The sequence below is a fragment of the Ochotona princeps genome, chromosome 28 (genome assembly GCF_030435755.1).
Source record: "Ochotona princeps isolate mOchPri1 chromosome 28, mOchPri1.hap1, whole genome shotgun sequence".
Lineage (NCBI taxonomy): Eukaryota > Metazoa > Chordata > Mammalia > Lagomorpha > Ochotonidae > Ochotona > Ochotona princeps.
The window spans coordinates 19,270,837-19,559,194 of NC_080859.1; the positions used below are offsets into that span (position 1 = coordinate 19,270,837).

The window sequence follows — 288,358 nt, forward strand, 5'->3', positions numbered from 1 at the left end:
AGCTGCAATGTCGGCTTTGTTTTTCTGGTGCTCAGACAAATCAGAACGTCACAGACAACCAGAGAAGGTAGACCCATTGGGGGATGGTTTGAAGAAAGCTCCAAGATGCAGACTGGGGAAGTGACATCTCAGGACAGAGCAAGACAGAGCACATCACATTCTCAGGAATGAGATGATGAAGACTTCAGATTTGCTCAGGGCAGGAGCAAAGACCTGCTAAGAGCCACACACCGAACCCAAGGTTGGCCTGAATGTACCGTGAGCAAAAAATGAAGCGGCTTGTTCCCATAGTGTCTAAGGTGCTGGGGGATACTGCTTTCTGTGCCCCACATTAAAACACATATGGATATAGGGTGGAGTGTAGGGAGAACCCTCCGCACTTCAGCCTTACCTGCCTTGACCATGGGAAGCCAAAGCCAACTAGGGAAAAACAACCCTAATAGCACCGTTGGGCTGCCCCCATCATTTAGAAGTAGTGTTTGTCCATCCGTGACCCTCTGCTGTTTCCCTGAATTCACTCCACCCAAGGAACAGCATCATTTTACTGTTTTATTATTAAATATAGTTGTTGTTAGAAGAGGATGAACACTTCAAGGTCAAGGATCCTGTTGTGTGTTTTGTTTTTGTTTTTGTTTTTGTTTTTGTATGCCTATCAGGGCACACAGTGCTGTGTGTGGGGAAAATAATTGATGATTGTTGCATCCTGATCTGACCTTGGTTTGGTTCTTAATATTAACAACTCCAAACTACAAAGTTGTGAAAAGGTTTGAAAGAAAAAAGAAGTCTCTCTTTACTGGCTATCAACAAGGACAACATGGCTTGGAAAAGATGGAAAGATTTTATATCTCTAACCACTGTTTCCCTAGGAAGCCAAGCCAAGTCTGCTATGCTGATTCACAATGTTAATTCTTCTGTAGGTGGAGAAGCAAGTTCTCCCTCTTCCTGAGACAGCATGACTTAACTCTTCTAACTTGCAGGGAGAAAGAGAAGAAGAGATATGCAAAACATAGAGGGACTGAGACTTATTTTTAGTTATGCAGTTATGCAGCTTCTACCTGGAACAAATTGCATCCTACAATACATGAGTTCTGTCTCATGTATTTATTTGAGAGGTGCGGGAAGCGAGAAAGAAGAGGAAAAGAGGGAGAGAGAAGCAAAGAGAGGGAGTAGGGGAGAGAAATAGACCTATCTCCTTTGTGCTGGTTCTCCCCCCACCTGCTTACAATGGCTGAGATGCCATGCCAAAGCAGGAGGTTGCGGACTCTGTCCAGCTATCACATAGCCGACATGCTAGAGCCATCACTGCCCCCCTTTTGAACTCTTCATTAGCAGATGCTGGTGTCAGGAGCCAGAGCTAGGTATAAAACCCGTATACTTGAATGTGAGATGTGGGCATCTTCAGCACCAGGCCAAATATCTGCTCTGGAGTGAGCTCTAGTCTGTAACAACAGCACAAACACAAAGGGACTGCACAGCATTCATGGAAAATGAAAGTAAAAGATAAATTTATTTTCAGAACAAAGTATTTAAAACCCAGGCATGATTTTTCCACGACATGGATTTTCCAGGAACCTTTTGAAGACCCCTCCCTCACATCCATGGATTTCAACATTTGTGAAGAAAAGCACTATCTCTTTTCCATGAGTCATTTGAAATTCCTTCATCTTCTGTGCCCAGCCCAGTCCACCACATCAGAATAATGAAAAATCAAAAACAGAGAAAGGACTTGATGCTGTAGGCCACTCTTCATCCTCCTGGAGCAATGAAGATTTGGTGCCAGAAGCAACACCCCAGTGACTATGGGAAGACAGAAACTCCAACATTCCTAGCGGATTGCAGTTTTTTGGTCCGTTGCCAACATGTGACCATGTGCTTATGAAGCCACCCTGTTAAAGCTGGTGGCCAGACTTCACAATTTCCAAGGTTACCCTGACAATGACAGGCACTTATGGGTTTATTCTACATCATTGATGAGATGGAGTGTGAAAGAGAGGTGTCCTATGGAAATCAAAAAGATATGACCAGAGGAACCTGACTTGCATTTACAACTCACGAACCCTCTCCTTGCATTCGTTCACCTGTGAGAGCTATTCCCATTCTTAACTCTGGTTTTTTGATGACTTTACTGATTGAGTGTGAAAATATGACGAACGTAAGGTCTTGGCAATTGCCTTTAAGATTCTTGTATTACACAAATTGCGCTGCATGAACAACCCAATCTGATCATCAACAACCAGTGTTTATTTTGCAAGCACATGGTTTAGTTCATGCAACTGTGCAGGAATAAGAAGATGAATATTTTGCAAACACTGTTCTGTGGTGGTTTTACACTTGTCCATTGTAGCTTTAAAATCCCATTAATATTCAGCTGTAATTACTGCCACGCTATCTTGTTTTTATGAGGTTAAACACTGTCAACCTGATAAATTTTGTAAAGCACATTGGATTGCCTCTTCTCCAGGATGGTGCCACTGGCAAACAGCCAAAATATCTATAGATTGGTGTCTTCACACCATTGGCCCTTAAAAAATTGCACACCTGGTGAGATCCTGAGTAGCTTGCTTCTGACAGTAGGCTGCAACTTTGGGATTTTACTAAGACATTCCCTCTCTCTCTCAGAAAATTAAGAACCATCTCTATCAACCTAACTGTGGCCAGTTGGCTGTTTGGGAAGTCAGAATGCATGGGGCAAAGAAAGTCTGTTTCCAAAGGAACATCTGTAAGGGGCAGAGGGAGCTTCAAGGGCTTTGGGGGACAGGACTTAGTACTCATGATTTCCCATTCTATTTCATTGGCTTCCCTCTGAAAGCTAGAAACAGAAATGTTGGCTGCCAGAGATGGCTGGAATCCTTGTCTGGAGACTACCAAAGTCAAAGAAAATGAAAAAAGATGGAAAGTAACATTATTGGAGCACCTCCCATGTGGCCAGATCCTGTTTAACTCATTCAAGGCTGGCTCACAACAGAATCCAGAGACCACCCCCAAGACTGTGTTCTGGGCTCAGCTTTCCCCAGATGCTCTTCTGCTTTGCCCTGCTTAATGTTGTTGCACAGATGCCCTCCATGTGTTGGCCAGATGACCCCCGGCAGACCCACTCACTCTCATTCTCTCCTGGCTCAGTAAGCCCTCGGAGAGAAGACTTTGGTCTCCCAGGTCTCAGTGGGCATCACTAGGTTGATTCACTATGCACATCTTCCTGACTGAGCCAAGCCACACTTCCAGTACACTGTTAGCCTGGCAAGAAGCCTGGCACAGGGCACAGCAGTGGGCAGTCCCAGTACAGAGCAGAAAAGGAATGAAGAATCAGAAGATGGTGACAACCCTTCCTAGACAGAAAAGAAGTCTATCCCAGTCTGTTGAGATGAATTCCTCAGGATTCATGTTGATTTGAATTGTTAGTGTTTGGTAGAAGTAAAACAAGAATCCAAAGGGGAAAGCGAAGGGCAGTTCATTACGTTTTGCTGGACCTAGACAGACATGAACGTACGTAATCAAACCAGTCCCAAGGCCCTGGTGTTTCCTCTCTTTGGGTAGTTCTTGCTGTGTAGAAATGGCAGTTAATTTTCTTTTGGATGCATATGTAGCTGTCTAGATTTAAAGGCATATGGTCTGTCTTGGATCATTTACAGATTACAAGGTGGCTCTGAAGCCAAGCTCGCTGTTTATTTCATGCCCTGAATCTTTAATTACTGCTCCATGTGAACGAGATAGTTTATTGGAGGCTACCTGCCACTGCCACTGTATGCAGTTGAATCGTAAAAGCCTTTGCGATAGACAAAGAAAATCTTAGAGGGAAGTTTTTTAAAGAAAGTTGGTTTGAGCTCTGTGGGTCATAAATATTTTGGCTCAATTTCATCATTAGTCATCAAGGCAACACAAACAAGCATTTCGAGTTCTATAATTCTTTGAAAAATTCTAGAGCTGAAACCAAACTTTCTCCTTGAGGTGAATTAGCACTGATAAAAAGTTGATCATTGTTCTCTTTCTCTGAAAGATAAAAGGGCTTTTCTCCTCATTATTTGTTTCCCCTTTTGGCTTAACTCAATTAATGCAAACTGATTTCCCTGCAGCAAAGTCGTCTTATTGCCTTTGGCTCACTTTCTCTGTCCTCAAATCAGCTGTGTTATCCTTTAAGCTGGTTCTGTTAGGCTGTAGTAGCCAGGGCTAGGGGAGCAGCAGTTACAGGAAAGCATGCATTTACAAGCCTTTGAGCAGACAAACAGCTATAAGTCAGGGTTATTGCAGCTCGTGTTGAAGCAAATAGGCAAAGACCTGAAGGCTGTCCCATCTAATGGGTTGCTTTAACAATTTCTGATTGAGTAAATATGAGTAGAGAGAGGTGGCCAGGGGATGATGAAGACTGAATTAAATCAGACCAGAAAACCACACCACACGGTGCCTGGCACATGCCCATGACACAAGATGAACACTACTACCATGTTCTTATACTGGAAGTTGTGGGGTGGGGCAGATAATGACTGCCTATATCTGGCTTGATAGGAAATGACTACTCCCAGTCATTCTTTGCTTTTCCCTTCATTACTACCTTTCCTTCTGTGCTGGGCAATTCAGTCGAAATATTAAAAATATTTATCCAGAGTCCAGTGCAGTAGCCTAGTGGCTAAAGTCCTCGCCTTGCACGCACCGGGATCCCATATGGGCTTCAATTCTAATCCTGGCGGGTCCTGCATCCCATCGAGCTTCCTGCTTGTAGCATGGGAAAGCAGTCAAGGACAGCCCAAAGCCTTGGGCCCCTGCACTCGTGTGGGAGACCCAGAAGAAGCTCTTGGTTCCTGGCTTCAGATCAGCTCAACTCTGGCTGTTGCAGCCACTTGGGGAACGAATCAGAGGATGAAAGATCTCCCTTTCTGTGTCTCCTCCTCTCTGTATATCTGACTTGTCAGTACAAATAAATAAGTCTTTTAAAAAATTTATCCGGGCTCTAAGCCTTTGAGATGGAGATGGAGAGGGTAACTTTACAGACTTATTCAAATTCCTCCAAGCATGGCATATTCACACCTTCTGGGTCTTTGATGTCATGATGACTTCCCGCTTGTGTCTGATAACGAGGCTTTGGGGAATCAAAGCCTTGGTGGTAGGTTTCCCCTTCTGCAGGAAGCCTTATGTGTTAGATGTCCCAGACCTCCTATTCTTTAATCCTCCCTTGGCAAGTGCACCTCCGCCAGGCTAAGCCCCAGGATGGCACAGTGATGGTTACTGATCACCATGGATCACCTGGAGCAGGCCCACAACGCGCACACCCTTCCTTGGAAGGGCATGTCTGTTCCTTTTCCAAGCGTGAGATAGAAAGTTAGGCTGAGCCTCTGTGAGGGACAGTAACTCAGTTTATCAGGGCAAAGTACTTGCAGCGATGGGAGGAAGAGGTAGAATCCTGTGGAGGGCGACGGTGGAACTGAGGCTTCCCTACAACAGTAGTTAATGCTCCCTTTTGCATCTGTGCCACCTGTCCAGGCCACCCTTTGGCCATCTCCTCCCTAGGTCAAATGTCTAGGGAGCAGTTGCTATGTATCAATCACAAGTGAGGCTGAAATGGGCTGAGGCAGAGAACCGTGGAGTTCTCCTTTCAAATTCGTGTGCCACAAAAAATCATTAGTGTATCCTTTACCATCCCAGAGTCCCATCAATGAGCGAGGCAGGAGACTGGAAGCGGCTGTCGGATTCAGCAGGTGATTTGCAAGCCTGAGGAGTCTGCATGAAAGGCAGCAGTAAAAGTCAGTCATCAGCTCTGATATTTATAGTGAGAGGGAGGAAAGAGAGAAGAGAACGCCATGAAATGTTATTAGGGAGTCTGGGAACCAGAAAGCCCTATGAATATAACTCACATCTTACTACCTGTTCTTCTGTTTGTTTAAATGTGTGATGTACAAGAAAATGAAATCGGTTTTTGGGAATGGAAACAAGGAGCTGGCTTCTCTCTGGTCAATGGTTTATGGTGAGTTACTGTATTCTTTGGAATTCTCAAGGAATTGAAATGATCTGAATAGAAATGCAGGCAGATCAGATAGAAAACACAACATGAAAATGTTTTCTTTATGTCAGAAATTGAAGAATTATAACTGAATTTCAAATAATCTGACTAGTCTCACTACCAAGCTACTGAACATTTTACAAATGTAGATGGATTTTCATAAGGGCTTTAAAAAAAAAAAACCTCTGTACAGTGATAAAATAGGGGGAAAAAGCCACTCTCACATAGAGGTAGAGAGTATCTAGTGGTTGGGAAATAAGAGATAATATAATAGGAGGCATTCATTCTATTGTTAATATTTCCAAATAGATACAATAAACACAGACAATCACAAATGCTTCAAAAAATGTTGGAAAACTGAAAAGGCACGGAATTGGAGATCTTTTGCATGTTCTAACGACTGTCAAGATTGTAGATCCAGTACTTCTGGCCCGTTCAGTTGTCTTTGTAACTCTGGTTTGTTATTATCCTGGGGAGTTTAGATCCTGGTGCTTGGAATTTTAATTGACCATTCACTCCCCGTGCTGCCTAGCAGATTGGAAATAGGACAAGCATTTTGCAGGGAAACTATGGGTCTTTCAGAGACAGAGGTCTTAGTGCTGCACCTGCTTCTTGGAGTCGATCAGAACCCTTTAGCAGGACAACAGTCACCTTGGGGAGGCTGCTGAGTTGTCACTGCAGTGGGTCAGCCAGACCAGCAGTGACCATAGAGGAGTAAGAGCTAATGGAAGAGCAGCTTTCTCTGTGCTCCTGTTTTGAATGTGAGGAAATGGCAAACCCAGAGGCTGCAGGCCTTGTGCAGGTCATGCACTATTCAGTGGTCAGCCTGCTCTAGGACTGCTGTCTCCTCCAGCGTCCTCCACCACTGACCATTGGGTGCTTCCTTGAGTTCTAAGGTTCCTTCCCACCCCACCTGTTCCTGGCCCATGGCTGGCTCACAGTAAATATCCACCAACAGACTCAATTGTCTGAGAGCATTAGTATTTTTTCAGAGTGATTTTAAAATAGGTAAAAGCACTGAAGAAATTCTGACTGTGGAGCAGTGTAGCCAGTTGCTAATAAGCCCACTCTGAACAAGAAAAGAGAATGATGAGTATAGAAAAAAAAAAATAACCCCAACCATGAAGAGACTATGCCAGTCAGTGGATTCTGAATAGATTTCATCACGCTTGGAATGGCGAGATTGGCAGCAATTCAGAACTGAAAAAAAATGATGATATTGGTGTGGAAACAAAGGTCTTACCCACTTGACCCTTTGTACCCTAATCAACTAAGTAAGATAAAAAAAATAATAAAAAAAGAAAAGAACTTGTTGAGCCACTGATGTGGAAGAGAATGTTTAACATTCCCTATCAGAGTGCCTCTTTGAGCCTTGGCTGCTCTGCTTCTGATCCAGTGCCCTACCAATGTGCCTAGGAAGACAGCAGATGAGGAACAAGGTATTTGGGCCCCTGCTGCCCACATGGGAGACCTGGAAGATGCTCCAGGCTTCTGGCTTCATACTGGACCAGTCCAGCTCCAGTGGTTGTGGCCACCGGGGAGTGAATCAGCAGATGGAAGATCTTTTCCTGGGTCTCTCCTTCTCTCTCTATAAATCTTTCATACAAAAATAAGTAAATCATTTAAAGAAAATTTGAAACTGATGATGGGGAGAGGAGAAGAAAGCTGGTAACCTGTGACTATATGAGAAGGAATACAACTTCTTTAGTTAGAATGGAGAAACACATAGCATGACATTTCTTGCTCTCTGCTGATATTAAAACAGCAGGCGGTGTTCAGAATGTTTTATTATTTTATTTTTAAGAGCAAACAGGGCTCCATTTTGATGTCCAGGGGCCTGGAGATAGGCAGAGCAATGAGAATGACCACAGGGGGAAACATCCCTTATTTTATACTGAGCTGGATAAAGCTATTTTAAGCATTTTTATTCATAAAATGGAAATTTTGCTTAATTTCCATTTATCCTGTTCTTAGTCTATCAAACCTGCAAAGCAGAAGCAAGATTGATCTTCAAATGTCAATCTCTCACCTAAAGAGAGGAAGAAAAGATTTATTTAAAGAATAAAATGTCACAGGGGTTCTTAGGAAAAAAAAAAAAAAAAACCTCCTGGGTTTGGAATATCTCGACAGTCAGGCTTTGAAATGAATAACTCTCTCTCCACTTCAGGGCAGCCCCATGGATGGCTGGCTGTGCTGAGATCTGGACCAGCAATTGCTGTCTTGGCCTGGGTCCTTTTTCGGCAGTTTATCTGAGCACTGACTTGCAGGCGAGAGTTCTTGATAGGAAAAGCGAAAATTCAGGATTATGAGGTACCAACAAGAACCTATTACTGGAGATATTCATCATGATGAAAATGTGGCCGCTGGGCTGAGGTTATTTCAGACTGCATTCTGGAGGAGGCAGAGAGAGGTAGGGGACAGGCAGATCCTGGGTTTTGGGAAGCTCTGCATAGTGTTAGCATCGCAGTGCTGTGGGTTAAGCTGGAACCCCATCCTGGAGAGTCCTAGCCACTCTGATTCTGATCCAGCTTCTCTCTGAGGCTCCTGGAAAGACATCAGAAGATGACTCAAATGCTTGAGCTCCTATGGGCCATGTAGGGCACCCAGGTAATGTTTGCTGCCTTCTGTCCTTGGCCTAGACCAGCTTCAGCCTTTGCGGCCATTTGGGGAGTGGACCAGCAGACAAAAGATGCTCTTCCTCTCTCTCTCTTTTCTCCTCCTCCTCCCCGTTTTCTGGCACACTGCCTTTTAAGTAAATAAAATCACTTAAAAAAAAAAAAAAAGATTCACTGGAGCAGACATGCTGTCTTAACAGGCTAATCTTCTACCTGCAAGTGCTGGCATCCCCTATGGGTAAGGAGTGATTCCATCATTCCACCCTGGACCCAGAGCCATTTCCTCCTCCTCACAGCTCACGAGATTCTCACTGTTCCATCCGACCACCAATCAGACGTAACCCAGCATTTCACCTGAGAATCCCACCCACAATCTCCCAGCCCCTCCCCATTACCCACCCACTTACCAATCATTCTTAGGCAATCGTCTGTGACAGTCTCAGGTACCAATCCCTTGGGTCGCTCTCCGCTGGAATAAACCTCTATAGGACCTCATTGCATCTGTTTTTAGCTCACGGTGAAAGAACTTGGCTGCGAGAATTAGCTGCCCGTAATAACATGAGAACTTCCAGTGTATTAAATAACTAACACTGTGGGCACCAGTTTTGGTTCTTGCTGTTCTGTTTCCAATCCAGTTCCTTGCTTGTGGCCTGAGAAGGTAGCACAACATGGCCCAAGTTCTTGGATCCCTGCATGCATGTTGGAGACCTGGCTTCAGACTGGCTCAGCTCCCATCATTGTGATAATTTGGGGAGTGAACCAGTAGATGGAAGGTCTTTGTCTCTCTCTCTCCTTTTTCCTGTAAATCTACCTTTCAAGTAAAAATAATTTTAAAAAAATGCTAAACATGAAAAAGAGAGTCCTGAGAATTCTGAGTACAGACACAATCAACACTTAAGACTGAATCTATATCCCAGGTTGTATTTCCACAACCTGCAATCAGCCATTGTGATTAGATATCTGTTGGTTATTTAGTGTGAATTCAGTGTGAAACTTACAGAACACCCACCACTGTTTCAGAAAGACATAAAGACATATTGCTTATGAAAATGTTAACCATTGCTTTATTACTCTGTGCTGTGGATTGAATATATTTGATTCCCCTGAATCTTATGCTGAGCTCTGCCTGCCAAGTAGTGGTGTTGACAGGTTGGGGTCTTATTTGGGCTGTTGGGGCATGGTCCTCATGACTAGCTGGATGTTTTTCTGTGGGAATGGGATGGTTGCTTGCCCTCTCTTCTTTCAACTGTGAGTTGATGTAGCACCAAGCCTCCCCAGGGAGATGAAAAGACACTGATGCCAGCTCTTGGACTTCACAGCCTTCAGAACCAGGAGCCAAAATAAACCAAAATTGACCCAATTTCAAGTACTCTGCCATGCCAACAAAAAATAGACTAAGACACCTGTGAAGTAAAAGATTAAATGATGAACTTAAAGACATTTCAAAGTGTTATCTGCATTGATCTCCTGTTTCAAAAACTGTCTTACTCAGTTCATGCTAGATAAGTGGGTTCTAGTGCTAAAGACTTTTAGGTAAAGTCACAGATGTGCATAAAAGATGTATGCTGGCATAGGTGTTATGGCACAGCACATCAGGCTGCCAATTGGGCTGCCTGCACTGTACTTACCATACAGTGTGCTGTTATCTTCCTGTACTTCCTGTAATGTGCCATTATCTTCCTGTACTTCCTGCAATGTGCCATCATCTGGCACATTGTATCTTCCTGTATCTGCCTGCACTGTATTTCCTGCAATGTGCCATTATCTGACCTAAGCCAGTGTGGATGGCTGCCAGCTAGCTACCCTGTAGACCTTGGCTTAGCTCTGCTTTAGCTCTGGCTGTTGCAGGCAGTTAGGGGAAGGATCAAGCAAATGAGGGATCGCTTTCTTTCTCATTCTGTCTTTCCGTCTCTCTCTGTCATTCTGCTTCATCTTCTTTTGGTGAAGGTAAATCTTGTTCTTCAGGTTTTCTGCATCTTCTCAAAGTTGAGCAGGACTAACGGAGGCTGCATGTTTTAGACCACTGGGAAGGACCTCCATTCTGGCAGCGTTCATCCTCAGAGCCTAGACAGAGGAGAAAAAGGGAGAGAGGATAGTCTCTGTCATTGCATAACAGGAGACCAAAGAAGAACCACTTGAAAGTTACGAATCTTGCTCTGTTGTCTCGCTTGGAGACTTGAGAGTAGATTGTGCAGTTTGCCAGTTTCTTCAACAAACACCAGGCTGGCAGAACTAGAAAAAAAACTCAGTATTATTTGGCCTCTGAAGGGAGGGAGGGGACACATGGTACAAGTGGTAAGATAGATGGAGTTAATTTCTCTGAAACCCTTGGGCGAACATAGCCCAAGAAAGACAATGAAAACACAAAGGAACCAAGCTAAGAATGTCCCTGTGAAATTTCTTAATAGTACGTCTATTGAAAAATCATCCAATCCTTGTTTCCAGATACTGTAGGGTTTCATTCATTTATTTTTCATTCATTCATTCATCAAGTAGAATAGCTAAAACCAATATTATGTGTTGGCATGGTAAAATAGCACTGGGTCTTGACAGAGAATCAAGCAAGAAACTTTGTTGAGATTTTGGACTGTTCTAAATAACTTTTGTGGACTACATAGTTCTTATTGATAGTTCAAACATAAGGAAGACAAAAGAAACATTTTCAACATAAAAATCACCCATCAAAATTGAAATTAAACAGATAGGTTGGCACCAAGTCAGGGTGAGAATATACCAGAACTGCTTTGTCTTAGCAAACTTATTCCTCGAGGGACAGAATAATTGTATACAAAACTGAAAATGCAAGGGCCTGTCATTCCTCAATGGCCTTGGGGAATTCTTCTAATTTATTTTGAATCTGCCAAGAAAATGGTTCAGCTTTTTCATTTATGTCTCATTTACGTTTTTGAATTTTCAGTACATTTTATTGATTTTTGCCAACCTTTTTATATGACATACTGAAAAAAGTAGATTGTTTGAGATTTTTCTCTCCAAAAAGCCTTCATAAAAGTTCATTATCTTGGGGCCCGGCGGCGTGGCCTAGCGGCTAAAGTCCTCACCTTGAGGGCCCCGGGATCCCATATGGGCACCGGTTCTAATCCCGGGAGCTCCACTTCCCATCCAGCTCCCTGCTTGTGGCCTGGGAAAGCAGTCGAGGACGGCCCAATGCATTGGGACCCTGCACCCACGTGGGAGACCTGGAAGAGGTTCCAGGTTCCTGGCATCGGATCGGCGCGCCGGCCCATTGCGGCTCACTTGGGGAGTGAATCATCGGATGGAAGATCTTCCTCTCTGTCTCTCCTCCTCTCAGTATATCCGGCTTTCCAATAATAATAAAAAATCTTTAAAAAAAAAGTTCATTATCTTGCATTTCATTTGTGTAGTCTCAGATGATGGTCCCCCTCCCCTCCTTTGCATTAATGACTCACAAGAAAAACAAAGTTTCCCTTATTAGGTAGCTGTGTTAGTTATGGTTGCACTGCTACAACAAAATGCCTGAGACAGTCTACTTATGAAGGAAAGGTGTTTGTTCACCTACAGCGTTGGAGGCTGAAAGTCCAAACAGCAAGATGTAGGCTTTGGTAAAGTCTCCCTGGCAGACTGCAGAGCCTGTGGAGATGGGCTTCTCTCCTGATCTGGGAAGCATTGACTGGACCAAACTCAACGTGTTAGCATCAATCCTTGCTTGAACATGCTATGCCAAGGGCCCCCACCAGTGACCTAAGGACCTCCCACTGGGCCTACCTTCCAAACACCATGACTGAGTGACATTTTTACTTTCTTAAAACCATTCATTTATGACTTCCATATTTGAAGTCTTGAGTCAGTGTAGCCAAATTGTGCTTAAGCCATAGCAGTGTCAACATGGCTGCAAAGTCCAGATGTTCGCTTAATCTACAAATGGCTGCAGTCAGCTCATGGCAGAAACATGAATTCATGATTGCAGACCCAATGTGATGATGTTCCTGAGACCCAGGGAATTAAACCAGGACGCAAGGCCACACTCATTGGCAATGGTGCTGGGGTTTGCATCATGGTGGCGTGTTAAGAGGGAGGAGAAGAAGGAGTCAGAGGAAGCCACAGCCCGGCACGTGAGAGTCCCCATTAGGACAGACATGAAGTGCTCACCGTGTCCATCAAATAAGCTAATGCACTTGCAAATTTCCTCTGACAGAAAACATATCACAGCAGCCGTGCCAAAAAGCAGCACAACCAAAGTAGGGAAGACAGAAAGCTCAGTGCTTCCACTGGGGATCAGCACAGGGCAGAGTGAAAAAATACAGGGCATTAAAAATCAACAGTAATTTGGAAGAAATGAGATCACTTTCTTAAGGAGAAAAAAAAGCATTTATCCTTTGTAGACCAAAAAAGAAATGCTTCTCCCATGACCATTTTTTTGTTGCTGTTTTTTGGTGTATCATTTGGCAGTCTCAGTTTCAGGATAAAAATTCCGGAGGGCAAAAGGAATATGCTCAAAGTGTAATATTTGTCATGCCTGGCTTTGTAATTTCATAAATATTAAATATGTAGAAATAATTATAAGCATATTATCTCTGCGTCTCCACATGACGCTTTAATTTTTAATGCAGTCTTTTATCTGCCGTTTCCTCAGCTGGCTGTGGGGTTGTGATGTGTATCACCAGGGTGATCTGGTGCCATCAATTCAGTAATGAAGTCACTCGTTGAGCAGAAGAGGTTTCCAAAGATTACACAAAGCTGTGGGAAAGGAAGGAACTGAAATGCAGCTTCGTGTTTCTGGTCAATGGGAAGTATGTTTCACAACATATGTTTCCCGTCATCAATTAATGTGGCCACCTTACAGCAAATTTGGAAATGAGAAAAGGGGGGGGCACTCACATTTTTATCCTTAGTACTTGATGTTTTCTATCCAGTTTGCATACCTGTGCGCATGCACACACACCATTCAGCCTTTCTGCAGCTGGGGCTGCCTGCATGAGCTGGAAACTCAATCCAGCTCTCCTACTGGCTTCAAGAGAGCTATTCCTGGAGCTGTCACCACTAGGCTCTGCACTGGAGGGGAAACTAGAAGCTGGAGTCACAGCTGGGACTCAAATCCGAGTATTCCAGTGTGGGATACAGGTACTGCAACTGTTAGAGTGAATGATGAGTCCTATACGTATATTTTTAGCCTAGATGTAATAGTAACTTTGTGTGTGTATAATTTTACTTCCTGTTTATAATTAAATGGTATTCATAACTATAATTGTATGACTGTAGATTAACAATAAAAGGAGGGGTACATCATTTGCTCAAGCACAGTTTCTTGTGCCAAGCAGAGTAGGGTGGTGGAACTAAGTGGATTAAGTGCTAAATCTGCTACCAAACAGAGTGGATTTGGGCAAATCACTGCAGGCCATACCTCCGTTTTCTTATCTATGAAGTGGTGATTATAAAAGTGTCTCTCTTAGAGAGCGATTTTGTAGAATAGAAAGGAAAGTCCTTAGCTCAACTCTGCCCCAGAATAAATACTAATGTAATTATTACTGGTTAAAAAGATCTATTTATTTTATTTGAAAGGCAATGTGTTTGTTTGCTTGTTTGTTTTAACAGAGAGAGAGGCAGAAAGAGAAAGTCTTCCATCTGGTGATTCACTCCCAAAATGGCTACAGTAGCTGAGCTGATCTGAAGCCTTTTCTGGGTTCCTCATAGCAGTGCTTTCCCATGCTATTAGCAGAGAGCTGGATTGGAAATGGAGCAGCTGGGACTTGAACCAGCGGCTGTATGGAATGCCAACAGAGGATTAGCCTACTGTGCTACCACGTCATTCCCTAAAACTATTATTAAAACCCAAAAAAGTCAAGCAGGAGGGCACTTCAAAAAGTTCATAGAAAATGTACTTTACATAAAAAAAAGAACACGTGTTTCCAATACTTTTTGCAGCAAAAATATACTTGTGTCTTAATGTCACTCCCCTTGAACCTTTAACATTCTCTTGGATTTCAAAAAATCAGAGAAAAATGGCTGAAATCCTGCAAACTCTGAGGGCCCTGGGATTCGGCCATCACCTGGAAGTGTCCCCATGACTTTTCCTCTCCCTACCTCTACCACTTACCAACTCCTCCCCATTTTCTTAACCTACTTCTTGATTCATGTGGAGGTACCCCTGAGCTTTAATCCTCTCCTGTGATTGAATTTGCTAAGTTTGGGGTCACTCCCATACTCATGCAAACACACATACAATATCATTCCACATTCAGACAGCGAACAGTCTAAGGTCTGTGTCATCATGATCAAAAGTACTACAAGCAGGATTCTAGAAAACACCTTTTAGGCCAGTCTTCCTGGGAGTTCGGGTATATCTTTGTGCCTTTTTGGGGTCTCTATTAAAATTCTCAGGGGTACTAAGTGTCTTTGTGAACCTTTGGAGTATTAAATTGTGAAGGTCTTTTTATTCAAGTATTGTGTGGCACAGGAGAAGCCAGAGCCGAAGAAAGACCTGAGGCTTGCCAGGAATAAGCCTTGATTCCTCAAATCATGCAAATATTAGCGACAGCAAACAAGGGTCTATAAAAAGAAATAGAAGCATGAACCTTTGTCACAAATCATTTCCTCATCTCCACGTGCACTTTGAGATGTATTATTGGCCCTAATTATCATGTGCACAGAGGGCGTTTTCCTTAGGCTAAATTACAGCCATACAGACTGCATGTCAGGAGTTTGGGGCTCAAATAGGTAATCATCTATCACATATTATAGGTTTTCCTGGACAGAGGAATCTTTGAACATCTCATGCTATTCTTACAGGTGATTCTGCCTGTGGTGGTAACTCTCACAAGGTTGTGATGGGAGTCTTGAAGCATTTCTAAGATCCTCGTACCTAGGGCTGTGGTTATGAGTCAGGTCAATTAATTAGATATATTCAGGCAAAACTTGGGAAACAGAAGCGAAGGGGAAGTAAGCTGATCGTTTTGGATTGTTTTGCTCTTATTTTGTTAAGACTTATTTTTATTTGAAAGGCAGGTAGACAGAGAGAAAAGGAGAGACACACAGAGAGATTCTTCATCTGTTGATTTATTTCCCAAATAAGGCACAACAGCTGGAGCTGGGTTGGGCCAAAGCCAAGAGCCTGGAGTTTTCAGTTCTCCTATGTGGGCACATGGGACCAAGGATTTGAACCGTCTTTCACTGCTTTCCCAGAAACATTAGCAGGGAGCTGGATCAGAAGTGGAACAGCCAGGACTTTGAATTTGGTGCCGATGTGGGATGTTGGCACCACAGGTGGAGGCTTAACTTACAGTGCCATGGCACTGGCTCCAGGCTGTTTTTCTGTTGTAATTAGTCATGTTTTCTTGCAAAAGTATTCCATGGGCCATTATTCAGCCTCCTAAAAGACAATAGGCAATTGTGGTTTTTTAATAGGAGGAGGTTTTGATTCCAGTTTCTCTCATAGCTACATCCTTGAACATAACCATAGTTATACTATAGCTTACAGCCCTTCGTAATGTTCTATTAGTCCTCCAAGATCAGCCCTGTATTACACTGGGAGTCGCTTTTGGAGGCTCAGTCTGATTCCACTTCTCCAGTCCTGAAATTGGTTTTTATAAGCAGCCTCTACTAAATACCTACTTCCTCAAAAACACTTTGGAGGTTTACCTTTTTTGTTTTTTCTTTTTACATAGAATTTCATGTACATCCTAAATACTATTTCAGAAAATCTATTCATTGTAACACCAAGTGTAAGAATGAGTTTTGAAATTAGAAAAAAAACACACACACAAGCTATTATGAAGAGTCTTCAAAAAGTTCATGGCAGGGAAAGCATGACAGCATAGTGGGTTCAGTGGCCTCTTGAGATACCCCGATCCCACACTGGAGAGCCTGGAGCCAGTTCCACCTCTGCTTGCCATCTGGTTTCCCGCTAATGGGCACCCTGGGAGGCAGTACATGACGGTTCATGTACTTGGGCCCCTGCCATCCATGGGGTAGACCTGGATGGAGTTATTGCTTGCTGGCTTCAGTCTAACCCAGCTCCTGGTGTTCTGCCCATTTGAGCAGTGAATCAGCACAGGAAATCTTTCTCTCCCTCTTTCTCCTCTGTGTGTGTGTGTGTGTGTGTGTGTGTGTGTGTGAGAGAGAGAGAGAGAGAGAGAGACTCTCATTATGTCTCTTAAATAAAGTTATAGAAAAACTTCAAAATATCATGGATTTCAAAAATTCATGCACCAGAACAAACTTATTTTTAAATTCCATTTTCTGTGAACTTTTTGAGCTATGGATCCTAAAGATATTTATCTTACTGTATCTATGTTTTCTCATATGTAGTACAGACATTGGTATACTAATTCTGCATAATTGCGATAATTAAATAAGGTGATATCAATAAGAATGGACTGGTCTCGCCCCTATATAGTGTTCATTTCTTTTTATCCTCCTATTAGACTTCCTCTAGTGATTGAAATGATTAGTAAAGTCCCATTTAAGATTATTTTTAAGGAGATACATTTGTATTTATTTGAAAGGTAAAAGTCACAGAGACCTTTCCTTCTCTGGTTGACTCCCCAGATAGCCACAGCAGCTGGACATTGACTAGGCCAAAATCAGGAGCCAGGAAATCCATCCAGGTCTCCCCCATGCGTGACAGTGGCACAAGTATGTGAGCTGTTTTCTGCCACCTTCCCAGGAATATTATTATGGAGCTGGATTGGAAGTGTAGCAGCCAAGACTTGAACCAGCACTCAGAAGGGATGTCAGGTTTGCCAGCAGCAGTTTAGCATGGGTGTGCCACAGTGCTGGTCCCTAAAATCTCTTGTTAAAGGGTTTAGAAAGGAACCTTACAGAAATACAAAGATTTAGTGGTGATTCACAAAGATGAGAGGCATAGCTTTACATGTAACACAACAAAAGCATGGTTTTAGCCCAAAACAGACAACCTGATGGGAGCACTAACAACTCACACCCACTGGCGACTCAGGGCCCAGATAATCATGCATTTATGCAGAAATTTTTATTGAGCCTTGGAATTACTGACACTATGCTATTCCCTAAGAAGCACTGGTGAGTCACAAGGTTCCTGAGTTTGAAGAGCTTGCATTCTACTGGGGGAGATAGAATGTCAATAAATAATTCTAAGTGGTGAGAAACACTGTTCAGAGAAGGCATCCCTCCTATAGCCCTGTTATCTTCCATCTCATGGCCCTTTTGGCAGTCTGTTATATTCTTGATTCGTTCTTTCTCTATGCCTTCATTCATGGGAGGTACAGATGATGTGAGCCATGCCAAGATTCTCTTAGGTTGATGAGTAGTTGCAGGATCTGTAAAGGGCCTGGAGCCAGTGACTTTTATGGGGACCAACAGAAAACACAAGATGCTTGCTTTAGGGACCAGGGGGCATGTTGAAGCTCTGTGAGCACAACTTTGGTAATAGTTCCTTCAGTGTCCCAGACCCCAGAGGGTCTCAGGGGAGCGACCCAGTTGAATGACACATACACCGTAGCTTGTCACTGCTTCTTTTTCTTCTTCCTTTTTAGAGATTTATTTATTTCTATTTGAAAAGCAGAGTTACAGAGGAAAAAAGAGTTGGGGGATTCCATCAACTGGTTCACTCCCCAAATACCTGCAACTACCCCAGTTGAGCTGATTGGAGACTAAGATTCTTCCAGGTCTTTCACATAGGTGCATGGGCCAAGGATTTGGGCCATCCTCTGTTGCATTCCCAGGCCTTTGGCAGGGAGATGGATTGGAAGTGGAGGAGCAAGGACTACACGCAGTACCTATTTGGAGATGTGGGATGCCACTGCCACAAGAAGAGAGTTAACCAACTATGCCACAGCCCTGGCCTCAAGATTGCAGCTTTTATGGTGAAAACTTTTGTTTCATTTTGTTTTCTTTAATATCTTTCATCTGCTGCTTCACTCCCAAAATGGCCATGATGGCCAGAGCTGAGCCCATCCAAAGCCAGAAGCTAGAATCTTCTTCTGTGTCTTTCACATGGGTGCACGTTCCCAAGGCCTTGTGTTATTCTCTACTGCTTTCTTATGCTGGATGGGAAGTAAAGTAGCTGGGTCACAAACGGGCACCCATATGGGATACTGGCAGTTGCAAGGGGAAGATTAGCCACTGAGCTATTGTGCTGGACCCAGTGAAAAATATTATTAATGATCTTGCAGAGAGAGAGAGAGAGAGATGGAGGGAGAGACAGACAATACAAAATAGATTAGTATATAAACATATAAGGGGATTTATTAAGGGAGTTGGCTAAGGAGTCCCATAATAAGCTGGAGACTCAAGGAATCTGGTAGGATTTGTTTTATTCACTTGAAAGGCAGAGTGATATAGAAAAAATGAGAGAAGGAGGGAGAAAGGTAGAGATAAAATTTTTCATTTGTTGGTTTCACTCCCCAAAAGGCCACAATGGGAAGAAGTGGGAACCAGAAGTTCCATGAGTGGTAGGGGTCCAACCATTTGGGCTCCTCCACCGACTTCTCAGGTGCTTTAGCAGGGTGATGGAGTGGAAATGGAGCAGGTGGGATGGGAACCAACAATTCAGTTGATGACAATCTTTCACATGGTGGTTTAACCCACTGCACCAGAATACCAGCTCTTAACTTACTGGCCTTTAAAAAACCTAATTTCCAAGTACAATTATAATCTGAGATATTGGGGGGTAGGGGGTTGGATCAAGGAGACACACTCTATAGGCAGTAGCACTTTTCTTTCTGTCCACATGAGTCATATGATCAGGCCAGGCAAGCGGTCACTTTGCCTTTGGTCTCAGTTCCACTCCGCACACCTATTTGGACTCAGTTCTCAGGTTCAGTGGTTTCTTCTTTTTATAGCTTGTATTATTCTGGAATATATCCCTGCCCAAGGTGGCCATTTGAGACTTACCACCTTGTCTTCAAGATCACTATCTCCTCTCTAACTCAAATATGTATTACTAGGATGTCTCAAATACGGCTTCTCCATTCTTAGCATATCTAATCAACCTGATGTTGTCAATGTCATGAGGCAGTGTGATGTTTTCTGGAATGTTAAGACAACCAGCACTTCTGTATTAGGGAGAATTGAAATAGCCTGCAGGCAACACTGGGAAGATGTCCTGATGGTCAATTTTCATTGGTGGTTTTAAAAACCAGTACTGTGTACCAAATGCCAGGTGCTGTGTTGGTTTATTCCAGTAAAAATACTACTTTTGGGAAAGTAGTTGTAATCAGAATCACAGTGTGCTTGCATTTGTAATAGTCCAGAGCCATTGTGCTAGGTGCATCTGGGGCTGGCCAATCTGATGTGCTGAATGAGAACATAAGTGTCACCTTCCCTCCTTCTTGGGAGTCTTCTATGTTGGCATTAATCTATGCAGGCAAGGTAGTGTTGCTTCTGGTTTATTGCTTTTGAAAGAAAAAAAGTGAAAATATGTTTTCATACAATTTTTCCTTCTATAATAGCTTTCATTTTAGTTGTAAGCAAGTCAAACTGGGGATCCTGTCAGTTGCTAAATATTTCTATTCCAATTACACATTCCAGAATTGGGGATGCAGTCACACAGATGGTGTGTGTACCACCTGACCTGTGAGTTGGACGGGTACCACAGCTGAGTGTGAACTCTCACTGCTGCTGTTGTTGCAGGGGTTAGCAGTATTCAGAGCATTCAGAGCTGGCTTCTAGTAACACTCAAAAGACACACATAGTCTCCTTTTTGCCATGCAATGCTCACACATCTTTTTGTGGAATGTTCGAAGGGGTTAGTCTTAAGTACAGAGGCAAGGTACCAGATTTAGGACACAAGGATCTGCCTCCTACTACACTGCACACTGAAGAAGAGCATTACTGCTTGCGTTAGAGTTCAGCTTCCTGGCCTAGAGCTTGATATCAAGCAAAATCCGTCTTGGGTGGCCTGCCTAGCTTTTTTGTTCCCACGGCATATCTGTTGGCCATAGTGATCTGATCTCCCATTGCCACTTAAGGTAGCCTTGTCTATTTTGCCCTTGGTGGTTAAGGGCAGCCTGCTTTCTGCTCTGTGGAATCTTTCCATTGTTATTGAAAGAGCAGCCATGAGATCCTCACAGAGGCAGGTGTTTGCTAAGAGGATTTCTCAAGCCTTCCTGATGGAGCCTCGGTGTTGAACCCAGTGGAAGGTAGCTCTGCAAGTTGCATATAACCCAGCATATTTTTATTTCTCTAAGCATCTGGACCTCTGTTCCACATCATGTCACAGAAGTTCTGATATCTCAGTCTTGCAAACTGTAGACCATCCCTGAGGCTGTTTTTCACCAAGCAACCAAGTAGGCTGCGTGAGCTATCATGTATAATTAACACTATAACCTTGAACTTGGCTCAGTCTGGTGCTGTATTTCACCTTCCCTGGTCTAATTACTCTTAGAACCCAGTCTTACACATGGTTACCAGCTTTGATGTGTAAGTAATGTCTTCTTTCTTCATAGTACACATCTGTCTTCCCGGGGCGAATTAGGAAACTTGACCCTAAACATAGGACCCATTGAGAGCATTTGTGGTAGGTTTTAAAAACATGAATTCCATCTTGCATTTTCCCCGGCAGAAGCCAGCTGCTTTTGGTGGCTTTGACAAATACTCAAAGGCTTAGAGCACAGGTGGTTCCGAACACTAGGTTGTATAAAGCCCACAAAATCACTTGGCCCGGTCCCCATCAAAGCAGTAGCAAAGCGACTTGAAATTCAATCAATGTAGAGCAGGTTAATTTTAAGGTTGATCATTTTTTTTATGGCCCACGAATGATATCAATGTCCAAACGGCCTTTGGCAGAAAAAAAAGCTGCCTTCCCTGGCGTAGAGAAATACTCCTGTGTGAGTTGTCCTAAGGCTTCCAAGAAGCGGATGACCAACTCCTCAGATACTGGAGGGTAACCAACTTGTGCCGGGAAAAGAGGTGCAGGCTCACCCAGAGGTTTTAAGATTGGTACTTTCCTCTGGGTCCAATACATTTCCAATTTTGGGATTGTATTTTTCAGCAGTTAACACTTGAGCTTTTAACATAACAAATGTGGCGATCTGAGAATTTAACACTATTTGAATTCAGTCCTTCGAAACTGCATCCTCATTTTTCAGGAATATTATCACTGCAATAAATTAGAGCTTCTTTTTAAAAGAACATTTATTTTTATTAAGAGGTCTTCCTGGTACTGGTCCACTCCCTTAATAGCCTCTAAGATAGACAGCCCAAGCTGGTGGCACCATCATCCCAGATAGGCACTGGCCGTGCTACTTCCGGTCCAGCTCCCTGATACAACGTGCTTGGGGTAGCCCTGGAAGAAGGTCTGCGTCCTGGGTCATTTGCACCCATGTGGGAGACCCAGAAAGAGCTCCTGAGACGCCCAGCTCCAATCGTTGAATGTCTTTACCAATTCTTGCATGCCTCTTTTGTTTTGCACAACTTCTGAGGGTTAACAGGACTACACTTACTCTTCTTTGTGAGCACCCAAGGGCACTGAGAAGACTCCTTCCCACGCCACAGTCCTTAGGGTCACCTTTATAACCAGAGCTGCCAAGTGCAGCCGGCACCTGGGCCCCCAGGGCACAAGCTTCAGCTGGCTGTCCATCGGGATCAGCCACAGGTGAGCGCCTCCTCAGCTGAGAGATCTGCCTGCCTTGCGTGGTAACATTCCACCTCCGCAGGCCAGGAGCTCAAGGTCAATCTCCCACAATTCCGCTTCTGCAGGAGTCTCTCTCTTGGGACTACTCTTGGATCCAGGAAAGTTTAGTAAAGGAAATTATTCAGCCACTAGAGCAATAAGGGATTCGCTAGCAAAAAAGGGAACTCTGAGAACCTGTAGCTGTAAGGAGCCAACCTTAAAAGCGATCCTTGGGACAAGAGTTGACCAAGAATACGCCCACATGTCACTCCCCAACCCTAGACGTCATTGGAAAGGATGATCAAGATTTTCTCATTGAACGGCAGAGAAGTCCTTGAAAAACATGCTGAGAATCTGTCCTCTAGAACCTAATGCAAACCGTGCGCAGCGATCAGAGAAGCGATTCCGAGGGCAGCGTTTCCCTTGCAGTGGCTCTAGGCTGGAGGTGCGGCAGCGGCCTGGCGCCGGAGCCAAGGGAGAAGGCGCCCCGGCCGACTTCCCGTGGTGTCTCTTCCGCGCCCTCTACCGACAAAGCTGCAGTCCCAGAAAGGAAAAGCTACCAAGAGGCCCAGATCGATCTCCACAGCGCAGTAACTAAGGGTGAATTCGGAGCCGCGGGGGCAATACAGCAACAATCGGCACCAGCATCACTTCTCCGACTCGCCTGCTCTGTCTCTACCCGCCGGGAGAACCCTCAGGCAGGCTCTTCCCCCGCCATCCTTGGCTTTCACCAGGACATCACAAAAGGCAAGGGAAAGGGGGGAATCCGAGCAGAATTTTCAGCCGGCCCCGGTACGTGCGCAGCCGGCCTCAACTGCTCCAGCCGCGGCTGCCGAGAGCTTCCTGCCGCCGGGGCGAGGGCGGGCGCGCAAGGGGTGGACCCGGCGGGCGGCACGCCGTGATTGGGTACCGGGGGGCCCGCCTCCTCATCCCGGCGCGTCGGGAAGGCGGGGCCGGCCGCTGCTTGGCTCGGGGGCTGCGGGCACCCGTTGACCCAGCGGCCGCCGTGCCGCCGCCGTCTCCGGCTAGTGGCGGGAGCTGCTGGGGTGCTGAGGGGCGCTGGAGAAGCGGGCGCTTCGTCTTGCAGCTGCAGCCGCCATCTCCGAGCTCGCGGGGCGGGAAGGAGGGAGGGGCTCGCAGCTGCAGCCGGAGCGGGCTTCTCTCCGGGGACCGTCCTCTCCCCTCCGGGTTCTCTTCCTTTTTCCCCTCAGCGCGGCCGCCGTCGCCGCCCGCCTCCCCCCTGCGCCCTCCCCGCGCCCTCCCCGAGGCCGAAAGGGGAAGGTAGGGGCGGCGGGGGGCGCTCCAGAGGCCGGCGAGTGGACGCGCTCCCGGGGAACTCCTGCCCGAGCCGTGCGCCCGGCGCCGGGGTGGACGCCCGCCCGCCCGGTGGTGGCGGCGGCGGCTGCAGAAGCAGCAGCAGCAGCGGCGGCGGCGGCCACGGCGGAGGCGGCAGGAAGGGGCTCGGCTGTGAGAGGCGGGGGCGGTGCCGTGGAGGCGGACCTGGCTGTCCCGGCGCTAAGTTGTGGGACCGGGCTCCTCCCCATCCAGTTGCTGCCCTCTCGGTTCCTCTCACCCAGCTCCTTGGCCACGGACCCCGGGGCCGCTCGCACAGCCGCTTTTCGGGGTGAGCAGGACGCGCCTGCCCTCGTGGAGAAAACTTTTCCTGCCGACTCTGTCGGGGTGGCGGTGGCAGGAAGTCGAGGGGCAGCGACCTCCTCCGCCAGCCCCGTGCGCCCTGCCGGGTGTAGGCGCCTAGCTCGGATCAAGTTTGTGCCGGCCCCTTCCTGGCTAAGGGCGAGTCCCGTTTGGAGAGGGACGCCCCGGAGGGCAGCGGGCAGGGACCGAGGGCACCCGGTGGCTCCGTGGACAAGGTGCGGAGCGCGGACCGGACTCATACCCGTGAGCTCGGCGGGTGCTCAGCCCGGGTGCAGGGAGCCTCTGGCGGCCGCCACCTGGTGAAGGCGAGAGCGTGGCCTGGGGTTTATCGTGGAAAATGAAGTTAAGCCGTCAGTTCACCGTGTTCGGTAGCGCGATCTTCTGCGTAGTGATCTTCTCGCTCTACCTGATGCTGGACCGGGGTCACTTGGACTACCCTAGGAGCCCGCAGCGCGAGGGCTCCTTTCCTCAGGTAAGCGCCAGGGCGCAGGACTCGCTCCAGAGGTGGGTGCGGGGGTTTGGAGAGTGCCTGCCATGCGCGCCGGGGCTAGGTGAGCCCAGGTAGGGTTCCGACCCTTCTCTAGCCGGGATTGTGCGGCGCTGGCTCCGTGGAAGAGAAGGCCACCCGGGGCTCTCCACTTCCCGGGCGCGCCGATTTAATAAAGTCTTGCCCTGAGCAAGTGTTCGTGTTGAAGCTCACGCGCCCGGGCATGGCGAGGTGGCTGCTGGCACCTTCTGGAGGGGTGCGGGTGACCCCTGAGCACCGCTCTGGGTAGCCAGTGGCCCGCCCGGAGTTAAGCCAGATGACTGGAGCGTGCCTCATAGTGGAATTGGACCAAACGGACCCAGATTGAGCAGTTTTTTCTGTTTCCACGGTTTCCTACGACGGAAGAAAAGTTTATTTCATGCTGCGGCTCTCTTCCATGTGAATCTGTGGGGCTGATTTTAGTGTCGTCATTGTGGGGGGTGCGGAGCGGGAAGCGCGTGTCTTACTCCCGCTAGAAGCTGTGGGGCGCTCGGCCCTGGGTCGGGCGATCAGACGGGCGGACGCGTGGAGAAAACGACCAGCCTCAAGTCTTTCATTTAAAGTTACTAAAAATAAGCAGAACGGACGCGGTTCTGTTTGAAAGGGCCTGTGCAAATTCAGTTGCAAACTGCTTGCCAGTGGCCTGTGCGTTTCAGAAATGTTAGTAGAAGTGGAGAATGAACCAGAAGCAGTCAAATGCAGAGGAGCTGTCGTAACCACTGTTTGACTTGGGGCATGGAAAAACCTCGAATGTGGCTATTTCAATTTTGCTCTCTTATCATTGCCATTTCTTCACCCCATGTAGTAAGATGAATGGCTTGCGTTGAATTGAAATTAAAGGACAAACTTTAGCTGGATTTTTATGCCAGGAGTAAGTCCCTAATAAAGGTTGTCATCAGTACGGGGTGCTGAAAGCATTTGGCAGGTGAGAAGCATTGAATGCCTTGCTGGGGCAGGTGCATCAGCTTTTCTCAAAGCCTCTGCCTTTCCAAGAAATACCACACAGAGAGGTAAAACAAGCCCCATGAGGGGTCTTTAAATGTTGAGTTTAGAGTTTGTCCTGTGCTTGCTGATGAAGTTGGAGAAAAAAAAAAAAAGGTTGGTGGAGTGGGAGGGAGAGTAAATTCTACAGGTTCTGAGAACACAAGGAGGAGTTAAGCCTTGTTTCTAATTATTCTAATTATGTTGGATGTTAGACTTGCTGTGGTTTCCACCCTGCCCCCCTGGTCCCAACAGCCCCATTTTCAGAATTTTCTCCGTTACAGAAAACAAATCATAAACATGGACTTGTTTTACCGAAACTGTTTTCTGGTCTGACTTGATGCCCTCTTGAACGTGCGTTATGCAAACATCTGTATCGGGCTTTTCTGGCAACCTTGAGATTTTATCGTTGTGAAAGGAGTAAGTGACTCATTCAGTTACCAGGAAAGCCTGGGCTAAGTTAATTCCAGTATTTTAATATCCGTCTGTAGTACTCGCTAGGGGCTCAAGTTCTGCTTAAAGTGTAAAAGATTTGATGGAAGTGACAGAAGCTGGACGAGAACAGCCTGTGTGGAGGCTGGAGCTTTCTGTGCCGGAGGTTGCCTCTCTCGGGTTTTTGCCACCGGATTTTCACTGCAGGAGGGAGATGTGTTTTGCTGGTTTAGTGTTTGGAATAGCGTGGAATCGCCAAGCAGAGGGCCATGGGCAGCCTTCTGTAAACTACTCCTGTCTGACATTAACCTGTGTGTTGTGCAAGATGAACTTGATTCCTACAATCAGCAGCCATGAGGTGTGCAAACTGAGGCACTGCAGACTGTCTTGGCCCAGATCCCACACTTGAAAGTTGAGATTTGTCCAAGCAGCTGGGCCGTCTTTGTTTTTTTTTCAACCACTATGCAGCTTGAAGCTTTGGCCCCCATCTGTTTGTAGAAAGACCTAGCGCACTGTTCCACAGCACCTTAGCTTATGGCTTGTTTCTTAAGGAATTTCTGTTGTAAAGCCAGAGTAAATGCAGTCCTTTTTCTGAAACAGTTCCTGCTTGAGATTTGTCCAGCCTGTGTTCCAGCTCACTTAGGAGCTGGACAATGTTGCAATGAAAACTCGAGGCCAGGCGGCACAGCAGTTCAGCCTGTGCGTTGACTGTAACTTTGTGTTGATCTTAATTTGATAATAACACCAAGCATGGGGAGGGTAGGCTGCAGCACTTTGTATTTCATTGGCAAGTTGAGGTATTGTATCACCGACTTTTAATAGAGACAAGTTAGTCCTTATACAAAGGAGATAGAACAAGTTCGCAGAAACATGAAATTCAATTAGTTTATTTCTATGCAGAAAATACTGGAACATAGGCATTTTAAAAATATATATAATACACACCTTTCCATGTCCATGAACTTAAAATTTCTCTTTTTGTTTTATAGAGACAAGATGGGCACAAGAGTTGTCGTTTGCTTGTTTGCTTTCCAGATACCAGCAGTGGTTGCGAGTGGGTCAGGACCAGAGCCAGAAGCCAGGTGTCCCGTGTGGTCACAGGAATCTAGTTCCTGGAGCCATCGCTAATTTCTCCCAGGGTCCACTTGGGTGGGACGTTGGAGTGAGGAGCCCAAGCTGTGTGGGATGTGGTCACCTTAAAATCTGGGCTAAATGCCATTCCTTTCCATGACCTCTTTTTATGAACATGGATGTCAACACTGTGGTGCGTCTTTTCTATTTTCCGTGAACTTTCTGTGGACAGTGTATGGCCTTTTATTATTTTTTTTGAAGACTTGTTTGTTTTTATTGGAAGGACAGATTAGAGAGAGCAGGAGATACAAAGAGGAAGATCTTCCATTAGCTGATTCACTCCCCGAGCTACCACAATGGCTGGAGCTGAGCTGAGCTGAGCTGATCGGAAGCCAGGAGCCAGCAGAATCCTCTGGGTCTCCCTTGTGGTTGCAGGGTCCCAAGACTTTGAGCCATCTATTTTCCCATGCTACAATCAGGAAGCTGGTTGGCAAATGGAGCAGCTGGGATACAAACTGGCAGCTATATGGGATCCTGGCACATGTCCGATGAGGATTTAGCCACTGAGCCATCCACGGGGCCCCCTTGTATGACCTTTTAAATGTCTAGTAGAATGATTTAACTAGAAGGACTTGAAGTTTCTTAGAAGTGGAGCCATTTTAGTGTCAGCTGTGGAAGCTGTGGTAGCTGATAAGGTCTCAAGTGGGAAGCAAGATACTTTTTTTTTTTTAAGGATTTATTTATTGTTATTGGAGAGGCGGAATTACAAACAGAAGGAAAGACAGAAAGAAAGGATACTACATTCTGTTTTTGGAGTCTTTATTCCCTTCCCGTTCTGCCATGACTGTGTCTCCCAGGCCAGGCTCCCTAACAAGAGACCTCTGGCTTAGGGGTGCTCTCGTTTCTCCCACCCCAGAGCTGCTGGGAGGAATTCTTGCACAGGTTGGAGCCAGCAGGTGGCCTGGTTGGTTTCAGTTGGCATCCCTATTTCAGGGTTAATAAGTCCCTGGTAGAAAGTTTAAAATTGCCACTCTCTGTATCTGTCCTCCTGAAACTGCTTTCTGGAAACTAAGGATTTGTAGAGTTGGAAAGCAGATGCATTCCTCATCTTTCCTTCTAAGTGGATTTCACAAGGTGTACACTCTCTGCTGTGTGAATACTAGGCTGCCTGACTAGGTTTGGAGAGTTTATGAGTCAGGGTTTGTGTAACCAACAGTCAGTCTCTAAGTCGGGAGGGAGCACGTGGCTGCAGGGATTAATATTAACTTTGGAAACAGCTGGAGAATGTGAAAGTGAGGTTCCCGCTTTATCTTTGTGCCCAGATAACATTTATTGAGAAAGTAAGAATGTTTCTAAGTGTTTGAAGTTTATTGTGAGGCAAAATACACATTCAAAAATGAGCTTAAATGTCTCATCATGTTGTTCTTTCTTTTTTTTTTTTAATTAAGGAAATCTAGCCTAGTGAATGTTAATACAGCTTGATTCGTAGGAGAATGTGAACCCACTGTTCTTTTTTTCTGTTTTTTAAAAATTTGTAAGTCTGAAAAATGATGGAATAAAAAAAGAATCTCCCCTCCGTGCTGCAAGCAGCCCTTGTGGCTGGGGTTTGCCTGGGTTTGTATGAGGGGGCTCTGGGAGACCTGTCTGGGGCATTTGGGAAGTGAGGATGGGCTTGGGACAGCGATGCCAGCACTTTGAGTCTTGTTGAGGCTGGGCTCCCCTTGCTCCTGCGTTCCTTGAGACCTTTCCTCGCCCCTTCGTGCCCCTAAGGCTCTAGCTTATTCCAGACCCTCCTGACCACATCTGGTCTGAAGGTGTGAAGTTGTGTTGGTATCCTCTGTCCGTTACTGTAACGAGGGTCTGAACACAGCCTTTCATCGAGCTAATGTCCTGTATTAGAAGGGGATAGTCTGTTACTCATTAATTAGCGTTGGGCTGTGGGCCAAGCTCTGGCGAAAATAAGGCCATTTGTTGTTTTCACTCTGAGTCAGCTGCTGCTCTCTGTGATAGTTATTCAAACTTTGACCTTCTGGGAACATGGCGGTCGGGACATGTTTCTAGAAGAAGTCCAGCCACTGTTGCTGATCCCTGTGTTTTCTTATTTCTCTGTCCAACAGTCTTAGCTTTCCTTGTTCCTCTGTTTCCACAGAGGAATCTTCCAGAAAAATGACAGGAGAGGCAATAACAAGGTTGGTAGCTTGTGAAGATCTGGTTGTAGTTTTGACCTCTTCTGTCTTGATGAGCGAAGTCCTGATAGTAACTTTGATAAAAGTTGGCGTAGAACTGAGAGGAGGAGGAAGGCCTCGCTAGGAGTGGATCTTAACCTTTTGTCTTATGGTGATTAGCAGGTGCATTGCGAGGGGAAGCAGGGCGTTTTAGCTGCTCCAGTTTCTGTTTGTGTTATGAGGTGCGTATTTGGAGGCAGAAGCCTGTGTCTTTGCTCAGACCCATCGGTTGTCCGGTAAAGAAACCGACACCTGGGGCTGGCTTGGTGCCCGAAGCCTGGGGTCAGGGGTCAGGGGTCGATCGCTGCTTGGACTCAGTGCACTGTCTCTTGAGTCGATAGCATATCTTTTCCGAGAGACTGCCTTTAAGATGTTGCTTGCACTTGGCTGCGGGCAGGTGCCTACTATTTGGTAAATATGAGAACAAGTCTTTAAAACACTCTTGGAAAATATATATTATGAAAAAAGCTGTGTGGATTTCAAACATTTCTACACTGAAGTAAAACTTACCTTCGTGTTTTTATTGAAAAGTCAGCTATACAGAGAGGAGGTGCTGCGCCGATCGGAAGCCGGGAACCAGGAACCTCTTCCGGGTCTCCCATGCTGGTGCAGGGTTCCAAGGCTTTGGGCCGTCCTCAACTGCTTTCCCAGGTCACAAGCAGGGGGCTGGATGGGAAGCAAGGCCTCCAGGATTAGAACCGGCGCTCATATGGGATCCCGTCACGTTCAAGGCGAGGACTTTAGCTGCTAGGCCACGCCGCGCCGCTGCCCTTATCCTTGTATTTTAAAAGACTAAGTTCAATGTTATTAAAATTAATATTATAAAAGCAGTATTAAGTGTAATACATATGTGTTTGTATAAATATTAGTAGTAACTGCTTTAATTAAACGTGCTGTTTTCTGAAGGGAAGATGACTCCCAAACACGGCAGGTGCTGGCTTCTCAGGGTTCCCCCGCCTGTCCTCTGTGGGCGCCTGGGCCTGGAAAGCCTTTGGTTTTGCAAGTTGTCACATGTCTTTCAACTTCCCCTGTGTTCTGCCCAGGATGTGCCAGCTGCACCTTCTCTCCCTCCCCCTCAAGGGTAGTAATCAGAACTTTCCAGAGCTTGCTGAATATCCATCCCCCAGGGAGAAGATTCATCCCTGTGAAGCCCTGGGCTGCAGTCTGGCCAGAGGCCTCCCCTCTGCTCTGTGTGCTCAGTGCGCTGCATTCTGGGAAGGACTCATCCAAACACTGACTTCTCACATGCCAAAGGATAACCGGCATCATTTGAACCCTCCTCTTTTCTCTGGATGATAAAAGTTCAGTTAGTATTTAGAATTCTTAATTCCATTTTTTTTTCAAGAATAGGAGTAAGTTATGTCCAGAGGCAAGTTAAAAGGAAATTGCATTGGAACTTAGTTTTTTTTTTAATGATCAGTTGGACATATTCTGAGAGAAGTTTACGGTGATGGCAGCCGAAAGCAAGTGCCTTTTACCCTGGAAGCCTGCAAGGAGGCGGGGAGTAGCTCCCACTTCAGTTCCTCACCTTTCATCCTGGGGAGATCAGAGACATTGATTAGTAGCAAGGTTTTATAAAACCCCTATGCCAAAATCTTTTGTGAGTCTTCCTTTCCTCCTCGTGGCATCTTACTTTGCTTTGTTGCTGTTAATTGCTATGATTCTGATTAATTTTGTACATCTGCTTGGAATGGCACAAGGTGGTGGGAAACCAGAGAATGATGGGAACAGAGACTTCTCTTCCTGATCGAGTCATCCTGTCCCACAGAGATTTTTTTTTTTTTTAAAGGATGAGGTGGGGACCGGAAAATTCCCTCTAGCTCTTCTATCCCCAAGGTCTCTGGTCTTGAACTCTGCCCACGTCGGCTATTAGCAAATCAGCCTGACTTCTGTTTTCCTTGTGCAAGGGGCTCAGAGAGGTTTTTGCATCTCTGAACTGTTAACACATTGTTTCATTGTCCTTGGCCAATGTGTGGTCTCTGGTGGCACTCACACTACAATGGCAGTCGAAGAGTTGAGAGAGAAATTGGCCCACAAGTCTTCCCCTTTTCAGAAGAAACTGTCTGTCCCCACTTTCAACTGTATTTCTCAGTCGCTCACATTTGAATGCAAATTATGTGGTCAGATCTGTTGAAGCTAAGGTGAGTTAACTGGTTATTCAACAGCCTCGATGTCAAGCCTGGTGTTTACCACCTGGCGTTACTGACTGACCTTGCTTCGTGGATTTCCAGCTGTCCCTGGGGAACTTTGAGCTAGATGCAGACTTGCTTGACTTGTTTAATTTGTTTCCCTTCCATCACCTGAAGATTTCTCCCTGTAGCATCACCCTGGGAGTGAAGGTTCTGACCATACACCGTACAGTCATTGGTGTGTAATTCCCACACTGAAGGCCAGGACTTTGATAATTTTTTTGGAGCTCCTGTAAATGCAACGGTGACTCGAATTCCAAGTCTAATCTGACAGTTTGCATGAGTGAACATGAGGGAGGAGAGACCATGGGGGCCACCCCTTATTCATACACTGTGACAGTTCTGTGTGGGTCTTCAGGGCTGCTCAACAGCAGGTGCTTAGTGCACGCTGTTCTCAAAGCAGAATGAAGTCCTCCTGGATTCTGTGTTTTCTTCATGCTTAAAGATAATGTATCACTTTCTTACCATTTGTATCTTAAGAGTTTTAGTGTCATTTTTAAGTTACAGTACATTTCTGAACAGCATCAGAAAAAGTGTGGTGTATTTCATCAGGTAGTGTTGATAGAGTGAAGTTTTTTAGGTTGTCTTTCCTTTGCATTTTTAAAAATAGATTTATTATTATTATTATTTTAATTGGAAAGTCAGATTTACAGAGAGGAGGAGAGACAGGAAGATCTTTCATCCATTGATTCACTCCCCAAGTGGCGGCAACAGGTGGAGCTGAAACCATCCGAAGCCAGGAGCTAGAAGCTTCTTCTGGGTTTCCCATATGGGTGCAGGGTCCCACAGCTTTGGGCCGTCTTCTACTGCTTTATCAGGCCATAAGCAGGGAGCTGGCTGGGAAGTGGAGCAGCTGGTACTCGAATTGGTGCCCATATGGGATCCTGGTGCTTGCAAGGTGAGGACTTTAGCCATTAGGCTATCACGCTGGGCTGGGCCCAACTTCTGCATTTTATCATTTGCTTAACATGTTCTAACTTTAGATTGGTTACAGAAATGGGAAACCAATAAGCAAAGGACACAGAATGTCCGGAGGAAGGAGCTCAAGGGATCTATTGTGAAACATAGTGAAACTATGTGATGGTGTGCCTGAACACTGCTCAGAGTAGATTTTCAGGGACCTTACCATCAACAATGGTAAGTGTGAGTACTATGTATGTTAATTAGCTTCGATGAGCTGGTCCATGATGTTTGCATATTCCGAAACATCATGTTTTACATGATAAACATATCCATTTTTCATTGAATAAAAAATAGAATGGTTTAAGAAAACTAGTTAGCAGCATCTTGACCTTTATTATAATATGGGTAAGACCCATTGTATATCAAGTAGTTTGGTTTTAGAGAGAAGGAGTGATAATCTTGGGTTGGTTAAACCTGTACAACTTGAGGGGAATGTTCTAGACATTAGAGCAAATGAGTTCTCTTATCTTCCGTTCCAGCTGCGGAGAGTTAATGCTGCGTTTCCGTCTGCTTCACATCTGGACCAAGACTTCCTCGTTTAGCTTTTTGTTTCTCCTGCCTATTTCTAATCCCTTTCCCTTTTTCTTACTGATGGAGGAAATGGAAGGCAGTGAATCCTATCTCATTATTTTAAAAATAGGTTTGGCAACTCAGCATCCATCAGCATTGTGTCCCTTGTGCTTTCACAAGATTGAAAGCCTTGCCTTTTGTTTTTGTTTTTGGTCGTTGTCCATAATTAGGATTTACTCCAGTTGCCGTATTTCTTCCAGGGTTCATAGTGTCTAGTTTCCTTTGTGACAAGAAATTGTGTCTCTGTGGAGCGGGCATTTGGGGACCGGAAGCTGGTTCCCCGCTTTGTGTAGAATAGTACAGGAAGGAGGCCTGAGCATGTGAGTCATTCGCAGAAGCACTTTTTTTCTACATAAAATAACTCTTAAATTTACATGTCTATAATCCAGTGAAGTAGTTCTCCTTTCAACAGTTACCAGCCTGTCAGCAAAGTCCCACATAGCCCAATGACAAGGGCAGACCTAGAGGACTTTACACTATGGTGGGTCCTTCCGGGTCAGTTATTTTAACCTTGAACTTTTTCAGAGAAGGTCCCTGATCCATGTGCTCTATACGTCTGCCATTTGCTCCATCACAGCATCCCTCGACTGTGCATCTTGACCTTGTAAGAGTAACCTCTCTGCTGTACTGCACCCAGCATGTACTTGAGAACCTAGGGTGTGATCCCACAGAAAAATGGTGTTCCGAGTAGTTTATGCTACTTGTCTTGATAGAGCTTCGTAAGTTGTTTTGGAAATGCACCTGTGCTTGGCAAAGTAATTAGAATTCATTCAAAGAGTGAAAGGGTGTAGAATGGTGCCTGAGGCATTGTGTCTGCTGAGTAAATGCTTGGTATGACCAGTGGACAGAGATGTGTAGAGTGCCTGCTATGTCCCAGGCACTGTTCTAGGTTCTGAGGATAAAGTATCTAAGCATAAAACAAGACTCTGTGGTGCTGTTTAGATTTTGATACTTTTAAGAGAGAATTCAGAAGCAAAACTGGTTTCTGATAATGGCCTGGGTCAAGTTGACCAAAGGAGAGGGACAGTAAACTAAGGTCTTCCAAATCAGTAAGACGCTCATTTCCAAATAAGTAATGAGAAAAGCACGTTGCTCAGGTACAGTGCAGAGCTGGAAGGCACGGGGCCCCGCAGGAGGCAGGCCCCTGAGAAGGTACGAGGTTGGCTTCATTTCCAATCAGTATTTGGTGTTTGTCAAGAGTGGTTGGGAAGACATGGTTGTGAGTTTGGGATGAGCTTGTGAATCACCCCGAGAATCAGACTGAAGAATTGCAGGTTGGATGATAATGAACTACTCAAAATGCTTGAGAAAAGCAGTGTTTGGGAATACATTTTGTAGAAAATTTTAGGCTTGGAAGAGAGCTAAGAGAATATTCCACCTCGATTATTCTGGTGGAGTGTGTAGGAAGACTGAGAAGCAGGAAGGCAGCTGGGAATCTGTTTGAAGTAAGGCAGACAGAAGGCAATGGATTGTCTGCAGTCGAGACATTTTGGAAGGAGACGTACCAGAGCTCTGTAGCAGATTTAACCCAGGGTAATGCTAGGGGGCGTAAGTCAAAAATGTCTTCCCACCTTTGTCTTTTGGGGAGTTGGAGGTTGGAGACTGGTTGTATCCTCTGCAGAAGGGAGTGGTGCATGGAGCAAGCAGCTTTGGGAATTCACATTTTCACTTAGTGGTCTGGAGTGAGGGACCTGGAAGTGGGGGATGGGGTGGAGTGGGGCAAGGCAGGGCAGGGCAGGACAAGACAGAGCAGGGCCAGACAGGGCAGGGCAGGGCTACCAACCGGATATGGTCATCAGCAGAATGAAGGGAGAGTGAATTCAGTCCCCCAGACCTGATCTTACTTAGAAGTTCCTTCCTTACAGCCAAGAGCTCTGCATCTTACACGAAGATGGTGTAGCAGATGTTAATGAAATAAACCAGCTTGTATTCAAATTGTCAGAAACTGGCTCACGGAACAGTCATCGCTGAGAAAAGATAAGATTATCATAAGGGAGAGTTTTGAAGAAGCATTTCAGTAGAGATGTAAAAAGACCCTTTACATTTTTGGTGCAAATTGTGGGACTAAATTATCTTTTCTAGATTGTAAGATAAAAAGTAGATGATTCTCTGTGCTTTTGTGTATAAAGTTGGAGTAGGGTGATGGGAAGAGGGAGAGGGTGGAGAGAGAAAGCAAGAAAGATTGATTTGGTAGGGGTCAAAAGGCAATACTCCAAATAGAGGTCTGGCTTCTACGCTCCTGGTTGCTCTCAAGGCCAGACAGGTGCCTGAGAATATGCCCAGAGTGCATCTTGTGTGTGGTGAGAAGCAGCCCCTCAGGTTGCTTGGAGCCAACTCTACAACTGAACAAGTAGGAACTGTCTTTGAATCCTAGCAGCCTCTTGAATGTTTGTGACTGCACCTGAGGTTCACAATGGTTTCATGTGAATTTTAGGGAAAAGACCCAACCAACAATTGTCTTTTTAAAAAGTAAAATTTGCGAACAGGATATCCGTGTCCTTGTCTCACTTTTTTGATGACTGATGGTGTGATATTTAGTTTGCAGGGGTGGGGGACAGCACTGTGAGTTATCACTTGTGACTCCAGAATCTCATTGTTGGGTCATTGGTTTGAGCCATGGCTGTTTCACCTTCCTATCCAGCTTCCTATGAATGCACTTGGGGAAAGTGGAAGAAGATGGCCCAAGTATTTGGGCTCCTACCCCCAACAGGGGAAACCAGGATGGTCAGGAGAGAGTTCTGGACTCCTGGCCTTGGTTGGCCCGTTTGTGGAGAGAACCAGCAGATGGCAGATCTTTATCTCTCCCTTCATCTTCCTCCCCCTCTTCGTCCTTTCTCTCTTCTCATCTTTCAAGTAAAGTGAATAAATCTTAACAGATGTTTTCGGAGATTTGCTATTGTGTTCTATTGCATTTTTTGCTTCTGTGATACTGTGTTCCACTGTGCCTTTGTAGGTGGGTTGGTTCAGATGCACTTTTGTTAAGAAAGGGGAAGGGAAAAGATTGTCAAACATTAAAACCTTTGGTGCTTGTACGAAGTAGTTAGGATATTCAGAATTTAGAATAACTGAGATGGGGGCTTGCCTAAAACCTGTGTCTCCAGTCAGTAGCTAATGGAAGGATTGATTGAGAATATGGTGAATGGAATGAGGTGGAAAGGGGGTTGATTATTTAAATTAACCCTGTCTTCAGGAGCTCCCCAAAACTGGTTATGAAACGTGACCTCAGTCATGTCAGTTGCATTGATTTTCATAGTTTAACATTGTTGAGGCTGATTGGCTCTTTCCACCGCTAATGATCTTTATTTTGAAATTGAATGTATTGACTGCACTTTTGTCAGCAGATCCCCAGATAGAATTTATGCTGTTCCTCCAGGGGGAAGGAGTTTTGGGGGTGTAACTGGATGATGCGTAATTGACAGAACAGCATGACTCTAAGGCCCTGAGGATTACTCATACAGCTTTGTGGGTGGGTTGCCCTGTGTTACATATAAAAATGCAAATATATATATTTTAGAATTTGAATCAGTATGATTTAAAAACATTTACCTCACTCCCCAGAGAATAGCCCAAAGTAGTGTTCTGTAGACCAGTTTAGGAAGTACTGTACTGAAAGAATTCCAATAGTCAACAGTTCATTTGCTTAATGCTGTCTAGTTGTAATTGCTGCATGGATTCATGAGTAATAAAATTGCATTTTATTAACATATTTTATAATCCAAACACTTTATTCTACCTAAAAACCCTCTTCTACTAATAGTTGTTAAAAGCAGATCTTGTGCAATGGCTTGTTGCTTGGGATGTGTCGCTTCAGTAGGTAGTCGTTTTATGAAGCCTGATTGGGCTGGTTCAGATTAGGGGTCGCATGGTTCTAATCTCCTGGGGGTGGAAATGGAGCTGTTTCCTGAAGCCTGCAGAAAGCGCTAGCACCCAGACTCTGACCATGTGCTTGGAGGAGGGTGGTGCGCTTGGTACCAAGCCAGGCAGGGGGTTCTGTGGTGCTGGTGGCTGTGGAGTGATTGCACAGGCAGAATCAGAGTTCCTGGGGAACTCTGCCAGGGTGGGGAATGGTGCACTTAGGGTTTTACCTCTTCTCCTCCAGTTGTTTGGCACTCTTGTCATCTGTCTGCATCCAGGTATCCCCATACTGTCACGTCCAGTGAGTTGCCAGCATGAAGCGTGTCTTGCTTTTGAGTTTTGGTAAGTTGTGATGTAATTCATTATTCTTTGTGCTCACTTGGCTAGTGTTTGCATCTCCTTGAACAGACAAGTGACCACACAAAGGCAAGGAAGGAATTCAGGCAGGAGACACAGCGGGCCTGGAAAGTCCCATTGGAAGGTCATTTATTCCTGTGGTCTGTGGCTTGTTGATGGAGAGGAAGAGATAACCACAGCCCTGGTTGACACTCTTTCTGGTCCCAGTGTGATGCATCTTAAGGGTGGGATGAATCCCTGCAGGCTCCGTGGCATTGTGTCAGACCAAAGAGCCTTACTGTTAGGTGCCCGAGGTCTGACTATACAGCCAGGGCTTTCTGTGTGTGTTTAGCAGTGGCTGGCTGTCTGGGATGACTGCAGAAATGATGACACCCCTGCTGGAGAAACACACTCCCTCTCTTAGCAAATCACACTTGCTGTATTGAGCTTTAATACAGTGGTTCCCAGCTGGGAACATGAGAACCTCCTGGCAAACCATTTAAAATGATAAAAAAACAAACAGATCTGGGCATGCTCTTGAGGTAATCCCATTTGCTGTTGCTGGAATTCATATGTGCCCCAGCCTCCCAGACTCTGACTCCTCTTCGCGGTCCAGAGCCTGTGTGTCAGTCAGCACCAGCACTCAAGTAGGTAACAGTTCTGGGATGTGACGCTTGCAGCTGCTTCTCTTCACCATCACCCTTCTAGTTACCACAGACAAGCTGAGCGCTGTATCTGTTCCTCTTCCAAGCCAGTCAACCTTAGTCCATCTCTTTCCTCATGTCCTTTCCTCGTCTACTTCCACTGTGCTGATCAAGGCAAACTGCACTTGCCTTGCATGCCACCTGCCCGCTCGGGCTCCAAGATGGTCTTGAGCCTTATTTGCAGACTACAGAACTCTGTTCATGATGGAGACATTAATTTTTTTTTAAAAGATTTCTTTTTATTTGAAAGGCAGAGTTACAGGAAGTAGAGCTAGACCTTCTTTCCACTGCTTCACTCCCCAAATGGCCAAAATGGTCAGAGCTGAGCTGATCCAAAGCCAGAACCCAGGAACTTCTTCTGAGTCTCCCAAATGGATTCAGAGGCCTGTGCACTTTGGCCATCTTGTGCTGCTTTCCAAGGCCATAAATAAGGAGCTGGATCATAGTGAAGTAGCCAGGATACAAACTCTTGGCCCTGTGGGATGCCAGCATCTCAGACAGAGGATTAGCATAATACACCACTGCCATGGTCCTAAGATTGTTGTTTCTTTCTTGCAAATTATTTGTAACCATAAAGGCAGACTGCCCCCTCTTTACTCTTCTATTCCAAGATAGCTGTAGAACCTCACCAGGCCACACATGCCCCTTCACAGCTTGCAAGGGTGTGAGGTGTCACCCTCTGGGTCTTGCTCACTCTTGCTTTACAGACGGGGCATGATCAGTTGCAGAATCAGCTCCCAGCAAGATCTGGGTGTGATGTAGTGATAGGTGTACTCTCTTCTTGGGTTTGAAAGGCAAAGGCATAAATAAAAACTGGGTCTGGAGTGACTGACAGATACACGTTAAGTGAGATGTTTCTTTGGAGTGCTGTCAATAGCTGATCATGGATGTGGTAATATTACTTCTACACGCTCTTAACCTGGAACTCGATTGGGCTGAGTGCAGATTGTGTCTCACTGCCACACTCGCAGGTACCTCAGTTCATCTTGGGATTCTGTTCCTATTCCCCCTCAGAGCGCATCGGGTGGAAACCATGGGTGTTGATGGAGTGAAGTTGGACCCTTTGGCTGGACTGCACAGAGTCTGTCCTCTTAGCCTGAGAAAGGAGCTGCACCCTTGGCCCTGCTCCTGAGAGCCAGCTGTCATTCCCGCAATGGTCTGGGTGTCTTCCAGCACTGGGTCACTCTCCAAACGGCTTCCAGTGGCCAGACTTGAGCTGGTCCAGAGCCAGGAGCCTGGAGCTTTCCCTGTGTCTCCCACGTTGGTTCAGGGACCCAAGCATTTGGTCCATCTGTTGCTGCTTTCCCTGGAACATACACAGGGTGCTGGATTGAAACGGGAGCAGCTGAGACTTGAACTGGTGCCCCATGAGATGCTGGGGGCACTTAGCCTTTTTGCCATGGCACCAGCCTCAGAACATTTTTTTTAAAACTTGCTGAAAAATTTTGTTTTTGTATGTATGTATGTATGATTTGGGTGCAAGTTTACCAAACATTCAGCTGAGCACTTTTTTTTTTCCTCTCCCAGGGAATAGTTTGGCTCTGTCTGTGTACCACCCTTTGTGCTGTGCGTTGGGGTAGTTTGCAGAGCAGAATTGCTGTTGGGCCCCGTTTGCAGTATACTCAGGTGGTGGTGAACGTGGGAAGCAGTAGAGGAGTATTAGAGGTAATGACAGTGCTGTGGAGAAAGCAGAAGAGAGGTTGAGATGGAGAACAGCCCGAGGAGGCCCCTTCCAGATGGGGTGGCCGGGAGGCTCTGCAGAGGTGGAGCCTGAGGTGTGCGCTGGATGTACTGTTCAGAGGTGGTGAGAAGGGTGGGGAGAGTCTGCTGGGAGGAGGCACTGAGATAAGATCAGGGTGAAGCTAAATGTGGGGGTGGCCAAGGGAAGCAGACGCGAGTCCTTTTTGACTGGTGGGAGGTGTTTTAACTTGATTTTAAGTGCAACAGGAAACCAGCCCTGGATGCAGAGAAACGTGTGGCTGGGGAGGGGGAAGCGTGTGATGTGGAAATGGGAGCTCAGATAAGAGGCACCTGCAGCAGGCTTGGGGGTTGCTGGTGACTTGGAGCAGGGCATGGGCCATTCGGTGGGAGCGAGCTAGGTGACCTTGCAAATCTCTTTGAGGTTGGGTGGAAGGAACCTGAAGTTAGGTTTGCGTGTATGAGCAGGTGAGAGAAGTGGAATAAGGAGTTACGACACTAAGTCGGAGACTCCCTCATGAGGTGGGGTTAGGCCCACTTAGTGGAGACGCTGGAGGGTTCTCGGTAGCCCCTGTTAAGGAGGGTGCTTTGTGGACTTAGGGTTGCAGCCCCAGTTGCCATGTCAGGCAGGCGTCTGAAGACACAGGTCTGTTGACAGGGAAGTGGTGTCTGCAGGAGACACGCATATGGGAAGCATCGGCAGAATTTAAATCAGAGTTGGGCAGATCCAGGCAGTGTAGAGACGTCATAAGGCCTTGGAGCTAACCTGTGCACACCATGTAAAGGGGCCAGCAGAGGGCATGCTTTGGGTGCTCCCCTGGGCTGCTGGAGATGGCGCGTGAGATCATGGCGCAGGATTTTCATCTGGCTTGAAACGTGGGATTGTGTGAGGGCATCCCTGGGGCAGTGCAGTGGGGCAGGTGCTGGTTGGAATGGCTAAGAGGGTATGAGGTATGAAGATGGAGAGCCTCCACGCTCCTTGTCACTCGGCAGGGAGAACAGAAGAGAATGTGGGCTGTTTTTAGGTTCTTTAGACAGAGCTGACATGATGTATGCTTGTACCTGCATGTAGGCTTATGTGTGTTTACATGTATGAGGGTACACCAAGGTCCATGGAGTAATGGAACAAAAAGGTAAGTTTATTTTGGCCTCTAACATTTTAGAAATCCACTCACATTGTTTTTCATAATGCACTATTCTCCATGAACTTTCTAAAGATTCCTCCTTTGTGGTGTATGTAGATGTGTCTGTGTACAGTGCAGGGTATTGTGGGGAGGCTGTGAGCGGTAAGTGTCTGTGTGTAAGTTGTGTGTATAATGTTTGTGAATTGTATGATGTCTGTGTGGCTGTATATTGTATGTTGTTTGGTGGGTGTGTGGGAAATATGTGTGGGTATTGAATCAATGTATAGTTGCTACATATGTGGGGTGCATGTCTACACATGTGAGGCCCATGTGTCAGTTGTTATCTGTGGGTGTAGGTGTATGAATGAAGTATGTTGGGGTATTCTCGTATGTGGAGTATGTGACTGTGGGCTGGGTGTGTGAATAGGGTGGGAGTTGTTTCAGTGTGTTGTATGTGTACTGTGTGTGTAATGGGGTGTGTGTGTGGGTATGTGTAGTGGGAGGGATGTGTGTGTATGTTATGTGGGGTGTGTGTGGGTATGGGGAATATGTTCCATAAGTGTGAGATACTGGAGGGTGGGGTGTGTGTGTGTGTGTGTGTGTGGAGAGGGGGAGAAGCTGAAAGTCATGAGGAGAATCCACTGGCTTGATCACAGAGTAGCAGCCGGATGGTCTGTGAGCTGCACAACCAGTGCAGTGTTTCTATCTGGGTGCCCCGGCCTCAGGAGAGTGGAGGCTGGCGCTGGTACCCTCAGTCTAAGTCCAACGGCTTAGAGCCTTCTGGGGGCTGCTGGTGGGAGTCCTGACATCCAAGATGGGAGAAAAAGGCGCCTGCTCTGGAAGAAAGTGCGAGAACCGGCCCTCAGTGGGCCACCCAGCATGCTGGGGGCTGCCAGCTCACACTGAGGCTCCCTTCCGCACTCAGCCCACAGCTTCCCCGGCTCATCTCCTTTGGGATTGCCTCTGTGCTAGCCTGGAGCTGCCCAGTCTTTCTCAGCAGTGCCAGGGCACCTGAATTTCCCTTGAGTGGAAATGGCTTGGCCTTCTGAGAATAATGACTGTGTTTCCAAGGCCCTATGAGCATCGAGTTCCATTTCCCCTAAACTTTTTGAGGTCTCACGTGGTACAGCAGAGCTGAGAGCCAGTTGCTCTAGAAAGTGAGTTTGTCGGAAAGGGTTTAGAGAGTTAACAAATGGCTGGAGCAGTTGCCAGCCTTGACCTTGGAACATGCAAAGGTGGGCATTTGGGATGGGAGAAGGGAGGCCCCAGAACCTTCCAGCTGCATGGGGGAGGAAGGTGTGTGGCTTCAGCCAGGTTTGAGCAACAACAGCCACTCCAGTCCTCAGCTGCCATGGTTCTCCCTCCAGCAGGTCATTCTGGAGTAAACTGATAGGGATAGCCTCTATTTCGCAATGTGGATTTTCTTCATAGAACCACATGGGTGTCATCCTTTTATGGTTTGTAGTACGCTTGAAATCCACTCTGTCCAAGTGTGTGATATCTGTGATTTTGTTATTGTTGTTCAGCCTTTTCACCAAAAGCAAAATAAACCAAATCTTCTGACTCCCACCCCTTCCCCACTCCCCAGCACTGCAAACCACCCCCCCACCAATGATGCAAGTATCAAAAGCAGGAAGTGGTTTTCTCCTAAGTGATTTCCTCAGCCTTCAGAAAATTGTCTTTTTCAATGTTACTATCAGGATTCTTTGACTTGTGATCGCAATTGAAACGTTATCTCTGATTTCTGTTGCTTTAACGAAGGCTGTGGGTGCATTCTTCTAAGATCGCCCCACCCTAGTCTTTTGCCTGTGTAGAATTTGCATGTGAGGTGCATTTCAGGAATGTTGGCTATTTGGAGGGAGACCTAACTGCACAGCATAATGTACTTTTAGAAATAGTTTTCATTAGACTATTATGCTGACGTATCCCTAGGCCACAATTTTCTGCAAGTACTTCCTTAGCTCAGACTTCGAGGTACCACTCGTTAATTGTGCCGGTAAAGCCTTGGTGAGATTGAGAGTCATCTGCAGTGCCTGTATGATCCCTTTTTATGAAAGATTTCCCAAAATGTTTATCTTGAGTAATGTTCTCATGCACAGGTGATGGGATCAAGACCACTGTAAAGAATTTGGAGTTCATTTTCTTTCTTCTTTCTCGCTGCATGTTCTTAGAACCACAGGCGACTTTGCTGTGTATGCAGCTGCCATTTAACCCTTTCCCCAAAGTTCAGAAAGAGCTGGAGAAACGTAGGCACCCGTGTATTAAAAACTCTAACAGTGCAGTCCAGTGACGTTGATGAAACCTGTGACATCTTTCGGAGTTCTGGGATGACAGCATTCCAGGTCAAGCTGAGGTTGTGTTCTGCTAACATGCATGGCTTGACTTCAACAAGACCAGTCACCATTGTTGTAATTCTGCCAGGAATAAGAAAAGCTTGGTTTACTCACACCTGCTGCAGTGGCAGCATCACGCAAGTAAGTTTCTTTGCTCAATGTTGGACGTACTCAACAGATTCTATCTGCAGTGGTTTCAAACAGCCACAGCCTGAGAATAAGAGAAGGGACATTCCTGCTTGGACCAAGCTGTTTGGGGAAATAGATTGTTCAGCTGTGTACGTGGCTGCCTTAGATTGAACTTTCGGTTTTTTCAGCTGACTCTCTTAGCTCTCTGTTGGCAGCCACTTCTGAGCCACGTCCTTGTGTGCTGACAAGGGAAGGAGAGTTTGTGTCTGATACAATTTGGGCAGCTTCGTTGATGCAGATCTGCGGGTTCATCTAGTCTCATCCCATTGTTTCCAGCTAGTGTTTCCAGTTACTGTTGCTTTTCTGTCTCCACCTGTGAACCGATGCTTAGTCTCTCTCTTGCTTTTCACCAAGGGGAAAGGGACTTGCACTTCCTGCCTCTGTGCTGAGGAACAGGCTGCAGAGTCCCACTGCTGTGACAGCATTCCCCCTCTGGCACCCGCCCTCTCGGCACCAGGAAGGGTGCTACTGTCACCTACTACTGTCATGTGCTGCTGCTTTTTTTTTTCTTTTTGTGTAAGATGTATTTATTTACTTATTTTTGTTGGAAAGACAGATTTACAAAGAATGGGAGAGACAGAAAGCTCTTCTATCTGATGAGTCACTCTCCAAATGACCACAACCTCTGGAGCTGAGCTGATAAGAAGTATGGAGTTCTTCTGGGTGGGTGTGCCACATGGGTGCAGGGTCCCAAGGCATTGGGACATCTTCTACTGCTTTTCCAGGCCACAGCAGGGAGCTGGATGGAAAGTGGGGCAGCCGGGACACGAACTGGTGCCCGTGTGGGATGCTGGTGGTTCAGGCAGAGGATTGGCCAGTTGAGCCTTTGTGTGGGCCTCTATCACATAATTCTTTGAAGGGAGGCCCTGTGATGGTATCTTGCAGGTCTGCATGGGCCTTGAGCTTCTTGCCTCTCCAACACCAGGGCACTGTGGGTGTTCATCTGTCGGAGTTGAATCCCTGACTTGGAAGCTAATTTGCTGTTAATTCCCTTCTTTTCTTTAAGAAGTGTTCTTATTTCTCCTCTCCCTGCTTTATAAAATCAGGAAATAGTCACAAACCGAACACAAATATAAATATTCATAGCAGTTTTTAGCCGTGTTCATATGTGGCTTCCCATGTTCTTTTCCATAAGTGTGTTTGTTCACCATACATGTAGTTTTTAAAAAGTTTAATGTGAATTTTTAGGAAACGGGAGTAGGCGATTGCCAGTTATGATGTCACCCTGTGTCTTCCAAGACAGGAACCCATATTTTATGCACATCTGTCTTCCCAGCATGAAACGTTATGCCAGACACAGTGGGTGTTCACTCAAAAAGTATCACTGAGTTTCAGAAGTATGACAGATATAGAAGTGTCTCCTTGGTGCCTCAACTAGGAAAGGGGATGGTGGGAAGATAAGGGGGGTGCCTTTTTCTTCAGCTGGAGTGTCATTGTGTCTAACAAGACTCTGATTTAAGCAAATCACTTATTTGAAAGGTGGGCATTCACATTTGGAGAAAGGTGGAAGAAAGGAGGGAGAGAGTGAGGGGAGGAAAGAGTGGGGAGAGAGAGGGAGAGAGGGAGGGAGGGAGAGAGAGAGAGAGAGGTCTGCGGTAGAGTTGGGCTGAGTCAAGCCAAAGCCACAAGCAGGAATGCAGTCTGGATCTGCCATGTGAGTGGCAGGGTGCACCTGCTTGAGTCATCCACTGCGGCCCCCCAAGGCGCATAGTCTCGGGAAGGCTGAGTTGGAAATGGAGCCAGGACTTCAACTTGGGCACTCTGATATGAGATGTGGGCCTCCCAAGTGGCATCTTTATGTCCATGCCAAATGCCTGTCTTGAGATGGCAAGTCTCTTCGTGTGAGAATTAGCTGAGGAAACGAAACAGCTGCGCAGTGTAGCAGTCAGAATGACTCATGGTGTTCACGTTGTTGTCCAGGTAGGAGCTGAGGAATTGATTTTCCATAGTAGTTCTTGCTTATTTAGGAATTGTCCAGTAATGTTAATATATCGCAAATGAATGATCCTTTTCAGTGTCATATTTTCTGATCCTTAAGAGTAACTTGAATCAGTTACATTGAAATAATGTGCTATCCAGAAAAAAACATGCAGTTGTACTTGGCGATGCCAGAAACCTAAAGATCTTTTGGGGTTGGATTGGGGGGAAATGGGAAACTGATTGGGAATCATTTTGAATTCTTCTGTGGCCCATTGATTACATCAAGATTGCCACTATGGGGGAGACTTCTGCTGAGAATTGGAGTTTGAAGCCTGCCAGCTCCTCATGCTTTCCTCCGTCCTGGTCATAACAGTGAAGAGTGATGGGTGAGTGGCTGCCCTCTTGACTACATTAGTGTCTCTCACATGGACACCTTTTTCTTTTCTGTTATAGGGTCAGCTCTCCATGTTGCAAGAAAAAATAGACCATTTGGAGAGGTTGCTAGCTGAAAATAATGAGATCATCTCCAATATTAGAGACTCGGTCATCAATCTGAGTGAGTCCGTGGATGATGGCTCGAAAAGTTCGCAAGGCAATTTCAGCCAGGGCGCTGGCCCTCATCTTCTGCTTCCACAGCTGCCCCTTCAGTCCCACCCTGCAGACTGTCTCTTTGCCTCCCAGAGCGGAAGGCAGCATCCAGATGTGCAGGTGATGTATACAAGGGGTGATAATCACCAGACTTTTTGTTTTCTGTTTCAGGTTTGGTGGGTGTCTATTCTTGCTTGGTGAATGGCTTTAATTCTTCTCCCTTTGTAAAGTGATCTGACAGTCAGATGCTCACTGATTTTGTTTCTTTCAGCAGTAAAATTCCATAATTCATTGTTTTCCTTGCTGTTTTATACTTGTGTGAATAGGATGTTCTGTATGCCTTTTGGGTCTTATTGTCTATAATGACAAAATCTTTAGAGGTTTAAGTTGTACCAAAGAGATTTTCTTGTTTTCTTTGGAAAACACAGGAAAATCCCTGATCTTTACTACATATTGCTGCGTATTATAGACTTCATATCATATAGGGCTAGGTATTTTTGCTGAATATGTTTTTGCGAAGGGGAAGGGGAATGAACGTTCTAGAGCTGTGCTCTCTAGTGTGGGAGCCATTGCCAGTGTTGACTTCTGGGCCCCTCAAGTGTGGCTGATTTGACTTGAGATGGGCTCCATGTATAGTAATGAAAAACACAAAGTCTATTCAACTTAACATAGAAAAAGATCTTTATTTCTGCATCAGTTTTATATGGAGGATATCATTTGAAGTGTGCCACTAAAATACATTTCACCTCTGTTTCAGCACTAGATATTTAAAAATTGCTTACTTGGCTTTTATTTCCCTTGGACATCATTGTAGAAGATCATGGAGTTGAAAAAAGATCAGAAAGGACTTCTGCCTTTTTTAAACTCAGGGTGTGTTGCTCTTGGCTCTACTATACAAACGAAAGGCAAGCTCTGTTTACCCTCTGCCTGAGAGCAGACATTGGAACTTAATGAGAAGACCTTAAGACATTGGAACTTAATGAGAATGACTGTTGAATAAAGCTTGTAACTCCTGGTATGGCTTTGCAGTAGGCCTTTTCTATTTAGAGGAGATGATAGAGTCCCAAGGTCATGCATGGCTCACATGCCAAGGTGGAAGCTGGGGTTCCTGGGACTAGCCAGGCTGTACACCTGCAAGCTTCCGAGCCTGTGTGTAGTCAAATTTAGATCGAATCAGAATCCTGTGTTTGGTTTGGATGCACTGAATGTTGGTTTTGTTGTTGTTGTTAGGGCTGTGTTAAATACTACTTAAATATTTAAGAATGCTGTCATCAACGCTAAGAGAATGGGAAGATTGTGGTTGTGATGATCTAGGCTGGACAGGCAGAATGACCTAGCAGTCACAAAAGACAGGCAGAGAGAGACAGCGAGGACAGGGAAAATGCCAAAGAAAGATCCAGGAGGAGTAGCAATAGAGCTGCTTATCACTGTCCAGCTGATCCCTGGAGATTTCTGGGATGTTTCTTGGGAGGAACATCACAAATACCATCGGAAGAGAGACGTCATTGCCTTGGAATCCTGCATGACCAACTGGTTTTCTATAGGTTGATATTTTTAAACTGTTTTGAAACTCATGTATATATTAAGATGTAGTTTTTGCATCCTGGATTAATTTTAACAATTATATAAGAAATTGTGTTCCTTGTCACATTTGGTATTATTAAGAATATGAAGGCTAAAAGTAAAATCTGAGTGGTTTTTTTTTTTGGGTCCAGATTGTGACTAGATAGAATATTGCATTGGAAGAATTGGAAACATTTGGATACTTCCAAGCTACATCTCAGTGTTAAGAATATCCTATATTTTGAATGATTATGCCAAGTTGGCCCTGTTGTGTTTTACTTTGAGAATAAAAATAGTAAACGTAATACATGCCCGGTAGAAGAGTTACAGATGCATTTTCATTCAGGAATAGATTTTGGAAATATATAGGACTGATTAGAAAATGAAGACAGTTCAAATGTAAAACATTCAAACATGCTGAACTATTTGTTCATCAAGTTTCATCAGGTATTTTTTATTCATTGTTGTAGTCCTATAAATATCTTTTCAGTTCAGGGAGGGAGGAACTGAAGGGGGTTTTCATCAGGGGTTTTCTGGCAGCAGAAGCAGCATTTTAAACCTTTGAAAGGGAGCTGCATGTTTTCTGCTTCAAACTTTCCCATTTGTGTAGCTATAGCCATACTGTGTTTTTTAAAGCCGACGTGGAGACTAGCAGAAGGGTGAAACGGTAACAGTTCCCCCCCTAACTCTCTTGTGCTGCGCGTTTAGATGCTGGATGTGTACAGCCTCATTCCTTTCGACAATCCGGACGGTGGAGTTTGGAAGCAAGGGTTTGATATTACCTATCAGAATGATGAGTGGGATGCCGAGCCCCTTCAGGTCTTTGTGGTGCCTCACTCTCACAACGACCCAGGTAAGACCTGTTCCCCATGACAGCTGGAGGCCAGCTGCCCTTTCGGCCCGGAGGCCATAAGCGAAAAGCTCAGAAAGGTCCACTGTCTCAGGTTTCCAAGCCTTGTGCCTCTGACTTAATTGTCATGGTCGTGTACTCAGTTCATCATGTCGTGTGCCAGGGAAGGGTAGTTGCGTCCTAAGATACAAAGTGATCAAGACAGGTTTGGAGACGGAATGTCCTACTCCTTTAAGGTACTGAGCGCTTCTTGTAGTCACTCTTTGAAAAGTAGTATTTAGGAGAATGACCTCTTGCCCACAAACTCATCTACTTGGGAGAAAGGCAGGCTGAGCGTGGGAAACTGAATCGACCCCGTGGAGAAGCCGTGTCAGGTGCTGTAACAGCCTTGGCATCGGGCAGACGCAGGTGTGTCCCGCTTGCCTCTCCGTGTTACACGATTTGGGGCAAGCTATTTGATTCCCCTTAATTAACTTGCTTAATTACTAAGTCTTCCCCCCCACCCCCCGCCCTCCAGCAGGATCAGGACAATAGTGTCTACAGAGCAAAAAATGTAAAGATACAGAAATAGCTGTGATTATTGTTGTTTCTGCTATTTTGTATGGCTTGTATCTGTTCATTGATTTACTTAGTTTTGTGGCCCAAAGAACTTTTTGTTTGTTTGTTTTTAACTATGAACATAATGGAAAATGGCTACCTGTATAAGGAGACATTTTCGTGTGTGGACTTGTTCCTGTGGGGACAGGCATAAAAATGCAGGTGGAGGAGGATTCGCTGCAGCGTTCTTTTTGCAACGTATCACCGGAGACTGCTTTGAAAGGGCTTCAGTAAGTGTCTGTTCCTTTTCTCAGTGTGTGGATTTTGTTGTTCCTGTCGGAGGACTGTTCCTCACTGGCTCCATGACCAACGGTGTCGTTAACCTTAAGATCCTTTTGTCGTCTGTGTGTACTCTCACCACCAGCATAGTAGCCCTCTCTTTGGCTGTTTCTGAGACGATGGATCTTTTCCTCACGGTCTGGACACGTTTTGTAGCAAAGTCTGTGTGTGTTCCTTGCGCATGTGAGAGTTTAGGTAATGAAATGTTGACCTTCCCGGGAACCGTCAGCATTTAGTGTCAGCAGAGATGGAAAATGCATGGAAGCAGAATTGTTCCGGAAGCTTGGGAGGAACAGTTGCTTCCGACTTGGGTTTCCTGTCTGTGGCTGTATGCCTTTCAGTTTCCAGCAAGTCGCTGTTGGTCTGCGTTGTGCTCAGCTGTGGTATGGGCCATTTTCCGCTTTAGTCAGATATAGCTGGTGCCTTTCACAATCAAAACTTAGAGACGGCTGGGCACTACGGAGAACCATCAGGGCCAGGGGCCGGGGAGAGTGCTCCATTGCCTGTGCTCCCGCCTCTGGGCAGCATGGTCATCCAGATGCAGCTGTGTGTAAGTACAACGTGTAGGTGATGAAACTCACATCTAAAATCAATTCCTTTCATTGTTGACTGCCTGGAGCACCAGGTTAATGAGAATGTATGCATTTAGGGTCTGATTTTGGGAAAAAAATAAAACCAAAAAAAAAAACCAAGCTTTGTTACCTGGGCCATACTTCCCACCTTTGACCTGAGATTGTCCATGGCACTGCACCTTAAAAAAAAAAATCTCATCTTTACTTTGGAATGTCGAGTTAGCTCGAGTTAGCAAGTGGCACAGCGGAAAAACCATCTGTAGTTTTGAACTTGTCCGTCCTGCTCTCTGCCAATCACAGGCAGTTAATTCTTCTCACTTAATTGGGCGTGTGATGTGATTCCATTGTATAATCTGCCTTGTAGGTTTATAAATACACTTCAGTGTGACTTGCAGGTCCTCCTCAAATGAAAGTCACCTCTCTGGCTTTTGTAAGGCCTGCGTTGTCTTTTCCCTGATTCTGTCATCTTTAATTTCCACCCATCTCATTTCTTGTTATTTCTGTAACAAATGACCCTTAAGTGTAACAGTCAAACCTGTGGTTGACCAGGCAGGGTGCCAGATGCTAGACAGGGCCGGCAGTCACTCTTGAAAGCCAGTGTCACTGTGCCCAGGGAGGAGGGGCCTGGCTGTTCCTAGAGTTACACAGATGGGAACGGACATCAGAAAGCTTCTCTCTTAGTTTCCCCGTGGCTTCCGCTAGAGTGATGGCACGTGGCAGAGAACACATGTCTCCTCTTTATTCGTGTGTTTGAGAGTCCTGTATATGCACGCCCAAGTCAAGGTGAAGGGGGCGAGAGAAGGGATGTGGCATAGCTCTTCTTCATCTGCTAGTTCAGCCCCAAATATCTGTAAGGGTTGGGGCTGGGGCAGGCCAGAGCTGAGCCCCGAGATTTGCACATGTAAGGCAGGAGCCCAGTAAGATGGTCTGGTGCCTGCTAGGATCTGCATTGGTGAGAGCCCAGTCTCCTAGCTGGATATCTAAGCTAAGTCCTAGGGTGTGGGGTGCCGATGCCTTCTGTGTCAGGTGAAGTGCCTGCTTCCTCGTGTCTCCTTTGAAAGTCCAACTCTTGGCAATCTTTTCGGCACTCGGCCTTGGCCTGATCGCTCTGTAAGGCCTGGAGCTTTGTCTGGTGAACCATGTGTCTGGAATGCTCACTGTGGTTCGGACATATAGAAGAATGAACCAGGAGTGACTCTGATAGACCACGCTTGCTCCTTGGCCCGTGGTCTATATTTATTTATTTATTTTAAACATTTACCATCTCTCCTTCCAGATGACTGCTGCTGTATGCCCCTTCAGAATAAAAACCAACAAACTTATTCAGAAGGTGCTCTATGATCTTATGCTAACAGCAGAAATCTGTGATGTGGCTCGCTACTCATGGTCTGGGAAAGCAGTGGAGGATCACTGAAGTGCCTGGTGCTCTGCGCCCACAAGGGAGACCCAGAGGAAGCTTCCAGTTCCTGGCTTTGAACCATTCACCCATCATGCTATAGTGGCCATTTGGAGTGTGACCCAGCAGACGGAAGATCTCTGTTCATCCCTCTCACAGCAATTCTGACCCTCAAGTTAAATAAGTAAAACTAAAAAAAGCAAAACAAGCAAGCAAAAAACCCAGAAATCCGAAGTCCTTTGAGGACAGGGTTTGGCCCGGCCTTTACAGTTTTCTGTGGTCGGCTTGTGGTTCCTGCTGTAGTTAGTGGGTGGTTCTGCAGGAAGAGTCACAACTGTTCTGGACAGGAGTCAGCCTGTTGGGTCTCCTAGCAACCACAGTGGACTCTTTTGTCTCAGTGAAAGTTGTTAATGACCCTTAACCCTCAGGCCATTCTCCACTTGAGGGAGGAAAATGGTCAGAAATAGATCCTTTCAGATTAATGCAATTGTTACTATCAGGCAAAATGCTGGAGAAGAGGACTCGCCGAGCATTCATAGTGATATTTATAGTGATTTTTCCTTGTTCCTCATGCAAGTGGAATACCGTAAAGGACATTTTTATGTGAAAAACGGCATCCCTGAGGTCCTGCAAAACCACTCTTTGAATGTGAGGCAGAGAGGAAAAGATGTGTATTTGCATCCCAGGTTACCAGGTCACCCAGTGTGAGCTCCTTGCGACAGGTGCCATTAGGCAGTTGGCTTTCTAGACAAGAATCGTAGCAATGCAGTGGCGTTTTCTGCAACAACACTTAATGAACTCTAGCTCCTAGTTTTCTTTCATCAGTGGAACTTTGTCCATTGCATATAGAAATTCTTTTTAAAGATTTATTTATTTGAAAAAGTACAGTTATGAAGAGAGATAAAGAGATCTTTCATCTGTTGATTCATTCCCCAAACGGCCACAGTGGTTATGGCTGGGCCAGGCTGAAACCAGGAGCTAAGGTCTGGGCCCCCCACATAAGTGCAAGGGCCCACGCACTATGGACCATCCTTTGTTGCTTTCCCAGGCACATTAGCAGGGAGTTAGATTGGAAGTGGACGAGCTGGAACTGGTATCAGCGTGCATATGGGGTACCTGCCCTGCAGAAGTTGGCTTGACTCCGTTAAGCCACAATCCTGACTGTGTATAGTAGTTTTGAAAAGATTACCATCTTCAGTCCCCTAACATAAAAAAAATCATATATCGCTATATTTTTATGCAGAGATTTTTCTTTTTTTTTTAGACTGAGATGGTCATTTTTCTCAAGGAAAGATAAATTTCTAAATAGGTGTATATCTTCATAAAATGGCTAATTATGTCTTCTTCTAGTCTGTAAGTACATGTAACAATTGTCGTACAGCATTTAAATGGTTTACATGAGTTAAAACAAAATTGGAAGAGAATTGTTTGAGTTCATGCCGATAACTTTGTCCTGCTTTGCTTTTGAGAAGTTTTGAATCATAGAGCATGAAATTAAATGTTAGTTGATTGATACATGTTCATGTTGTGTTTAATAAGCTGATTAAAACACAATTACAGCACCTTTGTATCTATAATCTTAATTCTTTGCTTTCCACTAGTTTAGCTGCCGAAATACTCAATTTTCCTTCAAGGAAATCACCTTGTGTAGAGAGATGATAAGGGTACACTAAATGGAAGGTCGGACAGCATATTGTTAGTTAGGTAATTTGTAAAATGAACATTAGAAAATAATCCCCCATGTGGGATGACTCTGAAATAGTGGGAAGGCCAAGTGACACTGGGAAACAGTGTTCTTACATGTTTCTGCAGGATTTTTTGGCAACCCCCCCCTTTTTTTTTTTTTTTTTTTTTGGTGCATGTGTGAAACTAAGAAGAGATTTTCACATTTTGGTGTTAAGGTGAAAAAATGGTTTTATTCTAAAATAATAGAATATGAGAAGTCACAATGTAAATGTTATTTTTAATCATTTCTGTTGAAGTGTTGGTAAGCGCACACAGAATTGGAAGATGCCCAAAGCGCACTGCTTTGGGCAGTGGTGGTGATGTGCCTCCTGGACATCAGGCTGCCAGAGGCACCTGCTGGCTGCAGTGGGATGATCGTGAGGAGAGATCTGTTCATGCAATCAGTGTGAGGCTCCTTCTTTCTTCAGATTTAGCTACTGTAGTGTAAAGAGTAGTCTTTAATTTTGCACATTGTGCCAGAAAGTCAGAGTGCCTGGTGCTAAAAGCTGTGCAAGGAGCAGGTGAAATCTCTCTCTCAGGGCCTGTCCTGAATGTGACTTGCAACATACTTTTTACTAAGTCTTTATTGTTTATCTGGAGTTTAACTTGACATGTTGTATTTTATCTGGCAACCTTAATTGTTGAGAAGATGCCATTTGTGAGTTATGTATTGACATAGTGCTCCCGATGTGCTTTTTTTGTTTTTTTAAAAGAGGTCTCTAAAATTTGTGTGTTGAGATTCCTTCTTAGAACAAGACAATTGCTTTGGTGTAAGCTCTCACTGGACATGGTTTCCTGAGGAGCACACCTGTCATTTTACTGCTAGGAGATGCAGCCAGTTGTCCAACATCTCCTGATGCCCCTCATCTCGTTATCTTTGTCTGTTAAGCTGGGGGTGAGGTGGTGCTTCGGGGCTGCCAGCGTACTAGTAATATTCATACGCTTCTGGAATTTTCCATTCACTGATCTCGGCATTGTGCATAGAGTCCATCATTCCACTCAGTGGCTTCGTGGGAGACTTCTGTTATTGCTATCAGATCATGGTGAGAAGAGAGCAGAAATGATGTATGTGGGCATGGCAGGGTGGGGTTCGAACCCAGCACCTCTTACAATAGAACCAGAACTACAACTCATTCTTCCAGCTGGTGTAGCAGGGTAAGCCATTGATTGCAATCTTTGCATCCCACCATATAGACACTGTATTGCTTCTGATCCAGTTCCCTACTAAGGAACCTGGGAAAAGTGAAAGATGGCCCAAGTGCTTGGGACCCTGGCACTCTCATGGGAGCTCCTGGCTCCTGGCATTGGACTGGCACAACCCCAGCTAGTTTGGTTATTTTGGGGGAATGAGCCAACCAATGGAAGATTCTCCCTGTGTGTTTCACTCTGTCACTCTTTAAATGAAATAACTAATAACTAACTAAGTAAATAACTAAATAAATAAAAACAAAAACTTATTTCTTTCTTATCTCTTGCTTTAGTAGAGAGGCAAATCTTTGAGTGTTGCCAAGCCGAAGATCACCTATTTCATTTAGTATTCATCATCATAAAGATTTTGTTAGCTTCTTTGACAAAAGGTGGCCACCTCACTGCATTATTTCCTGCCACTTTTTGCCTGATATTTTTCTGGATGTCTCCTTAAATATTACATTCAAATGTGAGGTGGTCAGTGGTTTTCATCCTTGTTACATATGTATGTATATATATATGTGTGTGTGTGTGTATATATATATATAAACAATAATTGTTTATACATACATAAACAATCAGGGAATGATTAGGAGCAGTGCTCCTCAGTTTTTTTACAGTGGTTTCTTCTGGAAACTTTGGATAATTTGCTCAGCATTTGGGGAACCCTAAAGCTGAGTAGATAGGGCTGGTATTTTGGTGTAGACGTGACTTGACACACCAGCCTCCTGTACCCCTAAAAAACCTGGATTTGAATATGACTGAACTTCTGATCCCAACTTCTTGTTGATGTGAAACAGCAGGTGGTGGATCAAGGAATTGGGTTCCTGACACTCCTACGGGAGACCTAGGTTACATCACAGGCTACGTTACTGGCCTGTTCCAGCTCTGGGTACTGCAGGCATTTGGAGAGTAATCTAGCAGGTGGAAAATATGTGCCAATCTCTGTTTTTCCTGTCTCTCAGACTTTCAAATATAGATGTATTAGATAGGTATGTTTTTAAAGGTGAAGTTCCCTGCTTTACTGACTGCCTTTTTTCCTTTTTTTTTTTTTTTAACTTTTGAGAATGTCTCATATACATTTTTTCCTTAGTTCAAGCGATGAAGCTTTTTGGGGATGGCTTTTTGCACTGCTTTCAGGCTTAGTGGATGCTTATAAAGGAAGATGAAATACTTACAGAGGGAGGAGAATGGCTTTTTAGCCCAGATTTCAGAATTACTTCAGTGTTTTTCTCCCAGTCACAGATATCAAATGTCATGGTATGCAAATCTTTTAAAAGATACTTAAGCATCCAGTAAGAGGTCACAGTTGCATAGTACCCAGAATTCACACCTGCAGGATGAACCAGCCCTCAGCTGTCCTAACAGTGATGCAGATAGCTTCTTGTGGAATGGGGCAAGGTTTCTAGTGCCAACCTCTGAAATGTATCTAATAAAACGCTGTATCAGACATTTTAGTAGATGCAAAGCCACAATACTTAGAAAAATTTTAGATGACACAGAATTACCTGAACGAAAGGTTAGATCATTTTGAAATCGGGAGTTCAGAAGCAGTTGAAAGAACCAGCAGGTTTATAGAGCTCCAAAGGAGCGGAGATCTCTGGGTCACCCAGTCGGCTTTATTTTTGACTCTGGCCTGGTGTCCTCCAAGCCTCCGTGCCTTTCCAAGGGCTCTTGCTCTTTGCCCTGCCCCGCATTTCCCTTAGTGCTCTGCATTGTAGAAGCCAGCAGCATGTTGGAAATACAGTGGGCTCAGTTTTTGTTTCAGTTTCTGCTTCATGCTCTTGGGAGTTATTTTTGAAAGCTCAGATCGGAAAACCCTACTTCCTTTCCCCTAAGCCTTCCATGGGAAATGAGAAATATGTAATGGCTTTTTTTTGTTGTTTTTAATGATGAGCCTCCACTTCTCACGCTCTTTCTATTTCTCATATACCCACCATGTTCTCTACCACAGAGTCTTTCTCAACTGCCTCCTGCTCCCTAAAACTAACACGCCCCATCATGGGCTCGTGGTGCAGTATCTTCCCCAGGCGCTGGCCCTCTGGGCTGGAAATTTCACCCTTGCCCTCTCTGTAGAGGATGATGAAGAATCGCTCTCCAAATCTTGCAGTAGCACTTTACCTGTCTTTGTTCTCCCAGCATTTTCTTTGTATTTTCTCTGCAGTTTCTGTTTTTGTCCAGCTTTGCTTTATTGCCCTGCTCTTATTAAATGCTCAGTTCACGTCTGAATGAATAAAGTGCCACATTAATTAAGAGTCCTTTACAGTGTATCACAGGAGATAAACAAGCCTTTTACTTGAAATGTTGGAGTTAAAATTAATCAGCAAATTTGGAGAATAGTCATACCAATGAAAATCGCACATTGTCCCATAAGTATAAAATTAGATACTGCAGTTGAATATTGAGAGACTAACAAATGATGGAAGAAACTTGCTGATTATTTGTTGTTAGAGAATAACTTAATTACTGAAGAAAAAGTTTAAAAAATGAACCTACTTTGTATTTATTTTTAGATCTGATTATTAGCACAATAAGATGGGAGTAAAGCTTAAGTTGCTTGCTTTAAATCATTCATTTTCAATAGGTTATTTACCTGGATGTAGATATTTGTGCTTCAAATCTTGTTTTTCTAGAAGATCAGAATCAATGTGCTCATTAAAAAGCTACTATTTTAGCAGCTGAAATTGCTAATAGTTTTAGACAATATTTTCTGGAGAGGGCGTGGGGATGCCTTCCTGGGGATGGACCTTTTATATCCCACGGGAGCTGCAGAACCTTTTAAGATGTAAATATTGCAGGAGCTTAAAGGTGTTGAACAAAGGTGACTCGGTTCTCATCTTAAGGACAGACTGAACATGATCATGCTGGTAGCATGGCATCTTCCACATTTGGTTTGATTTCTATCAAAATCATAAGCTTGCACGTAGATTCCCACATCCATTTCGCCATCTGTTTGGCCCCAAGCTTTGTCCAGAAAATCCTTATTGGATTCCTACTCTTATATATTTGCTGCTGCTGCTAGACTCACAAGAATTGGCTGCTTTTAAGCCTAGATTATCGTGTATACCTAGGCCGGCTTATCAAATGTTCTGATTCTAAACTTTCCTCTAAGACCTAGCTCTGCGTATCCCAAAGCAGAAAGGACTGTGCCCGTGGACAGCTGGAAGCTCTTTTGACATTCCCTATAAACTGCAGCCTTTGGCCACTGCACAGGTGGTGGGGGGTCCTGCTTGTGGAGTCTGGCCTCCGTGGTGGAAGACTGACTGTGGCCGGCTCTGGACGTTAGCTTGGTGCTTTGGACACAGATTTCTGGGTTCTGTTCCTCACAAAGGCTGGCCAGGCTCTGGGTGAGCAAGTTCTCTGCCATTGTGGATTTATCCTGTGGAATACATTGTGCACAGAGGAAGAGTGGGGAGATCTTTCCAGATCCGGGACTCAGGGCTGGAAAGTCTTTAAGGTCTTTTTATTTTTATTTTTTTAAGATTTATTTATTTTTATTGGAAAGGCAGAAAGGAGGAAAGACAAAGATCTTCACTCCCCAAGTGGCCACAACTGCCAGAGCTGAGCTGATCCGAAGCCAGGAGCCTGGAGTTTCCTCTGGGTCTCCCATGCGGGTGCAGGGTCCTATCCTCCACTGCTTTCCTAGGCCACAAGCAGGGAGCTGGAAGGGAAGTGAGGCAGCTGGGATTAAAACCGGCGCCCATATGGGAACTCAGGCGTGCAAGGCAAGAACTTTAGCAACTAGGCTGTGGAGCTGGGCCCCAGGTCTTTAAGGTCTTAAAGGTCTTAATGTGTTTGCCCTCAACAAAATAAAATCAAATGTTGCTTAAAAGGCTCAACCAGACCTCCACATCGTGTCTAGAGCATTAGGCTATGAGAAAAAAACACTAGATTTTAAAAAGAAGTTGTGATTTGTCAGTGAGTAATTAGGAGTTGTCTGATTATTGTTGCACGTTGAAAATGGGCGGTCGAGTTTCCAACTTTGATTTTGATTTTATAGCTTAAAAAGTGCTATTGAATTTGGAGTTTTTGTATTGTAGACCCTCTAGTTCAAACTTTCTCTTAAATATTTCTCCTCCTGCTTAAAATTAGTACTAGTTCTCTTATGGGTAGTCATGTTGCTGGAGTGAAAAAAATAAATTGAAAGGTGTTCTTAAGCCAGTTTTAGTCCTGATTCAATTTCCAGTGCATTCAAGGAAAAGAAAAAAGCTGTGAATTGACCACTTAAGTAAATTAGTTTGCAGCCCCATATCCTCAGATTATTAAATCTAGAGATAGGAATCTAATTTTATGTCACAAAATCTCATCTCTTACAACTACTCATAAAATACTATCTCTGTGATTGGCCTCATGTTAATATACAGTTATAGTTCTTACAGTAATTTGAAACAAAAGATCCAATTCAGCGAGAAAGGGAATACTTGATTACTCCATTGTATAAGAGCAATAAAAGCTAATTTGCTGTCATATTACTCAATATTGAAACCTGCAAGAGACCGTTCAGTTCATTCTTCATTAATTGTCCTGTGTTGTTGTGGCATTAGTATCTATTCTAGATGAGTTTTAGTGGATGCTTTTAAGTTGTCATCTCTGGGCTTATATTTTGGCTCATGTAAATGTCTTTGACATATTTTCCCTCTGGTTGTTGAAGGGCGAATGAAGTGTTGAAAGGAAAATGGGTTGATCTGCCACTCTGATTCCTTTGTACACTCCCGTGACAAACTCGTCTTTGAAAAGGTCTTAGTTCCTGACAGATTACAACTGTTGAAAATAAAAGATGCTGCTTTTAAAAAAACCTTTTACTTACGCATCTTCATGAAGGCTATACTTTGAAAAATTGACTTGCACAGGCAATTGCTAGAACTTAATTATTAAATTAATTTTAGGAGTATTCTGCTGTCCATAGTTCTGTAATAGACTTAAGAGTTAAATGTCAAAGAGTTTTAACCTTTGTTAAAATTCAGATGTGGTATTTTAAAGGTAGTAATTCTAGCAGCCATCTAAGTAACTTATCTGGGTCTCATTGCATTTGGAACATGGAAATACATTTGATGTACTTTGGAATTCAGTTGTCTTGCAATATCTAGGTATTATATTTAGTGTAACAGATTGCATTTGGCATAATGATGTTCATTGACGTGGGAAATCCTCCTCATGTTGCAGGCTTTGGGGTGGTAGTAGCACTTTATCGCCAGGGTTGTGTTTGCTAAATCTGTCTAGACAAAGTCTTACAGACTGGACGGCTTAAGCAATGGTAATCTGTTGTCTCACTGTCAAAATATTTGTATTTTCTACCATAGCATATGTTTATTTTTAATTCTTGCCAGCAAATATAGCACGTAATTGAACACTAACTTACTCATGGATGGACAAAAGACACAGCCGTTGGGAGCCCTGCTCTTGAGTTCTGGCTGGCTGAGGTGTGAGGTTGCGAAGCAATACAGCGTTTAGCTGGTATCAGTAGAAACCCTGCTCCCCTCAGGATTTCATGAAGAAGGTTGGGTTGTTTTTCGGAGGGTCCTCTTTGCTTCCTCCCAGTAAGGGTGTAGGTTTTTGCTCTGGGCAATTGAGCGCTCTGCTGGATGGCCTATGTTTGGACCTGAGGGGGTCATCTTATGAATATTTCTTAGATCCAAATTGTAAATGTCTTTAAATTTCCAGAGTATTAGAGAAGCAGTGGGAAAATTAAGAGAACTAAGTTGTCAGCATGTATAGTTCTCTTTTGAAAGAACTTTACAAGGATTTACTGTTGATAGTATCTGTGCTTCTAAAAAAATACATGTGAGGAACGAGCGACCTTTGGAAACAAGTGCCTGTTGGAGGGCAGAATTCTGTTTCTCAAGAGTCCTGTTATTGTTTAGTTTTGCTGGCCTTTAGTGTAGCCCGTATTTGCTTTTTCTTTTTTCTCAGTTTAACTTATTTCTTGGGTGATGAATTTCAGATGTGGCAGGTAGATAAAATGTTGATTCCAACATTATGAGGATATTGTTGCCAACTTATTAACTCTGTTTTACATCACTGAGCTTAGGGGTATGGCACTTACTAAGTTTAAATAACTTTTGTGGTTTTAGGTCCCTTGCTTTTTTCTCATTTATATTTGAAATTGTGCAGTGTTCAAGAGTACTTGCAGCGTAAATAGATTTTTGTGTTTCATGTTAACAAGGCATTGTTTGATTGAAAACGCTTGTTAATTTTTAAATGAATTTAAATGAATGAAGCCTCTAAGGGTATGTAACTTAGTTGAGCTGGACTTTTCTGATGTATTTCTGTCTTACTTTAGGTTGGTTGAAGACTTTCAACGACTACTTTAGAGACAAGACTCAGTATATTTTTAATAATATGGTCCTAAAGCTGAAAGAAGATTCCGGCAGGAAATTCATATGGTCTGAGATCTCCTACTTTTCCAAGTGGTGGGACTTGATAGATACTCAGAAGAAGGATGCTGTTAAAAGGTTTGTTTTAAAAATTCTTTGAAATTTAGTCAAATAGTAAAGGGGATGCCATGAGACAAATGTTGACTCTTCGGAAGGTAAAAACTCTTTGATTGGCATCTGAAGCGTGAGATTCTCTTGCATGTTCTTCTTTCCATTGATTTTTATTTGGAACTTTTCCCTTTGAAATTCAGATGCTCCAGCTTTGTCCTAGAAATGTAATTTTTATGCCAAAAGGGCTTACTATTTTTAAAGCTCTTTTTAAAGCATTTTATCAAAGTGACCCCTGGAAAGTTCATCATACTGTATTCTTCGAGCTTCTCTATGGAAATGTACCAGTTTCTCTGCTTCTTGGCTAACAGTATAAGTTTTGAAAACATTTGTAAATTTGATGGTTCAGAATATTTTAATTTGCATTTTGATTGAAAACTGTGTTGCATATTTTCACATATTTATAGGCTAGGTTTTTTTGTGTGTGTGTGTGAATTTACATGACCATACCTTTTCTGACTGATTTTTAGGAAGGTGTGTGTGTATGTGTGGTGTATAAAAACGTGCCTATTATGTACTGTATTATTTCAATTTTATGTTTCAAAACTGTAAACAAGAGAAATTAAAAGGTAAGTTTATTTTGGTTTATAAGTTCCAAATCCGTGCATTCAGGAAGGGAGTCTTTAGAAAGCTCACAGAAGGTGCATATTGTGAGACAACTACGTGGATTTCAATTTTTTACCATAATAAGCTTATCTTTTGACTTGGCTTTCCCACAAACTTTCTGGAATATCTTCATATCTATTCCTTGCTCCGTATTTCCTTCACATACTTACTTTCTCCTAAACTTTTGTGCTTGATGTGTATGGCCAAACTTATGTATTGGTTTTATTTGTATATTGTTTTTGTTATCATATTTGAAGTGGTCTTTTACAATCTAAAGATCATTTTCCATTTTTCCCTTTATTTTTCAACTCCATAAATTTGTTCTTGAAGATGTTGTTTTTTAGTTATTTGAGAGTCAGAGGAATGGAGAGTGGCAGAGATAGAGGGTGAGTGACCTCCAGTCTGCTGGTCCCTGCATAGCTCTGTACTCAAGAGCTGATAATTACCATGGATTGTCTCGTTGGTTTAATCCCTATGGGGCGAGTACAACTCTAGATACTTTATAAATTATTATTAATAACCCTCTAAGAGGTCTCTGAAGTTGGTGTTCTGATTGTCTTCATGCTCCATCTTAGGTCAACACTGATCTGGGTCATCTTGCTAGGGTGGGGAACCCTTTAGGTCCAGGCTGCCTAGCCCAGAGACTGTGCTGTGGCTCCCCCTGAGAATTAAATAGTCCAGTCTGTCCTACTGATTGGAAATGACATTTTTTTTTTTTTTAAATTCATTAATTATGGAAATGACATTTTATGGTATTTAGGTATGCATTGATATCTGGACTTCGTGACCCATCTCCTAGGCTTCCCAGTTGGGTGGCTGATTGTTGTTGCTTTGTGTATTTCTAAGTAAATGACAGTTAAAGTCTCCCCTTACTTTCTTTGAAGAAATGTTTTAATGAGTGACCATTTAGTTTCCATTAAGAGAATTTGTTTATACACAACATATAACATAATATACATAAAATAACATGTTTTACATAACATCATATCCTCTTAAATTAACGCAAACATGTGGTATCTGACCTTTTGGGATTGGCTCATTTCCCTTAGCATTATGGTTTCCAGTTTGGCCCATTTGGCCACAGAGAACTGCATTTTGTTTTTTTTAATAGCTGAGTAGTATTCCATGGAGTAGATGAACCATAGTTTTCTTATCCAGTCTTCTGCTGATGGGCATTTTGGTTGCTTCCATGTTTTTGCAATTACTGATTGTGCTGCTGTGAGCATAGGGGTGCATGTTGGCTTCTCATAAAACAGGTGTTTTGGGTATATTCCTAGGAGTGCTATTGCTGGATCATACGGTATGTCGATTTTGAGTTGTTTGAATGTTCTCCATACTGATTTCCATAGAGGCTGAACCAACCTGCAGCCCCACCAGCAGTGGAGTAGGGTTCCCTTTTCCCCACAACCTCGCCAACAAGTGTTGTTGGTGCTTTTATTCATGTGGGCCAGTCTTACTGGCGTTAGGTGGTACCTCATTATATGTTGTGTATAAACTAAAACTGAATTGACAATGAGGTGATCACAGAAGATGGTTAAGAAATTGCAATTGTTTTTAACATATTGGTCACTCAATACTATAACTATTAGTTACACAACGAAGTTAATTGTTGCTGAGGGTATGTTGGAGCCTTTAATTGATTGGGTTGATAATCTGATGGTTCTGCCCTTGGACTGGTCAGGGTCTCCCCAGGAAGCTGAGGAACTAGACTGGACTATAAGATGTTGGACTCTATGTTTAGTTTATGCTTGCAAAGAAGGAATCTCAACTGTACTTGATCCGTGGATATGTAACAAGGTGGAATATTCCACATGGGGGGAGGGCGGGGGGAGGGGTGGGGTGATTCCCAGTTCCAACGAAACTGTATCACATAATACAATGTAATCAATGAATACAAAAAAAAAAAAAAAAGAGAGAATTTGTTAAATTCTTTCTGCTCTATCCAAAAATGAAATCTCCTTGGATTTTGGTAGAAATTGACATAAACATTTAAGGGCAATTTGGGGAGAATCGGTTTCCTGTCGTATTCATTGAAGGGTTTTTTTTTTCCCCCAGAGCAGCTTTATGTTGGCTGCATGGCCGACTAGGGAGGCACCGTAAGTTCAGGCTAGGTGCCATGGGAGTGTCATGAGGACCCAGTAACGTCTGCTGCCAGAGGGTCTTGCCACTCTCCTGGCTGCAGCCGTGTGTTACCGCAGGTTCTGTGACTGTCTGGTTGTCCCTGCGGTTACCCAGGACAACCCCGGAAATCGAAAATGTCAGGAAACATACTTTGACTTTTTAAGCTGAAATGTGCGTTGCTAATTTAGATTAATGTACACAGGTGGCGTATGTGTGCGTGTCTGTACACATATACGCATGCTCATGGAGCCAAACAGAACATGATTCTGAATCTATAGCTTAGAGCTGACAACCAACTAGTTTGTAACCTTTTAAAAGTAAGAGCCTTCTGATAATATGAAGCCATGTGGAACTGGTGTTTCTTTTTTCTAGTTCTTTAAGTTTTAAGATTGGTTTTCGTTGTGTGTATAGTGGACACTATCACAACAAATAATAATGTGCATTTTCTAAAATTATAATGTTAAGAGATTTTACTCAGATTGTTCTGATGTCTAAAAATATATGCTTTTTGCATTTTCCCTTTTTTATGACCATTTTTGGGCTTTTTTTTCTTCATTTTCATTAGACTGGCTGAAACTTTTAGCTATTTTTGTCAGTTTTTGCCTACCCTGTTAACCTCTTGGAGCCTGTTTGTCTTTTACTGTGTCTTTTTTTTTCTTTTTTTTGCTTTTGACCTTTATGCTTTCATCTTTGATAATTTCTTTTACTTGCATTGGCTCATGCTAAATGTGCCAGTCTATTTGCATTAACAAAGAAGCCGTCTGCATCTGCGTTTTTGCCTTCCAGCAATACTCACACTAGCTTTTACATTTTGATGTCATTTTCTCATTATTATATGTTCCCCTGCATAGTTGGACACTCTGCTAACTCTTTGCTGCTTGAGTCCAGTGTGGCCGAGATTTTCAATTTGTAAGTGTTGTTTTTTCCCTCGGTTGTACTTGGTTACAAACAGCTTCAGCACCCTATGGCCACGGGCTATGGATGGCACACTTTGTGCCCTGCAGTTCACTGGTGAACGTGGGTGTGGGGATCCCATGTATCCTGTGCTGCTGGGAAGTGGCATCAGCTATTTCTGCCTTCTGATGGCATGTTGCATGGCACGTGTGGATGGCTGGGCCTCCTAACTCTTGGTAAGAGGAGGAGCTACTGCATTCCTAGGGGTGCGTCCGTAACCCTTTGTGTTTCTGCATGGCATGAATGGTTTCCTGTCTTTCCTGAGTTCCTCGAGGATTAAATCGTACAGAAGCCAAACAAAGTTTGTCCCCTAATGTTCTCAGTCCTTTGGGAATTAGACTCCTGTTTTGAGAGCAAGTGCTTATCACAGAAGTGACTGTAGTTACTCCTTGCTCTTTGACTTTGAAGTGTTTTAGTTTTCCTTGCCTGATCTTTGTCATGGGCTCACTCACTCCTGTCTCCAATTCCTGAGCACCTGCTGTGGGGCAGGGACCATGGCGTGCTGGCCACCCCTGGCTCCATACTTATTTTCCTTATCACAGGTTGTATCTTTCAGCATGGACACTTGACCGTCTTTTCTCCCTTTTGTGCCAGACACTGACGTCACCACCACACTTTGGTTTTTGTTTTGTTTGGATATACCTGGCCTGTGCTAGGTATATCCAAAATTTTAAATTTTAATATCCAAATTTTAAATTTAAATATCCAAAATTTAAACTTTTAAAAAAAATTAAAAATTTTTTCATTTATTATTGTTATTATATGATATAATTCCATAGACTCTGGGATTTCCCCTTTCCCCACCTCCTATCCACCACCCCCCCAGTCCTCCCAATAACACTGAGTTCTCCCACTTCATTACAACAGCATAGTTCCTCATAAACAGTTCATAACAGTTTATTGTCCATTGTGGAGATGGACATTGGCAGAGTCCAGCATCCCATTGTCAAGATACATCTAAGAGTTTCACTGGGAGTCCATCCTCGATCCGGAAGTAGAGATGCACACTCCCTACCCTCACATCTAGACATGTCAGTCCCCACTATATGGTCACTATAACTCCCCTCAAGTGGAAAACCAGAACAACATCAAAGACAGGAAGAAAAACAGAAATTTCTAATTCGTGAATTAAACAACATGCCACTGGAGATGACAGTCTCCATTACACAGTTACTATACATCCCTTGTGCCTACCTTTTATTCTGGAAAGACCGGGAGCTGATTTGCAGAGGTAGAAAGGCTGATATTGGGCCAGCTGCCAGAGTTTAGGTATTCTCTCTGCCTCAGTTTCTTTATTTGTCGAATGGGGGTGGTGTTGGAACTTACTTGATTGCGTTTGTGTGTGTGTGTGAGAGGATTGAAGTCACACAGATAAAATGCCAAACACAGTGCCTGTTGCGTTTTTCAATCCCCAGTAAATATCACTGTCTTATTGCTTCAACTTCTGTTTGCCTCTTTGAGTGGTGCTCTCAGAATTTTTTAGTTGTGAAGTCGTGTTGAGAATTTAGGCATTTCATTTATGTTTTGTATATTAAAAGAGCCATGGGAGACAACTTTGTTTCCTCTTGTGCTCATATGGCTTTAGGATATTTTAAAACTGTATCCATGGAATTCTACATTTTCAGCAAGTTCTATATCTAGATTAGTGTAACTTTCATTAACTTCTCTATCCACCAATTAAAGTGCTTCTTAAGCTTATGTTTTCTACACTTACTAATTGATTACTGCTTTTATTTGTTAATTATTTGTTTTGGAACCTGTTTATTGAGACTCTAGTCTTTTTCACTCCCTCTTTTTTCATCATTTTTGTTTACACTTATTTGCTGTATTCACTACCCAGACTGGAGGAGAGCATCTATATATGTATATATATATTAAAGATCCATTCTCAATTCAGTACTTTCTGATACCGAATCTATTTTTTTCTCTGGCAAGCAGTGCTTGGTTTTAGCTTTACCACAGTGGTTTTGATCATTGTAAGTCTTGGTATTTCCCTTTTTAACCTATCCCTAAGCATGCACAGCCGCATCCGTACCTGGAATTTGTCTCAACACAACATAGTGCTTGTTGTGACCTACAGTGAGCAGTTAACTGGCCAGCGGCCAATGCGTGGGATTTCCTTCTCCTGCAGGGAAGTTGAGTGCCCTGTCTTCCTGCCCTGGGTCCCCTAGCCAGCTGGGACCTGAGCTGAGTTAGTCAGCATGCTGTTCTCCAGGGTTTTGCATTGGACCCTGGGGTTTTTGCAGCGGATCCTGGGTTGAGCTCCCAGGATCCAGCAGATAGGGAGGGTGCCCAAGTTACTTGCAGGATGAAGAAGGCCTTATCTCTTGAGTTTTTTCTCGGGTGGAAGGGCTGTGTCTGGAGCTGACTGTTCTGCATGCAGCTTGCTCCTGGTGGCCGCTCTACAGTGCAGAGCCCAGTCCCTGCAGAAGGCAGTGGGGCTGGCTCACTGTGATGTTTGATGAGGTGAGCCCGTGGTCTCCCTCCTGTGTTTGGCTGTGTCAGCAGCCCATCTTCTGCAGCCAACGGGCACAGCACTGGGGTATGATGAGGTTCACACAGATGTGGGGTGACTTAAGATGCGCACTGTGGTTAGATCTGTCCCAAGATTTGAGTGTTGTCTCAGCGCTTGACCTTCCAAAGTAGGGGCCATTGCCAGAATCTTTGAATTATCCTTTTCTGACTTGGGACTCCATTCTGGCTTCCATGCAAGGCACCTGCAGACTGATTCCTGTTGGATTCTTTAGGCTTTCTATGCACTGTATCTGTCAGAAATGCTGCCTACCTTCTAGAATGTGGCTGCCCTCTTCCTGAGTCTGTCTGGATAAATGTCCCCTCCTCTCTCTCTCTCTATCTCCCCCCTCCCCCGTTTTTTTCCTGTTGGCCATTTTGCTTAATTTGAACTGTATAACATTGCTATCCTCTGATTATTTTCATGCAGAGAAATGGCATTTTTGTATGATTCAGCTGTTACTAAGGATAATAGGAAATGGGGGTAGGGAATGTGAATTAGAATCAAAAGATTTCTAATTTTTGAGAGCCTGGCTTCTGGCATTGGGAAATATTCTAGAATATAGGCCTGAGCTTTGGTAGCATTTTGCCTAAACATGAATAGTTTTGTGGGCACGGTAAGGCATTGAACTTTGTTGCTTGCCAAGACTTGCTGAGATTGTCCCCTTCCTGGCTCTGATCATTCACTTTTGTTTATTTATTGCATGAACTATGGCCCTAGAAGAATAGCATGTCTTCCCTACTTACTTGAACGAAATATTCATAATTGCATTTGCCTAAATTATGTGTTTTGAGGAGAACTTCATAGGTATTTAGACTTACGCTGTTGTTTAAATCTTAGCATGTGCCAACGGGATTGCTAACAGCCTTTTTTTGTTTTCGTTTTTTTGCTTCTACTATATAATGCTCATGCAGTGGCTTGGTTTTTCCTGTCTTTGAGAAGAGCTATGGATTAAGCATCTGTCCTTAAATTTGTAAGGTAGCTGATGTAGAGCCAGTTCCTTGGAAACCCTTATTGTCCCGAACATTACCAATTGACCGCAGGAACTTAACGGAAGCATAAATCAAGTGGGCTCTGTGATATATACCAGTGTGGACTTGTTGGATTCTTATGTCCTCTGTGGCCAAGACATTCTGCTCTAGAAAGCTTGGAAAAGGGAGACTATGGAGACTGGTGCCCTGACACAATAGGCTAAACTTCCGCCGCTCTCCCATATGAATACTGGTTGGAGTCCTAGCTGTTTTACTTTCAGTGCAGCTCACTGCTTGCAACCTGGGAAAGTGGAAGGTGGCTGAAGTCCTTGGGCCCTACTCCTAAGTGGGAGACCTGGAATCAGTTCCTGGCCCCTGGCTTCACATCCATTCCAGCTTTGACCATTGTGGCCATTTGCAGAATGAGCCAGTGGTTGGAAGATCTCCCTCTCTCTCTGTCTCGTTTTATTCTTTTCCCTTTCTTTCCCTTTCCCTCTCTTTCTCTCCTCTCTGTAACTCTGCCTTTTAAATTAAATATGTATATATTTTTTCCCTGAAAGTGAAAATATGACTCACTGAAGACAGACCCCATGAAAACAACATTTCAGTCTTGTGCTCCAAATTATTTAATCAGTCACAGTGGATTTAAGTGAAAGCGTGTGTCATGAAATAATCCACATGTTTTTGGCATGTTTCTGTTTTATTTTTATGTTGACTGGTTTGTGAAAAACCTCTCGGCTTTGTGTCTTCCCATTTGGATGTTTCTGGCTAATCATGATTGGGTACCGTGGGATGTTTGTGATGCACATGTCACTCTGGGAAGCCTAACCTGGAATCTAGCACTGAGGCATGAGAAGGTGCTCATTTCCTGCAAGGAGCACCCAGCATCTTATGGATGAGTCCCTGCTCTTGGCTTTAAAATAACTGCAGTTCTAGTGGTTGAAGCAGCAGTGTGCGTCTCTGTTAGAAAAGTAGCCCCCCTTCCCCACCCTGTCCTCACTCAAGTACATCTGGACCAAGGCAGCCCATCCTTCCTTCCTTTGAGCCAAATCAGTTGCTGGCTTCTCTTGACACTGGCAGAGGCCATTCGGGACTTCTGAAATGCCCCATCCATCCCGGGGATGCCATCTTTGCGGAAATTCCTTCCTTCCTGGCATCTGTGACTGGAGTTCTTTCAAGGCAGGTTTTGTAGGCACAGTAGTGAGCTTTCTTTTCCCCTGTCCCCTCTGCTATCTTCCTCAGCTCATTTCCCGATTGACCGCCATCTTGCCTGTGGTCAGAAGTCCTTGGGTTCCCCTCTCTTCACGTTGCATGTTTGCATGCACTGCCGCTCCGGTTCCCAGGCATTTGGGCTCTTCCAGCTCTAGCTTTCTTCCAGGGTTGTTGGCCTACACTAAGAGCTAGCATGTAGGGGCTGCAGGACTGTGTTCCCAGCATGCCCGAGCTTTCGGGAATTTGTTGTCAGTCTTTAGTGTCCTCGTGAGTGAAGGTGCTTAGTTACCCTGATGCTGCTGTTGCAGACACTGGGGCAGAGGCCTGTGTCAGGCACACATGCAAGGTCACCCGGGGCTGGCATGCTCTGCCTTGCACCTGCCATTCCTGCACGTCCATCAGTGCCTGAGCCAGGTCAGTTTTGGCTCCACAGAATGTGGAGTATGTTTGGATCCCGAGCCCTCATTTCTTATTTCCTGTTCTCAGTTTCTGCTATTGCAAAAAACCTCTGGGTGGACTACCTGTCTGCGGCATTGCCACTTCCAAGGGGCCTCTGTTTCACCAGAAGAGCCAGATTCCTACTATGTGAGTCTGACCCTGGTGACCTTTGCAGGACACACTCGGGCTTCCCTCCGGTGCCTCCCTGCATGTCCTGCTCGTTCCTGCAGCGTCCTCACGCTCTGCCCTGAGCTGTGGAGCCACATGGATGTCCTCACACTCAGGCTGTTTTCTTCTTCCTTTGGATTGGCCCCTTTGCTTAGCTTGGGGTCTGTTTGCTTTGTCTGTTTTCCTTCTGTGTGCCAGGTTCAGTCCTGTTCATTTCTCAAGATTCTGTGGTGATGTTGCCTCATCTCAGAAGCCTCGTCTTGTTTATCCTGCTGCTCATTCAACAAATATTTATTGCGTGACGCTCAGGGATGCAGGAGGTGAGCAGGGCTGACTGGATCCCAGGACTCAGGGAAAAGAGGGAAGATACATGCTTAAACAGTGTAGTGTTTTCCTCTGTGGAAGCAAGAAGTGGACAGCTTTCTCAGCTTCTTGGAGCAAGAGGTTGTCCTGGAAGCAGACCTCCGAAGGGTGACTTAGAAGTAGCCAGTCGAGAAGGAGCAATCGCAGGGTAGGGAAGGAAGTGCAGGTATGGTCAGAGGGTCTTGGGTCTGCACCAGGGGTTAGAAGCGACTTGGGAGGATTGTTGCCACCACGCTGCTTTGCAAGCCTGTGTCTTGGAGAACCTTTTAATACAATTTGTTTTATGAATGGGTTGTAATTTGTGTAATTACTACCAGCTAATGATCATGAAATTTTATATCTGGTTATTCTGATATCCTTTATGTAGTGGTTTTCTTTCATTCTAAGAGAATCAAGTAGTTGCAAGTTTTAAAGGTTTTATTTATTTGAAAGGGAGAGAGACAGTGGGCAAGAGAATGAATGAATGAATGACTCTCCCATGCATTGATTCACTCCTCAAATGAGCTGCAAGAGCTGGGACTGAGGGTAGGAAGAAGCCAGTGGCCTGGGACTGCTGCCTTTCTCCTGTGAGCAGTGGGAGACCAGGGATTAAGGCTCTCATCTGCTGCCTGCCAGGTGCGTTAGCAGAGTCTGCATCCGAAGTGGAGGCAGCCTAACCCACATAGTCACAACAGCTGCTCCATAGTCTTCCTTTTTTAACTACTTTTTTTTTTTTTGTATTTTGTGACACATTTTGAAAGAGCAAAGGTAGAAGCATGAACACATGTTAAAACTTGATGTTTGGATATAGAGGAACTGGGGAGGGGATAAGGGAATATGAAACTGTATTATAAAATAATAATAACAACAATAATAAAATGTATTAAAAAAAACTTGATGTTTATTCCCAGCAGTATGTGAGAAGACATCACAGTAGAGTATTAACCTTCTGATCTTTCTGGTCTGATAGCCGAACAATGTCATCATGTTCAAAGTTTCTCTTTCCGTTTCCTCGTAGTGAGGTGAAGTTACTTCTCATTTGTAGAATCCTTTTTTTTTTTTAATTTTCTGAAATCTCTGCTTTGTTTTTGTGTGTTGAAGTATTTATTTGTATTGGAAAGGCAGATTTGCAGAGAAGAGACAAAGATCTTTGTCCTTTCACTCCCTAACTGGCTGTCACTGCTGGAGCGGAGCTGATCCAAAGCCAGAAGCCAAGAAGCTTCTTCCAGCTCTCCCAAGTGGTTGCAGAGTCCCAAGGCTTAGGCCATTCTGCTTTTCCAGGCCACAAGCAGGGAGCTGGATGGAGACTGGAGTAGCTGGGACTTGAACCAGTAGCCATCTGGGATCCTGGCACTTGCAAGGGGGATTAGCCATTGAGTCATTGCACTGGGCCCCAGATCACTGCTTTGTATCCTTTATCTATCTTCACGTTGTTGGAACCCTTTTCATGCAGTCAGGATCCTGAGTGTGCAGTAATGAACGAAACACAGGAAGCATCCTTGCCCTCTGCCTCTTAACAGTCTCGTGGAGGGAACCGAACAGGGAATGTGGATATGTAAATTACATTTTTTTATAAGTGCCGTAGAAGAAAGGCTCGGGCTTTTGTGAAGGATAGTGACTTAGGTGGGGTTTGGGTGGGATGTGCTGGTTGCTAACTGCGAGGCAGATACTAGTTGCAGTAACTGTGGTTTGCAGAGAACAGCAAGAGCAAGCTGTGGGGAGGGGCTGCAGCAGGCATAGAGTGAGGAAGAAATGATAGGAGGTCAGCCGTTCCTCTTTTCCTGTTACACCACGTCTCTAAGTGTAGGCATCACAGAACCTTTAAAACTATGTGACGGATTTCTCCAGTGTGTATGTGAAGGATTTTAAGCCAAACTTCATCTTTCTATATATTCCTCATGAAAGGAAAATGAATCCAAGAATCTGATTAACAAATGTCTTTCGGGTATGAATTGGTTCTTTGAGAACGTCCACCTTTCTGAATTTTCCATTGAACTTACTTTTTTAAATTTAATGAATGAAGCCCTGTACGTCATCTTGTATTATTTCATGTTTCCCCAGATGTGTGATTACAAATTCAGCTCATTTTCTCTTGTGAAATTAATTTGTGATTCTTTGAAGCTTGCTAAATGATGCATTGTTTGTCGCTAAGTTGTCTGTAACAATTTCCCCATTAGGGAGAAAAGCTCTTTGAGTGCACATCCCTCTGCATGTGCCCACATTCCCAGGGGCTGAGACGCCTTCCCGGGGGAAAGTGCCACTCAGAGAGAATGGTGTGCAGCTGCCTGTGCTTCGTGTTGGATCTGATGTGCAAACTGCGTGGTAGGCAGCAGGCGCAGTGGTGGGAGTGCTTAGCCCAATTTTAACTGGTCATTTCCTTAGCTTTTTTTTTTTCAACCAGATTCTCCGGTACTGAAGTGAAATATGGAACTATGTTAATGTCTTTGGCAGTAGTTGCAAGTCAGTACTCCATTGAAAAAGGTGAAACTTAAGCATTGTTAAATATAGGTTGATATCTTGCTTCCTAATTTCTGGACTTCAGTGCATACACACACACACACACACACATGCACACGCACACACATATATATCCACTTGAGGGTACATTGGTGTTTATGAAAAAATGAAATGAAAGCATGTTTGTTTTCTGCAAGAAGTTTTGAATCTTTGAGTGGTACTTCGTCGTTTTCCATAAACTTGATGACGACCCCATTGCCTTTGTGTGCATAAATTTCCTTTTCTGCCTTTTCTTCACTTCCCTGCTTCTTTTCTGTTTTGCCTCTAGTGCTCATGTTTGTTAGGAAGCAGCAAGCAGGGTTCATACAAAAAGTTTGCTAGGAATATGTCACCTTTTTCCCCCTTGAGGTTATACATGTGTGCATACATGCTTAGGTGCATTTTCCCTGAAATCTCTACATTATTAAGGTCTTACACACAGAGTTAAAATTTGTTTTAGTTTTGTCTTGCCACTGGACAATAGCAACTTGAAGTGGGTGATCCATTTCTGCAGGACAAGAATGACTTTTGTGTTCATGCTTGTAAGTATCTCAGGTATTTCCTGTTGCGTTGTTTGCTCTGAGGGCTTCAGTCCTAAGGTCTGTAGTTATCACGAAGTGGCGATCAGTGCTGTGCGTCTCAGGTAAGTAGGCCAGTAGCCGACCTGATTTTTGGTCATTCTTCAGATACTTCTTAAGTACAAATCACATACGTTCTAGAAGGCAGTACACATTTATGTGCTTCTGAGGTTGCTTGGGGTTTTGAAGTTTTGGTGCGTTTTTGTTTTTTAGTGCTGTTGTTGTTTTGTTTCTGTTTTTGGGGTGGAATGGCCCTATAGCAGGGATTTCTTCCTAACACGTTAAGTAGGTTGTAGGAAACCACAAGCTTTGTGCACGAGTGTCTTCTGGTTCGCAGTGGGCTGCAGCCTCAGGAGGAACAGGCATTGAGTGGAATGGGGATGGGCCACTGTCCCCTGGTGATTCCCAGCCAGTGTTTCCTACCCAGCATGCTACTGTCTCTTCTCTCCCATTGCTCCTTCCAGTGGCTGTTTTCAACACTTCGCTTAGGCCTTTTTTCACCTAATTGTGAAAAACACATGTCAATATGCCATTTTCAGATATGAGGTCCTTGGCTTCCATGGCATAACGTCTGAGATTTTTCTTCAGAGCTCATTTTCAGTCATCCTGATTGGAACTGAGAAAAAAAAGTAGGCAAGCAGTAATAATAACTCATTCTGTCAGCACTAGTTTCTTGGCTATTTTCGTAACGTAAATATTTAGCAATCTGTTTCTTTGCCCTCTGACCCACTGAACTGTCTAAGTCGCTGTTGGGATAGCTGTTTAGTCCTTTGTCATCTGAAAGGACAGGCCACTCCTGATGGCCCTTCGCTAGAATTTTTGAGGTTGTATGTTCATGGATTTATTGTTTCTCTAAACACATGTTGATTAAATCAAAATTAGGGGGCTTTGATTATTAAACTGTGTCATGAAATAAATAAAATAAAAATAAAAAAAAAGGCAGAAAGAGATTGAGATTTTTCTGTTTCCTGGTACATTGCTTCTAGAAGCCTAGAGCTCCAAACTCAACCTGAATCTCCCACGTGGGTTGCAGGGCCCATCCTGCTAGACTTGGCTGCCTGCTAGGGTGCGTGTCAGCAGAGCAGAGCTGAGAGTTGAACCCAGGCATTCTGCTTTGGGATCTGGTGTCACCACTGGAGCCCTGAACCCTGCGTTTCCCACCCTAGACATGCCTGATCACCACTGTCTTCTCCTGTATTCTGTTTCTGCCTGCTTTTTGCCTTTGCTTTTGATAAATAATCCTTTCTTGTTTAATCTTGGTTTTGATCATCTTAAAACATACATTTTTTTATTAGTTGCTTTACTATGGTATCTTTTCTATGGTTTCTTCTGAATGTTCCCCTGTCAGGAAATAACTGTGCTTATTAACACCTATTCATTCCAGTGAAGTGACTTCACTTGTGACGTCTGGTCTACTGTCTGTGGGTGGACACCCTCACTACACTTGACTCCTGCGATGGGAGGCCAAGTCACCCTTGATTCCATTTTTTCTTTTATACCTAGCCATATCTCAATTCCCACCAATAAATTTTCCTGAAACACCTTTTCTCTCCTTTTCCACATGTCCCCCTGCTGCCATGTTTTAGATCAGATCACCACTCACCTGGAAAACTGAAATGTTTTTGAGTGTTTATGTACATTCTGTGCCAGGCAGGCTTCTCAGTGCTAAGCATGTGTGTGTGAACAAAGCAGTGGGTGCTGTCACCTGCTGTCTTGGAGCTTCTGTACCAGTGGGGAGTAAAGTAACTTTGGTCTGTGCCAAAGGCTGTGGAAGTAGAAGAATATGGATGTGTTGTGTTAGCTTAGGCACTTGTGAAGACTACATCTCTGGGTGAGTTCCGTTTGAAGTGGGACTCAAGGACCACGGGGCCTAGCCGGAATAGGGGAGGTAGAACAGAAGAAATGAGAGGGAAAATGCTGGAAAACAAAGTAGCAGGTGGGAGGCTTCCTGTGCCTCCCCCAAATTAATAGATTGGATGATCTTTAAATAACTTCGGTTTGGAGACGATCTCAGTATATATGAAGGGAACATCTCAGGTGTTTTAGGAATAGGAAGGATGAGTTATCACAGTGGAGCTGGGAAAATCAGTTGCTGTATAACACGCATTACATTGGTTGCTTGGTTGAGAGCAAATCATGGTTCCTCTAAGAGCATGCATGCCTGTGGGACAGTGAATATGAAGCAAAAGCAAACTGATACAAAAAAGAAAAATGCCATTGCTGTCATGATTTCCCCCCTATTTATACTGTAGTTTTCTTAGTATGTAGTTCCCTTTCTTTTTTTTTTAAAAAAAGATTTATTTATTTTTGTTACAAAAGCAGATTTACAGAGAGAAAAAGAAAGATCTTCCATCTGCTGGGCCACTCACGGAATGGCTGCAGTAACCAGAACTGCATGCCAATCCGAAGCCAGGAGTCAGGAGCTCTTCTGGGTCTCCCAATTGGGTGCATGGTCCCAAGGCTCTGGGCCGTCCTCCACTGCTTCCGCAGGCCACAAGCAGGGAGCTGGATGGGAACTGAAGCAGCCAGGACACAAACCAGCCTCCATATGGGATCACAGCGCTAGGATGTGGAGGCTTAGCCAGAAGAGCTACCCAGTTCCCCTTTTTTTAAAATTTATTTTTAATTTTTTTTTTTATTTAGGACCAGCAAAGAATTTGTCTTTGACCAACTTATGCTCAAAGTTTTCCAAAACAGATTCATTGGAGTATTGAGAAAAGGAGGTTGATGTCTGTTGGTCACGTATGAAACCCCAAAGCATCCTCACATCTCTGGCTGCCAAGCTGTTGGCCATAAGGGGCAGGTGCAGTCTGTGGTCTCCACAGTGTGGTCGAAACGGGGGGTCTGCAGAAAGATGTGTGAGCAAAGGCCCATTGGCAGCAGGAGTGGGTAGGATACCCTTGAATTCGGTTATGTTCTTAAAGAAATGTACTATTTATAAATTCCCGTTTTTTTATGGGTTGCTGATTTTAGCCCTGAGGGAGTGTGAGATTTGACCAAGATAATCTAATGAGTCATCATTTTCTCTATGTGAAACTTTGAGTTGATGCTCCCGTGACAATACAGATTAAATCCATTTGGTTTTACGCAAGCACGTATTTATTTGGAGTTGTGTCATTTGTTTATGAATTATATGGCTATGCATATGTTTAAATAAATCCAGTGTGTTACTCCTGGTACTTCTTTGCCGTTTGTGAAAGTGTTTATGCTTTGTGCCTTTGGTCCATTTCCAGCAAATGTGTTTTGTTGGTTGGCTGTTAGTTCTATTCCTGCAGGCGCTGACACCTATCCCTAAGGCTGCTTTTCTGAGCTCTGATGGTGTTGGCCAAGCCATCTTGTTGCAAACTGTTAAGTCTGTGACAATTAAGATATTTGCTTAAATTCCTGATTTTTGTATTAGGACATCTTAAAAACCTTTAATAACAGGTTATTACTTGTTTTCATGCTCAGTGAGAATATCTTCGCCTATTGGTTCAATTTTATTTGAACAGCTGATCTTTTTATCTTGGGGATGGTGTTATGTCCAAGGAATAACTCCCAGGCAAATAATGGGAATGTTAGGAGATTTTCAATCAGCGTTGCAAAAATCAACTCTGGAGCCTACCTTTTAATTGAGTCTGGAGCGTCAGTCTTGAGCATCTTTTTCTGTATTTCAAGGTTCATATGATATTTACTGGTGTTAGCAATAACTTTTCATTGTTTGCAGGATTGAGTTTGTAGTAATGGTTTTTTGTTTTTATAATGGAAGAAGTATTGTCCCTGAAACGATTGTCTTCTGGTAGACATTCAGGCATGTACTCAGAAATGCCCTGGCTTAGAACTCTAAGATTCTTAAGTCAATTGATCACATGTGTCTACACACATATCAAGAATCTTTTAGGTTATGTGGGAGATGTACCTGGTTAGCAAAAGTTTTATAACAACTAGTATAAAAAGATTGGCTTTGTTTAAAATCCTAAGTGTTTATGATGTTTTGGATTTTTTTTGAAGTTACATCTGTTCATGATTTTTCCCCCAGTTTACTAGAAAATGGCCAACTTGAAATGGTGACAGGTGGCTGGGTTATGACCGATGAAGCTACTTCTCATTACTTTGCCATGATTGACCAACTAATTGAAGGAAACCAGTGGCTGGAAAAGCATGTAGGTACGTATTGATGTTTTCTCTACATGTGGGAAATTTTAAGCAACTAATTTTAGAAAATGTGACATGAGCCTCCATTTAATTTTTGAAAGACTGATTTTCTGTGGTACTGGTTATTGTTGAATAACGTATACTTCACTAATATATGATATCTCTGATATCATAAAATTACTTAGATGTATAGGAGTCACTTTTAGGATCATTAAGTGACCTTGTTTGTTTTTTTAATTGATTGGTTCATTTTAGAATTTTTCTCTGGGGAATTTTAGTTATATATTAAGACTCTTGATCAATAGCATGTAGATGTCTATTAGTTTTAGCCAAAAAGAAAAAAAATATGTTCTGTCTTTGGGAATTCCAAAGCAAGGTGGCTTCAGGAAGACTGCATCTAAGGGACTTTGTGCTCTCTGGGCACCATGTCGAGGGTGTACTGATTTTTGTCTGTTTGTTCCCTGGCTTTTCCCCCATATTGAGTACGATGGTTCTGGACCACCCTCATTTTTCCTGGTCCAGCAATCAGGAGAAGGAACTTTCCTTAATACTTGAGCACGTCGGCCAGTTTTGTATCCAGAGGAACAGACTGAAATCTCTATAAAGCATTGGCATTTTGGCACAGATGATCCTGCTGGAGATGACATCACCAGCTGCACCTGCACAGTGTGACTTGGACCCCAGTAGTAACTAATTCTGTTCCCATGAGAATTGGGAATGAGAATGCTGGCCTAATAAAGTCAGATGTCCGCTGTAACTCGTAGCAACTTAGGACTGAGTCAAATCGTTGTGATAATCTAATACAGCATCTTGTAATGTGGAATGTAACTCTTCAAGATGTTGCACATCTCAGTATGATTTTGTATTTTCTTTATGGTAAATCTACCATTATTTTAGTTGAAGTTTTTTTAATACTTTATGGTACAACTTTCTTTGAGAAGAAAGTCTCTCACAATGATATCATTTTGTTTCTCTCATTTGCTTCTCGAAGTAATTTGGAATTCAACAAAAAGTTGTAGTAATATTTCAGAGAACTGCATGGATTCTAATTTTTTGTACCAAAGTAACTTTATGATGCACTTTTGTGTGTTTTATTACTGTTATTCTGTGTTTGTGGTTTTATTTATTTGTTTAATTTTTAGTGATGTGTCTAATGAAGTTTTCGATTTTTACGTGTAAGTACATATAGAAAAAAATAAAAAAATTTTTATGTGTAAGTACGTATGAAAAAAGGAAACCTTAAATAACAAACTGATGGAGTCATGACCTCTTATGAAGGACTATACTGTTGTAACAGCATGGGGAAAATCAGTTGGGGGGGTGGGAGTTTGGGGGAAATCCCAGACTCTACAGAATTGTACTGTAAAATTCAAAAATTAATATAAAAAAATTTTAAAAATGGAAGCCAAAATGTTTTCTGTAATTCTCAACTAATATTTTACATGATTGCTGTTCTTTAAGTATGTGCTAATATCTTCAAAATGAAAATTGTCTCACCTTTTTACTGTTTTCCACATCCCGATCATATACCTACCTGTTGTTTTATTGAATTATTTTATCTGCTATAATATACATAGGGACACCTGCTAATGGCCATATTTGCCTTCTGTATTTTTAAGATAATTGGTTCACTGTTCTAATTATTTATTACTATGTGTCTAAATTCCAGTGTTGAGGAAATTGCTGTTCTTTTTAGTATTTTTCAATTAGCCATAGATACTGAGTGCTGGGTTTCTCTAGGGTATCCATTAACAAGATGTGGTTTTTCTAATTTGTTCTGTAGGTGTGATGAGCAGTTTGCTCAGTGAGAATGTCACTGACTGCTGGATAAATTCCTTTTGGTTTTGCTGTTACTCCGTTCAATTTGTGCAGTGTTTTTTTTTTGTGTGTGTTTTGGTTTTTTGCTTATGATTTCCAAATCTATTTCCATAAATGAGATTGGTTTTCTTTTTAAATAAGTTCCAGGTATATGAATTATCTATTAGTTTCTGTTACTTGATATAATGAATTGGGTTGCATCTTTATTTTTTTGAGATATATTTATTTATTTTATTTATTTATTTTTTTATTTAAACAACATACATGACGTTAGGAAATGGGGAGAGAATACCATCCTTTCTTTTTTTTTTTTAAATTTATTTTATTTTTATTACAAAGTCAGATATACTGAGAGGAGGAGAGATAGAGAGGAAGTGGAGCTGCCGGGATTAGAACCAGCGGCCATATGGGATCAAGGCGAGGACCTTAGCCACTAGGCCACGCCGCCAAGCCCAAGATATATTTATTTTTATTGGAAGGATTTACGCAGAGGAGAGGCAAAATCCTCCACTGACAGGTTCACTTGTCAAATGGCGGCAGTAGCTGCAATTGAGCTGATCCAAAGTCAGGAGCAAGAGCTACTTCCGGGTCTCCTGTGTGGGTACAGGGCCCCTCCTCTACTGCTTTCCCAGGCCACAGGCAGGGAGCTGGGTGGGAAGTGGAGCAGCCCATATGACATGTCAGTGCTTTCAGGCAGAGGATCAGCCCATTGAGCCACCGTGTGGACCCCTGTCACATGCTTCTTTGAAGGGAAGTCTGTGATGGCATCTTGCAGGTCTGTGTGGTTGCTCCCTTAGTTTCTTGCCGTTCTCCAACACCAGGGCACTGTGGGTGTTCATCCCCCAGAGTCGAATCCCTGACTTGGAAGATAATTTGCTGTTAATTCCCTTTCTTCCTTTGAGTAGGGTTCTTATGTCTTCTCTCCCTGCCAGTTGAGTCATCATGCCAGCCTGCATCTTCCTTTAGATCCCATGAAATGTATGGGTGTTTTAAAAGAATATATGGTTAAAATACCAGATTCATAAAGAGGGCCTTTTTTTTAGGAAGTTTTTTTAATAATGCTAAACATTTCTTCCTAATGAATTGATATGATATGATTTATATCTAAAAGATAAATTTATAACTTACCAGAAAAAATAGCACCAGAAACTCAGCTTTGTTTTCAGAAGTTTATTTACTTAGAGCATAAAATAACAATTGTATGTACCATTATTTATTTTAAGCACTATTCGAGATAATATGCACTTAATGCAAGGTAATAAGAAAGCATCATTTTTAATCAACCATCCATAAGAGCCTGATTGTTTATAATCAGCTGAGATGGTCAATGGCCCCTTTATCACTGTTATTGGTACTGCCCATAAACAATGAAGATCTAATCCTCACTGTGCCTACATTAGAGTCCCAGGATGCAAGAATGAACCCACAGCGAAAGGACAGTCTTCTACATGATTGGGAGACACTCCAGTGGAAACATGATGCACTTGGGAAAATTCACGAAGGACACACATTATGAATCTGGAGGGGAGAAGAAAGGGGAGGGGAGGGAACTTGCGGGAGGAAGAGGGGAGAGCCTAGGGCCAACTAAATTGAACCAAAAAAGAATAAAAAATATTAAAAAAAGGAATATATTCTAGGCTAGCAGAATTAAGCCACCACCTGTGACACCAGCATCCCGTATGGGTGCCAGTCCAGTCCTGACTGCCCTACTTCCAATCCAGCTCCTTGCTGATGGCCTGGGAAAAGCAGTGGAGGATGGCTCACTTCTTTGGCTCCATGCTGCTCATGTGGAATTTGGCTACTCATGGGAGAGACCAGAGGGAGCTCCTGGCTCTTGGCTTTGTTCTGGTCCAGCGCTGGCTGTTGTGCTCATCAGGGTACTAAACCAGCAGATGGAAGATCTTGCTTTCTTTTTCCTTCTGACTTTTAAATAAACAAATGCATGTTTGAAAACAACAAGAATATATTCTAGGCATATTTTATACTTTCCTGATGTCTCTTCTCCAAAACAGAATTTCTTGTTTATTTTTGATAATAATAGTATTCAGCAGCCAAGTTACAGAGCTAAGGTGTACTTACTGGGACTAAGATACTGATTCTAGATCCTCTATTAGCGGTGCACTGAGTTGGAAAATGTGTGTATGTGACAATGTATGTATCTTTATTTCTGCAATGCACTAAACATTATGTTAGTGCTGATATGTCATGTTGTAGTGTAATATCTTAGAAGACATTCGAGTTTTCTGTTTCTGCATAATTGTGGATACTTTTATGGTGAAAAATGTGGTCTCTTTGTTGCTATTTGTATAGTTTTAAGAATAAACGAGACGTAGTTTCAGAATTGTTGAATCCATACCTCAAAAGTAAAAAATCAAAATGACTAAATGGGGGTCAGTGTTTCTTACAGTAGTTGGAGGTTGATGATGTATGTGAAATGTGCCGCTCTCACGTGCTGAGTTTGGGCCCGTGAGTCCTGTTTTTTCCTCCTCAGTTTCTTCTAATTTCCTGTCTGTTTCCTGCCTTCTGTTTTTCTTCTTTTAGTATTGCTTTGTGTTACAGAATTGCTATGAACAGTTCATGGAAAATGGAACTACATGATAGGTTTGTTTTGGTACACATATTTTCTAAATCCATGCATAATTTGTTCATAATGAAGATTTTCCATGAACCTTTTGAAAACCCATGTATGATTTCAAAAATTTTTGCACCAAAGCTAGCTTTTAATTCCTTTTTTATGAACTTTGGAAGCATGCTTGCATTGAATTTATCATTTCTACAACTAGACAAGATCAGGCTTAACTGATTTTTGTGACTTTAAGGCTTAGATCTTAGGCACATGAAAGCTGTCAGACAGATGGTTGAATGGAAAAAGAAATTCACACAGCAATGTAATTTATGTGATTAGAAGCAGAAACCTTATTAGAGAAGTATAAATACTGAAAGATCAGATTTATATGATGTTAGATGAATAATCTTAGCTCATTAATTCTAACCTGTACATCTATAATTTTTTTGTACATTCTGTTCTCTGTGAAATTAAGATACAACTTTGATCAGCGGTTAAAACTGAAATGAGCCATAGAGAGAGAAGGCATCAGCCAAAAAGTGTTCTTGAAGATGTAATGAAAAATAGTAAGCAATTGTTTTGGCCAAGTCTTATCATTGTACAGTAGGATGACTTAGGAATGTTCTGAGGTATAGGAGACATTCAGCAATGGGTAGGGTTAGGATTAGAAAGTATAAACTGAAATGAATTAGACTTATTTATCAGGTATCGGTGACTTCCTGGATAATCCACCTGCCCGGGTGTCAGGTTTGTGAGGTCACTGAGGGCAGGGCCTCACGCCTGCTTGTTTCTCTGGTGGCTGGATGGGAGCCGCTAGCTATCAGAGTGTTTATTTCTGTTCTTTCTGACTGTGCTGTATGGACGGGGAGTCCTGCTTTGCGTCTGGCAAAGTGTGGTGCTGAGCAGGTGCTTTGTCTTCTGACCCGAATGATCGTGGAGTTTGATGGTGTCAATGTATTGTGACTTTTCTTTATCAGTAAAAAAAAAAAAAAAAAAATAACAGCACTTACTTCCTTTTCCGACAGGAGTGAAGCCTCGGTCTGGTTGGGCTGTGGATCCGTTTGGACATTCACCGACAATGGCCTACCTTCTGAAACGTGCAGGATTTTCACACATGCTCGTCCAGAGGATACATTATGTAGTGAAAAGACACTTTTCAAGACAAAAAACATTGGAGTTTTTTTGGAGACAGAACTGGGGTATGTAGAATTTGATGAGAGCTGAAATCCACCTGACCTTGGTGTTGTTCCACAAGGGTTGTAAACTCATGACATGGTGGCTCTTCAGGGTGTCAGTCTTGAAGATCCAGTTGTGTAATGGTGTCCCCCATTATTTTCCCAGTGTGTTTGGTTCAAGATGCTTTTGAGCACTGATGTGGATGTTTGTAGAGCATCGTAGACTCGCAGGCCTGAAGGAAGTAAATACATATAAGAAGTGAGCCTTGTGCGAGTAATGATTTCACTTGGTTCTGTTTTTCAAAAACAGGCTTTTATTTAGTAGAGAGACACAGAAATCTTCCACTCCCTCAATGCCTACAATGCTTTGAGTGTGAGTCACAAGCCCAGAGCTCAGTCTGGGTTTCCCGTAGGAGTAGCAGGGACTCAGGACCAAGTACTGGAGTCATGTCTGCTGCCTTCAAGGATTTGTGTTAGTGGAACATTGACATGGAAAGCAGAGGCAGGGCTTGAGTTCAGGCCTTCTGATAGGAGCAGCTGGCATCTCAATGGCTGTTTCAACTGCACTTCCACCTGTGTGTCAAAATATGTGTTCTATGACAAAATGGAGCATGCGGTAAAACCAGTATGCTGTCATTTGTCTCATACCCGTCTGTGTCCCTTCATGCTGTCCCTTGTGCTTGCATCTTGAAAAAAAATGGTCTCCAACATGTCTCCTGGAACAGGCCTCGTGCCGTCCCTGTCACCGTGCATGTGCTGTGTTTGTACACACCAGAAGTGTCCAAGGACAATGCCACGCAGCACTTTTTTTTTTGCGGGGAGAAAAGACAAGATTTTGGCCCTTTTGGGAGGTGTTTGCTTTTGTCAATCTCCATTATTTATTTATTGAGTCCTCAATATGGGCCAGGTGTTATTTGCTTGATATCCACTCAGTTAATCTCTGTATCTATCCTTTAAAAGTGAGCTCCTATTGTTATTGCTCTTTATGGTGAAAATCCAACCTTAAGCCTGCGAGGCTGGAAAGTCTTCCAAATAGCAGGAACAGAGCAGAGATCTGAGTTTTTCTGTTTAACCCAGACTTAACTCTATGGCATTGAGTTCTCTGGAAAGCATCATTTAAAAAAAAATAATTTTGCTGCTAAAATGATATTGAGAATTTACTTTGCATCATGCTTGTTTTCCTGTGTGATTTAGATCCCTCAGATGTTCAGAAAAATCCGGACATGAACTTTCTTCTGAATTGTTGGTTTTCAATAAGGAAAACAGTTAGCTGTGTCCCCCCTTTTTTTTAACAGTGGAAAATGAAACCTGTACAAAGAATATGAACTTCTTGTACAATTGTATGCTGTTTAGTCTGACCAAATGTAGATGCTTATTAATCACATCAACAAAGGATTGTTGATTTGAAGAAGCTCTGCTTAAAAACTGTGTACAAATTGACTGCAAATATGAATCAAAGAATATTTTTATCTGCATAATACTGTACTAGGAAGAAATGTAGAAACTATTTTCGCCTTTAAGGAAATTGTGGTCTAATTTGATCAGACACAGATATAATTGCAGCAGGTAACACAGGTCACCAAGTAGGAGGAGCTGAGACGTAGGAGAGTGTCGAGTCTTGATCCATAGGAGAGAGGAGGAAGCAGTTGCCGTCAGAGCTGCAGCCAGTGGCTGCCGGCGCGCGCATCACGCGCTGTGGCATCCGCCGTCTTTGCTGTTACACTTGCGTGATGCAGTGCAGCCGCTGAGAGCTCAGACACGCACAGATTCTCATAGTTTGAAATTGTTGAAACTAAGCAGGTAAACATGGTACATTTTAGAACTTATAGATGTGAACATGCTGCTTTGGGAAAAAAAAGAATTTTCCGATTGTGTGGAGCTTTTCCTTGTGTTCTGGTGCAACATGAAGCAGTTTTTTTTTTTTTTTTATTTATTTATTTTTAAATGCAAGTGTTGCTTTTTGCCTTTCTTTGGTTTCTCTGATAGAAAAGCAATACTTAGCCATTGCTAGAAATTGGAAATCTGTGCCTGAGCAAGGGGGTGGGTATTCAAAGCTTAGGATCATACTTACTCAGGTCCATTCTGTCACCTGCTTGAGGAGTCCTCGAGTGAGTCTCACTCAGCCTTAGTGGTCTCAATCCCAGGTAGTGGTTCCAACCCAGGCTGACCTGAGGTTTTGATGAAAAATGGTTGTGCATCAGGAAGCAGGTGCTTAATTTGCATATCATGTTTTGTTTGACAACAATTACTTTTTTTTTCTCCTTGTGTTCCTCTCTTGGTGTAACTTCTCTTGACTCATTCTTGGTGAACCTCAGGAGAGATTCCAGGCATGTCCTCTCCTGACTGCGAGAAGGAAATGGAAATTCGCCTGGAGTTTTATGAGTCTCTGCTCCACCTTCTTCCCATGTTCTTCCAGTTCTCTCTTTTCCTTACCTCCCCCATGTCCTTGCTGAGATCCTGGTCTCTCTCAGTGTGCCCTGCTACCCGAGGTAGGGATGAATGGATGGATGTGACCGTGGCCTGGGATGAGTCAGTTGTGATGTCGACCTCCCCTCAGTTTCTCTCCATCCAGTTCAGCAGGTGCTGGTTTACATGCCTTGGTATCTCCAGTGTTATTAGGTACAAGAGGTAGAGATTGGAAAATATGGCTGCAAAGTGCTCCTGGGCTGTGTGAACCAGTAGTTAAAGGGGCCGATGACTTAGAGGAGAGCCTGTGTTATACGTGATTGAAGTAATGGCATTATGAACAGTTTCTGAGGCAACACATTTTATAAATGCAGGTGTGTCTGTTGGCTCTTTATTTTAGATCTGGGATCCGACACAGATATTTTTTGCCACATGATGCCCTTCTACAGCTATGACATCCCTCACACCTGCGGACCTGATCCTAAAATATGCTGTCAGTTTGATTTTAATCGACTTCCTGGAGGAAGATACGCTTGTCCCTGGGGAGTAGCTCCAGAACCAATTACTCTTGCAAATGTCCAAAGCAGGTATGAATATGTATTTGATAAGAACATCTTGAACGAAGTAGCTGCTTAGTTGTCAGTTGCTGTATACACGGACTTCAGTAGCCAGCTTTACCTTTCGTTGAGGTATTTCCTTCAAACCAGAGCTAAAGCAACTTGGAAATACCAGGGCCTTGTCTGTACCTTTTATGTGTTATAAGGTAATGAGAAGTGAACAATGGTAGATCGATATGCAGTGAATAACCTAAAAATGCTATTATTATCATCTGCTTTGCCTTCATTATAAAAGCTTCTACTGTGTTTGATTGATTTCATATACTTTGTTGATAATAAAACTTGTGGTCCCCACTGTACAAATTGGTAGGAAAAGCAACTCAACTACAAAACACATTTATTGAAATGGAACACATCAAGAGGGTAATTATCTGTTCCCTTAATAACAATTTCAGTAACCACGGATGCTGCTCGGCTCTGATGAAATAACGTCTTTGCATCTTTCCCATGTTTTTGACTTGCAGAGAACTTTAATTAGGAATATTTATACTTAAATACATCTAAGTAAAAAAAAAGTCAAAGGAATGAAACATTGCTTTAGAAGAAAATTGTGCTAATGACGAAAGCAACTCATTAAGCCATGTTACCTATAGCTTCTCATTTTGATTCTCTTAAAGCTTATTTTCTTCTCTTAATAATTAGGGACGTTTAAGCACCAAAATACAGCATAGTGTTGTAATAGCAAGACATTGAACTCTGCTAGGAAAATAATACAGCCTTTTGAATTTATGATATTTGCATGATCAAATCTGTTATAAAAAGTCCAAGGAGTCATTTTTAGAAACCTATATAAGGAAGATATCCTCCCTCCCCCCCCCATTTTGAGTAAATCCTTGTGATCCCAAGGAGATTACTCCAGTGTGAACATCTCCCAGTGGGAAACACAGAAGTCTCCTAGCACCAAGACCTTCTGGCAGCTGCAAAACCCATTTCCCAAAACATGACTTTCAGAGTAGTTCTGAAAAACTTGCGGAAGTCAGTTTCACTGCAGTGAGAACCAGGGGGAAGCTGAATGCAGCCTGCCCTGGAGGGCGAGGCTCTGCAGGTTGTCAGGCCATGTGCTGTGCAGTGAAAGGTGTGGTACAAAGGAACAGATGGGGTGAGGACCCTGACCTGCCTCCTTGGGTAAGCACCTGTAATGTTTACAAGTATTTACCTGCTCTTGCCTGCTCGGGTGGTCAGGGATGGGACTTTGAAGTTAGCATGTGTTAAAGTTAGCATGTGTCCTGGCGGATAGTTCCAGGGTATCCCTGTATATTGTGCACCTCTCTTCCCCTCTTTTGGGGTGCTACTGAGAGTGCCTGTTGGAAATGCTTTGGGGGAGAAAAACTATTTTGTGCAATCTTTTTGCTATGTCTTCTAACCCTGTGAGGATTGCCTCCTCCAGTTCCCAGAGACTGGCCAGGTGCTCACTGCTGATGGTTCTATGAGGTTATTGAGTACTCGAGTGCATGCAGATGAGTGGCTTTGTGTAACACTTACGTAGGCCTTTTGTTTTTTTCCCCCACCTCTTTTTAGTCTTGAAAATTGAACTCTACCAGTTCCTACTACTTCAGATGGCATCGTTTTTTAAACCTGTGAGGAGTAGAGGTCAAACATGGACATTATAGCTTCATGGTACTTTTCAGCTTTTTAACACCCTGAAGATTTAACTATGAGAGAAGAGGTTACATGTTTTTTGCTTTTGTTTTTTGCTATTTTTCTTATAATGTACTTGAGAGGCACAGTGTACTACAGATAGGGATATATATATATATATATATATATATAGAGAGAGAGAGAGAGAGAGAGAGAGAGAGAGAGACAGGGAAAAGGAAGGAAGGAAGGAAGGAAGGAAAAAATTTCATCCCCAGATGCTTGCAATAGCTGGGATTTGGCTGAGGGTAAAGCCGGAAGCTGAAAACCCCATTCAGATCTCCCTGACTACCACTGTACCCCAGGGTCTGTATTGGTGTTGTAAGCTACAGGATCCCAGGCACTCTGATGTTCCATGATTCCATTATCTTATTCAGATTCTCTGAACTGGCATCTTAACTCCAGGTCAAATGCATATTCTGATGACATTTTATTGTGTGTCCAGTTCAGCATGTCCCTGAATTTTGGCAGTAAAGAAATAGCATTTTCATATAGTTTGTATTCCCTGTCTAGTATTTTAACTTCTGTTCTTCCACTGAATGTAGTAAAATTTGATGTGTATGGTTTTTGTTGTTTCTTTCTTGGAGTTGAGTAGATTTTTCGCAACTGGTAGAGTAAGTGAAGGACAGATTGGACCTGCATTTTCTTCAAACATAGTGTCGGTCAGCTTGTTCATCCTTGGTTCTCCTCATAGTTTGGGGATCTGCACTGTAAGCCAGGTGGTGTAGGTTGGTTCCCTTGGCTTTCCCAAGTATTGACTTTCTGGGCAGATCCTTGAGAACTTAGGAGGAATGCCACGTGTCACAGGCATGCCGCATGCTTGTGTTTTTCCCCACGTGTGTTTTGCATATAGATATACAAGCTGTGGTGTATCAAGTAAACCTTTATTGATCCACTACCTGAAGGACTCCGTGGGACACTCAGTCCTAGTGTATCTTGTATTTATGCTTAGTATACAATCTTACTCTTGTTCCTTTTGATCTGTTTCTGCCTGGCTTATCTGGTTACTTATGTGCTTCTTACAATCTAAAGTTGTTTTCGGTAAATGTGGAGTGGCAGTAACTCACTAGCAAAGGCCAAGTACTGTGCTAAATGCTAACCTCAGAAGATGGAACGTTTTACATTATATGAGCATGCTTTATATCAGTAAGAGCTAAAGGTTATATTTTGCTCGCCAAGCTATTCAGTTATGGTTAAGATTGAATATTTGCAAAAGCAGTCTTGGAGACCCTAAGAAGATTCTGGAATTTAAGCTTAGTTGAAAGTTTCTTCATAATTTTTGCGAAATGCCCTCTTCCATGGTGAATGTTCTTGCAGTCACCTTCCTAAGTTTTCTATTGTGAATTGGGGTATTCGTTGGAATGCAAATCGGTGTGGTAGTTAAAACATGTATTTGGTACTGAGAAATATTTAATTTTTGTTTGAGAAAGAATTCTTTTTCTCTGGTCGTTCACCAAATGCTCCCATGAGCTAGGATGGGGCTGAGGCTGAAGCTGAGAACTAAGAACTTATTCGAGGTCTCCCACATACCTGTGCAGAGCTGTCATTTCTACCTTCCAGGGTCTGCATTAGCAGGAAGTTAGGGGCAGGAGCCGGAAATCGATGCTTAACAAAGGCACTCTGATATGGAATGTGAGTGTTTTAATCAGCCTCCTCCTAGCCAAGTCAGATACCTTCCCCCTAAGTCAAAAGTCTTAGACCTTAATTTGATGAGCACCGGATGACTCTGAGTGTATGTGCTTGGTTTATTTCCCTTTCATGAGCTCTTACTCTTTATTTGTACTAAATACTTCCTCAAAATTGTGCCATATCAGCATTTCCTCACTGGATTTCTGCGGAAGATGAGGATATAAACTGTAAGAGCCATTCCGTCACATCAGCACATTGTGTTTAACTGGCCTTTAGTGTAGCAGGTTAGCACTCAGAGAGGAAGAAACCAGTATTGCTAACTCAACTCCTGACCCCTGTGTGGGGATCAACTTTGAAAAGGACCATGTGACAACTCTTGAGGTTACTGATGGCAGATCTGAATGTATACATTGGCTTTCATTCTTTAGAAAAGGAAATAATCACGCTTAAACATATTTCAGACTAGGATTTATTGCTTTTCTGTTTGCTTTAAAAGAAACAAAGAATAACTCCAGTCTGTATCTCTACTGCTGAATTAAAGAAGGCCCTCAAAAAACCATGAACTATGACTTGCCAGTGAAGATGCTGGATTCTCTCTCATTGCCTACACCTGCAGTGTCAGAATGTTGTCATTGTGACTGTGTTGTAAAAACAGGATGCAAATGGACAGGGGAGACGGGGAAGGAAGGGAACAAGTAGAACTACATGATGGAAAATAAGAATAAAAAATGTTTAAAAAAAGCCAAAATATACTTTTGCTATATTTAATAAGACTATTAAAGTATTAGATTAAAAAGAGAAAGGCATGTTAAAGGAAAGGGAACTGTTAATTTCAAATACACATTTCAAATACTGATGAGAATCCTTATTGGCTTCTTGAAGGAAATGACTTAAAAGCTTGAGCTACCACAGGTTTGCTCTCTGCGATTTGGTACCCAAATAACCCTGTGGCAGTGTTGATAACCAGCCGTATTTCTCTTAGGGTGATCCTCTAAAAAACAAACAAAAACAAAAATAAAAACAGTGGGTTTTTCCCTCTGATAAGAATTTATCAATTTGTAAATGGAGAATTTGAGAAAGTTTGAAAGAAAAACTTCCCTGTAAGTCGTATCAATCTGAAATTTAAATGAAACACAACTTCCTTCAATATACATCTTTGTATTTCATTTTGTCAACTGAACATCTATTGGTTTTTCAAGATAACATTTCAAATTCATGTTAGATTCAAAGGCCTAATGGCTCTACTACAGTTCAACAAATAAAAGAAAGAACACTGGAGTCCAGTAGGAAAGTAGGCAAGGTATATAAGGAATAATTCATTAAATGGAAAAATGTTCAACTTTACTCATAGACTTTGGACTCATCACAGAATCATGAAGGCTATGGTAGTGTAAAAGCCCTATCAAGATATTTGACAACAATGTAAAACCAAGTAGGACGCAATGTTGTGTGGTCACCACAACTGGTATACCATGGGCATGTCTCCCTCCCTTCATATTTTCCTGTGTTCTCTTGCAGGGCTTGGATGCTTCTAGATCAGTACCGAAAGAAGTCGAAGCTTTACCGCACTAAAGTTCTCCTGGTCCCCCTGGGAGACGATTTTCGTTTCTCTGAATACACAGAGTGGGATGCGCAGTTCAAGAATTATGAGCAGCTTTTTAAGTTTATGAATTCTCAGCCTAAGTTTAATGTAAAGGTAATTAGAAAATATTTGATACTGTATCTGAAGTTGTGGCTTCATTATTTAATGATCCTGTAGTACAATGTCCTTAGTTTATGTTCCATACCCCAGTGTTTTTCTTTTTTTCCTGTTTTTTTTTAATTTTTAAAAATTTTTATATATTTGAAAGGCAAAATTACAGAGAGAAAGAGAAAGGGAGGGAGAAACGGAGAGAGATCTTTTATCTGCTGGTTCACTCCCATAACAGCCAGGGCAAAGTTAGAAGCCAGGAACTGTTTCTGAGTTTCCCACTTGGGTTCTGGGGCCGTCCTATGCTACATTCCCAGGCCATCAGGAAGGCCATGGATCAGAAGTAAAGCATCCAGGACCCAAGTGGGTGCTCACATCGGATGAGGGTGCCACAGGCAGTGGCATTTACCTGCTACAAGCACAATGCCAGCCGTCGTTCTAGTGTTTCTTAAATATGGAATTCTTATGTAAAAGTATAGTTCATTAAGAGAAAAGTTACTACATGCTGCAGCTCCATGTCTAAATACCAATCCTGAAATATCAAAGAGGTGTTAGTTACATGAAATTATAAATACACATCCTACTAAGTTGTGGTTTTCACTTTTTAGGAGTATCCACTTTTTCTACCAGCACTCAGAGTTCATTATTTCTCACTGACAGTTGCATCCTTGTGATCCAGTAGTGTGACTGGCAGATGTAGATCATTGTGTAATGAGGTTTACAGATGTCTTCTATCCAGGGTATATACTCTTTTCCTCAGTGAAAAGGTTTCTAAAATCCATCATTTGCTTTAACCTTTTTTTTTCTTACCCTGTGAAATATTTTAAAAAGTAATTAAAATTTTGAGAAAGAGCATCCTATTTTCTTTCCTCATACCCACAGCTCAGCTACTCATCAGCTCAAGACTACTGTTATTTTGGCTGTGTCCCCCAACTATACTGTCTCCCTCAAATTCCCAGGATTATTTTGAAATGGATCTCGGATGTGTGTAGTTCCCTCAGTAACCATTTCAGTGTGTGTCTCTAAATGAGCTGTCTGTTTAGCAGTAGAGTCTTAATGCCAATATCTCATCTTGAAAATTTGGCAGTAGTACAATGCCATCGAATCAGATTAGGCTGAAAATTTTCTGATTTTTCTCAACAGACAACTTGTTTAAGTCATGATACAAGCAAAAGTCATATGTTGCATTTGATCAATACACATATCTTTTTATTGAAAAGGCAGATGAGATTTATGGGGAGAAAGAGAGGCAGAGAGAAAGATCTCCCATCTGCTGGTTCACTCCCCAGTTGGCCACCGTGGTTGGACTTGAGCCAATCCGAAGCCAGGAACCAGTAGGTTCCTTTAGGTCTCACATGGGTTCAGAATCTCAAGGCTTTGGCCATCCTCTGCTGCTTCCCAGGGCATAAACAGCAAGCTGCATGGGAAATGGAGCAACCAGGACAGGAACTGGCACCAGCATGGGCATCGTGCTGGGCCCAAGTAACTAAATCTTTTAAAGGCTTTCTCTGCATCTTACAAATCTTGTATAGGATAAGGAATTATTCAGCGTGTTTATTATATTCACATAGCAACCCGTAAAAACAAGTAAAGGTCTGTGAAAACATTGCAGAAAGTACCATTCTTCTGTAGGAAATAAGGAAGCCTGATGATGGACCATGTTGTGAGTAATAGTCAAGTATTCAGGTTTATGAAATGATTTTAAATAAAGCATTAAATAGATATGTATACATAAACCATCTAGTGTATTCAGAAGATTTGCAGTTGAATTTCTACCAGATCATGCAGCCTGATTAGAGAGCCTGTGTCTAGTTCATCTCTGGGCTCTCAAAGATGTGACTTTACAGGAATATTTGATCATTGGAGGGACTGTGTGTATGTGGTATTATTTCTGCTCATTGCATCTATGGAAGTGTCTAGCTCCTGACTGACTCCTAAGAATTTAGTATTTTACCTATTCCTTTCTTTGTATGTTCATTAGAGGTTTATTTTAAAGTAATTTTTTAAACAAAGCAATGCCCATTGAAGATTTATGCAAACCCTGCATCTACACATAATTTTTCATGTGACAGCTCTTCTTTGTGATCACCATCCAAATCAAGGCTTAGGAAATAGGAAACGTACAGCACCCAGGCATGGGAACCCAGAGCTCCTCCTGCCTCAGCACCAGCTCCTGAAAAATTAAGTGTTGCTTTCCCTTGCGTCTCCGTGATTGGCAGTCCCTGTTCTGGAGTTTTAGCTGAGGGGTTGGAATCCTAACATGTACCTTTTGCACCTCACTTTCTTTGGTCCCACAGTATATCTGTGAAATTGGTTTCTGTAGCTGCACATAGCACCTCATCCCTTTGTAATGTGATGTTAATGAACATATGGCACGTTATCCATGCTATGATCATTGGGTATTTGAGTTTTTCAGTTTCTGTGTTTTGCGAATGAAACTGCATCGAACATCTTGCCAGTGTTTTGGCCACATGTGCATAAGTTTATGTGGGTGGAAAATGGAACAGAACTTTTTTTTTTATCATAGTGTGCAGGTGCTTAACTTCAATAGATAATTGCCAAACAGTTTTCCGGAAAGATGCATTAGTTGTTCTGTTTGACAGTTTTAGTAGCTCTGCATCCTTACTCATACTTTGATTTGGCAGGGGTTTTTCTTTCTCTCTGCATTTTTGTGCTTTTGATAGATGTGGTTATGTTTTATTCTGTGTTTTCCTCGTGCTTAATGAATTTGAGCCTCTGATTGCCACTCTTTGGTGAAGTGCCTAAATAAGTCTTCTGATGATTTTTTTAAACCTTGAGTTGGACTTCCTGTCTTTTCCTTGTTGGCAATCGTTAGTTTATTTGTCGTGGTTGAGGAGTGTTTTCAGGGAACTTCTGCAGATACTACCTCCCACTGTGTTGTGTGGGTTTTTCAGCCTCAGTGTTGTCTTGTCAAAGAGGAGAAATTCATAATTTTCATTAAATCGATTGTGACAGTGTTTTCTTTTATTGTTAGTGCTTGTTCTACTCCGTTTAATTTTGTTGTTTCTGTTGTTGTTTATCTCATTGTCATGAAAATACAGCTTGAATGAGGTTGTGATCCAAAGCTTGATTGTGTTACTGGCGCGTCTAGAGTCTGTCTGTAAAAGATCAAGTTAGGGCATCCTTTTGCCTTTGTGGACTTCTGGCACCATTTATGGGGGAGGCAGTAGTTTCCTCCACTGCAATGCAGTGTGGTCTGTTGCATTGGTCATGAGGGAAGCTACATTTATATGGGTCTGTGTCTAGACTTGATTCAGTTTTATTGGTCTGCTTGATTAATTCCACGCTCTGGTAGGCTTTAATATCTGATGATATAATTCTTCCTATTTTGTTGTCTTTCCCAGTAATGTGTTTGTTAGTCGTAGTTGTTTGTTAATTTCTACCCAACATTTGAAATTCTGGTTGGGATTATATTAAATCTGTGGTTCCATTTTTGTGTAATTAGCTTATCTACATACATTAGATCTTCTAATGGCCTGAGTCATGTCTTTCTCATTTAAGCCTTGCAGTTTTTATTCTATTTTCTTCTGTTGTGCAATGAGTACTTCCTCCAATGTAGTGTTGAGCGGAAGTGCCGAGAGTGGACTAGCTTTGCTAAGTGAGAAAACTTTTCATGCTTCTTCATTAGGCATATTTGCTGTAACATTTTATAGACTTGTTTTATCTAATTAAGAAATTCTGTATTTTTCATTTGTAAAGTGCTGTTATATTTTTCTGGAGCAGGTGCTCACATTTTTCAATCATTTATTGTAGAACGTATCCTCTGTTAGGATGTTGTTTCTGTAATGACTGGACAAGTGTCTCATGTAGCATGTAGGAGTCCCCTTGACACGCTGTTTTTTTCCCCTAAGAATTTTTGTCCTGTAAGTCCAGGCTTCTTTGGTTTATCTTTGATACCTTCATGCAATTTTTTTTTTTTCTCCCCCTGCTCCCCTCCAAACTCTGAAATATTTAGACCTGGAAGTGTTCATTTATTTTACTTATTTGGAAGGAAGTCCGAGTTTAACAATTGAATTTACGCGGCTAAGAATGGCTAAGACAGCCAGTTGGCCATTTGCCATCACATTTTAAACACGTAATTTTTTCTAGATCTTTGCCCTAATCGTGGTGGATGATATTGTTGATTTTTAGGATATAAGCTACTTAAATTATTTTTATTTGATTATTTCAAATGTCTCAGATATTTGCTATGTGCAAGTTCCAATGAAACGTTATAAAAAATTTAATTACTTTTCAATGTATGCTAGCGGAGATGGAGGATTATTTTTCAATTCTTAAGATTTGAATTATGTTTGTGCGAATGCCTGCTGTGATACTTCTCTAAATCTCTAAACTGAAACATTGCCAAGAGGAAAGTATTTTCCTGTGGCTCACACTGAAAGTTAACAGTGGTATTTATTTATTTACTTATTTTATTTTTAAATATTTGAAACACAGAGAGGCAGAAACAGACCACAGACCTTTCATTTGCTTGTTCACTTCCCAAATGCCAAAAATAGCAAGGACTTGGCCAAGTCAAAGCTAAACCAGATACTCCATCTGGGGCTCCCGTGTGGTTGGCAGAGACCCAAGTGCTGGAGTATTCACCTGCTGTCTCCCAGGGTGAGCATCCTCAGAAGCTACAATCAAAAGGAGTGTCAGGACTTGAATGCAGATACCCTGATACGGAGTGTGAGCATCTCAAGCTGTGTCCTCGCTGAATCAAGAACCCACCAACCTCCAGTTGAAGGAGTATACTCTGCTGTTAATTATCACCCTGTGATATGCACAGTTTTCTGAATTTTGAAACTCAAAATATTTTTGTTCTTTACATACCATCCATTACTATATAGGTTAGGAAAATGAGATTAAGAAATATTTAGATCAGTTAAATTTTGCTGCTGTTACATGTACATCCCTGGGCTCATCATTGCTGTGTGTTTGTGAAGCCGATGTTACATTTCCTTCAAGGTGTGATGTCATTTCTTAGGTGGATTTATATACATACACATTCTGCTTTCTACTAATGCAGTTGGATAATAATCCTTGTTAGCTAAAAATATAAGGAGTGCTTATTGCTTGTCATTACTGTTAAAGGATATTTTATTTAACCTATTTCCTTGAATATTTTCTGATAGGTTCTGTTGTTATTTCCATTATAAATCAGGAAACTGAGGCACAGATGGATTGACTTGTTCAAGATCATATTGTATCTGGTAAAGGCAAGAGTAGGATCAGGCATTTAGCCTTCATCTCTTCAAAGAACCTGAGTTTTAATTTTGGACATTTGTCTTCAAACTGTAGTTTGCCTTTAGTGCAAGAACCTGGGACAGGGGACCATGTTGTAGCATAGCTGGTAAGGCTATTGCGTGCCACAGTGGCTTCACTTGTGAGGTTTGGTTCAAGTCCCGGCTGCTCCACTTTCAATATAACTCCGTGCCAATGCACTTGGGAAAGCAGTGGAAGATGGCCCAAGTGCTTGGGGTTCGGTCTGGGACCTCCTGCCATGGGGCCATTTGGTGAGTTTGCAGATGCAAGATTTTTTTTTCTGTCTTTCCTTCTTTCTCTTGTAATTCTTCCTTTCAAAGAAATAAAATCTATCTTAAAAAAAGAAAAAAGAGGGAGAACGTGAGAGACAACAGTTTTGGCCACCCATGTGGGAAACTTGGTTTGTGTTTCCAGCTCTTGCCTGTAACCCCTGTCCAGCTTCAGCTGTTTGCAGGAATTTGGGGGAGTGAACAAGTCCTTCTGCCTATCTCTGCCTATAAAATAAGTAAAAATGGGGGGAGGATCAAGGAAGAATAAACGTTGTATTTGAAAATTGATTACCTTTAGCAATACCTTAATGGTTAAGAAATACTTGGTTGCTGCCACAAAACTGATTGTAGCATTTAGATTGTTATAAGTTGTATTTTACTTGTTAATATCAGTGGTGTAAATGCATCCAGTCCAGATTTTGTTTCTTGAAGTATCAAAATACAACTAAAATTTAAACTATTACTTGCCAGCTATATTTCTAAACCTTATACTTAAAAACCATATTTGCTGTAATACAGAAATGTTATGTAATATACCAAAAACCTCCTGTGGCTTAAGTGGTTAAGATGGGATTTAAATCCATGTCAGTGCTACAGTGGATTAAAGTACCTTACCAAGTCTGGGTCTGTGTGTGTGTGTACAGCAGGAACAAAGTAGCCAGCATCTTAATATTTAAAAAAAAAAAAAAACACAGTCCCTGTTGAGGAATCTGTTTTTCCTCTGAGTTCCTTTTCATACATTTTTACAAGGTCTGCTGTAATGTTTTTTGTGTCCTTTGGCTTGTAGAAAAATTTGGACTCATAAAAATGGATTTATGTGCCGGTAATTTAAGTCATTAGTCACAAAGACCTGTTCATTTGAGCAGTCAACCTTGCATTTCTTGTAACCCTGTATTTTACTTCTGCTCAGTGTTGCCTCCAGGTAGCGGAAGTCCATTTTCCAATGACCTGCCATTCTTAAAGTGCCTCTTCTCCATCATTAGTGCTGAAGCTAGGGGAAAAGGAGTCATGGGAGGGCACTCTGTATGAGACACGCAAGGCTAACAAGACTGTTCTGGCAGACTTGTGGGGTATCGTGTGTGTCTCTTAGTTTTCTTCTTTGAGTTACTGATCAGGTCCTTGCCTGCTGCAGAATTTCAAGATGGATAAGGATAGATACACAAATGCGGAGATCTAAATAGCCCCTCTGCTCACTTTGTAGACATACAGGTTTTCTGTTTAAGTTAGAACTTCTTGCAAGTAAAAGTCACTTATGTTTCTCCTTCTGCTTTAGATTCTTGTTAAATCTGAGCTCTTGGTTCATTTTGCCTGGGAACATTTAAAAAAAAGTTTTTTTTTTTAAGATTGTATTTGTTGATTTAATATGAAAGGCAGAAGGAGAGTGAGATTGTGAGTCATGACAGCGAGAGATCTTCCATCAACATGTTCACTCCCTAAATGGTGGCAACAGTTGAATCTGGACCAGTGGACAGGAATTGGGTCCAGGTCCCCAAGTGGGTGTCAGGGCCACTCACCCTTGGGCCATCCTGGAAGCCTTCCTAGCACTTTAGCTGGGGACCCTGTTGGAAGTAGAGTAGCTATTGTATAGCTGCATGGTCATCAGGGTGTTTCATCTGTTGAAACCTAAAAGCATACCCAAGATATTCTTTATTTACCTTAACTTTGGGTGTAGGCAGTGAGTGATTGCACAGTAGAAATGAATTATTGAAGTGTAACTTTGTTTTTCTCTGCTAGATACAATTTGGAACTGTATCCGATTATTTTGATGCCCTGGATAAAGCAGCTGCAGCTGAGAGTAACAATGGCCAATCAGTGTTTCCTGTTGTAAGTGGAGACTTTTTCACCTATGCCGACCGGGATGATCATTACTGGAGTGGCTACTTTACATCTAGACCTTTTTACAAATGGCTGGATAGAGTCATGGAATCCCAGCTACGGTATCTTTATTTTTTCAGTCACATTTATTTATTCATTACTTTTATGTTATTTTAGGCCTTCTGGGGAATTTTTTGCATAATGTGCATCATTTGTGTGGCGTTATGATTGGGCTTAATGCAATCACAAAATTTTAATGCAATCAGAAATACGTCTCCAAAGTACAGTTAAATTATTGCATGGATTTTTGTTCTGGGAGGAAAAGCAGTTTATCTAATTAGATTTTGCTGGAGTTGCATTCTGTGTCGTATTTTTCTGATTAATTTACCTATATTATTTGCACACCATATAAATATTCAGTCAGTGGCAGTATTTGGTGTGTCTTTCTGGAGGCCAGCAATCAGGCCTATTGAATTGCTGGAAATGTTGGTGAGTGCAATTCAAGCAAGCAGGGACTGTCGGCAGCCAGAACGTGGGTGTCCAGGTGGCTGTGTTTCACGTGTGGGAGAATCTCTCAGCCTGTGTCTCAGTTCCTATTTCTTTTGAAACACGTCTCTATATGATTTTCTGCTTAGAAGAACAAAGTTGAAAGAAATGAGAATTGATGGGACATAGAGATTGACTGGTTGGAAAACGAAACTGATAATGATGGAGATAGAAAGGTGGATAGAAAACACGCAACACCGGCCCACCACTGTCCCATGGGCCTCTCCGCCGCCATGCGACAGGAGACTGTAATCATTGCTGCTTCTGCCACTGTCCAGTATGGGAGTCATCAGCCACATGGTAGTGCTGAGCACTTGAAATGGGATCAGTGTGATGAAGGAACTAAATTCTTTATACTTTCCAGTTTTAGTTAATGTAAGTGTCAGTGGCACGTCTAGATGTCCCAGTGCCACCTGTGACTAGTGGCTCTCCCATTTTAGGGAGGATGGTTCTAACATGACCAGCTTGTTCCGTGGCAGGTACCCCAGGGGCTCCTGAGGCCTCCTCAGTGTAAAGCATGGTGGAGTAATTCATTTTCAGGATGAATCTTTGTGGTAACAAAGAAAGAGTTGGGTCATCCCCACCCTCATTTGCACGCTAGTGAACGCCCAGTGCTTTTCAGAGGTACTTCTTATAAAAGTCACATACAATTCATTTCACTAAGCCACACATCCTTTAAAGAAATACTTACTTTCACTTTGAGAAAGAGAGAGAGAGAGAGAATTGATCTTCTGCTACCTCATTGCCAAAGTGCATACGCCAGCCAGTGGATTCCGTGGGAGTATCTGGGACCCAGGTGCTCCAGCCCTGCCTTTTACCCTCCAGGGCATGCATATGGAGGAAGATGGATTTGAAAGTTAGGCAAAGGTTCAAATCCTGGCACTCTAATATGAATGTGGGCATCATAACCGCTGTACCAAGCACCAGAACTCTATGCCTCCATTTTTTTTTCCTTTTAAAAAAAAGCACACACTTTAAAAAATCCATTTATTTGAAAGGCAGAGTGAAGAAAAGAGAGAGAGAAGAGAGCTTTCTTCCATTCTGTGTTAATTTCTCAAATACCTGCAATAGTCATGCCAAGCCTGGAACGCCATCTATGTCTTTTCCTTGGTGGCAGGGACACAAACACTTGAGCCATAATCTGATTTTGCTAAGGGTGAACATTAGCAGGAAATTGGACCAAAAGTGGAATGAAGGCTTGAATCCTAGTCACTCTGATAGGGATGTGGGTGTCCCAGGTAGCAGTTTACCTGCTGCCCTCCCCGCCCCCACCCCAGGTCTCCTTTCAAAGAATCATCTTCGAAACCTATCTTGAACTATGTTCTGTGATGAAAAAAAAAAAGTAAAAATCATTGACCCCTATCCTCTTTCCCGTGAGCTCTACCCAGACCAGGTCTCACCAAGTTTCTCATTTTCAGTTCTTCAGTTCTCTGTGTGTGCTATCATCCCATACTGAAGCTAGCTCTTTGTTCCTGCACCAGGCTTGGCTATCATTTTCTGCCTCTCCCCCTCCATATTGTGCTCACGGGAGCAGGTGTTTCTGCACCCTTCGGGTTCAGGTCTGAGAGTGAAGGCCTGCCTGGTGCTGTAGGCATGGCTGTCTGTGGTGTGTTCACCTGCTTCTTGCTGCTGCTGTGTTCAGAGATTTCCCACTGTGTTATGCATAGGTAAACCAGTCTTGTTGCCAACAGGTGCTGGCTGCTTTCCAGCATCATCTAGAAGAAGAATCCTCAGCATCAGTGTAGACATCGTGTTCTTTGATGATCGAGAAGTTAGATGTGTTGGGTGGGTACCCTGGGGCTTTTGTAGACATGATGCTTATTGTCAGTATCATTTTCATAAGATGCATTGTAATTGTGCGTGAAGAGCATTTTAAAAGTATTAGCCACGTATTTTAGATTATAAACTAAAATATTGGTTTTGAAATAAAAAATTAATATTTGTTTTTACACAATTAGGGCTGCTGAAATTCTTTACTATCTCGCCCTGAAGCAAGCTCAGAAATACAAGATCAAAAATTTTCTTTCATCTTCACATTACACGGCACTGACAGAAGCCAGAAGGAACTTGGGATTGTTTCAGCATCATGACGCTATCACAGGAACTGCCAAAGACTGGGTGGTGGTGGATTATGGTACCAGGTAATGCAATTAGGGAAAAATAGCCTTTGAACAAATGTTTTAAAATTTGGAGTCAGAAAATTCTTGTCTCTGATGATGAAGGTGTCTGTGCACATGGGTCCACAGTGGTAATCGTGTTGTTTTTACATACAATTACGTAGTAGTAGAACCTCATTGATTTCCAAAGAATTTGCAAGACATCTTGTGACAGAGCCCTAACCTGCTACTGTTTTCTCCCGCATCCACATGTGGGTCCCATGTGGTTCATTGAGACTGTCTTCTAAACCAACAATGTTGACATCCAATAAACCAGTGTAATCCTGTGACAGAAAAGGCCCATTGTTAAATCATTTTGTTAGATAATTTTGTTAAATAATTCTTATCTCTTGCTGTCTCTGATCCAGTTGTGCTTGAATATTTTACTTTTCCTTAGGAGGAACAAGCAAGGAGCATAGTTAGGAAGGAAGACATGTGCTGGGTGGCTGGTAGAAACAGGCAGAGATGATGGGTGGCCTGGGCATTGATGTCACAGCCACTTCACCTCTTAGCATGGGAGAGTGCACTCATCGCCAAAGCAATAAAAGAGCAGGAGACTTTGTAAGCAATGCCTGCCAAGCTGCAAAGCCCACCCCAAGTGACACCAACTTCCTTGTCTTCTTGTCACACAGCGATCATTAGAATCTGAGTGGAGGAGCTTCTTACATCGGGAAGGAGGTTTAACTACTGTTTCACTATAATTTAAACTGTTGTTTCTTCAGATTTTTTTTATTCTATCAGTGGTTGCTTGTTTTGTGAATATTTTTAAATCATTCAAAATGTACCGTGGATAACTGTATGCATTATACAGTTACTTTAAATACTGCTGCATACTTACACTATCAACATTAAAAAGGGACTGACAGCTGATCGTGCTAATTATAATGTGCTTATTAAATTTGAAAGGTGCAGTGTTTTGACTGGGTGTCTAGAAACCAGGGAGAGAAGGATATTCCTTAGGTTTTATTAGTGGACTCAAGCCCTGAAAAACCTTGTTGGTGATTTCTTGAACATCTTCTCAGTTCCCTTATAAGCAGATGCCTTTGGCCCTATGCCAGTGGGGTTGAGCAGAGCTTCCAGTGGGAAGCACTGATTAGGTGGTAGTGATGTGGGTATCTCTCCACCTGTAAGTATCGTTGACAGGAAAGTCAATGGAAAAGTCAGTGAGTACATTTTTCTTCTTCCCTTGCTCCTGCCTTCTTGGCTTGTTGAGAGGGTTTCTTGGGGGGGGGGGGGGATTTCTTTTTAAGTGAGACTGGTTAGAATCATAGCAGACCTCCCGGACAAGGCATCCTAGTCTTCCTCCTCTCTTTGGCCTCCTAGCGCAAAGAGATTTGGGTACAGGTCATTGAGTTTGGTCTACAGAAGAAATGTCTCATGAAGGTTGACCAGCAGTTGCTCCAGAGATGTTTTGTATTGCTTTTAGCTTAGGAAAACAAACCCCTGCAGAGTTGCATTTTGGAGGGGGGTGGGGAAAGATGCAGTAATTCCCTAATTGTACTTGACATTTGTAAATTTGCTCTGTGAGCACTTCACACTTCATTGAGAAGTCAGAAACAATTATGAAGCCATTAGCACAGGCATTTTGAGGAGGAAATTTCAAAACATGAGTTAAAGGATTAGCAACAAAGAAGCAACCACACAGGGTATTTTTTTTTTTTTAATATATATTTGGGCATTAGACCACTGTTCATTTAGATGCTGACAGAGATGTCTCTAGAACAAGTGTATGTGTTAGGGACTACATTCGACTGCAGACCCAAACACCATAAATCCTACCCTGTTTATTTCCTGAGCAATTTGGGTACCCTGGCTCCGCAGTGTCTTAGAGGGACGAGGTCCTTCTAGCATTTTCCTTGGCTGCCTAGTGTGATGCTCAGAGTCATGCTGTCAGACAGTAGGGTGAATGTGTATGAAATGACAAGCTGCACAGCTGGAATTCGTCCTGTCATATTTGGAGGTTCTAATCCATGGACAGACACAAAAAATGAGTTACAGTGGAGCAGTGCCCATGGTGGGCGTTTAGCTTAAAGGTCGATAATGCAGCTGAGGTATGAGTTAAGAAGAAGTGATAATGAGATGAGTGATGGGAACATTTTAGAATTCGGCCAGCTTTTCCAAAATTGTAATTAGGGTAGGTTAAGAGAAGGCAGAACAGAAGGTGAGAATGAGGGGACTAACATTTCCATCCATCTGTTGTTTGACAGACATCAGCACATCTCCCGAGTGCTCTGGTGGTAGGAAGCTAGAGAGATGTGGTTCCTAAATGATTCTTTTTTCCTAATTCGTGTCCCCTGTTAACGAGTACATCATAGGAAATTAGAGGTTTGGAGAAGTTCCGCATTGCTGAAACATGTTGACTATCTTAGTGTTCTCCAGATTTATTTGATGGGCTTTACTTTAAAGAAAATAGGATATTAAGTCCTGAGAAAGCACATAGGGAATGCTTTGCTGTAGATTTTTTGCCTTTTAGATGCAAACAATGATTCCTAGATTTCACTGAGTTTAATTACAGCTCTGTAATAATACACTGTAACTCATAGACAATTTTAGTGGATGGAAAATGTAACTTTTGTTCTGCAGATTCAGGCTACATAAGACAGATAACTATGAAAATAATATAAATAATCTTAATTTTATAGCTAAAATGTATTAATTCCTATGGTGTTCATATCTGGTGAGAACATTTCTTGCGATTTCAAAAAGGCATTTATATTTATGTATTGAGAAATTTAAGTAATAGCATGAATTCAAAGCCATAGCAATTTTTAAAAATACGATATAGGTGTACTGTGTATATATGTTTAATTGGTAACAATGATACATCTTTGACGGAAGTGTTCTTGTCTGGAGAAAGAAGTTAGTTCTAATTCTTCATTGTTATTATGTGAAACAAATATGTCCATAAGGCAAAGATCAAGTTTCTTCCAGTACAAAAAAGATAGTAGAAAAAGAATATAAACCTGGTAGAGTCAGTCTCTGATGGTGGATTTTTAATGTGGTTAACACAGCTTCTCTGTGCCTTATGTGAGTTTTGTTGGAGAAACCTGGTTTGTAAAACCTTAAAAAAAATGTAATTGAATTAGGCTTTAAAAAAATTTTTGTGATTGTTACTTTTTTTGTTTATTAATGTGGAGAACAGAGTTCATGGAATTTCATAGATAGGATTTCAAGAATTCATTGATATTCTTCTCTCCTTTCCTTTTTTTTTTTTCCTGTTAAAGTTTTGCAGTAGCATACATCCACTTTACTTGATGATAGCAAACTCCGTGCCCCTCTAAACAAATAGCTCTACAAGTATAAGTTAGAGAGGCGCTGTTCCACAGGAGTACGTGCAAGGTTATGGACAACACTCAAATAACAAAATGTCAGTTTAGCTCAGCACACATTAAAGTTGTTTTTGTGTTCTAAGTATTAGCTACATTGACTGTGAAAAAAACCCTCAAGCTGGCTCTTTTCCAATATGGAATGACCCAGCAATAGCTGCTGGTACACTGAAGTTGTATTCCCTTAATCAATAAATTCTCAAACATTCATTAGTTCCTCAGGCGTAAGATGCCATGTGAATGCCAATTTTGTAATTTCGGTGGCTAAGAGTAACAGGGATGAAGCCAATTCCAGTATCCAGGCCTGTGAAAAACTTTTTTTTCTTTCTAGTTCTTTTGAGCAATATTGTGAACCTAAGTTCAGGGAGATAGCTCCTGAGGGTGGTTTCTATGCAGACTGAAGTATTTGGTGAACCGAGTTAATCTTGGGTTTTCTATGTTGTTTCAAGCTATGTACAGGTTTTTACTAAGGAAGATAGCAATTTTTGTTTTTCACAGAGTACCTTAAACTATTGTGTTGAGCAAACCTGGGCAGTCTTATTTTCTGTGATGTTCATAGAAACTATAAGCAGTTTGAATAAGTTTATGGATATCAGCTGTATCCAGAAAGTTTTCTATTTTAAATAAATCTTCACCAGGGATATGTATGGGCTAACTTTTTTTTTCCCTAAGTATGTACTTCTCAGGAATAAAAGGAACCATGTTTGGGGAGAGTTAGTGTAGATCACACTTTGTGAATTCAAGATGAAAACATTGGTGGTTGGGCTATTACTGAAGCTGAAAACTTTTATCTGCATGTTTTTAAATTGTTCTCAGACTAATGAGTTTTGGCTTTCAGACTCTTTCATTCGTTGATGATTTTGGAGAAGGTCATCGGAAGTTCTGCCTTTCTTCTCATTCTGAGGGACAAACACATGTATGACTCCTATTCTCCGGATTCCTTCTTAGAGATGGTTAGTTGGCCTCTTTCGTATCCTTTGTAAAATATGTGATTCTTTTGTTCTCAGAGTGGGAGTGGGTGTAATCTAATCATGCTCGTACATATTTAAAATAATTTGTATCTGCTCATAAAGGTGACTGTGTTCTTTCTTGTAAGTATTTGATTTTAATGTGAAAATGTTCTGGCATGCATGTAAATACAAGAATAAAACAGTGAACTTTTGTCAGTGGTATAAAACTGATAAAGCACCATTGAGATGATGTTGTATGGACTGGGCATTACAGACATTCTACTTCGACATTAGAAACTTCACAGTATTTGATTTTTTAAAAATCAGTCCTTATTCTGTTCTTGCTAACCTTGGGTTTGACTGGTCTTCTGGTTCCAGAATGAGCTCATGGACAGCTATGGATATGATGAAATAGACAGTGATTAAGCAAATAGACAACTGGCTATTCATGGCCCTTGAGAAAATTACTTACCAATTGTGGTCCCTCATCCGCTTGTCTGTAAATTGGGATGATAACACTTGCTGCCTTCTGTTGCAATAAGCAAGAAAAGCTGCAATAAAACAAAAGTGTTAGAAATCGAATGCACAGTTCTATAGCAAGGAAGAATAGTTGAAAAAAGATTGGAACCTTATTTATACACCCTATTGGCAAATCACGTTTTGAAATCACATGTAATTGCAACTGTACGAGTGATGTGTTTGGAGCTTAAATATGGTGTAAATTTCTGCACACAGCCGTCACCTCTGTATTTTCATATACTAATGTTTTTAATTAGACATTTTCATATTAAAATAAATGGACCTGCATTTCCCAAGGTTATGAAACACAAGACACAAAAAGAGGGGTACAGAATTTTGTAGAATCATTTTTAGAACTGATGTATTTGGTCTCTATGTGGAACTGTTCACTATGAACTCAAGCTGTTGTCACGTCCGCTCCACTTCAGAGCTCTGCACACATACATATACGACAGGAATCACACAGATTTACACAGGGATTGTTCGGAATTGTGATGGATTTCCTATAGCTGGAAAGAGAATGTTTATGTTATTATTATGACCTTTCTAAGATTTTTTTTTGAAAGATGCTCTTATATAGCTAATTTTGGAAGTTTTTAAAAAGTAAAATTTAAAAACGTTCATTTTTGTAGGATCTGAAACAAAAATCGCAAGATTCTCTGCCTCGAAAAAATATAATTGAAGTGAGTTCAGAGCCAAGGTAAATGAATAATTTCCCAGCAGTATGTTCCAGTTTTATGGCATGTAAGGGTTTCATGGTTTTGTTCTTTTTATCAGTATCTAACGTGCAGCAATAGTTCATGTAAGCAACTCATGAATTTTTTAGAAAAATTTCTGAACAAAAATGCATTTCCTCCCATGACTGTGATAAGTTCAGTGCTGAAGGTAGCATCCTTCTTAGTACATAGATACCTGAGGAAGTTTTTATAACAACTAAAATTTCATAGCAATGTAAGACATAGGATGGTATATATGTCATTGTGAGAAAGAAAAATCCCCTATCTTTTTAATAGCATGTTTAGATTATGTCTTTGGTTAAGGTTTCATTTTGTTGCCTGATTTTCATCAATCATTTCTGCTTTTTAAGGGAAAGAAGAAACTTTTTTATTTAGTTATTATTATTAGGAGATCCAATCCCTGCCATAAATGGTCCACCAGTTCACCTCAGAACTGTGGGTTTATGCTGCAGGAATTAGCAGGAGTGGTTTTTTTTTTTAAGAAGTGTAGTCATAATGGCTAGAGCTGGGTACATCTGAAGCTAGAAGTCGGAACAGTCCTCTTTGTCTCTCACATGGCTACAAGGACCCAAGCAGTTGGAACATCCTCTATTGCTTTTTCACGTGTTTGAGCAGGGATCACGGTCAAAAGTGGAACAGCTGAGAATTGAACTAGCACCCATAGCGGGTGCCGGCACTGCAGGGGAAGCGTTAGCCGTTACAACATACTGCCAGGCTTGAAAGATGTTTTATTGACTTGACAAGGGTGCTTAATTGGTTACTACTTCTAATAAGATAAAGCAGTGTTTTATGATTTCTTGGGAATACTGGAACCATTAAGGCCTCTGATTCGTTTAAGGTTCATTTAGTTGAATGGGTGACGGGAGGAAGAGACAGAGCTCTTCTTGTTAAAAGCTGAACCTGAGCCAGGCCAAAGCAGAGCCAGGAACCCCACCCAGGTCTGTCATGCAAGTGGCAGGACCCCCAAGAACTTAAGCTATCACCCGCTGCTTTTCTGAGTGCCCTGTTAAGTAGCTGGGTCAGCAGAAGTGGAAACCAGCACTCTAACATGGAATGCAGATGTCACAAATGGGTTAATCTACACCAGGATATTCATCCCATGGCATCTGATTATGATGGCTAAGTGTGGATCCAGTCTCAGGATTTTCAAAATATAACATTGTCTTATCACCTCTTAAAAACAGAGGGTTAGAAGGCTAATTGTTGGGAGCACATGTGTCTGAGTGCAGGTAAGATTTGTGCAGGGGAAGCTTTGTGCCGCGATGCCAGTGTGCCACGCTGTGCCATGCTGTGGGGTTCCTGGCTGCCAGCTGCAGTTTTCCGCCCTGGGAGGCAGCAGTGATGGCTCAGCTCTTTGGGTTCCGCCAACAGTGTCGGAGACTTTGATTGCATTACAGCTCTCGGAATTCAGCCCTGTCCTGGCCCGGCTGCTAAAGGAGTTGGAAAAGTGGTCCAGTGGAGGAGAGCTCTCTCGTTGCCCCTCAAATGAATACAGGTTATTAAAATATTATAATGTAAATGAAATGGAAATACTGGAGAGAATGTATCCTGTCTAGTAAAATTGAGAGTTTAGCTAAATGTAAACCATAGTAATATTTTGAGACGTTAGGGATTATATGCCTGTGCCTTAAATATCATATCCCTTGTAAACTGTATGCAGATCATCTTGCTGTCTTTCTATTCCCTTTCCTATTTGGTGGGGGAAGAGCTTTGATTTTTCTGATTCTAACAAAGGGAAATGTTGCTAAAAGGGATTCCTGCCCCATTTCCTCCCTATTGCACTCCCTCTGGATGTGTGTGTCAGTGCCTAATGGGTGGACACTGTCTTTGTTTTCTCTCCCTCCTTGCTGCCATAGCGTTAAGCAGCAAACAATGGAAATTTATCCTTACTGATGTTAGAAGGAAAAAAATTGAAGAAATTGAAGTGTAATAATGGGAAGAAAATGTATTTTGTGTAGTGTTAGCTTACGGGGTATTCATACACACACATATCACACATAGGTAAACTTATGTGGTATTTATATACACACACGTATCTGTATTATTTTTATGAAACAATTTTGTAAACTCTGAGATTTTCCTTATTACCCCCCGTTAAATAAACCTGCACCCTCACTGATTTCCCCTATATTGTTACAATAGTATAATCCTTCTTAAAGAGTCATAAGTTCATCATTCTGCTGTTTAAGTGAATCCTGACATTGTAGGTATAGACAATGGTAGAGAGTCCAGCATGCTATTGTCAAGATATATTTAAGTTTCGTTGGGAGTCCATCTTGATTTGAAAGTAGAGATGCATACTGCATTGTATCTTTACATCTGGATATGATAGTCTCTATTACACAGTTACTATACATCCCTTTAATTGAAAATCCATAAAACAAAATAAAAAATAGTAGGATAAATAGAAAATGTACAGTAACATGAAGTTGAATGACCAATGCGTTGCTAAAGAAATGAAAATCAAAAACCTTCTTGAGGAAAATAATGCTACTATATGATCTGTCAGTACAGAATTTAATAAAAGAAAAAAGCTTCTTGAAGAAATGAAAACAAAAACAAAAACATCAAAACCCATGAGATGTAGTGAAACAGTATATCCACTTCTGGGAATGCATGCAGAAGAAATGGAATGTGGATACGAGAAAGGGATCTGTAATCCTCTATTTCCAAAGCTGCCCTACAAGTGATACTTCAGGATATTCTCTTGACAGAGGAGAGGAATAGCACCCAACAAAACCAAACGCAAATGTGAAGAACATCCCAGTAAAATGACAGCAGAAGACTAAATCAATGAATAACCCATTCCTTTTAGCTAAAGATTTTATGAAATCTGTTTCCTGAAGTACCGTAGGAAAAAAAATAGGATAGTTTATTTGAATGAAAGAAGTTGTGGTAAGTTGAATAGTATCTGGAAGAAGTATTTGGCATATTCATAGCATATGTGTTCCATCGTGGTAACTGAAAATGGAAAGGGGTGAATATTATGAGAAAAAAGTTTGGTGTAATGTTTGATAGTGGTTCAGGATAGTTGGCTGTGGTGAATTTTAATGGGAAAGTGTCTGAACTTAAGTTGTTCAAAGTTTCTTTTAAGATTGAACTTTCAAGAAAGTGATTTGTTAGTGTTTACTTTGCTTTTTATGTTGCAGTTGTAAGAACAAATTCATTTTTCTACAAACTAGTTTCAAGGTAGGCCATCTGGATTGGCAGTGTGTTCCCGTTACTCTAGCTGCCTCCCCTAGCGTGTGGCTCTCACTCCCTTAGCTCCCCCTTCTCCATGCCCTACGTCCATGCTTCATCCAGAAGGCAGGAGCAATGAATGAGTCTTGCCAATTGAATCTGCTGTCTGGCATTAAACCTGAAGACACAGTTCCTTTCTCTGTCTTCACTTGCCAGAGTTCGAATCATGTTTCCTTGTTCTCTGGTCCAATACAGACAGCAGGCCAGGGAAGTTGTAGGAAGCAGATAGATGAGAGGCTGGGGGAAGAGAGAGAGAGAGAGAGAGAGAATGAATGAATATGTATCTGATGGACTGTTCCCTTATGGGAGACACCCTGGACCACTTCCACATGGCAGAGTGACCTTGTGAGAGAAATGACCGCTCAGGGAAGACAGCACTGGGCTTTTATACATTTTAGGTGTGCGAGATAGGGGGAGGTGGCAACTCCTCAGTTTGCGCATGCTTGTGACATGTCATCACAGTGAGTTTTGATATTCTGCAGAGACCAAATTGGAAACATTTCTGGCTGGAAATATCTGTTTGATCTCAGCAAAGATAGCATTCAGGCTAGTTAGGCTCCTTGTGTGGCTGGTGGCCAGAGGGAGGCAGGAAGGAGGGAGTGAGTACCGGGACTCTGTCTGTGGCTTGGTGTTTCCCTACATTCATCAGGGCCCAAGCACTTGGAATATCTTCTGCTGCTTTCAGATGCCCTTTATTAGGGAGCTGTATTACAGGTGAAGCAGCCAGATCTCAAACCAGCACCTGATGGACATCCCAGGCTGCTGCTTTTCTCACTGTGCCACAGTGCTGGCTGCCTGCAGGCATACAGCATGGGGTCTGCCTTTCCGGTGCTGAAGTCATAGTGACTCAGGTGATCCATTCCATCAATTTCATATGGACTTTACAAGAACCTTCCTTCCCAGTCCCTATAATTCATAATCGTGTGTGATTTTGTTTCTAGGCACAAAATTATGTTCTATTTTACTTGTGGCAACGGTGAAACACATTGTGTTTAAAATGATGCTTTTAGGTTTATTCTTGAAAAACTGGCAAAGTAGTTAGAGCACACCTGCTAAATTGCCTGGTTAGCCAGTGTTTTAATTGCCCTTTTATTGTGTGTATTTTAAATCAAACCTGCTTACTAGCTATGTGAATCTAGTTTATTGTTGTCATAGTTTTATCTGATGAATTAGATTTACAGAGTCTGTTGCAGTTGTGTAACTTGTCTGATGAATCAGAGCGCTTCTGCTTGTGGCACACAGCGTCTTGCAGGCGTCCCATGAAGGACCGTAGTCATTGATGTGCAGAAGGTGGGGAGGAGAGCCAAGTGCCTGTTCATGTGGATTTAGGGCGAGACCCTTTGAAACCTTACAGTATAAAGGCAAATTTAGTATGAGAACTATAATCCAGGTATGAGTATAATAATTTCTAGATAAGATGTTTGGAAATGCAAAACTTGATAGAACCTACCCAAAATTTTGAGGAGGAAGAGTGGTGTGAAAGACCAGCTGGCATCAGATTTGGTGTGTCTGCCAGATATTGGACATTTTCCATGCTTCTGTTGTTGCTGTAGTGCCAAAGTTTTCTCACTCGTGATTGGAGTTGTGTGAGGCACTATGAGTGTGTGATTGCAAATTAAATATCTAGGTTAGGAGTCCTTTCTGAATCCATTAAGACTGAAGTGTCAGGAGTGATTGATTATGACATAACGGAGGTTCTTTTAGTCATTCATGCTTTTCCAGTTTCTTGCAAACTGAGTTCTCTGTCAGATTGCTGGCTTCCTTGGGTCTAGTCCCAGCGTCCGTCTTGTCTGCTGGAATTGTTAGCATGGGAAGCCCATTGACTCAGAGCAGTTCAGAACATAGACTGCCATGATGTGGCATACTGCTTAAGTCTCCCATTCTTCAGAACTGATTTTTTTTTTTGGCCTCTTCTGTCAGATTAATAAAGTGCATGGTACAAGAAGAACAAGGGAAAGGGTGTTAGTGGAGCTATCCTGAGGTGTTCCGTGGGGGCTTCAAGCCTGTCTTGGACTTGAGAAGACATTGCATCCTTGTGGGAAAAGACAAACCTTAAATAGAGCCTTTGAACTTATTTGGAGAGTAGCATTACTTTAGTTCTGCAGGTAGTTATGTGTGAATCTGGGCTGCTTTCCAGGATGGACAAACCTGGGTTTCTGATATATGCGCAGTGATTGCAAACAGCTTTGGTGGAAGCTGTGTTCTGCCTGCCTTGTGACATGTCCACGTACGCCGTAAGCAAGCAGTGTTGTCCCTGTCGTGACACAAGCTCTTCAAGCCGATCCTTGGATGGCAGTGCAAGGAGTCTTGCCCAGGACCAATATGGTCTCCAAAAGTGTTTTCAAAATAGAAGGTAGTTTGTGTTTTTGTCATGTTCACATTTTTGCTCTCTGTACAAGGACCTGTTTATAGAAGAGATGTGACACAAAGTGAAAAAAAAAAGTGATTTTCTTCTGTATTCACCTGAAAATTTCACACAGGATGGATCTGATTTGCCAAGAGAGGCACCCAAAATGAAATGAAACATGTTTTCTATGTCTGTCTGTAACAACACAACAGCCTTGTTTTACTGTGTTAACTTCTTTGGTCTTTTTTATTTGTAAAGATTGCCTTGTTTGTGTGGTACACGTTCTTCCAAAAGTTACAACATTTTATTCATTGGAGAAATGAGATTTCCTTCCTGCAGAGGAGAATTACACTTTGATTGAATATGATTCCTTATGCAGTCACCCATAAATATAATGTCTTCCTGTCTTTTCAGCAAATGGCTACAGATGTGATTTCTGAACAGACAAGAAAATAGAACATCTTAATGTTTTAGGTAAAACAGATGGTATTTTTGTTTTAGGCAAAACTCAGTGTGAAAGCAACGTAATTGGTGACAAGACTCCTGGGGTCAGCCACAACTGTGTACAGTCTTTGTGTCTGTTCCTTGTTATCGCTTTCATATCTGGAGTTTTGGGATGCTTAGAGAGGAGAGTGTATCCTTGTGTTTGCTGCGCTTTCCCTCTTCAGGATTGCTGCTCAGTTCGGGCTTTTTTCAACCCGTGTTTGGTGGTAAATGTCTCATTCTGTGATATGACATTGGAGTTTCATCATCATTTTCAGCAAGAGTAGTGCGTCCTGGTGTGTCGGTTTCCTGTTTGTATGTTGACAGATTATCTGAAAACTTGGTAATACATTTAAAAAATTTTTAAATAACACAAACTTATTAGCTTACAGTCTAAAACCTGGAGGTCCAAAATCACGTTTCAGGGGATGAACAAAGCATTGGCAGGGCTGGTTCACTGTTCAGGCTATGAGAGGGAGAAGCTGTTTCTTGGCCCCCAGCATCCCTTGGCCTCTGGCCACCTCCTCAGAGAGTCTGCCCCTCTGCTGTCTGTGGCCTTCCCCCCTGAGGACCCTTCATGCATGCTTCTCAGAGGGGCACCGGTGAGTCCTTTGGATCTGTAATCCATAATTTGCAACAAGGCATTGCTTCGCATGTACAGCCTTTCATCACATCTGCAAAATTAGCACAGTCGCAGGTGGGACATCCGTTATATAGTTTACTGTACCCGGAAACCAGATCTCAGTATATCCAATGCAAATGTATGTTCTGAGATGCAGTGGGGTGATACTTAGACATATCATGACAACAGTAAATTTCACGAGGACTAAGCCTAGATTTATCACCTTTATTCTAAAGTTCAGCATTTAGTCTTGGTAAATGGCAACACTGCAATTAATGCATTATAATTGTGGACATTTTCTCCTATCTTACTACCCAGCCTTCTCCAAGGAATGATGATGATAATAATCCCTGCTGACAAGGCAGCTAAATATTTTCCCCCAAATTTGTGAGTCTGTTTCTTTCTCTGATTTAATGTTCACCTGAATACCTGAGCCTTTGGAGCTTTCTACTTGGTTTTCCTGCTAAAAGTCTTTACTCCTGAAATCCTTCGTATACCAGGTATTAGAAATGAGCATCTGGGGTCCAGTGTGATAGCAGAGCAGCTAAGGTCCTCGCATTGAACGCACTGGGATCCCATGTGGAAGCTGGTTCTAATCCCGGCAGCCCTGCTTCCCATCCAGCTCCCTGCCTGCGGGAAAGCAGTTGATGCTGGCCCAAAGCCTTGGGACCCTGCACCTGTGTGGAAGACCCAGAAGAAGCTCCTGGCACCTGGCTTCAGATTGGCTCAGCTCCAGGCATTGTGGCCACAGGGGGAGTGAACCATTAGATGGAAGATCTTCCTCTCTGTGTCTCCTTCTCTCTGTATATCTAACTTTCCAATAAAAATAGATAATTCTTTTAAAACAACAACAACAAAAAAAGGAATGAGCATCTGACCTTCAACCTTCCAGTCACTTCCTGTCTCTTTAGCCACTCTTCCCCTAAGAACTGCAGTCTGTCTGCCCGAGCTTCGTGGATTAGCACCTTAGATGTGCCTTTTACAGTGTAGATTCTAGTGGTGTGTGATGGCCGCCACCTCCATAAAGAACATCCTATTTTGTGTGTCTATTGGACCTTTATGCTTAATCCTCTCTACCTGGAGCACATTGGCCTCTTCTTTCCTTGGCTAATAAGCTCTCATCCCAATACAAAAAAGTTTTTCAAATATGTTTTCAAAATACATAATTTTTATGAGATAGTGATTTACATTGAGAAGTATTAAAAGGATTTATACAGTGCGTATTGATAATATGAGCTAGGGGAAATATCTACTGCAATTTGTTATTTTTTTCTTGCAGAGTTTAATTTTTAAGCCTTATTTATTTATTTTTAAAAATTTTTCTCTGAAAGAGTTGCAAAAGAAGGAGAAATAGAGAGTGATGTCTTCCGTCCACTGGTTTACCACCCCCATCTGGCTGCGATGACTAGAGCTGAGCTATTTCAAAGCCAGGAGAGGAGCTGCTTCTGGGTCGTCCATGTGGGCGCGGGGTCCCAAGAACGGGAGCAGTTCCAGTGTTCTTCTGGGCTGTAAGCAGAGAGCTGGATGGGAAGTGGAGCATCTGGGACACAAACCAGCGCCCATAGGGGATGCTGGCATCACTGGCAGATGCTTAACCTATTGTGCCATGGTGCTCGCCTCACTTTCGAAGTTTTATAAATTTGTATATTTCATTGATCATTCCTTGGGTGTACTCTAGTTCATTCTTCTGTCTTTAATAATAACAAACATTTTCTTGTACTTAACGTTATCAGAGTGAGCATCTGGCATAGTAAAGCTTGCTTTGGGGGCCCACTTGTCCGAGTGCCAGAGATCAGAATCCCAGCTTCACTCCTGTCTCCAGCTTCCTGCTCATGCGCACCTGGGAAGCAGCAACGGATGGCTCAGATACCTGGGCTTCTGCTGCCCACATGTTGATACTGTGCTCTCAGCTCCTGCTCTTAGCTTTGTTTGACCTTGGCCATCATAGGCACTGGAGATGGGAGCTCTCTGTTTCTCTTGCAAATTTATAAAATTAAGCCAATTTTGAAAGTCAAAAAGAAGTATAATTAAGGATGTGCATAGTTTTTATATAGCTATTATGTCATTAGAATTTTTTCGTAAATGTTTATTGGCTATTTAATGAATATTAATGTACTTTTATTGACATATGTATGTCTCATTTTAAAAATTGATTTACTAGTAAATACAGTGCTTCAGTAGTTTAGCTGATGCTTATATTTTGGCAAGAACATTTTTGCCCCTTACTAGGGAAAAGCAAAGGTGGCTTCTTATAGTCCTTAATATATATTTTTTGGTTGTTTTTGTAGCTAATGTTTATTGTATTTTCTGATGGTATTTAATGCACTGTATTTAATCCCAACCCCAACCCCAATTTTGTAATCTTCTATTTTCTTGGTTTCCATATCCTTTTCCTTCTGCCTCAGATGGTATTTCTTTCAATATAATTCTTTCTGTAACCACTGCCGTCGGCTCTTGTTTGACCAGAGCCTTATGTAATCATGTTCTGAAGAAATGTTTGCTGGGTGTGGATCTCCAGGTTGGCTGTGATTTGTGCTGGTTTACTTCCTTATTGCGTTAAGCATGTACCATCCCTCACTTGTGTGGGTTTCTCAGCTGATGCATTATCTTCACTGGCTGCTTCTGACAACTTTCCTTTTGGAAAGGGGATGGAGAGCCGTGAAAGAACTGGACGTGCTGCAGCAGGGTCTGTATTCGTCTGCTTGGGGTCCTAGAGTTTGTGGTATCTATGGTGGGATTCCTCTCGGTTTTAAAAAATGTTGTAACTATTCAAGTTTTTCGTTTGCATTCTCTCTGACCTATGGATACACCTGTTCTCTCTTGTATTTGATCTGTTCCCTGAGTGTCACTTGTCTGTCACCTTCTTGTCCATACTGCCAGGCCCCTGATGGATCCATTTCAGTTTGGATGTTTTTACTGACCCCGACTGTGCCAGAATACTCATTATTAAGCACATCTGTAGAGCTAATTTCAAATATGTGATCTTTTAGAATGCCATTTGATTCTTTGTAATCATTTCTGTGGTTAAATGTTCTGCCTTTTTATTTACTGCTTTTATGTTGTTCCATTTCTTTGGACAAAGTAGTCATTATTTTGAAGGGATTTTTTTTGGGGGGGAGGGTTCACTGCAGAGTTCAGGTCATGTATGGTTCTGGGTCTTTGGTCTTTTTCTGCCTACTGTTTGGTCATGTGGTTGTCTTTTGAAGTACCTCGTGGCTTTATACTGAATGCTAGACGTTGTGTACAACATTTTTAGAGCCTATAGAAAATACTTTCTTTCAGAAAGATGTCACTCCAATAAAGAATTGTACTGAATTGGGACAAAAGATTGCCTCTCAACCCATTTGTTCATCTATACTTCCAAGTTTTGAACCCATATCTGATATGTTCTGTAGGCCATCCTCCCTGGTGCGTTCTGGAATGGCCTGAGATGTCTGTGTCCTACTTTTCAGAACCTGTCTATTTAGGTTTGAAAGTGTTTCGACCCCAGTAATTGGCACATGTCCTAAGGAAAACAGCAGCTGTGGGCCTGTGGCCTCCAGAGTCCCCACCAACTGCTGTGTTGTCCTCTTTGCCCCCCAGTGATTTCCTTTAGGCTTTGAACTCACTTTTGCTTGGAACTGTGTCTCCCTGCTGAGAACTGACATGGCCCCAGGTGAAAGTGACTGCAGACGCTGCATACTTTTCTGAAGGCCTTCCCCCCCCCCCCCCGCCCCCCAGCAGAGCCCTGTTGCCCTGGGCAAATGCTTGCTCTTTTTCTTCTGCCCTTTCTCTTGTATTCGGTGGAAGTGAGAACTCTTGTCTGCCATAGTGCTTCTACAAAGCTCTTGATAAGTTTCCTAATTTTGCATTTTTTTTTTTTGTTTTGGAGGAAGAGTCTTAGGCTTTTGTTGCCAGGTCTGTCAAGCTGTGGCTTTATTGTATTTTTTCTGTTATGATTAGAAAATGCTTTTGCAGTATAAATCATGTATTTTCCTACTAATTTTCTTAAGCTTTCAGATTTTTAAATTCATTTGGAATCAGTGTTGGCATCTTGTTCTAGTGTTAGCATCATCCAAGGTTAGTTAATTAGCTCGGGTTGTTTTTTACATTATTTTAATGTTCTCACAAAGAATGATGTGTCTGTCTATTCATTTATGGGTCTTTCAGTAAAGTTTTGTCTTTTTCTGTGTAGACCTTTTATTCATTTCATGTAGAGTTAAGACTTTTGTTTGCGTTCCTGGTCTAACTCTTCTAACTGGTCCCTCTGTGTGGTGTGTGTGTACGTCACGAGGCACATTGTGTTTGCCTTGGTCACATTGCTTTGTCTATTACACTGATCCCAGCAGTTGATTGCTGCCTCTCGCCCTGCCAGGCTGTATAGGGACAGTGTACTGCATTGCTGGAGTTTAGAGCCATGGCACACCACGCAGCTCCTTCTCCCCTTTCTCTATTGTTTGTAAATCTAGCCGTAACCCATCTGGTTGCTTTGTGTTATTCTCTGTGCTGATGAATTTATCTCCCTCTCTGCCTCACAGCCACTGTGTTCCTAGAATTCTTGTTTCAATATACTGATGTTCCTAAACGTTTGGTTTTGTTTATTCCTTTTGTTTAAATGTATGTATGCCTTAACAAGACACAAAGGACAGGGTGGGAGGTGACATGTTGGTGATCTGAGTTCCTCTCCAAATGGTGTGAGGATGGGCTATCCTGGTTGGGTCTGAGAGAATCTGGTAAAGGAAGGGAAGGGAAGACTGGCATTTGGAGGGTGAACCAGTAGAAGGAAGATGCTACATCTGTCTTTGTGCCTCTAAACTAAGATGTAAATAAGTAAATAAAGTAGAAGGAATCAAAGTGTTCCCTGGTCTTTGCCTTGTTATTCATTCTGTCTGTGACCTTGGCTCTGTCATTTTTCCGTCTTTTAAAATTTTTAAGATTTTTATTTGTTTTGTTTGAAAGTCAGATTTACAGAGAGAAGGAGAGACAGAAAGATCTTCTGTCCATTGGTTCACTCCCCAAGTGGTCTGAGTGGCCAGAGTTAGCTGCTATGAAGCTAGGAGATTCCTCTACTTCTCCCATGCGGGTGCAGGGTCCCAGGGCTTTGGGCCATCCTCTGTGCTTTCCCAGGCCACACCAGGGAGCTGGCTGGGAAGTGCCGATATGGCATCCTGGTGCTTACAAGGCAAGGATTTTAGCTGCCCCACAAGTTCCTTCTGTATGTGGCCTGTGATGGACGTGTCTCCCAGAATGACATATCTTCCAGAATAAGGCTGAATCCTGATCCCTAGTGCAGCTGCCCCTCCTACCCCCGCTTCCCCAGCAGGCTGAGCCCTGGCTACCTGGCCACCTTGCTGACCCTACCCGGTGGGAACGCTGGAGAAGGACTGTGCCTTGTAGAACTGGCCCCAGCATACAACAGGCGCTCTCTAGAATAATTCCAAGGTGCCACTGGTAACAGGAAATTTCCTCCTACTCTGTCCTACATCTGGTCCTAAGGAGAGACCTGTGTGGCCCTTCCCATCTTTCATATTTTTTGTAGGTTCTGATTAGACATACCACAGAGTCAGACCTCAGGAATAGCCACTGCTGTGTTTCTTAATGTAAATTATTTCTGTGAGAACACAGAGGGATTCTGAAGATACTCATCCTCAGTGAGGCCTCTTAGGTCAGATTCATGTTTGTTGTGAAATTCCGATCCTTCCATAAGAGATTCCCGGTTTGACATGACTTTTGACAGCTGTTCTGTTTTGCTTCATTCCTTTTTCTTCCACAGTGGATCGTCTTCTGCCTCCTCGTTTGGCAGGTGACATTGAAGTGGTGTTTCTTCTTGAGGTCAGAGTTGTTGTTTGTGTGGAAAGGATTGAGATAATTGCCTGGAGCCCTCCGTGTGGGGGCTGGTGTCACAATGAGGACTAGCAGGCCAGAGGAGTCTTGGGAGAGGAGAAAAAGAAAGTTCTGAATTTCTATACAGTTGCTTCTAAAGAGAAATTACCCTTCTTCATTTTCAGGGCACAAATATTATGTTGTTGTTATTCATATGACCCAATAGAGCTTACTTTCTGTAAGCAAATACACCATTTTAATATGTTGTTGAAATTTCTTGCCTCCATTCACAACCAAAGTCCTTAAAAGGCCTCACGTTTGGAGTTATTGGCAATATAACAAATGATTGACTGCCAGACCCAATCATGGCAGTGAAAGTTTAGTGTGTGATGAAGTTCTTATTTCCAAGTGAGTTACGATTTATCATGCTTTCTTTGTGGTCTCCTTAAAAGGCACGTAGATAGCATTTGTATGTGTGTCAGATAAATTTGTGCTGTGATGTACTTGAAGAACATGCTGTGAATCTCTAATTATGTTAAATTATTTTCTTAGTGCAGCATTATACTCATTATATACTCTACACATTTAGTTTTTGAATAGATTCTTGGCATGATAATTACATAATCATTTAGTACAGTAGAAACATCATTATGGTCAAATACTAATTAGCTACTAAAATGAAACAACACAGAGCCTAGTTCACAGTTACTATAAAAAGTGATTGAATATGGTACAAAACCAAATGTATACTTAAAATTATTATTTGCTGTAAATGAATCACTTTGTTGTTGTCTTGGGGAGGAATCAGTGCTCTGAATGCTTATTAACCTAATTGATCGCTTGGGTGCACATTACACTTTCTTGTCATGGCCAGCCAGACCAACTCTGTGTGCTGTCCCCTGTTGGAACGGGCAGGTGGACCAGGCCCTGCCTTGCCATTGGTCCCTGGGTGTGCTTCCAGGCAGTCTCCTGAAGGAGGCCACTGACCTGCCTTCAGACCAGGGTTTTCTGGAGTTCCTCACCTTCAAGTCCTGTAAGTGTCTGAGAGTTTTGGTTTCTGTGTTCCCTCATTGAATATCTTCGGTGCACAGAATGAGTGGCCTTCAACTCTCTTCCGCTAATGCACGTAGTGCAAGTCCTGCTGCTTGCAGTGAACCCTGGCAGCTGTGGTTGTCCAGGTGTGTATGTGTGTGTGATGGTGCAACATTCAGCCCAGTGAATAGAAGCTCTGGCAGGGCCAGTGAAAGACGGTGAGGGAGATGCCGGATCCCTCAGGCCAGCCTGTTGAGCAGACGTCCCAAAGGGGACAGCACCTCACTTCTCATGAGAATTGCTTCTGTTCATGCAGTGGAGTCTTAGTTATTGCTGGGAGGGGTTGAGGCTCTCTGCACACATGTGTGACTGCAAGCTTCGTTGTCCCTCTTTTGTATGCATGTGGAGCCTTAGTAAACGTTCATGATGCAAGTCCAGACTTGTTGCCCTAATTCACACAGTGAGCCTAACAGAAGCCCAAGACATTCTTGTAGTCGTATGTGACTTTTGACATCTCAGAATAGTATTTAAACCATCACTCCTACTTCTGATCAACAACTAGAAATCAAATATTTGCATATTTTGTGCTGTATCCTCTCACCCACTTACCCCCCTTTGTTCTTTCCTGTTGTCATTGCTTTAGTTTTGGAGCCCGTAAGCATTCATGCAATTTCTTGATGAGTGATTGGTATTGCAGTCGAAAGTTAAAATACATAGGACACATACGCAAGGTGAGAGAATACTGGCAGGCTTTTCTGATGCATAATAGAACCTGCTAGCTTGCTGCTACCATCAGTAGCTCTTGTCATGATGGGGAGAGATAGTTGCTATCTGCCCAGTTCTCTGCTCCCACAGTTATAAATTTGAATAGGAAAAAAAAGTTTAGATCATGTAACTGTTCACTAGTGAATCAGTGAGTTCTGTTATTAGTCAGCCTTCCTCTTCGAAATGTCCTTTGATTTATTTGAAGAAGGTATATTGCAGATACCAGATAAAGTCATAAATATTGTAGAATTGTGTAGTTGGCCGTGGAATGATCTAGAATGCACCTACTCTTTTTTTCTCTTTTCTGTATTAATTTTTTACATTGGTGTTTTTTTTTTATGTAGTTTAGTTGGCGCTGTGGTCTCTCTCCCTTTTCCTCCCCTCTGTTCTAGAAGAAGTATGCTGGTGAGAAAATTAGAGGTGTTGGGTGCTTTAGGTAAAAATAATTTGAATTTCAGAGAATTGAGAGAGGACTTTAGCAAAAATGAGCTCCTTAACTATTTTATACAAATATAGTTATACTGGAAACCATCCTGTAAAACTTAAATATTATGTGAGTGATATCAGAGGTGCTAATATAAAATATTGGAAAGATTCTGTCAGAAATAGTTCCAAATATGCTAAATTGATTCTAGTGATTCCTGTTTTACTTTTCTGATCTTAGTCTCAATGAAGTTTTTTTTCACTGTGTTTCATTTAAAACTTTGGCTGTTGGTCAGGCACTTGACTTAGTGGTTGACTTTCACATCCCCCCCCTTTTAAAAAAAAAGTATTTATTTTGATTGCATAGGCAGATTTACAGAGAGAACAAGAGGCAGAGAAAGATCTTCCACCCACCGTCTCACTCCCCAGGTGGCCTCATCGGCTGAAATGGAGCTGATCCAAAGCCAGGAGTCAGAAGCTTTTTCTGGGTCCTTCATTTTGGTGCAGGGTCCCAAGGTATTGGGCCATCCTGCACTGCTTTCCCAGGCCACAAGCAGGGAGTTGGATAATTAAGTAGAATAGAGCTAAGACAGGAACTGGCATCCATAAGGGATCCTGGTACATCCACTGAACCAACCCATCGGGCCCCACATCCCCTTTCTAAGTCCCTGAATTCTCTTGTGTTCCTGATTCCAGCATTCTGCTTTTGCTGACCACAGGAGGCAGCAGATTGCATGTGGAGTTGTTGCACCCCTGTCCTCCATGTGGGTGGCCTGAATTGATTTCCTAGCTATCCTCTTTAGTCCCTGCCTAGCCCTTGACCCAGCAAGTGGTGAAATGAATGTTATAATCTTAATTGCAAGCAAATTATGAATTTTGTATTCAGTGATTTTAAACAAGGATAAACGTATTAATTACATAAAGATGATTTTCCTAGACTCATGAATAAAACTGTTTTTATAAGTCCTATGGTAAAAGCTTTATTACTTGTCTGTTAATGTCTTGCATTTGTAAACCTTTTCAATCTACACAAAATGCTTTGACGTCATTGCTACTCTTTGCATGGTATTTGTCCTAAAGGACTTGTCGGGTTTTCCCAAGGGGTCTACCACAAGGTGCCTTTAAAAAGTCTCTGTGACTGCCTGCCACAGTGTGAAAGAAGTAACAACAGTGGTATCGTGATAGTCAAGTTGCTCTTTTTGCAGGTACCTCGTGCTCTTTAATCCTTTGGAGCAAGACCGTAGCACAGTGGTCTCTGTCTACGTGAGTTCTCCCAAGGTGCAGGTGCAGTCCCCCTCAGGAGAAACCTTGGAGGTCCAAGTTAGTGCCGTGTGGGATGCGGAACAGGCTGTGTCGCAGACGGCCTATGAGGTAGGTGGTGGTGAGGGAAGCCGAAGGCACAGCGTGAGGAGTGTGGGCCAGGTGGGATTTATGGCTGTATCAGGGCTCCATGGCAGACTGACCCATTGTGTGCTTGTATTGGTATATGTGGAATGGGGAAGAGGTAAAAGCTAGAGCATTGAACAGACTTGTTAAAGGGACACTGACAGGAAATAGGGCATTTCAAGAAGTTTGAGAAAAGTAGAATTAAAAGCAAGATTCATTTGGGTGTAAAAAATTATGAAATTCATGTATATGAGGGGTCTTCAGACAATTAATGGAAAGAAGAAAACCTGTGCTACAAAACAAACCAACCCACCAAACTGCTGTTGAGTTTCAGAATTTTTAGGTACCAAAGTAGAACTTTTAAATTTAGTTCCATTTCCAGAAGAACAGTAAACTTCCTTCAGGACTAGGGAGAGGAGCTTTCTCTGGCCCTTGCCTGCTTCCAACTTTGGCTCCTCACCCTCTTTCGTAAGGACCATCAGGATCGCTCCAGAAACTCCTCAAAACAAACAAACAAATGAACAAACAAACTAGAATAGATAGACAGAGAACAACTAGGAAAGCTTAGAAACAGACAGGAAACGGTCAGCCAGGATGCACTTATAACTCACTGGGTGGGACACAAAGATCAGTTACTCCTCTCTGGGGTGATCAAGATTTCTCTACACACTCCACCCAAAAACGTTCACCTAAACTGTTGACATATGTCCTGTTAAAGTTACAAAGTTAGACTACCTGAAAAACAACCAGGTTCAGCAAAATCATGCTTCAATGCTATAAAATGCTAAATACTGACATTGAAATAGACAAGAGACAGCTGAATAGCAATCTATAGCCATTTTAAGGTAGAACATTTTAAGATAGAACATGGTTGAATATAAACCAAAATTGAAATGTCTATGAGGAAGTCACAGGTTGTGGTTGAGAACCTGCATTTCCCTAGTAACATATTGGTTAATCAATACCATGTCAATTAATGCCACAATGTTGTAAATGGTTGTAAATACTATGTTGGGTTTTTTACTTGATTGGGATGATACTCTGCTGGTTCTATATTCAGACCAGAGATGGTCCCACCAAGAAACCATTGAACTTACCAGGACAATAAGATGCTGGACTTTATGCTTGGTCAAAACCTCCAATGAAAGAATCTCAACTGAATTTGAACTATGGAAATGCAACAAGGTGGAGCAATCCACTGTGGGGGGGGGAGGGTTTGGGGAGCGGTAAGGGAAATCCCAATGCATAAAAAATGTGTCACATAATGCAATGAAATTAATTTAAATAAATAAATAAATAAATAAATAAATAAATAAATAAATAAATAAATAAAAATTTAGTCCCATTTCCCAGGAACCTTAAAAGCACCCTCATCAATCTTGTTTCTCAATATGTTGGTGTCTTTCTCAGTAGGTGTGTTAATTTTTACAATGTTAGCAAATATGTTGTGTATCTTTATATATATGTATAACTATATGTATTCTAAAGAAGTGAAGTCATTACTTGAAAATTTTCATTTTAGTCACAAGTTAGTGATAATTTGGAAATTGAGTTAAATACCACCCTTAATATTTTTTTTTCTTTACAAAGGCGACGTAACACCTCATAGGCATGACACATTTTAAAATAATTCAGGTGCTTCTTTACTTGCAGATTGTTACAGGAAAGGATCAAGTAGTAGATTTTACGTATATAAAGGTTTCTTAGCAGGATCTGCACAATGGCTCAACTGGCTAATCCTCTGCCCACAAGTGCCAGCACCCCATATGGACACTAGTTCATGCCCTGGTGCTCCACTTCTCATCCAGCTTTGTCCTTATGGCCTGGGAAAGCAGTGAAGGGCAACTCAAAACCTGAGAATCTTATACCCATGTAGGAGACCCGGAAAATCAGCTCAGCTCTGGCCATTACAACCATTTGGGGAGTAAACCAGCAAATAGAAGATTGTTCTCTTTTTTTCTCCTTTTCTCTGTAAATCTACCTTTCCAATAAAAATAAATAGTTTTTTTTATTAAGCTTTTGTAATTTAAACAACCTTAAACTGAGCTTCCTAGCAATGGAAAAGTTCAACTTTGTGGTCTCAGAGCAAAACCGTGAGTCAGTCATCATTTGGGAACACTAAAGGGAAATGGCTTCTCCCTGTCAGAAGCCACCGCACACTTACCCTGTGTGTGTGTGATCCTTTAGATAGAAGGCACAGTGAGATCCAGGCTTCGGTCTGACTTCACAGGAGTCATTCCCTGTGGACACAGAACCGTAGCGCCTGTAAGACAGGGTCAGGTCTTGGCCCGTGTGCATCCTGCGTGCCTTGTTCGGTCCCTGCTCACCTTAGTGCATTTGACGGCTGAGCTATTGTGTTGAATATTTATGTCATTATATTTACCTTTTTTTCAATGCGCTGAAATAGACTGCACCTTTCTAATAGCTAGGAAAAGCGGTTGCTCACAGTAAGCCCTTCGTGGAAGAACACAACAATGCATTTGATAGGCCCACCAGTTTGGGATTAATTGGGTGGGTGTATAAAGTGAATTCTGATTCCTCTCGTCATCACAATATTTGCAGGATAGCATTATACTCTCTGTTTCAAAAGCCTAAATATTTTGCCTTTCAATGGATTCCATTTGTTTTTAATAAATTCTCTCTTCTCTCTCTTCTAGATTTCTTTCATAGCACACATGCCAGCACTGGGACTGAAAGTGTATAAGATTTTGGAGTCAGAGGGCTCAAGCCCGCGGTTGGCCGAGTACACCCTGTACAATGGTGCAGCGAAAGACAATGGAATTTTCAAGATGAAGAATGTAATAGATGCTGAAGAAGCGATAACCATTGAGAACTCCTTTCTCACGCTTTGGTTTGATCAGTCTGGACTTATGAAGGTATGGTTTGATCTTTCTAAGATTGATTTATTTGAAAAGCAGAGTGACATCCAGAGAAAGACAAACACATACACACAGACACCCACACAGGAGGCAGGGAAAAGACGCTCCATTGGCTAGTTCACGCCTCACGTGACAACAGCTGGCTAAAGCCAGGAACCTGTCCTCTACCCCAGTCTCCTTTGGGTGTCAGGATGCCAGACTCTTGCACCATCAACCTCTGCTTTCCCAAGCACATTAGCAAGTAGCTGGAGTGGAAGCAGAGTACTCAGGGTTCAAACTGGCCCTCTCCTATTTGATGTTGGGGTGAGAAACCACAGGCTATCCCATTATGCCCTAATGCTAGTATATTTTGAATTCTTCTGAAATCTGTAGTAATATTGACACTTTTACTATAATATGTGAAATTACATGTGGAAAAGGATAAAAGTCCTCTTCAGTAGGGTTAAGTGTAGAAATTGTGACTGTTTCAAAGTGTTTGTGGAAACTTTGAAAGCAATTTAACTGAAGAAAATGCCTGTTGAATGTGAATATGGATTTGGCATATCACTTTAATTTGGATTTTGGATTTTAAGTTTTATTTCACCTGTATGTTACAAAAATATTGGACTGGTGCATGTTGAAACTAAAAATAGGGGCGGGGGCAGAACCATGCTGTGATAGGTTAAGCCTCAGCCTAAGGCATTGGTGTTGTATATAGGCACTGGTTTTAGTCCCAGACGCTTCAGTTCCAATCAGCTCCGTGCTCGTGTGCTGTGTTAGAAACACAAAACATCTCCTGGCCCCCTGGCTTTGGACCAGCCTGGCTCTAGCAGTTGCAGCCATTTAAGGGCTCTCTCTGTCTCTCTGTCACTCTGGCTTTCAAATGAAACTAAAATAAAATATGAAAATAAATGTAAACAAATAATAAATCTGTCCATTCTGTAGAAAGGTTGGAAAGCACTGCTTCAGGCAGCTTACTTGGTCTCTGCTGGTTACTCAGCGATGTGTCTGGCTTTGTTCCTGGTTAGAAAGTTTTCAAAACTGAAACGTGAAGCAAAGTGTGAGATTTTGGGTGCTCAAGAATGATGAATATGAAAGGCTTAAATTAGCATTTCTTGATCTAACAGAGTATTTGTTGTTAATTTGTTGTTAATTTGTTGTTAATTTCTTAATCCAACAGTATTTCTTGTTACTGTTGTTGTTTCGTTTAGTTGACATAGAACCTCATGCAATGTTTTAATACAATGTAGCTCTAAAAAATTTTTCTTTGTCTTCAGAAAATAGTGACCAAAGAAGATGGTAAACACCTTGATGTGAATCTACAGTTTTCATGGTATGGCACTACAAACAAAAGAGACAAAAGTGGTGCCTACCTCTTCCTACCGGATGGCAGTGCCAAGGTAGGTGATGCTGACGAAGTGACAGGTGGGAGAAATACTTACCTGGAGACTCCCGAGAAAAGTAACATGTGTCGCATTGTTTTATCATCTGTTCTCCTGTTAGGAATGTCAGCTTTTGGCTGCAATATTGTAGGCACTTAACAGTTTATTGTTGAAAGATAGATAAACCAGTCATTTGTCAAAATTTGAATTCAGTTCAGATGTGCATGGAAAGATGCCTGATAGGGTGTAGGTGATGTGTAGGTGCTGGGATGGTGTTTTGCCTGGCTGTGGGACCCCCACAGATCATTGAATAACTCGCCCTATGGGGAAAATTGCTGTCACTGCTTAACTTGCTACCTTTAAAGTACTGTCTTCTGCTTTTATAAATAGTATGTGTCACCTCTGACTTGTCTGAAAGATACAGGAAACTTTGGAAAAAACAAATCCCACCAAAAACAGCACTGCCAACATTGGGATGTGCGGCTGTTTGTGTTCTAGTTTATGCATTTCCGTTTCCCCCATTGTCAAGCTTTGTTTCAGTGCATGCATGTGAGTGTCTTTTAATTTAAATAGTTTATATATCTGACAGCTTGTTTCATGAATACATAATTTTAGCATATTTCATTTCAGAATTTTCCAGTAGTGTATATGAACTTTGCCCCACTTTGCAACAACTATAAGGTTGTAAATTCGTACAAAAAAAAATGTTCTTTGTAGCATTCTTTTATGCAATTCGGATAGTTTCCTGGAAATAAGTTCCAAGAAGAGTTATTGGTTTGAATTAGTGGATGATGCCTGTTAAAGCTTTTTGATAAGTATTGTTCATCTTCCTTCTAGAAAGGTTTATGGATGCTCCCTTCCATCAGTGATTTTTGAGACTAATTCTTTACTGTGCTATTGCAAATGCTGAAAGTGTACCACTAAAAAAGTTTTCTTATGAAATCAGTTCACAAAAAAATTTTTTTGCTGGGTCTGGCGCGGTGGCCTAGCAGGTAAAGTCCTCGCCTTGAACGCACCAGGATCCCATATGGGCGCTGGTTCTAATCCCGGCGGCTCTACTTCCCATCCAGCTCCATTGTAGTCACTTGGGGAATAATTCAATGGACAGAACATCTTTCTCTCTGTCTCTCCTTCTGTCTGCATATCTGACTTTGCAATAAAAATAAATAAACCTTAAAGAATATTTCTGATAATATTGGTTACTACCAAGTTGGATCTTTATTATTATTGGAAAGCCGGATATACAGAGAGGAGGAGAGACAGAGAGGAAGATCTTCCATCTGATGATTCACTCCCCAAGTGAGCCGCAACGGGCTGGGGCGCTGATCCGAAGCTGGGAACCAGGAACCTCTTCCAGGTCTCCCACGTGGGTGCAGGGTCCCAAAGCACTGGGCTGTCCTTGACTGCTTTCCCAGGCCACAGCAGAGAGCTGGATGGGAAGTGGAGCTGCCGGGATTAGAACCGGCGCCCATATGGGATCCCGGGGCATTCAAGGCGAGGACTTTAGCCGCTAAGCCAGCCGCTGGGCCCAAGTTGGATCTTTTGCGTATGCATTCATGTTTCTTATTTCTGTGAATTTTTTATTTATGCTTTTTAACATTGTTTTCTATTAAATGTTCCCTGTATTTGTAAGTGTTCTTTATCCATGCTAAAATTAATCCTTTTCTGTGCATGTTCCAGAATTTTCCCTCAGTGTGCTATTTGATTTAATTGTAGCTCTTTTCTAAGTAACGTTTTTTTGTATGTGTGATTAATTCCGTATCCCCCCCCCCGACTTTTTTTTTTAAATTCATTTGCTTTTGTGCCTCTCCTCAGGAGCAATTTAGTGTTCTCCTTATTTTGCTAGGGACTTGTCTCCTAAAAAGCTTACTATTATCTTAGAATTCTGACCATAGTCGAATGTTAGATTTTGTTAGGCTCTGTAGGCCACAGTTAGGACTCCAGCATTGTTTTCCTTTTGGTTGTTTGTGTAAAATCAGCGAAGGCTTACCTACAGTCCTAGCAGGCTTTCCGCACAGCCGTGGGTCTGCGGCAAGTTGTCTCACTCCTTCTGTCTTCTCACTTACTAGCATTTGTCATTGCACAGACAATTTGCTCTGAATGCCCTTCAACTTCTGCTGTGAACTATTATGCATGAGTAACAGTTCATGTATTTAAAGACTGTTTCACCTCTGTAGAGCTCTGTTGTTAGAAATGTAGAGAGGGTTCACGTTTGTTGCCATAAGAAAATAAGAGACTATGAGAATAAGCATACCGGAGGATACCTCAGAAACTGGAAAAAATTAAGTTCAAAGTATGTTTGGGTTCAGAAAAACTTTAAAATTCCTTGCATAGCTTCTTCATTGTAATATATTTTTCATGATGTTTGAAGATCCTTCATTTGCATGGATTTTGTAAATTTTTTGTACCAAAATTAACTCACCTCATAATACCAGTTGCCATGAGCCTTTTGAAGCACCCTTAGACCAGAGACCATCATCCAGGGTTCACATCCCTTTCCCTTTGTGCCATGCAGCAATGAGCTAGATGAACCGAGTAAACTATTAATCACCTTATTAGCTTCAGAATATGTTTCTCCAGTAGAGGTATAAATCTGGAAGACTGTTAACGCCATTGTGGAAAGTTTGTACTACATAAGTGGTTCATGTTGCAATCCTGGCTTCTTAGCTATTATTGAATAAAGCATCTAATGTTTAAAATTAAATCCTTCATAAATGCTTTCAACTTATTCCCTTGTCTCATGTAGTTTATCCCATGTTTTCTTAAATTTTAGATTCGAATCAGTGAAAGCTAAGCTTGTAGTTTTCATACGGTTTTAATGTAGTTCTTCCTGTTTGCCTTCGAGACACCCTCAGCCCTCCTTCCCACCTACCCTGGTCCCTAAAGATTCATCAGTCATGGTCCTATTGAATGTGTTCTACCTGGGAAAATGTCATTGCTGTGACACAATCGCTATACCCAATAAATGTATGAACAATACAGAAGGATTCTAAGTAGAAATTCAAATACCTGGAAGAAATTGTTGTAGACCATATTGGCCAACCAAGTTATAATCCTTGTATTTTCAGTAATGATTTTGATAATGAAAAGCTTCATGTTCATTTTTTATGACATGCACATATTCTGATAACTTGAAAGCTTTGCTTTTCATGTAAAATTGCAAATATCAGGTAATAGGTGTTTGCCATTTCACAGGCTGCTATAAAAATTTCTTGGCAAAGTTTAGAAGCCAAAATATTTTTCTCCAAAATTTCATTTCCTCCCCAGACTTATATTTTTGCAAAACCACCCTTGGTGATGGTGACACGTGGAAGGATGTATTCGGAAGTGTCTTGCTTTTTGGAACACATTACCCATCGAGTCCGGCTCTACCACATCCAAGGTAAGGAAGCACAGATGTGGCTGTGAGACGTATAAAACTTGAGTCTTGAATTCCTCCTCATGTAGGTTTTAAATAAATGGGCAACTGGTTTGTGAAGAGGATTTCTGTCTAAACTTAATAGCACTTTAGCAGGATAATCTAAAATATGCTCTTTATACTTTTAAAAATGATAAATGCTCTTGTCCCATACGTGAGATGTTCTGTTCCATGTATCTTTTCATTCTTACTGTTTGTCTTGCAAGCATATAAACTGGAAACTTTATTTCTAACACTAAAACCCAGGCTAGTGGTTTTGTTTGATTTTTTTTAAATGGAAAGTATAACATAGATAATTTTTACTTAGAGGAAAACTAGCTGTGAGACATATGGCACATATACACACGGGGACAGCCTGCCTCCTTCAATCATAGACAGTGTTACAGCAGCACATTTTCTCTGGTGTATAAGAGAGAAAATGTCCTTCATTAGTATTTATTTACAGCTCTTACTGGCTGATGAACAAAATTAGACAATTGTTTATTGCATTCAAGAGCAGCAACTCTATTACCCGAAGTCACAGGAAATAGGCTTCTGATCCTACTTGGGGACTGGGGCTGATGTTTCGGGGGTCTCTGTGGAGCTGTGCTTTGCAAACACGTCTGTTGTCGTGTGTGATGATTCTGAGTGCAGGGTTTTTAACAGTGTGCTCATCCAGCCGCACGTGTGATCTGAGTAAGCAGGACGTTCACCGTGGCCTCACACAGCAGATGAATCCATCTGTCTTGAATGTTGCTTAGAACGATTGTATTTGAATGGAGTTCTACCTTGAGTATAACGTGGGCACAGCCCCACGTCACTGGGCTTGCTTGATAGGGCTTTGCCTCAGTGGGGTTGCGGGCAGAGTGTGACCCAGAGTGAATGTCAGAGCAACTCACCCTACAGTTGATGTTTGCTGCGTGACCTCTACTGGCACTTCACCCTGGTTGTAAGTGTCCCTGCATCTCCCTGTTTTTCACTGGGTTTTGTCTGGTCAGGAGGCAGTGTGTATGGCGGCTGGGCCTGCTCTGCTGCTGGTGGTCCTCCCTAGCTGGCTTTCATATCTGAACAGTGTGTGCATAGAGCCTCTGGCCTGCCCGTGTTCTTGCTCCAGAAAGCTCTTCTCGTTTAAACTAAACACTTGTCCTTTTTTCTCTGGCTCTGTCCTGTCCCTCCCAAAGTCAAATAATTTTTTTTTCTAGTATTTTTGTTTCTTTATTTGAGAGGCCAGATGTGAGCTAGACCAAAGCTAGGAGTTTAAAACTCCTTCTGGATCTCCCACGTGGGTATAGATCCCCAAGCACTTGAGCCATCTGCTGCTGCTTTACCAGGTCTGTCAACAGGCAGCTGGAGCTAAAGAACAGCTGGGACTGGAACCTGCACGCATATAGTAAGCTGCCATCACAGGCAGTAGCTTAGTATGCTGCGCCACTGTGCCCAACCCAACAGTAGTCTTGAGATTGGACTGGCTCCTGGCCTTCCAAAGTGGCCGTGCCATTTCTGTGACTCGGTGTGGTCCACTCCTGTTCTAGTATTAGGCATGTCCTAGCCAGTTTCTCTTCTTCCCTGCTTCGGCGTTGTGATGCTGAGCTCTTGGGCACATTGCCCCTTGAAGAGGTACATCATTAATCACTAGACGGACCAGTCTTGGCCCTTCGCAGCACGGGCTTTCCCTGTTTTCATTTTTGCACACTATTCAAGGCCCGTGATTTATTGCTACAGAAATGTCTTTAAACCCCAAAACATAGTATTGTGGCAGTGCTGGAAATCTCCAGAAATCTGACCTCTTATGATGGGAGTATTTTGGAAATGAAAGTGAAATTTGATTAGTAAGAAACAGGTTGTTCGAAGTAGCACAGAACTCTTTATAGAGTGTTATGGAACTAAGAGCTTTGCCATAATAATTAAAAAATAAATATCCATGGCCCGGCACAGTAGCCTAGTGGCTAAAGTCCTTGCCTTGCATGCACCGGGATCCCATATGGGCACCGGTTCTAATCCCAGTGGCCCTGCTTCCCATCCAGCTCCCTGCTTGTGGCCTGGGAAAACAGTAGAAGACGGCCCAAAGCCTTGGAACCCTGCACCCACATAGGAGACCTGGAAGAGGCTCCTGTCTTCTTGCTTTGGATCGGCTCAGCACAAGCCATTGAGGCCACTTGTGGAGTGAATCATCAGAAGGGAGAGCTTCCTCTCTGTATATCTGACTTTCCAATAAAAATAAAATAAATCTTCCAAAAAAATATAAAAAAATAAGTAAATATCCAGACCTCAGATTGCCTCTGGGTTTCTCTGTGGAAAGAATAAACTTAATACTGACGCTTTTCACTTTTTTAAAGTAGCTTGAAAGCAGAATAAAAGCCTTAGAAGTTGTGGGAAATGACGGGGCACTAAACTGAGTAAAATGCAAAGTTACTTGGGTGTGCTTCCCTGGAAGAGTTTTACTCTGTTGCCTGGATTGAGCTGGAAACCAACATGTGTGAACTCGAAGTGTGTGTGAATTTTCCTTCTCTTGAGCCTGGACTTGTTTTTCCCCAGCTTCAGTGTGCTTGGTGGAAGGTGGAAATACTAGTGTCCGCCAAAGAGACTTTCTTCTGGTCTCTGGACCCTCCCACATTTGTGCTCACAATTAAGCCCCTTTCCACAAGTCCCCTTCTTCTGCCAAAGCTGACCCTAACAGTTGAGACCCCAGCGTTTTCTCCTTAATTTGCGTGACCCACCTGCATGAGTTTTGACACACCATCACTGTGCAAGGTATCAGGTTTTGTGCCTCCTGGTATGTTCAGGTTGTGGTGAAATCCTGGCAGTTCTGCAGGGTGTGTGGTGCTGAACATTCAGGTTACCTGGGAAGGGAAATCAGTCTTTGGAGATTTGGTCATGCCACAGCCAAGCATCTGTATTAAACAATAGTTAAAGGCAACATTTTCAGCTTCAGCTTCCTGAAAACTAGGCAACTAGATGATTAAACGACATGAATAGCCAACATGTGACTTTTTGTCTTACAAGCAAGCAAAACTAACCCAAACTCTACACTTCTATACATTGACCTTTAGGTAATGCTTCTAAAGTAACTGAAATTTTCTTGAACGTGGCTTGCTACTTTTTGCCTGTCTACTGTATACTGTGTACTGATTTTATCCCCTATAAACTAACCAGAACTAAATACTGGATGAGTATGTATGATTAGAGCCTGCTTGTTCTTAGTACCGATTTTGTGATGCAAAAAGATTTGGAAGTTGGTGCAGAGAGACCATTAATATTTCATGAGTATGTACTGTAATTATTTCTAGATGATTTAATAATGTAAGAGATCAATGATCTCAACAGTGAGGATAAAGGAACAGAAAATGAGTGATTGTAACATATCGTGTCTTCGTTGCATGTTTGTTTTAAAATTGTAAAATGCAATGTTTTGAAATGTTCTCTCAACAAGGCAGAACACTGCCAACCAGCTGGACTGTCCTTGCAGCCCTAGATCTCTGTTTGACTCTTTTATTCCAAAGATAACTATTGCCAAAACAAAGCTTCAGGGAAAAACAAAGTCAAGATCAAATAGCAGTCAACACTTTCCTGATTATATAAATTGTTTGGTAATTATTGATTTGATAGGCATCAGTTCAGTCCTACTTTTGTGGGGGGGATTGGGTGGGTTTTTAACCTTAGTTTCTCTATTTGCACTTTCTTCATATTCTGAAAAATGATTAGGAGTGTAATTGAAAAGCTCTTCTATCAGTTGGAGCTGTTACAAAATACTGTGTTTTTTCTTTTCATTATCATTCAGGTATCACATTCAAAAGGTTTCTAGAAATATTAGATTAGAGGAAATCTTACGCTCACTAGCTTTGAGAGCTCCGCACCATCAGAGCAATTCCAGAGATTTCTAATGAAATGTAATTCTTTGTCTTATGTCAGCTTAAATAAGAAATTCATTTTAGAGCACTTACAATTTAATCAGCTGCCCTTTTGGAGCTCTTTTATGGTTTTTAAAAGATAGTTGCAGAAAACAACATTTCATCTGGAGTTAAAGGGGGGAAGTGAGAGCTAACTTTTCCTGTCATGTAATCATCTTTCCTTAGATTAAACCACTGTAGAATAGGCTACTTTTACACTTTTAATTAACCTTGGATTAGAAGATAGAACATGATAGAAACATGAGCCCCGTGTGCGCTTCTGTGCCACTAGGGTCCAGGTGTTGTGCATGTAGCGCTCAGCAAATGCCATTGCCAATTATGACTCCATTTGTCTTCTAAAGTCTAATTATTAGGCGTCCATGTCCTGATTTTCTGACATCAATAGCTACTTTGAAGAATCACGTTACAGTGGGTTCCCGAGGTACTTGTACGTCCTCACTCGTGGTAGATTTGTCTGGCAGGTCAGTTGTAATATATCCCATTGCTTCAGGTCTTTCCCCTCCCGACTCTGCTAGGTGCGTGTGAGTGAGTGTATGTGTAAACCTCGTTTCAGCCCTTAGGAGAAATACCTTAAATGCAAAGCTTTCACCCTGTTTTCCAGCACCATATTATAAAAATGCTTTATGGAATGGATCTTGGTAAAAGAAAACGAGCAGCCTGGAGGTAAAATGTAATGAACTGCCATCGAAAAGTATTGAAGGAAAAATTTCCCTCTGACTGAAGTGACTGAATAATTTCCTTGTTAGGGCCCAGTGAGCCATCAAAGAGAGTTGCTCAGTTTTTCTTTGAGCAATTTTGAGTAGATAAACCTAAAAAGATTCATAACATGAGCATTGACTTGCACATGGTCCAACTGAACCTCATCTAATTAAACCTATAAGGAATCAAATTGGGAATTAGAAATTTGAATTGGTGGTTTTGCTTCTAAGTAAGTTAGGGTGGTCTTGAGTTTGTCCTTTACTGTCTTTGGGACTCTGATTCATAATCTGTAAAAACACTAGGTAGATGATCAATTAGATGTAAACATCAAAGTGTCATCACAAAATGTAGCATCACGTCAAGTTGTATACTTGACTGTCAGCTTCAAAATCATCTTGTAAGGACACTCGAATCTGCGGCTTCCTCCCCTGGAGTCCGTCCCATCACAGAGTCCCAGAGCTTCACTGAAGTTGTTTTCATTTCTATAAAACGATTCATGAGGATTTCAAGGAAGTTTGCAATCAATCTCATCCCCCTCACCCCCGGGATACATTACATATTTAGTTTAAGAGTTAAAAGCATCATAAGTTATGGCTAGGCAGACTTAGGTAATTAAAACATTTCTGGAATATCATAATATGCAATCGACTGCTGGGGATTTTTTTTTCCTTGTTAATTGGGAAGTTTTAAAAATTGAGATAAACTAGCTCTGTGTGGAGCCTGATTATTCCTGACAGGCATTACAGAGGTCCTTTTAAGGGCCAATCAGCACGTTCTGGGTACGTATTTTAGATCGCAGGGGTTATCTCAGCGCTGTTTGACAACACCTGCCACGTGGAAGGCACAGCTCCTTCTCAAGGAAGCATCACCCCCTACAAACGTGTGAGCTCAGATGAAGGGCATCAAGGTGGCAACTTGAGGGAAAACACAATGCAGTTCAGACTCGGCAGTTATCTTGCCTGCAGTTCCTTCTCGACCCAGGATCTAGCCCTGCTGTTTGCTGGCCATCTGAGTTGGCATTCTACTACCTATCTGGCTTCGGGTTCTTCATTCTGACATGGTAACAGTAATAGATTCTGCCTTCCGGATTTGTTGGGACCCCAGTAACTGACTTAATATGTATGAAGTCTGGCGCACAGTGTCAGATCTGCTAAAAAGGTGGAGGGGGTGAGACAAGTTAGTAATGATTATGAAAGGATGAATGATCACTGAAGGTTGGGGGAATGAGAGGGGATTGCGTGAGGGAAGTGTGCTGTGCAAGGTCTTGAGCAGAAGGGAGGAAGGGAGGAATCTGCCCGACAGCATTAAATGATTTCAGTTAGACCAGACTCCTTGCTTTCTGTAGGAACCTAAAGGGCTTTATGTGTCCCGTGTGTGATTTCAAGTTAATATCTACTTCTACGTGTTTAAGTAATTGAAGAAGATGTTATTTTTGCTATGATGCGAATAGTGACATTTAGAAACAAGCATATCATGAGTAACGAATCAATTCCGAATCTTGCATGTGTACTGTGCTGGCCCTTCAGCAGTCACGCATTGCACAGCATCCGTATCTTTTTGTCCTCCTGTTTCCATTACGCTTCTCCCCCCTGCCTCAGAATTGCTTCTCAGTGTAATATTTTTATGCTTTAGTGTCTTGTTTAACTCTTCGTAACTTCACTGAATAAACAAAACATTTCGTTGGGTGGGAGGGTGTGTGTGTGTGTGTGTGTGTGTGTATGGGCACTTCAGAAAGTTCATAAAAATGGAATAGAAAGTAAGTTTATTTTGGTGCAAAATTTTTGGAATCCATGTGCAGTTTTTTTTAATAATACAGATTTTCCACAAAGTTTGTGAAAACCTCTTTTATGTGTAGATACTGACACCAAGATATACCTTTGAATTCCATTTCCCCTAGTTTTTGGCGTCTGCTTGCATGTACTTAGTAAAATTGTATCAACTTTAACTTTTTAAGTTTCTTCTCATTTAGCTACAAATATTTTTAGTAATGGCGTAGAGTTGGTAGAACAACATAAGTATATTACCATTTTGATAATTTATTTCACAGATTTAATGCAAGTAATTTTCTCAATGAATTATACATTTAAAAAATTTCTAATAGACAGCATATCTTTGGATAAATATTAGAATATGAAGTTTCAGCATTGCCTTTATTCTTAAATTTTGCTTTTATGACTGTAAAGGCAAAAAAGAATGATGTTCTTAAAAATAACTGGCTGCTGTTAAGTGAAGGAGTTTTGTTGTAAAAATCAACTTTTAACATTTTGAACTCTGTATGAATTAGATGTTCCCGAATCCAGAGTGATCTCTTGTGTTCTGAATGAATGGTCAGCCTAGGCAGGCAGGCCTTCAACCAACCACAAACCACAGGTTTTGCACAAGTATTTGTTACTCTGCCATTGAAGGCCAGCCACACACCAGTGTTTTAGGCTTTCTTCAGAATCATGGGGTGGGTGAGAGCTCTCTTACTGCAGCTGTGTGTGTGTGTGTGTGTGTGTGTGTGTGTGTGTGTGTGTGTGTGTGTGTGTGTGTGTGTGTGTTCTGCTTCATTACTGGAGGAGCCTCCTGTCTTGAAGATGCATTGCAAAGCAGGGTGTTTGGGGAACAGAAAGTAAATGTTAAGGTGTTCAGATGAAGGTATATAGTAATACTGCTGGAGTCCAGCTCCAGCCAAGAGTTCGGAGCTCAGGAAGGGTGTGTGGAGTCAGCGATAAAGAAAGACACGGACACTGACACTTGTTGCGTTCTCACAACAGCCCAAGAAAAGGCTGTCCTTTTTATTTACTCAGACACCTCACAAGCTTCTGCAGAAGCAACTAATTATTCTATTTTTACTTCAAGACTAAGAAGGCATGTACAGACATTTGGTCACTCCGTCTGCACTTCAAGGCTAAGCAGGTGCCCCTAAAGATAATTCTGCAAAATACTGTATTCATATTCTTCAAAGCAAGCCATTATTTATTCTTCAACAGTAGCTGTGGAGCAACAGCCAGGACTCCACGGCCAAGGCACATGCGATTATCTGCTAGTTAGTAGTACATTCCCACCACATTTCTACTTCTACAATTAACCCATCATTTAATGGGAAAATAGGTTATAAGGGAAAAAACCTAAAATCCAAAACAGAAATTGCAAATATAAAACCCCCCTACAACTACAGACTCTACAACCCCAGAAACAATGAGACAATAATCAAAAGCATTTTTTCTTTAATAAAAGCATCCTTAATTCCTCTAGCTAAAAATTATAAAAGTGGCTAAAACATTTACATTTTCTATGCTCCAAAAAATTGCAAAGACAGGTTAGCCTTTGAGATAACAATAACTATATTTACTGCCATAGCAGTTTCAGCTCTCACTCCCATCACTTGCATTACTATTTAGGATATTTTCAAGCCCCTTCCCAGAAGGAGTGCTACATGTCTGGACCAAATTCTGAGGCAATGGTTAAGCACCCAATAAGGTGTCCAAAAATGGCATGGGCTTAATTGTGCTCCTGTGTGTAAATTGTCAAAGGCCCACTCACCAAGACATTATCAGTGACATTAACTCTCAAGCTCACATCGGTTGCAAAAACCGTTTCACCGGGGGAAACAACAATGCCTCAATAGATCACAGAATTCTTAGTGGGGTGTTTGAGTTTCTATGCAGCCAGGGGGTGAAACAGTGTCAAGGTGGTCAGAGAGACTTCTGCCGGGCCTTGCATAACAGCTGGAAGCTCCCCTGGGCCTTGCCACACAGGGGAGCTGTTCTCTTCACACCTTTGTGTCATCCACACCCACTGCATGGACCCCAGCATAATACCATGCCAGTGTAACTGGATCCTTCTCCGCAGCCCTATGTCAGCCCTTGGCGGGCTCCTGGGGGCTCCAGGCTTCAAGCTCATGTTCACCTGTCAAGAGAATGCTGTAGTTAGACTTTATTTATGATAATTATCGACCTTGAGGTTAAAACTGCTGATGTAGATGTTAATGTTCCCTCAAAAAAAAAAAAAAAAAAAACCTGTTTTGTAAAACAATATTTCTTTAAAAAAAAAAAGACCCCCCAGGCCACTTTCTAGTTTTGTTGTATATATTTTTTTCACTATTAGGCCACTTTGAACTGTACCCAGTTTTAGTTGGTATAAGCTATATCCAAAATTTGTAATCTTATCATCACAATGCTATACCTGTCCTATTACGCACTTTTGATGTTGTTGAAGTTAATTGAAATCAAAAGTGTGAAACGTTAGTAGCTAACCCCTATTAGTGATTAGTAATCAGTAGCAGTCATTTAGGTTTTAATGACTATTGAGAATAAAGTGTTACTTCAATGATTTCTGAAATTGAATAGGAATGAAAATTACTGTAGTTTATTCTCATGAAAGCAGATGTTAAAACTCACCTGTAGGAGGGAGAGTAGATGTGAACCTTTGCAGACCCAGAAATCTTCAGGACTTCATGATAAATTAGGCTTTATGTTGGAGAGAGATTGAGGAAGCCCCATGGAGGCAAGAAGGAAAACAAAATCCAGTTTGGGACCTTGTTACTTTTCGGACTTTTCCCCCCAGCATTTTCAGGTAAAACAGTGTTTTTTTGTTGTTTGTTTTATTTTTGTTTTTTATAATATAGAGACACCTACTTTTTAGAAACAATATTCCCATGACCAGCATTGTGGAATGAATTATTAAACCATTGTCTGCAATCCCAGAATCCCATATGAGCAGTGGTTTGAGTCTGGACTGTTCCGCTTCTTACCCAGACCTGTGCTAATGCCTAGGAAAGTGGTGGAGGTTGGCCCAGTGCCTGGGCCCCTGTCCCCATAGGGGAGACCCAGATGAAGCCTCTGACTCCTAGCTGTGGCCTGGTCCAGCTCCAGCTGTTGTGGTCACTCTGGGAGCAAACCAGCAGATGGAGGATTTCACACTCTCTCTTTGATATGCTACCTTTCAAATAGATAAAATGGAAAAAGAAAAAACTATTTTCATCGTGACTTATTTGATCCTCAGTGTGAGATTTGTCACATAAAAGTAGACAATGAACCAACAATGTGTGTTAATCATTAGCTATTAATGCCACATCCAATATAAGTTGGGTACAGTTCAGAAAAACATGTCAGATAAGCAAATACGGCACAGGACCTGGTTTTTTTGAGGATTTATTTTATATGATTCAGTATGTTCCTAGATGGCTTGGGCCAGCTGCTGTTGTCCCATCTTGAGCTCATGGCTTGTCCTCATCACACATTAAGTGCCACTGATAAGCTAGATCCCTGCCTACATTTAAGGGAGGCTCTTTGGAGCCCTTGCTGTCTCTGCTGTAACTGGTTGAGAGCAGTTAGAGTGCCGTCTGATCTATCAGAGTGTAGTTCTTAGAAAAGCTCTCTTCCACAAATGCTAGAATAAGATCAGGAGAGGTGGAGAGGCCTGGGTCAGTGCTGAGATGGTGTAGTCCAGGGTTGCATGGGGACTGTGTGGAGTCGGCGGAGTAGGGGGTGTTACTGGATGCCCAGGGTTTCCCACAGCCCCTTGTTGCTGCCAGCTGGCTTCTGCATTCCTTACAGTATTTGTGTCTGGCTCTGTGTTTCATGTGCTCCATTCTTTGATGTGAGCTTGATTCAGGGATGCTCTCAGAGTCCAGTGAGTGTCCATTGTGAGTTCCTTGGAGTAAGGCAACAGAGCCCCATGAGTAACCCTGTTTGTTTTACACACCCTTTCTGCTGATCTGCTCAGTCAGGGAGGCTTTGAAGAAACGTGTGTCATTTCTACAGTGACTCTGAGACTTCCACCAGTGTGAAGCTGCAGTAACCACCACCCCCTGCCCCCACCCCTGGCTTCCGTGCAGCTCAGCCTGCTAGTGGTCACCTACTTGGTTGCATTTCTTCCTGATATCTTTGAATTCTTCCTTTAGAAAAAGGCCTGGAATTATTTTTGCAACAGTAATTTCACACATCACAAATAGGAGATAAAATCGCTCAGGAATTCTGCATCTGTCTGCACAGGGACAGAAAGGATAGCTGGGGCACGTGCCCATGCCCCTTGCCTCTGGGGACAGATGGCAGTGTGCTTACGTTCTGTCTTCAGGGTCAGATTTCTCAGACTGTACAAGTGCTGCGTGAAGCTCACCCACTCCTCTTGTTTCAGGACAGGTAGTGCCTCTTGGTTGGCTACATGGCATGATTGTTTCAAGTTTTCTTGATCCATGCCCCTGGTAATGGACATCTGTCATCAGTGAGTGTGTCCACCGTCGTGTTGCCTTCCATCAGGTGCAGCCAGTCGGTGCTGCTGTGTGACCCAGCACGTATCATTAACGTTCGGTGTTCCCCACATGGTGTTTGTGTGGCTTCTAAAATGAATGTGCTGGTTCTTAATTTAATTTAATTTAATTTGAAGAGCAGATGAGAAGGTGGGGGGAGAGAGAGAGAGAGAGAGAGAGAAATTGGTTGGTTTACCATGCACCATGTCACTTCCCAAGTACCTGCAACATCCAAGGCTAGGCCAAACCAAAGCTGCTAGCCAGGAGCTCTGTTCAGAGCTCACAGGTGGCAGGAATTCATATCTTTGGGCTGTCCTCTCCAGCCTCTACTCCTAATATTCCATTTCAAAAGAATTTTTAGGGTGGTCTTTTAAAAAGAGATCTCAGGTTCTGACAAGCTTCGTCTCGTAACTTTGCTTCACATAGTTAAGTATCTGATCTCAGTTCAATGCTCTATTCCCTTAAAAGAAAATATGGATTTCTTTCTACTCAGAGTCATTGCAAGGCTTGTCCCAGACCATGATTGCAAAGGAATGTTATTCTTCCCCAGCAGGAGTGTAAGGTTTGGTAGGGTGACCCTGAGCAAGGGATTTCCTCCTAGGCCTTGGGTCAGGATGAGTGAGTTCGTGCATGTGGAGCCCGTGGTGATTGTGTGCCATCACTGCTCGCTGCCACCTTTCTCTCAGCGGGCACGAATGCACCTTCTGCTTGCTGGCGTGTGAAGCCAAGACCTTATCTTTGTCGTCGAGAAGCTTCCGTACTAACACGGATATGTTTACCCAGTAAAGTCTGTTTTCCCTCATGTTTTAGCTGTTGAAATTTAGTCTGATGGCTAAGAGGCCTCCCTCCCATGTCAGGACCCTCCTTCACATCTCAATTCATTCTGTTTAGCAGCAACTGAACACTCACAGGCCTGAAATGTGTCTGAGAACTGGGATGCAAAGATGGTATGTTTGGGTGGCTAATATCTGTTGGAAGCTAACCGGCTACGGGGAGACAGACATTACTGACAGCCTTGGCGCAGGAGTGGGTGGGGATGTATGGCACGTGCCCCGCCCAGACTCTGGGGCCTTTTTGGTAGGACTCTTTAACCTGCAGACTGGCTCTGTTCCACCTTGTGTTACCTGTGCCCTTCTCTCTTCTCCAGGAGCAGATGTTAACAGCAAGAATGCACTGAACTTCACTTTGTTGAAATTATGGCTTTGCCTCACCCCTCAATCCTTCCAGAAAACACATGAGCTGGGTTTTTTTTGTTTTTGGTTGTTTTTTTTTTTTTTGCAGATTTTGAAGAAAAGCCAGAGAGGCATAGAAAGCCCTGGCTGCACCTGCCCAGGTGGAGCCCTCTGATAAAATGAACATTTGTGCAGGTACTTACAGCAGAGATCACACTGACCGCTGGGTAATCCTGGCTGATGCTCCTACTTTCCAGAGTTCTCCAAGAAAGTAGCCCTACAAAAGGCATATAGAAGGGAATTTTTCTTTTCTTTTCTTTTTTTTTTTTTAATTTACTTATTTTTATTGAAAAGGAAGATTTACAGAGAGAGAGATCTTCCGTCTGCTGGTTCACTCCCCAAGTGGCCACAAGAGCCGGAGCTGAGCCAATCAGAAGCCAAGAGCCAGGAGCTTCTTCCAGGTCTCCCATGCAGGTGCAGGGTCCCAAGGCCTTTGGCCATCCTTTAGTGCTTTCCCAGGCCACAAGCAGGGAGCTGGATGGGAAGTGGAGCAGCCAGGACACAAACCAGAGTTCATAAGGGATCCCACTGTGTGCAAGGCAAGGATTTAGCCACTGGACTAATCACACCGGGCCCAGTAGGAAATTCCTGACATAGATGAGGAAATATTGGCAATGCTCTATTTTGTGTCTATTGTTCTTTAAAACATTTTCTTTGAGAACTCAAAGATACCTCTGTGTTTTTATTGTCACTGTATTTTTATTAGTGTATAATAAGTGTATATAGTTTGTTCTTACTGTAAATGTCATCCTGGCAGAAAACTTAAATAAATGAATGTCTTGCCAAACCGTGAGTGAACATAAAGGCTGCTTTGAAAGCCTTGAGTATTTATTGCCACAACAGATTCACAACATAATACTGAGCTCAAGAAAGATTTTTCTCGTTGGAAATAACTTATTATCACTAAAGGTGACGTGAAATCGTTAATTTTTCCTTGGAGCATGTTGTTTGTAAATGTTTTCTGGAGATGAATTGAAATTATCTTCTCCCTTGTGAAGATTTCATTTCTGTTGACCCCTGAGAGAATATCCAATCTAAAAAGAAGAAAGCATAAGAAGTGCTAGAAACCCTGCAGGTGTTATCAGTAACAGAGAGTTAACTTCTCGTGTAGTGTCCTCCCTCGTGCTGGCGGAGTAATGTCATCCCTGCTGCTACATTTTGTGTGAGGTCATCTGTGGCTCACTGGTAGAAGCTTGCCTCCTGAAATTCCATATATATTTCAGTTTGACTAGACCTTGTGTCTTTGCAAGTTCTTTTCATAACAGGAGGAAATTTGTGTGTGTGTGTGTGTGTGTGTGTGTGTGTGTGTGTGTAACTGTTAACAGTTCAGACTGTGGACTTCAAGAAGAACAAGCCGTCCTTCATTCGTTCCCCACAGGGCACTGTACAATAACTAGTTTTATAAATGCCATAAGAAACTCAAGTAGGTTCCCAGTTGAGGCTGCTGAGTTAGAAGAGCAACGTGTCGTACAAAGAATTTTGGGAGCGTGCTGGAACTTGTGTTAATAGAGGAGGCAGCCCATGGGGTGTTAGTCATCACCACGGTACTTTTCATATTTCATAATGCACTTTTCATGTCAGCCTGTAGCACTCAGACTAGGTGCATTATGTTATTTTCTGAAAACTCCATAGATTGAAAATTCTTTAGCATTTGCTGTTACGTTCTGTAAGCTCTCCGGGATTTTCCTTGGCTCCTGGAAAGGTCTTGTTTTCTCCCGCTTTTCCCTCACCATTTTCCCTTGCACAATCCTCTGTTTAGAGAGTGTGCTGTGCGCATAATAATCCTCAGGCTCGATGACAAGTTGTGCATGAGGATTAAGAAGTGGGTAATAAGAACCAACCTATAGATAAACTTGCAGGGATCCTGGGAATTCAGCAAGCTTCAACTCTGAGAAATTGGTTAGGACCGATTTTTTCTTCTTATCTTTCTTAATCGCTCTCTTCGTTAGGAGATCCTGTAAAATACCTGTTACCACAGAAATTCCTCAGGAACTTCATAGAAAGATAGAATTAAAAGATAGTTACTTTGGTGCAAGCTTTTTCTGAAATATAAACATGGTTTTATTCATAATACGTGTTTCCCACGAACCTCTTAAAGTCCTCTAAAATGCATGACTTTCAAAAACTTTTTGCAGCAAAATAACTATCATGTTGTTCCATTTTTATATGAACTTTTTAAAAGTCACTCCATGTATTTGATTGATATTAAGAGTGTACAATTTGCTCACAACTCCTGTCTTCCACCTCTGAAACTGAACCAAGGCTTCACTGAAGAACTAAAATTACAATAAGGCTAAAACGCTTGGAGTTAATAAACAAACACGGGAGGCTTAAGCCAAAGCAGCAACAAACCTGTTGGATCCTTAGGGACTTCTCATGCTGTCTTCTGTTTTGTACAGCAAAAAGAAAGCAAGCCTCATTCTGTTACCAGGGATCCTAAGAGATACCAAACTCAATTAAAATTGTCTTAACTTGTACCTCGCCAGCTTATCCCACAATGCTGATATATGGATATGAGGTCCAGCTATAGACCATCTTGTTGGATCTCTTACCTCTCTTTCTAGAAATATTGTGGGCAGGAATGCACTGCCTGCTGCACCAACAGAGTGGACATCACATGGACTCGTAGTTTCTTAATGCGAGGAGAGAAGTGTGGAGGAATGGGCTCGGAGGGCCGTGTCAGGGCACAGTGGTGTGGATGGCAGGTGGACAGCTGAAGTGGTACAGCCTTTTCTCGTTGCATGTCCGCTTCACCCTCCAGAGCTCATTTGAGGAGTGCTTGGGCGGTGTGTGCTGCCTCCTTTATCTTACCCTATTTCTTCATCATTTTCACGAATTGTGTGTTCGCCTGAATAAATGTTCTCCACCATCTGATACTAAAAAAAGACAAAGTAGAAATTGTTATACCGTTTAGTATGTGAGAGATGATAAAGATAGGGAATAAGAAACAGTGCTTTTAGCTTAAGGAAAGGTTCCCTATATTTCCAAAATGACAGGAGATTATTTTCTTTCTATTAATATGCATATTCTTTTAAATTTAGGAATAGAAGGACAGTCTGTGGAAGTTTCCAATATTGTGGACATCCGAAATACATTTAACCGGGAGATAGCCATGAGAATTTCTTCTGAAATTAACAGCCAAGATAAATTTTATACTGACCTAAATGGATACCAGGTAATTTTGCTTGAAAATATCCAAGTTATGGTTGTATTGCTATGTCATTGTGACGTGTAATATGAGACCACATCATCGTGGGTCCTTTGAACAAAATATGCCTAAAGTTGCAAATTATTTCTAAAATAAACCTGAATTTTAGCAGACAGGAGTGGTTTCTGTATCGCTCAGATTTCTAAAGGTAGGAAACATATTTGAGAGACCATTTTTAAAACATTTATTCATGAGTATTTGTTCAAAGGGAGATTTGGTGACTATTATGTGTGATAAATAACTTGATGCTAAAATGAATATATTAATGAATCTACTGGAAAGGAAAATTAATCAGGGGCTGATGGATTATGTGCCTGCCCTCCCCCCCCACCACACCTAAGGAACTGGTCTATGGGTTATTCTTTGTATATACGTAAATGTGTAATATCTAAGAATGTATGTTTCTACATTTCAGGGAAATTCCTTCCCTCTTTAGGACAAAGTTATGTTTGTGCATGTGCATATTAAATGCACATGTATATGCATACACACGTGCATATATATTACACAAACATATCTGTTCAGAAATGTGGACAGGTATATATTTAATCAAAACTTTCATGAAATGGTTTTAAATAGTAGTAAGACAGTTTATGAAATATTTGTCAAATTGTCAGTTATCTTGTACAATTCTTTGTTACCTAACTCTTTGCCTTCTGGGGGCACGTGTGTGATGGTAACATGTCTTTAAAAGTATATCATTAAAAATGAAAGCATGATCTTAAAACATTAGCATTTGACAAATTTCTGGCTATAAACAGAAGTAATTTTACAATATATTGCTTCCATTTGGTCTGACTCTCTACTGGGGAAGAGTGGAAAGGGTTGTGATAATTTTCTGTGATTTCCTGCAAAAGTTAAATTTAGACCTTTTCCAAAATGCAAACCTTGCAACCTGTATTCCAAATGCACATGTTAATTCTGCCGTAGCCATTTGGTTCTCAAATGAAATCCTGACTTTCTGGTGACTCATATTCCTTGTATACAAGAGGAAATGTTTCTTAAAGTCTTAAAGGAAGCATATTGTTGTATGTGTTCATGTACACAGAAACTAGAAAGTGACAAAAATGAAGAATCGAAATATGCATTTACTAAGATCAAGCTTTCGATTAAATAAGGAAGTGTTTTAAAATCTATAATCCATAAATTTTCTTTTAAAATACTTGAGCCGTCTTTGGAAACTTTGAACCCAGTGGTAGTTAGCCAAACCTAGACATCTAGGCAGCCACGCAGGGATGAGAAGGACATTAACACATCTGTGGCAATTTTAAATGGCTTTTTTTTAAAAAAACAAATTTCAGTCTGTAAGTTAATTGGGATGGAAAAAGTAGACATGGAAAATTCTTTCAAAGAATTTTCTTTTGCTTTTTATTCCCCTTAACACTTTACAGTCGTTTCTTCACCAGTCTTATTAATTTCCTAAGACTACCATATGAATTACCGCAATCTGAGTGGCTTAAACCAACAAAAATATTCTCACATGGAGTTCTGGATATTGCAAGTGTAAAGTCAGAATGTTGGAGGGCCCTGTCCCTTCCAGAGGTTCTGGGGAAATACCCTTCCTTCCTCCTCCCAGCCAGTGATGTGCTGAACGTCCTAGGTGTTCTGTGTGTACATGGAGCGTTCCTGTCTCTACCTCCAATGTCACAGATTTCTCTCTGCTCATAAAGACTCCAGCTGTTGGGATAGGGCCTCCCTCATCTAAGATGACCTCAGCCATTCTGCAGAGACTTTGTTCACAGGATGTGGGTGAACCAGATTTTCATCAGTTCGACTGAATACAACCAGTGAGCAGAGGCATGCTCCAAGGTTGTTGGGAAGAGAGCTCTGGGACACTGTTAAGACTGTCCCTTCCATCATGGGTCTTTCAAAGTGCACAAACTATTGAGTCAATTTTTTTTACCTCCTTTTCTTGAATTTCATGTGAAATTATCATAAGTTTTAATGAGGAGGTGGCATTTTAATGTGGTGTGAATGAGATTCATTAATGATAGTGTCTTGAGAATGGAGTTACTGTAATGCAGACTGGCTTAAGGGTACTAGCTAACTGGTTCAAAAACCAGTTACATCCCATGCTTTCAGACACTAGGCTATGAGAAATTGGAGTTTGGAGTGATCTGCATGGTAACTAAACAAGAAGAGTAAACGTGGTATGGATTGTAAGTATAAATATGCATTGATAATATGTTAGAGGATTTGGTGAGGAGGTCTGTGGTATTTATTAAAAATGATTCAAGAATAACAAGAGATATTTCCTGAAAGGGGATAGAGAGCTATTATGCTTAGCATTCATTACAAAAGCAGCATGTTAGAGGTAGCTGAGAAATGAATACTTAATACCTTTATAATTTGTTTTATGCAAATACTGGAGAGCTGGAAGACTTCTGTTGAGCTTTTTTATTCTGAATTTAAATTGGAATGCTTATTTTTAAAATCTGCACAAGTTCTACCTTTCCCACTTAAAAATGTTTTTAGAGATCATCATATTCTTTTTCTTCATATTAAAGTGTCCATGTTGAAATGTTTTCTTTATCTGAGAAAGTACGGAAGCGATGCCTTTCTGCCTTCAAAAGATGTCCTCTGTACTTCAGGCTAATTGCTCTACAAGGTAAATATCGTCCATTTTTGTCTTCTGAGAGAATTGTTTTGTTTTGTAGATCCAGCCGAGGACGACGATGAGCAAGTTGCCTATTCAAGCGAATGTGTACCCCATGACCACCATGGCTTACATCCAGGACACCAGGCATCGCTTAACGCTGCTGTCGGCTCAGTCCTTGGGTGTCTCCAGTTTGAGTAGTGGTGGGTGGTGTTTACGTTTGGTCTTACTCTGAAATGTCTCAGGTTCTCATGCATCATCTCTCCCTTGGTCAAAGGTAGGAATCACCCTCACCAGTAAAAACCTCACTGTCTGCTTTCTAACCCTTCTGCCTCTCCAAAGATGACCGGGAGCCAAGGTGATAGAAGACAGGGCCCAGCACGGTAGCCTGAAGTCCTTGCCTTACATGTGCCAGGATCCCATATGAATGCCATTTTGTGTCCCGGTGGCCCTGCTTCTCATCCAGCTCCCTGCTTGTGGCTTGGGAAAGTAGTTGAGGATGATCCAAAGCCTTGCGACCCTGCACCCATGTGGGTGGCCCAGAGAGAAGCTCCTGGCTCTGGATCAGTGCAGCTCCAGCCACTGTGTCCACTTGTGGAGTGAAGCAATGTATGGAAAATCTTCCTCTCTGTCTCTCCTCCTTTCTGTATATCTGACTTTGCAATAAACATAAAAGACAACTTAGAAAAGAGAGAGTATACACTAATTAACTTTGCACTGAGAGAATTGGATCCCTGTAGTATGTAGTTCTAACTGGCTATCTTGTATGCCACCAATTGCATCCTTTCTACATCCTTTTGAACTAGTGAAGATCAACACTGAACCAAGCGGGCAGCTAATGGAGTATGGACCCCTGGTGTGTCCTCTGCACCAACCCACCCTGTGTAGTAGCCTGTCCATTCCTCTCTCCTTCTAAGTGTGGAAGGAGTTACTGCTGCTGCTTTTCCTCTGTGTTTTCCCGATGCTCAGTCACATGAACTCATGCTTAAAAGACACCAATTCAGTTCTGAAACTGGTCACAGTCTCCCCTCGGGGGCCTGAAGGGGGATGTCGGGCCCTGACAGGCCAGCAGACCTGGCCACCGTGTACAGTGGTGCAACTGCACATTGTTTTCTATTCCTTGTCTCCATGAGGGATGAGGACCCAGCATTGCTTAAATGTGTCCGTTTTTTTTAGGAAGATTCCAGGATTCTGGAATGTTATGTGATGTTCATTCTCTGAAATAACCCTGTGTAAACAAGATCTGATACTGGGCTTATACTCTGCTTTAACTTCTCAAAGTGGAGCTGCGCACAGGGCACTGGGACACAGCACATACACAGTGGTGACAAACAATGTTGTCACCCGCTGTAAAGCACCATGCACCTGCCACAGACCCCTGGATAACCTAGTGTTTGAGGAAAAACAGTTTGAGTTCAGTCCAGGAAGTGACATGTCCCATGTTGTATAGAGGTTGATTTGAAGGCAGGAGAAGAATTAGAAATTGCCAAGAGATTGATGCTAATTTGGGGATGAAGCCGTGGGCAGCTCTGTGCCTGCAGGCGTGAGTCCCGACACTCCGGATGAGTGAGGAAGGATCCGTTCATGGGTGCTGATGCTTAGATTTGGGAGAAGAAATGAACACTGCAATTAGTCTGACTATGGAATAGCACAAACCGCTTAGCTTAGCTGTTTCTCTTTTAGGCAGAATGACCATGTTAGTCCAGTAATAGATGCAAATAAACATACATTTTCAAGGTGTACATGTCTTAAGCTTTTTATGTCTTAATTATTACAATTTTATAGATATGAGTCCGTTTTTAAACATTTTTCGCTTTGCCATCTCATAAGCTAATCAGAGTTTGCAGTGTGAGCTGGTGGACATGTGCAATTACTGATTAGCCCGAGTCAGGACGGTGGTCATGCTGCTGACAGAAGGTCCGAGGGGAGTGGGAGTGTGATAAGGCAGTCTCCCAATCCTGCGGCTTCTTCAGAATCCCCCCCTGCAGACGAGCCTGGATCCTGTTTGCAGATCTTTCTGAGATCCAGTGCATCTGTGTATGTTACCACACTGGGGATGATACGCATTTCCTAATAAGCCTTCTAGATGCCTTTTTCAAGTTTAGGTTTGCGCACTTTTTGAATTTTCAAATGTCTTTGAGTTGACACATTGCATTTAAAATTCCAAATGCTGGCACTAAAAGTTTTAGAGATCTTAACTTACTCTTTTCAGGTTAATTGGTTTGAAAAGAATAAGGCTTTAGGTTCTGTTCTAAGCAGATCCTCTCACATTTCTAAACAGATGCTGTTCAACACTGACAGGTAGAAGTACAAGTGCTGCCTTATGGAAGCTGGCAGAGCTATCAGGAGAGACCCATGACAGCTTAGGTGATGTGTTCACCTCCCTGACTCAAACAGAAATGTAAAGCAAGGCATCATGCCTTCAACTTGAGCAATCCTCTATAAATGTTTCTGTTGAAAAATCTGGTTAATTTCCCACTTGTTGATCAGGTCAGATTGAAGTCATCATGGATCGAAGACTCATGCAAGATGATAATCGCGGCCTGGGGCAAGGCGTCCGGGATAACAAGCTTACTGCTAATCTGTTCCGAATACTGCTAGAAAGAAGAAGTGATGTTAACCTGGTAAGAAAAAATACCCAGCGTGTTCTGATATGAAGTTGTTCTTTGTTTCACGCATTGGCATTGGTGACTTTCCACTTCTTGAATTTTTTGATAGTTTCCAGAATTGAGATATCTTAACAGCTCACACAGTCAGAGACAGAACTGCAAAAATAAGCATTATTTAAGATGCAAATTTCAGGTCATTTCACTTTTCATTTTTGCTGAGTCTGTGGATAAATAATACCTAGGAATCATTTTAGATGGATTTTCAGAAATTATTTTGAAAGAAATTCTCTATAAATGGAGCTAAGAAAGAGGTTAAAAAAAAAAACAGAGCTCAGTCACCTGCTTAGGGGATTATGTTTGATGAGTAGACTATCGAAAACTGGAGTTAGTTATTGTGTGTTTTCTGTATTGAGTCGCCATCTCTCAAAGCGAATTCTGATGCTGCTACACTGATAGGAGCCCTGCTGGTCTCAGGGAGGTGCTGTCAGTGTGCAAATCCCTCCTGGTGTGGCCTTGGCCCTGTGCGTCTGCACTGGCCCTTTTGCTTCCTTCCTCTCTCCATCCTCCCTGCCACTCTAGCCAGAATGGACAGAGCTGTGTGCCTGGGCACCGGGCACCTGCCCACCACCTGTTTTAGCTCAGGCATTTCGCTTTCTTTCATCTCAGCCTGTCCACTTGGACCTGTAGTGCTTGACTCTCCTCTAGCTGTCCTGCCACCGCTTCCGGCGGATCAGCACCCTGGGACGCTAAGTGGCCCTGCCACGCGTGTGGGAAACTCAGCCGGAGGTCTGTGCCAGCTCTGGCTGCTGTGGGCATCTAGGGAGTAAACCTGTGGGTGCGAGGCTTCTCTCTCTCCCCCTCTTATCCTGCCTCTCTGTCTTTCAGTTAAATAAAAACACATAAACCTAAAGAAACGCAAACAGAAAACAGCCCTCACTCAGGTCCCTGTGCCCATTTGCCCTAGGCCACTGTCGTCACTGTTGTCACTGTCGTATGGGTTAAACCAAAGTTTGAGCCGAGTACATTCTCTCACACTTCTCCCACTCACCTCCCATCGGCCTCCTCTGCACGCGCAGCTCTCTTGGCCATTTTCTGTCCCACTGTTCCTTCCCCTTCCAGCAGCAGTGACATCAACCGTCATCACTAAGAATATTGTCTGGCGGCAGGGTTGGGGTGGGACGTGCAGAGTCGCCGGTGCCTCCCTTCCTGGATTCTCTGCCTACCCCTCTGGCACTTCCCTGTTTGAACTTCTCACCCACCCCTTGTGTATTGGAGCACTCAGGCACAGCCCTGTCTCTCTTCTTATCCCTAAAGTTGCTTTGCGGCCTGGTCTACTTATGTCAGCAGTCACTACAGCTGTGCAGATAGGGGCTACAGGTGTCTAGCCACTCTCTGATCCTCCCTTCCCTTAGACCCAGGCCATTTCCAGTGTCCCCTCTGGCTGACAAGCCATTGCCTCCATCCAACTCAGGCCAGACACCCGGAGCTGCCGCTAACAGGCTTGGAACTCACTGTCCCAACTTCTTCCTCAAATTGACCTTCCTGACCAATGTGTGCCCTCTGCAGTGAGCTCCCCTTGCCATCCCGATCTAAACTAGGATGTGTGTCACATCCTGCTGCCTCTCCCCAGTCAGCCAGCTGGGGCCTGAGCTCTGGGCCCACAGGTTTACTCTCAGCCATACTGAAAACCAGCCCTTCCTCCAGCAGTTTCCTCTGCGTGCACCCTGCAGCTCTACTGCATCTCTCCTCAATGTGTCTGCTCACTGTTCCTTTCTTCTGCTCCGTGGGAGTGGGACTGCCTCTCTGCTTCTTGGGATTATTCCTGGCAAAAGTGGGGTCCAACGTAGGGGAGTACAGCAGAAGTTTCACAGTAAAATGGAAAGAAGAGGCAAGCTTTATTTTGGTGCAAAAAAATAAATGCAATCCATTCCTGCACTGGATTTTCAGATTGTTTGTGGAGAAAGCATATTACGAATATATGTGTGTGGATTGTGAAGGTCATTTGCACCAAAGAAGTTTACCCTTGAATTCCACTTTTCCATGAACTTTTTGGGGTCTGCCGGTGAGTGAACACACAGGTGCTTGGGGGAATGAGCTGTTGTGGCACGTGGAGCTGCTGTCTGTTGACTGGCACATCCTCACAGGGTCTGCTGGGTTCCCCATGCTGGATCCCAAGGCCTGGCCCCACTTGAGGCCTAAGCCCACAGGTCCCCCTTACCTGAGGCAGATCATCGCTTCAGGAAGTGCCACCAGTTGATTCAGTGAAATGGCAAAAGCTCATTGAAGCAAAGCGGTTTTTCAGTGTTTGGAATCTTTTTGAGACAATAATATCTAATCTAGTCGATTGGATTTACACCAGTTCTTGAGACTCATGGTTTATGTCAATTACTGAGAAGATAGTTCAGCGTCAAGGAATTAAAACTGCAACGGAAAATCAATTGTCAAGAGTGTTGGCAGCTACTCTGTCTTCCTCCTCCTGCAAATGTGGCTGGTTTATATGTTTCTGTCTCTATATTGACATTGAACGACAACACTTCTGTTAACCATGGCAATACAGTTTTACGTGTCAGAATGCAGAGCTTTCATTTAAAAGTTGAAGAATTCATTTGTTCCCATTCAAGATTTCTTGGATTATAATTGATTTAAATTCAATCCTGTATTTTCATTTCTTTACTTATTTATTTTTGAAGAATTGCTTATTTATTTGAACGACATAGTTACAGAGGGAGGGATGGAGAGATCTCTCTGTCTACTGTGACTCCCCAAATGGCCACTGTGGCTGGGACTGGACTGTGTTGAATCCAGGGACCAGAAACCATTCATGTATCCTGCAAAGGTGACAGGGCCACAAGTACCTGGACCATATTCCGCTTCTTACATTTTTCCATCACACATGGTCACAAGAAACAGAGTGGGAATGGCCTCCTTGTGCTGGCTCCTTAGATTTCACTCCCTGCCCCTTGTGACTGGTGGTTGATACCAGAAAAGGGCCACTGAGCTAGGAACTAGAAGCTCCAGAAGGGTTCAGGTGTTACCATGGTGCTGTTTTTACCTCTGGATACCAATTCTGTACATCTTAGGAGGGGAGCTTGGGAGACAGCAGAGTAAGAGCTCAAGCAGGGCTCAGGAGTGTGATAAGGGTGCATGTTTAGGCTGGGGGAGCGGAGGGGCTGTAGTGAAGGTGGGACATGCATCCCTCCAGCCAGGACTCAGCAATGGGATGTTTCTACCTGGGAACACCAACCCAGGCTGAATCAGATTTCCCATTATTTGGGGGCTTAAAAAATATCAAAAATTGGTTCTAGAGTTATTTCCTGATTTTTAATGTAAATTATTTTAAGGAGTTAACTGATTTTTTTTTTTTTCACTACTGGGCAGACCTGCCAAAACATGTGTATAGCTCAGTCTGGCCCGCAGCTTGCCAGTCTTCAGCTCTGAGCTAGATGCTCCACTGTGGTTTTTCTCTCCTTCTCCTGCTCGGTGTGTTTACCCCACCCCTCTTCTCTCCGGTATTCCTGTTCCGTTTATTTATATTGCATTTGCTTGTTAATTAATAGTTTTATTTCAACAAACATTTATGAAGTTCTCACCATGTGTCAGGTTAAACTGCATAAACAAAGATGACTAAAAAAAAGATCGGGTACTCTTACATAATTTATCAAGTTGTAATGAGATGTAGTGAAAGCCGTGTTGTTTGAGGATCAGATCATTCAAGTGCATTTCATACAAGACAGCCAGGAGACTGGCAAAAGGACCTGACTCTCTGAAGAAAGCCTGGGACCTAGCGAGGACCAGCTCGGCTGTGTGGTTTGGGACAAGTCTGAAACTAGCCAGCGTGCAACCAGTCACCCCAAAGCTGGGGAATCTGCGTACAGCTGAAACAAACATAAAATCTACAGCAAACACATTTTATTACCTTTGGGTCCGTCACAAGCCTTATAGTTGGAAGTTTACCTTCCTTTCCGGGAGATGTGTTAAAATATTGGTCAGTCAACACCATATCCTGTTGAGCCCCATTGTTGCTATGAATAGGAGGATGATTACAAAGCGTGTGACAGTGGGGACCTGGGTGAGACTTAGCACTGTCGGCCTGGCCCGCCTCCAGCAGCGTTACTTTTGACGCTGAAGTACAGCTTCAGTAAACGTCCCTTTTTTTAAAATCCTGCTCAAGACAACGAATGGCACAACGTGCTTTCATTCTCAGTGTGCTTAGACGCGTGTTCTGCGAGATTTTGCAGCAGCTTGTTTTTGAATCTTAAAATAACCCCTACTTTCGGTGCCAGAGTGGTCAGGAAGTTGTCTGGGCTCGCCCTGCAGCACAGACTCACAGAGCAGGGGATGGCTCCCTCACAGGGTCAGACAAGCAAGGCCCAGCCACTGGGGCCTCTGTTCTAGGGGATCTGGAGTTAGGACAAGGGAGTCTACATTTTCCTTTCTGAAGGCTGCCACGGGTTATTCCATGTTGCCTGTGGGCAAGTGCCAGGAGCCTGGTTCTGGCCGATTGGTCCATACATGCACATTGTTAGTGCTTCCACGCTGTACGTGGTCAGTCAGGACATGCCCTGACTCCTCGTGAAGTGGCTAAGCGTTCCTCCCAGAAAGTAGGCCAGAGCCGGAGAGCTGCTTGTAAATGTTTGCTGACCTGTCATGGACCTGCTGCCTCTCGAAGGCGACAGGGGAGGTGTTTTCCTTCCCATTATGGTTTTTATCCTTCACTACTCAAAACTGATTTTGCTAGTAAATCTGCCCTAGATTACCAAGTCCTTTGATCTGTGCGTATATTTAAAGTGTCTTGTTGGAAATGGTCCCTCACTATTCAGTTTATTCTCAGCTGCATGAAGTTTTGGTGTTAGAGGAGAATACTGTTTTATATGCTTTAATTTCTTCTTTTTTTATAAAATGGATTTTTTTATAGAATGGATACATTTTCTCGGAACTCTGAGAAATAATGTTTTTTGTTGGTAGTTAGTATTATAAGTTCTCTCTGCTGCCTTTAAGAAATATTTTTCCAATGAATTGCAGTGACATCCACTATTGGCAGTTGCTACGATGCGCGTCACCATTGGCTAGCATCCTTTTGGCCAGTGCTAATTGGACATTCTGCTTGTTAAGCTCCATATCTGTGCACACAGACTAGTAGTGAAGACTTTTGCGACCTGTAGTACCAAAATATTAAGAAGGAATCAGTGGGATAGCTGTTCAAAAAAAATAGTGTACAAAATTAAACTTGCTTCACATGTATACGTATATCGAAGCACCTCCATACAGAAGTTAGTTTCTCTTCCTAGTTCTGCCTTGGACCCATTCTTTTTTTTTTTTTTTTTTTTTTAAGATTTTTATTACAAAGTCAGATATACAGAGAGAGGAAGAGAGACAGAGAGGAAGATCTTCCATCCGATGATTCACTCCGCAAGTGAGCCGCAACAGGCCAATGCGCGCCCATCCGATGTCAGGAACCAGGAAATTCTTCCAGGTCTCCCACGCGGGTGCAGGAACCCAGTGCATTGGGCCGTCCTCGACTGCTTTCCCAGGCCACAAGCAGGGAGCTGGATGGGAAGTGGAGCTGCCGGAATTAGAACCGGTGCCCATATGGGATCCCGGGGCTTTCAAGGCGAGGACTTTAGACGCTAGGCCACGCCGCCGGGCCCTAGACCCATTCTTAATCCTTAGGTTTTACTAGTTCAGTTCTACTTGCACATAGGTTTAATTAATTTCCATGTCATCTAACATGTGTGTCTCTAGTCCTGGTTTATTTGATGCTTAGACATAGGGAAATATATGTATATGCAACATAGCAAATTCTGAAATATTTCTAAATTATGCTGAGTGATCATATATAATATAAATGTAATAACTATTCTGTAACATCTACACTTGTGCCTGCTTTCAGAACAAAATAAAGCAAGTCAAATAATTTACCAAACTGAAATGAAAACAATCAGGCGATCTAGATAGATCGTCTGAGGGTTTTTTTTGGGGGGGGGGTGTATTTATTTCTTTGAAAGTCAGTTATAGAGCAAGGGGGAGAAAGAGAGACAGATCTTCCATCCACTGGTTCATTCCCCAGATGGCTACAATGGCTGAAGCCATTGCCAAAGCTAGGGGCCAGGAGTTTCCTCCATGTCTACGGCATGGGTGGAGGGCTCCGAGCATTTGGGCCATCCTCTGCTGCTTTCCCAGGCACACTAGCAGAGGGCTGGATCAGAGTTGAGCAGCCTGAACTCGTGTGAGAATCCTGTGCTTTAAATGGCAGCTTCACCCGCACCCCCACAGAACAGGCACTAGATTATATTTAAAATAGAGCTTCTAAAAATACCGTTGTTGGATACTATTTCATTCCTATCATTTGGTAACATTAATAGGATGTGGTTTTTGGATCAGTATGTGCATTCTATGGTATTGTTAGCCTTACTAATGAAGCCACAAGGCTGTGATGAATGGAATCCGAGAGGAAAGGGATGCAGCATTAGATATTTTATATCATGAACACTGCAATTCTCAGTATGTGGTAGAATGACAAATAGTTTCGCCTTGTCCAAAGATGTTTCGGGGACATATTTTCCATACTCACTATTGAGTCAAGAAGAGTAATTTTACACATGTATTAGGCAGACACTTGTCCATTTTCTTAGACTTCCTGTAACTGAGCTGGATGATCTGTGTTTTCTAATATTGTTATTTACAAACAGTTCTAAAATTGCAGTCATTGGGCCCAGTGTGGGGACACAATGACTAAAATCCTCACCTTGTACCCCAGGGTCCCGTATGGGTGTCGATTTATGTTCCAGCTGCTCTAGCTCCCTGCTTGTGGCCTAGGAAAGCAGTAACACACAGCCCAAAGCCTTGGGACCCTGCACCTGCACAGGACACCTGGAAGAAGCTCTTGGCTCCCAGCTTCAAATCGGCTCAGCTCTGGCCATTGTGGCTACTTTGAGAGTGAACCAGTGGACGAAAGATCTTCCTCTCTGTATCTCCTTCTCTCTCTAAATCTGACTTTTCAATAAAGATAAATAAATCCTTAAAATAAATATATAAGTAAATAAATCTCCCGTGCGGGTGCAGGATCCCCAGGCTTTGGGCCGTCCTCTACTGCTTCCCTAGGCTGCAAGCAGGGAGCTGCATGGGAAGTGGAGCAGCTGGGACACAAACCGGCATCCATATGAGATCCCTGCACATGCAAGGCAAGGACTTCAGCTACTAGGCTACCGTGCCGGGCCCCATCACAGATTTTTATAAGGCGTCCTTGTAAGGTGATTCAAGTCTTGGTGTTTTTGTCTTTTCTTGGCAGGAAGAAGAGAAGAATCCTGTCAGCTATCCCTCCCTCGTCAGCCACCTGACTTCTTTGTTCCTGAATCATCCTGTCTTTCCCATGACGGAGAAAGTGTCAGCCAGCTCCAAGCTGCTGGGTGAATTCACCCCACTCGCCTCACCTCTGCCTTGTGATATCCACCTGGTTAACCTGAGGACAATTCAGGCCAAGGTATTTCACCACGCAGAGCTATGAAAGATTGCTTCTTGGCATATTGTTGGTTTTAGAGGGTTGGCAGCTGGCTGAGGGAGCAAGGGAGGATCCTGTGAGCTTTTCTGTGCCCTGAGGAATCATTAAAAGGGCTTCCCCTTTAGCTAAAATCATTATGCTTTTCATTTGCCTGTTGTTCAGTAATTTAGAGAAAATCTCCATACTAATTTATTTGATCCTCTGAAAAGTTTTGTGGTGAGCAAGTCAGGAAATACCGCATTTCTCCAGCTAAGGAAGCAAATACTAGCCTGAGGTCACAACATTTCGTAGGTGGAGAACAAGACCTCCCCATCAGCTCTGGTAAATTCTTCCATTCGTTTCTCTTTGTTATGCAGGAGTTAGAGAAGCAGACACCATAGGGCTTAATTGCTTTTGGAATAGAGACCTTGCATTTTCATAGCTTTCTCAAGGCAGTGGTTGGAGCAGAGACCTTGTTTTTGAGAAATCGACTCTAGGAGAAACATCAGAGGAGGAGCATGGGAGATGCAGTCTGGCTGGAACCAGAATTCAGGGAGACTGCTGTGGTTTGCATATAAGCCCATTGCTAAGGCCAGCGAGACTGCATTGGAAAAGAATACGAATTATGTCTTTAGAGCCTGTTTTGATGTGAATTGGCAGATGTTTTGCTGGAAATAATAAGTGTTTGTTGTCTGTGGAAATACCTCAGGGTAAATGGGCTCAGTATTGTCAAAGGGGGATGCCTGTGTTTAAAGAGAACTCTGGGAGAGAGAAAGAATTCAGAACAAAGAACAAGGGGAAATGAAGAAGGGGAGTGGGAGTGGGGGAAGGAGGGGAGAGTCATTGTGTTGTTAGAGTTTGTTCTCTTGGCTTTTCTGTCACCTTAAGATGGGAGGCAAGAATTGTGTCCTGGTGGCTACACACTTGCTATGTCCCTGGGAATCTAATGTGTTAATAAACTCCTTAGACAATACATGGAAAAATGAAAGAAACACAAACAAACAAAAAAAGCTAAAGCAAGGAGAACTGTCTGCAGTGAGGTCATATGGGAATTCACAAACTTGAGATCCAGTGAGAGGGACTTGTACCCGGCCGTGCAGAAAAATATAAGGACTTATAATAGTGCAGGTGACCTGTGAGGTGTGTGCCTGTGTCATCACATGTAGCCAGGCCTGTTTCACCACAAGGGAACTTGGAGCATTTGTTGCCTGACTGCAAGCTGCTAGATCCCGTGAAAGGCTTCAGGGGTGCAGCCATGAACGTTAGATTCTGGTGGGAGAGTAAAACTGCAAAATCAAGAAATGCAACATGCTCTGTGTAAGGCAGCCATGAGTGTTAGGTGAGGAGAGGGGATGGCAGGAAGGAAGAGCAATTGGGAAAAAAGTTCAAGTTTGATTAGGATGATTGGACAGGCCCCACAGACAAGGTGACAATAAAATGATCACTAGGAGGGGGTCGGAGAGGAAGAGACTCCCACAGCCTTGGGGATGTGCGGTGCCCTGGGCAGAGTGCAGGGCAAGTGCGCAAGCCCGACTGCAGGGGAGGTGGGCTGAGCTCAAGTCCTAGAGAGCTGCTTCGATCCGTTGCTCTGTTGTCCTGCCTGGAGTAGGTGCTCACTGTCTGTCGCATGAGTGAATGGTGTGGATGTCCTCTCGGATTCTGGCACGTTCTTGTGGCAGGCCAGCCTTTTGTCTCGTGAGTGGTGCAGATAGGGACAAGGAAGTCAACACTGATAACTTGTAAGCTCAAGGGTCTGAAAATACAGAAGAGAAGACAGCCAAGACTCTGGGTTTTGGATTCTCCATCCAGGCATCCTGGTGGAAAACGTTAACGTACTGAGATGCCTAAGGGCTCATGGGTGGATGAGGCCACTGTTCCCACAGTACCTGGCCTGTAATTGTTTGTAGAGGGATTGTTTTCAGGCAGCAGCTTGAGCCAGCAAGAGTCATTGAGTACAGAGTTCTACCCCCTAAAACACATGACTACATCTGTTTCCATGTTACCTGTTTTTATTGGGAACCTCATTGCTTTCTTGTTGTTGCCTGACTTCCCCAGATTGCAAACGCCATTGCCCTGCAAACAGATTGGATCCTTGAGCCTTGAGCCCCTCCATGGTCTGGCTTCCCCTCACTGTGGGCTTGCGGTGGCAGGTCTGACCGATACAGAGATGTACCGTCTTCACTGCCTGCAGCCAAGCAGCTGCCGACTTAGCTGCTGCTTAGGAAGCGGAACTGATACCAGCTATACCTGTGTCACACCTAAAACCCTTCAAAGCAGACATGCTTTATGAACATACATCATTATCTCTCCTGAGGTCCAGCAAATGCCAGGCTGGGTGCAAATTGAGATTCCAGGAGAGGGTAGGGAGAGCAGTAGACCAACATAGAGACTTGACCGTGATGATCCATAACTACCGTGCTGGCACATTTCTGGAATCAGTGCAGGCCCTTTGGCATCGTATCAGTTGGTGCCTATGTCACCCTTGGCACTGGGTACCTATTTCTAACCATTGTTTTTAATGTCTGCTAGGAATCTTAGGGCATTCATTGATCCATCCAAAAAGACTTCCATGAAGAATTACCCTATGTGCCATAAGCTCTGATAAAATATAATCATTAAAGGAAGCTGGTGTGGGTGACTCAGACAAGACTGACTTAAAGGGTGTCCAGTATAGTTCTATGCTATTCTTAAAAGAGAGAAAGAGAGAGAGAGAGAGAGAACCAGTGGCTAAACCCAGAAGTGGGTCCAGCATGCCTTGGCCTCTGCTTCTGCTTTTCTGAGCCAGTGGTCTCCAGAATGCAGCACTGGGGCTGTTCACTGGGAGATCGCAACCCTTCTCACTGTGATGGCATGATGGAGCTCAAGTTGCTAGCCCGCCTCAGCACCATGGTGCACCTGTTCCTCCCAGCTGGCTCCTTTGGTGGTGGTGGCTGTCGCATGCCCCAGCCTGCCCACCTTTGTCGGCGTCCTGACTCCTCATTGGAAAAGGGGTTGTAAGTGAGGTGTGGATGGAGGTGTGCTAGCCCATCGAGGTGGTTTAGCACTGCCATCCACCACTCCTCCGTCACACAGTGTCACAAGAGAGCCTTGCAAATCCCTGCGGCCATGCTTCTCTGCGTCCCAGCTTCAAAAAAAAAATATCTAGTGTTATGATTTCTTATTTGAAAGGCAAAATTATAGAAGAGAAACAGAAAAATTCTTTTTTTTTAGATTTATTTGTTTTTATTACAAAGTCAGATGTGCAGAGAGAGCAGGAGAGACAGAGAGGAAGATCTTCCGTCCGATGATTCACTCCCCAAGTGATCGCAACGGCCGATGCTGCGCCAATCCGAAGCCAGGAGCCAAGAGCTCTTCCAGGTCTCCCACACAGGTGCAGTGTCCCAAGGCTTTGGGCCGTCCTCGACTGCTTTCCCAGGCCACAAACAGGGAGCTGGATGGGAAGTGGAGCTGCCAGGATTAGAACCGGCGCCCATATGGGATCCCGGGATGTTCAAGGCGAGGACTTTAGCCACTAGGCCACGCCGCTGGGCTGACAGAGAAATTCTAATCACTGGTTCACTGCCCAAATGGCTGCAACAGCCAGGGCTGGGCTGGCACAAAGCCAGAAGAAACATTTCTTCTGGATTCTCCATGAAAACAATAGAGATCCAAGCAATGGGTCATCCTTGACTGTTTTCCCAGGCCATTAGCAAGGAGCTGGATGGGAAGTGGGGCAGCCAGGACTCAAACCGGTGCCCATTTGGGATGCCAGCACTACAAGCGGAGGCTTAGCGTGGTGTACTGCAGCGCTAGTCCCAAGAAATCACTAACTTTCAGAATTCTACTGTATGGAATTTTTTAAATGATTTGAGGTATCCATTTCCAAAATTGGGAAAGTAGCAGGTGGAGTTTACGTAATGAAAATCACCCCACCGCTACCCACCCCAACAGTCACTGGAAGCATCAGAGCTGTGTCTGGGCCTCTGGGGTCAGAATGCTGTTTGCGGCCTTAGGGTGTGAAGCTGACTTCTGAGAGTGACTAAACATCTCGTGTTAGTGGGTAGATCTCAGTTCTCTCCTGGACGTGGCTGTATTGTGTCTGTAGTCAAGTGCAGGTCACGCAGCACCTGCTGTAACTCAGTCCTTTACAGCCAGTGCCCAGGACCTGAGCTGGAAGCCTGGCGCCCTGCTGGCATCCCTCAGTGACCCCCTTGCCCTCTGCTGGGGAGAGCTGGAGGCAGCCCTGCAGGCTCCCTCTGGAACACACGACAGAGGCCCTCCACACATGTAGCAGAGCCATTTCTCTAGGGTCTTAGAAATGCTAGCTCAACTTCTGCTTCCAGAGGGCTTCTGTTGCTTTCTTGTTCTGCTTTTTTTTTTTTTTTTTTTTTTTTTTTTTTTTTTTAGTTTATATTGGAAAGTCATATATACGAAAGGAGAGACAGACAGGAAGATCTTCTGTTCGTTGACTCATTCCCAAAGTGGCCACGTGGGCTGGAGCTCAGCAAATCTGAAGCCAGGGGCCGAGAGCCTCCTCCATGTCTCCCACATGAGTTCAGGGTCCCAAGGCTTTGGGCCGTCCTCACCTGCTTTCCTGGGCCATAAGCAGGGAGCTGGATGGGAAGTGGGGCTGCTGGGATTAGAACCGGCACCTATATGGGATCCTGGTGTGTGCAAGGTGAAGACTTTAGCCACTAAGCTACTAAGCCGGACCCATTCAGATGTTTTAATCTCATCTCCATACAGCAGAGTATTTCATAAGACTCCTAGAAGAATGGAATTAAAAGAGTTTTTTGAGACTTATGCATTGTTTGGTTTGTTTGCTTTTTACAACCCACATGACCTTTATGAAGACCCAGCACATGTAAGGGTTTCAACAACAACAGCAAAAACAATGTAAGGTTTATTTGTATGTTTGAAAGGCAGTGTCACAGAGAGAGTGGGAAACACGCAAAGACTTCCCAACTGCTGGTTTGCTCTCCCAGTGGCCACATGGCTGGGATTTGGCCATGCCAAAAGGCCAGGAGTCTGAAAATGCCAGCTGGATCTCCCCTGTGGGTGATAGAGGCCCATGGACCTGGACCATCTTCTGCTGCTTGCCAGGCACATTTATTAAGAGGCTGGAACATAAATGGAACAGCAAGGATTTGACAGGCTCCCATATGGGATGCCAGCATCGCAAACACCTGCTTAAGCCGCCACATCACAGTGCCATCTCCTTAAAACTTTTGTGCCAAAATCAATGTCACCATCAATTCTGTTTTCCATGAACTTTATAAAAAGTATTTATTGCATTATTTGAGAGAAGAAAGGCACAACTAGAAACACAGGGGAAGTCGCCATTTGCTGGTTCACTCCCTGAATGCCCACAGTGGGCCTGACGCCACGTGCCATGAGCTCCATTCCGTTTTCCCACATGGAGGGAGGCGGCAAGAATTGAGCTTCTCAAAGCCAAAAAATACTGCACCCTAGCAAGAGTGTGTGTTACCAGGAAGCTGAATGTAGGGAAAGAGCCAAGAATCAAAGCCAGTTACTCCCATGTGGACACCAGGCATCCTATTCCACGTCATACCTGCTAAGCCAAGCAGCTGCCTCCATGAACCTTCTGAAATGTCTACAGCACAGTGAAGCTCTCTGTGCTCGATAGGATGTATGGTTCATGGTTACTTGTCTGCTGCAAATAGTTAACCAGTCATCTCAACTTTAGCACTTGCTTATGGAATGGGCTGCTTTCCCACCCCCCCACCCCAGTTATTTATGCTGCCACTTCTCTTATAAAACTCAGCTTAAGGTTTTTCCTTTATTTTGCCTTTCTTACAAGAATTGATTGGTGCTTTATTGATCTCGCTAGCTTCTAGAGAGGTGAGAATTGTGAGAAAAAAAAATTCCTTTGTTGTTCCTGTATTAACCTTCCCTTTGTCTCTGTCATCTCGTTGATCAAAACAAGATAGCTTTTATTAAGATGTTTTAATGAGTACCCTAGAAAATGAATTGCTGCTGGTTACTTCCTGTCTCTGACTTCCAGCAAAGTGTACCATCTCTTGACCCTTGCCAAGGCTAGAACAGACTGCAGGTGAGGGGCGAGAGGGACTCTCGTGACAACCTGCGTGGGTTGCAGTAATCTTCCCAGCATGTTTTCAACTGAGCCTTAGTATTTGTATGCACCCTAAACTCTTAGGATCTGCTGGCGAGTATGGCCCAAATTACACCCTTCTGTTCATCAAAAAATCCATACATGTGCACAGAACTGTGTGTTTTTCTTGTCAAGACAATGGCTCAAATCTCCCATCTCAAGTCCTTGTCCACAGCCCGTTCTTTTCTTCGGAGGAAGAGTTGCCTGCACCCATGTTGGAGTCACGTCACCTGGCTTTGAGTAGAGCTCCTCCCCTTGCTGTTTGTGCCAAGTGCATCCAGAATTTCCAGAAGGGCCTTGAATCCTATTTGAAAATGGGTGGATGAATGAAAAGGAGGTAGAAAGAGGGACTGCTCCTTGGCAGTAGTGAGGAAAACCTCTACAAGCAATGCCAGCATCCCATATGGGTGTCAATTTGTGTGCTGGCTGTTCTGCTTCTGATCTGCTTCTAATAGCCTGGGAAAAACAGCAGAAGATGGAACAAATGTTTGGACCCCTGCCAACCACGTGGGACACTTAGGTGATGCTCCTGGCTCCTGATTTCGATTTGGTCCAGTTGAAGTCAGATGAAAGATCTCTGCCTCTCCTTGTCTCTGTAACTTTTTAAGTAAATAAATATATTTGTTTTTTAAATTAATTTTATTTGGAAGACAGAGTTTACATAAAGAGAAGGAGAGAGAGAATCCATCCACTGGTTCATTCCCTAAATGACCACAACAGCTGGAGCTCAACCAACTCAAACCCAGGAGCCAGGAGCTTCTTCCCAGTCTCCCATGGGAATGCAGGGGCCCCAGTACTTCAGCTTTTCCCTGCTGCTTTCCCAGGTCATAATCAGGGCCCTGGATTGGAAGTAGAGCAGCTGGGACATGAACCAGCACCCATATTGGATCAGTGCTACCTTAGCGGACTATGCCACATGGTGCCTGACCCAATCAATCTTTCTTTTTTTCTTTTGTTGCACAGGTAGAAATTAGTTTCCAAGCCTAGCTTTCTGTAGTGTGTTTCTGGTTAAGTTTCAGCTCTACTAGAGCCATTGATCATGAAGTGCTTTTTCTTCTAGCCTTAAGTCATCAGAAAGGTTATCTCCTTCGGTTTACAGCATTTTGTTCCAGTACAGATGAAAATCCTTGTATTTCCCCTGCTGACTGATGAATATCTAATTGTATCAATTCATAGCCAGAGCAGAGGGTGAGAAAGAAGCTGGACCCGCTCTGGGTCCTAGCGCAAGCATTTGAATGAGGCTCCTCCCCTTCCTCACCATGTGATGTAGAGCAGGTCACATCCTCATTAGGATCCTGCGCATGAGAGTATGGTCCTCTGTGAGAAGGTGTTCAGAGTTGCCCTGATGTTTATAAAGCAGCCTGGCTCATGGGCAGCTGGGTGAGGGTGAGTATTTGGCAGGTGCATTCTCAACTGCGCTCCTTCCGTCACGAGCTGTCGTGAGGCTTACTAACAAGGAAGTAAAAATGTCAGAACCTTTTTTTTATAAATAAGAGAAGGTAGACATTTATGACCAAACTAAATCTCGGTGTCACCTTGACTTATATCTCTGAGTTAATAATTCCTCACACACACACACACACACACACACACACACACACACACACACAACCAACATACCGAGGGCAGGTTTTTAGCAATAGCAGTGAGGATGCCAAATCCTATCTCCAAGTGCCTAGGTTCCATCCCTGGCTCTGGGTCTTATCCCCCGCCTCATCCTGATGCAGATACTGGCAGGCAGTGGTGATGCCAGGTAATTGAGTTCCCGCCACTGCAGTAGAGGACATGGGTTGAGTTGGTGGCACTCGGCCTTGGGCCAGGCTGGGCCTAGCGATTGCAGGCATTTGGGAAGTGACCCAGCAGGTGCCAACTATCTGTCTATTTGCCTGTGAAGTGTCCGCTTGCCGGGCAGTGTGTTGCAGTCTTCCATGTGATGCAGACTTAAGACTCCCCAACACCAGTTAGAAAGTAGGCAGTGTTTTTAGCCCTGTTACAGAAGAGCGGATGAACTGACTTGGACATGGTCGCTCATGTTGCCAGTAAATGGTGGTGCCGGCAAAGTGCGGCTGTCACCACGCTGCTTCCCGGAATCCCAAGGGGCCCCTTCTAGTGACAAGGAGAGTAGGGAGTCTAAAAATGGTGGGGAACAGCCTGTTGATTTTTCTCGTGTTTACACAGGGAGTAATGGACCCTCACAGAGGGATGTCCCACACCCTGGAGGGAAAGGTCATGACGCACCAGTGCAGGGTCCCTCGTGATCAGTGCTGCCATGGTGGGCGCCATGAGACAGGCACTGCCCTGCACTTTGAAATACATTCAAATGTATGAAGGCCACAGCAGCTGTCTCAGGGACTACTGCAAGAGAAGGCAAGTTAGCAGGCTTCTGCACGTGGTCTGCGCACAGCAGGTGCTTGGCAAGTGGCGGAAGTTGTCACTGTTGTTGGGGCTGGCGCTGGAGCCTCCCAGGGACTCTCCCGTGGGTCTGAATTAGCTCAGCGTGTCTGCAGAGATGAAATCCTTGACTCAGTTACCTAACTGGTGGATGGTGGAGCTTTCTCTGAGCTCAGCTCCTTCTGAGCCCAAGCATCCTCCCACACCCTCCGGCCTCACTTAGTCCCTGGGTTGGATGTCTGTTAGCCGCCCTGAGGTCAGTGCTGGATAGCGTGGCACCATGGGGGTTTTAAATGCCACAGCCTCACATGGGCTGTTACCCATTTGGCAAAGCCAGTGTGCCCTCTAGCATGGTTCCTGGCGTGGTTCTGACACCTGCGTTTCCCCCGTTAGTGGGGAGCTGATGTTGGGTCTGCATTAGTCAGGGTAACAACACTTCCCTCAAAAATCTGTTTGTTGTCCTAGGGCATGCTGTGCTGCTGCTTGGAGGGGGTGTGTTTTCCTTCTTGCATATTCAAGTTAAATTCACAGTTTTCCCTACTTTGAAAAGACAGTTTTCTTGGAAATAAAACGTTTAGACAGACTTTGAAACTGAAAAACTGCTGCTTTGCCTCAGGTATTTTTGCTTGGAAACTGATACTTTCATGAATATTTGATATTTCTTATTTTTTACAAAAACTTGGACAAGAAGATTACTATTTCAGTTCTTCCAAAAATGATATAGTTTTGGGGTTTTTTTTTTTTTTAGAAAGTATAACGATTTTTTTTTAAAATAGCTTTAACTTTTGGTTTTGCATCTTGGCTTTTCGTCTCTTGGGGAATTCTGGCCCCACTGCTTTTGTCCCTCTCAGCTTGCAAGGACCTTCGGAATTCACCATTTCCCGAGTAGATGTGTTGTGGCTCTTGGAGCTGTGCCTACTGTCCAGTGGCTTTTAAGGATGGTTCAGTGAATGGAAAAGGCCAAATGCTTCAGGTTAACAGTGACAAATGATTTTAAAGAGTCTAATTAATAGGCCAGCTGATTTTTGAATGTTAAAAGACTCTAACGATCTGATATAAACCTCTAAACATGTAATTTGATGTTCCCCAATTCTTGAGCTACCAAGTGGCTATGTCAGTGAAAGAAATTTATGAGTAAGAAATCAAATGAAAGTATTGTTTCATGTGAAAGTATTGCAAAATAGTTGCCCACACTGATTTGATGGATGACAGTGGTAGAAATACTACAAGACAAAGTGTGCTATGTGTCTGACACTGGACCAAGTCGTAATTTTGCTCTTTTATTTCGCTTCATTTCTTCTCCATTTTATGGGAAAGGTTTGGCTTTGCTGCAGTCACTAGCTAAGCGGTTGCAGAGCCTGGAGTCAGCTCTCAGGCTGTCTGACTTTAAGTTTGGGCGAGGCTGGACTTGGCTTCCCCTGCACCCTGACTCTGGTCAAGACAGCCATTCTGCAGACATGGAAACTGATGTTCAGGGGGTAAATGACTGTTCTTGGTGAAGGACAGAGTTCCTGTGGTTCTTGTTCTGAGACTCCTCATAGTATAGCAAGCAAAGGCTTTCCCTCTGTGGTGTTTTGTGCGACGTAGAGGGTGTGTGGAATTTCCGTTAGAATTCTTTACGTGTCTGTTTAAACTTACTGTGGGTGTCACATGGTTGTGTTAACAACTCAGAATTCCTTCAGTGACTTTCCCCTCTGCCTTGGAACGAAATCATAGCAATACCATTACAAAACACTGTGGGGAAACATCATAACGCAGGTTGTTGCAGTGAGGCATCGTTGGTGAGGATGACGTCATTCAGCTGTCGAGGTACACGACCGTGCGCTGGAGAAGCAGGCGGTTCTGAAGGTGCGTCTCAGGCCTCCTCCCCACGCTGGTCCTCAGACCTCGTTCCCTCCTGGCACTGCAGAAAGAAACAGAGCTCGTTTGCACCCCAGTGCTGGCGCCCTGCTGCACCTGCTTCATCTTTGAACAACTGTGTTTCTTAATTTTTTTTCCCAAAGGCTTTTGCATTCAAAGCACAAATATATTAACATCATTGTGATTAATATATTCAAAACCCCAAGCCATTTTCTAGCATCATTTTTTCTTTCCAGTGGAGGACAGGCATTCTACTGCAAAAAAGTGCCTGGTCAACCCCACAGGTGACAGGTGACCGGCAACGAGGTGTTTTCTTTCATTTTGCCTGCTCAGGAGAAAAAGCTTTTGTAATGTGACTTCACATGATTCATTGAGCTAATAAAGGGGGATGACATCACGAATGATAAGCTGAAGTCAGGTTAAATGTTACTTGTGCAAAAATAAACAATACCTGGGAGATTCAGATGGTGAATGAGGTTAGCAATGTAGCTACTGAGCAGAGAAGCAGGTTCCCGTTTAAGGTGGGAGGAAGGCACATCTCACAATGACCAAAGGAGGACTGAGTTCTGATGTAACAGGATGCCTCTTCAGAAAGTTCTTGGAAAATATATTCTAAAGACTACATTCCAAAAAAAAAAAATCTTTTTAGATGCACCAGAATTTTTTTTTATTTCCATTTTCCAAGAATGTTTTGAAGTCCCTGCTAACTTTATTTGACTGGTGTGTACATTTGAAATGGAAATGAAATGTTGTCATTGTAGACTCATAAAACAGTATGAAATAGGAAGGATCTTCACAACCAGCTCATGGAAAGTATGTATGACGGGGGAAAAAATTACATGTAGGTTTGCAGGGATTTTTCAGCACTGAAATGAACTTGTCATTACACTTGACCATGGTCTTTTCAAAGTGCCTTTGCGTATGCACAGAGGAGAGAGTGACTCTGGGGAATGCAGCTTCTTAACCTGTCAACCCAGCTTGCTGTCACCTGGCTCAGTGGGGTGCGGGCAGGGGAGGGCTTGGAGCAGGTGAGTGTGTGTGTGCGGGTGTGTGCGTGTGTACGTGGAACCTGGGGAGAGGCGTGCCTGCACAGCTCTGTGGCGATGGGGATAACGGTTGGCACCTCCACGAGCTGGTGGGCTGCGCTCCCATGGACCTCTTCTCTGTTCCTTTGCAGGTGGGCAACGGCTACTCTGACGAGGCGGCCTTGATCCTCCACAGGAAAGGCTTTGACTGTCGGTTTCCCAGTAGAAACACGGGGCTGTTTTGCTCCACCACTCAGGGAAAGGTGAGTGCTGTGCCAGTGTCCCCTGCACATGAGCTCACGCCCCCCTCCTCTGGTCTCCCGTCTTCCCTTTTCTCTGCCAGCCTCACTGTCATCCCCAGTACCCCCACCCCTGACCCACACACACTTACTGACCCACAGCCTCAGCCGTGGGCATACCCAAGTCCCTCAGGCGCCCAGGCCCTTCCCATACTTACTACAGCGAGTAGGGATAGCAAGGATGCGCCCAAGGCAAGAGTCTATCCCAGAGGCCCCTGGGGTCCACTTCCCTCCATCCCTGCCCAAGTGGAGTCCATGCTGAGAAGCACCAAGGCTGCAGTTCGCTCTCCTCCTGTGTGTCCTCTGCTTGATTGGAGATTGTCTGCATGCTCTTGGTTCAGGAGTCTGAAAGGACTTAGTTCTGCAACTCCAGAGAGACAGTCAGGACTGAGCAGGTGAACTCTGCCTGCAGTGGCCCGGAACTTGATAGCACATAGAACCCTGTCCTGTGTCTTCACTGTGCTGGGACAGGGAGAGATGACTGCGAACCACACAGGTAAGAGATGGAGGGCGGAGTCTGGGCCATGATCAGCGTTGTTTTAAAAGCTGTATGGCCCCTGGATGTTCTTTCTTTGATGGAGAAAGTGGCCCTAGCAAGTCATGAAATTCCCAAGCCAGGTAGAGCGGAGCGCTCAGGGGACAGTCTGTGTGCGTGAGCCAGCGTACCACCTGCGTCTCTGCTTAGAGGGCTCTGCTCATACGCCCATGCTTTACCAGTCTTTGCTCACAGTCGATTAATCTCAATATGTGAATGTGTTTCCTTTTTAGATCTCGGTACATAAACTTTTTACCAAGTTTACTGTCGAAAGCCTCACAGCTTCATCGTTATCGTTGATGCATTCACCCACAGACGCCCAGAACATAAGTGAGATCAACTTGAGTCCCATGGAAATCAGTACATTTCGCATCCGTTTGAGGTGAACATGACTTGCAGGTCTGGCTCGGGAAGTGCTGGCTTTTCTACCTTTCTAGGTTTGACGTGCAATAAGGAAGCACGTGATTTTTGCTTCTGGCTATGCTGAGAACATGATTCTGTAATTTAAAAACAAATGGGACAGAAAGAAACACGAGAAAGCCATGCTATGACCCAGGTCTCTTCAAGGTCTTCCTGCGGATCTGCCATCGGTAGGAATGGATGCAAGAAGCGAAGAAGTTTTTGAAGACAACCTCTCAACAGCTCGTAACTCAGGTTAAATGCTAATTCTGTCTGTGTTGGGGGTTGGGAAGAGATTCGTATCTGTATTTGTATTGCTAATCCTTTGTTGGTTGTACAGGAACACCTGTTTGACCAAAACAGAGTTTAAAAAAGCAAAAGCAACTGATGGGTAATAGCTAATGGCCAAAATGGTTACAATTATTCATACACATTAGAGAAACTTGTGTGTGTTGAAATATGTGGAAAGTGCAATCCCTTGGCCCTTATTATAAACATAGCTGATTTTCACACCTTTTTTATATGACCCTCAACCCACCCCTTCCCTCCCTTTGTAAGTATTTCCAGAAATACCTGATTTTGAATCATTCAGCAGTAGAAAAAGAGGCATATTTTCATTACTTGACAATGTGGGATAGGTGCAATTTATTCCATTGTCACTGAGATAGAAGAAGCAATTCCATAGGTACCATAAACCTATTTTGGGTACCTGCAAGGTGTCTTTTTACACGGCTCATTTGAATACAGGTGTTCTGAGATGGGGTTTTCTATTTTAAAATTACCATATCAAAATAGATGTGCCTTATTTTTTTATAAGTCTTGTTAAATCTTTTGGTGTCCATATTACTGTCAGGGGAGGGAGGACACAGGGGGAGGGGCGTGGGTACTTCTTATGGCACATAAATTATGTGATTTTTGCCTGACAATACCGGCCACCTTCTGATCTGTTTCATTCCATTTGGGGTGATGTCACTCAATGTTACTCTTAAATTTTTTGACTATTTGAATGTACTAAGATGTCAGATAACAAAATAGGGAAGGAAAATATTGTTCTTTATAATATGCTGCTGCCAAGGAAGCTGCAACTTGAAGCGTGGATTTTGTGACACGCAAAATCCAGATGTTTCCGTTTCCCAGTAGTTAATCATGTTGAAGAGAGAATGCTTTAAGATAAACCTTATTTGGAAACCCACGTATATGTAGCTCATCATGACTTATCAAAGAATGTTTGTGCAGCTGATTGCAAACTCTTGTTTATGTTAACCTCAAAGCGATGTTCCAAGCCCACGTGCCATTACGGAACTTTGAATAAAGTGTATTTGGGAATCACTGTTTCCTTAATTTTCAAATAGCAGCAACATTTAGTTCCCACCCAGGAAGGACTCTTCGGGTATTTACCAAGTTTTACCAATTCTGACTTTAAACTTCTGTTGACTTGTCTTCGTGGAAACCCGAAAGCCAGATTTCTGTCTTCCCATGTATCTGGATTTTCAGTCAAGATGCAGCTCCTAAGATTATGGTTACTATGATGAATTCTTACCTCCTTCGCCTTTAAGAATTAAGGAAAACTGGGCCCGGCGGCGTGGCCTAGCTAAAGTCCTCGCCTTGAACGCCCCGGGATCCCATATGGGCACCGGTTCTAATTCCGGCAGCTCCACTTCCCATCCAGCTCCCTGCTTGTGGCCTGGGAAAGCAGTCGAGGACGGCCCAAAGCTTTGGGACCCTGTACCCGCGTGGGAGACCCGGAAGAGGTTCCAGGTTCCCGGCTTCAGATCGGCGCGCATGGGCCCGTTGCAGCTCACTTGGGGAGTGAATCATCGGACGGAAGATCTTCCTCTCTGTCTCTCCTCCTCTGTGTATATCTGGCTGTAATAAAATGAATAAATCTTTAAAAAAAAAAGAATTAAGGAAACAGTACCAGTGTTGATAAAGATACTGTGGAGAGGCTTAATTTTCCTGCAATAAACTCATTTTGTACATTTTCTTCCTTGCTTTTTTTTTGTTTGTTTCTTTTTTTGAGGGTCAATAGCTGAAAAACAAAATGCTTCCTTTTTGTGGACATCTGCAGGCAATAAGGTCTTCAGAAGCAAATCCCAGGAACAAGATCAGTGTTGCCAAGCCTCCCAGGGGAGTTCACTGTGTCTTGTGGTTAAGTGGGTGTGCTTGCTTAATCACTCTGGAAATTCTGATCAAATGAAACACAGACCTGATGCAATAACAGTGGCTCTGCCACTTCCGGTTGTTAGAGAAAGGTCTGTCCCGTGTCTGTCGGAGTTTTATTCCATGTGTGTTGCCACCAGCTGCTCCCAGGTACAGCAGAAATTCACCATAACCAGCAAGTTTCTGCATTTCAGAGTTACTTTTAGAATAAGTCATCAGGGAAATTAAAAAACACAAAAAGATGCTTTCATTTGGGTGTGGTCAAGAATTCAGTCAGTCGTTTCGTGTCACCGGCACACGTTGGTACTGATGCCCGTAGCTTGCTTGATTTTATTGCATTTTCTAGCACGATTTTTTGGTTGGCCAAGTAGGTTTTTCATTTCTCTCTGACTCTGTCTCACTGTGTTATCTTTTCCTCTCCTCTCCCTCTCTGTTTCTCCCTTTCTCCTCTCCCCCTCCCCCCTGCTTTGGAAATTTTAATTTGGGGTTATAACAAGTCTTCAAGATCTGATCATCTTTGTTTTCTATAAATAATGATTAAAACACTGTAAAATGTGTTGTAAAACATTGTAATTATCTTCCTTTTTTGTTGTTGTTGTTGTAGCTGTGCCGAAATATTTTCATATTCCTTTGAAAAAAAAAAGTTTGCTTTCATTTTGATTGTTTTCTCACCTTGGAATCAACAGGTTTTGATATTTTCTCTTGGAAGATTTTATATCTTTTTGGGATTATGTAATATAAGATCTCTAATAAAAGATAATCTCATCCTGTGCCTGGTTCTTTGGAGTAATTTTTATTCCTGTTTTATAAGCAGTAGCATGAAAACTTCAGAGAAAGTTTGCAGTTGAGTGGAGAGGGCCTGTTCTTGGTTCCTTGAGGAGTGAATTGCTACTACGACAGCCCCGTCCTGATTAATCAAAAGAACATCCTTTTAGAAAGCCGTGGGGGCCTGTGGCTGGCAGGGAGTTAAACGTCTCTGGGTCTGGGGACTCCTTTAAGATTGCAGTCCAGGAACTTTCCCCACAGCCATGCCCAGGGGCCCCTTCTGGCTGGTTGGGATGGGTAGGAGTCAGTATATGAGCAGATGAGATATGAAGGAATCAGCCAAAACAGTAAGCTGGGAAGTCCATGGAGTTTATCAAAAGGTAAGGGGAGTTGGAAGAGGATCTGTACCATGCCCTCAGCCCAGGCTAGTCCTTAGCTTCTGTGACTTTAAGGCAGTTCTTCCAAATTGCATGGTAGGTAACGGTGAAGGATACATGATCTGGAAATGTCCATGGGTCAGCCAGGTACAGAGTGCATTCAGACTGGGAAATTGGGACTTTTTGCACAAAAGAGATAATCAGCCCATGTAAGCGTATAGAGTTAGGGTCAGCGGACTCATATGGACAAATGTGCCAAGCAAATGGAACTCACAGGCAAAGAAACAGCCCTTGGATGTAAAATGGAATTGTGACCTGAAGCAGGAAGCAGACCTAGCAGTTTCAGAGAAGAGTCCATAGAAGAAGCAGATGAGATCATGCCTAATGACTTCAACAGGTGGCAACAATGTGTGCCCCCAAAGGAGGCTAGCCTAGAATGCATCAGCACTGTCCGGTAAAACTGATGAGGAGAATTTGCACTTTACCTGCACGGGCAAATGCAGCCCTGTGTGGTTTTTGGACATTGAACTATAAGACTATCTCAGAAACTGAATATGTGACAGTATTCTAATGTACTTTAAGGAGCAGCGTATGCCTGTTTTGCCATTCTGGTCTGAAGCAAGTATAGAAGACATCAGCAAGTACAACTGAAAGTTCAAGTTAGGTCCCATTTTAATAGAATCCTGCTACTCAGAAAGTGTCGGCCTCAGACCAGAAACATCTGCAGTACATGGAAGCTTGTTAGAAATGCAGACTCAAGCCCTCGTCTGGGCCAGCTGAATCAGGGTCTGGTTTTAACAAGCTCCCAGGAGTATTGATGTGTTCACTAAAGCGCCAACTCAGTGCTCAAGAACAGGGTCTGTGCCTGCTTTCCAACGTGTTCTTTCTTACTGTCACTTGACAGTTAAGGCTTGCACCCTACAATTTCTTCTCCCAGAAAGCAGGCTGTGAGTTCTTGGCCACTTACCCACACCACCCAGTCCTGCATGCTGTACAGTCTAGACTGTGCTGTCCCAAGGCTGCTGCTTCTGACCGTCCTTGTCCTTTCTACACAGTCACCAAAGTAGGCTGCCATTGAAAATCTTTTTAAAAATTCTGTTTCTTAATACATCAGAATAACAGAAATCTCTTAAGAAATGCTTTCCCGACTCGACTCCTCAGCTTCTCAAAACCACAACTGAAAACACAGGCTACTTGGAAAGAATAGAGGTTGGTTTTGGCTCGTGGTTTTAGAGTGAGGTTCAGTTGCAAGTTCGTGCAGACCTGTAGTTTGGCCAGCTGGTGAGGTCAGCGGGTAGCAACAATGCCATGGCCAGAAGGATCAAAAGCTGGGCCAGTAAGGAGAGGCTGGGCCCAGCTTGGCCTTTGTCATAACCTTCTCGTGAGAAGGACCTTCCAAGGATGTTCCCCTGTTGCCTTGAGGACCTCTGACTGGCCCAACTCCCAAGCTCCATCATGGAAGGTTCGAGTCTCCTCTCCCAAGTCCCCTCCTTAAGACCCAAGTGTAAGCCAAGCTAAAACCAGGAGACTGGACTCCATCTGGGTTTCCCCCTGTGAGTAGAAGAGACCCAAGTACTTGAGCCATCACCTGGTGGCTTGCAGGATACACATTAATAGGAAGTTAGAATCAAAAGTGGAGCTGAGATTCAAGACACTTCAACAGGAGCTGTGGGTAAAGCAACATCTTGAGCCATGTGCCAATGTTCACCGTGAAACCTGAAAATTTTCTTGCCCCTAGAAGGTGTCATCAGAGAGCAAGGAGCCCACCCGCCTTATTTGACATTGAAATCCACAGACTTGGAATAGCAGGTGTCTTGAAATATTCCATAAATGAATGATAATATGAGAATACTTCAAAGAGATCATGGAAATTGAATTAAAAGATGCATTTGGACATATAAAATGGAAATCTGTACATACAATGAGTCAAAAAGTTAATGGAAAACTGCATGAATTTCAAAAATTTTGCATCAAAATAAACTTGTTTTGATTCCCTTTTCGTGCAAACTCTTTGAAGTATGTTTATCAACCACCTGTAGATGTTGCGAAACAAATTATAATTTTGGAATAAAAAGCTGAAAAGTCTCTTAAGCTTAATTACATTTGTTAATGATATTCTCCCTTCTGGAACCCCATATTCCCATGGCAAGAAATGAACATGGAAATTCTTCAAGCCCTAACACCTCAAAAGATATGATCACTTGAAAGGCAGCTAGATAGTCTATCGGCCAAACTCAGTCCTCCCACCTTCTTCCTTCTATCAATACTGATTTTATCCAAGCATTGAGTAATATGAACCTATTGGGGGTTGGGATGAATCATGATTGGTCTAAATTGTCCAAAGTTCTTTACCAGGCTGGGTGATTTCACTTATTTTGTTTTTCTTAATATGTTTTTGACATGGTTAATAAAATTATTTGAAAGTTAAAATCCATTTTCTCAAATGAAATCTTCAGGTCATACTTACCGAGTTGGGGTTCTGTGGGGTCCCTTCCATAGAACCAGAAGGCTTTACGTTTTGTGTTATGCTTTCAGTCAATAAACATGACTGGAGATTGTCATCTGGGCAGGTGCCTATGAGAAATCTTAATCATCCTGCCCTCCTGCCTAGTCAGACAAGTCCTGTTGGAGCCAAGGAGCCGCAGATGACAGAGCAGACGGGGCTCACTGAGGTCAAAGCGCTAGACACTGTAAACAGCAAGGAAGGGGGCTGACCTTCCACCGAGAGGAGGCAGAAAGGAGAGGAGGTGGGAAGATCTGGGCTGAACCTGGCAGGATAAAAGGGAAGAGGGTGCAATGATGAGCCAGCTCCTGAAGTGTGGAAGCTTCATAAAGGAAAATGATTGCAAGCTGGACTGGAAATGTTTCTGTCTAGCACTCCCAGCAATTTGAACCCAAGGCTAGGAAATGGGGACATGGCTGTGTATACATCAACAGAGGTTTGTAAACACATTTAAGAATCAAAATGAAGAAGCATGTGTGTTAGTTTCAGAAAACCTGAATATAACTACATACAATCACTTGCATAACTGAAGAGGAGACTTCAAAATGTTCATGGAAAAATGGAATTAAATGTAAATTTATTGCAATGTAAAATGTTGAAATCTGCAATGAGAAATATTATAAAGGCAGAGCTACAAGGAGAGATAGAGGCAGACAAGAGACAGACACATGACAGAGAGGCGGAAAGACAAGATCCTTCAAAGTACAAAGGGCTTCAATGGCAAGGGCTTGGCGAGACCAATGCCAGAAGCCAGAAATGTCCTCCAGGCCTCCCATGTGAGTGCAGGAGCCTTTCTGCTTGGGTCATCATCCTCTGTTTTGCCAGAAACAGAGTGGAAGAAGAGAGCTGTTGGAAGTGGAACAGCTGGACTTGAACAGGTGCTCATATGGGACTTCGACATTGCATGCAGTGGCTTAACCTGCAGTTTTCTTGTTGATGAATGCACACATTACCATGAGCTTTTAGAGACTCCTTATGTATCGCTGAATCTGTGATGTTTTTCCATTGTAGCAATTAATGCAGTGGTGAAATATAAACTTGAAGTTCACATATATGAGCCAGTAGACTCCGAATTTCAGTAATGAAGTGATGAAACCTTCGAAGTGAAGGAGTAAAATCCAATCTAAACTTTGGCAGAACATTTGGGTGTTACAGTAACTAGCTCTTTCATTAGCCCACAGTCAATTTACTTTTGGGCTGTCTCTAGGGTTTGATTGGTCAACCATAAATTCAGGAATATTTGTCACTCAGATAAGAGGTTAAAGAATTAATGAGACACATTATTAAACTAATTTTAGTTTTAAAGGGATTCTATTATTGTAAGAGTTTAGTTGAACCTTGTCGTAATGCAATCTCTTTGGCCTGTGTCATTGAAATAGAATAATGATGAACTTCTATAATTCAGTAAAAGCTATCTATGTACATAAGGTAGCAGGCTGGGCTGTTGAATCCTGAATCCCACATGTGTGCCTGATGGGAAATGAGTGACTTGTAGTTCCTGGGCACATGCCTCGGTCCCTGAAGCTCTGAGAAATACAGGAAAAGGGAAGCTCTTTGGAGTGTAAAATTTCAAATTAGGAGGCAACTCAGGGACAGAGTGACACCAGCCCAAATGGCCAGGCTTTGAAACTATGCACCTGGCTTCATTCAAATATCCAGAAATAGATAGTGAAAATGAAAGCTGTTCAATGTTTTACAACAAAACTGCCTCTTTGGACATCTGGTGTCAAGGAGTCAGGAGACTGAAGGAATTCTGTGTTTGCCAGGATCCCAGGTAGAAGTCAGACTGTGTGTGTTGGACACTCAGAGGCCAGGAGCGTGTTGTCTGACATTGCCATCTGTAACAATGACAGCCGGTTACCTGGTGGAGCTTCCACAGCAGCAGGCACTCATGGTAGTGGAGGAATCTTGATTTGTTCATTTCCAGGCAGAAGAACACGAAAAGATCCCTAAATGGGAATTCTTTTGTTTCTCTTCCTTTTGCACAAGGCACGCTAAAACAGTAATAATAATGTAAGTGAATATGGTTGGCGTTGTGTGCCAGACATTATAAATAGTGTACTTTCTTCTTTTTTTTCAAAGATTTGCTTTAATTTTTATTGGAAGGTCATATATAAGGAGAGGAGAGATAGACAGGAAGATCTTCCATCTGTTGATTCACTCCCAAAGTGACCACAACAGCCAGAGCTGTTCCAGTCCAAAGCCAGGAGCCTGGAGCCTCTTCCAGGTCTCTCACACGGGTGCAGGGTCCAAAGGCTTTGGGCTGTCCTTGATTATTTTCCAATGTCACAAACAGGGAGCTGGATGGGAAGCGGGACCACCAGGATTAGAACTGGCAGCCATATGGGATACCAACACATGCAAGAGGAGGAACTTAGCCACTAGGCTACCATGCCAGGCTTTATTTTCTTTTTTTTTATTTTAAGATTTATTTATTTGAAAAGCAACGTGTCAGAGAGAGAGAGAGAAGGGAAATACAGAGAGAGTCAAAGCTGTGCCAGGGCAAAACTAGGAGGCTGGAACTCCATTTGGGTTTCCCATGTGGGCACAGGAGCCCAATGACACAATCCATCTTCTGCCCCAGTGCATTAGCAGGGAGCTGGATCAGAAGTGGAGCAGTGGGGAGGGAGCAGTGGATGGGAGGAAGCTCTCTTTTTCTCTTTCACTGGCTCAGTACCTCCTTTCGTTTCTCTCTTGCTCTGCCTTTAAATAAACAAATAAATTGTTATGAATTACTTTAAACCTGCAGATGTCTTCTAGCTTGGCTAAAATCAGTTCTGGTGTCATTTTGCCCTGGAACATTAGGAAGGATTGCTTCAGAGACAACGAAGGCTGCTTGGCAGGAAGTTGCTGAGCAGTGCCCTGAACAAAGCCAAGTGGATTCCAAGAGAAGCAGCTTGGGCCTGGGACCTCCGCCTTGTTGCAGGAACCATCTTCCTGGTTTCAATTAGGAAGTGTGAGTTGGGTCAGCTGTCCTGCCTTGGCTCTGTTTTCTGTTGGGAGTGTCTTTTCTGAATTCAGCATCAGTGCAGTTTAAGTCTGAGAGAAGGCTATCATTATCACAGAACCTTGGCCCATCACTTGAGAGTGAGTGTGCAGTAGTAGCTCATGCCAGACCTAGCCTGTTGTTCTCAAGTTGATGACGCCCTGCATGGACTCACCCTGCTTTAGGTTTATTTCCTCTTACGGCATGAGGCACCAGTAGTGGGGTGGACTGGGCTCCCCAAAAGCTCTTTGTGCCCTGATCCCTAGACCCTGTCTGTGATTGTTGGCATCTTTGTAAAAAGAGTGATTGTGTGTGATTACATCAGGGACCTGGAGTTGACACCATCCTGGGTTATCTGGGTGGGCCTGAGTCCAAAGTCAAGTGACTTTATGGAAGAGACAGATAAGAGGTGGGCAATGAGGCTCTGAGGCCAGGATGGGAGAGATGTGACTACAACTCAAGGACAGCCTGTAAACTCTTGAAATTGGCAGGGACAAGGCCAGATTTTCCCCGCTGGGCTCTCCAGAGGGCATGTGGCCTTGTCAACACCTCCATTTCCTGCTTCCAGGGCCCAGAACTGGGATGACATGAAGTTTCTGTTGTCTTCAGCAGCCCAGTGTGTATACAGTAGCATGCTCACAATCCTGTTCTCCAATCCACGCTGGCACCCATTGCAGAGGCTCACCAGCGCACCCTATGGGCCTATTGGGGAAAGAACGGCCAAGGCAATCAAGCGCAGCGGCAAGGTGCACTTCAGCCGACAGACAGGAATTTTCCATGTAGGATTCCTTTTACAGCATCCGCTGGCGCTTAGAATACAGCGTGGAGTAAATGCAGGAAGATGCGTTCGGTGATTGGCCTCCGTGTATCACAGAATGTCCCTTACCCAGTTCCAGCGGGCTTGAATGAAATCTTCCTGGCAGTGACCAGGATTGTGATTCACTTTCACTTGTCAAGAGATGTTTAGTATTTAGAGCCACTTGAAATATACAGATCCAAGCGGCTCACATAGGTGTGATTATGTGTGGCTTAGAGACACGAGCTAATGAAAGCCAGACTGAGGGGATCCAGAGCCCTGCTTATTGGCTTAGTCCATGGGGTAGGGTTGACTGGACCTAGCAGAGGCTAGCACGCTGAAACTGTATTTACCTGGAATGTTCCATTCCTGAGAATAACAAAACAGAGAGATGTAGCATGTCACATCAAGACATACGCTCACAGATTGCATTGCACTTTGTGGGCCAAAAGTTCTTGAGGAAACATTGTGACTTTAATTTGGAGGAAAGTTGTGTCTGCCTTATGTAGGCACTAAATAGACTATAAACAAAATAATACGAGAGAATATTTTAATCATTTTGGAGTGAGGAAAGCTTTTCTGTGCATGGGATGAACTTGATAGCTATAAGGAAAAAGAGACAAATTTGATTATAAAAGTTAAAAATATAATAGTCTATGTGGTACAAAATGCCACAGTAAAGTTAAGAGAAAAGCAAAAAAATCATATGATGGTGAATATTTACAGTATATATTATTTATTAATTTACAGTTTGGGTGCACCAATTACAAAGCAGACGTAGTATTCACTGGTGGGGACAATGTATGCCGAGATGAGTGGTGTTGACCTTCATTAATTCATTAGCCAGTGAGTGAGAAATCTACATCGAAACAGTCTCCCTGTATAACCAGTGCAATAAAGGTCAAGTGTGTAAGCACAATATGGATACAATGGCAAGCATGAATGGACATTTTTAATGTGTGGAGATGTCTTGAAAACCAGTGGGGAAAAGATATCAATGTAGAAAATTGGACAGAAAACATACGCTGGAAATTTTAGAGAAGTTGACCAAATATCCACACCAGAAATTCTCAAATGAAGATAGCTTGCCAATAATATATGAATAATCAAAAAATATATAAATTAAAATGACATATACTATTTTGCCAATAAGTACAGTTGTGTAAGAATAAAATAAGTTGCAATGACACTGAAGATGAGATGTAGGATTTGACGCTCTGCGTACTTTAGTGGGAGACTAAACAAGCCAGTCTGATGCTGTGTTTCAACACTTGTAAAACGATTGCTTCTCTACTCATTTTGTGAGGAACTCAAGCTTTGTGTCATCTCAAAACGGATTGTTTTGGAACCCCAACACGATCTTGTTGTCTGGGGATGAACTTAGGGAGGTTAGGGCAAGTCCCTAGGGTAGCTCTGTCTTGATGCCTTTACATAAAGAGACCTCTAGGAGCGAGTGCTTGCCCACGCTCCCTTTGTGAGGATACAGAGAGATGTCAGCTCTGCTAGTCCGGGAAGAGGGCCCTCACCTGGGGCCAGAGAAGCAGGCACTTTGGTCTTACTGAGACGTCTGGTCTTCATACAGAGAAACAACCGTCTTTTGTTTAAGCTGCCCACTTTGTGATACTGTTCATGGGCAGACAGAGACTTGATGTATGTATGTATGTGTATTTAGAAGTAATTAATAGAAGAAGAGTGAAAAGATGTAAATACAGAAACATCAGTGATAATACTATACCATATCAGGCACTGATAAGCTATATAGCCCATGGCCAAATCTAGCCCACTGTCTGTTAAAATAAAGAGTTATGGGCACATGGTCACGGGCACTGTCTCTGACAGTTTTAGTGCCATGACCATAGCTGAAGAATTGCAACCAGGGCTCTATAGCCTGTCAAGTCTGACTCAAGTCTGAAATATTTATCATCCGATACTTTTTCAATGCCTTGTCAGCCTTTTCTCTATAGAGTAGACAAAAAGGGTTTTTTTCCCCAACATGTACTCATTTATTTGCTCACAGTCATACTGTCTTATAAGTACCGCGTACTAACCGATTGCGCCACTGGAGCCACTACTCATTTATTTGAACTACAAAGTTAGGGAGAGAGAGAGATTTTCCATCCATTGGTTCACTCCCCAAATGGGCAAAGCAACTTGCTACCTGGAGCCTGGAGCTCCATCCAGGCCTCCCACATGGATGATAAGGGCCCAGTCACTTAGCCTATCTTCTGTTGCTTTTCTAGGCACATTGCCAAGAGCTGGATTCTAAGTAGAGCAATCAAGACTCAAACCCACATTCACATGGCATGCCAGTCTTGCAGGTATTAGCTTAACTCACTGAACCACATCACTGGCCCCAACAACTTAAACACTCATCATTAGTTATGCTTGGTTATAATTATTCCATATCCATACACGGAGCATTATGTAATAATTGATACCTTGCACACAAACATAGAAATACATGTCAAGATATTTAGATGAGAATTATAGCTCAATAAGCGTAACACAATCTGGTTACATGTGAATATATATAGGTATATGCACACCCATATATACAAAGATACATACATATGCCTTCTACCATTTACAAAGTGCTAAACAATTACTGTAACCTGTCTCATTATTCCATTTATTCTATAGCACATTCATTTGTGTTAAGCAACATTATGCTCCCTATTTTGTAGGTAGGAAACTGAGGATTAACAGGGTCCTCTGGCAACCACACAGCAAAATTCAGTGTCAAAGCAAGAATGTGAATCCACAGTATTAACCAGTGTCCTCTGCAAAAATGGTTGAAAGGGATAAACAATAACAGCTATTATCATGTGGTGAAAAAGGAAGTAGATATATAATTATAGTGGTCTTTCATTTCTCAAAGATATATAGTACATTTATCAGTAATATGTAATGTGATTATTGTTTCGATATTGGAAGAAAAAGCATAGAAGAGATAATCCCATGACCTTTGCCTGAACTCAGCCAATGCTTTGCAGCCAATAAATGATGATTCTGTCACATTAATGCAAAACACATTGAAACCTGTCATTTAGGATCATCTCCTACTCACTGAGTTAAGCTGTTATCAGTAAGCCCATTCAGTTTATAAACGAAAGAAAGCAAACTTTAACAGCAATTGTTTTTCTAGGAGACTTGCAAGTGGGCAAATGAGAATATCAAATCCTGGGGTAAGCACTCTGGGCGGCCTCAGTTTGCATTGTTACAGGAACGTGATTTGCCAGCCCGCCATTTTACAGGTCCAGTTGGAGCCTGGTAGAAATAAGTTTGGCCTGAAATAATAAAAGCTGCAAGTGTAAGTCTGGGTTATGTTCTCTTCCTAACTAGATCGTTAAATAACAAATTATTTATTCTTTTTAGAAAATATTTCTTTGCTTCAGAGAGAGAGAGAGAGAGAGAGAGAGAGAAACAGAAAGAGAGGGAGATATCTGATTCACTCCCTAAATGGCCACAATAGCCAGAGCTGAGCTGGCCCAAGACTGGTAGCCAGTAGTTTCTTCTGGGTCTCCCATGTAAGTGCAGGAGTCCAAGGATTTGGGCCATCCTCCTCTGCTGTTTCACTAGCATTATTAGGGAGCTTGTTTGAAAGTAGAAAAGTTGGTACTTGAACCACCAGCCATACGGGATGCCGGCACAGCAGGTGGAGGATTAGCCTGCCATATTGCTGTGTTGGTCCTGTTAGTAACTCTTAAAATGTCGCTCTGTGGGCTGGCATTGTAGCTAAATGAACGGAGCTACTGCTTGCAATGTCAACATTCCATATTGGAGGACTAGTTCAAATTCCAACTACTTCAACTGTAGTTCCGCTTCTAACCAATGCAATGGGGAAAGATAGCTTAGATACTTGGACCACTCATGTGGGAGACCAAGATGGAATTCTGAGCTCCTGACTTTCAGCTTGGCACAGCCACTTTGGACATTTGACGAGTGAACAAGCCGTTGGAAGATCTTTTTTTTTCCCTCTCTCTCTCTGTTATTCTGCCTTTCCAATAAATAAATCCCCTCAAAAGCATTTAAAATATATCCTTAAAATTTCTCACTTTATATTTGAGGTGGAGTTGTTCGTCCCTAACTTTGTGGATCTATACATGTCCAGTCCCCTAGTGTAATCACTGCATTGTCACCTAGCTAGTGGGTGCTTTGTAAGCATGGGTTCTGTTTAGAAATGTACAGTTTTGGCTGTCACACGGAGAGTTAAATTAGTCACCTCGGATTTTGCCATCCTCAACCTCACTAGTCCATAAAGGAAGTGGTTTCTCCAACTCACCAACCACGGCATCACTTGGACAGGTTGGGCTGCTCATCACTATGGCAACAAGCAGTCTCCCGTGTTTGCTCTGTGTTTATCTCCCTTTTTCTCCCTCTCTTCAGCACGAGACTCAGCTTGGTGGTACCCAGTCAGAAGTTTTTGAAAAGAATAGACAAATCGTAGCACATGAGAGTGGTACACAATCTCTTTTCAAAGTAAGATGTCATTAGGATGCAGGTTTTTTTTTTCTTTGTATGAGGAACCTAACTAAATATAGTGCTTCTATTCTTGTAACAACTGGGGATTCCCTTCTTCATGGACAGATAAGAGTGGTTTGAAAAGTTCATGGAAAATGGAATTTAAAACGGTTATTTCTTGTTGTAAAGAATCTAAAATCCATGCCTATGAGAAGCCTTTAAAAACTCACAGAAAGTTTGATGATGAAAAAAACCACTCATGTAATTAAAACGTTTTGTAATTACATAAATGTTCCTTTTCATTCTATTTTTCAAAAGTTTTTTAGGGCACATTCACTTAGGATGTTGTATTTCATTTTCTTTCGAGTTTGTGGGAGGAATGCAGAGAAACAGAGAGACGGAGAACGCATGTGTGCTGATTCTGTGTTCACATGCCTGCAGTGAGGCTGAGACGGGGAGCTGCAGTGAGGCTGAGACAGGTCTCAACCTGGACCTCCCCCATGAGCGTCAGGAAGCTGCACAATGCGCCACCAGCAGGATGCTGGAGTCAGGAGCAGAGCTTGGTGTGAAACCAAGACGCTTGCACACAGAGTGTGGGTGTCTTCCAGGCCAGACCCCAGGAAGCCAGAGTTCTGATGCTCACTTAATTATTATGAATTTGCTTACCCTCTACAACCCTGATGTCTAGGGCATTCTGCCTTAAGGGACCGGGAGAACAAAGACCCGGTACAAGAATACAGGTGGTGGTTCTGAAGGTCCCAGAGCTGGCTGTTTGAAAGGGTGGAGTGGCACAGCAGGAGTGCACAATAAGACTATGAAAGAATTGCTGTCACAAATGCCACTTGTTTCTTAGAAAAACGTGTCACTTCTCCTGGCACCAAGTTTCCTTGGGATGCTCTCCACATCCTGTTCACCCTATGTTTCTGTGTTTCAGGTTTCAGCAAGAGGCCCCGAAGCAGGAAAACTCACAACACTTAATCCTAACTGGCTCATTACCTCGGGCTCCTGGATGCAACGGTAGCACTTGCATAAGTGATTTTCTGAGCATCCAGCTTCCCAAGGCAGACCCATCTAGATTATTATTCTTATAGGAAAAACATTTTGGTAAACAGTGAGCTGACATTTTTCATTCCTAGAAATTATGTTGCTGTGTGGCTCTGCACTTATTAAATCAATGGTTTGCATCATTTCAGGGTAAGTTGGAAAAAAAGAAGTCATTTCTTGACCGTCAGTGGAAAATAATTCTTTTTTTCTTTTCTTTTCTTTTCTTTTTTTAGAAAAAATTCACAGTTGATACCATAATGTTGAAATCCAGACTTTGTTGGGAGAGGGAAAAATATTGCTTAAATTCACCAAAATTTCTTTTACAAATCAGATGCAAAGCCCAGGAAATCTAGATTGCTAGATTTGATTATAGGCTGTACCATGGGGAGGCCTGACAGATGCCGTGAGCAACGTTTCCACCTGAGCGAAACAGGGAAGGTCCTTCATAATCCTGAGAGGAAGTGGCTGGGAGGAGGATGGAGCAAAGTGACAGGTCATCAGCCACAAATACCCTGGCTCTCTGGCCCCCATGGGGATATGCTTTGTTGGAATATGTGTTAGAAACCCGGTCCAGAACAGCAGGCTTATCCTAGCATGTATTTCAAAGCAGCTCCACATTTGGCATAGCACTGCATCCAGCATGGTGCCAGACTGGATTGTAGAAACAACTGAGGGAGGTTCTGGAAGGATGAGCTTTGCACATTTCACTATGCCTTCCTATTCTACAACATGACGTATCCCTGACAAGAATAGGAAACAAAATATATCATGGACTGAGAGAGGCCTCTGGTTAGAAGACCTCAGGACTACAGTGTCACAAGGAGAACCAGGCCATTAGCACAAATATGAGCAAGGAACCAGATGGAGCACTCCCTGCCTCAGGGGGTTTTGCCATTGTTTTCCTGGGCACCCAACCAAATAAGCTATAGCGTTCCAGAGACCAGCAAGGACCCTGGGGACAGTAATGGACACCCCATTTTGTTGTGTGTGTCACACATAAGCATGCTACCAAAACCAGACATCAGTGTGGGAAGGTTGAGATGAGGGAAAGAGCGCAGCATAGTACCTAAGAGGAGGTTAAGCTTTGATTGGGCCAAGATGGGGACACCTTTGCATGGTGTGTAGAAAACAAAGAATGTTCTACGTGTACTGCAAGTGCATAACTTTTGAGCTTAGTGTACTGTTTTCTTAGTCACACGAAGAATGTCCTGGAGACCTTCTGAGTGAGTCAATGCAAACACGCATCTACTAAGCATAGTCATACAATGTCAAATGCTTGACCTGATGATATGAGGAAATTGAATCTCCAAGACAGCCTCTCAGGGCTAACAAGGAGCCTTTCGATCAATCGTCCAGCTCACCTCATAATGAGGAAAAGTCAGGCCAACTCGTGCAGCCAACAGAATGCCGGGATGTGCTGAAAGCTTTGTCACTCACCCCAACACTAAGGACTGTGGATTCCAAATAAAAATATGTTCATCAAGCACACTAGATATTGCAAGACATCCCACTCCCCAGAAATATCCAATAAAACAGCTGTGACACAATGTGACATAAGAGAGGGAGAGAGTTCTTCAAACTGAAAGAAGCATGAACAGGTAGAAGAAAATGTCTATTGGAAGGTAGAAATCTCATTGGTGAAAACAGTATTTCAAACATAGTGTGTCAAACATCTGCATCCTTAGAGTGAGGATTAATAAAACATTTAAAGTAATAACTTCAATTTTTAAGAGATAAGAAATGTTGAAATAGATAAAATGAGACCTTTAAAACTCAAAATGCATGGAGAAATAGAGTATAGAATTATTTACTGGTATTTGCAATAATTTTTTGTTTCTTTTACTATCTTTATAATCAATGAAAATTGCTATCATTTCAAAATGCCTTGTTATGGTGAAAGCAATGTTATAAGCCTCAATGATCACCAAAAAGCAAAATTAGTAACAGGTCTACCACGTATATAGAGCAAGGAATCGAAGCCCACTACTAGAGAAAATCACCTTATTATAAGAAAGATTATAAAAGAGAGACAAAAAAAAGGAACTGCATGATAACAAGAAAGCAATGTATCAAAATGGAATTGATAATTTTCTTAAATGCAAATGAATTATATTGTTCATTTAAAAGACAAAGAGTTACTAAATTGGAAGACCCAACTTTATACTGATTACAGGAAATGGACTTCACCTCTAAGGAAAAAAGAGAATAAGCTATTTCATGTAAATGGATTCCAAAAGAAAGCAGGAAGAAACAAACTTCTAACAGATAAAATGCACTTTACATAAAAAGCATAAAATGAGACAAGGAAAGTCACTCTATAATGGTAAAGTATTCAATCTAGTTAGTTGAATCAATATTTCAATTATATAAACAACCAATATAATAGAAACAAAATACATAAAGAAAATATTAATAGACCTAAAGAGAGAAATGGCAATACAAGAATAATAGGAGGCTTTAACACATCACCTTCAGAGAGGGATGGATCATCCAGGCAGTAAATCGTTCAAGAAACAAGAACTAAATTGTAGCATAGATCAATTGAATTTAGACATATCTACGGAACGTCCCATTCAACAGCTACAGAATATACATTCTACTCAACTGCCCATGGGGTATTGTCCAGAATAGATGATACAACAGGTCACAAAATTAGTCTTAAAAAAGTTTTAAAAAGATGTCTTTTCTAACTATAATGTAATAAAATTAGAAATCAATAACACAAAAAGATTAGAAACTATATAAATGCATGGAAATTAACAACTGATTTCTTAATAACCAATGAGTAAGGGAAGAAATTAATGGGAATATTAAAACATTTCGTGAAAAGAGTGGAAATGGAGACATAACATTTCAAACAACCTATATGTTACAGTGAAGATGTTATTGAAAGGGGAGGTTATACTCTGTATTGCCTGCAACCAAAAAGCAGAAAGATCTCAAAGAAATAATTGACTGCACCTTAAGGAATGAGAAAAACAAGAATAAACCATTCCAAAATTAGTGGAAGAGAATAATAAAACAGCAGACACAAATGAAGAGCTGATTCTTTCAAAAGGATAAATATGACACATCCTTAGCTAGAGTGAGAATAAAAGAGAAACTTCAAACTTAGAAAGTTGGAGCTGAAAAGGAGACATGACAACTGACATCACAGGAACACAAAGGATTGCTGGAGGTTACTATGAATGATGAGACTTTGTAACTTAGAACAATTCATGAATTCCAGAATGCATACACCTTTCTAAGACTGTGTCGCGAGGAAATGGAAAATCTAAGCAGACCAATAATGCTTGAATCATTCATAAGGCACTTCCCACTAAACAGACTTTACTACCAAATACTAACAAACTTTTAAAGAAGCAGTAACACATATGCTTCTAAAATTATTTCAAAAAGTAGAAAATTCTTCTAAATTCGTTTTTTTTTTTGAGGATGGTCTCATTTTAAGAGCAAAAGCAAACAAGAACACCATAACAGTGACCACAACAAAACTTAAACTACAGTCAAGTGGCTTTGTTGAATATAGACGAAAAATACTTTAAATACTAGTAAACTGAGTCCAACGGTACGTTAAAAAGATTGTTCATAACGATCAAAGAGGATTTTGTTCCTGCAACACCAGGGCAATATAACATATGCAAATAGATAAGTATGATATATCACATGAATAGAAAGAAGGACAAAAATCATACAAACATCTCCATAGATCTAGAAAATATATTTGATAAAATCCAGCATCCCTTCCTGACTAAGACAGATTAGATATAGAAGAAACGCAACTCAATAGGATGAAGACATCATATAACAAAGAGACAGCTAACAACATACTGACTGGAGAAAAGATGAAGGCTTTCCTCTCTAAGATATGGGACAAAATAAAGATGTCCACTTTCATTCAGTAGGGTACTGGCAGTCCTAGCCAGAACAATCAGGCAAGACAAAGAAATAAGCAAAGCCCGAAATAGAAAGGAGAAAGTGAAATTATCACTATTTGCAGACTTCATCAGTAACGATGATCTGAAAAAGAAATTTTGAATAAATCTATCCCAATTGGTATAACAAATAAATAAACAAAATGTCAGGACTAAATTTAACTAATGAGATGAAAGATCTATATGACTTAAACAAATTGACAAGGACATGAAGAATTGGAAAGGCAATCTGCATTGGTGGATTGGAAGAATCGATATTATTATAATGTGCATACTACCCAAAGCCATTTACAGATTTCAATCCAAATCCCCATGTAATACTAGTAATATTACTCACAGATTCAGAAAAATAATTCTAAAATTCACACACACACACACACACACACACACACACGAAGGCTGCAAACAGCATAAGCAGTCTGTGTCACAATATCAAATATGAAGACATCCTACTGGGCTTATGTAATCAAAACAGTAGTACTGGTATATCGATGGGTAGAATACAAACATCAGAAAAAAATCCATGCATTTTCAGCTAACTTGTAACATATTGATTATAATATATAACTTATATTTGACAAAGCTGTGAAAATGGTCCTTGGAAAAAGTATGCACTTTTCAACAACTAGTGCTGGGGAAAATTGGGTTGCTGTATGCTTAAGTTCAAAACTAGCACTTTAACTTTCACCCAATGTGAAAATCAACTTAAAATGGATCAAAGTCCTGAATGTAAGAACTGAAGCTATGATGCTATAAGAGTAAAAGGCAGTGGCGTGGAAGCTTTCCTAGACATTTGCTTAGGCAATGATGTCTTTTAATAAGACCCCAAAAGAATGGGAAATAGAAGCAAACATATGCCAAAGGGCACAATCAATAAAATGGGAGAAAACATCTCCACACGAGGCATCTGATAGAAGATTAATAGCCAGGCTATACAAGGAGCTCAAAAAATTCAACCTCAAAACAGTACAAGTAAGAAACAGACAAAGGGTCTGAGTAGAGATTTATTGAAAGAAGAAATGCAAATGGCCAAGAGACATGAAAAAATGCTTGGTTGTGTTAGGTATTGGGAGATGCAAATGAAACCCACAATGAGGTATCTTCTCACTTTAGTCAGAGTGGCACTTATCACAGTGTCAAAAATAACAAATGCTGGTGAGGCTGTAGAGAAAAGGGAATCCTAACACATTGTTGGTGAGAACACAAATTAGCTAAGCCATTATGGAAAACAGGGTGGGTATGACACAGTAAACTGAAGTAGATCTACCGCATGACCCAGCGATCTCAATTCTGGGAATATATCCAAAGGAAATGAAGCTAGCACTAATTACACTTTGATGTTTATGTCAATGCTATTCATAACAGCAAAAATATGGAATCAACCTAGATGTTCAACAAAATGGACAGAATTGAAGATTAGTATGCTAAGTGAAATAAACCAGGCATAGAAAGATAAATGCCTCATGGGCTCTAATTTATGGCAGTTAATATAGACGTGTAGTAAAAAGAATAAAAAGGTATAGATGTTAAACTATTTGATTTATAGATATCTGTGTTTTATTCACGGGATTAGACCCACATGGTCTTTCTTCATTTTATGATCTTTATCACAAATCCTATGTTAAGTGATATATAATATATATGTAAATATAATACATGTGAAACAAACTTGGGAAATGCTAAAATTATTAAGTCTATAGGTGCTCATTGAACTGTTCTTTATATATTTTCTATTTGAAATATTTTGAAATTAAAAGCCAAAAAGATTCATACAACAAATAAGCAAAGAAAAATTCTAGGAGAATTACAGGTTGTGCATTTTAGTTGTGTCTGGACTGTTTGTCTCAGATATTCTTCAGTGTGTTGAAGAAGTGTAGATTCCTGGATACTACCCTTTATTGATCAGGTTACACGTCTTTAGGGATGGATTCAGGATATTCCCCTGCTTGAAAGGCAGTGTGACAGAGAGACAAGAGATACAAGACAGAGGTGGGGCTATTTCATCCAATGGTTTATTCCCCAAGTGACTGTAGTGGCTGAGGCTGCATCAGGATGAAGTCAAGTGCTGGCAACTCCACCTGGATCTCCTACCTGGCTGACAGGGGCCCAGGTACTTGGGTCATCTTCTCCTGCCATGTATCTGAATCAGCAACGGAGCAGTGCATGACTGAATCGATGCTCTGATGTGTAGTGCTGTGTTAATTCAGTGGGCCACCATGCCAGCACCTCAGATGTGCTTTTAAATATAAAATGTGTGTTTTACCTTCTGTACCACTAAGTTGCTCGAGCCCCCCATGTAGCAGATGAGAAAATTCAGACCTAAACGGCAAATCACTTAGTCTGGGTGTCTGAACTACTTAGCAGAAGAGCCAATCATGTGGTAATGGTTACCTGAGACAGGCAATGTCTGTACCTGTATGAAGAAAGAAGATGGGAGATGCTGGGTGTGATTATGTAATCCTGTATTTTCATAAGTTGCCTTTGTTCCCTCCTACCCACCACTTCAGGGCTTTCTTAAAGCCGTTGTTCAAAAAGACTTGGAGAGGAAGATAACCTATATTCAGCTGGAGGTTTGCATCCTCAGTCCAGTGATGGATTTTTTTTCTTTGCTTTTTTTTGTCCTAGTGCTTTATGTTCTGTTCCTGTGTTTCAGAATACCATGGTGTCTTTGTGTCTGCTGTGGCTCCCTGTTCTGTTTGTTGCGTTAGTGGTCCATGTTCTGTTTGTGTTTCACAGGCAAACACATCCCGTTAGTGTGGCTCAGCACTCCATGTTCTTTTTTTTTCAAGATAGAAGTTTTAATTTTTCTAACTTATTTGTTTTATTATTTTATGATACAATTCCATAGGCTCTGAGATTTATCTTCTCCCCCTCCTATATCCCTCTCCCCACACTGATTTCCCCTATAGTCTTTCATACACAGTCATAAGTCCGTCATTCCACCCTTTAAGTGTATCCTGACAATGTAGGTATGGCTAATGGCAGAGAGTCCAGCATCCTATTGTCAAGATATATGGAGCAGTTTCATTAGGAGTCTATCTTGATCTGGAAGTAGAGATGCATGCTGCATTGTATCCTCACATCTGGATGTGATAGTCTCTACTACACATCTCTACTATATATCCCATTAAATGAAAAACCATAAAACAAAGTCAGCAACAGGAGGATAAACAGAAAATTTACAACATGGAGTTAACATGCCACTGAATGACTAATGCTTCACTGAATAAATGAAAAAAAAAACCTTCTTGAGGAAAACAATAATGCTATATGACCTATGAATCACTGAAGAAATCAATAAGAAAAAATCCCACTTCTGAGAATATATCCAAAGGAAATGAAATTTGCATATGAGAAGGGGATCTGTAATACTACATTTACAGCAGAACAATCTACAATCGCAAAGACATGGAAACAACCCAGAAGCCCATTAAAAGAGGAATGAATAAAGAAACCATGGTACATCTACTCCGTGGAATACTATCCAGCCATTAAAAAGAATGAAATTATTCAATTTGCAACCAAATGGTCCCAACTAGAGACCATTACGCTCAGTGAAATGTCAGTCCCATAAGGGCAAATACCATGTGTTCTCTCTGGTATAAGACGACCTCCATGCAAAATGCAAGATCAACAACCCTTTCAATACTGTTTTTGCTACATCTCATGGATTTTGACATTTTTGTTTTTATTTTCATCTCTTCAAAAAAGTTTATTTTCTTATTAATTTCGTCAGTGATGGAATTTTGATGGTGGGCATATTCCACTGACAGGATTCTGCAGAAACTGATTTCTCACCCAAGCTCACATAAAGGATTACTTCATATTAGGTTCATGCAACTGTACTTTAAAAGCTTCATGGGAGAGTGAAGCCAAAAGATAAGTTTATTGGTGCAAATTTGAGATGCACAGGTATGAATTTAGCCTAGAGCCTAAGCCTCCTGCGTTGCACATTGAAGCACCTGTGCTCAGTTTCCATCCAGCTCCTGACTGCAGCTTCTTGTCAGTGTAGACCTGGGAGATAACTAATGCTGGTTTGGCTAATTAGTTCCCTGCCACCTGTGGGGGAGACCTGGATTGTATTTCTGGTTTCTGGCTCAGCCTCACACAGCCTTGCCCATTCCAGGTATCTAGGAACTGAGTCAGCGAGATGGGAGCGCCCTTTGTCTCTATCTCCAATTTGAAACCCATCTAAAATGCTTTCCTAATATCCATGTCCCTGAACTCTTTGAAAACCCATTGGATAGTTTTCTGCATGATATGGAAGGTACGTGCGACCCCAGAAACAAGACCTGGCATCCCTGTGTAAGTATCACTTCTCCAGGCCATTTTTTTTTCTGATGAGCTGACTGAGGGGTGTGTGTTCCACAGAGTAGCTTGTCTTTATTTTGTTTTATCCAAGAAAAGCAAGTTGGGCTTTTAGCGTAGACATAATTTCTTTTCAGACACAGTCAGTATAGCAAGTGCTATTACTGCAGACCCCTTTAGGTCCATTCCTGTATTTTTCCTAAATGCAGTGCAGATTCTTGCCCTTGTATCTGCAGCAGATTTTCAGTTAAATTTAACATCCCAGTGGACGGCTTGTTTATCTCTAGAGTTGTTCTATAGTTTACTTTCACCTATCTATTTATAAGTTTATGTTCATTTTTTTTGCTACTTTTAAGGAAAAAAACAAAGCCACTTCATTTGCTTTCTCACAACTGCTGCAAGGAAACTCGATGCCAGGCAGGTTCGTCTCCATCTTGGGTAGAGTCTAGATAAATGCAGAGAGAGAAACATCTCTCTTCTCTTCCATCTCTCAGGGCTCCAGACAGAAAGCGAACAGGTTATGCCTGGCTTTGTTACTCTGCAGTTCTTTTCGGCCCTCCTCCCCAAACCCTTGATGAGGTAAGAGGGATGAAGAAGAGGCAGGGGGACAAAGGGAGGCCTGAGTTGAATGCTTCAACTGTGCTGGACATTGGGGGTTGCCTTCATCCTGGAACACATTCCAGGGTGCTTTGGGATAGCCATTGGTGGACATCAGCATGATGTGCGTTTCTTTTGGTCACTTTGGTTGTCTCCCATGGTACCCTGACATCTTTTCTTCAAATGCAATCTTCCTCAAATATTGGTGTTTACCTTTTAACACTTGGCAGGCATCCAGCGCCAGGAATACAATTAGCTTTTAGACTTCTTTGGCCTAAGTGTTCCACAGTCTGATATCAGAGATCACACCACAGGCTCTCCTTACAACCTGATCTCTGCTCACTGGACTAGAAACCAGGAGAAAGACGCTGCAGCCCTGTCCCAGGTGAACAGGAGGCTCCAGGTCAATCAGCAGAGAAACGAACATTTCTGAAGGATTTTTCTTTCTCTGAGTATCATTTTCCAGGTATTTAATTTCATATATTTAATGCCTTCTTTTGAGAGAGGCTAAGAGTTACAAAATTGTGTGTGTGTGTATGTGTGTGTGTGTGAGAGAGAGAGAGAGAGAGAGAGAGAGAGAGAGAGAGAGAGAGAAAGAGACTTTTGCTTCTAAATCAATAAATAACTCTTTAAAATAAAAGGAGGGGAGTGGCATTGTGGGATAGGGGATAAAGTCATGGTCTGCAATGTGGGACAGTTTCAAGGCTTAACTCCTCCACTTGTGATCGTCTCCCTGCTAATGGCCTGGGGAAAGCAGCTGAGGTTGGTCCAAGTGTGCAGGCCCTTGTTAGCCATGTGAGAGACCCGGGTGATGTTTCTAGCTCCTAACTTCCACCTGGCCCAACTATGGCTGTTATAGCCATTTAGGGTGTGAATCAGAAGATAGAAGATCATTTTCTCTCTCTGTCTCTCTCCCCCTACCCCACTTCCCTCTCCATCTCTGTAACTCACTTTCAAGTAAAGAAATACGTATCTCAAGAAATGTTGCAAAACTAGAATCAGATCACATTCATCTTACACTTTGCACAGATCGTCTTGTACAACGCGTTGGAATTCAGGAGCTGTGTTTGCTGTTGTCTTGGTCTCAGCCAAACCAAGACCAGGGCCTGATCTATTTTCATGCTGCATTCAGTTGAAGACAGATATGCACAGCTGCACGGAGGACTGCTTGATGCGGTGTCTGCCTATGCAATTTCCTTATGTCTAGGTCTTTCCTCCCTTTCCATCTAAGAAAAGCCTCTTTGTTGTGTGAATTCACTGCCTCCAGCACCTGTGAGTGTTGCCTACCTATATTCATTCTTGTTCATTTTTTTTTGTATTGCTTTGCTGTATAACTCTTCATCCTCTAACATAGGGATTCAGTGTTTACTCCTGCTGCCCAAGTCAAGGTCACTATAAAAAGGTTAGGTCTGTGGTTCTTTTTTTAAGTTAAAAATTTTATTATTACTTTACATTATGTAGTTGTGTAGGCATAGTGCTTCTTCCCATCCCTCCTCTTCCTCCCTCCCCCTTCTCCCCACCCCACCTATTTTCCCCTCTAGTTTTACAATAAGATAGTCATTCAGCTATAGTCACAACTCCAACATTGTGCTACTCACATGCGTCATGACACTTCAGGTATAGGCAATGGTAGTATTTTGCTGTTAAAGCATATTTAACAACTTCAGTGAGAGCCCTTCTTTCATGCAGTAGTGATGCATTCTGCATCTGGGTTTCCTTGTACTCTAGTCTCCATTACACCGTTCATTCAGAAGAACATAAATATAGACTTGTTTACCTATTTGTCTTGCTGTTTTGTATTTTGCATGAAGGTTTCTGACTGCAGTTCTTAGGAAGAGATGTTAGGGAAATGTTGTTAACACAAGCACCATAGCTCAAGGATCCTAGGTCATTGATTAACCAGGGGCTCCCTCCCCAAGACCACCAGAGATCTCTGCTCTCTCCAAGGCATTCTGTCTGCTTAGAGAGACGAAGCATTTGTAGGCGTGGTAGCAACCATTGAGGGAAATCCTGCTGTGTGTGAATCCTGTCGCCAGTTATATTTCAACTTGGATGTACTCATTTTACGCCCCCTGCTCCCATCATTCATTTCAGTGGAAGAAAGAAGGGAAACTAAAAAAAATGTCTCCAGCAAAGCAATGCAAAACAAAGCACAGGCATTTTTCATATAGGGAATTTTTGTAGTATTTGACTTAAGGCTGAAAAGAAAATAGTAGGAACGATGCAGAAGAAACTCTGGTGACACATTCCAATCAACATGCTAAATTACACTGTTATCAGTAACATTTGGCCATGTGATAAGTGACATAAATGCTTTCAACTTCCTGCTAGACCCCCCAAAATAGAATTTTTTCATTAGATTAGCATACTTTGGAAAATAATTTGGATTTAGGAAGCTAAATATTTGGAACAGTTTTGATTAGATTGCATATTAAAGAGGGTTTATGTATTCGCCATTAGTAATTTCCAATTTAATACTGCCAATGAGGAAACTCTGAACAGCTGCCATCTACAATTCTAAAATATCACTCGTTGATAAATGTGCAACACAAGCATCATAGCTCAACAGAATGAAGTGCAATTTTCTCTTCAGTCAGAGAAAAGAGCAAGTTCAAGATTAGTTATGCATTAAACAGTCCATTTGGGGAGGCTAATTAGAAAGAGAAGACCTTGAAATAGAAGTCATCAGAAAAAGTCAGCAGATGAGCCTTTATGAGGGCTTAATTTGTCCTTTGTCACAGGCAGAACACCTGTGAAAAGTGCGTGCTACCCTCTTTGAAAGTGCGGTTATGAAGTTCAGAAGAGGGATGCTTGAAGTAAAAACAAACCCTCAGAACTATAATAGCTCATGAGATTGTCGTAAGGGTACTGGAGTCTTTTGAATGGTTGGTTTCCAAATTGATACAACAGGTGTCCAAGCTAAGTGCCAAAAAAAGGAGAAAAAAATGAAAAAAAAAATACACACATGGTCACGGATTTTGGGTTTTTCTTTTTTTTCCCCCCAGGACGTTAGGACTGAGAATGTATAGAACATGCAGTGTGAAGACAGTCACGTTTTTAACGGGAAATCCACTGTATGTAAAAAAGCACCTGACTCCTTCCCAACGCCACTGCACACGGATCCACTTTACTCTCATTCTAATGCCCCTAGAAGCTGCTCCAGTTTAATCTCACATGTTATTCTTTTTAACACATTACTTAGGAACAAAAAAAAAAAAAACCCAAATATTCTTGTGTAAGTTGTACTGGCATCGCTGCCAAAAGTGCATATTTCTAAGAAAATACAGATTTTCTCTTAATACATTAGTGAATTTGTATTACCGTCTCAGCATCCAAAGAGTTTCACAATAGTATCTCATACAGAGACTATCTTCTCCATGAAAAACAGTTTAGGAGGAGAAAAGTAAGAATGTTGCTAGTCCATTCTCCAAGAAGGTGACTCCCAGAACTGGCATTAGTAATTTCCTGTGAAATATCTCCAGGCAGATTGTCCTAGACCTGTCTGTCCAGAGGAATGGAGCAAATGTCCTCAAGAAAAGACCAGAGTCATAAATTAAGACATTTTTACCTCCATACCTCTCTTTTCCGAGAAGCTGGCAGCCCAGCCTCTAAGGAAGATGGGCCAGAAGTTCAGCTCTTAAGCTTTATCAGTGTCAAAGAACCTTGAATGATCTATTAAAATCTAAGGTCATGTACTTTATCTTCAGAAAAATAATTTTCATTGTAAAAACCCTGTCTCTGTCCTTCATTTGCAAGAGAAGGCTACAGCTGGTGATTTCCTGCGGGAGCTGAATGAATGGCTGGCCTTTCCTGCTCCTCTGAGCTTGTGCACCATTTGCTAACCCTCTCCTTGGGACTTCTTCACCTTTTGAAGGACAACGCCTTGGTCCCAAGACAGAGGTGAGCCAGGCATCCAGGGCACCCATGCTCAGAGTGCCCTGCTCTCGGCATGACCGCTTTGGCCTCGCTCCCTTGTCGGCTCTGGTAAACCCAGTTTAGAGATAACCCCCGACTTTCACTCTTCTGTGCCCCGGACCTGATTAGAAATGCTGCAGAGACCAACAGAAGAACAAAGGTTGTTCCTGCCTGCCCACCCACCCCACCTCTTGCCCCCACAGACGCCAGGGACCTGACGTGATTGTCCTGTGTTCTGCAGAAGGGACAGGGTCTGTGGGACCATCTTTGCTGAGGCTGCTTGCAGAAGAGCAGGTTGAAATCATTTATCATTTTAAATTATTTGTAACTTACTTAGCTATTAAAACTACTTTTAGAATTGTTTTGTGAGTACTCATCCCTATTTTATTATGTTTTATTAGAATTTTGGTGATGAACCTTTTGGTGTTGGGCTGTTAGAATATTTTCAGTTTTTCTGCATTATACACAGCATTTCATTCAAATCTTGATAACATCATTCTCTGACTCACCATTCATTGCTTCTTTGGGTAAATCCTAAAAAATTGAGATTACAAATAGGCGAGCATGAATACACTGCCTTGTGACTCTCAGAAAGAACATAGCAGCTTCCCCTCCCATCAGAACATACCTAAACTACTCACTTGATCTCTTTCTTGCCAACGCTTTCTGATTTCAACAGAACTTTCCAGCATCAGAATTTAAAAATTAGTATAGGACATTTTTTTTTTTTTTTTGATAGTTGAAGATTTTAAGCGCTGGCTATTGCCAAACTCTGAGCTTAGTCTTTGGACATGACTTCCTGTCGGAGTGATCAGACCTGATACAGTGACTTTCAGTTCTCGTTGGTGGATGAGAACGTGCAAGCAGTCCTAAGTGCCAAGGCCATGAGTGCACCCAGGCATTTCAGGGCTGGCTCTCTCACCCTCTCTATTGTGCCACTCTGCCTTGTAGTTCACTGATCAAGGGAAGAATGGCATGCTTTTAATCTTCACTTTCCATGCTGATTATGCAAATAGTATGAGATCATTGGAGAAAAGAGTAGAACATTCAAAAAATCTTGAAGAAGCAAATAAATATCCAGATAGAGGGTGGCAATCACCGTGAAATTTATCTCTTGGAAATCTGATTTTCTTGCCTCTATCTCACAGTGTATGCCTCTATATATCTATCTATGTATATAATAAGCATGCATATGTATAACGTATAACCTTTGAAGCTGCTGGAAATGTCACTTATGTATACATGTGACATTTTCAGCAGCTGGAAATGTTGAAAACGCTTATCTTGAAAAACTGTGAGGTAGGTGTTTTTGGGTGCGAAAGTTTAAGCCACTGCTTGGGACATGGGCATTCCATAGTGATGTGTCTAGTTCACACACAAAAAAAGTCCCAGCTCCTCCATTTCCAGTCCAGCTTCCTACTAATGTGTGCCCTTGGGAGGCAGCCGATGGTGATCCCACTCTCTTGGCTCCCTACTGCCCACCAGGGAGGGTCTGGTGGAATATCTGACTCTTGATTCTTGGCCCAGCTCTAGATTTTGCAAGCATTTCTGGACTGAATCAGAGGCTGGAATATATGTCTGTCGCTCCCTCCCTCTTATTGTGCCTTTCAAACAGGCAAATGAATCTTTCAAACAAGCTATACATGGATTTCATTTTTGTGTGTGCTGAAGTAAACCCATCCTAAGTTGTTATAACATGTCTGAACAGGATGTATTTGAGGTACTAGAAAAATAAAACACCAGCTTGAAAAAAGCCCCTATTAGGGCATTACGAATTCTGCTAAAATTTGAAGCAAGAACATACATCATATTTATGGTGAAGTTTGAATGGGCGAATGGTGAAATCATTTATGATTTATGAAAAGTTATGTGTACAATGTTCTTAGTAAGTCAGCGGTTTACAAACAAATGACTCGTTTTAAGGAAAGAAGAGATGACGATGGGGAGACAGCATCAGTGCAAATCATTTCACATCGACTTGAGACCAAAGAATGACTCTTGTTCGTTCCACAGTTGAAAAGTACGACAATTAGCGGCAGAAACACCAACCAACACTGCAGACATCCCAATGGATTCATAACACATAATTATAGCTAAAAAAAATTAAGGTGGAGTGCACCCAAATTCCGTTGAATCCAGATCAGTGAGAGCAAAGCTTTTGATTTTTTCTTAAGTTTAAATAAATGGGTAAGCATTTGGCGCAGTGGGTAACCTGTTCTTGGGGCACTGGCATCCCATGCCAGCATGCCTGCCTGAAGTTCTGGCTTCACTTCCAACTCTAGTTCCTGCTGCTGTACAGCCTGGGAGACAGCAGGTCAAGATTTTGAGTTCCTGACATCCACATGGGAGACATGGATTGAGTTCTGGGCTCCTGTCAAGGGCATCTGAGTAGTGCAACAGAAGATAGAAAAACTTGCCCCGACTTATCTCTACCTTGTTTTGTTTTACTTGGAGACAGACCATATCTAAAAGGAAGTCATCAAAGGTTCAGGAAGTACCTGAAATATAAAATTTTATTTGTGTTTATCAAGGTGATAAATTCACCTGAGGAATGAATGGAGTAATGCTTGGAAGGGCACCAAGGTAAATATTTGCTGGGAGAAAGATCCTCATGCTAATTTGGCCAGTTGTTAATGGCTTTTGGAGCATGACATGTGTTCCGTAGCCTGTTATATTTTCTCCATTTCTCCATTACTCATGTGCAGGAGTCCTAAGATGTAAATAAAAATGTAGGGAAACAAACAGAAGTTCATGTAAGATGGTACTGAAAACGTTTGCAGAAAAAAGATGAATTAAAACATAAATTTAAGTGGGTACACAAATATTTTGTGTCTTAGTATATGTCCATTGAAAATGTGTGTTTTCATAAATCTGTGCATGCATTTCTAACTATTGTACACCCAAATAAATTTCTTTTGAAATTTCATTTCTCCTGAAATTTTTGAAGATCACTTTGTATGTGCAAAGATAATGGATGGAATTTGAAATAAATCTGTCACAGTGAGAGCTGTCACTTAAAGCATGTCTTTCAAATTTGTCACAACTCGCTTTAATGCGGCATGCGAATTGGTTAAATATGTTTTTTAAGTTTCTTTTATGAATATAAGTTATGGAAAATGGTACATTTGCTTACTTTGCTGTTAATTTTATTTTTAAAAAATTTTATGATTGGAAAGTCAGATATACAGAAAGGAGAAACAGCTAGGAAGATCTTCTGTCCGCTGATTAATTCCCAAGTGGACACAATAGCCAGAGCTGAATCAATCCGAAGCCAGGAGCCAGAAGTTTCTTCCAGATCTCCCATGTATGGGTACAGGGTCCCAAGGCTATGGGCCATCCTCAACTGCTTTCCCAGGCCACAGAAAGGGAGCTAGATGGGAAGCGGGGCCCCTGGGATTAGAACCAGTACCCACATGGGATCCTGGCATGTGCAAGGTGAGGACGTTAGCTGCTAGGCTGTGGCGCCAGGCTCCGGAAATTTATTTATTTATTTAAAGATTTATTTATTTTATTACAAAGTCAGACATACAGAGAGGAAGAGAGATAGAGAGGAAGATCTTTCGTCTGATGATTCACTCCCCAAGTGAGCGCAACGGCTGGTGCTGCGCCAATCCGGGAACCAGGAACCTCTTCCAGGTCTCCCACGTGGGTGCAGGGTCTCAAAGCTTCGGGCCGTCCTCAACTATTTTCCCAGGCCACAAGCAGGGAGCTGGATGGGAAGTGGAGCTGATGGGATTAGAACCGGTGCTCATATGGGACCCTGGGGCGTTCAAGGCGAGGACTTTTGCCGTTAGGCCACGGCACCGGGCCCCAGAAATTTATTTTTAAATGGTCGTAATATGGAGCTAGAATTGTGGCTCAGTGAGCTGGGCTGCTGCCTGAGATGCCCACATTTCATATTAGAACACTGGTTCAAATCATAACTGCTCCACTTCCAGTCTGGTTCCCTTCTGATACACCCGGGAAAGCAGCCGAAGTTAAATCCAAGTACTTGGGCTTCTGCCACCTCCATGGGAGACCCAGATGGGGTGCCAGGCTGATTTTGATCTGAATCAACCATGTTGTTGTGGTCACTTGGGTACTAAGCCAGCAATCTGAAATCTCTCTTTCCCACTTAGCTAGCTAACTAACTAACCAAATAAGTAAATAAATGAATAATTTTGTATAAAACTCACAATAAAATGGAAACTCACTAGGATATCAGTCACTTCCTATAACCTTCCATACCATAAAAGCAATCACGTCAGGATGATCTGAAACTGATGCAGCAAGTTCTGGATCATTTAAATTCCAGCAAATCCTCCCCAACTCCTATCTGTTTCCTTTCCTCCATCCCACTAACTGTTTCCTTTGTGGTTCCAGGGCCATTTGCTAGAATAAGCAGTCTAGCAGACCAGATAGTGGGGGTGCACTGGAGGGAAGATGATCATGGTCTTTGAGCAAAAGCGCATGTTGCTGATGGGAGAGGTCATTTTGCTGCAACAGCTTAAAAACGGCTGAGTGTTGGCCTAGCACGCAACCTCCCTTGTGAGGGCTTTCACCCTGTTAGAGCAAGGAGCAGATCACTTCACGCTGAGACAGAGCAGAGTTCTTTGAAAGCTACCCTAGAGCTTAGCAAATGGGTTTTGACATACTTATCAAAATGGTTGCATAAATATTTTTCTTTGCCCATTTCAGAGCATGCTAATCAGGACAACTCTGAAAATAGTACTTTTATCTGTACCTCATGTTCATCTATACCCATTAGCTGCTCAATTAGGTGAAACAAACTTTTACTTACATGCCAGGGGCTAAATTTAATTTGCCTGGGATAAACAGTTTGTGCTAAAACTGTAAAAAAAAAATTTTGAGAGGCACAGTGTATTGAAAATACAGTGCGGACACTGAAGCAGGAAGTATTTCATGTTGCATGTGACATTATAAGAGATTGAGTGGTCAATATACAGTTACGCTGCTTACCTTCTCCCAGTACCAGCTCACCCTACAGATGCTGGGAGTTTGTTGATTTATTTATTTGAGAGAGAAAGAGAGAGAGAGAGAGAGAGAGAGGAGACTCTTTCATCCTTAGTTTCATTCCCTAAATGATTGCTTCAGCTAGGTCTGGCACAAGTGGAAGCCAGGAGCCAGGAACTCCTTCGGTATCTCCCATGTAGGTGGTTGGGGCGTAAGTACTTGGGTCATCTTCTGCTGCACTGGAATTGGAATAGCTGGGATTCAAGCTGACATTCAGATATGGGATGCCAGTGTTGCAAGTGTTGTTTAATTGGCCCCAGATGCCGTGTGTCTTCTGGTCCTATCGATTCCTAAGCCAAACAATTTGATATTCCTTCAAAACAATAAAAGCAATGTTTTGTTTTGTGACTTGATGAGTGCTTAGTTTAAGCAAGAACTGAGCAAGCTATCTTTATAAATCCTCATTCGGATTGACTCTTCAAAAATTCAAAAAAATTCTCAAAAGCTCTCTTTCAATTATCAAATAATTCACTTACAATTTCTTTTTTTCCTTATAAAAAAAGGAAAGTTGGAAGGTCAGGTTTTTTTTTTTTTTTTTTTTTTTTGCAACTTGTTTATTATTTGAAGGGCAGATTTTGCAGAGAGGAGAGGGAGGAGACTCTTTCATCCTTAGTTTCATTCCCTAAATGATTGCTTCAGCTAGGTCTGGCACAAGTGGAAGCCAGGAGCCAGCAGCAAAGCAAAACAACAACAACAAAACCTTGGGAGTGAATAGCAAAGTCCAGGTAGTGCCTGCACTGGGAAGCTGGGATGAAATAAAAGCAAGATGGATGTGTCGCTGCATGTGGTGCTCAGTCCCAGCAGGGGGAATCTGGAGTCAGCTGGAGCTGGGTGAAGTCTTCTACCCAGATCTCTGCTGCCAGAGTACCTTCACTTGACTGCTTCTACTGCCATGTGACGACTGTATTTGTTGATGATAGAGCCTCCTGCCAAGCTCAGTACGGAACAGCCTATGAAGAGGTTGCAATCAAGGAGGTGCTAACTGAACAGAGTAAAAAGAATAAAAAGCCACTATGTGTGCAGTGCACAGTGCCCCGTGTTTCTTGGCATGCCTGGCTTACCCAGCAAGAAATAGAAATAAGGGAGGCAGTTGGCTGATGACCTCACATTTGTAGACCGACTTGCTTAATTGCCAGTGAGGGAGAAAGGCTGCTTGCAGGTTGCCAAAGTGAATAAATGTGAGTTATGTTAAGAAATTAACAGAAGATGAATTTCACCAACTTTGTGGGAAACAGTCTGGTGATGAGATCCACTGGACTGTGAAATAGCCTTTCAGTGGAAAGGGGAGGAGAAGCTACTGTTTAAGCCATTTAAAACAAGACAGGCTACAGCAGCTGCTAGAATCTGAGCCATAAGGGAAAAATCCAGAGCTGGCATGAGAGGGGCTAGCTGATGTCTGGAGCCTTCACGCCTCCCACTCTTGATGTTGGAAAGTTGTGGTTAAATCCCTGAATGGTTTCACATTTCAGAAAGAACCATGTGACTCATCAGTCACTCTTTTAATCTCTAGGATTCAGTGCCAGTTGTGGAAGAATGAGCAGATGTGGAAAATAGCAAAAACCACCTTTTGGATTCCTATCCCTCTCATCTCTCACTCTGGTTTTATCCCTGGAAGACTCTGAGCACATTTTTAAAGGTCTAGTTAGGCGGTGTTACAGTTAAGCAAAAAAGAAAAGAAAAAGTCTGTTTAAGGGAGAAAGCTTCCAACTTCCTAATTTATATTAGGAAGAAAAGCATGATAAATGCCCAGTTATGTGCTGTAAAGTACGCCCTGATAAGACCATTGTAGGATTCTGCCCATCCCAACCCAGAACAATTACCAACTGCTAATTATGCATTTGAGCATTAGGTCCAGCAAATGGATAATTACAAACCATCTTCCCTCTGCTGCCGACATGTTTCTATCCCATCCCTTGGCTATTTCGCTGGTAGAATGAACTATATCTTTGATAAATCTGCCACTTGAGAAGAAGCGCATCTGAAAGGACTGGCAGAATCGAAAGGACAGGAGCAGTCCCTTGATAAGTTGTAATGACCATCTGTCAGCTCTGAATCTCTGGTGGAGCCTTATTGGGAGAAATTACAGGTACAGATGGAAGTTAAAAACACTTTTTGAATGAGCTTGTTGAAAGTTTGCCTTACTTTATTTCTACAGGATGCTAAGCCGGTGACATTGAACTTGCCACTAAGAGTGTGAGCGCTAGTGCCTCTCACCAATGTTAAGTGCCATTTGGAAATGCAGCAGCAACGTGGATAGGCTGTTTGAAGCAGAATACTATCTGGCTCTGTACTGACATTAGCCACGTAATTTTGGGAGGGAGTCGCGTGACCGTGTTTCCCTGATATGTGAAAAGTGAAGGATTAAAACATGTCTATCTTGTATAGCCAAAACCTTTGTCCTTTTCAGGTGGGAAAATTTTTGAAGGAATTAGTATATGTTCTTCTGATATTAGAACAGACTAGAAACGTTTGTTTATTGGAAGTCAGCTCCTTCACTCACTGGAGTTCAATCCCTTTCACATGACTCTGGCACTTCTTGAACTTCTATCCTTGATTTGCCTGATTTTTCAACTGCTAAGTCATCCCCATAAGTACACAAATGCTCACCTTCATAGAAAAGGCAAAACGTTTTCTTGATCCAAAGCACCACAACTTCCTTCAACCACTGTCAAAGTTAACGTAGCCTCTTGATGACAAAACCTCCCAGAACTGTCTCCACACTGCTTCCACTTGCCACTCTCCTTAGCTCATTTCAGTAGGCTTTGTCCTCACCATTAATTTAAAAGTATTCTAGTAAAATCACCAATTATTTTCACATTGCCCAATCTAGTAATTCACATATTGAACTGTCTTTCTGTGCACTTGTGGTAGTACTGGATATACATTTCCACCTCATCTTCCGGAAACAGTCTTCACTTGTCATCCAGGTCACTGTGACTTTCTGATGTTTGTTCTTTATCCTCTTCTGCTTTGGAGGTTTCTCTACTCATCCCTGCTGTTTTTTCTTACCCTATTTTTGAGTTCTCTGGGCTATCATTTCTCAAATCTTTGTCTTTGTGTCCTTAGGTGATTCTCTTTGGTTTTGTGTCTTTACATTATAACTGCAGCTTCTCCCAAACAAGGTGCCAGCCTTGAATCTTCAATGTCTGAATCTCCTTTCAAAAACTTGTATTTGTTTTTATTTGAAAGACAAGTTTACACAGAAGGAAAAACATGAGCCCGGCGCGATAGCGTAGTGGTTAAAGTCCTCGCCTTGCACACGCCAAGATCCCATATAGGCTCCAATTCTAATTCCGGCAGCTCCGCTTCCTATCCAGCTCCCTGCTTGTGGCCTGGGAAAGCAGTTGAGGACAGTCCAAAGCCTTGGGACCCTGCACCTGCGTGGGAGATCCAGAAGAGCTCCTGGCTCCTAGCTTCGGATTGGCTCAGCTCCAGCCATTGCGGCCACTTGGGGAGTGAACCATTGGACGGATAATCTTCCTCTCTGTCTCTCCTCCTTTCTGTATATCTGCCTTTCCAATAAAAAAACAAATAAATGTTTTTTAAAAAGAGAAAGAAGAACAGACAGAAAGAAAGATCATCCATCTGCCAGTTTACTTCCTAATTGAATACAATGGCCAGAACTGTGTTGGTTTGGAGGTAGAAGCTTAGCGTGCTACACCACATGGTGCCATAGATCTAAACCTCTTAAACTTACCAGGTCTAATACAGTTACTCAACTAAACAGGTTGAAATTCAAGTATTACCTCTGAATCTTCTGCTTGCTTTGTATCCTAAAAGAAACCTCAGGGGGCCATGACCTCACCTAATAAACAAAATAAGAGACAGAGACCTACCACCTCGGATGTGATATTGTGAAATATTCAGGTGAAGAATTAAAATAGTTATTTTTAGGAAACACAGTGAACTTCATTACAACTCAGAAAAGTAATATAATATTCTAATGGAATTGTCAGAAGGAGGGAAGTAATTGAAATAAACCAAAGAAAAGTAATGTCACTGACAAGCTTATTCAATAACATTAAAAAATGGAAAAAAATATCATGAACAACCTAGATCACAAAGAAGAGAGGACCAGTAAGCTTGAAGACAAGCTATTTAACAAAACAGCTAGAGGAGAAAAATGAAAAAAAATCAGTAAGACTAAGGAAAGTTTACAAGAAATTCATCACAGCATAGAACGAGAATATAGATTTTTGGGATTCAAGAAGGACTTGAGAATGGCAATGGGGTAGAAAGCATATTCAATTGGAAAATAACAATAAGCTTTTATAAAGAAGAGTAGAGATAAATTTCACCCTAGACCAAGTGAACATAACACATCTTTAGGGCATTTTTTTTCCCAACAGCTGGCTGCAGAATATACATTCTTCTCAATAGTACTTGCAACACCTTCCAAGACAAATCACACGGTATACCACAAAAAAAGTCTCAACAAATGTAAAAGGATATATAGAGAGATATTACTGAATGTCTTTTCTATTTTTAAAATGCAATCCCCTCATCTTTTTTTAAAAAATGAGTCATCTGAAAGACAGAGCAACCAAGCATGTGAGCAGATGAACAGGGGCGGGACAGGGAAATTTACTGGTTAATTCCCCATAGGGCTGTGATACTCAGAGTTGGGGAAGGCCAAAGCTAGCAACCAGTAACTTCATCCAGGTCTCCCATGTCGTGGGTGACAGGAGGCAAGGACTTCGCCATCTTCTGCTGTTGTTGGGACCAACATTGTAGCTCACATTTAGCTGCTGCCTGCAATGTTACATCCTCTGTTAGCACCAACTCCAGTCCTGAATTCTCCACTTTTGATTCACTTCTGATGGATCAGACTATTCCACTTCTAGAAGTCCTAACCAGAGAAATCATACCTCAACATAGTAAAGATCATACAGAAAATGAGACAAAAGCTAACATCATACTGAAGAGAGGAATAGCTGAAGCCTTTTTCTCTAAAATCTGGTATGAGACAAGGATGCTCGGTTTCATCAGTTTTATTTAGTATACTACTGGAAGTCCTAACCGGAGAAATCAGGCAACAGAAAAACAAAGGACGCCCAACTTAGGAAGTCAGATTGTTGTCATTTGCAGACGACTCGATCTGTTTTTAGAGAAAACTCCCAAGCCCCTACCAAAGAGCAATTAAAATTAATAATCAAATTCACTGTAGTTGCAGGATAAAGACAATATCAAATTATCTGAAAAAGAAACCAAGAAATAAATCTTTTTCCAATCCCTAACAAAAAATAGCTTGGAATAAGTTTTGTCAAAGAAGCAAAAGATCTTCATAATGAACACTATAACAAACTCTTGAAACAAACCAAAAAGAACACAGAAAAAAATGGAAAGAATTTCTGTGTACATGAATCAAAGTAAATCATTATTGTAAAAATGTCCAACCTATTGAAAGTGATTTCTGGCAGGAGATATAAAAATATCACTGGCATTTTTATTCCAGTGTAAAAAAATATTATTAAATATATGTAGGCGAACTATTGCTGTGTAGAGTAAGTTAAGCAGCTGCCTGCAGCACCAACAATCTATATACATTGTTTGAATCTTGCGTACTCTGTTTTCTATCCAGCTCCCTGTCAATGCACCTGGGAATTTAGTGGAGAATGGCCCAGGTGCTTGGGTTCCTAATACCGAGGTGGGGGACCTAGATGAAGCATCTGGCTGTTGCCTTTGGCTTGTTTGAGCTCAAGCCATTGTGGCCATTTTGGGAGTGAAGCAGCAGGTGGAACATATCTCCCCTCTCTCTTTTACTTTGCCTTTCAAATAAATAAATAAATTTTCAAAACTTTGTGTGGAACCGCAAGCTACACTGAATTGCCAAAGTAATCATAAACAAAATAAACAAAGCAGGATGTATTATATTACCTGGCTTTCAAATTATCAAAAATCTCTAGTAATTAAACTAGAATTGTATTTGAGTGAAAACAAGCATATAGACTAGTGAAACAGATTGAAGATCCTGGCAGTAAACCCACACACCTATAGTCAAATAATCTTTCACAAAGGCACCTGGGACAAACTTTGGAAAAAGGACGCTCATCAATCAATTGTTTGGGAAAATTGGATGTTCCCATGTAAAATAATAAGGCTAAATCTGCCAACTCACAATGAGTTAAAAAATGTCATTGTAAGAGTTGGAGAAGAAAACAGATTGAAAATGCTTCATGACAGTGAAATATACAAGCATTTTTTTGGCTCAACCCCCGAAAACATAGGAAACAACGTGAAAAGAGACAGTTGGGAGATCTTTAAACTAAAAGGTATGGCAAAAGAAACAGAGTGAGGAGATGAACTTAAAGAATAGCAGAAAGAATTTGCAAGTTATACATCAGACAAGGGGTTAATGACCAGAACATAGAAGGAACTCTGCTCCATATTAAATGATAGTAGATCTAAGCAGACATTACTCTAAGGAACACATACAAATACCCAACAAGTAGATAAAAAATACTCCTATTACTAATCATCAAAGGATGTAAATGAAAAGCACAATTTGGTACTACATCACTCCAGTTAGATTGTTATACTACAAGAATAAAGATGGAGTTCACGTTAAGTCATATCCTGTGATGCTGGCATCCCATGTGTCTTGGCTGCTCCACTTCTGATCCAGCTGCCTGCAAAAGCACCTGGGGAAGCAGTAAAAGATGGCCCAAGTGCTTGAGTCCCTGTCACCTTTGTGAAAGACTTAAAAAAAGCTCCTGGTTCCTGCTTATTTCATAACCAGCACTGGACATTTGGGGGTAGTGAAGCAACTCACGGAGGAGCTCTCCCTCCCGCCTCTCTTTCTCTATAACTTGCTTTTCAAACAAACAAATACATCAAGAGAGAGAGAATGAGGGAGGGAGGTAAGAAGGGAGAGAGACTAAAGTCAAATGCTTTGAAGAAGTGGAAAAAGGGAAGTCTTGCACACTGTTGGTGGAAATGTAAGTACAACCACTGTGGAAACAAATGGAGTTCCTTCAGGAAACTAAAATAAAACCACCAGGGAGTGACACTGTGACAAGAGTGAAGCTGCCACTTGGGATTTCTGCATTGTATGTTGGAGTAGCTGGTTTGAGCTGTGGCCACTCTATCTTCCTATCCTACTTCCTGGTAGTTTGTGTGGGAGGCAGTGAATGGCAGCCCATACCCTGGGATGCCTGTCACCCATGTGGGAGAAGCAGATCAGGTTTCTGGCTTTGGCCTGGCCTAACCTTGGTCATTGTCAGCATTTGGGAAATGAATCATGGATGGAAGGGGTCACTCTTGGTACCTCTCTCTGTCATTCTGCCTTTCAAATAAATATTAAAAGTAAAGCAAAACCAAATCAGAATTGTCATATGATCGACAATCCCACTACTAGGTATAAAGTCCAGGAAAATGAAACCAATGTTTCTAACAGATATTGGCAAGGCCGTGTTTATTGCTGCACTATTCACAGTGGACAATACATGGAAACAAACTTAGGGTCTAGTCACTGGTAACTGGATACGTGTACACAATAGAACATTGTTCAGCCAGAGGAAAGCATGAACTCTTCATTTGCTGAAACAAGGAGTTGAGACCATTATGCTAAGTGAAATAAGCCAAATGCAGAAAGACAAGTACTGCACAACCTTGTTCATGTTTTGAGTCTAAAAAGCTTACTGCGTGGAAGTTGTGGTTACACTGATGGTTACCAGTGTCTGGGGCAAGATCTATTATTGGGTACTAAATTATACTTAGATAAGACTAAAAAATTCTAGTATTATATATACCAAAATAAGGTGACTGTAGAAAATGCACTCCATAGTTCTCCCCCAAATAAAAGAATTATAAGAAAGGGTTTCAAATATTTTACCAGAAATAACAACAAAGATCTATTAAAAACATTTAAAAAAACCGATCATATATTTATTAAATTATTTTGATTTGACTTTAATATTTAATACAATGCATCAGTTTTATCCACCTTTAAAAAATGCTTTATTTATTTGAAAAACAAAATTACAGAAAGAGGGAGAGCAAGTGAGAGATTGACTTGCTGTCGACATTGGCCGGGGCTGGACAAGATCCCAGCCAGGAACCATGCATGGGCTTTCTCGAGGTTTCCCACACGGGTGCAGGGATCCAAGGGTTTGGGCTGTCTTCTGCTGTTTACCCAAGTACATTAGCAGGGAGCTGGGTGGGAAGCAGGGTAGCTGGGATGTGAATTGGTGTCCATGTAGGATCCCTATGTCACAGGTGGTAGCTTTATCAAGACTGGTTCCAATCTTATCCACTTAAAAAAAAAAAAATCTTTCCCAAAATTAACTAATTGCCTTAAAATGGGTGCTTCCCTGCCCAAGTTGTTTTTAAAATGTATGCTAAAATACAAACAAAATAAAATGTATGCTAGATTTTTGTCTCTAACCACTAAATATTTTGTTTCATTTTTATACTATTTAAATACATTTTATTTAGCATAAAATCATCCCTAAAATCATCTCAATGTTATCTCTTTTAGAATCTTTATTGAGATGCAGTTCACACTATACAATTCACAAACATGCACTTTCCCTGTGGTTTTAAATAAAGATGTGCCCATATCAGCACGACCAGTTTTTACAGCAGAAATATGTTCATCATTCAAAAAAGGGAAAACTTGTGGCTGTTCCATTACCTCCTTTCCCATTGCACCTTACCTCAGCCCTAAGTAATACCTAACCTCTTCATTTACTTTATTTCTTGATTTTCTTCTCGTTTTTAAGATTTATTTTTTATTGGGAAGTCAGACATATAGAGAGGAGGAATGACAGGAAGATCTTCCAAAGGCTGATTCACCCCAGAAGTGGCTGTAAAAGCCGGATCTGTGCTGATCGGAAGCCAGGCGCCTGGAGTCTTTTCCAGGTCTCCCATACAGGTGCAGGGTCCCAAGGCTTTGGAACATTCTTGACTGAATTCCCAGGCCACAAGCAGGCAGCTGGATGGGAATCAAGGCCCCTGGGATTAGAACTGGTTCCCATATGAGATCCTGGCACATGCAACGTGAGGACTTTAACGCAGTAGGCTACCGCATGGGCTCTAAAGTTCCTTTTTATGGACATTTCATGGGAATGGAATAGCGTAATAAGTACTCTTTTCTGACTGGCTACTTTCACTTATTTATTTAGTATGTTTTCAAGGTCCATTTATGCTTCAGATGTTCTTACACTTCATTCTTTTTTTAAACCAAACATTTCTTTATGTGCACATGCCTGTTTGTTGAGGGACACCTGTATTATTTTCCTCTTTTGCTATTATGAATAATGCTGCTATAAGCGTTTAGGAAGGAGTAACAAAAAGAGCTAAATGACATGAAAAGACATGTTTAGATGTGATCACTTGGGACAAAGGTTAAGATACAAATTGAGGCACCCGCATCTTGCATCCAATATCAGGATCCCTCGAGTCGAGCTTGGCTCCACTCCCGAATCTACTTTGCAGACCCTGGGAGGCAGCAAGTGATTGGTCAAGGACTTGAGCCCATGTCACCCAAATGGGAGACCTGGATTGAGTGCCCAGCTTCTGGCTTCAGCCTAGTCTAGCCTAGCCTCAGCTGTTGCATGGCATCAAGAGAGAAACCAGGGAAAGGGAACATTCTCTCTCTTGTGTGTGAGTTGTCTCTCTTTCAAAATACAGCGGGCTAAAGGCCCGCTGTAAGCTCTCACAGAGCTCACACCGAATCTTTTTTAAATCAAGAAAAAAATTTTCATCTCAGGGCAGATAAATATGAGGACAGTTGGCTGTGGTTTGGGGACAAAAAGGAAGTGGAACAGAAAAGAGAAGATGCAAAGAGGTAAGAAGGTCCCCCTTAAAATAGTTGTCATCTTCTTGAAAAGACCAATTTCAGCCTTTGTGGGAAGTGTCCTCAGTGCAATGGGGGCTCTGTAGTCTGGGGTTTTCCTTGCTCTGCCACCCACCAGCATAGGCACACGGGTGATGGATCAGGAACTCTGAAGACAGATAGGTGCAGTATTTCCTGGAATGTCTGAGCAATTTTTTTAAGCAGGGGATTTCTAACGTCGGCAAGCATTTATCAATGCTGTTTTATGCTCGCCTCTTTTCCCCCAGGACTCCTGAGAGAAGCTTGCCTGACATTCTGTTTGACGTAAAATCAGCATGTGTCCTAAGTAAATCAACAGCAGCTGTTTTAAATAGCAGATGTATCCCAAAATATCCTCATGAACCAGGGTAGAGAGTGGAAACAATCACACAAATACCCGTGTTTGCAGGTCACACGGGCGGAAGGCAGCATCTGGACACAGAGGCCGAGAGGAGGCAACGCCGGCGAGGGGCTGGCGCCTTATACCATAACGGCCACCCTGGGGGAAGATGTCCATGTGGTCAGCAAGTTAGAGACGCCTGTAAGAAAAGAGACCCAGCTGGATTCTAAGGAGTCATGTGTCTGTTGGCTGAAGCTTCCACTCAGAACCCAGGGGAGTGCTCCCAACGTGGCAGCAAGGCAGTTTAATATTAGTTTGTTCACTTCAGAAGTACTCATGCTAATGTTGTGAACAATAGTCTTCCCTCTTATTCCCAGAGGTCCTCACGTAATTGAATGGATTATTTCCCTTGTCATCAAGAAAAGTTTAGGTCCTGTGACTTATGGATTATTCTACAACCTGAAGCCAGCTGCATTTTTTTCATTCTCCTACATTGCTTCTTATAGGCTAACATTCTTTTGGCAATGTCAGAAGCACTGGCATGATCAAAATATTTATCCTGCACCTCCCAATAACTGCTTTTTACAGGTAGTTCTCCTTGGTCATGTAGATACCACTCTAGGCTTTGGACACATCTCAGGAGCTCTAGAGGGAGCCCGGTGCACCCAGCCCAGGGCAGCTGACCCAGGCAGATCCCCTTTCCCGGGGGGAGTCTGCCTGCTGTCTCATTTCCCAGGCTTGCTGAGGGGGCCTTTCTTCTGTTAGGTGATTGCAATTGCAACAACTCTAACGCCAAATGGTTCCCTTTTTGCACCTGTAGCCTTGTGTACTGGGTACAGTGGAGAGAGTCTTGGGCAGGGGGGCGGGTCAGGCTTACTGCTGGACCAGGCCAGTTACTGTGCCTTCTGAGTGGCTTCACACCAGATGTCTCTAGCCTGGTAACTATGCAGGACTTGCCTATGGGCATTTTCAAAGTGTATTCCCACATGGTATTCTTCATATTTATACTTCCAGGCAACAGAGCAATAGCCCCAGTATCCAGCACTCAGGAACTGACATGACTTTGGCCACTCTGTTGCTACAGAGATGGTTGAAGGTCTCTCCTTTGGTGATGTAGCGCCTGGAAACCCCAGTTACTATCACTCGCCTCTGAACAGTTTCTCCTGATGCAAGCAAAAAGGTATGTTCAGACAGTTCACTGGGCTACCATGCGTGTTCCCTCAGATGCCCTCTTCTTGCCAGTGCTTGACATGCTACTAGAAATACTTGCTCATCCAAAGCAACTCTGAGAAAACCCACATGTTAATTTAGGATATTTACTGAGAGAAAAATACAAAGCTTGCAAATTTTAATGCCTTTGGAATGGCTTCTGGGTTCAATTATAACTCCTGTTTAGGACAGAGCCCAAGTGATAAATGAGCCCCTGAGTCAGGAGTAATCAATACGCTTCTTTTGAAATCCATGGCACTTTATCTAAAATTGTCCTTAGATGCCCATATATATTTTTTAAATCCTTGATTATAGTTACTGATACATCTTCCAAAGACTCCAGATAGTACATGCTGCTATGATCCTGTATGGAGGATTCTTACTACAAAGATGTTTTGAAAAGTCTGTGGTGCAGCCAGCTGGTTGTGAGTGACCAGAATACAATAACCAAGGTAGGAAAAAAATAGCTCTGTGTCCCATCACTCATGGATCTTGCTGAAAAAGCATCCCACAGTCATCCACTTTTACTTAGCTTGGGAACTAACTATGGTCAGAACTACTGCTGGGTTTGGGATAGGAAAGCTGCCTTGCTTCCTTCCTATCCTCTACGCCTGGGAAGCACCACATGGGGCAATGAAAAGTCTGGCAATGCTCATCTGATCTGCTCCACCTAGTGTCATCATCAGGAGGAGATTGCACCTGCTCTAGTCACTGGTGCTATCGCCTGAGTGACGACTTTGCACTCAATAAAGATTTTGAATCTGGCCCAGAATGCTAATGGGGGTTGGGGGCAGGTAATCAATGATTCGAGAGCACATTACCAGTTTATTTCTTATCCCTCTAGAATGGTCCCAGCTGAATAATAGGAAGGAAGCACCATATATATTTCTTAAAGATTTATTTTTGTTAGGAAAGTATATTTACGAAAAGAAGGAGATAGAGAGAGAAAAATCTTCCATTCACTGGTTCACTACCCAAGTGACCACGATGACTGGAACTGAGCTAATCTCAAGTAATGAGCCAAGAGCTTCTTCTGGGTCTCCCACACAGGTGCAGGGTCCCAAGGGTTTGGGCCATTCTTGACTATTTTCTCAGGCCACAAGCAGGGATCTAGATAGGAAGTGGGGTAGCTGGGACATGATCTGGCACCCATATGGGATCATGGCACATGCAAGGCAAGGATTTAACCACTGAGCCATCATGCTGGGCCCAGGAAGCACCATCTTAAGGCAAGCACAGACTGCTGCAGCTTTCACAAGTATGACGAGGGTGCTTTATCTGAGGGGTAAGTTTGTAAACTCTGCAGATTTGGAGGGTGGCCTGAAAAAGGGATTGAAGGGATAGAAGGCGCCCATTTAAGCCTGTGGCGTGCTCTCTTTCTGCTCCATGTCACTAACCCTGTACTCAAACTACTAAGGCAGAACAGCACCAGACAGCAGGCTCTAGAAGCATTTCAGCTCTTCCTGTGGATGGGGCAGCTTCACAGGGCTAAACGTGGATTCCTGCTCCCTGTGACCTGTGCTCTGTGCTTCTCCCTTATGTTCTGTGACTGGAAAGTCTGCGATTGCACCATAGGGGTGGAGTGTAGCTGGGTCTCTGGGAAGCCACTGTGTCAGTATGTGATTTCAGGGTCTCAGAGCTCTCTGAGGGCTTGGGTCAGATCATGGCCGAGGGTTCTGCAGCCACACTGAGGATCACTCAGATCCTTTGTGTGGTTCTTACGCATACATGGTTGAGGTGTTTTGCCACTGTGGTGTCTCCCTGAGCATTGAGCGAGAGGAGGTGAGGCAGTGATCACACCTCCTGAGCTGCTTACAAGAGAGGAGAGCTGCGACACCCAGTGTGGTTGTCACTCTGGGTTCCTGTATTGTGCCTAAGCACTGGCCAGAGCTCTATTATCTGACCTAGAACATACATCTAAATGTCTGAGACACTCTATGAAGCCACAGAGGCATTTTTCAAAGACAAAAGCCATCAGAGAGGGAAAAAAAATCAAGTTAAATATCCAGGTTTGGATATTTAAAACAAATGCTAAATATGTAAAGGGAGACAGAGACTCCAAGAAAATAATAGGGGACATCCACCCTCCACTTTGATCAATCAGAAATCAACTAGAGAAAAAAGAGTCAAGAAAGAAACAATGGAGCTAATATATATTACAGATATCTACAGAATATTTCATTCCACAGCTGTGCAGTACACATTTTTTCAACAGTGCATGGGACTTTCTATAATAGACAAAATTCTAGGTTGTAAAGCTGTTTCAATAAATTACAAAGAAATGGACGTTCTTTCTCTGACCACAATGGAGTGAAGCTGGAAATAAACAACTTAAGAAATTCTATAAAATATGCAAACACAAGGAGACTGAATAATGTGCTCCTGAGTGAACAGACATCATAGAAGAAATAAAATGAAAATCAAAACATTTCTGAAAACAAATTAAGCTGAAAGCACAACATATCAAAACATACACAATACAGCAAAAGCAGTATTAAGAGAGAAGTCCACTGTAATTAGCTCTATTTCAAGATATTGGAAAGACATTGAATAAATTGTCTATCATTGCATCTCAGGGAAAACAACTAAAAACAAATCCCCAAATTGGCAGAAAGAAATAATTAAAATGAGAGAATAAACAAAATCAAAAAAATACAAAAGATCAGTGAAATGGAGAGCTGTTTTTTATGGAAAAATAACCAAAATGGATACATTATTGGCCCAATTAACAAAAACAACAAAAAAAAAAGAGGGACAAAACCCAATATAATAAAATTGGAGAAAAAGGACAGGTTTTAAAGGGTAGAAATAAAAAAGAAGGACCGGTATTATGCAAACATCTATATGTCAACAAATCAGAAAATCTTGAAGAAATGGATAGATTTCTGGGCATAAAATGCACCAAAATTGAGTCATGAAGACAGAAAACCCGAACAGACCCATCACTATCATGGAGACTGAATCACTAACAAAGATCACTAAAGAAGGAAAACACAGGACCAGTTAATTTCACTTCAGAATTCCATCGAACTTTTAATAACTAATCCTAATTCTTCCCCAACTATTCAGAACAATTTAAGAGGAGGCGATTCTCCTACATTCCTTCTGTGAGGCCAGCCTCACCTTATTTCTAAACCCAGAATAAGATATAACCATGAAAGATAGCGATACGCTCATATCTGTGATGGACGCAGATGCCAAAATCCTCAGCGAAGTCTTAACTAATCAAACCCAATAATACATCAGAAAGAGCATTCATCTGGACCAAGTGCATCCTTGAGATGTTGTGAGGATGCAGCACACACATATAAATAAATGTGATACATGACATAAACAAATTGAAGGATAAAGACTATATGACTATCTCAATGTATGCAGAGAAAGAATTCAGTAAAATGCAACATCTTAAACTAAAAAAAATCTCAAACTAATTCTGTATAGAAGAAACATTCCTCAACACAATCAAGGCACTATGTTAAAAAACCCACTGGCAGCATCATATTGAGTGGGGAGATTTTGGACACATTTCCACTGACCTGGATACAGAGAAGGATATTCATATTCACTACTGCTATTTAAGATAGTTCTGGAAAATTTATCCAGAGCCATTAGGTAAGAAAAAGAAATCCAAAGGGTAATAGTGAGAACGCAGAAAGTAAAATATTTGGTGCTTGCAGATCACATGATCCTATGTATAGTGAAGTTAAAAAGACTCTCCTAAGAGACTACTGGATACTACCCAAAGCAATTTACAAATTCAATGCTGTCCCAGACAAAAAAAACCCAACAATATTTTTAAAATATCTTTTTTTAAATTATTATTTTATGATGCGGTTCCATAGACTCTCTTTCCTCCCTAAAGCCACTCCTGCCACCTAATTTATCTTGCATTATTATAATAGTATTAAGTAATAAGTCCATCATTCTTATATTGTAGGTGTGGACAATGGTAGATGGTCCAGAATCTTATTGTCAATATATATTTAACAGTTTTATTGGGAGTCTATCTTTGGGAAGTAGAGATGCATACTGCAGTATATCCTCACGTATGGATATGATAGTCTCCATTACACAGTTACTATACACCCCCTTAAACGAAAAGTTGTAAAACAAAATCAGCAACAGGAAGAAAAATAGAAAATGTACAACAACATTAAATAAACATGACACTGAATGACCAATGTGTCACTGAAAAAATAAAAAAGAAAATAAAAAACCTTCTTGAAGAAAATGATGCTACTATATGACCTATGCGTTACTGAAGAAATTAACAAGAAAAAACTTTTTTGAAGAAATGAAATTAAAAACAAAAAAATATCAAAACCCGTGAGATGTAGCAAAAACAGTCTTGAGAGGGGCATTTATAATATCAGGTGCTTACAAAAAATAGAAAGATCTCAAATAAATGACTAATAATGCATCTCAAAGACTTATTAGAAAAGAAGACACGAACAGGAAGCCAGAAATTATAAAAACCACAGTCAAAAGAGGGAATTGAAACTAAAAAACTACAAATTGCAGCAAAAAAGAGCCATTTTTTTTTAGAAGAGCAGAACAAACTTTTACCCAGACTAGCAAAGAAAAGCAAGATGGAAAAACCAAGTAAAATCAGAGTTAAAAATAAACAAATAAAACATCCTAAGAAACTATAAGGTGATCTCTTATTTCTGAATGGAAACTTTGATTGTTATGTGGTGTATTCATTGCTTTTAATGTTTTTCATATGAAAGTCTATTATCTGATATAAGAATGGCTGCACCAGCTCATTTTTCTTTCCTTTTTAAGGATTTATTTATTTTTATTGGAAATTCAGATATACAGAGAGGAGGAGAAACAGAGAGAAAGATCTTTCTTCTGCTGTTTCACTCCACAATTGGCCACAATGGCTAGAGCTGCACCGATCCAAAGCCAGGAGTCAGAGGCCTCTTTCGGGTCTTCCCCATGGGTGCAGGGCCCCAAGGCTTTGGGTCGTCTTCGATTGCTTTCCCAGGTCACAAACAGGGAGCTGGAAGGAAAGCAGAGCTGCCAGGATTAGAACCGGTGCCCATATGGGATCGTGGCACATGCAAGGTGAGGACTTTAGCCAGTAGGCTACTGTGCGGGCTCTCAGTTTTCTTTTCCATTAGCCTAGAATATCTTTGTCCATCTGTTCATTTTCAGTTTCTGCATATCTTTGTTGGTGGGATACAATAGACACATGGGTTTTATTTTTTGATCTAGTCTGATAATCTGTACTTGATGAGTTTAAGTCATTTACATTCAGGGTTAATATGGGTAAGTGGTGATATTGTTCTGTTATTTTAGCAATGGAGTTTTCATTGTTTGATTTATTGTTGGCATTTTGCTGGGACGTTCTCCAGGACTGCCTTTGGTGTAGTTAGGTGAGCTTCCGTTCCTCTGTCAATAGAACATCATTAAGTGTTGTTTGTAGGGCAGGTCTAAAAGAGGCAAATTCTTTGAGCTGTTCTACACTGTGAAGGAAGTTACTTCTTTTCAAAGACAAAGGAATGGTTTGCTGGGTAAGTTATTCTGGGTTGGATTTTTTTCCTTTCACAATCTGGATATTGTCACTTGATTCTCTTCTGGCCTACAGTTTTCTCTGAGAGGTAAGCAGTGAGTCTAACTGATTTTTTTTAATTTGATATTTATCACGTGCATATTTAAGGATTTTTTTCCTTGTGTTCAGCTGAACAGAACTTGATCATCATGTGTTGTGGCAAAGATCATTTTGGTCAACCCTGTTAAGAGTTCTGTGCCCCTTCTGTATTTTGTTTCCCAATTCTTCCTCCAAATTTGTGAGATTTTCCCCTTACCATTTCATTGAATACATTTTTATACCCAACTTCTCTCTCTGTGCCTTCTGGACCTCCTACAGCTCTTATTATTAAAAATGCAACCTATACAAGCAAAATTAACATTTTGAGATTTCATAATTATTCACAGTTTATGTCTATATTTTTGAGGAACCACAATTTTTTACTTGCTTTTTGATGAATTCTTTACTTAATAAAGAGTTAAACCTGGGATAACGAAGAGAACTGAAAATATGTCATTATAAACATGACAAAATAAGAAAACAGGAGAGGTAACAGGTATATGGGTGCGTAGAGTAGGAAGTATTATTATGCTCTTAAATCTTAATTGTTACATAAATTTGTTCACTTTATATAGATAAAATAACATAAAAGTTTGTGGAAGAAGAAATAAGTTTATTTGGGTATAATAAATGTTTTGACTTTTTCTTAATTTTTATCTACTTCAAAGGTAGACCAACATAGGAAACGGCAGAAACAACAAATAGTTGCAAAATTCAGGGCTGGATCAAGCTGATACCAGGAGCTCAGAACTCTGTGTGGGTTTCTTTTGTGGGTGGCAGGAGCTTACACACATAGGCTACTTGCTGCCACTTTCCCAAGCATATAAGAACGCTCAGTCTTCACCCCAGTATAAGGTGAAGACATTCCAAACTGTGTCTTAACTTGTCGCAGTGTAATGCCTGCCTCCAAGTTTTGAAACGCATACATCAGAGGGAACTTCAAAGTCATCAGAAAAAATGGGCACTATGAAAAAAAATAGCCTGATTATCAAACTTTTTTTTGTATCAGAACAAACATCTATTAATTACATTTGTCCATGATCTTGTTCAAGTTTCGTGGCATGCATTTGCTGATTACAGAAAGCAGAATTAACTCCCTTATATGCAAAACAATAACAACAAATAAGCAACTTGACCAATTTCTGGCTCTGTGGCCCCTGACTGTTGCAGGTAAGTTTGGATGAAAGCATGGATCAACTCAGTTCTGGCCGTTGTAGCCATTTGGGGAGTGAACCAGAGGAGGGAAGATCTTTCTGTTTCTTCTTCTCTTTGTAAATCTGAATTGCCTTTCTAAGAAAAATAAATACATTTTAAAAACAAAGCAAGGCATGGGGCTTTTCCCCATCAGCATCCCCTGGAAGATGGGACATGCTGGAAGCTGACTGCAACTGAGATTCTAAAGAAGCAAATGCAATGTGATTTTGACTACTTATCCAACCACCCAGGAACCCCATGGGCTTGACTAGCCTGTGAGAATTGTTTTCCCACATGCTGATCTTTCCAGTGGAACCTTTCAAAGGAAAAAAGCAGGAAAAATGGCCATTCACTGAAAAACAGACTGTTGTTTTTCATCTGGTGTGGTCGGGGAGCTCTGCACTTGAGCTGTGAGGGCCAGACCTAATTCTTCCAAGAGAGTAACAGGAGACATTGCAGTTTTCAGAATACATCTGTTTTGTCTGCTGCTCCTCCTTGTAACCAACGCTGAACGTCCAAGAAAGAATGGGGTCTATGTAGTGTTAAAAGTACCTTAATGAGCATGACATGATAGCTCAATGGCTAAATCCTTACTTTGCACACGCCAGCATCCCCTGTGTCCACTGGTTCATGTCCCAGCTGATCCATTTCCCATCCAGCTGCCTGCTTGTGATCTGGAAGAAGAGCAGAGGATGACCCAAAGCCTTAGGACCCTGAACCCACATGGGAGACCCAGAGGAAGCTCCTGACTTGTGGCTTCAGATTGGCTTAGCTCTGGCTATTTGGGGAGTGAATCAGTGGATAGAAGATCTTCCTCTCTGTCCCTTATCTCTGCAAAATCTGCTTTTCCAATAAAAATAAATAAGCCCTTAAAAAAGTATTTCGCCAACATGCTTGCTTTTTTCTTTGAGGTTCATTTCTGTCCTGAATCTCCTTCCCTGCAAGTCCATAAAGAACAAAAATTAGACCAATGGAAATAGCATCTGATGACTTTTTCTGTGGAAGAGATCTTGGCAAATCCTTTTATGTCAGCACTGTTGCTCTTTTCCCCTGGAAAGTAACAAGGTCCAGCTCCTCTAGGTTGCGAATCAGGCCACTTAACCTGGACTCTAAAGTGATCAGCTTCAGGTTTGTTGTGCCCTGTGTGGAGCCTGAACAGCCAAGGAGTATAAAGAATCTTGAAAGCGTGGGCCTCAGATGGTCTCTTCTGTGTTGCGTGTCCACTTTCCTTTCACAGTTTCAAGGTATTTAGCTTTGTACAGTTTCCACTGTTATTCAGTATTTAGCTGAGTGCCAACAATAAGCAAAATGCAGATGATCTATTTAGATATCTCTGCCCGTGGGGATATGCATGATTAGTACCTAGCAGAGTGCCTAACATAGACAGGCAGTGTTCAGAAGATGACATGACTTTCTGGGGAAACCTGGCAGAGCTCCCTTCTCCCCTCTAGGAATCTCCATGTCTCCCCTCACCAGTCCAGCCCTTCCTTGACTCCCACATTGGGCAGGCTCGTGCTGACCCTGGATTCCAGAAGCGTGTGACGGCATCATTTGTTTTGGAAGGGGCTTCCCAACAAAAACCCCACTGTAAGCAAGGGAACACAATGGGGGGAAGAAACACAGTCAGTATAAGTTGATCCTGCTGCTGTCACAGAGTGAAAAATGTGCGCTCATGTGTGTACTGTCATCCAACAGGTGTGAGATGGCTAAAAGCGACTTGGGACTTTCCATACAGCAGATGAGGACCTTGAACTAGATTCCTTCTCTTATTATACTGCCTGCTCCAAATTTCATCTGATTCTTGAAAGTGAGGTAATAAATATTGAGATATTGCACTCATCTATGGATTTCTTTTTTTAAAAAATGTAATGTTCATCGAGTTTTGCTATGTATGGTTCCCTGTGTTGGGACTAGATGAACTCGAGATGGCCTTATCCTCAATGGGAGAAAGGGACAGGATCTGTCATTCCTTCCAGGGAACTAATAGTGGCTGTGTATGGTCAAGCTCTCGCTCCTCCTTCACTTCCCAGGCTGCACAGGCCAGCCTGGAGTCAAGGCAGCGAACCGCACTGCCTCAAGCCTGAAGAGATGCTAGGCATGTGGCTGCTCTGACTGCAATGACTGTCCCACTGTAGGTTCCCAAGGAACACCCATCATTCAACTGCAGGCTGCAGAACCACAGCCTCCCTAATGTTTGCTTTGATGCCATCACATTTGGATGCTTGCTTTGCAACACTCTCAAAGCGCTTCCTATACCAAGTGTTATAAGCTTGCTGAAAATATCCCTGATCATAAGTTTTTGGGAGCATAGCATGCTTTTATAAAAAAAGGTATTTATTTATTTGAGTTATAGAGAGGGTGTGTGTGTGTGTGTGTGTGTGTGTGTGTGTTTGTGTGTGTGGGGATGAGAGAGAGAGAGAGAGAGAGAGAGAGAGAGAGAATTCTATCCATTTTTTCACTCCCCAGATGACTCCAGCCTGTGCAAGGCCAAGCTGAAGCAAGGAGTCAGGAGCTTCTTCCGGGTCTCCTATGTGAGTGTAGGGGTGCAAGCACTTGTGCCATCTTCCACTGCTTTCTCAGGTACATTAGCAGACAGTTGTATTGGAAGTGGAGCACCGGAGACAGGAACCATTGCCCAATGGGGTGCTTTGGTTGCATGTGATACTTTTACCTGCTTTGTCACAACACTGGCCCCCATACACATTTTTATTTCTTTCTTCATTTTCTTCCCCAATGGCTTGGTAGATGTTTGAAAACTATTTGACAATAAATAAACCAACCTTTAAGTGCATAAAATGACTACCATCCTCAAAGGGACCCTGTAAAAAGGGCAGTTTATATTTATTGAGTCCTCATCTATAGCAGGTGTGTGCTATTCCTGATGAATTCACAATATAATTATTTTTTCCTCTGGAGTCATAGATGAAGAAACTGAACTTGGAGAGTTTAACTCACCTAACTTGACATCTGTATAAAAGAAGACTTGAGAATGGAACTTAGTCTATTCTGTTCCAAAGCCTGTGCTCACAGATGCCCTGGTACTGTTCTATCACTGACATAGCTGACCTGAATGAGAGAGCCCTTCCTTTTCAAAGCAGAAGTCCAACCCCTTGGTGTTACAGGAAATTTGTGTCCTCCGACCTCAGACCTTTGGCAGGGAGCTGTGTGAGTTAGGAAGTCAGGTGGTGGTACCAGGCATGGAGCTTCCCAGGGCATGATATAATCAAATCGAGATTTGAACAGTGAATTTTTGTCAACATGCACTAAGTCACTTCCAAGATGATGATTGAATTTAATCTCGCCTGAACCTGATGACAGGCAATTGCCCCGACAGCTGCAGGCTGCAGACCCCGGCTGTGTGTGGCCTGGAAGCCACCGACTGCTGGCCAGGAAACATGGCCTGCAGAGAGTGGATGGGGTTTCTGGCAGCAGGAAGCCACTTGGAGCAAAGGTGGCTGTCGCAGCTTCCAAAACAAAGTCCTCTTTCAAGTCCTCGAGGCTTTGCTGCAGATTTCAGTTTCCATGTTCTTCCCTCTCTTGCAGTGCCCGTGTTCAGATCCTCCTGGGAATCTGTTTCTCCTCTTCAGAAAAGAAAAGAAAAAAAATTGCAATATTCCCTCACTTCCTTTACCTTCAAACATGCATGGTCCTGATGCTTTGGGTCTAAGTGAATCAAGCCTGTGGCTGGTCCCCAAATCCCCCTAAACCTACTGTTTTCCAAATACCCGGCTTTCTCAGGCCTTGCTCTGGGTACTTCTACTTTATCTCATCTTCCTCTACCACAAGAGTGAGCAGGGTGCCGTAAGGCCAACAGGGGCTTGGGCCCCTGCAATCCTGGGATATTTGGAAGGCCAGACTGGGGAAGGGTGACCTGACATCCAGGGTTGGAGAGCCGTGGAAGGAGCAGGGTAGGTGTTTTCCTGTTGTTCAGGGTTTTGTACTCAGAGTTTCATATAGAGATCCTCTTTCGGTTTCCCTAACCCCTCCCTCCTCTGGACCTGGATGCCAAGAACACTCAAAGTGAATGGTCACGGTTGTGGTTGCTGGACATCTGTGGCCTGGCTCTGCATCTGCAGCTTTGCAGCCCAGCCATACCTTCCTGCAGACCTTTGGCTGCCTGGGCAGGCACCAGGAGCTGTCCCACACTTGGGGCTGAAGGAAAAGATGCTGCAATTATGGGTTGGAAGCCACTACTCTTGGCAGCTCTAACGCCCCAGGAAGGGGAGGATTACATAGGAAACGCAGCAGTGACATCCAGATGGACCTGGCTTGCCTGATTGTTATTGGCCAAGGGCGGTTACCTTTTTCTGACCTTTAGAAAACACAGAGAGCTGTGTTTTCTGGATTCAGAGCATGAATGCTGAGGGCCGGTGGCCATCAAAGAAGACCGTATCACTCTTGTCTTTGGTCTTTGCACACAATCCGAATGTGTGCTACACTGGGTTGACTTTTTTGGAGGAGCTGTGGGTCTGGAAGGTATGGTAGCAACATGGACGTAACAACTGAGCTATCTAAAATGACGGCAGAATTGCATGTGACCCGCTAAAGAGGTTCAAGGGGAGGCTTGAGGGCACCTGCAGCCAAAGAAGACTTTGAGACAAAGTCATTTAGACGGGATCTTAGAGAATGTGTTTGATTTGGTGAAGGGAGGGGACAATCTGATATAAGTCTGATATCTTTATTTTCAGCTCATGATGTTGTCCCACACAGAGCTAAGAAGTCAAAGTGGAGGCTTAGCAATGTTCATGGGTCAGAGCAGGATTTGTTTAAAAGGTGAGAGCGTGAACATATATCTTGGATCAGTGTGGGAGGAATATTTAACATTGTTGGACCAGAGGATTGCTGAGAGAGAGAGAGAGAGAGAGAGAGAGAGAACACCCGAATAATACCTTTAACGTATGGTTGGGGCAAAAAGAGAATTTCTCCTCTGGATATATGTATATATATATATTTTTCACGAGGTAGGGGCAGTGTCCTACTTGAGCATGAACAGATGGGGTGGGGTTTTGGTCTGAGTGCAGTCATCTGGAATTATTATGGCATCCCTTTACGGAGTTTAAAATGTGTGTATTCATCCTAGCACCTCCTCCTTTCAGATCCCGAATGAGACACAGGTGCATCCTGGAAAGAGTGCCATTTTAACCTGACCAGTAAAATAAGACTGCATTTCAGGGCTGACAATATTCCAGCGTACCTAGTCCTAACCAGCTTCCTGCCTAGTCATGCCGTATCAATTCTAGGAGCCCAAAAATGAAGGGGAGAAGACTGAAATGTTTGATTCAGTGTTGAAGAAAAGTGGTTTCATTGTGAGTCATGAGGGACAGGTAGGGAGGTTCTTTGACTATGGACCAGCTCCTGAGGGAGAGGGAGAGAAAGACTCCAGTTCAAGGGCAAATCTAGCCATCTGAATTTCTTCCCTGGGTGACCTTTTAAGGACAGCAAGTAGGCCACTGGGTCTGCAGCCACACACCCCCAGGACTGCTCAGACTCCTAATACCTTTGAAGCTTGCCAAAACACAGGTGTGCTTTTGTTTTGATTGCAAACTCAGAGAGCTGCTGGGGAACTTTCTGAATCCAGAGGCCACCATTGCTTTTGCAGCTGCTTGCTAATTGCCTTCAAAGCACTGAGGCCTGGCTGCACAGGGAGGAGAGCCCAGGCTGGGGAGGCTGATGCAAGGGGACTTGTTCTTATCCCCTTTGAAGCTGAGGGGCCTGGCCTCTTTTCGGAGAAGACCAGAGCTTCCTCCTTGTCATGACAGCCTGTGGCCCTGATGTGCAGGCATTGATGGGAGGTCATAGCTGCTTTCAGCTGAGCATTAGCCCTAATGGCTTTGGCAAGATTTTTAAAATAATCAAAACAAAGCGGGTTACCAGATTTGGTGGGGGCAGGATGAGTGACTGCCCGGGACATGTGCCCTTTGGCCTGGTTTCCAGGCCTGATGCTGTGTGGCAATCTGGAGTGGCCTTATCAGAGAAATTAGTCTGTGATTAGAGCTGCAAACACCAGTCTTAGTATTCCAAGGATGAGCTGTCCCTGAGCAGTGCTTCAGCTGTCTGAAGAATGAATGGGGAGCCTGGAAGGGGAAGAATGGAGCGTGGCGCACCCTGGAGTCAGCTGTGGGCCAGCCTGCCTCAACTTTGCAGGGCTTTTAGCCTTGTAGATTCCCTTCCAGCATAGTGCGGTGATCCAGCTGCACACACTTGCGCCTATGGCTTCCTGGAGTAGGGAAAGTATTCCAGAATCGCCAGTGTGGGGAGGTGGTCGAGACGGAGTTCATGTGTCTGCCTTCCAGTCCTAGAGCTTCTGGAAAGGACAGAGCCTTTGAAGATTCTCCCAGAGCCAGTGGGACAGTGTAGCCCTGACCTTCGTCAGCCCGAAGCTGAGTGGTTGCACAGGAACTGAGGCAGAATAAAGGTTAAGAAAAATGGGCTGACTCCTGGAACTCAGGGTGAACCCCCTGGTTAGGCTGGGCCAGCACCTGAACATGTTGAAAAGCACATAATTATCATCTCTCTTCCTTGTACCTGGCCCTTTCCATCTCTGTCTCTCCCTGTCTCTCAGAGTTATTGTTTCTCTACATCTCCATCCAAGGGTCACTGAATGTACTCTATTTTCCTCATACTGTTCTAACCTTTTGCTATTTCTTCAAGTGCTTGGCAGAAGATGGGCACCTCTTATCCTCCAATTTTACAAGCCCTCAGTTCAAACACTCAAGCTGATCCCATGAGTGCCAATTCTGAATTCCCAGAAATGAAACTGATTGGTTTTGATTAAGTCAGAGGAAGTTAAAAGGGCTCAAAGGGAGGGATGTGGTGCTTGCTTGAGTTCTGATCACAGTAATATGCCTGGAGCGCAGGTCGAGGGCAGCTGGAGTAGCTCCAAGGTTATGGACATGGGGTGATTTATTTTTTTATTTATTTATTTTTGGTGTGTGGCAGGGGTATAGAGAGCCTCATAAAATATTCACATAGAATCATAGAATGTCAACACGGTTGCCTCCATCCACACTTGCCAGAGCTGTGTGTGTGTGTGTGTGTGTGTGTGTGTGTGTGTGACATGGTGGGGAGTCTTAGGTCAAGTAGAGACCCCTTCCTGCAAAATCATCTATTGTATCAGATTAAGAAAGTTCAGATCCAGCTTTTTATCAAGGCATTCCTTTCCAGGAAGGCCCCTTCCTGCAGTGTGCCTAAGCAAAGCTCCTCGTTAACATGGCCCTCTGGAATCAGGAGACTTGGTCCCAGATTCTCTAATCATCCCATCTTCCCAGGGTGGAGAAGCTGATGTATGCTGGGGAGGCTTCTGTGAATTTACATTTCCTTTAATATGCATTGGGCACAGATGGTTACCAGGTTGTCTGCGATCCATAAGTCTTCTTTCATCAAGGGCTTATCAAAATTTAGTGGAGGCAGGTTTAAGGGGACAAGTTTTTTTGGTTTGGAAATGTGCGTATAAATAAAATAGTTGCTGTAGTGGCTCCATTGTTAATGAAAGAAAAATGATCCATGTCCTCTTCTGGGATAACAGAGTCTCTGAATATATTTATTTCAAGATTTAGGTGCTGGGGGAACTGGCCACAAATCACAGAGCGACCATTAATGAGCCTCTGTCCCTACCTGTTAAGCTTATTAACTGCCTATTACCTACAGTTCTATGTCTCACTTGGGGAAACAAAACGGATGCTGCAGCAATGCAAAGCTTGGAAAATACGCAAGTCAATCAGAAGCACAAAGGTAGGGGGTGGAGGTCTGGAAATGCAATCAGAAGCTATGTGCTGGCTGAGATTATTGGGGACCTGGAAGTGCCGAAAGGGAGGTTCTGATGCTGTATGATCTGGGATTTGGTTGATCAAACCCAGCCACCCTTGGGACACATTCACTCACTCTGTGCATGTTAAGGACGTGCTAAGACCAGGATCCTGCCCTGGGAAAACCACATGCTAATTGGGAGGAAAGGTCAGTACACAGCTGCCTTGCCTGATTCAAATTGGTTCTGATGCTCAGTGAGTTCAGGGCAGTTCAGCAGAAATCATACGAATAGGTATTAGAGTAATAAAAGATAGAATGGGGAGTTACAGTAGAAGGAGCACTTAGCTGGGAGGCAGCGGACCTTGGGTTTTGTTCTAATGTTAAAATATGAGAGGGCTGTGTTATTCCTAATTTTTAATCTCTGAGTTTTCATTGGTGGGAAAGTTTGGATTTGGTCATTGCAAAAGGGTACTCATGAAAGGCAAATTGGATGTCCATAAAACAGGAGTGGGGAAGAAAAATATCTGAGAAGAAGGGAGGCTTTGTTTGAACTTTTAGCAAAGGAAAGACCCTGCTCTTAGCAGGGTTCCTTGTGGCCATTAGGCCTAGAGGTGGTTGCATGCAAGAACAGAGGTCTGACTGCCTTGTGCAGATGGGAGCCAAAGAAAACAGGAAGTGGGTAAAGATAGCAGGTGCAGAGATGAGCAGAGCCAGTATGGAGGGATGCAGCACAGACTCTAGGCCAGCACGCAATGTTGCCTTCTTTAACTCAAGTATTTCAGGACTCTTCCAAGTGCTACCCAATTTAAGGCAAGATTTTTTTATACTAAAATCAGCAGCAATACGTTTTAACTAATTTGAAAGGAGAAATAAAAATTGAAAATAAAAAGTGGCTCTATTACAAATTAATGAGATCTTTTCAAAAGTTGTTTGAATAAAGTAGGCAGAACATTGCACCCCTTTGTCTCCATCAGCTGATAATGGCTGTTTTTCCTCGTTTTTCTGCTGCTGCAGTTATGTTTCATCTATCACTTGGTTTTTGGGTGTCATAATCAATTGAGTGTACTATAAACAACATATACCCACGGCAAATAATAACATCATTTAACTAATCACTTGATTAAAAACTCCTTCTTATCCATCCAGTCTTACTTTTTTTTTTTAAGATTTACTTATTTGAAAGACAGAGTTAAAGAAAAAGAGAGGAAAGAGATCTTTTATTTACTGCTTCACTCCCCGAATGACAACAATGGCAAGGATTGGACTGGACCAAAGCCAAAAGCCTGAGCCTTAGCGGGGTCAACCAAGTGGCTGCTTTCCCAAGCTCATCAGATAAGAAGCAACTCTGACTGTTGAAGGCCTACTAGAAGAAAGCACACTGAGGAAAAGAATATTTTAGCTGGGTATGCATAATTTGAAAAGTACTTTGCTGCTTTCCTAAAGTTTTTTTCAGCAGCCAAAACAACTGTTCTTCTTAGTTGATATGTAACATAAAAGTTCTACTAAGCAGATATTTAGGTCTTTGGAAAAGACTTAAGGTCACACTGAATTAGCCATGCATCCTTACAGTAAAAGTACAGTGATTGATGGTCACGCCTCTGCAAGCTGCCCCTGGAACACAGCCAAGCATGACATCCTCCAATGTGAAATTGTGACTAGGCTATGTACTCCTCGGGGGAGGCAGGACCCTTCCAGTAACAACACCCTTTTGCAATTTGCTGGTTTATTGTCTCTCTCATGCTCTCTCTGCTTTACATGATGTTTTATTTTGTGAAAACATTAAACCTAAAGTCATCAAGCTGCAAGTATGTTATTCATTTCCATATCTTTACCTGATCCACTAATGTTGAAAGAGTAAGGTGTAAGCTTCTGGCCTTTTACTTTTTGATAATTCTGGGGTTGTCTCTTACAAACATATTACCTACTTAAAATTTATCTATTTGTTTTGGAAGTCCAAGTTATAGGGATAAATGGAAAGATAAAGAGGGGGACACCTTTCATCCACGGATTCACTCACCAGATTTTTACAGTGGCTAGTGGTATGCCAGGATGATTCCAGGAGGCAGGAATCTGAATCTCCCATGTAAGTGTCAGGGGCTCAAGTACTTGGGCCGTCCTCCTCCACTGCTTTTCCATGCCATTAGCTTGGAGCTGGATAGCAAGTAGAGCAGCCAAGTCTTGAATGGGAGCCCATAAGGGAAACTGGCATTGTAGGCAGTGGTTTAATTTGCTGTGTCACAATGCCAGCCCCAAGGATATTGTCTGCATTAACCCAAATCCCCCCAAAACTTTTCTAATATTCTATTCACATGTAGACCTCATTTTGGTCATTTGTTTATTGCTGTAACAAAGTGCATACACTGAGGAACTTGTAAACAACAGAGAACTGGGGTGGGGAGTCTGGGAAGTCCAAGATGAAGTAAGAGCATATTCAGTGTCTTGTGAGGGGATATCCCGGCTCATAGAATGCACCTGCTTACTCTCTGGGATCTCTGTTAGATGCTAGTATTCCCACTCAGGATAGCTCTGCCCTCACAACTTAACCACCTCCTAAATGCCCCCTTTCCAAATTCAACATAATAATTGTGGGGATATACTAGTATTCAAACCTAGGAAAATTACATTCTACTGGTGTTTTTTATTCCAGCAAGTGGTGACTGAAGCTCTTGGGCTTCTGCTGCTCACACGGGAATTCTGGAATCTGGAATGAGTTCCTGGTTCTTGATTTTGATCTATCCTAGCCCCGTCTTTTATGGGCTTTTCATGGGTGAAGTAGTAGATGGAAGATCTCTCTTTCTGTGCCTCTGCCTTTAACATAAATAGATAGATAAACAAATAAATCATGAAAATACCCCAGGAGGATGAGCCATGTTTGGGGGCCACACTACAAGGTGTGTGTGTGTGTTGGGGTGGGATGGGGGTGGGGGCTGTGACCGGGTCATGTGATGGCAATGAAGGAGGGAAAGGAGAAGCCCCTCACAGGACTGTCCTCCGGGGCAGGGTGAGAGCTCCCTCACATCTGTTGGAAGGCCAGTCTCCTGACCCACCACTTTTTCCTTGATGATCTTGTTCTGCTGAGTGGTCGCACTGCAGCCTTGGACACAGCTTTTGTTTTATCCAGAGTCAGTGTCTCCTAGAACTTGGCTCATTTTTGATAATAATCGTTCTTTTTTGTTTTCACAGAAGATACGGTTGTAGCGAACTATGGCTGCAATGCCCATTTCACCCATGAGGAAACTGCAGCTTTGAGAAGTTGACTAGCGACCACGAAGCCTATCAGCAAAGGCTCTACTTCTATAGGCCACTCCTTCAGTGGTGGTTCTGAGAAGGAAGGCCAATGGGCGCCAGGCAGGTCATGCTACTTACTGACTGGAGTTTGTTGGCTAAAATTTGAATAAAACTGTTCTTTCCCATATAATCGTCTTGGTGATATGGTTGCCTTCTGAAAAAAAAATGATAGGTCTTTTTAAATTGTAACTATTCTCATAGAAACAGCAGTGGTCACATTGACAGATGGCAGCCAGACAGCTGGGGGGAGATCAACAGGGGCTCCCAAAAGGTTTGCTGGGGAGAAGCTGTGGGGAGCATCGTGACTCGCCCAGCTAGCAACAGCACATTAGGACAGCCAAGAGGGCTGTCATGCTGACCAACCCAAAGGCCAAGAACAGCCTGCATTATCCCTTTAATCTCTTTCAATGGAGAAATTACTCTGGGGTATCTGCTTTCACTCTGACAAAAGCAGAGAAGGTGGCCTAGAGAAGGTCCCTTTCTGTTTGAAAATAAGTGTGCAGTGGTTGGTGGCCCGTGTGCTTAGGTCCCTGCCACCCACCCTGAAAAAGACCTTGGCTTCTGTCTTCGTCCTGGCCCGACCTTTGCTGTTGAGGCATCTGTGTCAGTGAATGAGCAGTTTGAAGATCTCTCTTTGTTTCTCTCTCTGTCCATAATTTAGACTTTCAAATAAATGACTAAGTCTTAAAAAAAAAAAAGCTTGGAAAGCAGAATGCAGTGATCACTTAAAAGGTCCTTCTGGTTTCAAGAATCTAAACATATGCTGTCTTTGTAATCCTCTCATTCTGGAATATCTGTAACTTCCTTGTTTATGTGTCACATAAACATGACCAACATTGACATTAATCCTGATGCTCAAATTACAGCAAAATTTCTTAAGTCAGCGCTCTACAAATTGATTCCTGGGGAACACACTTGTGGTGAATAAATTCTCCAAAATCGAGGAAGTACTGTGAGATCACCAACCTAGTCAGCAAATGCACCCCGTCATGAAAAAGTGAACGGGCAGCATTTAATGCAAGCAGAGTCTGGGAGGGGAGGTCCTTGTGGCTCCAGAAGCCCCCGAGCAGCACTGTGCAATGGGGAGAGCACACCTTTAGCTAGTAGATGGATAGGACTAGACAGGGAGGGTACTAAGTCCCTTCAACTTCCACAGTCTCTTCTCTGTCATTTGGCTTGCATTTGACTTTGATCTTAGCTTCCACCCCCTCACTTTCACCTTGCCTCTTTGTTGGACATTCCCCAACTCTGCTGCACTTTTCTGGCATGAGTTTGAAGGGTCAATGATGAGAAGAAAAGAGAACAAAACCAGAGGGAACATTGACTTCAAAGGAAGTGAGAATGAGACATCATCCTGAGAGATATTTAAGGGTAGGCTGTAACATCTACTGTAAGGTGAATAATATAGGAAGACTCGTGTGTCTGCCTACCTATTATCTTTCTTCTTTGGCGCTTTTGAGGAGTCTATTCACAATAACAAAAAACACTAACCATAAATAGTCTGGCTTAATTTTAGCAGCATTTTAACTTTTTCCTTTGACTTCTACTTGAAAGTTACTGTTCGTTACTGATTTTTTTGCTAGCTGCCTCATACAGAACAAGAAGGGCTACAAAAATATCAAAGAACAGTGGATCAGGTCATGAAAAGCAATGGGTGTGTTTCTATTTTCCTTTGTGATAATCAACATTCATAGAGTATGGACCATGTACCCAGTGATATTGTTCTATCATTCCCCTAGGCTGAGTCGATTCTTCAACAGTTCTATGATCATCCCTCTGATGCCTTGTAGGTGAAAATGGAAACAGAGCAGTTAAGTAACTGTTCCAAAGTCAATCATTTATGTTGCAAGACATAAGGCTGGGGTCTGATGTCATAGGCTCTGAGTGTGAGTTGCAGACCCCTGACCACCTTGTCATATTGCTTCCCTTGGATTCATTATAATGAGTGTAATGGAAGAACATATAGGGAGAAACTCAGCACTGAGCAGTGAACTGGGCCTATGTACATGACTTCAGGGACTGGAATATATGGAGATTTAGATATAACCCAATTCATTTTCTAAGTCCCAGGAATTCCTATCTAGCTTTAACATGGATTGTTACTAGGGTTTGAATTTTGGAAAAAAAAAGTTATAGTATTGGTTGTTCTCTTCTGAAGATTTTTAGACTCTGGTGAAAAATATGATTCTCAGAAACTCCTACCTGCCTCTGGGTACCCTGAATGCCTCATCTTCCTCCTCTCTATCCTGTAGGATCCCTTACCACAGCTCCAGTATTTCCTACCTGTTTGAGCAGATGTTCATTTGTCTCTAAAGCGGTGCTATATGAGACTGTTTCCATTGGAATCCTCATGTTTGGTTCTTTTGCCAGAAGATAAACCTGTTTGGCTCATTGGCTGTGGCTGGGGCAGCAGTTGGCTCCTGCATTTCTTTGAAAATGGGGCCTTGAAGGTCTCCTGGGGAAGACCCCGGTTAGCTTCAAAGCCGGGCACTGCTGCTGCTACTGCTGGGGTTGCTCAGACTCGAGCTGCAGTTGGTCTTGGTGGGAATAGTCCATGGGGAGATTTTTGACTTTCAGATTTTTGGATAGTGTCCTGATTTAACTTAAAATTCTCACTGATTCTAAATGCTCTGATGTGCCGATGAGGCTGTCTATGTAGGAGGAGAGAGATGCAAATTTTCCTTTGAAACAGTCGTTGGCCTGGTCCTTCCTCTTCAGCTCCAGCCAACAAAACCAATAGCAGCTTTGAGTTGCTGCCTTACTTTCCCTCTCCCTTCCCTTTTCTACCTTACCTTATCTTAATTTCCCTGTTTATTTACCTTGAGCCCACAATGCTTTTAGTAAGGACACGGTGAAGGAGAGAATGGAGTGAGTATAAATGACACACCGACTGTAAAGGTGGAGATATTGTTAGCTTTTGCATCTTGACTGAAAAGTAGCTGTATGAGACGGGGCCACCATGCTTGATAGGAGCCTTCCTGTCATTCTGGAACATCACAAAAAGCCCATTTCAAAAGCTGTGTCCCTAATGATAACCCCACAATGCTACTTTCTTTTCAACATGATTATTTTGAGTGGCGGCAATAGTTAAACTGATCCTACCCATGTTCTTTGAGGATGCATCCACTGTTAGGTAGATAAGAATGACACACTGACGTCCCTCTCTGTGATGGTTTTGCTTCCTCCGGTTGAGACAACCGTCTATGTGTGGTGGCTTGTAGGATGGCCACCGCTATATTTTATACCTTTTCCATTTCAGTTGGATTAAGTCATCTCAGTTTTCTTTGGCTAATCCGGATTTCTGCCTGCTGTCTGGGCACATGTGAAGAGTACTTCTTTCTGTCTAAACATTATCCCACCTTGGATGTTAAATTTTAAAATTATCCTTTCTCTAGGGAGTCCAGAGCGGGTAGCCTCCAGTGGGCCTCCACTGTGTGAAAAGAGAAAATTGGGAGTTAAAACTAAAATATAAAACCTGGATCTGCCTCTTGAGACTGTGTGTCTCAGTTTGCTCATCTGTGTGCTATAGAGTAGAGGTAAGAACAGCAGGTGGAGTCAATGTCCATGTGGAAGCACACAGAAGTGTGCATTGAGTCCTGGCATTTGTTTATATGTAAAGTCTTATGGAGGGGAGTCCAGGGAAGGATTGTACTCTGCTGCATTTTAAGTGGATTTTTGTGATGGAAATGGGGCAGAGAATTCACTCAGAGAAGAAAGCTAGAGGGCAAAGGAAGAGCTGAATTATAAGTAATTCTAGTGCAAGACAGGGTTGCTGATGTTAGCGGTAGAGTGGAGAATCTTCCCACTCAGGGCTGTGTAGTAATTGCACCTGGGTCTCCCCAGGGTGTTTGGGGCTTCTCAATGTATTTCATGTCTTGAGGTGCTGGACACTTTTCCACACTCCAACCCCCCCCCTCCCACCATGAGTGTTCTTTCAAAGCAGGTTTAGCTTCCTCTGAAAACGCAGTCTTGCAGTGGAGAGGCTGCTGGTGTGCTGGGACTTGAGTCTTGGATAAACAGAAGCAAATTAATTGGGGGAAAAGCTGGATGGTCATGCTGGCGAGACTGAGGATGAGATGATCCAGATAGAGTCATTCTCAGGCAGTTGGTTGCAGCTGGTTAAACATGAGTTAGAACAAAGTGATGCGTGCCACATGGCTGCCAGTCACAATGTCCGAACATAATCAGACTCGTTTGCTTGCCTTCTATAACCCATTTACCGCTTTTCCTGGAATTGGGATACGTCGATATATAATAAGTTAAACCCTTGGACATGCTTTTACTTAATGGTCTTTCTCAACACTCTATGTTTATCATGCAAAATATAAGCCTCCCTTCTGTTGTTTTCACACAGCTCCTGTCAGGATTGAGCGCGATTTGGCTGACATCTGTTCATAGTTCTACAGTTTTGTATTCTTCTCCACCTTCAAGTTATGTAAACAATTTCATATGTTGATATGTTTCCCAAACTTAAAAAATCACTTCCCTAATATTAGATTATGTTTCAGGTTCTTTTCTTCCAACGTGTATTTACTTTATCCCTCACTTTTTGTTGTTTTCAGTTTGTTCTGGGATATCCTTTTCTTCTGGGCCGCACCCTCTTCTGAAATGAGAACAGTGTTTTCCTTTTCAGTTAGTGTCATCTTAATGTGGCACAGGGAGTTGTGGGCAAATGCAACCATGGGCTCTCTACATATGGAGGTGCATCTTGGGTGCATTCTTCACCTGGATTTTGTTCAATGATTAGAGAATTTACACTCAAACCCTTCAGGTTAGCATCAACCTCAGCATTTTTACCCAACAGAAGCTCGTAACTCTTTTTATGTCACCGGCCCTGTGTCCAGCCTCACTATTTGGCCTGGGCACATCTTTCAACTTTACCATTGTCAAAGTGAGATGACACAACTGCTTCTTCAATGTGACGTCTTTCAGAGGCTTGGTACCTCCTTGGATATGCATGCCCTTGATGGCCTGAGCAGCTTCTGGGGTGCTCATAAATGAACCACTTGGTCTATCTGATGTTGAAAGGTTATCTATCAAAGTGAACAGCAAGGCCTTTTCACAGATCACCTAAGACTGCTCACAGTGTGTCTTTCAGATTTTTAAATAACATTCTTTGTTTAAACCCATGCCTGCATTAGGAGTTTTTTTTAAATGTAAAAATCAAGGAAGAGGTCTTCTAAAGTCAATAGTTCAAACTATTTAAGATTCCTTGTTTCCATTTAAAAATATGAGAATCTCCTTGAAAAAACAACCATCAAGTCTCTGCCTGTGGTGCCAGCATCCTGTATAGGTTCTGGTTCAAGTCCTAGCTGCTCCAGTTCTGATCCAGCTACCTGCTGATGGCCTGGGGAAGCGGTAGGGAATGGTCCTAGGCCTCGTGTTCCCTCCATCCACCTGGGAGACCTGGAGGAAGCTTCTGATTCCCAGCTTCGTATTGGCCCAACTCTAGCCATTCTGAATACCTGGGGAGTGAACTAGCAGATGGAAGATCTCTCTTTCCTTCTGTCTCTCTGTAATTCTGACTTTCAAGCAAAGTAAATAAATCTTAAATAGACTATCAATTCACAATGTAATGTCACTTCCTTATGGTTAAGCCAGCACGTGGGATAATTTGTTTTTCAATGTCAATGCCAGTTACTACCTGTATTGATGGCATAAATTAATGCTATTCCTTTTGTGGTATCTAATAGGCTGATGTGTATCTGGGATGTTGTCTTTATTTGATTATCATTGTACTCACTATCCAGCCAGGCAGCAGGAATTGAGAAAGGGCAGATGTTTTGTCCCTCAGAAATTGCTTAAATAAGTCTCAGGTGGCATTTGCAGCATCTTTCAGCACAAATTGTGGGAAAAGCGTTTTTCTTTTAAAAAGAGTAATTTTTCTGTTCAGTTATCTCCTCTGATGTATATTCCAAAGATTAGGCACAATGTTTGGAAGAAATTTCCATAGTGAGGACCTGGAATCTGTGATTGCTATATGTGTCCTTGAGATAGAAGCTCAAGTCTAAAACCGTATCTCCCACCTCTGTACAATTCTCATAGAAATTACGATTGGCAGAGCAAAATTTTTCTGCAGAGAACAGTAGATCTCTGAGTGATCTGTCTTAGAAAAAGATATCAAGGCAGAACATGTGTCCAAACCAAGAGCAGAACTTGGACCACAATGTTACACATGAAGATAAGAACTCTATTGGACATCACGCCCTGAGCTATGACTTGCACAGCGCATGGCCAGTGGGAAGACACCAAGAGTTCCTGTGGGAAATGTAAGATCAAATTTCTATTTCATTCACTATTATAGGGACAACACTTGTTTCAAGTTCTTAACACTTACTGGTTAAGCTAGGCAAATTCAGATCTCTTAAAAAGATTTATTTTGTTTTTATTGGAAATGCAGAATTACACAGAGAGAATGAAAGAGAGAGAGAGAGAGAGAAATACACACTTAGACACAGATCTTCCATCCACTGATTAATTCCCCAAATGTCTGCAATAGCTGGAGCTGGACCAATCCTAAACCAGGAGCTTCTTCCAGGTCTTCCATTTGGGTGCATGGAGTCAATGACTTGGGCCAGTGTCCATTAATTTCCCAGGCCATTAACATGGAGCTATATTGGAGGTGGAGCAGTTGGGACTCAAATCTGTTCCTGTATAGGATGCCAGTGCTACAGGTGGAAGCTTAGCTTGCTATGCCACTGCCCTGGCCGTCAAGATTTGACTTGATGCGTACTACAAACTTAATAGTATTTTCACAGTTTTAAACCTCTCTTCTTCAAGAAGACATATCCTTGGTTTCATCTATATTTATTCTGTCAGTAGTTTCTAAAACTTTCTGCCTGGTTGGTCTTCCTCCACATCTCCATCAAAGTTGGTGTCTTGTAGCATGTTTGAGGGGAGAACTGAAAAATTAATGGAAATGAAAGTAAAATAGTATTTTGGTGCAAAAGCGGGCATGTATAAATGGGGAGCTTTAAAAAAGTTCATATACGTTGCATACTAGAAAAAAGCTAGTGGTTTTTGCACTAAAATAAAATTATCTTTTAATCTATTTTTCATAAACTTATGTAGTCAGCCAACATTCTCCATGAAATATTATGTTTGCATGAACCTATAAGTTCCATATGCTCCATATGCTATTTGGAATGGCTAACCCACATTCCAGTGCAGGTTGAGTATCCCAAATCTGGAATGTTGAATCCCAAACTCTAAAACTTTGTGAGTATTGGCATTGATGTTCAGAAATTTTAAGATTTTGGAATGTTTCTGGTGTCTGGATTAGGGATGTTTGACTAGTAAAATCTATGCAAATATTCAGAAATCTGAAAATAGCCAAAATCTGAGATACTTTTACTTCTATTCCTACAAGTTTCGAGAAAGAGATATAAAACTATAATGCAATGGTTTAATGCTATCAGAATAATGGCACCATATTGAGAAAACTCACTGTGAGGTTAAGGGTGAAAACTCACTGTGAGGTTAAGGGTTTCCTCAATATGACACATGATACTGTTTGCCTAAGATAAACTCGTTGTCTACTCTAGCCTTGGGAGGAAATGCCAAGCCAACCTCAAGTCTCCTCATTGTGAATTTGCAGAGTTGCCTTTTGTAATTGTTTATTTGGATATAGAACTTTTCACCTATCCCATTTCCAGTGCATCTAGTTAAGTCTAAGTTCACAGTACTAATTTCATTCCGTAAGACAAGCAGGTGCTTATTAAGTGCTTGCTAAAATGGCTAATGCACGAGTTTCACAGATTTTAAAACCTGCATCCCAGCCTTGTTAAAGATAGCTTTCGTTCCTATCATCCTTTCTTCTTCACTGTATTTAACATTCTACCTGATTTTACCAGTGTAGAAATCGGTTCTTCTCCAATCTCCTTACATATATAATGGAAAAACCAGAATTTGTCTATAATGGTCCTATTGTCACATTTTACAAGAAAGGGGAAAAATGTAAAAGAATGGAATTAGACATGCATTACTCTCCCCAATAATTCGTGCTTTCTGTTCTTTGGGTAGTTTGTTATTTAGGAACTATGGACTCTAGTATCTTTCCTATAGCAAACAGAAGCAGTGTAGGGTAAGTGGCAGTGATTAGTATGCAAAGAGCTGATTCGGGGATATTCACTATAACTTGTCCTTTCAAAGTGTCTGCTTCTGACATCTTCACCCTGGGTATCCTGGCAACAGAGTACTTCACAAAAACAAAAGTCCCATAGACACTGTTTGCTGCATTCTATCGGAATACTAAAAAGACTGTTTTATCTCAGCAATTGCTGAAGATAGTAATTTAGAAAAAGGACAAGACGGCAGCTAGATAGGCTTGATTTAGAAGTGACTGTCACTGAAGGAAACCTCTAGCGCAAGGATGGTGTCCATGGATCGTATCAGTTCTCAAACATTGGCAGAGAGACATCAGAGCAGAAGACATGATTCTGGGCTACAACAGGAAATAAGCCAACATGAGCACATTAATGTAAAGAATCCATAAGAGGACTTGTTGACCCAACTGGAGGCAGCCAGTGCCATTGAAGCTAGAGAGAAATCTTTGTTGCCACGTTACTGCTTGCCAACGGACTCCTTGGCTCCTCACAGAGACCTCACCCACTGGTGCTGCACTGCTGTGTGCCAAGCAACATGCTGGGTACTCTGAGCCTTGGGTGGGGGGTGTCCAGCAACCTCAGAGAGACATTTGGAGCCTCTGATCCATCTTTGTACAGCGGTAGCACTGTTCAGGGTTCCCCTGAGCTTAACAGGTTAATGGAAGCAGCCCTCTCAGATCCCAGCCAGCTCTATCCTTAGGTGCTGGAGACCAGAGAGCATTGTGGGTCAGGGAATGACTGGCACGGTTGGCCTCCTGAGAGTGTCGGCCTGAGTTTTCCAGACTTGTCCTACAGTGCCACTCCATTTCTCTAATGATTACATCAGTGCAGGGATGCCTGCCCTTCCTGAGGCCAAGAGATAGGACATCTTCTCCCACAGCCAGGCAGATATCTTGAAGAGAACTTCAGATGAACAGAGTATGAAAAAAATGGGAGAGCTTTAGGGACTAGGGATCTGAACTCCACAAAGCACTGGAATCCAAGGACAGATTTGGGTATGATGTGTGTATTCGGTGAACCAAAGTCCACAGCTGGATGAGGATCAGGGCGTAGTCCACTCTGTGGAGCCATGTCCCTCACCTGGAGGTTGGAAATGAACTCAGCAGCGGGAGAGCAGGAGTATGTTTTCCTGATTTTTGGTGGCTTTCAGTTCCTATTTTCAGTTTCTGTTGGTATTTAACTATTTGCCTCCCTTTGTTTTATGTGATGCACCCCAGATCCTATTTGTTTTAAAGCAGTTTGTCATTTTCACTTAATTAAAACAAAGTCCCTGACCGAGAAAAACTGGTGGCATTATTCAATTTTCTGTTACTACTAAATCACCTGAGAGGAGCTGCTTAGGACAGAAGACAGTTTATTTTGGGTCACAGTTTTGTAGACTCACAGTCGAAGGCCGATTGGTCCCAGGAGTCAGGTGTCTGGTAAGGGTGAGCCTGGTGGTGGTGGAGGCATACAGGGAGAATCGCATGGTGAGCCCCACTCAGCTTTACGACCAACCCTTGAGACACACCTTCTGAGAGCATGCCTCTAAGGACCTGAAGACCTCCCACTGGCACCACCACTAGAGGCCAGAATTAACTCAACAACAATCAATGATGCATTTACCTAAGACTCTGGGGTTTAGACATCTGCATGCTCTGAGAAGTTGAATCTGGTTTAAACCATCACACTGATTGTAAGCAGCTCCAGCAGTGCCCTGCCCAAAGTTCTGTCATGCCATACGAGTCCGGGTTGTGATCTCTTTCTCCTGGTAGCTCTGTTGCATCCCAGTAGGACTGGGAGAATACAGACTGCAAGTCATGACCTGAACGGTCCTGCCCTCCAGCCCTTTGTCCTGGGTCACTCCCAAGTTAAACGATTTTGAATGCACAGTGCACACCTACTCAGGTTAGAGTAGAAATCTGGGTGCGGGATCTTTTCCATTCTCATCTGGATGGCAGCTCTGGAAAGTTGGCAGCCATTTGTGCTCCTGACCCATGGGTGGCCTCCCACAGTGTGGGTAGCTTGTGGGAGCGTCTACCTGAGAGCATCAGGTGACAAAACTGATGCCTTCTGCTTCTTGGAAATCATGGAAAAGGAATGCCATGTAAGTTCCCTCTTTGTGCTTCCAGATGCCAGCTGTTGCTTTGTTATTATTGCCATCAGGATGAGGACAAGCTGGTGTTCTGAGCAGGGCTAATTGCTGGGGGCAGGAAGCCAAACTGGGATCTGGTCATGTAACAGAGGAGGGTTTTCTCTCTCCAGGATGAAGCAAACTGCATACATTTGGCATGGACAAAAGCCATGGAGCCATCCAGATTTGATCTCTCACAGAATACCTGTCTGCATAATTTATGTCTATAGAATGGACAGCTATGAATTTTTTAGCTAGGAAAGAGGGCTGACAAATTCTTGTGAAGCAAAGAATAGAATTAATGTGATGAACGGCACTTGGAAAGCTCCTGCCTGTTCCCAGTCTGATCAGAAACAAGTTCAAATGATGTTGACCATTTATTAAACAATTGGAGGCCTAATTTGGCTTGCCTAAATCTAGGGCTGTCTGCAAACTCCCAGAGGGCATGGAGCCTGCTGAGAATGGATAGCTCCAATGCTCTGTGGCCTGCTCACATTGCATTTTTCATTCTGAAAGATGGGGTAAATTCTGTTCATAAGAACCAGTGTTTGAGCCAGGGCACAGCAACATCAAAGTGGACTGGAGTCTTTGAAATTCACTAGCTATTTCCTCCTCCATGGACAACCTTTCTGGCTTCTCTTTTATAATCCATGCAGGTGTATACAAGCACACACTCATGCTCACACATGCACACAGGCATGCATAGACTCATCCCACAACTAAGCTACTTTGAATAAAATTAATCCCCATACTATCACAATATTAGGATGAAAATGGATTTTAGAGGTTGTCTTAGTTATCTATTATGACAATACATGTCATCTGCAAACATACAGGCCACTGAAACACATTAACATGTTCAGGGAAAATTTAAGTAAAAGTTGTTTATTTCATTGTACTCATAATTTTTTATGAAATGTATTCTCTGCAAATATCAAGATTTGTTTTGCATTGTATTATCTTTCTGATCCTATATAAACTCATACATTCAATTCCATTTCTGCGAATTTTTTTACATTCTCGGCTATTTACCGTGGGTGTGTGGGTCAGCATCTGGATGTGGTTGCGTAAGGGTCTCACAAGCCTGCAGTCAATGTCAGGTGAGCTTCTGTCACCTCACAGTTCACATGGGGAGGAGAATTGTGTTCACGAACAAAGCTGTTGGCAGGTGCAGAAGGTCCATGGCTGTCTGCCAGAGACATCAGATCCATCCACAAGCGTCTCCTGGAAAGCTCACACCTGCTGTCTTCTCTCTCAAAGGAAGAACACACGTGACTAAGAGGTCAAGGAGGGATCGTGGATAGCAGGAGTGAAGTAACATAATTGTAAAAGTGACTCCCTAAGGCCTCCATGGCTTTGTACCACTAGAAGCACATCACCAAATCTCCACAAAGACCGTCACCTCTACAGACAATCACCTCTACCGTGCTTGACCAGCTCCTTTCTGGAAGCTCAGCAGCTCTTTCCAGTTGGCTTCCAGAAAGTCTTCTCTTTGGTTAATTCACGAGACCTGTGTTTTTGCCATGGGGCTATGTGTTGTGTTTGCCCAGCTTCCCTTTCCTAGCTGGGTGGGCCTGGCACTCCCTTGCGACTCACTCTTCCTTGATTCCTAATTTGGCCATTGGAGGAGCAAAAGGTATATGTCTGGACAATGAAACATTTGTATTTTTTGGGTCACCATGATTGGCTGAAGAGTGGGAAGAGGCCCAAAGCTGCTGTAGTTGACATATCCTGAGGCATGCTGACACCATTTCTGTGAACCCCATGCCCTCCGTGCCAGCTTGCCTCATTCCCTGCACCATCCTCATGTGTTCAAGGCCAACCAGCCAATAATCCCTCTTCAGAGGTTGGCACTAGGTACAACGCAGTCTGCCTTGAAATGCCTGGAAAGTTGTACTCTCTTTCTGGTTCACTTCATTTTTTAAACTTTTTAAGAAAACAGTTCTACTGGTTCGCATACCACTTACTGACTTAATCTATTTAATGTATAGTTCACTGTTGTTTGAGTCAGAGTGTGAGAGAGAAACAGAGAGAGCATGAGAGAGGGAGAAAGTTTCCATTTGCTGGTTCATCCTTAAATGACAAGAGCTGAGACTGGTCCTGCTGAGCCAAGAGGTGGGAACTCAATACAGGTCTCCCATGAGAGTGGCAGGAGTTCAGTAGCCTGAGCTAGTACTAGTGCCTCCCAGGGTCCTATTTTGCAGAAAAGAGGAGTCAGCAGGTTAAGCTAGGTATCAAACTCAAGTTCTATGATATGAGATGCAAGCATCTTAATCAGCGTCTTAGCTACCAGACTAGAAGCCCGCCTTATTGGTTGCCTACATTGGTTTCATATTACAGATATAAAACCATTACCACAGTCAATTTTAGACTATTGTCTAAATTTTAGAATCAGATGATACATACCCTTCATTATTCCCCAAGCCTGGCCAACATAAATTCCCTAAAGAGCATGGCATCACTGACCAATCAAAGAAAGATCACAAATTCCATTAACCAAGCAGGAACCTGGACACAAACTGATCATGTATCTCTCAGCTTCAATGTCAGTCATAAGAATTTCACTCTTAACTCCCTGGAGAGCCTGGGAATTAACTGACAGCTGCCCAGCTCCTTGCTCTGCACTTTGCAATAATTACCTGCTTTCTTCCACCACCCTGGCATCCGTGATTGGCTTTCTGCCTGTGGGGGTGAGTCAGTCAGTTTGAGGGTTCTACAGCAATGCCTCCAGCCAGTCTAAGACATAGTTCAGCAACACTAGTAACTATGAAGTAGTATCTCATAAAAGTTTTGATTTCTATTTCCCTAATGACTAAGCAATGTCAAACTTTTTTTCCTTGTGCTTATTGACTCTATGTATCTTTATAAGAATGCTCACGGAGAGCTCCCTGATTTTTTTTTTTTTTGGTTGAATTCACTTAGCCTATGGACCAATCACTTTCTGGTGTGAGAAGAGAAAAGGTTGGCTTTCTGCTCTTACACTGAGATGGTCTTGAGGCAGGTCCTTCTCTCCAGGGTCACTGTGAGAAACCCGGTGGTAATGAACTCTGTGAGGCTTCAGACTGTCTCTTGTCCCTGTTGGAGTTCTCTGGGAATGTTTGACAACTTGTGATGAATGCCTCGAGTCCCATTTCTGCCTGTAGGCACATCACTCCTCCACAGCACCTTTGCTAAGCAGAGCCTGTCTTTCTCCATTCAGTCTGGTCTGGCCTAACAGAACAATGTGGCAGCCATACCATCTACTTCTGAATCCAGCCTTATTAGCCTAAGAATCAATAAATTCTCTTAAATAAAAAGGTTGAAATGAAATATTGCTTATAGTCTTAAACACTGCCTTGGCTTTCAAAGCTTTGGGGGCCAATTCAGGTGTGTGTGTGTGTGTGTGTGTGTGTGTGTGTGTGTGTGTAAACTACAATTTCTCACTGTAGAAAATCTGGAAAACACATTTAAAAATACAAATAAGATAATAAGGTTTCTGGCTATATACTTATATACTTCCTAGTGGTAAACAATGCTGGCATTTTGGTATATATATATTTTTTGCAGCATTACCTATATAAGTACATTGATATCGAGCATTCACTTGTCTGTCAGTCAATTAATTTTGTCTTTATAATTTTTAATCAAAATGTTCATTTGATTTCCATGTACGCTTCGGAAATTCTGTCGAGTTTCTGACCAGGGCCATATTTTTTTTTTGGCTGAGTTTGCACTAGGAAACATTGAAGTTGAAGAGTTGTAGATTAAGAACTGCAGAGGAGGCATCTGGGCAGCAAAGAAGAAAGAAGTACAAGTTTCCTTGCAAGTGACATTTAAAATCTCTAATGCTTAACATGTCCCATGTCCCCATATTTTTTTTTTTACTCTTGAAATTGTGTTCTGGGTTTTGTTTATTTGTTGTTGTTTTGTCTCTGAAGGACCTCCTTTTGTTAAGGAGATGGAAGACTACAGAAGGGCTTCTCCACAGGAAAGCAAATTGTTAGCAGATTCCCCATTGCCTGAAACACTTAGACTAGATGAGTAAATGTACAACCAACACACATCTGCACATCTTAGAGAAGCAACCTTAAAGGAATGAGTTCTGCTTCAGGTAGCACAGGGGCAGTCAGATCATGGGAGACTGTTCTCAGATCCTGACTGCCAAGCCTTGGGAGAAGTACTACAGTGGGACGTGGGGTGGTGGGATGGAACGCGTGGAACCATATTAGCACCTGGAACATGGAGGTTGCACCCTGGGCAGCCCACCCTGAGTGAAACCCATCCATCAAATGCAACTCCAGATCTTCACAAAGGAAAATCCAGAGAAGGTAGCTGTGTAGAAGGTAGGAAGCCTGAGAGGAAATTCAGACTAAAAGATACATAAGGATACTTCCTAACAAATTATGAGAAACCAGAACTAAAAGACTCATTTGTTTTTTAGATCCATGCACATTTTCAAAATATCCGTTTTCCACAAATTTTTTTTTTAAACTCCTCATACTGAAAAGTCAAACTTGTACTTATAAAGAATCAATAGGAAGGTGATTTCATTTATAAAGAGAGTGGAATGGATTTTAAAGTTCAGCAAAATGTTTTGCTACCATCTTGCAGCAGCATAAATAGTTAGCAAATGAGTTAACAGAATCATTTGGAAAAGGCAGTGTTGCCTTTATCACTCTGGGAAATAATGAGCATGCTGTTAGCTCCAACCACATTTGGGAGGGGAGAAACATGGAGCTCTTACTCAACGAAGCACTGATTTTCCTTCCCTGCTCTGCTGACACCAGAAGGACCACCTCTTTCTGGTTGGAGGATGCTGGCTGGGCAGCTCCACAAGCCCTGTGCTTTCTCCACGACTGTCGCATGGCATAGGCACTCATGACTTGGTCTGTCCCAGTCTCCCAACACTGTCCTCCCAAGGCTGACTTCTTCACATTTTTGTACTATAATCAAGCTGATGAATTTGCAGAGAGACTTTTTATTCTCACTGCTGCAACACTGGAAAACAAATCTAGATTTTGGGCAGTTGTCAGACCATATGCAACCCCACCAAAAAAGAAGAAGAATTATTGTAGTTCTAGTATCAACCTTTTTCTTTTCCTAGAGAATATTTTTGGAGATCTGATTGTTGCGAGATTAACTAGAAGCACCTGATTTTTGTTTTAAATTATGTATTTGAAAGGGAGAGGCAAAAAGGGAGAGATGTCTTCTTTCCACATTCTTTATGTGGCCCCAATAGCTAGGACTGGGCTAGGCTGAAACCAGGAACCTCTTCTCCCACATGGTTGGCAAGGACCCAAGTACTTAGGCCATCTTCCACTGCCATCTTTCCCAAGCACATTAGCATAGTGTTAGATCAGAAGTGGGGCTCTGTGACCTAATCTGATACTCACATGGGGTGCCCATGTCACAGGTACTGGCTTAACTTGTAGTGCCACCTCCTGTCCCAACACATAGGAACAGCTGACTTCATTGGAGCTCCCAAAGTGACTTAAAGGTGAGTGATTTGATTGACAGCCAAATTTCCTGACCATGCTAGCTGCTTTAATATCTTACCATTTCCACAGAACAATGTCCAAGCCATATTACATGCAAAGGTAACAGAGTATGGAAGAAAATAGCAAAATGATTATGTATGCAAAGTGTAGGACTCATTATATGTAATATATTTTGGTCTTAAATATTAGAATGTATTGATTCTAATGAAACTCTGGGCAGACGGAGACACTAAAGTGGACTATAGCAGCCAGTAGATTTGAGAGACATTTCACTGTGATTGGAGTGGCACTGTTGAACTATCAACACCCCTGGAGAAATTCATGGTGTTGTGAATTTTTATTTTTCTTCCTGTTGTTGATTTTGTATTGTAGTTTTTCATTTAAGTGGTATGCATGTTCAGATGTGAGGATGCAGTACAGTGTACATCTCTATTTCCAGACCAAAGATGGACTACTAATGAAACTGTTAGCTGTATCTTGACAATAGGATGCTGCACTCTCTGCCATTGTCCATGTCCACAATGATGAACATGTGACTGTTTATGAAGAGCTATCTATAGTAATAATATAGGGGAATTCAGTGGGGAGAGGGGGCATGGAAAATTTTAAAAAAACACATTTTGTCCCCCCTAAAAAACCCCCAAAATAAAAAGAATGTATTGATTCTAAATTCAGGTCGTAAGATACACGTCCTCTGGTGTCTTATCTCCTTGTGGTTACAACTTCATTTACATGGCTACCATGCTGTCCTCCAGGTAGGCACTTGCCATCCATAGTTTTTGCAGGATTCCTAGGCTCTACTCAAGAACCTCTTTTTTCCATGGAGCTTATGGTGGCTGTTGACTTCTCCCCAAAACCTTGAGAGTGAACCCTCCCACCTTATGATTCTCTTTGTCACTTTGCTGTTTGTACATGTATTTGCTGCATTGAGATGATTTCGTTTCCTAGGTTGTTTTGGTTATTTTTGTTCTTGTATCTCCCTTTCACTAGATTAGAAGCTCAATAAAAATAGAACATCTGGCTTGTTCACTAAGCATCCCTGGAGCCACCAATCAAAACATTGTTGTTGAATGAATAAAAGAATGGATGAGTTATTATTTTCAAGAGCAAATATTTATGGGGAATTTCAAATGATTGTTTTCTTTTTTTTACAATACATGCTTTTGGAGATTGTGTGATTGAAGTGTCATCTTCTGTTATATCAAAGTACTGATGCTTTTTCTTTTCTGTAGATGAGAAGGTTTTGAGTTTTGTGTGGCAGAACAAGTAGAACTTTGCCCTAGCCTTTATAATTTATATTACTAATTTCATGTACTATTGACATTTCTTTCATGTTGCTACCAGTTATAATTTGTTTTTTCTCATGGGATGTAAGCTAAGAGTTGAGAGGTGTTGAAATAAATATTTTTTCAGCCTAAATGGGCAATATTTGCATACACATATTTAAGAACACAATTCTTTGATTAATCAGTTAATGCTCTAATGAATTCATTCAAACATTAAGCACATTCATGAAACAGGTGGTGTGGTACACCCTGCAGCAAGAAGAAGAATACGTCAAAAGTCCTCTTCCCACTGAGTTGTTAATTCAATGGGAAAGATAATTAAGCAGAGTTTCAACCCAGTGTAACCAACTGTCGGCTAGAAGGAAACACAGGACACGCGGGCGTATGTGAGAAGGGGAAGCTGCTCCTTGGCAGATGCCTGGGTAGGCTCTGCTAACCGAAGGTGAAGGAGGGATCCAGAACGGTACCCCAGCTGAGGGAGTAAAGTATGTTAAGGGGTGGGATGAGAGTGCCTGTAGAAATTTTTGCTCATGAGGTTCTCAATCACTAATGCCTTGGCTACTTATTCTCTGCAGTATTTGAATTTTTCCCACCTCTAATCACTGGTTCCAACTACTGTCTCTTTCAGGAAGATATCCCAATTGTATTCATCCTGGTGAACTCTCCCAGTTTTGAATTGGTGTTCTCCTGCAAAATAATAACTGAAGATTTCACTCCATTATCTTATAATTCCTTGGGGAGTTAAATTTTCACTGTCAACTATTTTATGAATTTTGAAATGATTTGTTCCCATTTGTGACTTAGTGAGAACATGATGAACATGCTCAGTCATGCTTACAATTTGATAAATACTAACTGGGTCCTCGTCTTCATAGGTGCTGCCTATTAGCTACCATTAAAATAATAGAATGGCGGATTTTAGTTCTCTTACTCTAATTTACCCTTTGAACTTGGGTGCTTTTAAAAAAGAATCAACTGAATCTGTATATGTGAACATGCATACATCGCTGTAACAATAATGAACGGGAGCATCAACTTTCAGAATAATATAACTTATTTAGGTGAATTTCAAAAATTTTAGTGGGTACATACATGTCTATGAAAGTATAAAAGTAGACTAGAATACATTACTGCAATATATGCCATTGATTGTAGATTAGGAGAGGACAGTCAGAGAAGATTGCGATGTGAGCTTTATTTTCCAACTTTGTGAAATTCAAAGCAGGCCTTCAGCAGCAGTTAAGATGTATTCCACATTAGAGTGTCCATATTTGCTACTGAGCTCTGGCTCCTGAATTCAGCTTGCTGTTAATGTAGATCCTGAGAGGCAACAATGATGACTCTTGTAATTAGTTTCCTGCCACCTGTGTGGGAGATCTGGATTGAGTCCCTGGACACAGCTTTGATTTGATTAAGCCCACACCAGTTTGGAGTGTGATCAAACAGATGAAAGGCTTGGATGTTTTGTTCTTCTCTCTCTCTTTTGCTCTTGCTCTATCAATGAATGAATTATAAGAAATCCAGAACAAGTAAGACAAAATATTTTCTGTGCCTAATCTCTTGTTTGTTATGCTATTCCTTTTGTTTTTCTCTATTACAAAAGCACATGCAGAAATTTTCTGTGTGTTCAATAGCTGGGACTGAGCAAATTGGAGACAGGGAAGTTGTAATTGAGTTGTAATTTTTTTTTTTTTTGGTAAAATATTCAAGTTCCTGCTATTTCACCATTTCAGTTCCTTGCAGTACAAGAGAAACTTCTAGTAAAAATGAATTCTGTGGCCTTTTCAGTCTGGTTTTAATGGGGACACCACGTGGGAAGATGTTGCTTCTCTGTGCCTTTTCTGAGCTGTGTTACTTCAGGTGAGGTTAATGGGCATTAGTTATACTGGTAGGTGGACTCTATGGGGCCTGAATTTCAATAGCAGAACCCTTGCCATTCTAAGGTCACTACTGACTCAGGAGAGTTACAAATGGACAGAGAACATGGAGATGTTGATCGTTAACATTCCCTCAAAAGCCAAGGTGTGTGGGGTGGGTTGAGATTCAGTTGTAGTCTAGGGCCCTGAGGATCTGAGGATGTCACTACCTTTCAAGGCCCGAATTGCTCTCACTTAGGCTCACATCAGTGGAAATGAACACATTGAGCTGATTCGACAAGATTGCATGACCTTACAGCCAAGCTCAGCCTGAGGAGATAATGAGACAATTGAATCTGAAAAAGAGGACCCATTTGTTTTAATATTGGCTCACAGAGGAAGTTTCTACGAGATCTAAATCTTCTCAGGTGCCTTATAATAGATCTTGAAATAAACACTGAAAAATCCCTTTAAAGTGTTCGTGTGTGTGTGTGTGTGCATGTGTCCATATACAAATTTATTAAACACATGTGCATGATAAACACATCTGTATCATGTATCCAGATGTGTCACTATCATCACAAATACACACAATGTGTATGAAACGCTGCATTCTATGTGTATGGATTCCAGCAAACCAGTGCCTGTGACCAGTAAATGTGTGGTGAAAGTGTCATGAATAGAGAAAGCTTAGAAGATTCATGTTTTCCTCTTAAGATTCTCATTCGTGATAGAGGTCCGTGAGTCCACCTGAACTATGCCAATGGTAAAGACCAGGGCAGCCCAGTAGTGGAGGTTTTGGTGAGAAAGGTAAGGATTGGCACATCTCCTTTCCTAGCCAGAGGGGATCCCAGAGCTAACAACACATCCAGTCTTTGCCCTCTAGGCTAGCCTAGCCTTCAGATGACTATTCTCTGTCTGTGGAGCAGCTCCTGCATCGGACTCCGCTCTAGCACTTGATGTCGACCTTCTCATGTGCTCCTCAGAACAGCACCTGCTAGGTGTCAGTATCCCCCTCTTCTGAACTGAAAGTTTAGGTAAAGTAGCTTTGCTCAGAGATGGCAGAGCTGGGATTTGACCCAATGCTTGTGTTAGTGGTCAGCAAAGATAGTACACAGGAGATGGAAGGGGCTTTGTGTCTTTGCAGGGGAGAAACCTCAGCAGAGCAGACAGCTTGAGCAGCAACCAGAGGTGTGCACAGTGCAGATATTGGCCCTGGCTGTGAGAACCATGGAGTACTAAGCCACTGTGCAAAGATGGTCTCCAACTGCATACCTGAGATCTTAGAGAGATTGATTTTGTACTGCGAGGAAGGCAATGTAACCCAGGAAACAGCTTGGCATTTGGAGTCTGTCAAAATTTATGATCAAATTCCACACCTGCCACATTTGGAAAGTTATCTAGTATCACTGAATCTCAGTCTGGAGTTTTGGTGTTGGGAGGCCAGCACCTACTTACAGAGTTAGCTTGAGCACTGGAGAAAAGCAACGTTTTGCAGGTGTTACCTTGCAGGTAGCTCTTATGCTGAATAGCACTGATAATCCCTATCTGCTGGCTATTGAACCTCCACAGAGAAATAAGACTAAAGTGGACAGTGTAGAGGACCTTAGGGTAAGACCCAGTGTGAGCCTATGTCCCCACAGGTCAGTGGCACAGTCCCTGTAAGATGGATCTCCTCACTGCGGAAACTGGGGGAGAGCACGCCATGTTTCTGATCCACCAATTAGAAACGCTTTCTGCTCCCAGAGTGGGTCATGAAGACTTTTGCAGGGTATCTGGACAGTGCTACTGTGCCTCCAGCTGAGGTCAGCTGTGATCCTGTCCACATTTTGACACATTCTTTGCTGCATTCACTGTGCACCAACATTTTTTAGGGGGTACATTTCTCCTTAATAAATGATTTCTCTGTGGGTGATGATTTTCATTTCTGAGTGGAGCCCCCACACACACACTTATCAAATTGGACAGACTTCCAGAAAACATAAATGGTAAACGTTAATAGCTGACATTTATTTAGCATTTGCTTTGTGCCAGGGACTGCTCTATGTATTTTGTAAAAGTTACTCTCTTAACTCACACTGTAACACTATGAGAGCACCTTGAAAAGTTCATGAAAAAATAGAATTAAAAAATAAGTTTTTATTTTAAAATGTTTTGAAATCATAATAGTAGTATTGCAGTTGACCATGATTTTTTAAAAGACTGACTCATTTTTATTGGAAAGGCAGATTTACAGAGAAAAAGCTCTTAATTCTGTTTGTTCCCTCCCCAATAGCTGCAATAGCCTAAGCTGAGCTGATCCATAAACCAAGAGCCAGGAGCTTCTTCTAGATCTCCCATGCGATTACAGGGTTCCAAAGCTTTGGGCCATCCTCGAGTGCTTTCCCAGGCCACAAGCAGGGAGCCGGATGGGAAGTGGAGCAGCTGGGACACGAACTGCTGCCCATATGGGATCCTGATGTTAGAAGCAGGAGGATTAGCCAGATGAGCCATTGTATGGATCCCAGTTGTACATGAATGTTAAAAATAATCATTTACCTAGCTATTTAATTTTGAAATGGAGGAAGAGATTCTGTTAGGTCACACCTGCTAGTGCTGAAAACCAAAACTCAATATAGGTCTCCTATATTGAAGGCAGGTGTCCAAATATTGAGCCATCACACCCAGGCAGGAAGCTGGAATGAGAAGCAGAGCCTGGACTGAACATTATGCACTATAATTTGGGATGTAAGTAATTTGGGATGTAAGTGTGCTAACTGCTGTTTCAGACACCCTCCTCCACTGTGAGCTCTTTGAAGACCTGTCATCTGTATGGATTTAAACTGTTTCTCCCATAAAAATTAGCTTATCTTTTGAATTCATTTTCTGCAAAGCTTTTGAAGTATCATGGATGTGGTAGATAATTATTTTTACCCCATTCTGCAATGGATGAAATAGGCTCAGTAAGTAATATCTTGCCCCAAGTCCTAAGTAGAGCTGAGATTTCAACCCTGAAGTTTTAAAGACAGTTGGAGTCCGTAACTGACACTTAAAGCCCCCCATACTTCATCATCAGTGTGATAGCTCCATGCATGGAACAAAATGGCATTTAGCAGAGGCATTCTCTCACCTCAGCAAGCCAGAGGTTTTAGGTTAACTATGCTTTATCTGAGGCCTGGGCCCATGGCTCTAGTCTTAGAACAATTATATGGCAGCAGGAGTTTCAATACATATTCAGTAAAATCAAATTAATTATCAACTAATTTGTGATCTTGTAAGTGTATCTTGCTTTAATTATACTAAGTGGGCACAACGGCCTGGTCAGATTATGAATCACCTTTTAAAAGAAAATTTATTTCAGTTATTTGAAAAGCAGGTAATGACCCATCTTCCATTGATTCATTCCCCAAGTGGCCACAATGTCCAGAGCTGGACCACTTGAAAGCCGGATGCTTAGACCTCCAGCAAGGATTTCCATGTTTGTGGCATAAGACCAAGCACTTGGCCTTTCTCACATTGCTTAACAGGGCAGGAATGAGATTAGAAATGGATTAGCCAGGACTTGAACTGCCATTCTGATACAGGATGCAGGTGGGTGTCACAAGTGGGGGCTGAATCTTTTATCATCACATTAGCACCAGATTAGCCCTTCTTTGTCTACCAACCACAGGCCAACATGTATGGTATTGTTTATATGGGAATTCACATCTTCTGTCTTCTGATTTGCCTGTAGTCCAACTTCTTCTATTCCCTACATTTTGCTCATTTTATTTTTCACAAACTTGTCTTCCATGGAATGCTGTTGTGCAAGAATGCTGTATCTTCCTCAAATTTGTATGGTGAAATCCATTCAGTATTGTGATGAACTGGGGGGGGTGGCACCATCAGGGGCTCATAAGAGTGGAACACTAAATAAGTGAGATTAATAAGTGAGATTATTGCTGAGAAAAAGCCTTCAGTCTTCCACCTTGAGAGGACACAGCAAGAAACCAGTCTACGAGCCTTTGTTAGCAGCTTTGAAAGTGTCATGATGGTGGATTTCCCAGGCTCCAGAACTGTGAGAAATATATTTATGCTGCTTATAAGTTACCCAATGTAATGGCGTTCCGCTGGGTATAAAGAGGATGCTGTAGGTTGTGACACTGGGCCCCGAGACTTCTGAAATAATCTAACCTGTTCTAGTTAGGAAGTAGCAAGTAGCAAGGTAACAAGAAGCACCTAGGTGAACATCCACCTGTCCAGTGTCTTCTTACTCGTTCTCATTCACAGCACTGATTTACATTTACATTTGTAGTACTGGTTACTTTCTATGCCACCGAGAGTGGTTGGGCCCTGGGTTTATTTCCTTAATTGCAGAGGCCTTTGGCATAGTCTACCAAATGAGTGGGTGAGGAGTGGTTGGGGTAGCCCCAATGAATGTTCTTTTATATAGTTGGCATGAAAAACATGCCCATGACCTGCATGACAACACTGTTGGTGATTAGGGAAGTCTACATCCATGGGACGTGATACACCTGGGTGCCTCAATCTCAAACTTAACAATGCTGGGCCTGCCTTTCCTCACTGGGGAGAAGGCCTTACTCAGTGTACAGAGAAGTCTACGTTTGGCAAAGAAATGGTGCTGTGGCAAGTTTTCGCTGAGGCATCTTCTCAATCAGCATTTCCTTCTGCTTCAGGAATGAAGCCCCTGTCTCCACAGTGAAGCATGCCTAAGCCTCAGCTTCTCTCTACCCTTGCCTTATCAAATGTAAGGCTTAAGAAATAATTTGATAGACTCATTTTCTTTAATAGGTGATTGACTAAAAATAATTTTTTACCATAGTCTGGCATATTCGTATTTTAAACCAACTATAGTTTTCATCCAGAGTATTATTTAATACCCATAGAAATAAGGCACTGATCAAGCAACTTATTTTTAGAATTAAGCATATTCTGGTTCTGGTACCCATGTGGAATACATAGTATGTTCAGTTGTGGAAGAAAAATAGATTTATATGAATAGGGTTTTCACTGTTAAAGGCACACCATGACAATAATTACAAATGATTCATACCTCCAGTGAGCCAACAAGGTCTGATATTACATTTGCTCACAGATTTTGCTGCAATTGTTTTCTATGAAAACGCAATTTTAAAATCAGCGTTTTTATAATTTGCCTTCTGCACCACTCCTTCATTTAAGAATTTGGGAGAAGAAAGCTTACCGGTGTTTTCGCACTGTGGAATCTGCAGCAGCAGTGGTATCACTTATTACCAGTGAGCATCTGGGGGGCTCTCCTTGAGGACCCCCAAATCAGCACTTCTGGGGATGAAGCTAGCAATCTAGGTTTTAACAAATTCTTAATCATTTTGATGCACACTAAAGTTTGAGAGCCAGGCTTATAGATGATTATGTTTGAATTCATCCTAATGCACAGACGAGAAAATTGAGGCTCAAAAAGATTAAGAGACTGGTCAGAGATGCTCATTTTTAGTAATGTTCTTTCCATCATCCTCAGACAAGTCCCTTTGGATAATCGATCTCAATGAGTGAGGTGTGCGGCAACCTCTCTGATTGACAGGCTAGCCAAATCTCTTCCTGATTGTGTGGCTTTATGCTTGTAAAGGCCTGGGGGTGAGACTTGAACCATTTCAATCTTACGCAGCCTCTCAGGCATCAGGCTGCTCTATATTCACTCTCTTTAAAAAGATCAGCACTCATTTTCCTTTAAAGTTGGGGTTAGTCTGCCCGAGTTGCATACAAATAAGATGAATGAATTCATTACCAAAAGCTAGATTAAGTTTTGCAGCTGTTCTGCCTGGGGATCTGGTAGAGACAGGGGTCTGCATTGCTGAAAATCCTTTGCTGATTAAGGCAGTCTGAAAATATAGTCTTAACGTGGTGAGTCACACTCAGAAATACTGCATTGAGGGGAGAAATTTCAATGACTTTGGCTTAAACATGTGGGGAATGGGAAATCCTCTATGAGAAGCTGTCTGCTCAGGGAACTCACCTCCAGCAGGTGCACTCCTCAGACGCTGGCATGAGACTCCACACTTGGATTTCAAACAGACTTTAGATGTTTTAAGACAATTCCTGACATTTTCCACTTTCAGACATGATATACGCAGTTACCTCTGAATCAGAACTTCTAAAATAGGCCATGTCTCTCAGCTGATTTCTTCTTACCTGTTCTGCTGGTTAGGTTATAAGAAATACCGGTGCAGGCATCTGCTCCCTGCCACCCTCATGCAGCCATTCACAGCACCAATGCTTGTAAATGATTTCCATGCACCAGGACTATTTGGCAATCATTTTTCCTTGCTTGCACTTTATTCTTGATTGAATGAACAACATTTATCTTCTTTCCCCAACCCCTCTCCTAATTTGGAAGTTATATATGCTATTTCTTGTATTTAGTTTTGAAGATTCATGTTTTATTTATTTTGAAGTTAGAGTGATAGAGAGAGGATGAAATAAAGAAAGAGAACTCTCATCCACTGTTTCTTTCCCCAAATGGCTCCAATGACAAGGGTTGCACCGGGTTGAAGCCAGGAGCCTGGGACGCCATTCAGGTCTCTCCCAAGAATTGAAGGGGTCTGAGTAGTTGGTTTTGAGTGCCTTTCCAGACATATTGATAGAGAGCTGCATAGGAAGCAGGGCAGCTGGAATTAGAACAGGTGTTCCTGACATGTGATACTGACCTTGTAAGTGGTGCTTATCCTACTGTGTCACAACATCAACCCTGTTCCTTTCTTTTAATATATGCTTTAGACATTTTATCAAATATGCCCCACCTGGAGAGCAAACAATGTGTGTGGAAGGGATAGGAAGAAGCAAGGAGTCCAAGCCACAAGCTACAGATTCCCCGGACACCTGCAGCTTGCCTTTGACCTCAAAGGGACAAAGCAACAGACACAGAGCACTAAGGCTTCCTATCACTGCAGTGAAGAGTGCCACCCTGTCATGAAGTGGGAAAGCGGACACACTGCTTGTTTCAGGAAGTCATCTGCTTTAAGGCTTCTGGCAACACCTCTTGCTTATTTCTCATGTCCCTGAGAAACCAAGCATGGCATCTACTACTAACCTTTAAAAGCCATTAAATGTTACTGATCAGAAACAGGACAACATGACTCTAGTTTGAACATACTATCTTTTTACAGTGCAAAACAAAGACCATTGACAATGATTTTTATCAGTACAGAAAATATTCAATACTCAGATGTGTTTTCTCTGCCTTTATTTCTTTATTTTTGATTATTTGGTTGCATTTCAATCTGTTTTGTGACTTAGAACTGACAAATTTTTTTGGCCTGATTTTTTTAAAGATTTATCTATTTTTATTGAAAATGCAGATATACAAAGGAGGAGAAACAGAGAGGAAGATCTTCCATCCATTGATTTATTCCCCAAGTGGCTGCAATGGCCAGAGCTGTGCCAATCCAAAGCCAGGAGCCTCTTCTGGGTTTTCTGTATGGGTGCAATGTCCCAAGGCTTTGGGCCGTCCTCAACTGCTTCCCCAGGCCACAAGCAGGGAGCTGAATGAGAAGCAGGGCTGCTGGGATTATAACTGGTGCCTATATGGGATCCTGGCACCTGCAAAGTGGTGATTTGAATCACTAGGCTACCGTGCTGGGCCCTGGCCTAAATTTTTCTACTCTCCTTGCTTGCAGCATAATTGATGTGTATAAGAAGGTGATTATTTACCCAAACCATTTAATCCTAATCTTTTTCTAAATGTGGAGATTAAACTAGGGGGAGTTTTGAAATCAGCCGCTTAAAAAGAGCAGCAACCCATTTGTCAAACACCCTACCATCTAATTTGGCTTTTATACTTGTCAGCCTTGCACTTTGGGTGCCTTTTTATAAAATCATGTGTTGCTTAGTGACAGAAACACATTCTGAGAAATACATCATTAGGCTGCTTCATTTTATATAGACATCATGGAGTAGACTACTTCTTAAATAAGGTGGTTGGCATTGTGTTGCGGAGGGCATTTTCTGTTAGCTTCCTAAGCACGTTAGTAGGAAACTAGATATGAAGCAGAGGGGTCAAGACAGAATCCAGCCCTTCAACATTGGATGCCAGTGTTGTATGCATCCGCTTAACCTGCTCTATCATACTTCTGGCCCCATCGTTGGCTGAAACTTTATGTAGCACGTTAAGTATATATGGTTTACTTGATTTATAGAATGCCTTAAAGACTTTTACATCTTTAAAGCTATATTTTTCTGAAATAGTTAAAATTTTTCATGAAATTTGAAATGAGCAAATAGATTCACCAATTCAATCATCCGTTTATCCACCCCCTTCCCTTCATCTATCCAGCCAACCAATAATTCACCTTTGCCACAGGTATTTGTAACTGGCATTGCTGAATAGTGAGGATAAAGTAGCAAACAACACATCAGATGAGAAACAGAAACAAAAAGTCTGCCAACAATAAACCAAGGAGTTTTGAGATGATCACAGGTCATGGAAAAACTCGAGGTAGTCTGGGAAGCAGGGAATTGTGGTTTTTTAATTGGATGAGTAGGGAAGGCATCACAGAGAAGGTGAAACTTGATTAAAAACTCAAATATCTGGAACAGAGTATTTCAGGTAATTGGATATCAAGTGTAAAATTCCTGAAATGTTGTTAGTGCAGCCACGGAAAAGTCAGGAGGTCAGGGTGGCTCAAGTAACTTAAGAAAAAGCAAAATAATAGAGGGTGGGGATCAGGGAGAGCCCAGGAGGGAGAGACCACTGAAAAGACTCCATCTTTTATCCTGAATGACACAGGTTGTCCTGGAAGATTTTGAGTAGAGTGACATTTTTTGACTTTCATTTTGTTGTAAAGAACCTGTATTGGGGTTGGCAGGAAAGGTGGGACAAGGTAGATAGAAGCTAGTAATTGGGTGGTGATGGCCATTGTCATGGTTGATTGGTAGTTATCAGACGATGAGATGTGGTAAATACTGACCTATTTTGAAGGTAAAGTCAGGCAGATTTGCTGACTACTTAGAGAATAAAGATACAGGGAAGTTAAAGATGATTACAGGGTTTGGTGTGAGGAATTTGAACGATGGGATTCACATATATTGAGATGGTGGGATGGGGATACAGGAGGTGAAGAGCCTGCTGGAAGAGAAGATAAGAAGGTGGATGCTGGACTGGCAAGTTTGTGATTCTCAATTCTCGTGTGCTGAGGAGACGCAATGTGGAATCAGATCACTCTGGGTCATTGGAATAGGGAGAAAATGATGGATAGGGAAGACTGGGGGGTCATCTGGCTTCCAAGACAGGCTTCTCATACAGGGATGAGTGTGAATACAGATGTCCTAGTCCATTTTTAGCTGCTTTTAACAAATACCAGAGGTTGGATAAAACATGAGGGAAAGAGATTGATATGACTCTCATTTCTGGAGTCAAGAAAGCTCCATATCAGGTGTCTGTATACAGAGAGGGTTTCTGCAGATGGCATTAAGTGGTGGAAGCGAAGAAGCAAGAAAGTGAACTGAGCAAGGCAAGAATATGATAACATGCTCTCGTAAGTAAAATTAGAGGGAAAATCAATGGGGTGGGGGAGGACCTTGGTGAAGGGCATGGGCAACCTCAGAGCCTATAGAAATATATCATAAAACAAAATAAAATATTTTAAAATAGCCAGTCTGGTCTGTCAAGACCTGACTGAGTCCCATGATGTGGGTAGTGATCCTTTCTGGAGCTGGTAACCCCGATGTTGTAAACATCTCCCACTTGTGATGAAAGGTCCCGACATCTCTCAATTCTATGACATTGGGGACTGTGTCTCCAGCACACAACCCTTTGGGAGACAAACCACCTTAAATCACAATGAGAGTGACTTTGGAAAATTCCATGGCTGAAGGAACACAGTGCTATTTCTACCCAGAACTTTCTCTTGGGATAGAAATGAGTGGCTTTCTGCATGGTTCAAACTTTTGATGGCTTATTCAGCCTTTACACTAGGCACAATCAACATCACACCTCATCTGATTACAATCACTTTCTTGAGATCTTGAAAGATAAGACAGGAAAAGACCTTTAATGGCCTGCCCACACTTGCTAATCATACGCTTTACCTATCTTTGATCGGCACATGATTATATATACCTTTGGAAAAAGTCTGAAGTGAAATCACATCTTTGTGTTGATATCTCTGACCTTCTCTTTTGTTCCATATATTTTTTGCTCCATCTTTTTGCCAGAGATGGGTACTGCTCAGGCTAATGTATGCCTTCAGCGGCATCCTAACACAGAAAGAAGGCCGACTGTCTGCATGAGCGATTATGCTGCGATCGATAATCAATCCCACTGGTTTTCAGAGGGATGCCTTTTCTACAATTGGATTTTGAGTGAAATTATGAGAATAATTGTATGTAAGACTAAATGCATGTGTGAGAATTAGCACAATTGTGCTGAGGTGGTTACCATAGGTATTTTCTTCTTTCAGTACTGTGATTGCTTAAAAATATACAGGGAAGAACTACTGTTGTCGTTTTGTATTGGCCTGAGTATTTGATTTCTCAAAATATCTACCTGCTGAACTACATCACACAGTTAATGTTTTGGGGGCCAAATGTTTTATTTCTTGGTTATGACTATGTTCCCAGGTCAAGGGGACTGCAGTTGAGGTCAAGGACAGAGGTGCCCTGGCCTGACGGACATCAACGTGAACCAAGGCCACTCAACTGGGCTTCAGTGGGAATACCTTTCTGATATGTCAGTCCCTCTAGGAAGAGCTTCAGAGAGCCAGGGCTGAAAACCATGGAATAAAGGTAAAAGGGTCAGCAGAGAGACGTAGAGGATCCCAAACAATGTTTGCTATGTAGACCAGTGAGATTTGGAAGTCCAGCAAGGCATATTTTCAAAGAAATTTTTCATTTCCTTGGAACTTCTCAGAAGAGGGTAGGAGTAAAAGTGGGCAAGAGGAGGAGTGAATATTCACCCCCACTCCCAGGCTCTTACATCCATAGGTTTGGGGATTGGAGCTTTTAGTGTTAGTGTTTTACCTTCCTTAGGCCCCCTAGTGGGCACAAACTAGGATGCTCCTCCCAGGCTTTGCTTCTGTGATCCACTAAGTCTCTCTCTCTCTCTCTCTCTCATATATATATATATATACATATATATAAAACTATCAATTTTGTTTTTGTTATTTTCACTATGTCCTACGGATAAAAGAAGGGGAACACACACTTCAAGAATCCCTAGTTCTGTTTCCAACACAGGCCGGGAGACAAGAGGGAGAAAAAAATTGTGGATGCTAGATTTTCTGCATTAATGATCACTTCTTCCCTCCTTGCATCTTGTTTATTCATTGCCTTTTAACGACCTAGACATAGGAAGGTGGAAGATGAAGAGCCTTCATGCAACCAGGGAAGAAATGGTAATTAACTGTGTCAATAATGAAATTCACTGGAATTATTAATAATTGTTTTAAGTGTAATGTCCAATTTGAATGAGGATCTAATGAAGTGAAAACACTTGGGAGAGGAAGAGAGATAACATTAAACTGTGCCTACAACCTCTTCAATACTGCTGGACACATTAGATCTATTGCCTTGTTTAGTATTTATGAGAGCCTTATAAATAAATGTTTAAATTACACATACTTTATGTCTTTGTGAAAAAGAGAAAATTTATTGGTTCTCGTACTTAATAGGCCAAAGCTTTGAACTGCCTTTTGACTTGATGTTGAATGAGGGCATCAGAGAACAGGCCTGTGTGGTAATAACTCCAGGATGTAGTGAGCTGGGCTCCTGGGAAAGGTGGAGTCCTCCTCGCCTATTTCGTTTCTTCGCAGGCTTGCCCAGGAACCCCTGGAATTTGAAGCTTATATAGTTGCAGCACCCATGAAAGAGTTTGTTTTTAGGAAACTGCAAATTGAAACTCATCAATTCTGTGCAATAATCAGGAATTCCTCCTCATTTTGCCAAGTAGGCTGTGAGACCCTAGGTATGTCTTGTCTTTTCTGGACCTTAGCAATAGGCTGTACATTTTTGCTAGAATTTAATATAAGAATTCTTTCTTTTGTGTAACCTGGTTTGAGTTTAGAAATCAGCACTTTGGGAACTGAAGAACACTTAACTCAAAGAGCTAATATTTAGCTCTTTTGATGAAGAGATGGGTTCCTTTTTCGTTTCTGATGTTTAAATGAAATTTAGATTTTAAAAATTCAAAAACATATCTTGAATTTTGTTTCTGTTGCTATCGGCTTTTAACAGCAACCAGACTACAAATCAAGGTCACCCAATTTTTGTCTGAAAGACCTTTTTATCATTACCTGTTTCTCAGTAGAAAGGGATTCCATAGATATTTTAGTAGTTTATTCTGTTTCATCAAAATCCTCCAATTTTTGTGTAGTTATAGCTCTGGTTCTCACATTTATTTCTATTGTGTTTAAGGCTCATTATAAAGGATTGTTGCCCTCTTTTTCCCAATGATTTTTAAATTCTTTAGGTACACACAAATAAGTACCATATCTGAAAAATATAGAGTGCTAGTTAGCATATATGAAAGCATACGTTTAAAAGATATTCACTATCTCTCTACCCCTTCAACCTGCTAATCTTTGCTTCCTGGCTCATGGACGTTTTTACCTGTCCTAACTTGACTTGGGATGTTTTTGAAGCTCATAGTCTGTCTTGCAAGAATTCTAACAACGGTATGGCTCTTTTTGATATGACTACCACAAGAGATATCTAGCTCAAAACATGGGCTCTGAAAATCCCTTTCTGGAAAATTAAAGGCAATTTAGAATTTGTCACCTTAGACTACCAGTGAACTGCATTTGGGTTATGTGTAGTACCCCGCTGTGTAATTGAAAGCTTGTGGGAAAATCGTGGAGTTCAGAGAGTGAGACACAGTTTGTGCTTTCTGAGGCATCCTAGTGTGCAAAGCCCTCCAGGAGTCCAGTTCTGTGAGCCTGGAAGGTTATCTTTCATTGTCAAAACTTTCATGTTCTGAAGGTGTAAGGCTGTAAAAGGAGGGAGTCTTTAGACTTCACCTCTCCTTTTGATGAGGTTCTGCATCGACTCCCATGTAACAACCCACTGTGGAGGCCACAGGTGGCTTCTTGTAAAAGTCATAAGGTGTGTGGTGTTACCCTTTAGGAGAAGACTTAAAGGAGCTGGGAGAGCTGGCTCTGGATGGGCTGTCCGGTGCCTTGAGTTCCCAAGGACAGAACTGAAAGTCTAATCAACGGATGATAAATCTTAGGGGGTGGTGGTGGTGCATCTTTGTTCTCAATTAAATAAAACATCACAAAGAAATTTAGCTTCTCAATGGAGGGGTTTAATTTCTGAGTCTGAGTTCAAGCAAGGGCTATATAAGAGGTTATAGAAGAGACTCAGGAGGTTTAACCTCATGGCCTAATTCCTCAGGTTCAAGGGCGTCCAGAAAGGCCAAAATGAACAAATAAAAGGCGCATATGTCATCTTTTTCTCCTGTAGGATACACTGACATTCTGAATCGCTAAGTAACTTGTTTGTCCTGCCCATGTCAGAACTGCCTCATTATATTTTTAGCTTATTCAAGAGTGGACTGTAAATATTATAAAAGACTTGGGGAACACATAGACAAGAAACAGGAGTGAAATAGGCTGCAGGGAACAGTGGGGAGGGGGCCAGGCCGGTTTTAAAGTGAATATATCAAAGCTTCTCTTAGCTGTGTGGAAACTGAAAGATAATGTTTCCAGGTTGGCTGAAGTGTCAAGGAAAGCAGGAAATTGATTGTTTATATGGGAAAGCTAGTGTTGGCAACTGAAAACATTTAAACACACAGGTTAGGCTCCAACAAAACTGGCCTGAAAAATTCAGTTTCGTCCCCAGGCCACCTTCTTGTGCCATCTGGAACAAGCAAAGACATAATAAAACTAATGAATAAATAAGTACCTTGGTCACAGATGATAGCACAGATGAGAATTCATTATTTCTTTGTCATGTGTCACTAACTTTATCATCGTCTGCCATGTAACATCTTGATCATGGAGCTTAAGCCTGCTAAATGTATTTGCTGTTCTTGCAGCTATCTTAACTGTGAATGTGGTGAGGCAAAAAAAAAAAAAAAAAAAAAAAAAAAAAAAGAAGTGACTGAGTGCAGAGGACACGAAAGCTTATCACAAGCCAGGAACACCTCCAACCTTGAAATACCAAGCAGTAGACTTGAGTTCCAGTGCTCCCTCTCCGTCCTGCCTCCTTCTGGCCATAAACAACAGAATATCTAGTCATCAGTTAACGTTAGGCCAAGCAGAGCTGCCGCATTCCCCTCTTCCCCATACTTAAGATCTATAAAAGCCAGTGCTGTCTACCTGGGCAGCCGTTTCTCTCGCATGGGTCACTGCCATGCAGAAGGGATCACAGGCTGTCTTCCACCAGGGAGCAGCCCATCAGTCTCTCTCTCTTCCCCCTTGTGCGCTCTCTCACTCTCCTAATCAGTGAAACCATTTACCCAAACTAAAAGATTCCATCTTCGTCTCGATTACTCTCGTATTGTTTTCACTCTCTACCAGCAGGCTGCTGCTCTTGCTCACTCTGAGAGACAGCCCGTCGGTAGGGCAGGGTTACCAACTGGCTACCGACAGTAAATTTTATGTGCATTTTCTGGTGGTGTGGGCTTGTGGCTCCAAAACCTGGCAGAACAAGGAGCCTCCAGGAAACACATGATGTTGTGACTCATGGGATGACTCATCCTTTGCCTTCTTTCCAAGTGCACCAGGAAGAGAAGAGAGCTTGCTCTTCGCTGCTTCTGCCGCTTCCTGTCTTGACACTTTATGAAATATCAGCACTGCAAGGAAAGACTGTGTGTGGAGATTACCTGCTTTGGATTGCATGTCCCTGCAAAAGTTTTCATTTGAAATGGGAAGAAGGTAATTCTGTTTCCACAGAAATTACATTTGGCTCCGTCATGTCATGCTCTGCGTTTACAGCCACACGCTGCCTTTCTCAGACCTTGTTGGGACTCGTTTGCTAAATTTGTACCATCTGCAGTATCCAGGCATGCATGCCTTCTCTTTACAGAATGAACTGGGTGAACCAGCTTAACTGCACCTTTCATTGTAAGAGGATGATCTAGTGTGAGGCTAACACACCATGCAGGGCCCCCCTGGGAATGGCTGTCCTGTAGGATTCATTCTCTGTTGAGCAGTCTTTGCAGCTATTGTAGAATGAATTCAGATTCACTTACTACCTTTGCTACTTTCCTTTTAAGTAAGATCCTGAAACTCAGTAGTGCCTTAAACAATTGATCTCAGGAGGTGATAATGACGTACATGAAATTTTGACTGATTCTAATGGTATTTAGAGACTCATGGGTTACTGAATGATTTTATTTAGAAACTGTCATAACAGCACAGGGTGATAAAAAGACAGTCATTATGTTTCCTTCTAAATAAATGGCATTTGTCCCACACTCACACATAGAAATCATTGTTTCCATTTCACAACATACAACCTTAAACAAGTAGGCCCAATAGCATGGTGAAGCAGAGGTGTTGGTTGGAGTCCCAACTGTTCTGTTTCTGATCCCAGTCCCTTCTGATGTGCCTGGGAAAGCAGTGTAAAGTGTCCTCGGTAATTGGGTCTCTGAGGCCGATGGTGATCCAAACTCCTGACTTCTGCCTGGTCCAGCTTTAGCCACTGCAGCCACTTGTGAAGTGAACCGATGGATGGAAGTCATCATTTTCTTTCTGTCACTCTGCCTCTCAAGTAAGCAAAGATACATCTTAAAACAACTAACTGCATTTTGTTCCTACTGCAAAATGGACTGTAATCAATCAGCATTTATTCTTCCACTTATAGGGAATTGAATGTTTGTTGCTGGGAAGCCAACAGAAATAGATTTAGAATCAGGAAAGGAAATTTTTGATTATTTTTCTTGAGTAATATTAGAGCAGTCTTTATATGAAAGATAAACATGTTTGAACTTTTTAAAATAAATTATGAGAAAATAAAGTTTGGCCAGGACAGTTTAAAAAGTCATGAAGTGCAGCACCCGGTGCTATAGCGTAGTGGTTAAAAGTCCTCACCTTGCATGCACCGGGATCCCATATGGTCACCAGTTCTAATCCCTGCAGCCCCACTTCCCATCCAGCTCCCTGCTTGTGGCCTGGGAAAGCAGTTGAGGAAGGCCCAAAGCTTTGGGACCCTGCACCTGCGTGGGAGACCTGGAAGAGCTCCTGGCTTCGGATTGGCTCAGCTCCAGTGGCTGTGGTCACTTCCATCAGATGGAAGATCTTCCTCTCTGTTTCTCCCCTTCTGTGTATTTCTGCCTTTTCAATAAAATTAAATAAATCTTTTTAAAAAAGTCATAAAGTGCAAAGAAAAATGATGATGAGATTAGCAGTCAGGCTTCCTGAGTGGCACCTCTCATTGAGAAGGGTTGGAGCTTCTTGTAGCTTCTAGAGCTTGGGGATGTAGACGTCAGAAATACCACTCAGGTTTCTAATTTGAATGTTACTGAACTCTAGTGGGGCCAGGGGCCCCTACTCCTGGGCAGCAGCCTCTGTGTTCTCTGAAGAGAGGCAGTCTGATTGTGATTCATATTTCCTAGGATCAAACAAAGCCCTGTACGTTGCCTGACTGAAAGCAGCAGCCAACTTCAAGCAATGTCCAACCACTCATTTTAGGGAAAAGTATTAAAAGGTATTAAAAGTATTTAAGTAGGTTCTTCTTTGTGATGTTGTCTTTATGCAAATTTTATTTAACATTGCTAATCTATTCTTTCCTAACTCCCACTCTCCATTATACTTTCATTTTGTTTCTAGAAATTCATTACTCCCAATCTTTCAATACAGCAATATTTTCTTCTGTTTCAAAAGTTTGGTTATTTCATTATTTACTTGGTTACTTATTTAATTAATTTGGTAAGGAGAGTAAAAGAGAGAGAGAGAGAAAGAGAAATGGAGAGAATGAGATTTGCTGTCCACTGGTTTATTCCCCAGACATCTGCAGTGGCTGGAGATGACCAGGCTGAATCTGGAAACCAAGAGTTCTATCCACATCAGCGGCAGGAAGCCAGTTGTGTAAACAGTCACCTGCTGCCCCCCCCCCCCAAGAGCATGCATTAGCAGAAAGTTGGAGTTAGGAGTGAGAGGCAGAAACAGGATCCAAGTGCTATAATATGGGACAAGGATATCTTAACTGCTAGGCTAAATGTCTGATATTTCTTTTTTATTGAGAAATTATAGGTGCGTATGTTGATGGTACAAAATGATGTAATGAGTTTTGAATAAAGGAAAGAATGAACAAATCAAGTTAACATTTCTGTAATTTCAAATATTTAACGTTTGTCACCACAATATTTGAAATTGACTCTCAGTGGAGCTGAAATGTATGAACTCAATAAATAGCTATATTCATTAAGCTATGCAAGTTGTCTAAATAAAAGGGAGGCAGGAGGTGCTGTTGCACAGCTGGTTAAGCTGCTGCCCCTGATGCCAGCATTTGTTATGAATGGGAGCTTGAGTCCTGGCTGTTGTTCTTCCTATCCAGTCCCCTGCTAATATGGCCTGGGAATGCAGCTGAAGGTAGACCAAGTGCTTGAGCTCCTGCTGCCCACGTGGGAAACCTGTAGTTCCTGGCTGTCTCATTTGGTTTGGCCCAGCCTAGCTGTTTGTGGTCATGTGGGGAGAGAATCAATGGATTTAAGCGATCTCTGTGCGTATCTCTTTTTTTCTCTTCAACTACCCCCATCTTTGTAACCCTGCCTTTCAAATAAATAAGATAAAATCTTCAAAAAAATATGCAAAAGAAAACTCAGCTTATTTCTGCTAACCAAACAAATCTCCTTACCACTTGATATCATCTTCCCACCCATCTCACTCAACAACTCCTGGGAGACACCTTTACTCTATGAACATCAGATTTTTACCTCTCTGTCATTGATTTATTTCACTTAGCATGCTTTCCAAAACCAACCAATTCTTCCTGCAAATGATAGAATTTCCTCCTTTTTAAAAAGCTTAAGAGTAGGACAGTCTTGCAATAGTTCTGAGAAATGAAAATTATGAAAATTTTTATGCGTGGATGTAAAACTTTCTTGCACCAACATAAATTCTTAGTCTCCTGTATGTCTCATGGGACCTTGTTTGAGACACTAAGAAGTATCATTACTTCATCACATCATCAAGGCAACATGAATGGTGCTAAAATTAAAGCAAAAGCAAACATTAAATTCATGGTGAAGCTACGGTGGAAGAATGGTGAAGTCACTGATGCTTTACAAAATATTCTGTGTGCAATGCCCCCAAAGAAATCAGAAGTTAATAAGCTGGTAATTTAAGAAGAGAGGGGAGAATATTGGTGATGAAACTTGCAGCAGAAGACCACGCACATCATGTCGGGAGGAGAGATTAATCTTGTTTGTGCCCTAATTGAAGAGCACTAATGAGTAAAGGCAACAACAAAAAGTCCTAATGCTATATGCATTTGAATTGGTTCATCTTACACAACTTTAATGGAAAATTAAAGTGAAGCAAACTTTCTGCTTCATGGGTGCCAATTTTGTTGTACTTATATAAGCTGCGGATTAAGAGCGGAGCTATAAATAAACATTTATTTGAAAATACAAGTCACACAGAGAAAGGAAGAGATAGATCTTCCATCTATTGTTTCACTTCTCAAATGGTCACGATGGCTGTGGCTATGTCTAGGCCAGACAGAAACCAGGAGGCTAGGTCTGGACAGGTCAAAGCCAGAAGCCAAACCTCCATCTAGATCTCTCACATGGGTGAGAGAAGTCTGAGCATTTGGTTAATCTTCATTAATTTTTTTTAAGGAGCATTATAAGTGAGCTGGATCAGCACTGGAGCAGCTGAGACTTGAATCAGTGGTCACATGGGATGCTGGTGTTGTGAATGGCCATTTACCTGATGTGTCACAAAGCTGGGTGGTGCATCAGAGATTTTCATGGACATTTAGGCAGATAGGATCAAGATCTTGAACACTGTTTCCAAGAAACACAACAGGAGATGACATGTGATTTTAGTAGCATTTTCCTGAAGACAATGCACAACCAAACTAGTGGCTACCAAGAGGTGGAAATACTCGTCAGTCAGAATAGAAGTGGACCAGCTAAGAATCACAGCTTTTGGGAATGCTGAAGGAATTTAGCCTGTTGATTTTTTTTTTGAGGACCCAAGAATGATATTAGTTATTTATGAGAAGAGTGTTTTGAGAAAAGTATTACAGCTTTTAGCAGAAAAATGCCTGGGAAAAGCTTCACCGGAGTCTTTTTTTGCCATAATGATTCTGTGATTTAGTCCTCTTAACAAAAAATGGAAAATCTGTAACAATTTCCATGGCAATTTAGCCTAGCATGGAGCATCTTTCAGACAGTCCTGGTTTGTGTGCTTTTGTTTCTTATTCTTAGATTTTTTTTTTAAAGGAGAATAGTTTTTCCAAATTATTAATGTAAAAAATAGTACATTTAAATGGTTAAATTTCCAGGACTCTGAGTACTTTAACATTATGTTTATGCTATAATTTACAAAAGTATCTTGACCTTCAAGGAGTTCATGTTCAGAAACATCATTTATATTTTTATCTTTTAATTTCATTTTTCATAAATTCTTTGAAGTTACTTCTTATTACAGTGTGGTGTATAAACCTTTCACTCATCCAATTATGAAAGCTGAGGTTAATCCCATAAACTGGATGTTGTGAATAATGATTCAAGTATCTCTTCCATATTCTTATTTTCTTTTTTTAAATAATTTGTGTAAGACTGTGTAGTGATCACAGGATCATATGATAGTCTTAGTTTTAGATTTTTGAGGAATCACCACAATGTTTTCTTTAATGGTTGTACTGACTTACATCCCAAACAATCATGTGCAAAGATTTCCTTTTCTGCAAATGTTGATTTAAACATTGCTCCCCAAATTGACATTCGTTTCTAAAAGTATGTATATAAGAAATATACCTGTGGGGGGGAAATTAATTAGATTTAAATGTCTTCTCATAATTTTATCTCTTTCTAAAACTAAAAAGAAGCAGTAGCCCTCTATCTACTATTAGAAAATTAATTTCCTAGCTATAGTCCTGCTTCTTTTATTTTCTCGGAGTCCCTGAAGAGATTACCATTTACTAAATCACCAAGATTGACATCTCTAGTCTCTTCATTCATGGTATTCCCCAGAATCACATCACACACCACTAGTATCTCATATTTAACCCTCTCCCTGTTGCTGCCCTTCCAACTTACAGAGTGCTTCAGGAGCCTCTACACTCTGATCCCTCCATTCCTTCATTACATTTTCGTGCAACCTTGACACGAACTGTGTCAGGGGTTCGGGATATTGAGCAAAGCCCTGATGGTTTCGTAGTTTTGTAGGGCAGGAGGCTGTGAATCAAATGATCACACACAAAAAACGTTACACACGCACACACACTTAGAGAAACTAGGAAATTTAATTACCTATTTTTGAACCTTGATTTTGTCAATTAACTATCTGACCTTCAGCACTTAACTTATTCTGTGCCTCAGTTTTCTATAAAATGAGAATAACTGTGATACTATGCAAAAAAAAAAGTGTTAAATGGGGAATCTCAACTGTTATAGTAACTCTCAAGTTGCTAATTTATACATAGGGGCTTGTATACCTCACTGTCTTTCTTTTTCCTCTAGGATTAAAAACTCAAAGCCAGAGAGGCCCCACAATGTGGTGGCTCCAGTGTGCTTCTGGTGTTCTCCTGGATGCTAACACCTTCCTCACCCCCAACACTTCTTCACTGAGCAGTGCACAGCCTGCTCTTACTGTCAGCGTGTGCTTTGAGGCTTGATTTCCACTGCTCTAACGCTGGACTGTATCCTTTCTGCTAAGTCAAAATGGATTCATTTCCCCAGAGTCGAAGCGCCATGCTTTTGTAATCACCCGAACCTTCCTCTTCTTGTCCCTCACTGGGTGACAGGGATTCACTCTTGCATCTCGATGGACCTTAGTCTTCAGTCTCACGCCTGCAGAGCTTCATTACATTGATTCATATGAGCAGTTTATCCACTAGATGTGAAAGCCCTTGAAATCAGAGACTGCTTCACTTACCATGTGTGCGTCTTTAGGCCAAACTTCATCAGCGAGTGCCACATGGTTAATTACAAATAAATATGTGTGAGCAAACATAGATTTCCTAAAGTTTATTGAGTGCTAGCTGCGCCTGCAATTTAACCCAATCTGCAATTCACGTATTTTAATCTTACTTGGAAATCAAAAGGAAAATTCTCATTTTTTTCACTTATGATTTTGAGATGGGGTCAAGTTAAAGACAATTTGAAAGCTTGCATAAAGTTACACAGCTGTAAGAGACCTAGTTTATTCATGAATAGGCATACCTGGATGGATGCATTCAGAAAATTTGCTATCACTTGTAATTTGTTTTTTTCTATCTTTTTTTTTTTGTCATCAAAATAGTTTCACTAAATCTTACCAAACAAACTTTAGAGGAAAATGCCTGGTCTTAAAGTCTTCAACTGGCAAAGCTAAATTCTGGCGTGTGTCTCCGTCAGAGAGATTAAATGCGGTTATCCACATAAAGTGTGGATAAACAGTACCCATTACTCTTAGCTTTTAAAAAAGATCTATTTATTTATTTGAAAGGCAGAGTGGTGCAGAGACAGAGAGATAATCGTCTCGCATCCCTTGATTCACTTCCCAGATGCGCTCAACAGCTGGGGTGAGGACAGGCTGTGTCATATGAATGACAAGGACTCAGTTGAGCAGTCATCTGCTGCCTTTCTAGGCACATTAGCATGAATTTGGATTAAAAGCAGAGGAACCGGGACTTGACCCAGCACTCATGAGATGCAGGCAGCACAACAGGTGGCTTACACTGTTGGTTATTGAACTCAAGTACTCTTGGTGGGTGTGGGAAGGGGTGTGTCTGTCTTAACTTGCATCTTATGGTCTAGGATAACAACTTGCCCCCAAAATCTACAGATTTTTATCACCTTATTATTATTATTATTTTTTGCTTAATGTTATGTTCCTCAACTTTATCTACCTGTGAATAAATATAACTTTTATAATAATTTTAGTATTCCATTGTATCTACAAACAGTACCACCGATTTGTGTTTCTTTTATTTACTTATGAAAAACAAAGACCACGGGAATGCCTAACACATGTCTCACTGTGCACACGTGGAAGAGGATTTTTGTTATCCTTTCTCAACTAAGGTTCTGCAAGAAAATGAAGTCCCAGTGTTCCAAATCATCTGTTACATATAATAAGTTAATTCTTTCCTGTGCAATTAGGCTGATACTGGCCCTGCATGTGAGAAAACAGATTGTAGATAAAGTCATGTTCTGTTAAGACTTAGTTTCCTCATGGAACTCCAATTTAGAAAGGCTGCACTCAGGGAGAAACACTAACAGCATTATGAAATTGCCCATATCTAACTGTTTCTGAGTCACAAAATGGCAATTTCTTATAACTCAAATTACCTGCCTCTAACTTCAGAATGTTCTACTTATGTTTATGTAAAAATGTTTCATTTTTGTTGCATTTGTATTTACTGGGTTATAAGAAAGGTTATATTTCTTTACATGCCTATCGAAAACTTGCCTTTCTTTTTCTTCTCATAATCTTTGTCCAATTTTCTAGTTGATTTTTTAATGTATACATGTATGTAGGAGATAATAAATGCCTTCTTCCTGTTTTTATAAAATTTATGTGCAATGTCAATTTATTTATTTTACTGTAGTCAAAATTGTTAACCATTGCCGTACTTCTTCTTCCTTTTTCTTATTTAAGAACTATGCCTATGCCTTGAAATCTAGCATATGTTTTCTGTATTTCTTCTAAAAGTTTTAAGCATTTGTTTTTTACATTTTGCTGGGAGGGCAGTCGAAGACAGCCCAAGGCCCTTGGGACCCTACACCTGCGTGGGAGAACCAGAGAGAAGTTCCTGGCTCCTGGCTTCGCATCGGCACAGAACCAGCCGTCGGTCATTGGGGGAATGAATCATTGGACAGAGGATCGTCCTCTGTCTCTCCTCCTCTCTGTAATCTGCCTTTCCAATAAAATAAATAAATCTTAAAAAAATATTTATATGGGAAATTTATAAAACAATGGAGTTAATTTTAATATCCTAATATCTAACTATAATTTTAATATCCTAATATCTAACTATAATTTCTTATTTAGAGTTTTAATTTGTAATCTTTAAAGGAAATTATTTCATCAAGATTTTCAACAAATTCACTTAATTTAGACTCCTCTTTCTATTTTTTTCTTTTAAGCTTTTTCTTTTTTGTGCATTTTGGTTTGTTTTATTTTACTTAGCTTCTGGAGTGGAAAGATCATTTTGCTGAGTTTTAGCCTCTTCTTTTATCTATTAAAGATTATAAATTTTCCTTTGAGCATTGTTTTAGCTACATCCTACAAGCTTTACATTTTGATAAGTTGTATCTTCATTATCTTTTAATTGAAGTTCTGTTCTGATATCTTGTGGCTTGTTCTTGATTTACAGATATTTATAACTGCGCCACTTAATTTTCAGGCTATAGGTATCTCTCATTGATCTATTCATAACATTTTTACTTTCTTTATTTTGTCCATCTTAAAGGGAAAGAATGGATGAGAGATGGTGGCGGAGGGCGCAGGCGAAGAAGAAGCAGGGGAAAAGAAGAGAGCAAATGAGGAGAGGAGAGACACTTTGCATTCTCTGGTTCTTTTCTGAAATCCCAGCCTGCAACATCCACCACTGAGATAGTCTGAAGCTGGAAACCAGAAACTCAGTCTACATCTCTCACGTGGGTGGCCAGGATGCAACTGTATGTGAGCACCTGCAGCCTCTTGAGGTGCCCATGAGCAGGAGGCAAACATCACAAGTGCAGTGCAGTGGAGGCCTGAACCCAGGCCGTTGGATGCGGGATGTGTGCATCTGAGAGACACTGACCTGTGACAAATGCCTGTGGAATAAGGGCTTTTTTTTTTTTTTTCCCACATGTGTTTGTAGCTTTATGGTCAATATAAATGCTCTGAAACTATTTATATCCTTCCAAATTTGTTGATACTTGCTTTCTGGCATAACATTTAGTCAATTTTTATAAAATATTACGTGTATACTTCAGAGATTATGCGTTTTTCAGTTCTTGCATGTAATGATCTGCATGTATTGATTAGCACAGTTTTATTAATTTTGTTCCTCAAGACTTCAATAAATGCACTCATTTTTCTGATCTGCTTGTACTGTCAGCTCAAGATTTTGCAACAGTCTATTTCTACTTTACTTTTGTGGGGTTTTTGTTATGTAATTTTAAGGTATGCTTTTACATGAGCAAGGATTTATAACTGTTCTTTTTGGAGGACTGCTAAGTTTTGTGCTATAAAACACTTTCAAGTCTAATAGTGCGCCTACCTGGCAAGTTTCATTGTTTGACCCTATTCATTTTTTCATAATGTATCTTTGTTCTATCTATGGCTTTCAATATTTCTCTGTTCTTATGTTTCAAATCTGTTGAAGAAATGTCTAGTTAATTATTATAATATGTAGATGTTTAATGTTAATTCTAAATATTTGAATGTTAATATTTAACCACTTTTTACACTTATATGATTGCAAATATGTTTTGAATTTAAATGATCATTATTAACTTTTTAAATTGAGTTTCCTGTTTTATGGTGTTTTATTCATTTGTTTTGTTTTGTTTTTACTTCCGATGAAAGAGCAGGGCTGGCACAAAAGTTCAGCTGGCTAATCCTCTACCGGCCAGCGCCAGCATCCTATATGGGTTCTGGTTCTTGTCTCAGGTGCTTTACTTCCCATCCATATCTCTGCTTGTGGCCTGGGAAAGTAGCGGAGGATGGGCCAATGCCTTGGGATCCTGCACCAAAATGGGAGACCTGGAAGAAGCACCTGGTTTCTGGTTTTGGATTGGCTCAGCTCTGGCCATTGTGGCCATGTGGTAAGTGAACCAGCAGATGGAAGATTTTGTCATGCCTTCTCTCTGAAAATCTGCCTTTCCAATAAAATTAAATCTTTGAAATAGAAGAAAAAGTTTTAAAATGTAGAAGAAATGAATAAGTGAATCTATTTTTATTAGTTATATTCCTCTTCTACATAGCTTTGTTTATATGTCCTTTTGCAGCTGCTAGAAATTGCAATATGTATCTTAGATTTATAATAGGTAGTATCAAGTATTGTTTTGCCGATTCCTGAAGATTCTAGAACCTTTAGAACACTTTCAATTATTCTTTTTTGGCCTATTTTATTATTTTTGTCAAGATGTATTTTAAATCCCGGAAGACTTATTTATTTTTTAAAGGATTTACATATTTATACTTGAAAGGCAGTTTTACAGAGAGGAAGGACTCACTCCTCAAATGGTCACTGTGGTTGAGTTAGGCTGAACTGAAGCCAGGAGCTGGGAGACTCCTCTGGGTCTCCTCAGTGGGTTCAGGGACCCGTGGATTTAAACCATGCGTCCCTTCCTGTTTTTCAGGCCATAAGCAGGGAGCTGGACTGCAGGTGGAACAGCTGGGACAGTAGCCAATACCCATATGGGTTGCTGGCATAGGAGGGGAAGGCTTACTGACTATATAATTCAGTGCTGACCCCAAACTTATTTCAATATTCGTTGATATTTACTCATATTTTAGATTTTCCATTGTTTACTCACTTATTTTACTGCGCTTCTGTGATCATGTCTTACAAATGCTTTTAAATGTAAAGTTGTTTATGGTTTTGTTTCATCTGTTTGAAAGGCAGAGCAAAAAAGAGATACCCATCGTCCATTGATTCATTCCACAAATGTTGCTTGGCTAGGTCAAAGCCAGGAGCTAAAACTCCATCCTTCTCCAACACTGTTGCAAGGACCTAAACACTTGAACTATCATCCTCTGCCTCTTGGGATGGACATCAACAGGAAGTTAGATCAAAAACAAAGTAGCTATGATTTAAGCAATACACTCCATAGGGAAGACCTGGAAGAAGTTTCTGCTCCTGGCTTTGGATCAGCTCAGCAATGAGCTTTGTGGCCACTTTGGGAGTGAACCAGTAGATGGAAGGTCTTTCTGTATCTCCTTCTCTTTGTAAATCTGCCTTTCCAATAAAAATAAATGGATTTTTTTAAAAAAAGACTGCTCCTATATTTTGTCCAGTTTCTCAGTTGTTTATGGAGAGTCCAGTCTGATGTCATTTACTCAGCCAAGAGCAGAAAATGAGTCATTACTTGTCCAACCAGTGAAATGAACAGCTAGCTAAGGATTAGGTTTTCCCTGACTTGGGGGAAGAGGCTTCTGTTATTTCCACAAAGGACTTTAATATTGAAAAATGTATTCCATGGGACTGGCCTTGTGACTGCAGTGGATAAAAGTACTACCTGGGTACGACATCCTATATGAATGCTAGTGAAAGATAGTTTGAGTTCTGGCTGCTCTACTTTCAGTTCAGCTCCCTGCTAATGTGTCTGGGAAAGCAGTGGAAGCTGGTCCGAGTGCTTGGGCCCCGGCATCCATGTGGGAGACCAGGAAGAATCTCCTAGCTCCTGGAGTAAACTGGTGGATGAAAAATCTCTCCTCTCTCTCTCTCTCTGTCAGTAACCCTGCCTTTCAAATAAATAATAAATCTTTAAAAATGTATTCCACATTTGCTATAAAATGTATTGACTTCAATATTAGTTACTTTATATGTCAAGCTCCTCAAAATGATTCTTTGGCTCTAAACTCCATAGGATCATGAATTGAATTCTTTCTCCCATGAATGTCAGTCACCTTCTTAATCAATAAAGAGAGCAATTGTTACCAATAGAATGGATATTGATTGAACATATTAAGTTTTTCCCCGAGAAAGCTATGAAAGAATTGACAAAATAGGAACCATGTTACAAAATATACATGCACAGCCTAGAGAACAGATGGAATAAATGACAGAGGAGTTTAGAAATTATTTTTTTTAAAACTTTGGTAAATGTTTTTTTCCCATGCTTGGTCATGAACCTCCGGGTCCCCACATGCCCTCACAGGTACCATTTCCAAGGCCTGCCACAATCCCACACCCCAAGGCCCCACTGAGCCCACTGCCCCATGTGGCAGTTAGCCTGGGAGCCCTGGTACAAAGGCTGATGAATTCTTAAGACACGATTCTTGCTCCTAATAAGTGCTATAGTACTCGTCCATGCAATCACTTCAAGTGTTGGTGCAACAAAGATTCAAAACTTTCATCTATCTCTGCCCCATTTTCTATTTCTTCTGTTGGGAAAAGACAATCAGAAGAGGTTGAGGACTAGGTCTGAGGCAAGTTTCATTTTGTAATAGGTATGCTAATTACCTCAGGAGCAACTTAATTAAAGGTGCTATGTGAATCCAGGAGACTCAGGTGGGAGTGTTAGCATCCGTTTGTTATGTGGACCATGGGGAAAGAGCCAGAGGGATTGCATCAAGTGATGAATTGGGCTCATTGTGAAGTTTTGCTCTGCAAAAGTTTCTTACATGAAATCATAACTAGTGGTGGGGTTTTACTTCACTCAGTCCTGTAGATGTGGGAAATCTGGGCTCTCACTCTCTGACAGGAACCAGTAGTCACTGGCCGAGCGCAAAATGGGACCTTCCTATATGAATGACATATGTGTATGCATGTGTGTGCATGTATGTGTGAGTGCTGTGTGTATCTTCTAAATTTGCAGCAGATTTATTTTCTTGTTATCATGTGCCTTATACTAGCAATGACCTTGATAACCTAATTCAGGAAGATTTACAACTGACAGGCAGTGACACTGGTGGTGCACTGACTCATCATTTTGGATGTAGGGTTTGTGTGTTGTGAACTGATCAGAGATGCAGATAAGAAAATTATCTCCAAATCAGCAGACACATGAACCCCCATTGCTGAGCTTCAGTTGTTGCCTCATTTTCTTTCTCCAGAAAATAATTGCGCAGTTTCCTTTTCCATCACTCTACTGCATTGACACACTCCGCGGTATGTCTTGGGAAACGTGCTTCGTTGGCCGGGTTGTCCAATGGTCCCTTTGGGTTATTTTATGTACTTGTATTAATTGTAGTCATTGCTGGTAATGCTATAGGTTCTCTTGCTCCCTTTCCCTTGTATTAATTTGATTACCTAAGGTGGCTTTGTTGAGAGTACTATATACAATATGGTATGTTATTAGCCATAGTTTTGAAAATCATTTGCAAGCAAATTGCTATGTCAATACCCCATAATAATGTTGACTATTTCTATTCTTCTTGAAGTCCTTTTATTCCATTAGAAACAAGTCACACTTTTAAGAACCTTTGCTCTAAACTAAAATATGAGCCAGTATGCATCATAATGGAACCCCTCCAGGGTAATAACATTATTTCTGTCCTAAGGGGACTGCACATTTCACAGTTGTAAGAAAAGAACCCATGCTCGGTCTCAGAGCTGCACTCCAGTCTTCTTATTTTAAATCTTTGCCTCCACTTAGGAGGCCCAAGCGTTGTTTTTGAACCTGAAAGGACATTTTTAAGGACATTTTCTTCTAGCCCTAATCTCCACATGAACTGCCCACATCAGCTGTGCTATTCTGACTCTTGGTTCATTGCTTTCATCCGTCCACTCATGCTCTCTTCAGTCCTTTTAAAACTTCATAATCCTTTCAATCACACAGTCCTGCACCCAGCGTCTCATTCTCCTGCCCATTTGACAGTATCAGAAAACTGTCAAATGGAAATATTTTTCTTTCCAGGGCATTCTTTGAGTATCAGCACAAAGGGTTTTAACACTGATAATGTGGGAAGTGGGGAAGAGTTGGGTCACTTTACCTTCACCACCGCTGCTGTTTCATCGGGATCTTTCAGAACAACTTGAAGATAACGCAACTTGTTTCCCTGTACCATATCTGATGGAAACGGTTTCAGCTTTGGCGAGTAGAGACCAGCAGACTTTTAATACGCCTGGAGATGGCCACCAGACTGTGCAGGTGATTACTCCAGGAAGATCAGGTCCTGCTTCCAGGCAGTTTCTAATAATAACTCTTTTGCTGAGCTCCAATTGTGACCCAGGTCTATGTAAAAGTCTAAACATACTGTTATCTCCTTTTCTTTTTAAATCGAGATCTAACATCTGTTTATTGTTTATAGATTCACAAAGTCAAATGAAATTACTGTATTACTGACATATTTTTGTCACCCTCACAAAGAAACTCTATTTCTATTAATAGCAGCTTTCTGGTTCTTCCTTTACTGTCAGGTCCATCCACCAACCTATTTCTTGTCTCTATAGATTTGCTTTTGTTCAAGTCATACAACATGGAAACTTCTGTTAATTTAGCATGATTTTTTAAAATATTGATTTATTATTGTTGGAAAAGCAGGTTTTTACACAGAGAAGCAGAAACAGAGAGAAAGATTTTCTGTTCCCTGGTTCACTCCTCAAATGGCTGCAATGGCCAGAGCTGAGCTGATCTGAAGCCAAGAGCCTCTTTCAGGTCTCCCACATGAGTTCAGGGTCCCAAAGCCTTGGGGACATCCTCCGTTGCTTTTCCAGGCAATAAGCAGAGAGCTTGAAAATAAGTGGAGTGCCTGAGACATGAATCCGTGCCCATATGGGATGCTGGTGCTTGCAGGCAAGGTTTAACCCGTTGATCCATTGTGCCAGCCTCTAATATGATGCTTTGAAGCTTCATCCATAATGTAATACACATCAGTACTTCATCCCTTTTTGATAGAGAAATCACATTTTTTTTATTCATTCATCAGTTGAGGAACACTTATGTTATGTCCAGTTTTTGGCTATTGTTCATAATGCTACACCAAATATTTGTGTATATGTCTTTTTTAATGTATTTTATTTACTTGAAAGGTTGAGTGACAGAGGGGGATAGAGGTGGAGAAAAAAAAAAAAAAACAGTGCGAGAGACTGACACAATAGTCAAGAATGGTCCAGGCTGGAGTTGGGCATCTGGGACCCTATCATGTCGCCCATGCAGATGTTGGAAGCCAAGTTACTTGGCACCATTCTGTTGTTTTTTTCTGGTGCATTAGTGAGGAGCTGAGTCAGAAGTGAAGCAGCTATGGCCTTGAACTGGGGCTTCAATATGGGGTGCCGGTGTCCCATCCAGTGTCTTAACAGGCTGTGCCACACTGTAGGCTCCATGTATAAGTTTCTGAACATTCATATTTATATATTTTCATTTGCTTCTCGTGAAATATGGGTCACAGGATAATCATGTTTGGCTTGTCAAGTAATGACAAACTATTTTTCATTGTGATCATAACCTATCTGCTATAGTCTACAAATCAATGTCCTTTGTGTTGTTAAATTCCATCTTGCCAGGCTAAGCTCAGAGTTTCCTGACTAATATCATGTCAAGATCCTGAAATCTTGCACAGGCCCTGAGTATTGATAGGTCAGGAACTAAGCTGTTTGGTCCTTTACTTTGTCCACACAAATGACTCCCAAGTCATCTTGATCCACATTGTCACTACGTACACAGTTACTTCTATTGCTATTAGTATGTGGACACCTGTGAGACCTTCCCAGGCCCCTCTGCTGAGGGTCACCACACAACCACATCTTACTATGTTCTGCTGTGACCCTGTGGGTGCCTGCGGATTCATGCCAGCACACTTCACATTTTCTGTCTTTGGTTCTCTGTTCATTTGGAGGTCATCTAGCCTGAGAGAAATCCTTTCCCTTCACATTTCTTCCACTAACAACTATCTTACTAAAAAAGACAAAGTAAAACAAGCAAACAAACAAAAACCTTTGTTACTGTTAGTTTTTAGGATTGTGCAAACAAAAGTCAATATGGCAAAATTCCGAATGTGAGGTAGTCTTTAAAAAGTTTATGGAAAATGCATATTCTAGAAAAACTATGCAAACCTTTCACATTTCTTTGCCCCCACCCCAACACTTATCTTTTAATTCCATTACTCATGGACTTTTTGAAGTATCCTACTTCCTCCCAGGCGATATGTATAAAACTTCTTATTGCTTGTTTAAAGAAAAAATTAGTGTTTTAGGGTAGACTGGCCTCTCATCTGAAAACATGGCTGTATGGGCAGCTACTTAAGCTCAGAAGCCGGATAAAGATAGACGGGAACTAGTGTGACTGTTAGAATGGTACCCAGTTGTCATCCATGCACTGCTGGCTGAACTCTCACAAGGTTTGGGATTGAGATTATCATCTACATTTTCAGATGGGGAAATTGAGGCTATGAAATAGCATGATATCAAGCAGATAAAAAGGCACTAGGTAGCTGAACTTCATTGTTTGCAAAAGGAAAACTGGGTCTCAAACTCTGAAGTACAAGAACTCCATCAGGACTCACCAGTTAAAATCTGGACTTGCGTAAAAATGTAGCTCCTGATGGCTATTTGAAAACTAATAATGAGTTTTATCACTAAATTCCTCAGGTGATACTATAAAAATCTATTATTTTTTAAACATTTATTTAATTTTATTATTGGAAAGTCAGATATACAGAGAGGAGGAGAGACAGAGAGGAAGATCTTCCGTCTGATGATTCACTCCACAAGCAGCCGCAACGGCTGGAGCTGAGCCAATCTGAAGCCAGGAGCCCGGAGCCCAGAGCCTTCTCTGGGTCTCCCACGTGGGTGCCTTGGGCCGTCCTCGACTGCTTTCCCAAGTCACAAGCAGGGAGCTGGATAGGAAGTGAGGCTGCCGGGATTAAAACCAGAGCCCATGTGGGACCCGGGCATGTTCAAAACGAGGATTTTAGCTACTAGGTTACCTCATGGGGCCCAGTTTATTTGTTTTGTTAAAGATAAAGGGAGAGAGAGACAGAAAGAGAGAGAGGAAAGATCAAGATAGAGAGATCTTCCATACACTGATGTACTTTCCAGTTGCCTGCAACTCTTGGGCTTGTGAGGCCAAAGCCAGGAGCCCTGAACTTCCTTCTGATCTCCCATGTGCTTGGCAGAGTTCTCAACATCATCTGTCGTTGCCTTCCCAGTCATGTTAGCAGGAAAGTGGGTTAGAAGTGAAACGATATTCTGCCCTATCATGCATGAAGTTTTAACCTGTTGTGACCCAGTGCCAACCTGTCAGGTATGTTAGACTTCAATCTGGGTTCTTTCCTGCACTGCTTTCAATTATGAAAAGTATAACTGAACAAGCATATAGAAGTCATGACATCTAGGTTTTTAAGCATCTCCTAAGAACAAAGTATGCTATGAGTTGGAGCTCACATTGGAGACGGAGGTGTTCAAGTGTAGCCAGGGTACCTTTTATATGAGTGAAACAAAATTTTGATGTGGCATTTGTCTGTTTTTGTCCTCCTGGTAGCAGTGACAGGGTTGGGTAGGCATCGTCCCATTGCATTGGGTTCCAGGACCACAGCACCCAGAGGGGCCAGGTACTATGGACAAGCAGGTGAACTGACCTATTGCGGCCTCTGGCTTTTCTTCCAATGCTGTTACGTGTGTAATGCTGTGGTTCCCACTTTGCTTCTGCTCCCTCCTTCAGCAAAATGTGTCCTGTGAAATGCTACCTTCAGTTGTTCACCTCTGCATCAGCGCATCTGCCTTCCCAGGAGTGTGTTGGTGTCTGGGGAGGTTTTATCTTGAGTGTTTTATCTGAGAGGTTGAAAAAAAAATCTCTTCATTAACACAAGTGTAGACTGCCAAGGTGCAGATTAGCTCATGGGCTGGTGTTTCGGGTAGTATTTAGAGAAAACTCAATCCTGTGCTGGGCAAGAGCTGTATTCAGGGTATGTATTATACCATTGAATAACTGTAACAAACATCCCTAGGTCCAGGGAAGAATTAATCAGTCTTTTACTGGTGAAGATAGAGTCCTATAATGTTAAGTGACTTCCTGCAGGTTTTTTGATTGACAAACAGTTGGTGTTACTCTCTGAGTATTGTTTGTCTCTTCTGAGATTCATATCGAAGTTCAAAATCAGATTGGACTTTGTGGTTAGGGTTCTGTCCCCACGAATGGATTAATTGCTTTACTTGATTGACGGGTTACTGGAATGGTTATCTTGAGAAAGACTCATCTGTAACAGGCAACAGAAGTACTTTTCTTGTTTGATCCCTGTCTGTCAATGTGTCATGCCCTCTGCTCTTGGTATCTTTCGACCAGGAAGGGCATCACTTGATGGGCCTCCTTGACCTTGGGCTGTAATCATTCACCAAAACAACTCCACCAGCCTGCAGTATTGTGTCATTAATAATAGAAAACACACAGAGACCTGAGGCTAGAATCCCGAGCTAGAAATGTCTTATCCCATGGTCCTCACTGTGGATTCCTTTCATGCTTGGTTTTGAGATTTCAACTACAGGGTGACTTGATGTTCCTGGAAATCAGCTAACTCTAGTAAAGACAGAAAGTGGTTATTTATCAAGTAGAAGAGGCATGAAGTACTGTTTGGGAGAAGTGTATCATTCTAAAACATCATTAGCTCCAGCTACTCATCATTTCAGAGATTCATAAGGAATTTGGAGTGAAATAGTTCAAATTTCCATGCACGGTGTGTGTGTGTGTGTGTGTGTGTGTGTGTGTGTGTGTGTGTGTGTTACAGACCATCATTCCTTTAGTCATGACCAGCTAGCTAGCAATCATTTTTAGCAGAAAGTAATTTATAAACTAGTGCTGATGAAATGGAGCACAGACAGATAGAATACAAAGGAAAGAGGTGGTGGTAGGTGAGGAGTATAGAAGCACAGGGGTCTATTATACCCTACAGGGGAGTAATCTTTCATTATGAACTTGACTATAGATGCAGATAGATGCAAGAATGGTCTGAGGATTGAAAGGAGTGGAAAATTCTACTAACTTTTAGGAAGAATGGTCCCTTGCCTATAGTGTTGAAAGTAGGAGAAATTTTCTAGACTGTTCTGTGAGCTTTTTCCCATTTAGGACTTCTTTCTTTCATCCTACAAACATTCAGGTTTTCTTTATCCTAAAGCAAGCTCTACCATAAACTGTAGATTTACCTTGTCTTTACAACATTCTCAACTTGGTTTGCTTTTTTATCTCTGGGCATTTTCCCATTGTAGCTGGACTCTGCCTAACCGCTTCACTGAGACCATTAAAAATGGGAAGAAAAAAATGAAGCAAAACTCCTGTCTCTTTCAAGGGATATTTTTCCATTTCTTGTTCCCGCAGCACCTGCAGCCTTTGGCAGTGGGGACGACAGTCTTCTCTTTGGAATTCTCTTCCACATCAACCGCTTTAGTCTTCTCTTGATTCTGCTCTTTTGTCTGATGTGAATCGACCGAATCTATGAATTGCCTGGCGAAGTGCACACTTCGGCAACAGGACGTGGATCTCCTGCAAGTCAGAAGTCAAGGTGTGGGCAGGACCAGTTCCTTCTGTGGTTGAGACAACAGGTGCATTTGCTCCACTCTCCTTGGGCCGGAGTTACTCCTCCTCCCTCCAAGGCTCTTCATATCATCTTCTTTCTCTGCTTATCTCTCTGTGCTCAAATTTTCCCTTTTTATAAGAACAGTGACCGTACGGGTCCCTGATGGCTTCATTAAAATTTGCTTTTCACTAACATGCAGTACTTATATATGTATTTATGGATATGATATGATTTTCAATACATGTATACAGCACTCACTGATTAAATTACCACAACTTCTATTCCCATTTCACTATCTTTTCTTTATGTTTGGGTCATTCTGTGCCTGACTCACTTTACTTAACACAATATCTTCCAGTTTTCCAGTTCTATTAACTTATTTTTTGGCCAAAATGACAAGATTTCATTCTTTTATGACTGAATTATATTCCACTGCATATATTTGGTAAATTTTCTCTTTCTTTTTAAAGAAAGTTTAATTATTTTTACTGAAAAGTCAGATATACAGAGAGGAGGAGAGATAGAGAGGAAGATTTTCCTTCCAATGATTCACTGCCCAAGTGGCCACAAAGGCCAGAGCTGAGCTGATCCAAAATCAGGAACCTGGAGCTTCTTCCTGGTCTCCCACATGGGTGCAGGGTCCCAAGGCTTTGGGCTGCCCTTGACTGCTTTCCCAGGCAACAAGCAGGGAACTCGATGGGAAGTGGGGCTGCCACAATTTGAACTGGTGCCCATATAGGATCCTGGCATATGTAAGACGAGGGCTTGAGCCACTAGGCCACTGTGCCAGGCCCAATGTGGTACATTTTCTTTACCCATTCATCTGTTGATAAATGCTTTGGTTGATTCCATATCTTGGCTGTTGTGAACAAGGCTACAATGAGCACAGGACAGCAAGCATCTTTTGGATATAATAGTTTCATTTATTTTGGATATATTGCCAGTAGTGGGATCGCTGTATCATAGGGTTGTCCCTCTTCAGTTGTGTGAGGAATCTCTATACTGTTTTCCATAGAAGCTGTAATGATTTATACTCCACTGACAGTGTATAACAGGTCCCTTTTCTCTGAATCCTTGCTGGTGTTTGTTACGTTTTTTTTTTTTTTTTCTCATGACAGTCATTCTAACTGGAGTTAGGTGATATCGTATTGTTATTTCCAGTTCCTTCATGACAGAAAGATTGTAAGTTTTGCATCTGCTCGTTGACTTGTTTGTTCTTCCTCTTTGAGAAATAACTGTTCAGATCATTGGCCATTTTCAAGTTGGATTGTTTTATTTATTTATTTTTAGTGTTTGCTGTTGAGTTATTCTGTTCCTTCTACATTCTGACTGTGAATCCCTTGTTAGATGAAAAATGTACAAATATGTTCTCCCATTTTTTCTGGTTATCTCTTCATTCTCTTGTGTAACAAGACATTCTTGACCTTCCCAGGAAGCATTCGTTCTTTTTACTGATGGCAGCAATCCAACTACTCTTCCCATTTTGTCTTGACATTGTGGTCCTGTGTGTGTGTGTGTGTGTGTGTGTGTGTGTGTGTGTGTGTGTGTACTTCTGAAGTGATTATTTTGTTCAAAGGAATCTAAAGCTCTGCTTGGTCCAGTTTGAATTAAGTGCCTCACCCTAGGGCTGGCTGTGCAGTTTACACATCCCCTGGTGTTAGGGTAGTTTTGAGTGCAACACAGAAAGTTTTGCAAGGCAAAATTTTAAAAAGAAGTGTGATTACAGGGAAGGAAAAAAAAAAGCCCTGAAATTTTTATCTTCAAAAATTAGCTTAATGCAAAATGGAGGTCAGTATTTCCAGACAAATAGCCGAGCCTCTGGGTTTGTATTATCAAACAGCTCAGTGGTGGTTAAATCCAATCCCTGCCATCTTTGGCCTCCCTTGTTGTGAAAGCGAAACCTTTGCTGTCCACAAGACTGCTGATTTCTTGTTCTTTTAACAAAAGAATGGAATTACTGGGATGAAGTCGTTGTATTTCAAATGGATGGAAGCAGTGTGGTGTGTGACATTGTAGGTGATTTTAAATCAGTAACAGCCTTCCCTGCGTCTGTATGTGCTTAGCTATAGTTTAAGTATGAGCTCCCATGAGCTCCCCTGGGAATATCAACTGAGAATCTGTGACAATGAAATGGGGATAATATGGCCCCAGTGTGCTCAAATTACATTTTCCATTTTTGGTGTAATTGAAACGCATGAACCTCCAAGTCTCCCAAAACATTGACCCCAGTTGGGAATTTGCAGCTTTCCCATTTACTATCATTACAATTAGCATGATTTGAAGCATACGACATATAGTTTCGAAGTCCAGTCTCAGAGAAAGAGGAGGAGACACTGTCAGCAGAAGATGGCCTTTTGCAGAATTTTGACTGCCTACCCTGATCAGCAAGCCCCAGTGAGACAAGCCGTCTTTCTATTTGATGGTGAGTTACTGATGCCAGTATATGGCAGTCAATGTTTGCTGTCTGTTTTCATTAAACATTATTTCCCACTGGCTCCCTGAAGAGTTCATATCACACAGAAGGCACAGTTTCATAAATTTCATAAAAAACCTAAACAAATACATGCCTTTGCTCATTGATACCATGGAGATCTTTGTATTAAGATTATTCTATAGAATTGCAAAGGCAGCTTTTTGTACCTATTTGTGCATGAATAATTCTTCAAGTTTTCTTGGAGCTAAAGCCAACACTGACTGCTTTTCTTCGCTTTTCTTTGTGTACACAGGGATCTCTAAATATGAATGCTCCTACTTTTCAGTTTGAAAATAAAAAGACCAAATTTTTTTTTTGAATGAAACTAGTCTTACTTTTAATCGAGCCCAGCTCTCTTGAAAAACCACTGTAACAATCGCTATGTCTTTTTGGAAATATCAGTACAATTAGTCCTTCCAAGAAGAGAATGAAACTGTATTGGGAACCTCAATGTGAAATATAGCAAAGCCAAATACCTAATTATAGTGATGCAGTTCTGTTTCTCTTTCTTTGATTTCCTGGCAAAACATTATTTTATGCCTTTGTTCTTCCTCAGGCACCAGAATAGTTCTGGATTCAACCTTGCCAGGCAGGGTAGAAGCCTCCTGTCTGGATGTTTCTTTTCCTTTCT

General features: G+C 42.2%; 1 protein-coding gene across 1 annotated transcript; it reads left to right on the forward strand.

The window, feature by feature from the left end:
• Window positions 1-24,163: 24,163 nt before the first annotated feature.
• Window positions 24,164-171,271, forward strand: MAN2A1 (mannosidase alpha class 2A member 1). The gene is made up of 22 exons (XM_058656332.1): window positions 24,164-24,299; window positions 45,397-45,651; window positions 47,803-47,947; window positions 59,982-60,153; window positions 76,600-76,727; window positions 82,125-82,298; window positions 85,081-85,267; window positions 90,080-90,257; window positions 97,523-97,725; window positions 100,108-100,290; window positions 104,470-104,584; window positions 105,733-105,800; window positions 121,757-121,922; window positions 124,595-124,813; window positions 126,073-126,195; window positions 129,445-129,559; window positions 144,687-144,820; window positions 147,511-147,652; window positions 149,940-150,073; window positions 157,347-157,538; window positions 169,076-169,186; window positions 169,991-171,271. The coding sequence occupies exons 1-22, from the start codon at window positions 24,165-24,167 to the stop codon at window positions 170,141-170,143; spliced, it is 3,432 nt and encodes a 1,143-aa protein (XP_058512315.1). The 5' UTR covers window position 24,164; the 3' UTR covers window positions 170,144-171,271.
• Window positions 171,272-288,358: the final 117,087 nt, after the last annotated feature.

Bases quoted from the DNA above. Each gene is read 5' to 3' on its own strand.
- MAN2A1 (XM_058656332.1), top strand. From the start codon at position 24,165: ATGAAGTTAAGCCGTCAGTTCACCGTGTTCGGTAGCGCGATCTTCTGC. The intron at 45,652-47,802 runs GTGATGTATACA...CTGCGCGTTTAG, and splicing joins GGCAGCATCCAGATGTGCAG to ATGCTGGATGTGTACAGCCT. The intron at 90,258-97,522 runs GTAATTAGAAAA...TTTCTCTGCTAG, and splicing joins AGCCTAAGTTTAATGTAAAG to ATACAATTTGGAACTGTATC.